General features: G+C 37.0%; 2 protein-coding genes and 1 non-coding gene across 3 annotated transcripts; 1 reads left to right on the forward strand and 2 right to left on the reverse strand.

Moving 5' to 3' along the window:
* Nucleotides 1-72,578: 72,578 nt before the first annotated feature.
* Nucleotides 72,579-74,323, forward strand: LOC149817693 (gibberellin 20 oxidase 1-D-like). The gene is made up of 3 exons (XM_089984601.1): nt 72,579-73,135; nt 73,338-73,659; nt 73,893-74,323. The coding sequence occupies exons 1-3, from the start codon at nt 72,579-72,581 to the stop codon at nt 74,175-74,177; spliced, it is 1,164 nt and encodes a 387-aa protein (XP_089840727.1). The 3' UTR covers nt 74,178-74,323.
* A 33,960-nt stretch (nt 74,324-108,283) lies between these two features.
* On the reverse strand, nt 108,284-108,353 carry LOC149817694 (small nucleolar RNA Z267). Its single transcript, XR_016427500.1, has one exon. It is a non-coding gene; the product is annotated as a small nucleolar RNA Z267 (small nucleolar RNA).
* Nucleotides 108,354-119,494: 11,141 nt separating this feature from the next.
* LOC149817695 (protein MICRORCHIDIA 2-like) lies at nt 119,495-242,155 on the reverse strand. Its single transcript, XM_089983948.1, has 20 exons — nt 242,011-242,155; nt 240,083-240,628; nt 239,062-239,136; nt 237,926-237,960; nt 237,525-237,603; nt 237,320-237,409; nt 231,067-231,142; nt 222,092-222,170; nt 221,884-222,012; nt 215,347-215,445; nt 212,216-212,317; nt 211,993-212,139; nt 194,705-194,797; nt 194,509-194,560; nt 193,608-193,719; nt 157,820-158,037; nt 157,516-157,592; nt 148,640-148,728; nt 120,096-120,138; nt 119,495-119,991 (listed from the first exon to the last, which is right to left on the reverse strand). Exons 2-20 carry the CDS (start codon nt 240,609-240,611, stop codon nt 119,914-119,916), a joined length of 2,202 nt encoding a protein of 733 aa, XP_089840074.1. The 5' UTR covers nt 240,612-240,628; nt 242,011-242,155; the 3' UTR covers nt 119,495-119,913.
* Between the last annotated feature and the right edge of the window lie 46,203 nt (nt 242,156-288,358).

Consider the following 288,358-nt stretch of genomic DNA (forward strand, 5'->3'; position numbering starts at 1 on the left):
TTTCGAACAGTCCAACGTATCTAGGACTTAGCTTCCCCTTCTTCCCGAACTGAAATACGCTCTTCGTCGGGGATACCTTAACAAAAACCATCTCGCCAATATCGAAGGTAAGCTCTCGTCGGCGTCTATCTGCATAGCTTTTCTGCCGACTCTGAGCGGTACAGAGTCGTTCCCGAATCATTTGCACTTGTTGAGTGTAGTGTTGCAAAATTATAGGTGCCTTCAATCTTCGTTCGCCAACCTCGTCCCAGTAAACAGGTGATCGACATGGCCTCTCATACAAAGCTTCGTATGGGGCCATCCCGATGCTCGCATGATAGCTGTTGTTATACGCGAATTCCGCCAAACTGATGTGGGAATCCCACTCTCCCTTCTAGTCCATCATACAGGCTCGAAGCATGTCTTCCAAGGTCTGAATCGTACGTTCCGACTGCCCGTCAGTCTGAGGGTGAAACGCAGTACTAAACTTCAGCTTTGTGCCCAAAGCCAGCTGAAGTTGCCCCCAAAACCTTGAAGTGAATCTAGGATCACGATCGGAGATAATCGAAACTGGAACACCGTGCAATCTCACAATCTCTCTAACATAGAGATCAACGAGACTATCCAACGATTGGTTGAGACGAATAGGTAGGAAGTGAGCAGACTTGGTGAGTCTATCGACGACCACCCAAATCGCGTCATGCTTCCTCCGCGTCCTCGATAGACCGACTATGAAGTCCATGGTGACATCTTCCCACTTCCATAGAGGGATCTTTATCTGCTGCATGACCCCCACCGGGTCTCTGGTGCTCGATCTTGATTTGCTGACACGTTAAACACTTCGAGACATACTCAGCCACGTCTCGCTTCATACCGTTCCACCAATAACTGCGTTGTAGGTCCTTGAACATCTTCGTGCCACCAGGGTGAATTGTGTATCTAGACTTGTGGGCTTCCGCAAGAATTTCATCTCGAAGGACCGGGTCATCAGGAAACCAAAGGCGCTCATTCAACCATATACTTCCATCTTCCTTTAGACGAAAAGGTGTATCAGCTAGTATCGCTTGAGCCTTCAACTTCTCGTAGCGCGCATCCGTTTTCTGCCCATTGATGATCCTCACAAGTAGATCAGGTTGAGCAACAAGGTGGGATAAACCGATTGAACCTTGAGTGATTGAGAAAGGTTCCCAAGAGGCTAGGTCTTCGACCAACCTCCAACCAGCAAATAAGGCATTAATCGAAACTTCCGGTGCTTTGCGGTTGAGGGCGTCAGCCACAACGTTCGCCTTTCCTGGGTGGTAGGAGAGGGTGAAGTCGTAATCCTTGAGGAATTCAAGCCAACGTCGTTGTCTCATGTTCAATTCTTTCTGCGAGAATAGATACTTAAGGCTCTTATGATCGGTGAATGCTTCAAACTGCTCTCCATACAAGTAATGTCGTCATATCTTCAGTGCGAACACCACCACAGCTAACTCTAAATCGTGAGTTAGGTAGTTCTTCTCGTGAATTTTAAGTTGCCGAGAAGCGTAAGCGATCACGTTCCCATTCTGCATCAGCACAGCCCCTAGGCCCGACCCAGAGGCATCAGTATAAATCACGAATCCGCCCTTACCAGAAGGTAAGGTCAAAATAGGAGCACTGATAAGTCGCTCTTTCAATAACTGAAAACTCGCCTCGCACTTCTTGTCCCATAAGAATTTAGCCTCTTTCTTCAGCAACTTCGTCAGGGGTAACGCAATTTTAGAAAAATCCTGAATGAATCTTCTGTAGTAACCCGCTAGTCCAAGAAAACTCCTGATATCACGTGCGTTCTTTGGTTGCTGCCAACTAAGTACAGCCTCAACCTTTGCAGGGTCCACCGACACTCCTTCCTTAGAAATAACGTGTCCCAGAAACATGACTTCATCGAGCCAGAATTCACATTTAGAGAACTTGGCATACAAACGTTCCTTTCGCAGGGTCTCCAACACGATGGTTAGGTGTTCCCGATGTTGCTCTCGACTTTCTGAGTACACCAAAATGTCGTCGATGAACACAATCACGAAGGTGTCCAAAAATGGCTTGAACACCCTATTCATTAAGTCCATGAAAGCTGTTGGGGCATTGGTCAGTCCGAACGGCATGACTGTGAACTCGTAATGACCATATCTCGTCCGAAAAGCCGTCTTAGGAATATCATCATTCCTAATTCTGAGCTGATGGTATCCAGATCTAAGATCGATTTTCGAGAAAACCTTAGCCTTCTGTAGTTGATCGAACAAGTCTTCGATACGCGACAATGGATACTTGTTTTTTTATTGTGGCTTGGTTGAGCATTCGATAGTCGATGCACAGACGCAAAGTCCCGTCCTTCTTCTTCACGAAGAGCACAGGAGCTCCCCAAGGAGAAACGCTGGGGCAAATGAATCCCTGCTCCAACAACTCCTGCAACTGCTTCTTCAGCTCCTCAAGCTCAGCTGGCGCCATTCTGTAGGGTGCTTTAGAGATCGGCGTCGTACCTGGTAGCAATTCAATATTGAATTCTACCTCACGAGACGGTGGAAGTCCCGACAGCTCTTTAGGAAAAACGTCGGGATAATCGCGAACATCCAGCTCACTGATGGGAATGGGCATTGGATCTGATTGGATAACACTAACCAAAAAGCCAGTGCATCCCTTCCGCAAGAAGTTCTGTGCCTTAAGCGCTGAGATCATCCGGCTTGCTCGAACAGGTCTGGGGATTCTGAATTCTACTCTCGAAGAGCCTGGAGGTGATAAAACGATCTTGCCATCACGGCAAAATATCTTGGCATGATACTTGTGCAACCAATCCATGCCTAGGATGACGTCAAATTCTGTCATCTCAAGCAAGATAGCACAAGCAGGCAAGTGCCGCTCTGCCACAACTACGTCCAATTCAGGTATGTAAGTGGTGCAAACTGTGTTCTTTCCAACGGGGTTATACACGTCTAAAGCGTTATCAAGTGGTTTTACAGTTATATGCAATTGTTTTACGATTTTTTCTGAAACAAACGAGTGTGTAGCACCACAATCAAAGAGTGCAAAAGTTGCTTGATCAGCAACAAGAATGGTACCTTGAACGAGATCCCCTTTTGTTAATTGATCGACCGTGGCTGCATAAACTCGACCCGGCTCCCTGCCACTGCTTGGAATCATTGACCTTCCATATGTCACGTCCGAGTATCAGTTGGCGGATTTCTTCACTAAAGCCTTGTGTGCTCCGCGTTTCAACTTCCTTCTTAGCAAACTCTCGGTCATCCTGCCCTAAGTTTGAGGGGGGGTGTTAAATTATGTACATAATCATATAATGTAATATATATATTATATATATATATATGGTAATACATATACATATATTAATATATATGTATATGTATCTAATTATATATATAAAATATATATTTCTATTTGTTTAGCCTTAGGGGTAGTTTAGTCTTTTTTCCTGTTTTACGCACATTCACTTTATGGATGTGATTATAAATTTGTTTTTATTTTCTTTCTTTTTGTTTTTTTATTTTATTTTATTTCTTTTATGTAAAGTACCTAAAGGTACCTTGGGGGGCCCACTAACATAGACGTTGGGCCCTCTCCAACGGTCACATTTGTGACTGTTGGAGGGGCTCTAACGTCTATGAGTGGAGCCCCTCCAAGGCCCCTCTTGTGTTCTTATAAATAGGGGTTCTCCCCTTTGTATTTCTTCATGGCTTTGAGTCAAAGCCCAAGTGCTCAATAAATTGATTCCATTATTTTTATGCCTTTGCGCATTTGCGAGTTATTTGTGAGTTATGCTTTTGTGCACAAGTGTTCTTGTTGTGCATTCGTGCCGGGTTTATTATCAAGAATATTAAGGTCTTGATCTTAGTATCTTATTGGAGATACTTTTACAATTCGTACATACAAACCTCCACAAATTGGGAGGACAAATGATGAAAGGCAAGAAAGCGACTTTGAAAGAAGAAAAATTATTTGCTATTATTGTCGCGAATCAGGACATGTCAAGACTCATTGTCCAAAGTTGAAAAAACTTTATGAAAAGAAGGCAACTTCTGTCGAATCTTCAAAAGAATCCAATGAGGCATCTATTGGAAACATGTCACTAACTCAGTTGGTGGAGGCGCTGCAACCACTTCTCAAAGGATCTTCTTCCTCTGTTGGAGCCGTCGTCTCTTCTGTTAGCATTTCTGATCCCGGTAAACCTCTATGGCTTCTTGACTCTGGTGCTTCTTTCCATATGACACCAAACATAAAATTACTTTCTCAATGTGATAACTTAAGTGGATCTAATGTTTTTACTGCGAATGAAACAACTCTTGAGATAAAAGGAATAAGAAATTTCGAAAACCGTTTTCAAAACTCAAAAGGATTTTATATTCTAAAAATTAGATATATTCTTAAACTTAATTTAAATCTCTTGTCTATATCTCAGTTAACTGACCATGGGTATAATGTTTCCTTCTTCTCTCATGATTGTCGAGTACAGGATCACCAGTTAGGGAAGCTGATTGGAGAAGGCCATAGAGAAGGAGGCTTGTATTATATGATTTTTTTGGAAATACCCAAGAATACATTATGCTGTAATATTCAAAAATTAGGCTTGGATCTTTTGCACCAAAGATTTGGTCATCCTTGTATGTCCAAGCTTCAGTTTTTTTCAAACATGGAAAATTTTTGTAATCTTGAGACTTTTAAATGTGAAAAATGTATTCTTGGAAAAATGAAAAGACTACCCTTTCATGAAAGAACCTTTGTTTCTACTCGACCACTTGAATTAATACATTCTGATGTTTGGGGTCCTGCACCGGTTATGTCAAAAGGTGGTTTTCTGTATTATGTTATTTTTGTAGATGACTTTACACGATATACTTGGATTTACTTTCTTAAACATAAGTCTGAAGTATTTTCATTCTTTCAAATGTTTCACAATATGGTTAAAAATCAATTTAAAAATGTTATTTCAATATTTCGTACTGATTCAGGGAGAGAATTCTTATCAACTGAGTTTAAAGAATATTTGAACTCATATGGGATTTCACATCAAAGATCTTGTCCCTATACTCCACAACAAAACAGGTTAGCAGAAAGAAAGCACAGGCACATTATAGAAACATCTAGATCACTACTCTTCACACATCAAGTTCCTAAAGTTTTTTGGGCCGAAGTTGTTTTAATTGCCATATATCTTATTAATAGAATGCCCTCGTCCTCAATAAATAATATCTCTCTCACTGAAAAACTTTTCAAGCAAATTCCAAATTATTCTAGATTAATAGTATTTGGGTGCAAATGTTTTGTTTTTACAGATAAGAATGATAAATTTTCTTCCCGTGCTATTCCTTGTGTCTTTTTAGGATATGCAAGTCATCAAAAGGGCTACAAGTGTTTTGATCCTAAAAGCAACAAATTATTTATTTCAAGAAATGTATCCTTTCTAGAAAAAGAAAGTTTCTTTGAAAACAAGAATTCCACTAAAATAGATGAGTATTCCTTCTTGTTAGATCTAGTTCCAAGGGATAGTGAAAGAGAAATTGATGTGGATGATCTGGATATGACTGATTCTGATCCTGTTATTGCATTCAATACTCTAGAAGAGGAAACTTGGAAAGACAGTGTGCCCTGGATAAATACACAAGAGAACAAGAACCTGCGTCCTCATTTAGAAAATCCACTAGGATCTCGAAAGTTCCTGAAAAATTTGTGTCATACGAGTCCTTTTCACCAAAACATCAAGCCTTAAAAAAGGCAAACACTTGGACTATTCAAGATCGTTCTCCTAACAACAAGAAACCTATTGGTTGTCGTTGAGTGTACAAGGTAAAAACTAAGAGTGATGACACTTTTGAAAGATTCAAGGCTCGGTTGGTGGCCAAAGGCTATTCCCAAGAATATGAAATAGACTATAGAGAAACCTTTGCCCCAGTAGCAAGAATGACCACTCTTAGAATCCTAATAGCTCTTGCATCGATAAAAGGATGACATATTTTTCAAATGGATGTTAAAAATGCTTTTCTAAATGGAAATTTAGTTGAAGAAGTATACATGGATCCACCACCGGGAACGAATGTCCTTAAAGGAAAAACTCTTAAGGCTCTATATAGTCTCAAACAAGCCCCAAAGGCTTGGTATAACAAATTTAGTAAGGTTATGCTTGATTTTGGTTTTCGATTTTGCCTTACTGACACAACTTTGTTTGTTAAGAATTCTAAGGCAGGTATTATCATCCTTCTGCTTTATGTTGACGACATGATCATCACCGGAATTGATAAACAAAGAGTATATGATATTAAAAAATTTCTCAAAACATATTTTGAAATGAGTGGTTTGGGCTTTTTGAAATACTTTCTTGGTATAGAAGTTGCATATTCATCGAGGGGATACTTGCTAACTCAATCTAAGTTCGCATTGGATATTGTTGCCAGATCAGGTATTTCAGATGAAAGGCATGTTGATACTCCTGAAATTGTGAATGTCAAAATGAAGATTGATGATGGAGAACCACTTGAGAATCCAACTCCATATAGACAACTTGTCGGGGCTCTATCATATCTATCCATCACAAGACCTGACATTGCACATGCTGTCCATACAACCAATCAATTTCAGCATGCCTCAACTTCTGTTCATATGGGCGCAGTTTTGCGTATTATTAGATACATTAAACATTCTATTTTTCGAGGTTTATTTTTATCTGCTTCCTCTAATTTAGAACTGCTTGCTTATACTGATGCAGATTGGGGTGGTGATTCACATGATCGCCACTCAACTACAGGTTTTTGTGTCTTCTTGGAAGAATCCTTGGTGTCCTGGCGATGCAAGAAGCAACAAAATGTCTCTCTCTCATCAACATAAGCTGAATATAGGGCGATGGCCACAACTACTATGGAATTAGTCTGACTTCAGCGTCTACTCTCCGATATGGGAATTGAAAGCTCAAAAACATCAAATCTGTATTGTGACAACATGAGCTCTATCTATATTGTAAGCAATTAGACATTCCATGAATGCACCAAGCATATAGAAATGAATTATCACTATGTACGAGAGGAATTTTTGCGCGGCACCAACAATCTTCCCTATGTTGCTTCAGAATATCAGTTAGCCGACTTCTTCACCAAGCCTTTCGCTGCTCCTAGATTTCACTTTCTCTTAGGCAAACTTTCGGTTGTCCAACTGTAAGTTTGAGGGGGAGTGTTAAAATATGTAATATCATATAAAATCTCATATGTAATCTCATGAAATAACTTTTTCTTTTTAGTTACTTTTTGGTTTAGTTATTTCTAGTTGAAACATAACTAGAAATAACTAAAACACTCATCTTAGGACCCTTTTAGACTTCACCTTTTTGACTAGTCAAAAAGTGCTTTTTGACCAAGTCAAAAAGGTGAAGCTCCAAGGGAGCCGTTGGGCTCCCAACAACTCTATTAGAGCCGTTGGGAGTCCAATGACTCCCTTGAGGCTCATCTCTTCCTCTCTATAAATATGGGGACTATTCCCCTTTGTATTTCATGCTTGTAGTGTGGGATTTATTCCCAAACTTATGAATCTATTTTGAGTATTTTGAATACCCCTTTTTGGGTATTGTGTTTGTTCTTGAGTTGAAGCCCTCTTTGTGAACCTTTATGGTTTTTGTGATTTCTTTATGAGAGCTTGTTGAGAGACACTCTTGTTGCGGATTACGCTTTTTTACAGTTTCCACCGCGGAAAAAATCCAAGAAAGGATTTTGTAATTCTTCATTTCCCACTCTTCTCTTATTATATTCTTCAAAGGCCTTCTCTCTTTCTTCCTCATCAAGAACCTTAATTTCACCTTTTTCAATAATGGTGATTTTTGGTTCGGGTTCGGGAATAGTGCTTTTGACACAGCCCCAAAGGCCTTTTCCCTTAATATGAGCTTCCATATTGCCTGCCCAAATATGATAGTTGGACTCATTGAGTTTAAATCCAAGGGAAAAAGGAGAATCCTTTTCCCTCATGGAAATACCTTTGTGAGAAAGAAAGAGTCTACTAAATTTGAAGTCTTATAATAACGGATCTTCTTTGAGCTTACTTGATGTATTGCGCTTCACTTGAAATGATTTGCAAGAGCTTTTCATGCCAAAAGAATGAGAAAGAGGAATAGGCATGTTCTTCGAGGCGACCACCGTGATGACGTAATACTCGAGCTTTTTTTCTAGAGACCAAGCTCTGATACCATGTGAAAATGTCTTCAAAGAGACTATATGCATAAAATCACTAAGTTCTCAACGTGTGATGTGTGCACAAAGGCACAAAAAAAACACTTAGGAACAAGTGTGTACAAAGCTATGTCACATGGGTGCGGGTGCAGACGCGGGTGCGGCGCAATTCCAAAAAATTTGGGCACGGGGACTCGGCTATATATATATTAAAAAATATATATTATAAATATATATATTTTAAATATATATAATTATATATATAACAATAAATTAACACATAAAGATTGTAAATTTTAAAGCAAAAATAAAAAAGCAATTCTTAACAACACAAACTTACCAAAATATAACACATAAAGAAGCTTGTGAGTGTGATAAACAACAAAACTTATCATAAATCTGCCTCATCGTCTGAATTAGAGGGAAGAACAGGATTGAGGTAGTCCATGTTGAGAGTATGTAAATTATGTTCTCCCTCCAAGTCAAAATCTTCTGGATTTACATCCCAATTCTTGGATGGTCCACAACTGCACCAAAAAATGACTATATTAGTATCTAACTTAAAACTTTGAATGAAAATATTTAAATACAAACTTTGAATACAAAAAAAAAAGTACCTATACTCTTCTTTGGTGCGGCGAGAAATTAATCGTACATTTGAGTGAACATAAACCAAATCCTCTGCTCTTTTACTAGTGAGTTTGTTTCTTTTAATGTTGTGAATTTGAGCATATGTACTCCAATTTCTTTCACAACAAGATGATGTAGCAGGTTGGGATAACAACTTCATTGCAAGACGTTGCAGATTTGGTGTCTCTGATCCATATCTTGCCCACCAATTAAGGGGATCTTCCTCGTCCCTTGCTACAAGTGCTGCTAAAGAATCAAATCTCCCAGTAGAAAACTTGCCAAACTCACTATTTATATCCTTAAACATGTGAGGATCATTAAAAAGTCTTCCCAAATATATCATTCTATTTCTTGATATCTCAGGATCTTCATTTGGAGAAACACGACCAACACCTGCTGTCAACCATTTTTTTGCGTAGTATTTTGGATTAAGAGAGTGTGCCATGCAATGCAAAGGTGTATTGCTTTTATCCCATCTTCTCACTAAAACTGAATGTACATGATTGTAAAATTCTGAATCAAGTGCAATATCTTTTTCTCATGTTTAAAAATGATACTTTGAACTTTTTCAATCATATTGTCCCACATTTCATAAATTCTATGAAGCATGGGTACATCTCTGTCAACTTCTCTCAACATTTCCCAAATAAGCTCTGTAAATTCAACAAAATATGTAATTTTATCCCACCAAAAATCATCACAGATGCATTTTTTGATAGCTTGAGCCTTGACATCATCTTCAGTACGATAAAAATCCCAATCTTGATCAGCCACCATCATCATCAATGTATTCTTGAGTTGCTTAATTCTTTTTATCATAACAATAAGAGAAGCAAAACGAGTTTCAGCAACTTTCAGTAACTTGAGATTAGAATGCCTATTAAATATAAAAAGGGCATGATGATGGTTTACAACAAAATTTCTAATATTTCGAATATCATGTTCTATTTCCTTAATCCATAAGCACATTTCATGTGCATGTGCATCATCTTTTGATGGATTGCATATACTCTTAAGTGCCAAATTTAAACTGTGTGCTGCACAAGGAGTCCAAAAAATATGTGAATATGTATCTTCACTTGCCAAATTCATTCCTGCACGACTGCAAACTGGAGCATTGTCAGTAATGATTTGCACCACACTTTCTTCACCCACTTCTTTTATCACTTCGACAAATAATCTCTTAAAATATTCATCATCTTTATACTCTCTAAATGCATCAACAGTCTTCAAAAAGATTGGCCCATTAAGTGAGTAAGCAATGAAGTTTATCAGTGGTTTGTATATCAGTCCACCCATCAGAAACAATCGACACTCCATGTCGTTTCCATGCAATTTTTTGAGTCTCTAACAAGTCTTCAATTCTATTTTTTTCCTCTGCTAGAATGACTGTTCTTAGTTTTTCTGAACTAGGAGGCACATAACCACTCAAATTACAATTAGCCAAAGATGTAATCATATCTTTCCAGTATGGACTTTTAGCTACATTAAAAGGAATTAAGCTTGAGTAAAAAAATCGACCAATCTTTTTATCAATTTCTGCTCTTGCCATGTTTTTGAATGATGCTTGTATTGTTTTATTGCTTTCCATCTTTCTTTTCTTTAAAAGCTCTTGTATATCACTAGCAGTAGGAAAAGACAAATTAATCGAATCGCTTCTCATCTCTGCAATTTTCTTCTTTTCAACTTCCTCTTATTCTTTTTTTAATTGCTTTAACATGTCTTTGTCAACCCCAGAACATGCCCTAGTTCCTTGACCACGAATATGCAAAAGATGTGCTTTCACACGCGTATAAGAACCTGTGAAAACAGTCTTACATAGATTACAATGAAACTGCACATTCCCACCACCACCACTACTAGCTTTTACCCCTTTTGTCACAAGCCTCCAAAGTGGTTGAGAAACTTCTAATTCAGGGTTAGAACTTGAACAAAATGTATTGACACTACCGCTAGAACTCGCCATTATATCTGAAAAGTGAAAACTGAAAAGAAAATAAGTAAATAAAATAAAGTTAATAAACACTTCAAAATAATAGTAATAGGAGCTACCCCTATCTAACGCAAAAAAGGAGGGGCAAGGCAAGCCCCTGCTGAACCTTATCCGTGCCAGGGGCTTCGCCCTTGCCAAAAAGCCAAAGGCAGCAGGGGAAACGAGGAGGGGCTCGGCCCCTCCTCGTTTCCCCTGTTGTTCGGAGTGGCAAGGCTCGGCCTGTCAGCCGAGCCCCCTCCTTCCCCCACTCCTACTTCTTACCCCTACAATAAAAGGAAAACGAGGAGGGGCTGAGCCCCTCCTCTATAAATCGGACGTACAGGGAGGGGCCGAGCCCCTCTTCTTCGAGCAGAGGGTGCAGGGAGGGGGGGGGGGGGGGGGGGCGAGCCCCTCTTTTGCGAGCAGAGGGTACGAGGGGAGGGGCCTGCCTGACATAAGCGAAACGAGGAGGGGCCAAGCCCCTCCTCTGTGAATAGGAGGCACAGAGAGGGGCCGAGCCCCTCTTCTGCGAGCAAAGGGTGCAAGGGAGGCTGCGAGCAGAGGGAGGGTTGATCGACATACCTGTTGAGTGTTGATGGAGGGGGAGACGGTGGCTGCCTGTGCGTACCGTCGCCGGAGTCTGGATCGCCGGCGTGGGTGTAGGAGAAAGCTGCAGGGGCTGAAGGGGAGAAGCAAAATCAAGAGGGTAAGCCCCTCCCCCTGTCGATAAACCCCTTTTAGGGTTCGGCTGCAAAAGAATATTGGATCTGGGTCAGGTCCGGACCTGACCTAGATCCAAAATATAATTTAAAAGTCGAAATGGACATTTTTGGACTCGGTCAAAGTTGAACGAGTCCAAAATGTGGACGAACTCGGCCTGGACTCGTTGACCGAGTCCGACTCGGCGTTGACCGAGTCCGAGTCCGCACCCATGTCGGGGCATGTCGACTCGGGTGCGGCACCTCCTTAGCCGAGTCCGTGTGACATAGGTACAAAGGCACAACACATACAAGAGATTACAAATGCACAAAGGCATAAAAATAAAATAGAATATTTATTGAAATGGAAAGAGCTTTTGCTAAAAGCTTAAAAAATACAAAGGGGGTGAACCCCTATTTATACTTATAGTGAAGCCTTGGAGGGGCTCCACATATAGACGTTGGAGCTCCTCCAACTGTCACAATTGTGACCGTTGGAGGGACCCAACGTCTATAGTGTGGCCCTCCCAATGGCTGAAAATAATAAAAATAAAAAAAATAAAAATAGAAAAAATAAAAAGATAGAAAAAAGAATACAATCATATTCAAAAGTAAATATGCGTAAAAAAGAAAATGATAGATTTACCTTTATCGGGTATTATAAAAATATATATATCTATATTTATATGTATATAGATACATAGACATATATATATATAATATATGTATATGTATGTGTATCTCTCTCTCTATATAATATATATATGTATCTCTATATATATATGTATAAATAAATAAATAAATAAACAAATAAATAAATAAATAAATAAATAAATAAATAAATAAATATATATATATATATATATATATATATATATATATATATATATATATATATATATATATATATATATATATATATATATATATGGTTTACATTTTAATAAATGACACTTACATAAGAGCCATAAAAATGAGAAAACACTCGAGGTAAGAAGGCTTGTAATGGAAACACACTAATGCCATCAACAAGAATATCAATTTTAACAAACTTTCGAAACACCATGGTTTCAAAAAAAGAAAGCCATCACAGATAAACAAAGTTATAAACATCCATAATAATAATGACCATACACTAAATGAGTGAAACACCACACTCAGATCCAAAGATCAAACAACTGTCAGTTAGAGCCAAACATAATTTGATAATTTAAACTGACATAAAACGAGGTGCATACAACTCACCCCAACAAACATCTCTGAATCAATAAAAGCATATACGGATACAGAGGCCAATCAACTATCAATCAGATCTAAGACTGGTGTCAACATGACACACATAAACTTTGATAATTGCAAATTAATAAGACAATTTGAGGTGCACACATAACTCAACTCAACGCTAACCTTGGCCCAATAACAAGGTCAAGAGAGATGATGCATCATATAAAATTTTGTGATGAACAAGTCAAAATGCCATAAAAGGCAATACATACTCACATAATTCAATTTCTAAATAGGTGATTTCATATTAAATATCCGATTTGAAAAGACAAGTTTCAAATCAAATTCGAAAAAAGCTAGGTAAAAGCCTTAGAATAAAAATTAGTGCAATCATATGCGCATCAATATGTCAATGGATGCAATTATATGCAATGCAAGATGTCTCATGATAATTTTTACAATCTTGAATAAGCAAATAACAAGTCATGCCCAATATAAGCACTCTTCATAGAGGTGGTGAAATTATGAAGTTTGAGAATCCTTCAAAATATTATAAATCCACCAATGAGAACCAAGTGCACTAAGCATATCACATACAAAAAATCAATAAATCTCATTAAATAAACAATAACACATATGACTAAGAAGTTAAAGCTAAATTATAAGTCTATTATGCAGCAATTGAAGACAATCAAATGGAGATTCCCAAAGAGCTATATAGATCCACATATATATAATCACACTAAACAAGAGAATTTTCTCATAATGTAATATTTTTCAATAAGTATGATGTAGAATATCAATACGCAATAGAGAAATCACAAAAGATAAACACATTTTTTATACGATAACAAGTCATGCTTATGCCTTTCAATACTTAAGGCATATACCAAAAAGAAAATCTTATTCCAACATGTGTCATTTGAAAGTAATCTTTACTTAATAGAGCAATATTACTCAAATGTATATGAAATAACATATTCAAAAGGCCTCAACACAATAAAAGATTATGCTTGATTATTTCATAATATATTAAAAAATTTCAAAAATAGCCCATACATATGTTAATAAATATAAATTTTAGTATTTTGTAAAACACATACTATTATAGGAAGTTACATATTCAACTTGAGTGGATAACTACAAAGGTATTCTCTAAGGAACACACTTACAGTACCCACAAAGGGAACCAGAAAGAGGTGTTCTAAAATAATACAATCACAAATCCCAAAGCGGATACAAAATAAGGCACAACATATAAAAAAATTATTTTTGATCAAATGAAATGAGTGTGTAAAAGTATATGCAAAATATAGTTTTTCACTACACATATCCATAATCTAAGACATATCAAAACACCACAATTTTCACATACTTCACAAAAATATTTATTTTTAACATAAATCCTTTTAAAACTTACCATACATATAAAAAACAAGAAGCCAAAGATACATACCGGAATGCGAAATCTTTGAATCCATTTCATTTATTAATACAAATCCTTTTCAAGATCGATGCTTTGCTCTGATATCATGTCACGAAATGGTGCAGATTCCAATGCACTCATGCTGATCTCTAAGACTCAAAACATTATATATTTAAACAACAAACTTAAGAATTAAAAAACACATATCGAATTTTAAATAAATAATTTTATTCATAATGGACATTAAAAGAAATACAAAATTACATTCAAGCCTCACTACAATGCACTCAAAGAAAACTAATACACAACCCTAATACTACCGATCACTCTCTCAACCTTACACATTCACACACTCTTTATTTATAGAGGAGAAAGGGAGGAAAAAGTAAAGGAGATAAGGAGAGGAAGCCTTTTCAAAAGCCAAAAAAGGAGAAGCCTTCCAACGGCTAGAATTCTAGCCGTTGGGAGCTAGTCAAACAAGTTTGACTAGGTCCCAACGACTAGAATTTCTAGTCGTTGGGACTTTGACTAGCTCCCAACGGCTAGAATTCTAGCCGTTGGGACTAAGTCAACTTAGTCCCCAAAAAAGGGAAAAAAATATATTGTATATATATATATTATAAATAATATATATATATATATATAATACATATTGTATGTATATAAAGATATATATACGTATACATGTGAACGTATATACTATACTATATGCATAAATATGTATATGTATAAATAACAATATACATATATACATATGTATATATGTATATATACAAAAAATATACATTTAATCTTAACAGTCCCTCCTACAACTAGCATTAGGATACAGGCAAGGGTTTACGGAGCTTTGATGGTTTTTGCATTTATCAGTGGAATGTCTTCCCCAACTGGAGCACCATATGCTCGGCCTGATGTTCCTGGTTATATCTTGGCTACTGGATTTGAAGCTTCATTGATATTCTTAACAAAGAAGAGTGTTGATCTTGGTGAGAATTTTAACATCATTTCTATCTTAGCATGTGAACATGTGGACCCAATATTGTTTTTTTGAGATGGTTTTTGGTTAGATTATCATTTTATTTCTTAGATTAAAAAAACAAAACGAAATGGATCTTTGCTAGGTTGGCTTGGTGTCGACTTTAAAACGTTTATTGCTTTTCTAGTTGATGACAAATTTTGTCATATGGATACGGATGCAGGAATAGGACACAATGTAGATCAGAGTTACCGGAAGCTTCTTAGATAGGTGAGAACCCCTCTTCCCGAAAACTCGCTTGAGAAGCGCAATATTCCTCGCTTTCGAAACTTGATGAGAATCTCGATTCTCCCACGCTTCTCCTATGCTTTGCACACGCTTCATCTATTCTTCTTATATGTCTCTCCCTCTACTTTTTATATTTTTTATGTGTTTTCTCTCATGCTTCTCACTCACTTCCATGTGCTTTCTCTAAATTGATAGTCATCATTTTTAGATTTTGTTAAAAATTTAATTCTTACACTAAAAAACCATGAAATTTAAGAAGTCACTTTTATTTTAGTTTTTATTTGTGTTCTATTTCGATTCCCATTCAATTGTTATATTGCATTTTTTTTTATTCCTCGCTTACCGCTTCCTATACATTTTAAAGTGCATCGCTTCTCGCTTCTGCTGCCCGTATTGGTTTCTGCTTCTGCTTCCTAGTCTAGCAACCTTGATGCAGATATGCTTGGTACAACACATCAATTCTCAAAGATTAGGACATGGGGACATATTGTGTGCATATTTCTCTCTCTCTCTCTCTCTCTATATATATATATATATATAATTCTTAACCTAAAGCAATAACACATGAATATCATTTCAAGTGAAAACTCTTGAACTCTAAATCACTATAATCAAGAACATAAAATAATAAAATTAAGTTGAAATTGAAATATAATATAATTGATGACAAATTCTAAAAGAAAAAGAATATGAAATAAGTAATCAAGATCATAACAGGAAATAGATAAAGTTAATGACACATGTTGACTGTGTTCACGAAGTGTCACGGTGTGTCTGAGGTTTGTATTGTGCCGACCTGGGATAGACATGCTAAGTGAGATGTGAGATAGATGGCAAAGTGTTGCCTTTTTTCAGAAGTTGATCCAGTAATTCCATATTGAGAATGAATATATGCTAGTCTCCTGTTTCTTTCCCTCTCACATTTCCGTCTTTTATTTCTTCTTTGGTAGAACATCACAATTCTATTAGCTTCGATTTTCCTAAGATAGAAATAATTCCTTCTGTACATGTTTGTAAGATAATTCCTTCCTGTAGTTAACTAGCCTTTTCTTTGGTTTGTACATCATAATATTTTGTACATACAAGCGTCTTCATTCAATTATTGATGTGAATGGATTGTTTTGCTTGTTGATCTTTATGGTTCATTGTCATCTATTTGCTTTCATGGATCATTGTTGGGCACTGTGCTAAATCCTTCCATCTTGCTTTTGTCTTTTTTATAAGCACCTTGTTATGTGCTATTTTCCTTAAGTGCTTAGATTATATGGTTAGATGCTTAGTATCTCTTTCATGAAAAGAATGTATAAGTGTCTAGAAAGCATGAAGAGACTCTAGTATCCCTGGAGACAGGACATGCCAGCACTCTAATTTTCACAATATCTTGATCGCACCTCATCTTCTTGTTCGACAAATGGGCCATTCCTATTTAATAATCACAATGTAGCGGGTGTAGTTTAGTGGTAAAAGTGTGATTCGTTCTATTACCAACTGAAATAGTTAAGGGTTCTTTCAGTTTGATACATTCATATTCCGATCAAAAACTTTATTTCTTACAAGGGTTTAATCCTTTACTATCAATTTCACAATTGGGGAAGAATATACATTTTCGTGATTTGCATCCAAAAACTGGGATTATGGTATCGCGAAGCATAATGTTTTTAGTTTTCCAATTAGATAAGTATGAGTAAAAGATCCATGGATGAAGATACAAAAGTGTATTTTTAATCGTAACTAGATCTTTGATTTTTGTAAAAGGGAGATTGAAGCCAAATAGCTATTAAACCTTTCAGTGCCATGTTCATTCAGGATTCAGAAACAAATGTACCTATGAAAAAATTCAGATAATCAGACGTAAATAGCTTTTGCTTTGATGCTATGTGAATTTTGGGAGAGAATCAATTGCGTGTGGAGAAGGAAGACAAGCCTTTGTCGTGAAAAGAAACCACGGGTTGTGCAGAATTAATGACCTGACCTCCTTTTAGAGTTCTTATAGTGTTACAAGTTATTTTACAATAATGCCCCTAAACTAATGTACATGTCCTGTACACAGAATGTAATTTTCCATCATTGCAATCAATGACAGTGAATACTGCTTGGGGGCAAAATCACCAATATCCCCTGATGTACCACAAAATTATGAATATGCCATTGATTTCCAGGTCACTCCAGAATAGCTAGAAATACCAACTCTAATTTATCTCAGAGATTTAGTATTTTGATTGTGAGTATATAATATAATAAGACCACATGCAAGTGTAAAATGCAGAAGGAAAAAGAAAGTTGAAAGCCTTAACCAGTGATCTATATGTATGAGTGGGATGCATATATATCCCACCTTATTGTCGTTCAAACTTTTGATTGGTCTCCTCTCCTGGACTCTTTAACCTTTATCATGTTATCAACTTATCATTTCGTACTGATACTGCATTACAGTTTCGCATGGCAAGCTCAAAACATCTTAGGTGGGACAGTTTTCTGTTTTTAGCTCTAAAGTCTAAAGCCCTTTTGTCCCTGATTTTACCCTACTTTGTTATGATCCTCAAGATTGCAATATATAATACAAGGATCAAGGCCTTACCATAATGTTATAGACACAATGATACATGCATCGTTAGCTTCTCTCCACATCATCTATATCCAAAACAGCCACTTTATCTATCAAAAAACATGTTCTTTAAACCTTCCATTATGTTATGTAATTGTACTGGTTTGGATCCCATTTCTGACAACCCTTGACTAAAAGAAAAAAAGGCTGACTGAGCGCTTGAATGCCATTATGAAGTAAGAAGATAATAATTCATGAAAAAGTTTGGATAAAAATCCTAAAAGTGAAATTTGTAAGTCGTAAAATCCTCACATACTAAGGAAAATCTTTAATTGGCATGGTGGAGTAAAAAACAGCATTTTTTGGAAACCAAAGGGGCATGTCCTGCATAAGGGTGGGTACTGAGCCAGGCTTCCTCTGACCTTTTGGAGCATGGCCAGGTTTTGGCAGGGCATATATCCATGGGCCTGCCCAGCCCAACCTGGCTGGACATCTTGACCGGGCTTTGCCCTGGAAATTGACTGGGCTGGCCCATCAACTGGTGTGTCGTCCATCCAAAGAACAAGACCGGGCTGGCCTGCTTCTAGTGCACCAGATGTATATATAGTAACTTCCTCACTAGAAAGTTGATGAACCAACTGCTAGCAAACTAGAAAGCTGAGAACTGATGCATAACAAAATCACAATGCACAAATTTGATGGTTTTTATTGCATGTGACAATAGGACAGAAGGAAATGTCAGAGAGATGAAAAAACTGAAAGGATTTGCATGGGAATTCTCTTTTTTCTTTACATCTGATTATGCATTTGATGCCTTCCATTTTCTAGATTCACTTTGGCCTTTTCTATGTTTGTTGCTCTATAATTGTTGGCAACATGACTATTGACCTTCAAAATTTTCCTTTATTAGTGGAAAAAAAAAATCTGAACTAGTATCCTTTTCTCGATGTATAATGATGTAAATGACTAGAACATATTATGTAACTCTATTGCAGGAAAGGCAGCCACCTTGACTGTCGGGGGCCTTCTAGTTGGTGCAGCAATGGGGTCGGCTGCTGAGAATTGGTTGCAAGGTTAAAATAGTGCCGTTCTTGAGCATACACTCACCTGCTGCGCTTGTCAGTGAATTCATTCTCCTCTCACAATTCTTGATTTCTCTACACTAGGTAGATTCCAAAACAAAACATTGTGGTCCATGCAGTCCTATGACATTTCATTGAGATTGATTCTTAATTTCTCAATCAAATGAATCTGTACTGCTACTACCATTGGATTGACTACACCTCTGGTTATCAAATTGTGTAAATTAAATGTCCGTGAACCTGTATCATCTTGGAAACTGCTGAGAGAAAAGATTGTACCGATTTAGATCACCCTTTTCAGATAGTTCTTTCAATTGTTTTGCAAGTACAATTTATCGTATGTGATGCAAATGGAGGATCAAGAGTCGTGTGACAAACGGTGGCGTTATTCATTTGTAAATGATTGTTATCAATAAAAGGAGCCGTAGGGTGACACTGATACATCTTAAAAGCGAGGCTTGCTTATATCAACCTGTGCTGAACCGAGCCTACTTGAGCTTGCTCGACCTTCACCTGATCCTAGCTTGGACAATGCTGTTCAAGCTAGAACATGTTTTTTTCTTAAATGCTGAGCTCGAACAGTCAGGCTTGGCTTACATTACAGTTCATGTGCAGAGGCCTACTCATAGAATCATTTTTCCTGTACAAAAAATTGACACAGATCCGGTAAGCCAGGTCAATGAAACATCGAGACATTGGTAATGTGCTGTGACATGCACGTAGGACTGAGCTGGGGATTTACGCTAATTATAGCACACCAGCGTTTTTCAAACAAAACAAGGTTTCATCAATTTTCCTAAAAACGTCAATATAGCAACCTACCAATTAAAGACCACTTAGACGGATAAATTTTGCCTTCCAAATTGCCTTTTCCTTGCCAAGAGAGAGAGAGAGAGAGAGAGAGAGAGAGAGAGAGAGAGAGAGAGAGAGAGAGAGAGGTCACATTTTCTTTATGCCTCATCAGTACGGTGGCTTGGTTTTGTGCACCTACATCCAGGATTGTTTGAAATGGATCTGGACCAAGAATTGAGATGGATAAAGGCTAAAACTAAGGATCTGCATCAGTATTCAATCATTTTCACTGTAGATAAATGTGCTAACCGGGTCAGATTTCGGCAGGATGCGGTTCAGATTTTGGGCCTTTATATAAGTGAAAACAAAAAATGGATCAGATCCAACTTACAATAGACCCATATTCAACTAAATAGCAACTTGGATCTCTATCTGCATGAGACATGCAGGACAAGACCATCTTTCTCTGTCTCTTATATATATATATATATATATATATATATATATATATATATAGGGAGGTGGAAACCTACTAAACATAGATTTTCAGTGTTATTTTGAAATTCTGACCCCATAGATGTGTTCAACGTGAATGAGTACTAGAAATTGTCACTTGGAATTTTGGATGAAAAAATAGTATTTGGAGCCTCAAAAAATATGAAAATTGTAGCCCATTGATTTTTGAAACCTTATAAAAACCTATCCATGCATCAAAATGAAATGCTCCAAGAAGTGATTTCTATAAAAGAAGCATATAAATCAAATCTGTATGGTCAAAATTTAAAAAAGAATACAGAAAATTCATGAAAATACACTAATAGCATGTATCATTTAGTAGGTTTTGTATTAAGTAGGTCCCCATTTCCCTATATATATAGGGTTAATATTTGGTACTATTGAAGGCATAAAATTATATAAAACTATTGAGATGAAATTCATGGGATCAAACATTATCGACTCAATCTGACCACATAGATGTGTTAAGGATGGTTCGGTTGCTAAGGATCAAACATTGGATCGTGTTATTTCCATCCAAAAAAATGATTTTTTGACTCATAAAATTTTAATGCATTTTGGACTGTTAATTTTTAAGCCCTTAAAAAACCTGTGTCACAATCATATGATTCAAAACTCAGTTTTCACTAAACAAAACTTGTAGATCACATCCTTAGGATTTAATCTACAAAAAAAAAATCTAAAACCTATGATTTCCAGCACAATAGTTCCATACAATTCCGTGCCTTCAATATCACTAAATATTATCTTATATATATATATATATATATATATATATATATATATATATAGAGAGAGAGAGAGAGAGAGAGAGAGAGAGAGAGTAATGGGTATCTGCAAAATGAAACTTGTTAATTGAGTTTTTCGGTGCTTCCGGTATTTTTCTCCAGTTCTGACCCAATAAATGTGTTGGGCATGGTCGATTTATGAGAAATCTACACCTGGATAATGCATTTTCGATGAAAAAAAAAGATATTTGGAGCCTAAAAAATTTACAAAGATTTTGGACTGTTGATTTTTCGAACATTATAAAACCCACCCATGTGTCGGAATCAAACACTTCAAGAGCTTATCCCTTAAAAATCAAGTACATATATCACATCTGTACCATCATAATTTAAAAATAAAATGAAAAACCTGAAAAACTCATTCAGCATGTTTTATTTAGCATATATATATATATATAAAATTGACCGTTCATTAAACATAATTTTCGCATGGCGTGGGCAGATTTGGACTCAGGTTTACATGCAGATACTTCTATTTGAGATTGATTTTGGCAAGAGTGAGGAAAATGAGTAAGAAATGGCAACCAGCATGGAGCTGGTGGTCATTTCTTGCTTGATGGATGGTTTGGAAGGAGAGGGGCTTGATTTTTTGAAGGGCAGGCAGTCGATCTCATTACAATACATCACAGTCTATGGGGTGCTATTCGTATGTATCAGCTGAACAAATACAGATTTGGCAATATCGAACGGACAAGGAGGTGCAAGCTGATCTCTTCGTAAACTAACAGGATACACTAATCCCTATCATGTCCCGTTATCATATCCCTTGCAAGTAGAGGTGTCAACGGGTCAGCTTTGGTTCAAACCCAGATAAAACCAGACTTAGACATGATTTTTCGGTATGGTATCAGGTTTGGACCTGGATCTACTGGGGTTCACGATAAGAAAAACTATTCTTGGACCCAATAAGAACTACATGAACCAAACATGGACCATACTCGGTAAAACCACATTTTTTTTATCATTTTTACATTGAAAAATTATGGGCCTTAATTGGAACTTGGGTCGGGTCTGGGTCTGATATAAAATTTCACAAACTATACCTGGGTCCTATATTACTCCGACCTATCCAGGCCCCTTGACACCCTAATATGTTTTATGTTTTTGTTGAAAGTTGTTTTCATAAAATCTGACACCATAAGTACATTTAGCATGGTTGATTTGGTAGAAATTGACGTTTGGATTGTGTTCATTTGAATAAAAAATTATGATTATTAATTATGAGATTCTGATGCTTTTAAGGCTGTTGATTTTTAATTGTTAAGAAAATCCCACACGCCAGATTCTGTCAATCAAAATGTTGGTATTCACTAGATGGAGCATAAGGATCACACCTATAAAGGTCAGATTTGATGAAGACAACCTGCAACAATGCATCTGTAAATTTGTTATTTTGACATAATGACTTGCGGTCACTAAATGGTTTGCAATAAGATTTTGAGTGAGTATTTGATACCATTCATCATGAATGGTCCCAAAAAACCATTGTTGTCAGTATCGGGATCGGACCTGTATCGTTTGGCCGACCATTCCCGTGAATCTGCCAATACCGTTTCTCAAGTGAATCGTTTTGAATGGGCAAAAAATTAATTAAAAAAATATTATGTGTCAATCAGAATGTGTGAGTGTTAAAGCTATTAAAATAATATTTAAAAAATAACTTTAACCTATTGTTTTACATTTATTAAAAAATAGCCATATCGTATCAATTTTCTTGTGATACGACGCGTATCGGCCACCGATACTGACAACACTGCCCACTTAGATGTTCACACAAGTTTTTTTCAGGACCAGGATGCTCTAAATGATGAGCATTTAGATCATACAAATTGAACGGCTGAAATTAATCCCCAAATCATGTGTTTTAAAATCATCATTGTTAGAGCTGTCTCTAACTTGATAAATCTTATGTGCTTTAAAATCATCACCATCAGTAACCTTCAATATCACCATCTATCTTCGTGTGTCATGAAGAAATCAATGCTTTTTGGCAGGCCTTACTGTTTGCACAATGAATGGTGGTAGTTTTGCGAAGGGTAAAAAGATCATAATAAAGTTTGCAATTTGCAAATTTGGACATTGGGCAGATTTTTAAAATTGAAGGATTTTTTTTCTAAAAATGTGTCATTTTTTCTATACAATATGATCATTTTTCATAAAAAAATTAAATATTGGTGAAAATAGTTATAGGTAGAGAGATGCACAGGTTAAAGCTGAGCTTGGGCTGGCTCGTCTCAGCTCAATAAGAAGAACTGGCTGTTCAAGCTCAACTCAAGAAGAAGAACAGCCTATGCCCGAGATGGGCTAGAGTTGAACACATTTATAAAAATTCAAAGTTTTTTTAAAATTTGTCTCAAAAGCACTTTTTGAAAGAAATATAAGTGGTGGGATTTTAACCCAAGCCACTTTGAAAAGAATTCAAAGACTTACCCAGTAAGGTAACACCTCTTTATATGTTTAGGTAAAGAAAAGCACATATATAAAATCTAATTTCTTTAACCGAGTTTATGGAACCTAACCAAGCTGGACTACCTGTTCAAGCTCGGTTCATTTATTTTTCAAATGAGCTCGAGCCGAGCTTAAATGGGTCAATCTCGAGCTAGCTCGACTATAGGTAGAACTAATGAGGCTTAATTTGGGAATTAAACCATGACAAAAAAAAGGAGTACGACTCTGTGTGTGTATATGTGCGTGCGCGCGTGCGTGATGCACCAATATTAATTTGGTTAGGTGTAACTTGCCATCCTATCCTAACTAACAGGACATCATCGGTGCAAGTTGTATCAACTCAAGCTGAGTCCACAGATGTGTTCATCACATTTTACATTGTGGTTGTTTGATATAAAAAACATTCAGTTTCTGTTAATTTGTGCCTAGAATTTGAGATGTGTTGTGTTGTCCCCAGCGCTCTCATGCTCTTTGCTGTTTTGGAGTGACTACATTTCAACACCATACACAATAAGATGTTTTTGACAATTCCATTCTCAACACCACGTTTTAGCTAAACCATATTTTGATAACACATGAAAATGGTGTTTCTGTTTCAATGCAGGGTCCCCCAAAGACAAATTTTTTTGGATTTATAACCTGAAGAAACCGCACCAAGCACGAATACCAGATCGCACTGGCTCAGCCTGCCATACCTAGGGTAATCATGCTAGCAGCGTAAAACTCTGAGGCTAGGACCCCTGCCCCCGGGGCCTATGCTAGGCGTTGGCTTGTGCAGAGGGATGACACTCATGGGAATCGAACCTTGACTGCCCATCTAGCAGCCAAGGCCCAGCCCAACTATGCCAACCCCCCCTTGGGTTAAACCCCAAAGAGAAAAAAATGCTAAATTTTGGTGCATTGTGAACTGCTGAATTTTAAAGCTTTTGACAAATCCACTTATGCATCACAACTAAACAAAATAATTTATAACTTGTTTCTATTAAACAAACCATTTAGATCATATTTGTAGGATTTGATCCACCCAATAAAAAGTCTAAAAAAAATTATGAAAAAATGGAGGTTTCTACTAGATGGGATGTCGGGTTAACCAGGAAGCAGGTTATATCCCCCCCTTTTCGCTACAGTGCATGTTCAGGGGTCCGAATACGCACCACATATATAAGCACATAGGGCTCGTATCCCCGTGTGTGTCTGCATCACTTATCATCAGAGTCCGGTGCGGTTGCAAAGACTTAACTACCCTTTCCCGCCATTCTCACCATGAAACAATGGTTTGAGAAAAGGATAAAAATGCCCTCTATCTAGAAAAGCGAAATGATGGTTTGAGAAAAGGACAAAAATGTCCTCTATCCCAGAAAGTCGAGGATGATGTTAACTCTTCAAAGTCTAAACGTTTTGTTTTTGCCCTAAGCAGTAAACTTTTGCACCATCTGCTGTAACAAGAGCTTCCTTTGACGACACACCCTTTACCATTATCTGCTGCCACCAGACCCTCCTTTACCGTCGTCTGCTTCCATCAGAGCACCATTTGCCATCGTCTGCTACCGTCGAAGCACCCTTTACCGTCGTTTGCTGGCATCAAAGCAACCTTTGCCATCGTCTGTTGCCGTCAGAGCACCCATTGCTGTTATTTACTGCCGTCGAAGCATCATTTGCCATTGTCTACGCAGTGGCAACATCGTTGCCACTTTCTCCTCCACTGTCGGATTACCAAAACTCGTATCATTTTGGTAAGTTTCATGTAATATTTCGTTATGCAAACAAATCAATTTGTAAATCTGAATGCTAAATCTTAGCACTGATTGTACTATTCATGCTAAATAACACCTATTTTCATACTGAAATAAATCGATTTGTACCTATCCACCTTCTGGGCATCAAAAAACAATTAGCATGATTTGTTCTTATGAAGCAACAACGATTTATACGTTTGAAGCAGTAACAATTTAATATAATTACCATGATTTGTACTTAAGTTTGATAAATCGTACAATAATATTTATGTATAAAGCCCAAACGTTACAACGATATGTACTTATAAAGGTTGCGATTTCTACAACGATTTGTAAGTTTGAAGCAGTAACGATGTGTATTTATGAAGGTACCTCGATTTGTACTTAAGTTTGTTAAATCTTACAACGATGTTTACTTATGAAGCCAAATATTGCGACGATTTGTAATGTTGGTGATTGTTTAACGAATGAGATAATTTGTAATATTATATACTTGAGAAAGCGATTGTAACATATAATGATGCGGTTAAATTTATGTTTTGTGCAAGTTATCAATGTCTAAAGCTCATCAATCAAGAAATCCCTCGCCGTTTGATTTCATGACTATTACTGAAATGATCCGCCAGTCTCATCTATATGAGCGTTATGAAAGGTACCAAAATATAATGAAGATTGAGAATGGTAAAGAAAGGGACAAAGCATTTGAATTATATTATGTGGAGCATTATCCATTAGATATTGAGGCTGAAGAGCAAAGAAAGCATGGGAAAGAACTAAAGATAAAAAAGAAGAAGGATGACGAAGAGAAGAAAATGCAAAGGAAGAAGGAGGAAGAGAATGAAAAGCAAAGAAAGAAAATGCAAATGAAGAAGGAGGAGGAGGAGGAGAGGAAAAGGCAAAAGAAGAAGGAGAATGAGAGGCAAAGGCAAAGGAAGGAGAATAAGAATGAAAGGCAAAAGAAGGAGGAGGAGGAGAGAGAAAGACAAAAGAAGAAGGAGGAGAATGAAAAGCAAAAGAAAATGAAGAAGGAGGAGGAGAGTGAAAGGCAAAGAAAGAATAAGGAGGAGGAGGAAGAAAAAAAAGGCAATTGAAGAAAAAGGAGGAGGAAGAGAAGAAAAGGCAAATGATGAAGATGAAAGATGAAAGGCAAAGAAATAAGCATCATGATGAAGAAGAGAAGGAAAGGTGAAGGAAGGAAAAGCAGGAGGAGAAGAAAAAGAAGGAAAGGCAAAGGAAGGAGAAGGAGGATAAGGAAGAGAAGAAAAGATAAAGGAAGGAGAAGGAGGACGATAAAGATAAGGAAAGAGAAAGGAAGAAGCAGAAGGAGGAAGAGAAAGAAAGGGAAAGGAAAGGAAGAACCATAAGGAGGAAGAGAAGGAAAGGGAAAGAAAAAAGCAAAAAAGCAGGAGGAGGAAGAAAAAAAAATAGAAAGGAAGGAAGAAATTTAAAAGCAGAGGAGGGAGCTGAAGGAGCGAATGAAGGAAGAAGAAATGCAAAGGATGAAGGGAGGGGATGAAGAGGAGAAAAGTGTGACCAAGGTATGTAAATCGATCCTGTCTGTCATGATTTATTACTATGCATAGTGATTAATGTGATAGCGATTACTATGTATAGCGATTACTGTGAAAGATTTACTGTGATAGCGATTACTATGTATAACGATTAATGTGATAACGATTACTATGAACGATTTACTGTTATGGGTATGATTATGTATAACGATTACTGTGATATCAATTACCATGTATAGCGAGTGTGCAATGATTATTATTTATATAAATTACTGTGTACAATGATGTGTAGAAGTACAAATGAGACTAATTTTAATTTGATACTAATAATATGCTATTTTGTGTTATAGGTCAGTTACAAGAGAAGTAGAGCACCAGGTGAAAAACTCAGAGGGTGGTGTCAGTGACCTATAGTTCTGTCGTGGTATGGACAACTGAGTGAATATCAGAAGGATCGATTATGAAATATGCACTTCGACAGCCTTCTGGACCAACATTCTTTTAAAACGTGCTGGAACACCATGACCCACCTGGTAAATAAGTGGAATAATAAGACGAACACATTTCAGTTTAATTCTTTTGAGATCACCATGACCCTAGAAGATGTGACACATATTACAGGCCTTAAGTACCATAAAAGTGTTGTTTTATTACAGGATTCAAACTATACCGCAAGTGACAAGTGAATGGCCCTTCTAGGAATATCGATGGAGGACGGGAGGCAATGTATTTTTGGTGGAAGCAATTTCACATCGATGAAATTTTATTCTTTCCATAATAAATGGGAAGGCAGGTCCGCTATATGTGCATCTGAAAGAGTTGACCAAGAGTTGCGTGACTTCCTTCTTTATTTTTTTGGACTTACTTTATTCTCTGATTTGTCTAGTTCGAGGATAAGTTACCTGTGGCTGCAATTTTTGGAAGACTTAGATAAAGTTGACAACTATGCATGGGGTGCTGCTATGCTCGCACACTTGTACAATCAACTTTATCGTGCGAGTAAGGGTATAAAAACCATCGTAGGGTTTTGGCCATTTATCTAGGTAATTATTTATTACATATTTTGTAGTTATAGACTAAGATAGTTGAAGGTTATAGTCTTACTAATATATTAATTTTGTAGGCCTGGTTGTGGGAGCATATTATCGCCTTGCGTCCTCAATGTGACCCTGCAATTTGTAGTTTTCCAAAGATCGATCGATGAGCTAGAATAAATGTAAAGTAAGATAATGCTAAGTTCATTTTAGACGGTCTGTAATTAAATTATGTAAATGGTTTAAAATCATTTACAATCATTTTAGAATTTATCATTATTAGTATAAATCATTGAAATGTTTAACATTCTTAAGTAATCATCGCTGCGGGATTTTGCCTTCATTAGTACAAATTGTTCTAATGTTTAACATTATTAAGTAATGATCGTTGCAGAATTTTGTATTTCTTAGTACAAATCTTTATTGCTTTAGCATTTAACTTTCATTAGTATAAATTGTTGTAATCGTTAGCATTCTTAAGTAATGATCGTTGCAGGATTTTGTATTCTTTAGTATAAATCGTACTAATGTGTAACATTCTTAAGTAATCATCGTTGCAGGATTTTATATTCCTTAGTACAAATCATTATCGCTTTAGCATTTAACTTTCATTAGTGTAAATTGTTAGCATTCTTAAGTAATGATTGTTGCAGGATTTTGTATTCTTTAGTACAAATCGTTATTACGTGTAAATCGTTGTAATCATTAGCTTTCTTAAGTAATGATCGTTGGAGGATTTTTTTTTCGTTAGTATAAAGTGTTATCGTTTTAACATTTAGCATTTGTTATTGTAAATCTTTGTAATATGCAACATTTATTAGTGTAAATCATTTCAATACAAAGCTCTCATTAGTAACAATCATTGTAATATATTTAGCACTCGTTATTATAAATTATTTTAATATTTAGCATTCATTAACATGAATAATTATGTCTATACCTAAACCATAATCTCCAATGTACAGGTTATGTGGAGACCGTATGGAGATGGGGAGGACGAGGACCAAGAGATTGTTGCTCAAGCTGCGAGACTGTCTCGCTACGATATTTGACTATTTAACAATTATGAAGCCGAGTTGCAGCATGGTAGTCGAGTTCTCCTACAAGCTGACTTGAGATAGTCTACCCCAAAGCAGCCTGTAGAAGTGAGAAAAAAAATGAAAAGTGGTGAGGCCTAGAACGTGAATTGACACAAACGCTTCAAAGAACAATTGGATAGCTGGAACAAAGGAGATGTTCGTGCCATAGCGTATGATTATAAAGAACGACAATATAACCCAAACTATTTCAACAAATATTGGGAACCCATGCATCAAAATCTGGAGATTGAGAATAAACAACGTGGAAATGTTGAAAACCCATGCATCCCTCCTGTCTCCCATCATGTCGTCTCCCAGCATAGTGTCCCTCCGGCTACAACATCGATTCTTTCAGTTGTAGTACACGATGAGGAGCAAACACAACTCATAAAAAGAAGCTTGTCTCTGCCACAAGGTTAGAGATGTTGGAGAGAGAGAATAAGGAATTATAGAAGCAGGTGAGGAATTTGGGAGACAATATGATACACTAGTAGAGATGATGACAAATGTTTATAATAAGATCGAAGGAACTAAGAGGCCATCGAGGAAAGAGAATCCGCCAAAAAAAAGAAAGAGACGATTTGTATGTCATAGTCCATCTCATTCGTCAAGTGCCACTGAATAAACATTATATGATTTTTTTATCCCGATATTTATTTGTTATAATTTTATAATTCTTTGTTGTAATTCTATAATTCTTTTTTGTAAAGTGACATTCTATAAATGTATAATTCTTTTTTTAATAAGCGTAATACACAAGTGCCACTGAACAAAACATTGTAATGTTTGGCCTTTATAAAAAAAAATTAAAGAAACATTTAGCGTTGTGTACTGCATAAATTATGAATTATTTTTACGAGTTATCTTCATATCATAATTTATACAAGCATTGATAAAAGGCTGAAACAATTTGTACGTATAAAGACTACGTACTATCACGATTTGCTTGATTCCGATTGCTTTGCAACCAGTTCTATAATTGATCACAATTTGTTTTTTAAAAAGGTATTCCATCACGATCTGTACAACCATCCTACCAAAACCCATCAAATAATCGAGCTTTGTCTAAGCAAACAATACGTTCTATCATGATTTACATAATGACTGATTCATAAATGGTGAAAAAGAAAAATAAATAAATCTACACGATATTTAGACTTAGTAAAAAACAAATCGAGTTAACTTCAAAGATGCAAACATCATTGTATAAATTGCTCTGAGACAATATCTGGTATAACGATTCAGATACAGTATATGTACAATGATTTGTCTTATCGTGAATTACACTGACTGATAAAAGGCGAAAAGTAGAAAGAAAAATTAAATCGACATGATGTTTATTGGTGAAGTTAAAATCTAGGTAACTTGATAAATACAAATCGACTTAGAACAATAATTTGTGACTTAGTTGCAAATCGACACAATGTTTAGACTTAGTAAACTGCAAATTGTGACTTAGTTGCAAATCGATTTCACTGTAATGATACGTGCTATCGCGATTTGCTTGATACCGATTGTCTTATCACGAATTAATTTTATGAGCTTTGTATATGTGAACAATATGTTCTATCGCGATTTACACAATGACTGATTCATAAAAGGTAAAAAGAAAAATCAATAAACAAATTGACATGATGTTTAGACTTAGTAAGCTATAAATCGAGTTAATTTCAACGATACATTACAACCACATCCATTTACATGAGTATTTAGTTATAATATATCATGACCAATGGTTTGGCTTAGATACAATACATGAACATCATCATCATCAAAGAAAAGGGACATCATCATCAACATTAACCCTACGTCCAAATAGTGATGTACTTTGAAACAGACATCATCATTATCATCAACATCAGCACCTTCAGTTTACTGAGTGGCCTTCGCTAGTCACTGGGAATGATGGAAGGCAAATCTATCTACCAATGGTGGTCCTTATCTCTTTGCAAATTTTTTTTGCAGCACATTTATAACTCTTGATTATGCATAGACTTGTTCCCATGTGTTCCTCCTAACGTATAAGAGCTGCTTGAAGGATCTCTGGGTGAATCATGGAGAACTTTTGCATCTTTTTCTGTCTCATGCACCCTACCATTTTTATCAAGATATGCAGCTGCCCTTTGACATCTACTTCTACCAAATATCTTAACATCAGAATCCAAATTACCATTTTACTTGAACGCCAAAAATTCTCAAAATTGCAAGGAATGCCATGCGATAAATGTTGGCCAACCATTCTTGAGAAACATGACACCATCTTTAGCGTGTACTTTCACACACCAAGGGCTGCCTGTATGGATGTTTAAGGTGCCATTAACACATTTATCTACCTTGATACGCCTTGTAAAGGCTGGAGGAATGTACTGCAAAAGCAAATGGTCTTTTAGGTTATGTATTTATCACTAGTCAGGGGGGAATTTAACACTCAATCAAATGATTCCAAAAGTTTTCAAATTGTCATCCCAGATAGAACCCCACATAGAACAATCAAAGCAAATCTGTTTGAATATCCTATTGCGATTTGCCTTTATGAGCTTTGTCTAAGTGAACGACACGTACTATCACAATTTACATAATGACCGATTCATTAAAGGCATAAAAGAAAAATAATACACAAATTGAGATGATGTTTAAAATTAGTAAAGTACAAATCAAGTTAACTTCAATGATATAGAGGTCATTGTGTAAATCACTATGTATAAAAACTACGTACTATCACAATTTCTTTGATTTTGATTGCCTTACAACCAGTTCTATAAGAGATAACGATTTGTTTTTTAAAAAGGTGTTTCATCACGATCTGTACAACCATCCCACCAAAACGCATCAAATAATCAAACCAAATCCATTTGAATATCCTATTGCGATTTGCCTTTACGAGCTTTGTTTACGTGAACGATACGTTCCATCGCGATTTACACAATGACTGAATCATAAATGGTGGAAAAGAAAGCTAAACAAATCGATACAATGTTTAGACTTAGTAAAGAACAAATCGAGTTAACTTCAAAGATACAGACGTCATTGTGTAAATCGCTCTAGGACAATATCTGGTATAACGATTCAAATACAATATATGTACAATGATTTGTCTTATCGCGATTTATATTGACTGATAAAAGGTGAAAAGTAGAAAGAAAAAACAAATCGACACGATATTTATTGGTGAAGTACAAATCTAGGTAACTTGATAAATACAAATCGACTTAAAACCACAATTCTTTAAGTTTCATAATATAATAATATTTTTTCTATCGCAATTTGCTTTTACGAGCTATGTCTATATGAATGATATGTCCTATCATGATTTACACAATGACTGATTCATAAAAGGCAGAAAAGAAAAATAATAAACAAATCGACACGATGTTTAGAATTAGTAAACTACAAATCATGACGTAGTTGCAAATCGATTTCACTGTAACGATATATGCTATCTCGATTTGCTTGACACCGATCTATCGCGAATTAATTTTACAAGCTTTGTATATGTGAATAATATGTTCTATCATGATTTGCCCCCTGCATAAGCTAGAGGCTGACAATGCATGCAAACCCAACTCTGCATGCATTGACCCAAGAAGATGTGGTTTTGAATGCCTCTTCTTACTTATGAAACCATTTTTTTTACTTTTTAAAACACTTCAATCTACAAAATAATTTCAAAATCCCTACCTTGGTTAAAGCCTAGTCAAAGTGCATGAGACCAATATGGGTCTCACGCAGTTGACCTGGCTGGTCAACTAAGGTTGGGATGACTATGTACCTCTGGGTCAAAAATTCCCCTAAAAGGCTTCGAAATTACTCAAATTGCCCTCAGAACTTGCTAAGGGTGTTTCAAAGTCAATTCAAGTCTGATTTTGACGAAATAAAAGTCAAAATTCATCAAAATTTCATTGCAAATCCATTTCCGACTTCAAAAATAGGGTTTTTCAAACCTAAACATCTTAATTTATTTTTGAAAGAAAATTTCTTGAAAATTAAGGTTTTTGCATTCTAGCCTCCTAAAAAAAAATTTTGTCCTCAAAATTTGACCTGAATAACGAAGGATATTAAATTTACATGTCTTCCTTGGGTTTCCAAGTGCACTCTTCCAAACCATGATATTGCCATCACACCTTAGCCAAAAGAATCACCTTATTCCGCAAGACTTTCTCTTGTCGATCGACAATCTCAACCAGATTTTCCTTTGTTGTCAAGTTCGTACCTCTAGATCTGAATAATCGATCATATGGGAGGGGCCACCAACACATTTTCACAACATTGACACATGAAATACATTATAAATTTGAGTCAACTGCGATGGCAAAGCTATCCGGTATGCAAAACTACAAATTCACTCCAAAATCTCAAACAATCCAATAAACCTTAGACTCAACTTGCCCTTCTTCCCGAAGAGAAAGATGCCGCGGGAGGGCAAGACCTTCACAAAAACATGGTCTCCTACCTCAAAATTCAGTGAGCGATGCCTTATGTCTACATAACTCTTTTGCTTGCTCTGCACCGTGAGCAACCTCTGACGAATCATCTGCACTTGGTCTGCATAATGTTGAATAATCTCTAGTAACTCTATCGCTCATTCACCAACCTCGTTGAATTAAATACCTCGATCTATGAGCTTCTGCCAATATCTTGACTATCAAAGTAGGATCTTCAGGAATCCACAATCTCTGTATAAAGAGTATCACCCTATCACTATTGCATGAATATTGAGACTCGACTTTACCAGCCTCGGCTATAAACTTCTCACAATCAGGACTCACTTTTTGTGCAAGAGCGATCCTATCCAAAATTTTTGGTCTAGCAACCAGATTTACACACACCAACTGACCAAAACTCTCTACAAATAGATGCTAATTTATAAGGCAATGCAGAAGATCCCAATCTCGACTGATCAAACATAAGATAGAAACATTTTTGCTCAATGCGTCTGCAACCACGTTGGCCTTTCCTGGATGGTACGATATAAAAAAATCGTAGTCTTTTAGGAACTTTAGCCATCTCCTCTGTCTCAAATTTAGATCCTTCTGTGAAAAGATATAGTTGAGACTCTTATGGTCAGAGAAGACCTCAAAAGTCTTACTGTACAAATAATGTCTCCACAACTTAACCGCAAAAACCATTGCAGCTAGCTCCAAGTCATGGGTTGGATAATTCTGTTTATGAGACCATAACTGTCTTGAAGCATATGAAATCACCCTACCATGCTGCATCAACTCACATCCCAAGCCAATACCTGAAGCATCGCTATACACCACAAAGCCTTCTGAGCCACTGGGTAAGGCTAGCATTGGGGTTGAAGTCAACTTCTCCTTCAAGGTTCTAACACTCTCATGGCATTGCAGTGTCCACACATACTTTGCTTCCTTACATAACAACTTTGTCATAGGGGAAACAATCCAGGCAAAGTCCTGAATAAACTGTCGGTAATAGCATGCTAAACCCTAAAAGCTACAAACTTTCGTGACACTCTTTAGTGATTCTCATTCCATTACTGCTTTCACTTTTGCTGGATCAACTTTGATGCCATGGCCAGAAATCACATGGCCCAAAAACATCACTCTATATAACCAAAAATCATATTTTGAGAACTTAGCATAAAGCCTATGTTCTCTCAACGTATCCAAAACAATGCAAAGATGAACTCGGTGTTGCTCTATATTATCTAAATATACCAAGATATCATCAATGAACATAATCACAAACTGATCTAGGTACTGATAAAAATCTCAGTTCATCAGATCGATAAAAATTCTAGGAGCATTCGTCAACCCAAATGGCATTACTAAGAACTCGTAATTCTCATATCGAGTATGAAATGCCGTCTTCGGCACATCCTCCTTCTTAATCCTCAACTGGTGATCTATCTTAGAAAATACCTTGGCCGTCTTCAGCTGATCGAACAAATATTCAATTCTCAATAATGGGTACTTATTTTTAATCGTTAATTGATTAATCATCCTATAGTTGATGCACAGTCACAAAGATCTATCTTTCTTCTTGACGAAAAGAATGAAAGCATTCAATAGTGAAACACTCGATCGCATGAAACCTTGCTTCAAAAGTTCTTCTAACTACTTCTTTAACTCTATAAGCTCGGCTGGAGCTATTTGGTATGGTGATTTAGATACAAGAGTTGTACCAGGCACCAAATCTATTGAGAACTCCACGTCTTTCGATGGCAGTAAACAAGGTAAATCTTCTAGAAAGATAAACACAAACTCTCGAACAACTTTCATGTCATAAATAGATGCTTCCTCATGGTTCTGTGCAATCACACTAGTGGGGAACATCTAACCTCAGAGACACATGAACTTAGAGGATCTCAACGAAGATATTACCCTCCCATCACCAGAGGGACAAACAACATAAAACTCAACTAGGGGCTGACTAGGCCTCTTCAACAAGACCTTGTGCCCACGACACTCCAAACTGGCGAAGTACTCATAAAGCCAATATGTTCTGAGAATGACATTGAAGCCCATCATCTCGAGAATGATAAGGTTCACATGGAACACACAATCATTAATCATCATTGCGACTCTGGGGAGATGAAATCCACAAAATGCCTTAACTCCCAAAGGAGTGATTATCTCTATACCACAATCCATCTCAACTGCTGGAACATCCAGCAACTGGGCAAAATCCTTTGACACAAAAGAGTGTGTTACACTTGAATCAAACAAAACTTGAGCCGAGAAGTCAGTGATGTCAAGGGTACCTTCTATAACTTGATGGCTTGGTCCTGCCTCGTTTGTGGTAGCCATGTAAATACGACCCACAATTTTTCTTTGTTGCTTCTAGGTTGGCTGAGGTTGCTGGTGTCGTGGAGCTGGCTGATGCTGAATCTATGGAGGCATTGGCTGCTGCTATAAAGGATGTAGGCAGCCACCCGCTGAGGACAAAATATGATAAAGTGACCTTTCTGGCCATAGTGCAAACATGCACCTATCTCTCTAGGATAAGACTATCCTGCATAATCTCTCTAGCATCTCTGACATCTACCAGCAAACTGTCTCTGTTGTTGCTATTGTTGTTGTTGTTGCTTTTCCTTGTACCTCTACTGCTTCTGGTATGGGGCTTGCCTGAAGTTCTTCTTTTGGTTCTTCGAGAATATCTTCTTGGAGGACTTTTGTAAATTCTTCTTTGTTTCTGATGATGATGGTGGAGGCTCTACCTTGCTTGTATTCTTCTTTGAAGATCTCCAGTCTTCATCAATGATGTTCGCTGCCTCTATCACCTCTAGCAGTGTCTGTGGGCACCCAACCAAAACCTTACTACGCAGTCCATCACAAAGGCCTCAAGCCTTATCCATCAAAAAAGTATTGGGGGCAATATCACTCTAAATATCTGAATTTGCTCTTATACTCCAACAGGGTCAAGCTACCCTGTTTCAACTCCAAAAATTCCTCGGACTTCTTATCCCTAGCAATGTCAAAGAAATAAGTCTCCAGGAAGATCACTCTGAATTGTTCCCATAGAATGACTGCAACTCTGCCAAATTTGATCTCTTTTGTGGTGTTCCATCACTTCGATGCATCATCCACCAACTGGTATGAACCAAAAAGTGTTTTCTTCTCATCTGGTACATTCAGGATCTCGAAGACTCATTCAATTTTTTGAATACAAAACTCCACACGCTCAGGATCCGACGTCCTAGTGAAGGAAGGAGGACTAAGGTCCATGAACTTCTTATATGTCACTGACTGTGATGATTGCAGCAACGCCTGAGCCTGGGCTAGAGTATGATTTTGCACCATCTCTATAAGTGTCATGAGGGCTTCTAGAACGATGTTCCTCTGACTCATATAATCTCTTAGATACCTCAACATCTAATTAAGGAAACAATCAATAATTAAATTATGATAAAGCCCTTGGCTTAAGCTCGTAATCACAAACAAACAAACAATCAATTATCATAAGAACAAACAATAATTCATTCACATCATTTACCAACTTTTACTCATTCTACAGGGTTAGGTAGTTGGCAAATACGAAACTTGAGCTTTTGGATTGGATCTTAGACCTTTCTAGAAACTCTACTCTGATACCAAACTGTGAGACCCTCACTAAGATTGCACGAAAAATTAAGTCAAATTTTTTTATAGAGCATATAGCAGAGAATCAAATATTTATTTCTTTTAAATACTTTCTCAATCCTTTTTTTTTTCAAATGTTTTCTAGCACTAAGGAAGAACAAATATTTTTATAAAAGTTTTATTCCATTTATGTATTCATCACTGATTACAAAATTCAGGGAGTGAACTAACACTGAGTTTAACAAAATTATATTCAATTACAATTATGATAAAATCCCAAAATACAGAGCACTCCTAGGAAGAGAAGGGTTTATGATCCATCACCAAAGATACTCCAGTTTTGTGCATCTGTCGTCGCCAAGCCTGCCTACTCATGGTTTCTTGAAAAAAAAAAGAAAATGAGCAGGGGTGAGACAAACCACAAGCCTCAGTAAGTAACATGATCACCCACTATGCAATAGCGAACATGGGTAGGTCACCAAAGCCAAACTGAACTACAACTAAGTCCATGGCTAACAATGAGTCAAATTCTGACTCAGCAGGATTTGACTCAACAAGACATTTAACTCGAGAGGTCAAACAAACAACTAAACATAACCTAAATGCATGTATGCAAAATTTTCTTTTCTTTTATTTAGGTTCATTTGTTGTTCTCTACCAATGCACATTATAATTTTCTTAGTTCTCACTTTCATTATTATTTTCACTAGGGCACCACTGCCTCGAGTTGCTATAGGCTTGTCGGTCGATGTAGGGGTGTGCATTCAGGAGTGATTTAATATTTTATTTTAAACCCGATAAGAACACGGGTTGTCAGTACCAAGGTATAGAAATCCTTTGTCAAGGAATTCCTTGCCTTGAAAAAGAATCGTAGTGCACTACCACTAGCGTACGTAGCTAAACCTCCACAACAAAAAGAAGTCCACATCTCTTAAGCCACTATGGTCCGGGACTGGTCCATCCTAGTGACTAAAGCAAGGCCCACAAAAGTGACACACCACTGCCAGCTGAGAAGGAGTCCATCAGCAACTCAACACAATGCCACGGGGTTGGGTGCAAGCTCACTCTCAAGGCGAGTGAAGAGTCACTCAAGGTGACAAGTTACCCCATCTTTCAGGGCATAACCAAAATATGTGTATCATGTTTATTTTAATTTCTAATTCATTATCAAATTCTTAATTTCTCAAAGTACCCTTTAGGTACTCATGGCCTTGCCAAACATGATACACTAAAATTTATTTTCATAATGTAATTTTCTAGAGATAGTGCAAACATCCCATTGCACTCTAAATTTGCTTTTACTATGCCTAGCCAGTAAGATCTCACTTGGAAAAATCATTTTCCAAGGTCCATACTTAAAAAAATAAAATTTTTTAAGAATATTCATAAATCCACAATTTATGAATCCCAAACCTGATACACTACCCCCAGGCCCTTGTATAGGTTAAATGTTCTTTCTTTTTTTTTTTTACACATTTTTTTAAATTTCTAGGTTTAATTCATTATTCAAGGCTTTAGAACAACTAAAAATATAGTTTTTAGATTTCTATCTTTTCTTTCTCTATTTTTTTCTATCTTTCTACTATTTATTTATATAATATTTTATTATTATATATATTGCTTTATTATTATTATTATTTTAATATCCCTAAGGGCTGAATGCAGAATTATCTCTAGACTTACTTATTTGTATCTAGATAGATTATTCGAAGCATACCCAATTCTCTTTTTTTTCCAAGCTAACTATTATTATTTTTGTGTTATTATTATTATTTATATATTTATTTTTTTATACACATGAACTATATGAGAATCAAGCATATAGAAATATTCATTCCAAGTGCAACATGACAGAATTATTTAAACATGGCAAACATTTATTTTTATTTGCATGTAGGGCACAAAAGCAAGATTTCTTTTTTTATATATAACTATGACTGGCCGTACAATCTTTTCTTATTTTAACTTAACAACATGCCTATTATGCAAATGGGCTCAACACGTAAAGTGTATACAGTTTTCTCACCTTCGTATTGAGCTAAAAGTTTAATTTTTTTGACCACTGGTTGTCCAGTTATGGCTCAGACCATAAAACTGGTTGTGGACCTAGGTTTTCCCTACTTGGGATAGACCAATTAAAGATAGTATCTAATAAGGCTAAAACTTATTGTTTCTATCGATAAACAAAACATAAAAGTTGTAGATATACTTATTAGCGGTTCAACAAGACAAAAATCATGATTTTTTGAGTTTGGATGATCTATAAACAGACTAAACAGTGGGCTGGACCGATACAGACCTTAACAATCACTCGAGTGGTTGTCCTCTCTATTTTCAGACATTTTTGACAGAGGTAAATATCAAATTTGGAAAATAGTAACACATACAAATTTTAAATAAACTTGTTATCCATCTAATGTAACAAAAATCAAAATTTTATGAGTCTGAAAGATCTGGATACAGACTAAATGGTGGGCTGGACTTACACAGCCCTGGAGAGTCACTTGAGTGACTATGTTGTCTGTTCCAGTATATTTTTGACAGTGATAACTTTCAAATTTCAAAAATATTAAAACATAATTTTTTTGATAAAATTATTAGCAATCTAACATAATAAAATCAATTTTTTTTGAGTTCAGAAGACCCAAATATAGATTAAATGGTGGGTTGGATTGACACAACCTTGGACAGTCACTTGAGTGGTTGTTCTCTCTGTTCCAGCGTGTTTTTAACAGTGATATCTTTCGAATTTGGAAACTAATAAGATACAAAAATTTTAGATAAAATTGTTAGCAATCTAACATACATAATAAAAATAAGAAGTTTTCAACTTTGGAAGACTCAGATACAGACTAAATGGTGGGTTAGACTGACAAAACTCTGGACAGTCACTTGAGTGGTTGTCCTCTCTATTTTCGCATATTTTTGATAGTGATAAATCCTGAATTTGGAAAAGAAAAAAACAAAAAGATTATCGAAGAGTTCAATAGCTTTTCAACGAGCTAAACAACAAAATTTTTCTACATAAAATGACAGAGTTATGACCAAAATACTAACAGTGAGTCTTTCTAGATAGAATTTTGTGTTTCACCAACATTTTCATAAAACATTATAAATAAAAATTATATTATTTCGATTTTAGTTTTAGAGTTTATAGTTCAACTGGTACAAAAACACTTCTATAAGTATTTTCTACAATATAAATCTCCCTTCCTCCTTAACCCAATTTCACTTAGTCCAAATCAAACAAGTATTGCAAAATTAAGCCAAAAATAAAAAATTGCATATACATAGTTATGTATGTTGCACATTTTTTTTCCAGATTATCTTGCATAACATTTCATCAAGACAAAATTTTACCCAGTTTACAAAGCTAGAGAAAACCATAGACCTTGCAAACATTAATTTTTTTTTGACAAAACCTAACTTGAAACGGGCCTAACACATGCCACTACCGCATAGAAGGGGTCGACACCTACCTTGATTTGTAAAGTCTGACAAGTACAATCCCTAGGCACTTCTAGACATACCTTTTAGTGTGACTCTCCCATGGTTCTCCTCCTTAAAATTATCCAGAATAAAAATACAATGAAAAAAGATAAAGATAATTTAAAAAATCATCTTCTACAAATGAGAAAATACAAGAGAAAATTGAGACAGAAGAACCGACCTATCCGGGTCGACTAGGCCTTCACCCTTAAAATGGGTGTCTCCGAAAATCTCCACCAACCGAACTCCCTAGCTGACTGACCTCCTCAACTGCACCAACTATGGCCGAAAATGTGAGTGGTACCGCCCAACGTTCCAAAAATTCTAACACCACTTAAAATGGGTTGATGCTAAGGGAAAGAAAGAGTGAGGGAGAGAGAGATGATAGATGAGAGAGTTGAGGAAATGAGAAAGAGAGTAAGAGAGGACTGGACGTCCCCCTCCTCTTCTCCTTCTCTCTATGGCAAAAACGCCCCCCCCCCCTTTCCTCTCTATCATTTTTTTAATCCAATAAATGGAATGACCAAAATGGATGGCACAACCCTTACTCCCAAATGGGAGTAGCAACTTGCTGCTGCCAATGTATGCAAACCAAGCTCTTCATGCATTGGCCCCAGAAAAAGTGGAATTGCTATTTTTTTAAATATTTTTTTTTTAATTTTTGAATGGTTATAGAGGGTAGCAAAGGGGGTTCATAGTACTCAAGTGGGCTCATGATGAGCTCACTGCATAAGGTAGGGGTTGACAATGCATGTAGACCCAGCTCTGCATGCATTGACCCAAGAAGAGGTGGGTTTGAATGCCTCTTCTTACTTTTAAAACCTAATTTTTTACTTTTCAAAACACCTCAATCTACATAATAATTTCAAAAACCCTACCTTGGTCAAAGCCTAGTTAAAGTGCATGAGACCAATATGGGTCTCACATAGTTGACCTGACTGGTCAACAAAGGTTGGAACGTCTATATCCTTTAGGGTCAAAAATACCCCTAAAAGGCTCCAAAATTACTTGAATTGCCTCCAAAACTTGTCGAGGGAGTTCTGAAATCAATTCAAGTCTAATTTTGACAAAATAAAAGTCAAAATTCATTGAAATTTCATTGCAAAACCATTATCGGCTTTAAAAATAGGGTTTTCCAGACCTAAACATTTGAATTTATTTTTGATTTTTTTTCTCAAAAATTAGAGTTTTTACACTAACAATGAATTTGATCCAAATCAACTTTTAAAGCTGATTTTTACTAGTCAGATTCAGTTATGTAATGGTTAGTTGGATTCAGATTCAGTTTCAATAATCTCTTGTTCGACTCCGAATTCGAATATGAGTTCGATTAAAGCATATCTGATTTGTTAGATTTGGTAATGCTCATATCGGACCCATTGACATCTCTTCACTTAGGCAAGGGTTCCGCGCCATTAAAAATAAAATGGCATATCACTGTGACATAGGATTTATCAAGTCATGCTTCTTGTATACTTAAACACATCACCAAAACACTAAAAAAAGGTATATCAATAGTAGAACTGGACTACTGTCATTAAAGTTCATCCCATATGAGTATCTTGGCATATGGAAGACAATATTTTTATGCAGGTATGATAAGCACACAAAGAGCTGAATCTATACATGCCACACTGAAGAAAACCTTGTATTCATGTTCAACAATGTTTCGCTTCATGGAATAATATAAATTATTTGTAGGCGGTCTTAGACAGAATGAGCTTGAACAAGCTATGAAATGCTTTAATACACGCCCTGTAACTTTGGGCATGAAAATATTGATGTGACCTGTAGATCTGTATACACTAATTATATTTGAATGGATTAAGAAGGAGATTATACAGGTCATGAATTGCAACATAGAAGGATGCGTTCAAACCAAGAATATGCACAAATACCATATTATATGGGAGGGCAAAGAGAACCGGAAAAGGCAAGAAGCACATGTCACGTATAATGTTGACAATGGAATAGTTGAATGTACGTGCAAAATATATGAATTCAAAGGTATTTTATGTCGTCATGCATTAAAGGCACTTAATCAAGAGAAGATACAAGAAATACCCGAGTCATATTTAATGCGAAGATGGACAAGACAAGCAAAGATTGAACTGCTAGATACATATAATGTCAATCAATCTGGTGTTGATGAAAAGTGTCATATAGCCTCTCGTTATCAACAACTATATAGGTCACTTATGCATGTTGCAGATTTGGCATCGAAAAGTGAAGAAGCCAGTGTATGTATGAGAAAAGTGTCAAGGGAGTTACTTGAAAACGTGCATTTAATTCACCATTAGTCTGTTGTAGCTCAAGAAGGTCAGTCCAAAAAATGGAAGTGAACAACGAAGGTGAAAATCATGCTTCCCTTGACCCGTATGAGAAGTTGCGCCGAAGTGTAAACATCATCTTCAACAAGTTAGGAGTCAACGTTGTAGATTATGATGAAAAAATTCACCTAAAGAAGAGTACCAAAAGGAAACCTGTCTCTGATCACAGGCGTCGGAGGACAAAGGGTGCACTAGAATTGGTTGACAAGAAAAGGTCTAAGAAACAACCAACCTCTAAGCAAAAGCAACCAAGCTCTTCGCATGAACAGGTATGTAATACATTATATTGCTTCCCATATAAATTACATTACGTGCAACTTATCAATATCTAAATTGTGTAATTTCCAACATACAGCAATACCCTACAGACGTACACTACAACGTTATAACCTTCAATCCTCCTGACTAGTTTTTTCGGAATGATAGCTTTAGTTTTATAAGTCTTTTGGTATGTAATCAATGTTAAGAGGATGTTTGCATTTCTTATGAAACTTAATGTAGTGTCTTACATTATTCTGTTTCATGACAGGCTCAGATCAATTCAAAAGCGAGCTATGAAACACAAGAATCACATGTAAATTCTGTTTAAGTCTTACTATAAAGTTAGTTGTTACGCTTCTTTGCACGACCCAATTTTCACATTGTCGGATTTGTTAAGAGTTTAACAAAATAGGAGGTGAATATGCTTATACACTCGATGGTCTTATTAAGAAAGAGTTTTTGGATGAAGCCATTTTCATGAATCGTGAGCCACAAAAATAAAATTATTAATATTTTTTTGGATCACCGTTCATGAAAATGGCTTCATCCAAAAAGCTATGGAACACAAGAATCACATGTGAATTCTGTTTAATAATATATCTTTCATATGTATAAATTATTGTAATATGTATCATTCATATGTATAAATTATTATCTCATCTAGCCTACAGTGCTACAATTTTGATACTGCAGGTAAATCATCGTTGCTCAGTGCTTATACAATTAGTGAAAATCATTGTCTCATCTAGCCTTCACGTATACAAATTGTTATACATATACTGTAGTTGAATCGTTGCGCAAAAAGTTGTCCCGTAAATAAACTGTCTTAAAAGCAAAAATTTGTTACATTTACTACCTGTGCATGATCGTTGTTAAATTGATGTAGCTTAATTTTTAAACCATTAGTAAATTGCCCCTATGGTGATTTATTTGGTATATAAATCATTATACCATGTAGTGTCCTATCACGATTTACACAATGACATCTATGTCGACCACAACTGGATGAAAATCGCACTGTGCATGAGTACAAATCGCGGTAAAAGTGCATGGTCAATATTTGTGCAAATCGTTTTAGCCGTTTATCAATCATTGTGTAAATCGTAATAAGAACACAACTCGTAAAAGCAAATCAGTGGCATTTTCATAGTACACAATACCAAATGCTTGTTCAATTTTTATCTACAAAGGCCGATCATTACAATGATTTGTTCAGTGGTATTTGTGTTCTACACTTATTAAAATAAATTTATACACTTATAGAATGTCATATTACAAAAAAGGATTATAGAATTACAACAAAGAATTATAGAATCCCAAAAATAATTATCAGGATGTTGATTTGTACTTATGAAGTTACCACGACAATGATATCGATATGTTTATAAAACCCTAATATCTGTTTAAACCCTAATACGAAGTTACCACGAACCTAACAATGATTTGTTCACATAGACAAAACAAATCACGATAGGACAAATACTGTTATTCTATGAAACTTAAAGAATATTGGTTGTAAGTCGATTTGTATTTATCAAGTTACCTAGATTTGTAGTTCACCAATAAACATTGTGTCGATTAGTTTTTCTTTAGCTTTTTTGCCTTTTATCAGTCATTATGTAAATCGCTATAAGATAAATCCTTGTACATATACTGTATTTGAATCATTATACAAGACAATGTCCTATAATGATTTATAAAATGACGTCTATGTCAGAGACAACAATTTGCCTTTGCTACAAATAACAATCCAACTTATTGGCGTGTTTAGTAGAATTAAAATTTTATTTATTTTAACCCAGAGAGATTTACATAATTTGTATACACAGTCTTACAAAATTTGTATATACAATCTACAAAATCTGTTAGAAGTCTCTATACATCATATTACTCCTGGGGGGTTGCGTCATTCATTGCCTTCTAGGTATTCTTGCCGGTTGAGTTTTTTTCTCTTTCGCAATTAAAAACTCCATCAATTTTTTACATAGCTCTGTGTGAAATCTAGGTATATCATCCTACAATAAAAAGGTAATGTGACACCAATATATAAATTGAGTCCCCAATAATAGAGGATAATAAAATATGTTTAAGTGTAGAGCATACAACATCGAAATCAGATTCAGATTCTCGTCCATTGTATATTGCTTCAATATACTTTATTATAAATATGCCACAATTGATGCCATTATTTTGTAAAGGAGCATTGTGTGCTGAGCGAAACCTCCACTCGCCAATATCGACACCAAAAATGTCTTTGACGAATCCCTCCTGCGGTTAATGCAAAAGCAAGTAAATTTTAGACCACCGTACATGATACAATACCCTTATAGATGGAAACTTACCAAATGCATAATGGCACGTTGTACACCATTGTGAAAGTCCAATGAGTTGTAGCACCATATTTATTTTTTCCATAAATCCATTACGTATAAGACCCAATGCTCAGCAGTTTGCCAGAGTGTAGGAATCAATATCTGCAAATCGATACAATATCTTACAAATTGATAATACAAATCATGTTAGGACTGTTATGCCTAAACCTTGGATAAGAGGTTTCTTCACTTATCTTTTCACTTAACCAAAAGTCTCTGCAGTGATCATCGTTATCCCAATATGGTAGTCCATCTTGAAATCTAATGGAGTATGACAATTGATGAATGAAACTCTGTTGAACAAAACAATGATAATAGTAAGGTTAAAACACAAAGCAATAAGAGTAAATAAAAAAAATAAACATATAAGAGAACCGATATACCATGAAATAAGGGGTGACGACACGTCTAATATTGGTTGTTGCATTGCTTTGAATATACATGACAAAATCAGATATAGTCTGTTTACAATAAATATGCACGTGTTAACATACATACCCATGACATACGTAAATATATAACTGATAGTGGTTTCATACGTACAAAATTACTGATAGTGTTTCCTTCTGCAAATTTGTATTGCAGCTGATTGATTTATCTTGGAGCTCTTTGCTGATTTTTTGGGCACCGCTTTTTGTGGATGTTCCACTGACATTAGCAGAATATTCAAAAAATGATATTATTATTTTTTCTATAGTACACAACACAAATCAAATATATGCCATAAAAGAGATAAATTTTGAAGAAACTCGTCACGAGGTTTAGACAATATACGCCTAATTCACCATCGCTAGTTATGTAGTTGTCGTCGTCTCCTTCCTCGACATCGATACCCCTTTGCGATGAAGCAAGTTATATGTTCGATTCATGAACACATTGTTTATGAAGGAAACGTCGGTTCGTCTGTTTCTTAATCATGAAGCAAAGCGAAGTGACACCGTCCTGAACTTGTGCGACGTGTCATTCATATATAAAGGAAACATCATTTTACATACTACCACTTTTCAAAAACTGCACACAAATAAATTTTATTGCACATTAATTAAATGAAAAAACATCATTTCATCTGCCTTTTACAAAATTAGTCAACGCGATAGGACGTATCAAGCAAATCACGATAGTACGTATCGTTACAATGAAATCTATTTGCAACTAAGTCTCAATTTGTAGTTTACTAAGTCTAAACATCATGTCAATTTATTTATTATTTTTCTTGACATATCGTTCACATTGACAAAGCTTGTAACAACAAATCACGATAGGATAAATATTGTTATATTATGAAACTTAAAGTCTTTTGGTTATAAGTCAATTTATATTTATCAATTTAACTAGATTTGTAGTTTACCAATAAATATCATGTCGATTTGTTTTTTCTTCCTCTTTTTCATCTTTTAACAGTCATTATGTAAATCATGATAGAAAAATCGTTAACATAGACAAATTTCATCAACACAAATAGCGATAGGATAAATCGTTGCAGTGAAATTGATTTACAACTGTGACTTAAATCAGTATCAAGTTGTAAATCAATTTGTATTTATGAAGTTACCTCAATTTTTACTTTATCTAGTCTAAACATCATCTCGATTTGTTTATTGTTTTACTTTTTTGCCTTTTATGAATCAGTCATTGTGTAAATCGCGATAGGATATATTGTTCACATAGACAAAGCTCGTGAACGTAAATCCCGATTGTGTGATGGGTTTAGGTGGTGGGGTGATGGGATTGGGTTGGTTGTGAGACCCATTTAGCTCTCATGAAATCCAAACCCAATCTATATCCTAAACCCTAAAACTCGAAATCTTAAACCCTAAACCCTAAAACCCTAAACCCCAATCTCTACAACATAAAACCCAAAAACCTAAACCCTAAACCATACAACATAAAACCCCAAAACCTAAACCCTAAACCATACAACATAAAACCCCAAAACCTAAAACCTAAAACCTAGATGCCTAAACCCTAAAACCCTAAAACCCTAAACCCTAAATCCTAAATCCTAAATCCTAAATCCTAAATCCTAAATCCTAAATCCTAAATCCTAAATCCTAAACTCTAAAACCTAAACCCTATAAACCCTAAACCCCTAAAACCTTAAACTTAAACCCTAAACCCTAAAACCCTAAACCTAAACCCCAATCACTACAACATAAAACCCAAAAACCTAAACCATAGACCCCTAAACCCTAAACCCTAAACCTCTAAAACCCTAAACCCTAAACCCTAAACCCTAAACCCTAAACCCTAAACCCTAAAACCTAAAACCTAAAACCTAAACGCTAAAACCTACACCCTAAACCCCTAAAACCGTAAACCCTGAAGCCTAAAGCCTAAAGCCTAAAGCCTAAAGCCTAAAGCCTAAAGCCTAAAGCCTAAAGCCTAAAGCCTAAACATCAAATCCTAAACCCTAAACCCTAAACCCTAAACCCTAAACCCTAAACCCTAAACCCTAAATCCTAAACCCTAAAATCTAAACCCTAAAACCCTAAACCCTAAAACCCTAAAACCCTAAAATCCTAAACCCTTAACCGCAAACCCCAAACCCTGAAACCTAAGGCCTAAACTATAAACCCTAAACCCTATACCCTTACCCAAAACCCAAAACCCTAAACGATATGTCTTTGTTTGTCTTTGTGAACGATATCGATATGTAATATGATGATTTACTCATATCGATTTGCAACTATTACTGCGACAATGATATGTCTTTGTTTGTATTTGTGAACAATATCGATATGTAATATTGCATATAAATTGTATAACTACACACAATCTTCAAGGTCGTACATCTGAATCATTTCCTCCCAATCAGACATAAAGGTGACCTTATCTACGCTCTCAAGTACACACCTTGTAAACTTTTTGTCAAACCCTATCTTCTGATTAAATATGTGTCTTATGTTCTTTGCTGCATTTTGAAAGATATGCCACAAACATAGGCGATGATGTGCATCTGGCAATATATGAGACACTACAACCACAATTACGTGATCACCATCTGTAAGTACAACTTCAGGCTGCTTCCTATTCATTGTTTGTGTAAATACTCTGAACAACCACTCAACGCTTTTCTTGGTCTGGTTATACAAAAAAGCGCTGCCTAATATACAACTCTGTGAGTGATGGTTCACTCTGACAAACTGCGCAAATGGCCACTGTTCAGTATTAATCTTCATTGTCGTATAAAAAATAAGTACATCATTGAAGCATTCATAATCTACTATTGACTTTGAATCTGCCTGAAACATATTCACAACATATCTATCTTCATGCAGTTGCATTGCACTAAAGAAACCAGGGCCAATGTTTGATTTCTTCTGTAAGTAATCAACCAAAGAACATATTTCAACATTCTTCATGTTATCTGTTTTCTTGCTTCTCAAGTGGTTTCTTAGATCGATAGACGTGAATGACACATTCTCGCGACCACCATCTATGTGCATGCACAAATTGTATATCTTCCTTGGTGCAATGCCTGTGCTATCAGCTATTTCAGCAATTGCAACACATGCTTTAGTTACTTTACGATGTAACCTTAACATAGGAGTTATAAATGAAGCTACTAAATCATGGTTATGATCACCGATTAAAGTATGAACTATATATTTCCTATTCGAAAGTCTTCTTAACACCATTCTATCTGGACATCTACATCTTGAATCTGGCTTGCTCATTGTTGAATTTTTACTTGACTTCTTCCAACCTTTTTTAGAACAAATATATGTCTTTCTCACCATGACATCCTATGCATTTTTTGACCAAGAATACCTTCTAACACTGAAGCCAAGTTTTAAAGCATAATCATTATAAAATTTATATGTAGCTTCCTCATTATTAAACTGCATTCCTTCTACAGGAACAGAGTCAAGTGTACTATCATGTACATTCCTAGTGCCTGCACCTTTATCAAGTGTACTATCATGATCATCTACCTCATTATCGAATTGCATTTCTTTTGCTGGAATATTCAAGTCAATAGTGAATCCAATGCCTGCACCCTTCTTATCATGTGCATCATTAGTGCACATGTTCACTTCTTCAAGTGCGTCATTAGTACAAATGTTCACTTCTCAATAACTTTCCAATGATTAAGATAGATCATCTTCACTGCAACCAGATGCTAAACTCACCACTGTCATAAGCAAGATATCAATTTGCGTTAGCCAATGCATACATTTACTATAATTTATTCAAGATGCATATAACAACGAATGCCGAAAGGTTAAGCAAGTCAAAGAAATGATTGAATAAATCACAGTATAAAAGCAACAACGATTTGTTATTTGCTTATACTATGCATCAAGTTGTTACTTACCATGCCAATAAAAGAAATGATTTATCGTATATGTGCGTTGATGATAGCGATTCACGTGACAACGATTTAATTATATCTATGATGTTGTGAAGCGTTTTCAATAAAAATCGCTAAATGAGCAGCGATTTGAATACGAAAATTGCCATCGCAAGCACGCAACAATGTATTTCCGTACACATGTTTTAAAATTCTTTCTATAAATATCTTATAAATTAATACTAGAAAATACATAATATCTTACAAATCGATATACATATCGCATAATATATTACAAATTGATACAACAATTCAGCATAATAGCTTACAAATCGACACTACAAAACACATAATATCTTACAAATCGATATACATATCATAAAATATATTACAAATTGATACAAAAATTCAACATAATAACTTACAAATTGACACTATAAAATACATAATATCTTACAAATCGACATACATATAACAAAACATATTTCAAATAGATACAAAAATTCAGCATAATAACGTACAAATCGATATTAACAAACAAAACAATATTTCACAAATCAGTAGTATGTTACTACAACTGCGATTTGTGATACATTACATATACTGAGTGAATGGACGATACCGAATGGGGTAGAGGCTCTTCCTTGCATCTGTAAACAAACATTCTTGTCAACAGGTCCCAGCGTCTTATAAATATCTTTAATGTTCAAACCATCGAAAATACAAGATCCACCTGCAATAACAAAACAACGCCTTAATGGCACTCATGACGACATACGTTCTTCAACAATAGCATGATGACATGGAAAGGTATTCACAACGCCTTAATGGCACTTGTTGGAATGTTTGTGCGTCATTGCTTTTTTCCATATTGCCTAATGAAAATGAAAAAGAATAGAAGACTGTAAATAGAGATGGCCGACAAATGCCCCTATGATGCCCACCAATGATCGAACCAGTCGATCAATTTATAGTTATCTCCATGAGGTAGGAATGAACTCGAGAATGTATTGCAACACAAGGCAGGAATGAAAAGGCGGCAATGTGTTGTAACACAAGCTAAAAACCAAGGCGGGAACCTGGACTCGAGATGACGACAAAGGTTGCTCTGGCGACAGTAGACGACGATAAATGATGCGTCGTCAAAGGGAGTTCTTGTTACAGCAGATGGTGCAAAAGTTTATTGCTTAGGGCGAAAACATAATATTTGGACTTTGAAGAGTTAACATCATCCTCAACTTTCTGGATGAAGGACATTTTTGTCCTTTTCTCGAACCGTCGTTTCCCTTTTTTGGATGAAGGACACTTTTATCATTTTCTTGAACCGTCGTTTCATGGCGAGAATAGCGGGAAAGGGTACTTAAGTCTTTGCAACCGCACCAGACTCTAATGCTAAGTGATGCTGACACACACGGGGAAACGAGCCCCACATGCTTATATACGTGGTGCTCATTCGGACCCCACTGTAGCAAACAGTGCGGGGGAGAACACACAACACCCTCCCGGTTAACCTAACTCAATATTTCACATGCACGTACGCAGACACAAGTTGATTCCAAATGAAATAATCATCAAGAGGATCTTATGCTTGATCTAAGGGCCCCATTACTTAAAAAAAAGGGATAGAAATTCACTGGGTCTTACAAAGTAGGCATGAATGATGATCAATTATTCCCACTCAAAATTTACAGTCATCTATAATGTAGAGCAACAAAAAAAAAGGTTCAATAAAAAAATAACGTACATTTCTTATGATTATTGCCTGGACATTCCAGCACCTTCATCTTGGAGTTGTATGATGCTGAATGCTGTCGACAATTACGTAGATATTTTTCCTTATCTCAGAGACGGATGTCATGATAATACAGTACGGATCCTCTGTAACATATGGCCAATCATGCATTTCCGTTCTGATAGGATGATCTGGAAGAGTATAGTTTGTATGTCTGAGATCTCTTTTTCCTGTATCTGGGCATGAAAAACTTTTAGATTCATGTGCTGTCAGTGTTTCTTAGCATAAGGTGCAAAATTCGAAACATTTCCAAATTTGTGAAATCTAAATTTTGAATGATTAAAGAGTTCATGGACTAAATACATATGAGGTGAACTGATTGTCTCCATCCCATGCTAGTAGATTCATAATCTTGGTCATGTTCAATGAGATACCAACTTGGCACGACTTCCTATTATGCCAAACATAAACCAAGAAAAAGAGAAATTAGTACAGTATAGTATACCTACTGGTTCTGTACCTTCAATTCCGTCGGATGAGGAAATAGGCCTATGTGTCTGTAGTATACTGAACTTGTCTGTGGATATGAAATCAGAATGTTAAGTGGAAACCAACTAAGAATTCAGAAGAAAAATGAAGCTGCAGTATGTCCCCAATGAAAATCACCAATGGGAAGCAACAAAATTTCCTTCATTCACTTGCTCATCGTCAGTGAGGCAAATACAAAGAATGTTATCCCCTCCATTAGGGTTTGCCCCTCAAGAGCCATAAAATTAAGATATTGTACGAGCAAGTAAGAAGTTGATCATTGGCTCAGTTAAAATGAACGTTACCCAGTACATGGTCCTAATTGCTGAGCTAGGGGTGTCAACGGGTCGGGTTTGGTTTGGACCCAGGTAGAACCAGACTTGAGCCTGATTTTCAGGTATGGTATGAATTCAGGTCCAGGTCTGATCGGGTCCACATAAGAGAAAACCATTGCCGGATCCGATAAGAACTACATGAACCAGACCTGGTAAAATAATATTTTTTATCATTTTTACATTAAAAATGATGGGTCTTAATCGAAACTCGGGTCGGGCCTGGGTATGGTATAAAATTTAGCAAACTATGCCAACCCCCCCCTTGGGCTAAACCCCAAAGAGAAAAAATGTTAAATTTTGGTGCATTGTGAACTGTTGATTTTTAAAGCTTTTGACAAACCCACTTATGCATCACAACATAATTTATTACTTGTTTCTATTGAACAAACCATGTAGATCATATTTGTAGGGTCTGATCCACCCAAGAAAAAGTCTCAAAAAAATTTGTGAAAAATGGCTGTTTCTACTAGATGGGATATCGGGTTAACCTAACTCAATATTTCACATTCACGCACACGTACACACACAGACACAAGTTGATTCCAAATGAAATAATCATCGAGGGGATCTTATGCTTGATCTAAGAGCCCCATTACTTAGAAAAAAGGGATAGAAATTTACTGGGTCTTCACAAAGTAGGCATGAATGATGATCAATTATTCCCACGCAAAATTTACAGTTATCCATAATGTAGAGCAACAAAAAAAAAAAAGGTTCAACGTACATTTCTTATGATTATTGCCTGGACCTTCCAGCACCTTCATCTTGGAGTTGTATGATGCTGAATGCTGTCGACAATTACGTAGATATTTTTCCTTTTCTCAGAGACGGATGTCATGATAATACAGTACGGATCCTCTGTAGCATATGGCCAATCATGCATTTCCGTTCTGATAGGATGATCTGGAAGAGTATAGTTTGTATGTCTGAGATCTCTTTTTCCTGTATCTGGGCATGAAAAACTTTTAGATTCATGTGCTGTCAGTGTTTCTTAGCATAAGGTGCAAAATTCGAAACATTTCCAAATTTGTGAACTCTAAATTTTGAATGATTAAAGAGTTCATGGACTAAATACATATGAGGTGAACTGATTGTCTCCATCCCATGCTAGTAGATTCATAATCTTGGTCATGTTCAATGAGATACCAACTTGGCACGACTTCCTATTATGCCAAACTAAACCAAGAAAAAGAGAAATTAGTACAGTATAGTATACCTACTGGTTCTGTACCTTCAATTCAGTTGGATGAGGAAATAGGCCTATGTGTCTGTAGTATACTGAACTTGTCTGTGGATATGAAATCAGAATGTTAAGTGGAAACCAACTAAGAATTCAGAAGAAAAATGAAGCTGCAGTATGTCCCCAATGAAATCCACCAATGGGAAGCAACAAAATTTCCTTCATTCACTTGCTCATCGTCAGTGAGGCAAATACAAAGAATGTTATCCCCTCCATTAGGGTTTGCCCCTCAAGAGCCATAAAATTAAGATATTGTACGAGCAAGTGAGAAGTTGATCATTGGCTCAGTTAAAATGAACATGACCCAGTACATGGTCCTAATTGCTGAGCTAGGGGTGTCAACGGGTCGGGTTTGGTTTGGACCCAGGTAGAACCAGACTTGGGCCTGATTTTCAGGTATGGTATGGATTCAGGTCCAGGTCTAATCGGGTCCACATAAGAGAAACCATACCCGGATCCGATAAGAATTACATGAACCAAACCTGGTATAATAATATTTTTTAACATTTTTACATTAAAAAATAACGGGTCTTAATCGAAACTCGGGTTGGGCCTGGGTCTGGTATAAGATTTCTCAAACTATACCCGGATCCATGTATTAATCGGACCTTCAGGTCCAGACCCGGGTCTTAATCAGGTCTTATTATTTATCACCATACCCAGACCCTATAGGGCTTGGTACAGGTCGGGTCCGGGTAAACCTGACCCGTTGACACCCCTATGCTAAGCAGAAAGGCTATATAATACAATGCAAATGTGTCGAAGCCGGCCTGACCTGCTGAAAAAGTGCACCAATTCAGTGGGACCCCATGGTTGATCTTGCTTAGATGAAAGCAGTACTAGGATGGATGAACTGATTGATTAAAAAGTACAAGGCATCCTTGTCGCAGGTGAGGCCAAAACCAACTCCTAAAGGACCTAATGCGACACAATTTCACTGAACCCACAATGGCTCAAACAGTTGATTATGCCTGTGTGACAAGGAGAGAATTAACAGGGTTAGTCCCATTGCATCATGTCCTTGGACCCCACCAAAGCTCTCCCCATGCATTCTAAAACTGAAATCAAAGCAAACTGGCTATCAGTAGGTACACTTGTGCCTTTTTTTCTCAGGCAGTTGAACCAGATCTTTTGGGCAATTGTGGGATTGACATGGCATGTGATTATGCTGAGTAGTGCCACAATGTGTCTAAAACAATGCATCTTGTGCAAGGGTCCAATACCAACAACAGTATGGTGCTTCAGAGGTGGGCCATATAAGGCAGGGTGGTCGTGGGTCCCCTCCCCGTGTTTTCCTTCACTTCGCAAAAGGGTTCCTCGTCATAAAAAAAAACAGTATGGTGCTGGCTCCCCCTCCCTCTAGGCACTAGGTTTGTGAAGAGAAGTACCTGGTTTTTTGAGTTAGAACAAAAAAGTTTGGATCTCATTCAGTAATTCACTGGGTCACGTGAAGTTTTTTTGCCTTTGTTTTGCTTCTTTGTGGACCTTGTGGGTCTTGCAGTTTTGATTCTTTTGCCATAATGGCGAACAAGAATGATCGTCCTTTGATTCTTCATGGACTCGAAGTGACCCATGTTGGCATATTGAAACTGTGAGCTCTCTAGTTCGTTTCATCAGCCAAAAGTCATTCATTCATCACCCTTGTTAGAAGAAAATATTGTCAGAGAGAGAGAGAGAGAGAGAGAGAGAGAGAGAGAGAGAGAGAGAGAGAGAGAGAGAGAGAGAGAGAGAGAGAGAGAGAGAGATGCCTCCTGTTCCCAGGAGGTAGAAACATCCAAGCAAGCAAGGTGTACAAGGAGTTGCAGATTACTCATTTAATGTACCTTATGATACATATTATCTTATGATACAGCTCACGTGACCCTTGTTATTTTGCCTTATAAGGAATAAGGATTATCGACCAATGCACTGCATTTGTCATCTTGAGGGGCGTATGCGACTTAATATTATTACAACTATGTCGAACTTTTTGTCTTTTTTTTTTAGCCGTATTCAGATAGATGGTTCTTACCCATTTTCCTCTCCATCATAATCATTATCACCATAATCATCATATATCATCATCATCATCATCATCATCTGCAAACAAGAAAATTATCATAGTGTGAATAAACACCATATTAGACTGGCACATTCCCATAATCATCATCATTAGCACAATTCTTATCTTGATTATCGACATTGCACCACCATCAATGTGATGATTAATTATCATCATTTTATCTTCTCATCATTGTCTTCTACATCATGCACCACATTTACCTTTTTGTTTTCGTAATGGTCAACGTCATGATAGTTACCATCAGCCTAGTCTCGGAGGGAAGTAGATATGCTAAAAGAAAGCTCTAACTCAATTGCTTAGTTACGTACTCTTGTAAACATGGAAATTGCATGGCCGCCTCAAGATATGTGTTTAAAACTATTCCTTTATGAGTGAGACTTTTGTATTATTATTATTATTGATAACGAGGAGAAAACATTATTATGGTTGAGACATCCCGTAAGTGGTAGTAGAGTCCCGCTCCCTGGAACCGGACTCAGTGGTAGTAAGCCTGGATCGAAAAAGTGCTGACTTCTTCGTCCCATGCAAGTTCGAATCTCACCGAGTGTGCAGAAGCCTTTAACTGATTGGCTCTATAAAAGTTCGGGTGTTGGTGACCCCACTTGCAGTTTACCTTGCAGGAGACAAGTCCACTAAGGGCATGTTTGGAAGCTAGGAAAAAAATTATTTGCCTATGAGAAATTTAGATATGAAGTGTTTTCTAAAATAAAAAAAATTCGCTTGTTTGAGTAGCATGAAAAAATAAAATGAAAATCTTAAAAAAATGAGAGAGAAGAGGAGAGGGTGGTGGAGCTTCTCTGGTGTGGTTTTTCGGGATGTGGGTGATAGTGGGTGGTGGTGGTGGTGAGATGGATGATGGTGACAATGAAAAATCATCGTGGGCTGGTGGTGGTGGAGCTTCTCCAACACCGTTTTTTAGGAGGTGGGTGGTGATGTATGGTGAGAAGGGCTGTTTTCCGTGAGGTGGTGATAGTGGGTGGTGGTGGTGCGGAAGGGGTGGTGGTAGTGGAACTTTTCCAGCACAGTTTTCTGAGAGGTGGGTGATAGTGGGTGGTAGTGAGATGGATGATGGTGATAGATGGTGGAAAATCATCATGAGGGTGGTTTTTCGGCAGGTGGGTGATGGATGGTGGTGGTGAGACTGATGGTGAAGTTGATATTGAGATGGTGGGTGGTGGTGGTGAGATGGGTGGTGAGGAGTGTAAATCAAGATTTTATGATGTTAGGAAACATTCTTCCACCCCCCTTGAGTAATGTTTCTTATAAAAAAGTGTACTTTTTCCAAAAGCTCTCATAGAAAAGTCTCTCTCAGTTGGAAGGGTTGAAAAAACCGTATGGTTTTGCCACCTTGTATCACTTACATCTTTCTCACTTCCAAACGTGCCCTATTAAGTAACCTGGTTTACGGTCAGGGTTTCTTGTTATATATAGAAAAAGGTGTCATTTTGTCGGTGACTCCATTATGTAAAACTTCACTTGTACATTCTTTTATCTACCAGTTTTTGATTGGCTTCAACCTTGTGGCAAGGGATATACACTCAGGCATCGAACTCATGACATCCTTCAACTTGAATGCCTCCACTTAGCCGGTGTTCTGAGACCGGATATCATGTTTCCTTATGTTAATGGAGTGATTTTTCACCCTTTGCAACCACCAAGTTTTTAATATCTTTTTAATTGAATCATTATTTACCATTGTTTCTTTTAAAAGAAATATCGAACATGATTTAGAACATAAGGACAACACTATTTTTTTTTTAAATTTTATAGCATGTACTCTTCTATCAGCCAAAAGGTATGAAATAGCTGGATGATTTGCTCTATGTGAAGGCTTAGTTGCCACTTATAACATGCTAACTCATGTACTGCTTTTAAAAAGAGATTACTAGCAAAAGATTCACGATGCCATGCTTTTGTGCATAGTGCTTTTTGATTAACGGCATTATCTGCCAGTTGGATTAGTTAGGCTATGAAAGAAGCTGCTATCTGGGGAGAGAAGATAACTGAAGATCTTTTTTTGTTCTTTTGAAAAAGATTAACGTTGTATAAGTTTACTTGTTTATTAGGATTCAGAAGTCGCTTTTTTGGAATAGAAAATTGTCTACATGCTATGAGACGTTGAAAATCTACAATTCGTTTTGCAAAGATTAAATAAATGTAGAATCACAAAAAAAGGAAGCACTAGATCAATTCGGGAAAAGTAAATATCTTAAAAAAGGTATTATTGTAGTCCTTTAGGTTAACATATCCTCCTCAAATAAGTGGTGCTACTGTGGCTGTGACTTGTGCGTTTGTAATTATGTGGTGCACTTAATCTTTAGAGAAAAATCCATTTAGTGGGAAACCTTTTTCCTATAATCCCAAGAAAAGGCCTCACAATTTTTAATTTCCTGATATAAGCCTCTGTTTTTTCTGGAAACTGGCAAACAGAGGCCTACTCTCACCACCTAGATTGAGTTAAATGACAATAATGGCCTAAATGGCTAACATACCTATCCTTCTCTTTTCTATGAAGGCAAATAAGTAGGGATGGCAGTGGACCGGGGCGGGGGCGGGGGACAAGGTCTCCACCCCGCCCCGTTTCAAAATCCGAACCTCCATCCCCGCACGGGGATGGATTTTAACCTCCACCCCCGGCTCCATCCCCGTTTCGTGTCCTCCATCACCGGTCCAAACGGGGGCAAGGCGGGGCGGGGCTCCGTTTCCCCTTAATCCATAGTCATCCCTTAAAGGATTGGGGGCGGGAAGGGGCTAGGCGGGGATTGGGAGGGGGGCGGGGTGAGGCAGGGAAAAGCGTAAGTCCATCCCCACACGGGGATAGATTATAACCTTCATCCTCGCCTCCATCCCCGTTTCATGCCCTTCATCCCCGGTCCAAACAGGGCGAGGCCGGGCGGAGCTCCATTGTCCCCCGCTCCACTGCCATCCCTACAAATAAGTATTTTTTAACTCCAAAGTCAACATATAGGCTCAAAAGGATCACGTTTCCCAAGATGTTGGGGGTTAACCTACAATCCCTATTTGGCAGTTTTTGGGAAACTTGTGGCCCATATCAAGAAATTCAGCAAAAGTAAGGCTCATTTTTTGAATTAAGGTTTAAAGGTTTTAACATCCCATACCTTACTATTGATAGACTTCTCAAACAACTAAAATTATTACCATAAGAAGACGTGGAATTAGCTAGATTGGTGTAAATGAATTCAACTAAAAAAATCATTTGGTGTTTGTGTCCAACTAATTTTTGTAAGGCCGTTTTTCTTTATGGTATACAATTATATATGTAATCAATCCAACTTCTATAAAGTGTATGCCGTTTCCATTAATCAGGCAAAGCTTCATAAACCCTTCTTTTTTTTCCAAAATTATGCATAAAATATGGTATATTTTTTTAATTTATAACTCGAAGAAACCACACCCAGCATGAAGACCTGGTTGCGCAGTCTCAGCTTGCCATACCTACGGTCGTCATGCCGGTCGCATAAAACTCTGAGGCTAGGTCCCCTGCACATGGGGCCTATGCTAAGCGTCAACTTGCACAGAGGGGCGACACCCATGAGAATTGACCTTAGGGCCTATAAAATGTGGTATAAAGTGAAAGTATCGAACTTGTTCAAAAAGGACAAACTTGGTGCTAGTTCTTTTTGGGAGTTGTCAAGCAAGGTGGCAAACAATTCTTTTCAGTGCATGGATGACATGATATGGTGGGAAGGACTGTTCTATTTCTTGACAGAGCTATGAGACAGCTATTTTTGAAGATGTTGCAAGACCTAAAAAAGCTTTGTCTTAAATTCTCTTGGGCAGACTTGAATTGTATATTGAGTGTGAATTAGATCCAGAAGGTTGGCATAAAAAAGTGTTGGTGCATAGACTTGACTTTGTGTCATGCCACTATCAAGGGTTCTGAAACTTGGTCTAGCCAAGGGACCTACTCACTTCACCGTATACACCCTTGTTATGCATATAAGAAACTAGTTAAGTACGTGAAGCTAGAATATGATGGAAATATAGTGAAAGGGTAATCCAAGAAAGCTGATAAAGTTGAAGTGGAGATAGCTTGGTGCAAATTTGATTTGCTTTTTTAAGTAGTATGTGACACTGTGTTTTGTTCAAGTGCCATTCCCCTCCCCCCCCCTCCTCATTGATTAGGATCTTCACAAGTTTTATCAACAATGAGACACAAATCTAATTTAGTGAGGCTGCCATTCTTAGTTTCTCTATTTTTTTTTATATTTACACGTATAAACCACCCTCAGGAACAGAGATCTAGCCGTGCTAGCTTTACCTGCTGTACTTATGGTGGCTGTCTTGACAGCGTAAAATTTAGTGGGCTTACCCTTGCCCCCGGGGAGTCTCTCCATTCTTTTGTTAATGCAAAAAATTAGTTTCCTAAATATGTTAATCCCCTCTTATTTGAAAATTTGTCAGACGGCATTAGTATTTACATGAAAGAATTAATTTGGAATTTTTTTGTTAGGTGATAATTTTATAAACCATTTTGACCAGAAAGATAATGGATATACGTAAAGGTACTTATATTTGACATCTTTTTCCAGATGCCTGGTTTGGACTGCCTTGCGCTAAAAGTAGAGACTAGAGGAGCATTTGCTTGTCACAGAATTTCCGTGGATTCCTCTTTTACTGAAGCTGAATCGGAAAATGGCACACCCGTTGAGGTGTTTTCACGATGCCATGTTTGTTTTGGCATTGTGGGATCTGCGAAAATGCATGCCCGTCAATGCATTTTTGCGAAAACCCAGATTTTCTATGACACTCAAATACACCCTACATGTCGGCCCTTAGTAAATCATTTCAAACTTTCCTTTTCCGTTATAAACAGAGAAAACCTATGTCAATTGTGTAAAAGGGTGAGTGGACATTTGTTTCTCAACCCAATTCTGTTGAGGTTGCGTAGCGGAAGGTCCTCGGTTGTGGCGGCAACAGAGACGTTGAGGAGCGGTAGCAGAGAAAGAGAGTGAAGAAAGAAACAAGAGAAGATGCAGATTATTGTTTTCTGCTTGGAGGTTTGCTTCGAAGGCTTCACAGTGTGCTGTATCACATATATTCATAGGGGCCGAGTCTTATGTTTATATAGCCTTCGGATTCCCTCTCTCGGCTCAATAGATGATTGAGAGAATATGGGTGAGTCCAATGTTTTTGATAAACTTAGAGTTTGAATTTTAAATGAAAATGGTTATTTGTAAAACAAACTTAGCTTATCCATGAGCCGACCTACTCATGGATAAGCACAACGTGCAGTGCATGACCACACAACAATAAATTTCATATGAAAGGGGTCTTTCACATGAAAGTGGTGCTTTTTCTTGCCTGGGTTAAGAGAGAGAGAGAGAGAGAGAGAGAGAGAGAGAGACCTGCACCTTTTCCTCCTAAATAAAGGGTTTACATGGAAACCTGCATGACACCTAGGGTTGTAAAATGTTTGAATTCAGGTCGGATCTAGGCATTACCAAGTCCGACTTAACGGGTTTGTCAAGCCACAAATCTAAATGAGTTGAAAGGGGAAGCAATGATATTTTTTGTGGATTGACACTCAGGTGTCGAACATCCTTTAGTTTAAACGTCTTAAGCCAACCTACCTAGCGTGTGAGGAACCCTTGTGAGCATTATTTCAGACAAATATGCATCATTAAGTATGGGTGTCTAATACTTAAATGGAGCTCTCTTGATGCAAATAGCATGATACATGTAATGGAATTGGGTGGGTCTGAACCTGAATATGGTTTTAAGGTGATGGTACCTGGTTCTATCGGATCCACTATGAGGAAAAACATACCCAGATCCTGTAAGGATTACCTGAATCATACCTGGTAAAATAATATTTTTTTATCCTTTTCATAATCAGGGGTCTTAATCAGAGCTCAGGTTGGACTGGGTCCCGTATGAAATTTCACAAACCATACCTGACTTCATATACTAATTGGACTGTTTGGGCCTGACTCGGTTTCTAATCAGAAATCTCTTTATCACCAAACCCTGACCCCTTAGGGTTTGGTACTATTCGGGTCGGGGTTAAACCCGGCCTGTTGACACCATTAAATATAACTTACTATTAACAACAAAATGAACAGTAATAATAGTTGCCTTTGCATATTTTTTTAGATATTATACCTTGACCACAATTCGGTATGCATTTTCTTAATTAAATAGTAAACGGGCACAACAAAACTTTTTCTATTTAATTGAGATGCAACTATTTTAAAAACATTATTTCTCTTTAATGATTGAGAATCTGAACGACCCCAAAAGATATATGCTGGGAATAGGCATACATATAGTAACCAAAGTTGCTTATTCCTTAGGGTTCATCTGATCTCCTTGTAATTCTTTGAATATGATTCTTTTTGTGGCAATGGCCAATAAAGTTCCCACCTATGTTGACCAGTTGGCCAAACTAAAAATACACATTTATGAGAGAGAGATATGATGATGATCGATGTATATGTTCGGTGGAATGTGGACTATTAGCAAGTTGATGACAATGAAAAAAAAGTGGTTCATAGTGCATATAAAGTAGCCAATTGAGTCCACTTTACCATCTTTTTTATTTATTTATTTATACTTGGAGATACCTCTCTAGACACAGAGACCTAGCCATGCTGGCACAGCCTGCCGTACTTACGGTCTCTATCCATGTCAGCATAAATAGGGATGGCAGTGGACCCGGGGAAAAGCGAGGCCCAGCCCCGTTTGGACCGGGGATGAAGGGTATGAAACGGGGATGTTGGCAGGGATGAAGGTTAAAATCCATCCCCGTTCAGGGATGGAGGCGGGGATGGACGTACCCTTTTCCCTGCCTCGTCCCCACCACTTTTCCCCGCCTCATCCCCGCCCCGCCTCATCCCCGTTTGAACTAGGGATGGAGGACATGAAACGGGGATGAAGGCTTGGGTGGAGGTTAAAATCCATCCCCGCCAGGGATGGAGGCGGGGATGGAGACCTTGTCCCCCGCCCTGCCCCCCTGCCATCCCTAAGCATAAAACTTCAAGGGCTCACCCCTCGACCCTAGGAAGTCACCAAGCTTCGGCTTAGGCACCCATGGGATTTGAACCTAGACTGCCCGAAAAAAAGTCTAGCCCCCATCCCACTAGGCCAAATCCCTTGGGTCTAATTCACTTCACTATCTTACTATTGCCTGATGTGCACAAATATGTGTATAATAACCTAATATGAGCCAAACTTAATGAAGTACGAGCTAGATTATTGAAAGAGAGTGCAATGTTGCAACTAGCCGTTTCCTTAATGAAACATGAAGTTTGCGTGCTATTTTTATTTCAAGGACAATTAATATGGTCTTAGCTTATGTTATATAATGAAGCACCCTTGACCAACTCATTTTGTATAAATGTATGCAGATACTGTCCACACTCACTATTTATTTCTTTGCATGACGTTGTGTTTCCTGATATATGTGCCTCTTTTGTCTTTTATTCCAATTTGTGCAACAGTAAGGGTCTGAGTTTCATTTAAAGTTGTTGATAAGACCCAAGGGGTTTGGCTTAGTGTGATGGGGCCTAGATCGTTTGATGGGCAATCTAGGTTCAAATCCCATGGGCGTCACCCCCTGTGTAAGCCTAAGCTTGGCGACTCCCTGGAGTCGAGGGATAAGCTAGCCCTCAGAGTTTTAGGCCGACACGGACAGACATAGTCGGTATGTCTGACTGAGCCAACACGGCTAGGTCTCTGCGCTTAGGACGATTAAAGAAACAGCTTTGCTTAAGATGGGCTTCTTGGTGCCAACTTGGCAATCTTAATCAAATTGAGGATCACATGGTGGGGGCCGCCATCTGAGAAAAGTTTGTTCCATGGTGGGTCTTCATATGTGCCAAACAAGGTTTGGACTCAAGCAAGTCTAGGTCTGTACATGATCAGATTCTATCAAATCTGAAGTGACACAAATGTCTATACTTTCAGATGGGAAAAACTAAACCATCTCATTGAGAAAAGAATAGGAGGAAATTAATGGATAAAACCATATCCATTGCTGCATGCCTTGTGCTGCCTAAATCAAATGGAATCGGGAGCCTATTTGGATCGGAAGCATGTGTGCTCAAACCAAGAACCACCCCTAGTCCAAAGGGTAGGTCTCTAGAGTCAATTTCTTTAGGGAAGCATTTGAATCCCTTTGGAGTTCAGATCCGAGCTCAAGTGGGGCTGGGTAATGTGGTGGGAGCCCCATGTTCAAGATCTGAAGGGAGTCAAATGGCTGTTCTAAGATCAGGGATCTTACATCCCTAAAATATATAAAGGGACTGAAGGAGAGATCCCAAGATCTCTCATCTGTTTTTGTTTTGGTTAGGATGTGTTTGATTGCCCCCACAGATCTAAGGATCTCGTGGTCAGATCTAACATGGGGCCCACATCAGATCCAGCCTTCAAGCAAACAAAGGATTTCAGATCTGAGGATCTTAAAATCCCTAAGGGCGTGTTTGATACGTGCTGGGCAGGGACAGAGCGGTCCCTGCCCAAGTGCAGTCCTGCGTTTGATGATACACGGGGACAAAGCTGTCCCAGCGAGGACTGTTTTGTTTCCCAACATTGTATTTGAAGGGATGCAGCAGTCGCACCCCCTATGCTGCAACTGGGCCGTTCTGGACAAACACCACCTGGCTTGTCCATGCGGCATTTGTCCATTTTGAATATTCTTGGATCAGAGATCCAATTGTATCCCTAGTCCGACCACTCATCAGACTTAAAATCTGTGGAGGTTGGATCAAGGCGTGGGCCCCATGCCTCGATCCAGATCCACAAGTCTGAGTTTCTCCTCAGACATCACAACTCTAAGGTTTTCTTGTCTGATTTAAGGAGGAAGAAGGGGATCAGATCAGAGATATAGGGATCTTAAACTCCTAGAATCAGTAGGCAACCAAACATGTCTTATCTGTCAATGAAGAAGAACTGGACATGATTGCTATGGTCCATGAGAGTATGTTTGATACACTGTCCCTACACGATTTCAGACCAAAATTGCACTGGGGATATTGTTTTCAACAAACATTGGACGCAGTGGCGAATAGGGATGGCAGTGGGGCGGGGCAGGGTGGGGGACAAGGTCTCCACCCCCGCCCCGCCTCAAGATTAGAACCTCCATCCCCGGGGATGGATTTTAACCTCCACCCCCGTCTTCATCTCCGTTTCATGTCCTCCATCCCCGGTTCAAACAGGGATGAGGCGGGGCGGGGCGGGGCTATTGCGGGGAAAAGTGGTGGGGACGGGGTGGGGCAGGGATGAGGCGGGGATCGTGGCGGAGACAGGGCAGAGCGGGGAAAAGTGTACATCCATCCCCGCCTCCATCCCAAAACGGAGATGGATTTTAACCTTAGTCCCCGCCTTCATCCCCGTTTCATACCCTTCATCCTCGGTCCAAACGGGGCGAGGCGGGGCGGGACCCCGATTTCCCCCGGTCCATTGCCATCCCTAGTGGCGAATGGGAAAAATGCATCCACCGCTTCCTTATTTCTATGTAATTTTCATTCCACCCCCTGTTACAATGAGAATGGGGACAAGCCGAATGAAAAAAAAAAAGGGGAGAGGGGTCCCCTCTCTCTCTCTCTCTCTCTCTTAGCCAGGCAAAGGTTGACGGGGGCGAGGTGGCACTGGTCATCACCGGCACCCGTGGTGAGGCCAGCGGTGACGGTCCCCGATGGCCAGGTTGCCCTTCTTCATTTTCCATTTTTTCTTCTTCTTCTCTCCCCTTCTTCATTCTTCTTCTTCTTCTTTTTAGGACATTGTTCGTTCTTCTTTTTCTTTTTTTGATTTTGATGGTTTTTCTCTTTGATTTACATAGATTAGAGATTTGAATCAAATTAAATTAGGGTTTTTTTGTAGTTAATTTGAGTATGATTTTTTTATTAGGGATTTGAATCAAAATTTTTAAATGAGGGTTGTTTATAATTAATTTGATTATGGTTTTCTTTGATTTGATTAGAGTTTTTTTGGTTCATTGATTAGGGCTTTGAATCGAATTTCTTAAATTAGGGCTTTTGTAGTTAATTTGATTAGTTTTTTTTCCTTCAATTAGGGTTTTGAATCAAATTTTTTAAATGATGGTTTTTTTATAGTTAATTTGATTATGGTTTTCTTTGATTTGATTAGAGTTTTTTTGTTTTCATTGATTAGGGCTTTGAATCAATTTCTTAAATTATAATTTATTTTCTTATATTTTAAGGCTTTATGATTTAATAGGGTTTAATAATTTGATTTTTATAGTTAATTTGATTTTAGGGTTTCATATTTTTATGATAAACTTTCATAATTAGATATAATATGACATTGGTTAAATCATTTATATATTAAAAAAATATCAATTCTTATTTTTTCTCAAATTACTCAAATTTTAAGAATTTTTTAGTTTTTAGATCCCATCCGAGATTTTAGTTTTTAAATATTTTTTTGTGTTATGGTATTTGTATCCAATTTGAAATACATATTCGGGGCAAAAATCCATAATTTTAGATATGCATTCAGAATTGGATCTATATCCGATACCAATTATAATGTTGTGATATTGAAAAATTATTGTGTATTTGTTTTACATACATTTTTTATGTTATGATATTTGGATCCAATTCGAGATTCGTATTCATGGCAAAAATCTATGATTTTATACATACTTTCGTAATTGAATTCATATCTAGGGCAAAAATCAATAATAAACATGTAAAATGGTCGGTGAATCGAGTCATATGATCCAAAACAAAAATAATCCAACCCATTATCCATGTCTGTCCAAGTTATTCATACATCGTCATCAAACAACAAACATTTGTCACACAACATCTGAGCACGATCCAAAAAAATATTGGACTTAGTATAATTATTGTAGAAGGAACAGGTGTTTTGTCTATTTTTTTGTTCATTTCATCTAATCCTTGGCAAACCATCAAACAAGCCTTGAATATTCTGAGAACTAGCTCCAAAAATGAAGACATGTCTAAAGTTCTGCCTTGTGAAGAAGTGATGTATTTTAAGAACAAGGAAGGTGGGAGACCAATTTGATGTTTGTTTGAAGAGTTTCAAATCATGTGCGTGGGTGCAATCCTTCATGTTCAACCCAAATTATTTAGGTGGGGTAGCTTTGGGGGAAAAGAATTGTGCATGGAGCTATATGTTTCATTCTAAAAGAACAAGAAAAGGTGGCCATATTAGTAGATATAATGCAAGGTCAAATCAACCCAATTTTCTTCATAGCGAAAGATCAGAGTTTTCTTCTCTTACCTTTACAAGGCACCTCATTCAATGTTATCAGCATCAGTGTGAATCGGCCGATTGGGCGGCATAAAATTGATATACTTAAAATAAAATTTTGAATAAAAATTTAATATTATTATAATATAATTTTAACATGTGTCACGTTTTGATTGACGTACAAAATATTTTTTAATTGTTTTTTAGCCGGTTCACCTGAATCTTTGGCCAAACGATTCTATAGCAGATATGATTTTGACAACATTGGTTCTCACTGCAGGCCTTCCATGAGAAGGGTGGCAAATGTCATACATCTCTCCCAACATGCAACATGATTGTGGTAGTTTCACCTAATATATATATATATATATATATATATATATATATATAAAATCAAAGACAAAAAAAAAACTCTCATCATTGATGGCACAATGGTTGTTGTGGTAAAACCAGGTCCTCCAAACTACAAGGGAGTATACTTGGCTTTAACCTAGAAAACAAGATACGCCACCTGTGGGTTTTGAACTTGTGATGTCCCGTCAACTTGACACATTCACAAAGTGGCCCCTAAAAGATGAGTGGAGTTGTTGTGGGCAATAACAGCATATATATCTTGAAAGCAAGAACTTTGCTTTTTTGTGGCATGGATCCTAAGGGTGCGTTCGATACGTGGTAAAAAAAAAAAAAGGGGGCAAGACACATTTTGGCCCTGAAATGGTGGCGACTCCTCTCGTATCAAACACAGTAAAAGAATAACTTTGCGCAAAATGCATTTAGAGGATTAAATATCCTAAAGAGAAAAAGAGTCCAACGACTTTTTTGTGGACTGACATTTTGTCCCGGATAAAAAAGGGTAAGAATTGAAGACTGGCTAACCGTCACAGGCTCAATACCATGCAAGCAACTTGGTGATTCTGAAACTTGTAGTGTGCATTAAGTTCACAATTCTAAAGAGAAAACCTAAAGTTTGGGGGGGGGGGGGGGGCAAAAGTGAAACCATTTCATTAAAGCATGTGGAATCAGGCAAGGGCTGTTTAGTCATTTGATAGTGAAAGGCCAAGTCACAACTTGTTTCATTCAAAATATGTGCTCTCTCTCTCTCTCTCTCTCTATATATATATATATATATATATATATGCTATTATCTATTGTTTGTATTATCTAGTTGGAAAATCATGTGTAAGTTGTATCCACTCAATCTGACGTGCTAAGTTTCACATCTTGGATTTGAATTATGAAGTTTCAATATATTGTAGAGTTGCTTTTTGAATCCTTGAAAAACCTGCCTATATGTTGCAATTACACATAATTCAAATATATTTTCTACTAAACCAACTATATAGATCACATTTGTAAGGTTATATCTACAAAAAAAAAAATTGAAAAGGAAAAGTACTTTTCATTAGATTGTATGCACAGTTGCAATTTTTTGAAGTTGTACTGCATGTTTTACAAATCGTTCCTTATAAAGGTGATTGCCATATACTTTATTTAGTGGACGACATAAACTGGATGAGAAATTTCTTATGTTAGTCTTTTGAAAGAACTTAAAATCAATAATTATATATTGCACAAAAACTTGAAATGAGAAAAAAATCACGCTTTTGGTCGAAAATATTCTATTTAAAGCATGACTTTTAGAGGATAAATTGTGATAATTAAGCACGTCTATGGAATCAGATAAAGAAGAAAACACGTGTAGCTGTGACTTACAAGAAGAAGAAGAAGAAGAAAAAAGTTTTAGTATAATATCAATCATTGTTTTTTCTCTCTTTAAAAAGCACATTTAAACAGGAAAATACCTAATCTAATACATGTTTTCTAGTAAATAAATTATGATAAATACATATCAACAAAAAAAAAAAACACATCCAACTCTGATTTTTGAAGGATCCAAACGATTGACTTAACTTTTGAGTGATTGGATGACCCTTGCTCTTTCTAGAGAGAGAAAGAGTGGCAGGGGAGGGAGGGAGGGAGGGAAGGGGGTGGAGGTGAGGATGGGGACAATGTTGAAAAGAATGAAGAAAACGATGGAGATTACGTGGTTGATGTGTATGAGACAGGAGGGACGTACATTACAAGATCTCTAGTTTATTAATGTCCCTTTTAATTTTACTGTCATCCCCTTCTCATTTTTGCGGATTCGATAAAACGTCAAATCCATGGGAGCAGGGTGGGGCCCCAGTACAAGTGTGGGGAATAAGGTCAAAAAGCTTAGTGCCAACATTTGGTGGGCCCATGCCTCTCTTCATTCTCTATTCACCAACTCGCACGCCCACATGCAAGAGGCACAAACAAGCACACCCCACCTGTTGTGTTTTTCTTTTCTTGCCCCTCATATATATATATATATATATATATATATATATATATATATATATAGAGAGAGAGAGAGAGAGAGAGAGAGAGAGAGAGAGAGAGAGAGGTGTGGGGTACGCACACATGGGGAGGGCATCGTGTCCATGTCGGGTGAATGAGGCCCCATTGATGTGGACCATCAAGTCTTGGAATTGGAGGACTGGGTTCACCACTACTGTTTTATTTTTGTTGCCATATATGTTCGAGACAGACATGGGATGTTTCTTCTCAGTATTCAGTAGCAGATGGTGGGCTCGTTTGAGATACGAGGCCCTAACTAATTGCCCTCATCTCATCTGTCTCCCTTATCACTTGACTAATATCTAATTTTTTTACCCATATATATATAGAGAGAGAAATAGGTGGGTACCTGATGCGGATAGATGTGTTATGCTCTATTCATTTGCTAGGAAATCACACTTGGATTATGTTTTTTTCTGAAAAAAAAAACATGATTTTTTTAAGCAATGAATATTTTTAAATTTGTAGGCCATTGATTTTTTAATATTATAAAAATCAAACTTGGTGTTGGAATCGGAAGATCCAAAAGTCGATTCCTATAAAATCAAGCATGTAGATCACATCTGTATGGTTAGACTTTAGAAAAAATAAAAACAATCTTTTCAAAGCTCGGTAGTCACGCAGTAGGCACAAAAGGCATTAGGCAAATATCTTTACCAACCAAATATGTTTGATAGTATAAACCAAGATTGTTTTTTTTTTTTTTTTTGAAAATTTTACCATAAGAATGTGATCTAGACCCCTGGTTTTAGGATGTATAAGAGGAATCTTTTAAGTCTTAAAAAAACAATGACTTAGAATTTTTATAAATATTTAAGCATAAAAAATTGCATTTCTTGATCTGATTAGGATGATTCACCAATCAATTCCTAACAAAAAAAGCTTATGAAAATCTTGATTCATGCCAGCAAACATGTTTGGTTGGTAAACATATTTCAGTTTATATATATATATATATATATATATATATATATATATATATATATATAGAGAGAGAGAGAGAGAGAGAGAGAGAGAGAGAGAGAGGTTGTCCTCCCACTAAATGGTTCGGCCTTATCTCTCCTTCATATATTGCTACATGTTTTTTTGGCAAATTTGACTATATCTATGTGATTTTCATGGTTGAAAACAAATAAAGACTTTTTTGATGTGTAGATAGGCTTTTAAAGTGATTTAAAAATTAACGGTTTTGAAATTCTTAAATTTTTATGTTATAAAATCTTACCTACACATAAAAAAAACTTTGATTCAAGAGTCTAATCACATGTTTTCAACGATGAAAATCACATCTATATGGTCAGATTTTAAAAAACATATATCTAAGATACAGATTTTGAAGGGGGAGAACGGGGGTGGATTTTATATATATATATATATATATATATATATATATATATATATATATATATATATATATATATATATATATATATATATATATATATATATATATATATATATATAATGTGTGTGTGTAAGCTGGTGTTAGGCAAATCCCCCACCAGTAATTTAACGTACAGTTGGGTTTTTTAACTTGCAACATCCCAACACAAAGCGACGTGCACTAAGAGTGCCTACCAAACAGGCTGAGCCTACACTCGCAGGGGGTACTCTTTGGTTGAATCTAATAGGTGCAAACTTGACCAACTTGTTCTTATGGACGTGTTCAACATGTCTTATTTATTAGAAGATGCACTTTGACGTAAAAATATGATTTTCTTAATAGTGAAATGTATATGCATTGAATTTTGTAGCCCTTTGAAAATCATTTTTTTTAAAGGCAAGCTGGGTTTAAGCAGACCCCTACCAGTTATAGGAACTATACCATTGGGTTTTGAACCTGCAACATCTCAACATAAGGTGACGTGCACTGGCTGCTCCTACCAGAGAAGCGGAGCCCCCTTTGGTAGGGCTTATATAACATCATCAGATGACAGAACATGTTTTTTTTTTTGCTTAACACATAGATCATATCTAGAGGTGGCAAAACCTGACACGACCCGCCAACCCACCTCTTAGGCGGGTTCGGGTTGGGCTTAAACTAACCCGTTTAATAAACGGGTCGACCCGCCTAACCTGTTTATTAAACGGGTCAGGTTCGTGTTAGGGGTATGCCAACCCGCCAACCAGGCTGACCCGTTTGATAAACGGATTAGGCGGGCTGGTCAACCCGCCAACCCGTTTACCCGACCCAACCTGTTTATTAAGCGGGTTGGTGGGTTGTGTCGGGTTACCCATTTAATAAATGCGTCGGGTTCGTGTTTGCCACAGCCAACCCGTTTAATAAATGGGTCGGGTTCGGGTTGAGGTATGCTGACCCGCCAACCCTCCGGGTCGACCCGCCAACCAGACCAGATTGCCACCCCTAATCATATCGGTAGGGCTTCATTCACAAAATAACCAAGAAGATGCAAAAGGAATTTGATAGTTTCTACTAGACAGTACGGCACACTCAATGGTAGCGATGATTAAGCTTAATTCCATTCAGAATGGGAATAAGCTGATTCTCCAAGTCATTTTGAAAATCAATTCAGGGTCCAATACAATTTCCACATCATTGGCCTTTTAGATTCCTTAGAATGTGGCTTGGCATCCCCCAATAGCTAAATCTTGTTTCTTTGGTGTGTTCTGCTTGTTGGCCTCTATATAAGTGCAACTTATTTGTTTACTTGGATATATATATATATATATATATATATATATATATATATATATATATATATATATATATATATATATATATATATATATATATATATATATATATATATATATATATATATATGCTAAATGAAATGTGTTAAATAAGTTTTTTGAGTTATTTTATTTTTAAATTCTGACCATACTGATCTATATGCTTGATTTTATAGGGATCAACTCTTGAAGTGTTAGATTCTGATATATGGGTGAGTTTTTATAAGGTTTGAAAAATGGACGGTGCAAAATCTTTCTTAATTTTTAAGGCTCCAATTATTAAAATTTTATGAAAAATACATGATCTAGTGTGGATTCCTAGTAAATCAACTATGCCCAACACAGTTATGGGCAAAAAAACACCAGAAAAGCTGAAAAAATCTTTTAGCATGTTTTATTATATATATAGAGAGAGAGAAAAAGAGAGAGGGGTGGTGGTGTCTTGTTGGTTGCTTGCGTGATCTTCTGATTTCTCTCGATGCAACAAAAAAAGAAAGGGAAAGCGGGAAACCGGTTAATTAAATTGGGGAGAAACGACGAGCAGCAGAAAACGATGGCAGTCGCCTTATAAAACTGATAAGTATGCGTGCACGCTTTTGTCCAAGGAAAATGACGCAATGGGGTGAATCAACTAGATTCCAAATCCAACCCCTCTCCCTCTCTTCGATTGCCTCTATATAAACTCAAAACTCACAAGGCTTCTCTGTACTCACCAAACAAATGGATTGTGGTGTTACCCTCTTGAACTTGAGCCTCCCCCATCACCACAATGATCAAGACATCACCAACAGCAAAAGAGAAGAGCTAGTCTTTGATGCCGCACTCATCCGGCACCATCAGAACATCCCCAAGGAGTTCGTGTGGCCGGAGGACGAGCGTAGCCACGAGTTGCAGGAGCTCCACGTCCCTTTCATCGACCTCTCTGTCTTCCTTTCCTCCTCCTCAGACCCTGCTGCTGCCGCTAAAGCCGCCAACTTGATCGGCGAAGCATGCAGGAGTCACGGCTTCTTCCAAGTTATCAACCATGGAGTTAGCCCTCACCTCATTGATGCTGCCCATAGTCACATGTGCTCGTTTTTTGACTTGCCTCTGTATAAGAAACAGAGAGCTCAGAGGAAGGCAGGAGAGAGCTGTGGCTACGCCAGCAGCTTTACTGGAAGGTTCACTTCTAGGCTTCCATGGAAGGAAACACTCTCTTTCGAGCACTCCACTTCGAGTCCTCATGCCGTGCTTCAGTATTTCAAAAGGGTCCTTGGTGATGAATTCCAAGAATCAGGGTGAGCATTAGCTCTTATTCTGCTTTCATTATTTCTTTCTGTTTTCCCACAAATGATGGTGGAGTCTCCTGATTAAGTACTTATCAGATTTGATGAGTGTGCAGAAGATCAGTTGGCATTGAATGAGAACAAATTAGTTGGTTTTTTCTTATGAAATGAACAGTTTCTGATGCACTAGCACCTCGTTGTGTGTGGGTTTCAGGCGGGTCTACCAAGACTACTGTGAAGCAATGAGCAACTTGTCTCTAGGAATCATGGAGCTCTTGGCAATGAGCCTGGGAGTGGACAGAATGCATTACAGAGAGTTTTTCCAAGCGAGCAATTCGATCATGAGGTTGAATTACTACCCGCCATGCCAGAGGCCGGATCTTACACTCGGAACGGGGCCGCACTGCGATCCAACATCTCTCACCATCCTTCACCAAGATGATGTTGGTGGCCTTGACGTGTTTGTTGATGGAAAATGGCACAGAATTAGACCAAATACCAACGCGTTTGTTGTCAACATAGGCGACACTTTCATGGTAACAATTGAATTTCTCTCTTAATTCTCACAAGTTCTTAGAAATAATATTTGCTTCTCCATTATCATCACTACCATCAAGTCCTTTTACCATCTATATATAAGAAACCTTTTTTCTCATTTGATATAAAATGCCAAAAAAAAAAAAGGGAATGGACTAGGCATGTAGCTGTATAACATGATTATCATAGCTTGGCAGGAGACATGAACTAATGAGCTTGTAAATTGTTGTAGGCATTGTCCAATGGGAGGTATAAAAGTTGCTTGCACAGGGCAGTTGTTAACAGTGAAATTCCTAGGAAGTCCTTGGCCTTCTTCCTGTGTCCTCAAATGGACAAGATTGTGAGACCCCCAAGAGCATTGGTAGATGAATATAACCCAAGAATGTACCCAGACTTCACATGGTCTGCACTGCTAGAGTTCACACAGAGGCATTACAGAGCAGACATGAAGACCCTTGACACCTTCGCCAAGTGGATTCAAGCGCCAAGAAATCGACCGCTAGCAGTTTCTGAATAGATTGTTTTGTAGTGGATTAGGAATGATTTTCTCTTCCTGTTTTTTCCTTATTGTTCTTTCTTTCTTAGTAATGTTGCTGGATAAATATGTATTCCTGCGGCCGGAAATTGATTGAGAATAATAAAGAGAAGTTGTACACAGCAAAAGGAAGGATATTCCCTCTATTGTGGTCATGGGTGGTGCGCACAGGAGTAATCGAATTGATGCCAGCAGAAAAGCCTGGTAGCGGTTTTCCCACCATGGGTTTTAGATACTGCAATAAATTTTGGGACTACCAACTTGAAAGTACCAAGTCCTTGAATGATGAGCTTAGCACAAAAGATTCATATATAAGGCAAGCTGGGGTTAGGTGGACCCCTATTGGAACAATTACAACCGCCTCATGTGACACAGGGATTCGATCCTGGGACTTCAGCTTGACACAGGACCCACTTACCACATGAGATACCACTTAGGTGATATATATATATATATATATATGAGTCACTATAATATGAGAACTAGAAATATGAGCATTTCCAATATTTTTTTTGTAAATCCAACCACGTGGATGTGCTTGGCATCGTGAATTTGCTAGGAATCAACCATTGGATCTTGTATTTTCGATGAAAGACATGATTTTTGAATGCTTGAATATTAATAAAGATTATGAGCCATTGATTTTAAAGCCTTAAAAAAATCTTGTTTATGCATCAAAATTGGATGATTTAAGAGAAGGTTCTTATAAAACCAAGCATGTAGATCACATTGGTTAGATTCAGGAGAAAAGAACAAAAAATCCATGAAAATCATGGTTCACATTAATTCTCATATTTTCAGTTGATAGATAGAGAGAGAGAGATCAATTGTCCATAAGAAAGATTAAGTGTAGATGGATAGAAGCATTCAGTGAAATCAGTGACCTTGATTCTAAATAGATGTGCAGGACATGATTACTTTGAAAAAATTTTTATCTTCTTTGTGATCCTTTATTCATCACTTGGATCCACGAGCAGTCCACAGAGCTCTGCTCATCTGGTAGGAGTGACTAGTGAATATCAAGTAAACGAGATTGTCACTAATGAACTCAGTGAGATTGGCAGTTTTTCCCGTCGTCCCAAAAAATAGAAGAAATACCATCGAGGATGACTGAATTGAACCATAAGACGAGAAACATCACTGGAACATGGTCAAGAAAAATTAAGTGATCAATTGCCATCTCATACCCAAGAATGACTAAACCGAACCAAAAGACAAGAAACATCACTTGCCCATAATCAAGAAAAAACAAGTGACCAGTTGCCATCTCATGCCCAAGAATGACTAGACCAAGTGGTCAATTATGTGGCATGGATGTATGGCGGCAAAGTGCAGCTTAAGATGTTCAGTGGGACCAAAATTATACATGTGGGTTGTGGGACCAAACTTCAGTAGAGGGCTCCCACAATTGAAGACCACAGTTGGCAAACACCATTTTGCTCCTTCTTGACTAATGACCAGTGATCATCCAGACTCAACAAGTTGGACCATCTACTCACACCTTGGCCTTGTTAAATTGTGAAAAGAAATATGAATATGCTTAGTTGTTTTCATGTAGATCAAGATCATACACTTATAATAGTTAATCGAGTTTTAAGCTTTATACTTATAGATTAAAACACAAAATAGTGCTGCCGTGTATCTATGATTCTTTCTTCAAACATGCCTTTTACTTCCCCAAACCTTCGAAGATTTTTATTTCAAAATCCAAACCTTGAGCAAACTAAATTGTATGGTCCACAAGAAATTGATCATTAGAGTGGCTATTTTATCATAACATTCGTTAACACTGTTAATCTAATTGCTTATTAGTTAGAAACAGTTACAAAGATCCATTGAAAATTTTCATGCGTAACTAGTTTCCATTTTATTTATATAAATATATTTACTTCATAAAATATCAACAATATAACACCCCCCCCCCCCAATAATGGTGAAGATCGGGTTTGCATCATTGGTCTATTCCAGAGTTACCGAAAGCTTCTTAAATAGGTGGGAAGCTCACTTCCCAGAAACTTGCTTCTGAAGCACGATAGTCCTCGCTTTCGAAACTTGATGAGAACCTCGATTCCCCCGCTTCTAATATGCTTTTCGCAAGCTTCATCTATCTTCTTATGTGTTCTCTTACTCAACTTTTCTTGTTTTTTTTATTTTCTCTTACTCTTCTTACTCACTTTCATGTGCTTTCTCTAACTTGGTAGATCATTTTTAGATTTTGTTAAAAATTTAATTTTCATACTAAAAAAACATAAAATTTAATATTTGTTACTTTTATTTTAGTTTTTATTTGTGTTTCATTTAGATTCTCATTCAATTCTTATATTTCTTTTTTTTTATTCCTCGCTTCTCGCTTCCTATACAGTTTAAAATGCATCGCTTCTCGCTTCCACTTCCCATATCGTTTTTCGCTTCCGCTTTCTAGTCGGGCAACCTTGGTCTATTCCATGAAGGGTGGAGAAACCATCCTCGGGGATCAAAGAGCTAGTTGCTCTGACAAAGTTTGATATACTTACAAACACTTTCCCAATGCTCGTGGCACACCCTTTTCCCCAAGAGAGTCATGCCATTTTGGCTGTGCAGGGGAGCAGCAATGGCTTGTCTCTTGACTTTATATTCAGTTGGTACACAGAACATGAGGCATTTACACCATGCACCCATAGTGAAAAGAATATGACAATGACACCAATAATAGTCTTGGTTAAAGGATGTAAAACAAGAGGGAAGGGTACAGAAGGACCGGACCCCATACCCAAAGCCCATGTGCCCAACTACAAAGATTTATTGGATTTTTTTGGTATGTAATCACATCCCCAAAATAACTATTTCCATTATGATGTTGAAGATTTTAATGCTGCGTATTGCCTACTTATTTAAATGCAGTTTTAATTCATAAAATGACTAAAAGCAGAGAAAGAAAAAAGGAAACTTGGATCTGATTCCTACCCAAAATATGAGGTTTCTGATTCCAATCTCCATGTTTGTCAACTATGGTGAAGATGCAAATCTCAACACTGTTACACCACTGAAATTATTCCATTGGTACATATTACGTGGAGCATTTATAATATGTACCATACAATGAATACAATAATGATGATACCGATAATAGTTTTGGTTAAACGAGGTAAAATGAAGGGAAGGGTACAATAGGGCAGGACCCCATAGCCCATGTGCTCAACTACAAGGATTCAATTGGATTCTTTTGTCTTATTAATTCATGTCAATAAGCTAACTCTTTCTTACATCCTAGCAAAATTCTATAGTGTGCATTGTTTATAATTTTAAATGCATCTCTTTTTTCATAAATTGAAAACATAAAAACTAGCCCATCCGATTTAGTGTGTTGGTTGATCCATCTGATCCCTGCATTTGCCAACCATGGTGAAGATGGTCAGTGAACCATTGATCTATTTGGTTGGTACTCATAAGGTGGAGCATTTTTTTTGGATAATCCAAGGAAAAAAAAAAACCCATCACCGACCGCTCATTACCTGGCCTTTGGCTGGTAAAACCCTTGAGGTCCTCCCTTTCCCACCTGGGAGTACCCCAACTTCGACCTTGCTGCAAAAGACGCCACTCGTGGGTTTCAAACTTGTGACACTCACAAGTCCACAGAGCCCTTATGGGTTATAAGGTGGAGCAATTACAAACATGTAGTATACAACATTCCATTTTTTGTTGGAAAAAATATAACAAACCCAATTCTTGCTTCAAAATATGACAAATCGAGCTGACTGATTTTTTTCTTGATGATTTTACCTTTTTGTCACCTAAAAAATTAGGTGCCTCGGTCAACCCACTTGTCTAAGTTGGATTTAGCATAGTGAGATGGGTCCTAGACTGTTAGACAGTGTAGGTTCAAATCCCATGGGCGACATCCACCTGCATAAGCTGAAGCTTGGCGACTCCCTATGATTGCGGAATAAGCCCTCGGAGTTTTACGCCGCCATGGACAGAGACTGTACTATAGCAGACTGAGCCATCACGGCTAAATATCTGCACCTGTGGCGGTTTCTCTGAATAAAAAAAAAGTTATCACCCGAAAAAATCAAGGGCCTGCATGAAAAAAAATAAGTGACACGTAAGTTGTATGAAAAGAATCGATGACCATGTAAGGTGGAGAGGGTGGCGTGTGTTCTCCCCTGAAGACGGTCGTTAGCTACATCGCGTGTTCGAGGTGTCTCAATGAGCGCCACGTATGTAAGCACATGGGGCTCGTATGCTCATGTTTGTCAGCATAAGTTAGCATCAGAGTCTGGTGCGGTTGCAAAGACTTAAGTACCCTTTCTTGCTATTCTCATCATAAAACGACGATTCGAGAAAATGACAAAATGTTCATTCAAAAAAAGGAAAATGACGGTTCTCCATCAAGAAAGTCGAGGATGATGTTGAATCTTCAAAGTCCAAACAGCGAAATAAACCTGAAATGTTCTTTCTTTGTTTTCCGTTTGAACTTTTCGTCATCATATTCTTCTTCTCCCTTCTCCGTAAAACACTGTATTAAGGAAGGCAATGAGTTCCCCCTAGAGAAGGTCATGAACATCAACCCTCTCACTCTCTCTTCCTTCTTTTTCTACTTCTGTGCACATCCAACAGACGATCCTACATTGCTCCATCAAACAACGACTGACCTGCATACTGACTGTAGCATCGTTCAACTTGATGAGTTGTGAAGCTTAATTCAGAGCTTTTGCCCTTACAGGAGGGGGTTTGGGGGCTCCTCCCAACGTGGGTAGGATCATTCAACTAGATGAGTTGTGGAGCATGATTTAGAGTTTTTGCCCTTACAGGAGGGGGTCCGGAGGCTCTCCCCCGGCGTGGGTCCCGCTGCGCGGTCAGCGGGCGGCCCCCGGACCAATTTTTTTAGGGGCCTTGTATATTTTTTTTATTTTCTTTTCCTATTTTAACTATCGAAAAAGAGCAATAAAGTGTTTTGTTTAATCGTGGAGCTCATGTTTCCTTCGATTATTTCTTGCTCGAGGTTTTCGTAACACCCCTTCCCACGATTTTTCTATTTTCTTTTTCTGTTTCTTTTCCATGATTTTTTCAATGACTCCCCTACAACGATTTTTAGTGTTGTCGGGTCTCCAACGAGCCCCACAATGATTTATAGTATTGTTTGATCTTCCAACAGTGATTTGTAGTATTGTCAAGCCTTCCTACAACAATTTGCAGTATTTTCGGGTCTCCAACGAGCCCCACAATGATTTATAGTGTTATCCGACATTCTAACAGTGATTTGTAGTATTGTCGGGCTTTTCTACAATGATTGGTAGTGTTTTTGGGTCTCCAACGAGCCCAACAACAATTTATAGTGTTATCAAGCCCAAAAAAAAATTGGTCTGGGGGACCCACGCGAGGGGAGAGCCCGCAGACCCCCCTTATGTAAGGGCAAAAACTCTAAATCAGGCTCCACAACTCATCAAGTTGAATGATGCTACCCACGCTGGGAGGAGCCCCCAAACCCTCCTCCTGCAAGGGTAAAAACTCTGAATCAAGTTCCATAACTCATCAAGTTGAATGATGCTACCCACACTGGGAGGAGCCCTCAGATCCCCCTTCTGTAAGGGTAAAAACTCTAAATCAGGCTCCATACCTCTTCAAGTTGAATGATGCTACCCACGCTAGAAGGAGTCCCCAGACCCCTCTCCTGTAAGAGTAAAAACTCTGAATCAGGATCCATAACTCATTTAGTTGAATGATGCTATCCACGTTGAGAAGAGCCCCCAAACCCTCCTCCTATAAAGGTAAAAACTCTGAATCAGGCTCCGCAACAGTCAATATACAGGTCAGTTGGTGCTTGATGGAGCAATGTAGGATCTTCTGCTGAATGTGTACAGAAGCAGAAAAAGAAGGGAGAGAGAGAGAGTGAGAGGGTTGATGTTCATGGCCTCCTCCAGGGAAGCCTTCTTTCTCAGATAATCCTGCAGTGCAGAGACTGTGTCTTAAATAATCATCTTCGGGGCACTTAAGTCTTTACAACCACTCCTTTTCTAGAATCGTCATTTTTTTTTGGCACCAATGGAGGAGAGGGTACTTAAGTCTTTGCAATCATATCAAACTCCAACACTAATTAATGCTAACAAACATGGGGATACGAGACCCACATGCTTAAATACGTGGTGCTCATTGAGACTCCCGAACACAAGATGTAGCTAACTGCCCTCTTCGGGAGAGAACATATAACTTGCTTGCTAAAGTCACCTAGAAAAACCAGGCACCATGATTTCAACCAATCAAAAGAGTAATACTATCAATAAAACAATAAATTGGCCAAGCTCACTATATTTTTTAGTTCACGATCAGTCATAATATCATGCTAAAAATTGGTGTCATTTGTATTATTGTTTTTATTAATAATAATAATAACAACAACAACAACAACAATAATAATAATAATAATAATAATAATAATAATAATAATAATAATAATAATAACAGTTTTTTTTTGTTCTACGAAGGCAGAATGGAGATAAAAAAAGGCGGGACCCCATAGGCCATGTGCCCAAGGCATAGGAACAGGAGCTTGGGGGCCTCCAGCGGGGGAAGTGCCACATATATTTTTGTGGCTGCACCCAAACAAGCCACCACTATGGACAAAACATGCTCTTCTTTTAATCCCAATATCATCCAGAACCTGCATCACATGAAAGTGTTGTCCTTTCTCCCCACCACTATTTTGTCCTTTTTCGAGACCAGAACAAGACACCCCCACACACCATGCACTCTACCATTTTTTAGTATATAGTAATCAGTAGGACCAAAACAGGCTTATGCTTTGGAAGTTTGCCTAATCTGAACTTATTGTCTTTGGCTTAGTAGAAAAAATGTTATAAAACATATATTTTTCCATGTTCAGATGCATTTTAAGAGTGATAAAAAAAATCGATGGTCATATCAATAGAAAATGACTAGATGAAACAAAAACCAAATCTTATCATTAAATGTATTCATTTTAAATCATGTTTTTTAGTAAAATATAACCAATGATAAATACATTTACAGGTTTGAAATAAATAAAAAGCACCTGCAACTATGTTTTTGAAAAGTATTTAGGATGTTTAGAAAATAAAACTCTTTAGAGCTACTAATATATATATATATATAGAGAGAGAGAGAGAGAGAGCAACCCTTAGGTGCACAGCTACCAATGAAATGATCGTGGTTGTTCATCACAGTGCGTGATGGATGGCCACTGTCCAAAAAATGAGAAAAAGATGCTAAAATGCTAATAGCCCGGGTAAACCAGGCCCGTTGACAACCCTACTCATGCTACCAAAGGTCTCAGTTTCACCCGGGCTTTCAACGGCGCTTTAAAGCATCGCTAAACATCTTTTTACCAAAGACAGACGTCTTTTGAGCCCGAATAGCGTTCTTAAAGGTCCCAGTATTAATAACACTATTAAAGCTTAAAACTTGCAAAGACAGCATTTTTTGCGAGTTTTTTTGGGCACTGACCATCCTGCACACCTACACATTTCTCTCTCTCTCTCTCTCTCTCTCTCTCTCTATATATATATATATATATAAGGCCTTTAGCGACGGTTGCAGCCGATAAAGGCTATTTTTGTCAGTTTTTTTTTTGTATCGTTGATCGCACGCACGATCTGTGACACTCCTTTGTCTGACCGGGGGCGTAGAGAGAGAGAGAGAGAGAGAGAGCGTAGAGAGAGAGAGAGAGAGAGAGAGAGAGAGAATGATGATGGTGATGATGCAAGAAGATGAGGTACTGTACAGTGTCAAGGATTGGGTTTTTATTAAATGAAAGGCGACTACACAAGCATGGCGTTCGTGCGACTTGCTATCAATCATAAAGTAAGAATGGACAGGGTGTGTGGTGGAGCGTGGAGCCCATCATCTACGCAGAAACATGGCCCACACGGGTGCAGATCAGGCCAATCTTGAAATCGGGTGGTCAACATCATCGGATCATCCAAGCAATTGAGTGTGTAGATTATGGGCTTTCCCTTGGTACCATCGAATGTACCATACATTCTAATAGAGACATTTATTTTGTCATCAGTTTTCATTTGTTTGTTTCGTGGATCTGACCGTACGGGATGTGATCTCCGTGCTTCTTTTTACCTGCGGACACCATGCATTAGTAGGGGTGTCAAGGGGCCTGGTTTACCCGGACCGACCTGAACCAAACCTTATAGGGTCCGGGTATGGTGATAAATAAGATGACCCGATTGAGATTCGGGTCTGTACCCGAAGGTCCGATTAATTCATGAACCTGGGTATAGTTTGTGAAATTTTATACTAGACCCAGATCTGACCTGAGTTTCGATTAACACCTGCACTTTTTCAATGTAAAAATGATAAAAAAATATGGTTTTATCGGGTATGGGTTTGATTCATGTAGTTCTTATTGGGTCTGGGTTTGATTTTTTTATAGTGGACCCGATTAGACCCAACTCTGGACCCGATACCATGCCCGAAAATATGGTCCAAGTCTGGTTTCACCTGAGTTCGAAACCAACCCAACCCAACCCAACCCATTGCCATAGGCTCCAGAAATTTTGGTATGCATGTAGGGCTATAAAAGAATTTTAAAAAACAACTGCCTACAATTAACCAACTTTACAAGAAGGAAACATCCATGTTATACCAAAGCAATAAGATTTGAAGCCTCTCCCTAAAACAGGGTTAATATTTGGTAATGCCACCATCACATACAAATGCATCTGGATCTTCACGGTGTGTGTTGTTTTGATCCAATCCAAACTTATGGATGGATACAACATGCTGCAAGAAAAACTCTAATTAGCATCAGAAATTTGTGATGGATTTTTTTCGTCATAAATTTGCGATGGATTAGCTAGAGAAAACTATCTATCACTAACATTTAAATTATTTACAAAATTAGCGACAGGAAAATTTCGTCTCAAACTCCATCGCAACTTCGTGACAGCTCAGCAGCAGAAATTTTCTGTCGCAACTCCGTTGCACATTTGCGATGGAGTTTGCAATGAATTTTTGTCGTCGTGAATCCGTCGCTAAATTTCCTTTAAATCCCTAATGCGAGTCCCTTTTCTCTTTCCGTTTCATCTGTCGCCCGCCCGCCACCCGTCGACCTCCTGTTGCCCACCTGCCACCCACCCGACCGGCACCCGTCGACCTCCTCTCTCTTTCCCTTTCTGTTCTCTCTCTTGTTGCTCCCCCTCTGTGTTTTTCGACGAGCCCCGTCCGACGACCTCCTTTTTCATTCCCCTCTCGTTCTCTCTCTCGTTGTTCCCCCTCTGGTTGCCAGAGGGCCGACGACCCCAGCCCGCGATGACCCCAACCCGCCCTCAGGTAACCCTCCCCCTTTCCCCTATGCTGGAGCCTCCCCCTTCCCCTTATGGTTGTCGGAGGCCCAGCAGAGGCCCGACAGCCTCTATCGGGCCCCTTGCAGTTGGCGGGGGCTGGCAGAGACCCTGATCGCCTTTGCCGACCCTCCCCTTGCCCCGATCTTCGACAGGACATGGGGCTTCTTCCCTGTCCTTTCGAATGCCGATAGGCCCCTCATTGTCCTCTTGACTTCTCCTGCAGTGGAGCTCTGCCCCGCTGCTTGAGAATGATCGGCAGGGGGAGAAGCCCTTTGCCTTTTTGTTTTCCCTGGCAAAGGGTGGCTTTGCCCCCCCTGTCCTCGATAATTTTGACAGAGGGCGAAACCCCCATGCCCCTTGTCTATTTTCCCGACAGGGGGCAGATCCTCCTGTCGAAATTTTTTGCCTTGGCAGGGGGCGAGACCCCCTGCCTCATGATTGATTCTCGGTAGGGGGCTCAGCCCCTGCCTCCCGATGCTTCCCTTCGGGGGGTCCCACCCCCTGCCTCATGTGAATGTTTCGACAGGGGGTTTGACTCCTTGACTTGACCTTACTGCTGGCAAGGGCAGTGCCCCTGCCTGTCTCGCTTTCAACAAAGGGCTCTGTCTTCCTGTCCAGGCTCGTTTTTGACAGAGGAGATCACCCTCTTTGTCATCGAGTAATAAACTTCATTTTAACATAGTGTCTCCTAGAGATTCCGCAATGAATCCCGCTTGTGCCCTGTGACCCGTGGTAAGTAAGTGACAAAAGCAATGCAAATCAGGTAAATATCCGTAGTGAGTAAGTGATGCATGTGTATCACATGTTATTTAATTTCTTGGATGCAATACTTTTCTGTTCACACTTAGTTGTGGATATCTAGAACTGCTTTGATGGAATTCGGAGATCATGTATAACATGATTTTAATGTATGAAAATAAAAGTGTTCTTATTTTTGGAGTTTGAATTTTCTGCTAGTCATGGTAATAGTTAGCGGGATATTGGAGTATGTTTGCTGCAGATACATATTGACATTATTTTGATATGAATGATTTGAATGTAATGCAATGTTTGATGTGATTGTATCCATGCTTACATGAAGTTAATTTCAATTTTATTATGACTTTCATGTAAAATTGTATCTTGAAAATATGCTTCAAATGAATGTATCGTGTTATGAATAAGTTTGCACATGAAAATGAATGATAAGTTATCAATGCTTCAAACATGCCTCAAATGAATGGTTTTGCACATGAAAATATTAGGTTATCAATGCATGCATCATAGTTCTTGTGATTGAATGACATTATATATATATATATATATATATATATATATATATATATATATATATATATGTGTGTGTGTGTGTGTGTGATATCAAGACATTACATCTACCACGAATGCATGATAATTTTGATATTTTCTTCATCATAGCATTCTGATGATTCTCATCAATATATATTGTCAAATTTATAAGTATTGTTGTATACCTGTTAAATAATTTTTTTATCATTTAACTTCGCAGAAAGCAGAAAAAAAGAAGCATTGTGCCATATAAGGATATGTTTATTGAAACACACACATAAGACCATGGGAGAGTTTATATCAGAGAAGGCGAGAACGACAACGGTATATATTTATTGTATTAATAAATATTATAATATACAAGTTGTCATAAACATTATAATTCTTAATTATTAATCCACATTGTAATCATTACTTTGTAGGAGTCATACGAGCAACAGATGGTAGAGCGATATGGCGATGACTCCACTCAACATCCGTCTTTTGATCCTGCAGCATGGGTGACTGCAATAGGTGAACCCAAAAAGGGTCGTGTGTTCAGGTTTGGGAGTAATACGAACACATCAGCAATCGTTGCCTCCTCCAGTCACGGCTCTCAGAGTTCTCTCGCCAACATCAGCTCCAAGCATCTGACTGACCCGCCTAATTCTTGGGATGGTGTCCGCCAGCTTGTTAAGGACACAATGTGTGACTATTTACATGAAGCAATTTCCGACGTTGTGCGTAATGAGTTGTGCAGCATTTTTCGGGATAGGAGAACTTCGTCTGTAGGTGCATGTCAGGTATGAAAGTTTCATATCGTTTGTTTCATGTCGTTAGATTTCAAGCTAGTATATGCATGATTTCATCACATATGAGCATGATTTCATCACTATGAAAGTTTTTGACTACCTTATAAAATATATGCTCGATTTCATCACTATTAAAGTTTTTTTACTACATTAGAATACATATAAGCATGATTCCATCACTATGAAAGTTTTTTCACTACTTTAGAACACATATATGCATGATTGAATCACTATGAGAGTTTTTTGACAACCTTAGAACAAATATTTGCATGATTGAATCATTATGAATTTTTTTCTGTCAGCCTTAGAACACATCTGAATTCTGTTAATATCCTTCACTTTATTGCTAGCTCGACTATGTGTAATTCACTCATGTTACTTTAATTGTCTTAGCTTAGGTGCATTGCATATAATTTATTTCATTATATTTTGTTTATCAATACTAACCTTTCTTTTTTCTTGTAGGATACTTGAGATAATCAACATAGAGGAGCTAAAGGGGCAGATCGAGACAATGAGGAAGATGACACATAGAATCTTAGCGATGATTAGATTCATGTGTTGAATTTGTTGTACCTTCTTGTTGTTTTAAAATAAACTCTTTGTAAATGTTCACTTGTAAATAATTAGAACTTGTCGAGGATTATAGTGGATTGATAAATTGTTTGTAGTTGCTTTGTATATGTACTTTTTATGTGTACTTTATTTTGTATTCACAGGATATATAAATTGTATCACGAGAATTTTTTTTCTCGATATTTATATTATAAACATTTTTTTAATTTTTATTTTATTTTTTGTGATGGATTAGCGATGGATTTTATCCTCGCTAATTAGTATTAGTCTTTAATTTAGCTACGGATCAGAGATGAATATTTAACCGTCGCAAAACTGAATCGACTAATGTTGTGCGATGAATTTTAATCCGTCGCAATTCCGCTACTACAATAGCGACATATTCATATATTTGTCACAAACCCAAATCTCTATAGATTAACGAAGGCCTTGCGACGAATCATAACATTCGCTAATTCGTTGCAATTTAGCAACGAAAGTAACAACAAATATATTCCGTTGCTAATTAACAACTAGAAATTTATGATGACAGTTAGCCGTCGCTAAACTCTACAGCGAGAGATTGGCGACAGAATAGCGATAGAATGCGACCGTCACTAATCCACATATTTCTTGTAGTGACATGTTCAAAAAGTGGCAACCAGCTTTTGAATTATATTTTTTCATCGAAAAGAAACAATTTCATGACCTAGGAAAGTATCACACATTGTTAGCCGTTGATTTTTGAAGCCTTATAAAAACCTGCCTACATGTCATAATAGGACAATTCAATAGCTGATTGCCACTAACCAAAACATGTAGATCACATCTGTAAGGTTAGTTTTATGAAAAACAACAAAATAAAAATAAAAAAGATGTTTGTACTTTGTATCTCATGTGGCCATTACCAAATATTATCCCTAAAAGATATAAGTTTTGATTAACTAAATAATCCCTTTTCAGTACCTAAGCAAATTAGTCTCTCTCTCTCTCTCTCTCTCTATATATATATATATATATATATATATATATATATATATATATATATATATATATATATAAAGAAAGAAAGAAAGAGAGAAGAAAGTGTATGTATGAACGAAGATAGGTTTGGGCAGGGAAACAAAAGGTCACATGGTATGGAAGACAAAATGAAAAAAATGACTCTTTAGCTGCAGTTGCCACTGTCACTAAAGGTCATTTTGGCAGAATTTCTGTATTTCATCTGTCGCCAAAACATTTTTTTTTGGGTTCATCATAGAAGAACCCCACGGATTTGCTGATGAAAGGAGGAGCTATCATACACTTTTTCACACACACACACACACACACACACACACACACACACACACACACATATATATATATATATATATATATATATATATATATATATATATATATATATATATATATATATATATATATATATATATATATATATATATATATATATATATATATATAGAGAGAGAGAGAGAGAGAGAGAGAGAGAGAGAGAGAGAGAGATTGTCTTTAGCAAACTTTAAATTCTATTGAGGGGTGACTTATAGTGGGTGGATACATCCAAAGGAGTATGATATCCCCCTCTTGTACCCAGATGGTCGACGTCACTATTTTATCCAAGCAAACGGCCAATGTGCCTGCACTGCCCCTATCAATTTTTTTGAGGTGCAAGGCAGTATCTTGTATTCATTATGCATCGAATGTGACATGTTCACACTTGAATACGGGTTGAAGACATCAGGGCCTGAAACCCTATTTTGTGTGATTTCATGCTCTCATGAATATCAACAGAAGATTGAAGACTTAAATCCTTGATAGTTAATGGTCATATAAATTCATTGTGACGTTTCTTTCCTTCCAAGATAATCATGTTCACTTGGGTGATGGCCTTATGATTAGTACTTTATGTCCAAACTGTACTCTCTTCACTTGGGTAATCAAAGAACACCCTTCTGTTTGTTTTTTGTTTGTTTTTGAAAGAGAGGAAACCGGTGGAATTTGAACCCAAGCCGCTTCCAAAGATAACCAATGACTTGTCTATTATTAGGGTAAGACCCTTCTTTGTCACTGCAGTTATATGGATTGGTTTTGCAGATCTATACATTGAAAGACATGAAAGAGATGAAGGGAACACTCTTGGAACTAGATGAGTGCAGATGAGACAAAGACTTTATGATTGGTAACTATTCTTCACAAGACAACTGAAGACCATGAGTACGGGAGATGAAACAACCACAAAGACAAATCTGCCGTGCACTTGGTGAAGTTGCAAGCAAGAATACAAGAAAGAGACAACCAAGTGGTGCTAGGCACACAACTCATTGATTCCACATAGGACATTTTTATAGCAAAGCATGTTGTATGGACTATGGAGGGCTAGTGGGATGGATGACACCTAAGCAAATATTCGTCATTGCCCAAAAAAAAAAAAACTTATTCAAGTTTTTTTTTTCTTTTCTTTTTTTGTGAATAAAAATAGGTGAAGAATAACCGCTGTGAAATTCGAACCTGAGACCCCTCGTTTATGATAGTGCAACCTAACCATCCAACTATCTTGTTACCTTTTAACTACTGTGTGTATAAATTTTCAGTGCGCGATCAATTTGGTGAAGATGTTGAACCTTCGTCAATATGTATGTGTGCCTATGGACATAAGGCGAATCTATTTAAGGTAAGCAACATTCGGCTTATGAGAATTCCCTCAAAGCCAGTGATATTTTTGGAAAATATACAATTACATATAAGGGTGAATTAGATAATTTATCTTGGAGAGAAACTAAAAAAGTCGAACATTGATTTTGTAAAAAGTAGTGAAGGCTATTTTAGTGATCACCGTTTGGAAAAATCAGTGTAACTTTTTTTCCTAAATTTGTATATTGGAAATATATGTTATCACTTTTAAGAGCATTTCGACACACACACACACACACACACACACACACATATATATATATATATATATATATATATATATATATATATATATATATATATATATATAGAGAGAGAGAGAGAGAGAGAGAGAGAGAGAGAGAGAGAGAGAGAGAGAGATGTTGGTTCCTTACCATGATACCTTGTGGTACATTCTCCTGTATGTATGGATCTAGCTACAAAATGGTATATATATATATATATATATATATATATATGAAAACCTACCAACCCTATCAACTAAGATTTTTTTGGTGTTTTTTCAAAATTCTGACCTTACATATGTATGTTTGATTTACTAGAAATTGATAGATCATGCATTTTCGATGGAAAAAATGGTATCTGAAGCCTCAAATATTTATGAAAATTATAGACCATTGATTTTTGAACCTTATCAAAACTTATCCATTCATCGAAATCAAAAGATCTAAGTGTCAATTTCTAGTAAATCAATCATGCTGAACACATTTGTAAGGTCAGAATTTTGAAAAAACACCAAAAATTGACAGCTCCAAGCAATTTTGTACCATATGGTAGGGATGCATAGCTTCCCAATATATATATATATATATATATATATATATATATATATATATATATATATATATATATATATATATATATATATATATATATGAACTAGGCATTTTCAATATTTTTTTTTGCAAATCCAACTATGCATATGCATTCGGCATGGTCCATTTGCTAGGAATCAACTCTTGTATCATGTATTTTTGTAAAAATGTAATTTTTAGATGCTTAAATATTTACGAAAATTATGAGCCGTTGATTTTCTAGCCTTAAAAGATTTTTTTTATGCATCATAATTGGATGATTCAAATGTCTATTTTTATAAAATCAAGCATCTATATCACATCAGTATAGTGAAATTTAAGAAAAAAACCCATAAAAATCTTGTCAATATATATATATATATATATATATATATATATATATATATATATATATATATATATAATATTGGTGCTATTGAAGGCACTAAATAATATTAAACTATTGAGCTGAAAATCATAGGTTTTAGATTTTTTGTCAATTAAATTTTATGAATGGGATGTATAATGTTTGTTTAGTGGGACATGAGTTTTGAATTATATGATTGTAACACATAAGCAGGTTTTGCTTCAAAAATTAACGGTTCATGGTGCACTAAAATTTCATGACTCAAAAAAATATATTTTTTGATCAAATAACGTCTTGATCCTTAGCAAACAAAACTTCCCGAACACATCTATGTGGTCAGTTTGAATTGATAAAGCTTGAACATGTGTCTTTCAGCTGGTGCCATCAGTAGTACCAAATATTAACCCATATATATAGCATCTCTCATGGCACTTAAACATCATAGCTCATAGTGGTACACACTTAATTTACATAGATTTGATCTCCAAAAGAAAAAATTAAACATTGAGGCATGTTTAGTTCTACTTGATATTTTTATGTGTTGAAATTGACTCCAACATGTTTTGGGGCATTTTTAGGTCAATCTCATTTGCATATATAAATTGTGAGCAGTACTTTTTTACTATCTAAAACATTGGACGTTATGGATATTGGAGATGATGAAGCCAATTGAAAATATAGTAAATAAACACATCTCTACTCTTTAGATCCAACATTAGGTGTCTAGAATCATGCAAACAAAGGTGTGCAACACCTTATGGTTATGGTTTAGAATCACAATACTCTCTCTCTCTCTCTCTCTCTATATATATATATATATAGTAATGAGTAAGTTCTAAATAAAGTTTTGAGTTTTTTTCATTTAATTTTTAAATGCTGACCATACAGATGTGATCTATGTACTTGATTTTATAGGGATCAGCTCTTGAAGTGTTCGATTCTGACACATGGGTGGGTTTTTATAATGTTCAAAAAATCAATGGTCTAAAATCTTTGTAAGTTTTCGATTTTCCAAATATCATTTTTTCATCAAAAACACATGATTCAGGTGTGGATTCCTCATAAATCGACCATGCCCAATATATTTAGGGGGTCGAAATTGCGAAAAAAATACCAAAAGAACAAAAAACTCCATTAACATGTTTCATTTAATATATTTCATTTAACACGTACCCATTACTATATGTATATAAAGAGAGAGAGTGTGAAGCGTAGGTGCTTAATGATATATGCTTAATGAGTTTTTCAGGTTTTTTCATTTTATTTTTAAATTCTGACAGTACAAATGTGATCTATGTACTTGATTTTATGGGGATCAGTCCTTGAAGTGTTTGATTCTAACACATGGGTGAGTTTTTATAAGGGTCCAAAATCTTTGTAAAATTTTGAGTCTCCAAATATCATTTTTTCATGGAAAACACATTATTCAGGTGTGGATTCCTCGTAAATCCACCATGCCCAACACATTTATGGGGTCAAAACTGCAAAAAAATTACCAAAAGAGCAGAAAAACCCATTAAACACATATCACTAAGCATGTTTCATTAAGCACCCACTCATCTCTCTCTCTCTCTCTCTATATATATATATATATATATAATTTGCTCAAGTGTGCCCTCAATTAGAGATTCTCCGAAAGGCTATAAACGACTCTCTCTGGCTCTAACGTGCTTTCTCAGATGCTATCATTCGGCCAGCCACCTACAACTCAAAAAGTGAGCCATGATGCGATTATTTAGAATTGGTTTCTTCCATCGGACTCTCTTTTCTCACCCTTGGGGCATAAAATCAGCACATGCTTTATGCTGCCTACCAGGAGAATATTTTTGAATTAATCAAAGAAACACTATTCCACATTAATTGATTGGGATAGTATGCCCTTATTTTGGCACTAATAGGGACTATAAACGTTAGTTAACCGAGAATCCCACGTTCAGCTCTCTTATGCCACAATGTAAACTTTTTGGCCTCATTCCTTGGAGAGAAAAAAAAAACACATTCAACACACAAATGGTTGCGAGGGTGCTGAGATGAAGATGCTGCATCAAACCCCGCTGGCGCACGGGTGTGTCTTTAGCTTTTAGAGGTGGATCACATAAGGTAGCATGGTCGTGGGGCTTAAACCCAGGATTTTTCTGGTTTCGGCGAGGGTTTATCATCATTAAAATGCGCGGGCTTACACACACAACTGTCATACTGTGCCTTAAATAACTAACGCAAGCTTAAGCACATACATTGTGATGCATGTTACTGGTATGTAGGGCTGGGAAACGAGACAAGCGGTTTGCCACTTGGGTTTGGTTCAGATTGTAAAGAACTTGTTGGAACTCGTAGAATAAGACCGGTAAGCTAAATACAAACAAGTGTTCAGCTCAGGTGTGCTCGTATAGGCTCGTTAACTAATATTAAATATATCTGATATGTATTTTATGTCATAGAACATAGATGGTTGAAGTTTTCGGCTTACAAGCAATAAGTTTAGATTTCAAATCCTATTGTTTACAGCCTTGAAACAATGTTTTTATTTTGTAAATGAGTCGGTTCAAGCTTGGCTCAATAGGCTTAGAGACCAAATTCTATAATTTTTTAGCCTTTAAAAAATGTACTGTAAATGAGCCAGCTCCAACTCAACTCATTTTGCTCAATCTTGCCATAAGTTCGAATTTGACTCGGTTTGTCATAAGAACAAATGGAGCTTGAACATCCTCTGTTTGGTTTGTTTGTCTAATTTAGCAGCCCTATTAATATGTAATGTTTAAAACAAAAGTCGACATGCCAGTATTATTCTCAAATTTGATATTATCTCTCCATCTCGGTTTCAAATTTTTAATGAAAATGTCTCACTTTTCTAGAAATTGTTCGGTTGGCTTGATATATGTTTGCCCCTTCAAGTTATTTATATGCTATATGCCCTTAATGTAGCATATATATAACTTCGAGCTTAGCCCTGAAATATATGAATATATATATATGTGATTAATTTAACATTAGACTAGTTGTATTTAACAATAGTGAATTCAGCTTTATTAAAATACCTTTAGAAGAATGTTATTTTTCAAAATATATGATTATCTTTTGAGGTAAAAAAGTAACTTAGATTCATAGAGTTACTTTTTTGAAAAAGATCTTTGCCTTTTCAATTTTCTTTAAATTCAAAAGACCTGTAATGCTGAAAAAGTAACTATACATTTTCAATAATATTATTTTTTAAATCATTTTAGTCATTTAAATAAGATTAAATTAATCTAATATTAAACACAACTATGTGGGTCGTCCATATTTTTTGCATTTTTCACTTTTAGCAATGGTAAAAAAACCTGTCACTAAAGGATCCAATTTTCACAGGGGCCTTTAGTGACAGACTTCTGACCGCTAAAAGTAAAAAAGCAAAAAAAAAATGCATTTTTTCCACTATTTTTTTCTGTCCATCACGCTTGTGATGGATGGCCAATAGAGTTGTGTTGGCAGCTGCGCATCTAAGGGTTGCACAGTTACCACTCTCTCTCTCTCTCTCTCTCTCTCTCTCTCTCTCTCTCTCTATATATATATATATATATATATATATATATATATATATATATAGAGAGAGAGAGAGAGAGAGAGAGAGAGAGAGTTCCAATAACATTGCCAAATCAGAAGACCCTTGGACCAGCGAGAGTTGGACCCAAGACCAGACGGAGAAACAAAGCATAAAAAAACAAAAAAAGAAAGAGTTAAGCTTAAACAATCGCAGCCAACAAACCATGCAGCCCCCACTCCCCCACCGAATGCGAATAGCAGCAAGGACATCATAGTTGATCTGGTGCACTAGCGTAGTCAAGACTACACGCCCACCCCTACAAATCACGTCGTTTCGTGTAGTCCAAATCACCCACCACAAGGTAAACAACCATGTTCTCCAGATGAATCTTCATTTTTTGCTACGCCTTATTTGTAGGGGAACCCGAATGAGATATCTGAAAATAGAGTCATTTCTGACTTGCATCTCAGGTATCGTCCACGTAGCCTCAAACATTTATTGTGTGATGGGGCAATACCAAAAGAAGTGCTCTGTGGATTCTTCTTGCGACCCACACAACATGCATTTACTAGCCAATTGAAAGCTCCATTATTTCAGGCTGAGTTTGGTTTGTACACGATCATGCAATATAAGCCATGCCAAGATCCTAGATCGTGGAGTGGGGCCATTTCCCCACAGTTAATCTCTGGGAAACCAATCGACTCCAGGAGGATGCAGCGATCCATAAACCTTAGCAATGGTAACTGCTCCAGATGTGTCCCTTGCTCATTCAAAGAAATCTGGTGAAGTCCCTTTGAAATGTCTGCATTGTGTGAGGGCCGACTTCCATGCTTTCCACACATGAGAACTCGGCATGCGCATCATATTCAGAAAATCGATAAAATCACCTTGATGAAGGTGATATTTGCATCTAAGAAAAATAGCCCAGGGATCCGAGGATGACTCCAAATCAGCCCACCAATTGAGAATATTGGTCATATTTCTGAGCTTAAGGTTCGGAACGCCCAAGCCTCCTCGCTGCACAGGTTGTGTTATCAATGGCCATGCAATTAGGTGTTTCTTTTTGCCACCAAGACATTTGTTCCATAGGAAGCTTTTTAAAATCTTATTGATCTCTTTGACAACCAAAGAAGGCATCTGCAACGCCGTTAAGAAATAAGATGGCAACAAGGAAAACACATACTTTATCATTATAACCCAACCTGCTATGGACAAATATTTGGCCCTCCAAGAGATTAATCGATGATGAATTGCTTCAATAACTTTTGTCCACGCCGGGGCACACGACTGAGCTACTAGTAACGGAAACCCCAGGTAGGTGGTGGGAAACTCCTCCACCGGACAACCAAACATCGTAGATGCTCCCACTCGAGTGTCTATCAACGTTGAATAGATAGATGAAACTTTTCCTTTCATTGATGTGCAACCCTAGATAGTAGCAAAAATCTTTAGAATGAGAAACATCATGGTCATCTGTGGTAAAGAAGCTTCTCCAAAAATGATAATATCATCTACAAACTGAAGCACATGCTGAAAAAAACCATCGAAGGGAAGGGGGTTCATAAGTCCTGCTTCGACTGCTCTGTGCATCAAAACGCCAAGCCCCTCGGCTGCAATATTAAAAAGCAATGGTGATAAGGGGCACCCATGTCGTAGTCTGCGCTCCACCAAAAATGACCCTCCCCTTTTTCCATTCACCACTACCACTGCTTCATCCTTAGAGATAATATCTTTGATCCATCATTGTCATCTTTGCCCAAATCGCATAGCTTCTAGAGTTAAAAAAAATAGGTCCATGACACTGAATCGAAGGCCTTGTAAATATTGAGCTTTAACATATAAAAGGCCTTCAGCTACACTGCATAGAATGTGCCACCTCAGATGCAATGATGTAGCCATGCATGATGCTTTTAGCTGGGATGAAGGTGAGCTGGGTGCGAGAAATAAGAGATGAGATGACGCCTTTTAGTCTTGTTGCCAATACCTTAACAATGATCCTTCTTAAAGCACCCATTATTGAGATCGGTCTAAAATGTGCTATGTCCGTCGATGCACCCTTCTTTGGGACTAGCACCATCATGAACCGATGGTAATCAAAAGGCAATCTTGTGTTCCAGTGAAACTCTGCAAAAAGAGCGTCCAATCAACTGGGAAACCATCCAATCTCGAAGATTTGAAATCAAATAGTTTCCTAACAACCTGCTTGATCTCCTCTAAAGAAAATGGTAGCTGCAATTGTTAAACTCTGTGAGACGAAAAAAAGCGAAAGTGGAGAGTGCCCATATCCCCACCCTCATTGGTAGAAAGTGAGAAAATCTGAGCATAATAATTGCTGATGGCCAACAACAGTTGATCCCCGATGAAAGTGCTCCTTTCGATTGATATAGACTGGATTCTGCTCCCACGATAGCGCTCAAATGTTGTTTGATGAAAGAAAGAGGTATTGGCATCACCTAATGCCAACCATCGGATCTTCAATCTCTGTCTCCATTTGATCTCCTTTCTAATTCTCTATTCAATGATCCGATTTGTAAGATCCCCCATGTTTTTTTTGATGGCCCATTGTTGTGTTTCAAGCACATTGGGATTAGAGGCCAGGTAATCCTCTAGATTTGAGAGCTCTTGTTCCCATTATCCCAAATGAGAAAGACGAGACGCCCCTCTCTCTTTAATCCACCAAACAATTTCAGTTGTCAATCGTTTCAATTTGACACATAATATGATCGCATCCCTAGATGACTGCACTGACTTCGTCCAGCTTCTTTGAACAGTAGAATTGAATTCAACATCTCTGACCCATCATTATTCAAATGAGAAGGGTCTCACCCTTGTGAAACCCATGCCCCAGGTGATGATCAATGCCGCATGATCCAAAATCGTACATGGCATTGCACTGACCACAATGTCATGAATTTGCCCCATTAAGCTGACATTTGCCAAAACCCGATCTAAAATCCTCAGACTGGATTGTAAGCGCTTGCTGGACCAAGTAAAATCTCCTGCGAATAGCTGTGGTTGGGAAAAAATCGTAATGATATGCTGAAGATCATTCCAAAAAGCAGGCCGGAAGGTCGAAGTGACAAGGCCATACACATAAGTGAGAACCACTTCTGAGATTGGATAGGGCAAGGGGAAGTGTATGGATATAGAGAAACGCCCCAAATCGACAAGCTGTGCTGAAAGGCCTAGCTTCCACAGCGCCAAAATGTCACCTTTGTGCCCTTCTGCTGGCTTGTATGCATGTCCCGCACCTCTCCAAATGGAGGCCACATATGCTAAGGAGACATACTCCATCTTAGTCTCGATAATGACTGCAACGTCTGGCCTAGTCTCCTTCAGCTACTGGGATAAGAAGAGCATTTTATGCGGGCAGTTTAGGCCCCGTAAATTCCAACATATGAGTTTCATAGCTATCAATCTTGAAAGATCTTTGGCATCTTGGGCCTAGAGGATTGTCTCAAAGGTGTGATACAATCGTAAACATCTGCATTCCACGCCATCTGCTTGGTTCTCTTGAAGCTATTCATGCGTCTCACTGCCGGTTCGATGCGTTCGTTCACCATCTCTTCTAAAGCAACAATCCGCTCATGCGACAGACAAACTTGTAGTTTCAACAACACCTCTCCAATGGGCATCCCCAAAATTCTTTGTGTTGCCATTCTAGATTGGCATTGAGCGGAGTCGTCCCTCCCCCTCGAATGACTGCAACTCGACTTCGAGTTTTATCAAACTCCATAGTAGGCAACCGATTATGGGGTATGGAATATTGATCGGCCCCTGAAGTATGCAGTGTGCTAAAAAAATATGGCGGGAAGCAAAAGTTTATTATTGTTCTTATAGGGCCAATAGATGTTCGCAGCGAGAGCGATCTAAAGGGCAAAAAGGACAATGTGGTGGCCCTCCCCTCCAAATGAACTTTCAACCCGATATCCACTGAGAAGATTCTAGATACCCCCTTTCAATCAGTGTCACATCATCCCCAAGGACGATGCCGTTGAAGGCAGCCCTTGAGTGTTCAAAAAATCCCCACTCCCTCGAAGCACGCAAGGCATTTGTGTGTGCACAAAGGAAGTCCATTTGCTCCTCCTCGAGACTCGGCGTAGAAATAATGATGCCTAACCCCGTAGTATGGCCAAGTGCACCGTTAGTTAAACACCCAGAAGATACGACGTGGCCCATTGTGGTGGTACGTGGACCTATGACAATACATTTCTGATCATGCATGTCAACGCAAGGCTCCCATGCCCATGTAGAGCGGGCAGAGTGTGAAGCGTCAAATGATATGAATGTAGCCGCTGACTTGCTGATTTGTTGTGGCTTGGGTGTTGTGCGTTTAATGATGACACAATTGGCTCAAGAAAATTGTTGTGCCACACGTGAGGAGGACGAGTCTAAAATTGTGAGGGACTGTGATTGTTGCGTTGTCAAATCATCCCGTCGGCCGACGATCGGAGAAGATGAACCCGGTAAAGATGGTGTCCTTTCGGTAGAAAGCTGGATACTTCACCGTATGGGCACCCAAATGGAGCCCACCCGGAAGGCCAAAACTGGAGCTGCCATTGTCTCGAAGAAACAAAGGTCCTGCAGGTTGCTGAAGGAGACTTTCCTGCAGGACTTGGCAAGTGGCTTACGATGAGCAGATGGTAAGGGACCAGGAAGGCGGAAGCGACATGAAGCATAGCCGACGGGAGGCCTGCATCCCTGATGCTGGAATCCACAACGAAAGCTACCTTCTCGAATACGAAAGTTTAAAGATAGACATTCAGAATGCCACCAATCCAATCACCGAGCCTTGTGAATCTCTGCCCTCTCGATGATGTTGGCGTAAGCTGATTCCCATGGAGAAGGGACAAGTTGCCTGCCTTCAATGAACTCATCGACAATAACCCTAAAGAAGGGTGAGTGAAGAATGGTCTCGATGGAGCATTCTCATTTTGCCTCCTTTCGCACATTTCGTAGGAACTGTCTAATGTCGAGGAGCGTTAAGGACCGAGACTCCAAGCAAGCTCCAAAAACCTCTGATAGATGATGAAAGAAGAAAGCAGATAACACGAACGACAACTGAACGGGAGCACCATGCCTTCTGAGGCATAATGATGCTCCCCAATCGTTAAGAGAATGCTCCAAAATTCACAAGGCATCTTGATTGGTGGTGCGAGGTTGACGAAAACTGATTCCCAGAAAGCCCCCAAGTTTGGTCGATGACGACGACAACGAGCCATCCAAAATCGCAGAGAGAGAGACTCAGAAATGAGCATCCCCCCATTGGGACGATCCTCCTCTAGCAGAACAAGAGACTCAAAGGTGGACATAGAGAGAGAGGGAGAGAGAGAGAGACTAAAAAATGAGCATCCCCCTGTCGAGACGATCCTCTTCTAGCGGAACGAGAGACTCAAAGGCGGCCATCAAGAACGAGAGAGAGAGAGAGAGTGTGTGTGTGTGTGTGTGTGTGTGAGAGAGAGAGAGAGAGAGAGAGAGAGAGAGAGAGAGAGAGATGTGTAGTGCACCATAAGAGAAAGCATACCCAGATCCTATAAGGATTACATGAACTAGACTTGGACCATATTCAGTAAATTTATATTTTTATCCTTTTTACATTGAAAAATTGTGGATCTTAGTTGGAACTCGAATCAGGAGCCTGATATAAAAGTTCACAAACCATACCCAGCTCCATATATAAATTTTCTTGAGAGAATCAGGCTCCATATATTAATTGGAACCTTCAAGTCTGACCTGAATTCTATTTGAAAGTTCTTATTTATCATCAAATCCTAACGGGTCAAACCTGACCCATTGACAACCCTAATTATGGCTATTCCATCCTCAACTAAACACTGTCCACAATGTGTAATTTTTTCATAAAGGCATTTATTTTAAATATTTAAAGAGAACTGAATACATTAGGCCCCATTTTTTCTTCAGCCCCATTTTGCTCCGCAGGTTTTACTGAACCGTTAGATGTGTTTATCATGCACGATTTAGTGGAAATAGACTCTTGGATCATGTTTTTTCAATGAAAAAACATGTTTCTCTGATCCGGAAAAAACTGGTACCTTCGTAGCCGTTGATTTTTTATCACTGAAAAAAACTGTATACAGGTCAGATTTCGGCAATCCAAAAGCCGGTTCCCACTAAACAAGGCCTATAGATCACATATAAGGTGTTAGATGTGAGAAAAATACTTAAAACCATGATTTTTGAATGAGCCTGACGAGACCTAACGAAAAAGGGGGCCTAAGGAACACATTACTCATATTTAAAAGAGAGCTAAATATTAATTTGCCATACACGCCTATCCGGTAAATGAGCCTAACAAACTGAAGGCATTGTGTTTGGGCTCAACTTGTTTACCATAGATCCCAGCTCAGGCTCGGGCTCGAGCTCAGGCTCATGTCCACCCAAGTGAGCTCAAGCTGGCTCATGTAAAAAAAAAATCTATATGTATTTTAGAGGTTGAAAACAATGGGATTCGAACTGCAAGCCTCTCTTTTGCCAGCCATACACTCTAATGAACTAGCCAAACATGGCTTTTTATGACACGTGTAATGCTTATATGCTATCTACCAAGAAGGGGCTCCGCTTGTCTGGTAGGAGCAGCTAGTACACGTCACCTTGTGTTGGGATGTTGCATGTTCAAAATCCAACGGTATAGTTGTATTACTGGTAGGGGTCTGCCTAACCCCAGCTTGCCTTTAAAAACAAAAATGCTTGTATGCTATATATCAAATTCTCACGAGCTTATATGAGCTGAACCAAGCCTAACATCATGTGTTGTCTTGGCGCTTGACTCACTTATATTTAATGAGTTGCTCATAGCTTAGTGATAGGATGCGCAACACCTCAACACTAGATCGATGCCTGATAGGCCACGCACGCAAGAACCATGGCTGGTGCGCATTGATTCCTCCATGCACTTTGAACCAATGTTGTCAGTATCGGAATCGGACCTGTATCGTTTGGCCAATGATTCAGGTGAATTGGTCGGCCGATATCGATTCTCAGGTGAATTGTTCTGAATCGATCAAAAAATAATTAAAAAATATTACATGTCAATAAGGACGTGACACATGTCAAGCCATTAAAATAATATGAAAATTTAATTTTAAGCTATTTTTATCTTTATTAAAAATTGCCAATTCATATCAATATCATATCTTTTTTCTAGCGATACGATACACATTGATACTGACAACACTGCTTGGAACAATCCACTGGCACTCATGTCGGATTCTGGTGTCGAAGATCGTTTGAGGATGATAAAAATCAAGTGTGCCGGTGTAACGCCCCAAAATCCCGAACTTGTAATCTTTTAAGAAAAAATTAAATGCTTGGTAATCAATCATTTTTCATAGTTTTAAAATGATAGTTCAATGAAAAATAGTGTTAAAAATAACAAGCCAACAGACCTTGGGCGCATTATAGGCGAACCTTCCTTTACACAATAGATTTGTATTTTCATATAAGCATTAAAGCCACATAGAATCAAAACGAGGTTCTTGATAATCAAAGTTTATACAAAAGACAAATTTCAAACGAAACCCTTATACAAAATTACAAAACATGCTCAAAAGCGAAACAGAGAAAGAGTGGGATCTTGATATTATCACATTATCGCGCTATCACCTTTTGTACTGACCTAATCATCACCTGTACCCCATAAAATGGGCCAGACTTATAAAAATTTGATAGGTGCATAAATTTCAAAATTCAGAATGCATTTTTTCTTTCGTGATGCGCAATTCATAATAAGCAAAATAAGCATGATAATCTTATTTTGATAATTAGCTTACCTGAGGGTACACATAGAATAAACATAAAAACAACTGTTGAGTCTGCTCCTAAGGGATCGGCCAATGACTAAGAGAGAATTTCTCAGAGTCATAGATGGCAAGAGATGCATCCGAACTTCTGCAGAAGTCAATGAGATCTACCACCAAGGATCATTTTTGGTAGTCTCGTCATCTAACTCCGCTGATCAGGGACACCGAGTCATTGTTACTTGAGGAGCGTAGTTGTTAACAACTTGTCCATCACAATTTTTGTACCATCACATCATCTCTTGACGGAACCAAAGAGATAAATGAGTATGTCAAGTTCTATTTTAACCGACGACTCATTCTATATGCTCTTGTATTTTAAACCAAATCAAGCATCCTATGAAGGTGATCATCACCATTTATGTGATTTCTTTTTTATCATCATGCATTTTCATACTACGAGGTTACCATAAACCTCTCATCCAATCATCGTAGTACTAACGTGCCATGCATGTCTGACAGTACCACTACGATGAGAGGGATATCAATTTCTCAGAAAGAAACCTCAATATTATTTAAAAATTTTAAAGTCTCGTGCTTTAGGTAAGGGAATATCCGAGTCATTTTGGATACCAAAAAGACGGACCAGACGTATGTGTCACCTAGGGCTACGTAGTTGAAGCCTTTTCGTTACACAGGTTTGAGAAAAAAAATCGATTGTGAATACGTATATGCCAAATACTTGTTTTGCTTTTCGAGATAGCAAATAATACGAGCTTGAAATCTCGCATGTGAAATTCTTTTTTAGATACTTGACGAGAATGCGTAAATCCACATCCTTAAATACATGCAAGTGTAATATAAAGTAGTCAAAAATATGCAAAACTACGTACTTTACAAAATTATATATATATATATATATATATATATATATATATATATATATATATATATATATAATACATACATATTAAAGCATAAGCCTATGCATGTTACAACGTGATGGCAAAGTAAATGAAATAAGACAATGCCCGATATGTGAAATCATACATCAAGCTAAATAAATTGCGTAAGCGATGCACGGTGTATGACACCATACATCGGCTAAATAAAATGTGTAAGCAGTAGCCTATGCACATTACAGTAGGACGACAAAGTAAATGACATAATTTAAATAGATAAGAATACACAAAATTGCGTCTTTGAGTTAAAAGCATATATATATATATATATATATATATATATATATATATATATATATATATATATATATATATATATATATATATATATATATATATATATATATGAGTTAGAAGTATTCTGTCATTTGTCCTCGTATGCAACTTTCTGCTACCATCGAAGATGGTTTGACTCGCTGACGATTTCGAGTGTAGATTTTTAAGTTAAGTCCTTAATTTTTTATAAAAGCGACGACGATTGCATCAGCGGTCGAACTTGAATCCAGTTCGAAGAGATTGAATCGAGCCAGACTTGGAGGAACTGAGTCAGACTCGACACATGCTAGGTGATTGCCGATTTGGGTTTGCCCCCCAAACAAGACAGGACTGAGCCTATGCTCGGTCTTTTAATTAAGGGAACTAAGCTGGGCTCGATTCAAACCGAGCTCCGCTCAATAGAAAGGTCCAGGCAAGAGGGTAGCTCCCACCTGCCTCTTGCTGAAAAAATGAGATGGGCAAGAGGGCAAAACGCTCCTGCCGCAAAATATAAGTAGGCAGGAGGGTCACACCCACCTGTCAGAAAAACAGGTAGGAGGGGCGATGCGCCTCTCCTACCGGTGGGAATGAGAGAGAGAAAGGAGAGGCAGACAGGGGAGGGGCTTGCCTGTCAAAGGGGGTGACAGGGGAGCAGCCACCATTTGTTGATCGTCCCTACTACAACAACAGTAGTAGCCTATGGTTGCTGTTGGAAACGAAAAGGAAGGGGAAAAGAAAGGAGAGGGTGGTAGGCACCCTCCCTTCCAGTGACGTCTAGTTTTTAGGTGACAGACACAGGAGAAGAAGAGGGAGGAGAGGGTGGTAGACACCCTCTCTTCTGGCGATAGATAGAGGAGAAACATCAGGGAGGAGAGGGTGGTAGACACCCTCCCTTTCGACGACATAAAGCCTGCTGGCAACATACAGAGGAGAAAGAAGAGGGAGGAGAGGAATCATACCTGAGGGGGGCAGCGTTGGTCTGAGTGTGTCGGCGATAGGAAGAAGAAGACAAAGGAGACAAGAGGTCTAGGGTCGGGGATCTTTGGCATGCAAGAGAGGTAGACGAGAGGGTCAGTGTGACTCAAGCGAGAGTGAGGACTCGAGGGGCAAGTTTCGAGTGTTTTAAAAAGAAACTCTCCCCCCCTGTGGGGGGTATAAACAGAACAAGGGGGGGGGGGGTTCTCTGCAACCCAGGTTGGATCCATTTTTATTTTATTTTTAAAAAAAGCCCGAGTCTTATATCCTACCCCTGTTAAATTAATTTCATCCTCAAAATTTTTAAAAAGTTAAAACTTAAAGAATAAGTGAGGGTATTTCTCCTTAATATTGACTTTGGATTCTCATGTGCATTCCTCAATTCCATGATGTTGCCAACGAACCTTGACTAATAAGATAATTTTTTATCTTTTAAGTAATCATTAAATTGATTTTTAATCATGTGATAAGTCTTGAACGACGCAAACACCTCATGTTTATGCTTAAGAAAATATATTCAACAATATCTAGAGTAGTTATCATAGCTAGGGCTGGTAAATAAGCCAAACGAACCGAACATGCCTTGCTCGGGCTTGGCTTTTGCTCATGTTTAGACAAGTTGAGCTCGAGCTCGAGCCAAACCAAGTCAAACGAGTTAGCTCGTGTAAAAAAAATGAAATGAATTTCAAAATTTGCACCACCCCTAACTTCTCATGTACATGTCAAGAACTCTAACTCGCTATACAGCACTATAATGTCTTGCATTCTATATATTATATTTTTATGAGTTTACACAAGCCTTGCCGAGAAGAAGACTCCTTGTTGGTGCTTGCCTAGTTTATGCTTAACGAGTTGCACATGGCTCTGCTCATCAACTACACAAACACGTTCATGGAGAGCCGAACCGAGCATTTGTTTACCAGCCCTACTAACACCTAGCTAAGCCCTGATGTGGTAGTAGCCGACCTAACCACTCTTGGCTCATTCACGAGCTCATTCGGTTCATTATTAAAGACACCAACTTGCAATATTGGAAACTATGAGCCTGAGTCGATTCATTTCTCCTTGTTTGGAAGAGCAAGCATGACTTTGTCTCAGCTTAGCCTTGTCAAAGCTTTTTTCTATTTTTAATTATAGATTTTATATAAAACAAACTAGTTGGTTGAGATAAGTCTTAAAGTTAGAACCTACAACCAATACAGCTTAGTTGAGAGAGAGAGAGAGAGAAACACCAAAAATAAATTTAAATTTAGTTTTGATATAAATCTAATTTTGAGAATAAAAAAACCTTGAGTTTCAAAATTTTCAATTCCTTTGATTTTAAGATAAGCGCCATCCACGGTTGAAACAAAAGGAGATATATTTTTTTTATACGAAAAGAGCAAAAATATTTGAAGTCATATGAAAAGAGGCACCTTAACTCAAAAGCCAAGAAGTCTAACCGAGAGGATAAATGGTTGACATGGCAATTCCAGAAACAAATCCTTTGAAGAGAGGTTGAAGAGCCTCCATAATTTGACTTAATGATAATGCTACATTGTTGAAAGTAGATGGACCTGTTCTTTATGTGGTTGAAATGTTGTAGACATGGCCACCTTCTTTCATTTTGGACCAACCAGTTTAATGTATTCCGATTTTTTACAAAACTGACATGATTTTACCATATTCTCTTTCTTACTATCTTCCACTTTGGCCACCTTCTTCTCTTGTCCCTTGATTTTGATTTTGAAACTTATTGAAGTGAGGAGGTTTGTAAGTTTTCAAATTATTTTTCGGTCTAGAAACAACATAAGCTCCTTCATTCTCATCCTTAGTTGAAGGCATGAGCAAGCCATTTTAATTGGATTTGTTCATTTTCAATCAAGTTTCTTCGCTACTTAGCTTAGTAAGAACATCTAATGGTGGAGGAAGTTTGTTTGCTCGAATTCGGATCTAAGGCCATTACAATCTCCACTCCATTTTGGTTCAAGGAGAGCGAGTTCATCCCAAATGGATGATAATTCAACAAAGTATTCTCTAATAGACATTTCTCGTTGTTGAAGAGTCAATGCTCTTTTTTAAAGATAATATTTATAGGATAAATCTCATCCTCTCAAGATATTCTCAAATGCCTTTTTAAATTTCAAAATATTGGCAATAATTTTAGTCTCAATCATAAAAAAAAAATCCATAAAAAGATTTTGTAGTTTTTTATTTCCCATTTTTCATGTTTTTTGTTATATTCTTCAAAAGCCTTCTCTCTTTCCTCTCCACCAAGGACTTTTATTTCTCCTTTTTCAACTATAGTAATTTTGGGTTCGAGTTCCAAAATCATACCTTTGATGTAGCCCCAAAGCCCTTTTCCCTTGATGTGAGCTTTCATATTACCGACCCAAACATGGTAGTTTGACTCATTGAGTTTGAATCCGAGAAAAAAATGAGAATCTTTTTTCCCCATTGAGAGGCTTTTATGAAAAAAAAAGTCTTCTCAATTAGAACACTTACCACAATGGTCACCTTTAAGCTATTTGTTGTAGTTCGTCGAACGAGAAGTAGATTGCAAGAGTTTTCCATGCCAAAATACAAGAATGAAAAGTGGACACAATTTTTGAAGCAACCACCGTGACAACGCAGCACACAAACTATTCTTCTAAAGACCTTATACCATGTGACAATATCTTAAAAAATAAAGCTATGTGCACAAAAGCACTAGATTCTTAATAGACAATATGTGCACAAAGACACAGAAATAAACACGCATCAAAGAATGCAAATGCACAAAGGCATAAAAAATAAAGAATAAACTTATTGAACGAGTGAGACAGCCTTTACAAAAAGGATGAATTTAAAGGGGGATAACCCCATATATACATATACAAGTGAGAGGACCCAAGGAGGGGCTCCCATATAGGTATTGGAGCCCCCCCAACGGTCATATTTATGACCGTTGGAGGGGCCCAATGTCCATATGGTGAAACCCTCAATGTCTAAAAGACAAAAAAAATACAAAAAGAATAAAAAGCATATTAAAAAATTAATATACATAAAATGGTGAAAAGACTATTTTACCCCAGTGGGTATTACAAGAAATATATATATATATATATATATATATATATATATATATATATATATATATATATATATATATATTACAATTTAACAATCTTGCAATGTGAAAATAAGTATTGAAGATGCAAACAATTGGTGTATAGTTCAAAATTTTGTCCAGGGGAAAAAATTTAAAATCTTGTTGCAAGCTTTGAAACACTGTTTTTTTTTTCAACAAACAATCAAACTTGAGCTTGTCTAAAGTTCAAATCCTATAAGATGGCATAACAAAGAAAGATTAAAAATGTCATTTTCTACCTTACGATAAAATAGGCAGTTAAATGCAATAACCCCAAATGCTGAGCAGCCTTGTATAAATAGCTGATGAGTTAGGAGACTCTTTGTAAATTACAATTATGTCACATTCCATCGGTTGTAAAAGAATTGCTGAAAGGGCATAATATAACTGATGCGATTTGACATATACAAGAAAAAATACCTCTAGAATGTATTGATGATTAACTTTCCCCTGAGCAAAAAATCCCACTTTAGCAGGCCTTCATCAATTTTATGGTGTTTACATTGGCACTCCTGGAGCCCCACCTAGGTTAGGCTTCAACAGGAAGAAACTTCAGATTTCCATTCTTAGCAGCAATCATTAGGACTTCGGAGAAAGTGGCATTTCTTGGTTTTTCTTGTCAAGAAAATTATACAGGTTCATCATTGTGCACACTTGTCTAGTAAAGAAACCAGATACACTGTTTCTTCAAGTGGCAAAAAAATATTATATATATATATATATAGAAGAAAAAAAACAGGACCCAAATGGTATGAAATCTAAGTTAAAAAACAAATTTGACATAAGACATTGAATTTTCTGGTGAAAAGGTATAACAGAAATATTTTAAGGGGGAAATAGTGTAAACAAATACAAGCACAAAGAAAAGAGATAACCAAGTGGATGTGAACGCATCAGAGAGATGCACAAGACAAGTCTTCAGCCTCCATGGGAGTGCAGATGTCCCTATCTGTTTTTCACATAAAACAATGAAAACTAAGCGCATTACAAAAAAAATCCAATAAAAAAGGGTTTTCTGCAAATTGGTCCCTCATAGCCGATTTGCAAAATAGTCCCTGCCTTATGCTATTTTGCAAATCAGTCCTTGTCATCTCATTAACCTTTGCAAATCAGTCCTTGAAGTTAACAGCTGTTAGCTTTCCTGATGGTAACTGTTAAAGGGCAGATAGATTGACACTTTTGCCCATACAGGAGGACTAATTTGCAATTTGTGAATAAGACAAGGACTAATTTGCAAAAGATTAATAAGCTAACAACTATTTGATAGGGGCATTTTGGTGACCAGTTAACCATGGTCAGTGCTTGACCATGGTTAAACTAACAGCTATTGACAGAAGGACCAATTTGCAATAAGGCGATGACCGATTTGCAAGATGGCAAAAGGCAAGGACTATTTTGCAAAATGACTATAAGGTAGGGACCAATTTGCAAAAAAAAACATGGGAAAGGCATCCCATGATGGGAAGGCCATCCCATGTGTGAAAAACTGCATATGTAAATCAATTCAGGCTCATGGGAAAATGGAGCTAGCATGTTTGTTTCATCTCCATATGAAAATGGAGAGTTTCATATGTAAACCCCCAGTTTCATGTGTAAATTGGGTGAAACAAACGACCCCTAAAAAATAGATGCTAAGAGTTCCTGAAGGGTTAGTTGACAGAAGTAGATAATGAGAAAGAAAATAAAGAATGATGAGCTTCAAGCCAATCAAACACCACAAATCAAATTCTTTTCATGGCAGTTACTCAAAGTATATTTAAAGCGATCACAGGCATTAATTAAGGCAAAAAAAATAGAATTCAGAGCAACAAGGAGTGAAAATCAAATGCTTGTCTCAAGTTGTAATCCAAACAAAGAAAAAAAAAGTTCTTAGAGAACAGATGATTACAATAAACTGAAAAAGATCAAAACTTAAAAGAAACTTGATCATGTTTATATGAAAAGAAATAGTCCTGAGAATTGCCTCAGAGATAGCAACAATCACATGTATCATCATTAGAAAATTCTGATAATGTGTGCCAATTTGTTACATCCTTGGTATAACGAAATCTCCAATTCTTAAAATTTGACCTATTAAAATAACTATTTTCAAAAGTTGATGAAATATAAAGAACACCAAGAAAGAAAAAAGGAAAGTTTCATGACACCAAATAAAAAGCATTCCAAATCAAATTAATAACCCACAATCAAAGGAGGTAATGCCAGGTCCTAAAATACTCTGCTAACAAGCATTTGATATAAGATGACCAAATCATTTAGGTAAAACTAAGACCATAAAGACAATGAAAGAATGAGCCATTAACTATACGACAATAACCAAGAAAAAACAAAAAAACAAGATAACAAAGGATCTAAAGAGAGATTAAGGCCAAATGCCTTCAAGAAGTTTAGACATTTTTCTACATCAGTATTTGTTGCAGAGATCATCTTGGATATCCTGTGCGAGCTTCATAGCATTTTGGTGAAGTTAATATCCATCAACGATTAGAACTTCCAAAAGTGAACACTAGTCAATAAAAGTAAATAGTAAGCAATACTGGTGTACAAATTCTTTCGAGGATAGATTGCATCTATTTGAATTCTCTTACTAGTTGAACATCTCAACAACCTTATGGAAAATGAACCACCAAGTTTGGAAATCACAGTTGAAGGGAAGCGTGCAGATGGGCTAGAACAGCTTGATGTACCAAGCAGGATGAGCCCATATAACTTCAGGCCTGAGCCTGAATGCTAACTCAACAGGAAATCCCTTGGACTACTATCTTAATGCTGGCATGGCCCAACTTAAGCAAAGAATCCAAACAACCTCTACCCCATTATTGAAGAAGGTTTCCAATTGGGTTTTCAACCTAAACTTTAGTCCCATAAGCCTGTAATACATACAGATCAACTATATCAGTCAAATGTAGATCATAGCTTATTTGGGGCATATTGCTCCACCATCATCAGGCCAAACTGACTAGCAAAAATTCAGAACTTCATGCTGAAAAATCTAACATAGGTATCAGAAGTATCACCCCTACTCTGAGCAAGCCAAATGGGACGCAACCAAAAGTTCAAATATCCAATACCAATACTACTACACCGAAATATGTTGAAAAATCTAACATAGGTATCAGAAGTATCACCCCTACTCTGAGCAAGCCAAATGGGACGCAACCAAAAGTTCAAATATCCAATACCAATACTACTACACCGAAATGTTTCTACTCTAAACAGCAGAAATTCAATCTTCACTCGTCATGACTCGACTGCCAAAGAACAGAAAATAACATGATGATCATAAAAAAAAACTGAAACAACTAAACCACAATAGAAAAAACACAAGATTTTATTAATGCATAGGGGAGATTCTCAAAAGATGGGTCTATCCACCAATTTTAGAATCTCTCTGAACAAAGCAGAACAGTAAAAATTTAAGAAGAACAAAAGTGGTAATAAGACCTGATTAAGACCCAGGTCCGGACCCAAAGGTCCAATTAATACCTGAACCCGAGTATAGTTTATGAAATTTTATACCAAACCTGAGTTCCGATTAAGACCCGCAACTTTCAATGTAAAAATGATAAAAATATTATTTTATTGCGTATGGTCTGGGTCTGGTTCATGTAGTTATTATCGGCTCTGGGTATGATTTATCTTATATTTGACCTGATTAGACCTGGATCCGGACCTGATACCATAGCCGAAAATCTAGTCCAAGTCTGATTCCACCCAAGTCCGAACCAAACCTCATGCGTTGACACCCCTACTTCTAAGGCACCCTATTACTTGCAGACTTTGGACAGTGAGGTCTCCTTGATTTAGATGTCTGAAATCAATGGGCTCAGTGATATCTAAAACTTGAATACAGAAGCCAACAGTTGGATAGCCGACCTGTTTGTAAGAAAATCCAGTCAAACAATGTTCAGGTCTTAATGGGTACGGGTATTGATATAATTGGTATTCTAGACCTAATTACACATTAATAAAAAAATATGTACATTAATGGAATCAACTATTTATTAAAATTATATGCCAACAATTCCAAAGCTTATTAAGTATTCTCATTTTTTTACTTAAAAAAGTAATGTCAAAATCCGAATATAAAAAAAAATGTTTTCATGCCAACAAATCATTTTAAGTTGAAACAAAAAAACCAATGATATATGATATTCAAAATGTATTGAATTCAATGAGTTATCGAGTATTATTCTGGGATTCACTTCAACTCGACAATTTTCATGAGGACAATGGAAAGCATTTACAAAACAAAAAAAAAGAATTAAAGTATTGATTACTAAAATATAATGCATATTAATTACAAGTATATCAACATCTTTAAATGTTTAATTAAATGTATAACATAATATTTACTAATTACTCTAGTTATTTCCTCGTACTCCTTCATATTCGGTTCAAGCATATAGTTGGGTCGGTTCGGGTACAAAACGAGTTCAGGTCAGGTTCAGTTTTAAAATATGAAGAACTACTTGGGTTGGGTATATAATCAGATATGATCAGTTCAGGTCATCATTTACAATACCAAGACCCAACCTGTTTCACTATGGATCCAAAATTTGGACCCAACCCAAACTCATGGGTCCACCAATATTGATTTGGTTGGGTACACCCAACCCAGTTATACCCTACCCGGATCCAATCCATTTACATCCTTACTTTGTAAACCGTGGTTCAATATGGAAGTATTCATGTCTGACCAGACACTATATACAAATTTTGAAGGATTAGTCTGCCTTTGTATCCCGATCACACTGTTAAACCCTGCCATCTGGGCACCTAAGGTTAGGGGTGGCAATTTCTGACACGACCCACAACCCGACCTGCCAACCCGCCTCTTAGGCGGGTTCGGGTTGGGCTTAAGCCAACCCGTTTAATAAACGGGTCGACCCGTGTAACCCGTTTATTAAACAGGTCGGGTTCGGGTTGGGGGTATGCCAACCCGATGACCCGGCTGACCCGTTTAATAAACGGGTTAGGCGGGTGGGTCAACCCGCCAACCCGTCTGCCCGACCCGTCAACCCGGCAACCCGACCGCCAACCCGTCAACCCGACCCACCAACCTGCCTACCTGCCAACCCGATCCGTCAACCCGCCAACCTGACCCACGAACCTGAAAACCCGTTTACCCGACCCAACCCATTTATTAAATGGGTTGGCGGGTCGTGTCGGGTTACCCGTTTATTAAACGGGTCGGGTTCGTGTTTGCCACAAGCGACCCGTTTAATAAATGGGTCGGGTTCGGGTTGAGGTATGCTGACACACCAACCCGACCCGATTGCCACCCCTACCTAAGGTAACAGATTTGCTGGAAAATGAGTAAAATTCATTGATCTCATGTGGGTTAGATTAAAGTAGGGTTGTCAACGGGTCAGATACCCAACCCATTAAGGTATATTTGGACCCGCCCAAATAACAAATCATTGGATTTGGGTTTGGTTTTGAGTTTTGTCAGGTCACGAAATAGAAAATACAGATAAAATACTCGGGTAGGGTACCCAGCAAAAATCATGACCCAAACACAACCTCTATTTTGCTCGGGTCAGGTCCGGGTTGACCCAAATATTATTCGGGTCAGCATTTTTCATGCCCATGCCCAAGAATCCGGGTTTAGGTCGGACGGGTACCCGATATGTTGACAGCCCTAGATTCAAGCTTGGTTACAAGCATAGTTGCTTACTTGATTCTGACTTTAATCCAATTAGATCTGGGCAGATCTATTTTGATAAGAACACCAGGTTTTGGGCAAAATTGGTTCCTCCTAATGTTCTCCGGTGTAGACAATGCTAATTTGCAATGTTTTAAATCATGCTTTGTAAATCACAACTTACATATGTGTTTGGCATATTTTATTTGCTAAGTGCTTATGATAAAAACAAGACTACGATTTTATGAACTCTGAAATGTATTTAAATTTTAGTTCTTTGATTTTTGAAACCTTTTAAAAACCTGTTTCTCATTTAAATGATCCAAAAGTTGATACCTGCTAAACAAACCATGTAGATCACACATTCAAGGTCAACTTAGAGAAAAAGAACCAAAATTTGAAAAAAAATTAATCACTTCCAGGCTATGTTCAAAATTTGAAAAAAACATATGCTCAAAATGTACATTCCCTCTTTACCGGGGTAAGAGGAATCAATCACTTCCAGGCTTTGAATATAGGGGAGGTTGTTTTGATCAAATCTGATCTCATAGATGTGTTTGGTCAAAATAGTAAGAGTCGAAACCTTGATTATACTTACTTGATGTAAAAATGTATTTTTTGAGGTTCAAAATTTGGTACATTAATCCTCATATAAAATCTGACAATAAAATCTGACATATATGTTTGAAAAACATGATCCAAAAGTCAGTTTCTACTAAATTTAATATGTAGATCACATCTGAAATCATTGTCAGATATAGTTGACTGATCCCTATGTAAAACCTATATTTGATTGCCTCATGTCTCGGATCAAAGGCAATAAACAATCCTATAGATCTAAGACCTCAAGATCTCATATCCGACCCAAAACACCCCTCCCCTTGTTATTATTGGACCAGAAAACCTTGGATTTGCCTGGTTTTAGAGATTTAAGATCCCACCAATGGGGCTCCGCTTGTCTGGCAGGAGCAGTTAGTGCATGTCACCTTGTGTTGAGATGTTGCAAGTTCGAACCCCAAATGGTTTGGTTGTACACAGTGGCGTATCTAGGATTCATGTGAGGGGGGGGGGGGCAAACATGGTTGTAGCAAAAAAAAAATTTGGTGTGATAGTCGGGGGTTCGGGGCAGCGCCCCCGGGAAAAAAAAATTGAGAATTTTTTTTAGATAAAATAAAAAAAATGGCTACAATTATTAATAAAAATCTATTTCATATGGACAAATCAAACTATCTATTGCAGTCTTTCTCAACCTCAACGGAAAGTTCTTAAACATTATCTAATGGCAATATATAACACTGGTGCGATAATTTGAAGTTCATAACAATGCATAAATTTTATGACATTTAAGGAATGAATATCATTTCACACAAGATGAAAAGACAAAGCATGACCATGGAGAAACAATGCTTCATTGTATACATGCAAAGTAGCTTGGCCTTTCCCTTGCAAGTAAACAGCAGGAAAAATAACTCCTAAAAGGCCTTTCTTATTTATTCAGACAAATCCTTGTGGAGGAAGCAGAAAAAAGTGTCAACAACAATCATTGAGGCATTCAAATTGTACAAGAGGATAAAAGAGAAGTTGATACAGACAAAGAATGACTCATGGTTACTATATATATTCATTAATACAGAATGAACTAAGCATAATTCTGTTCTCTGAAAAGGCAATGCATTCAAATCATTGCTATGTATTCAGCCCAAGTACCAAAAGACATTGATTGTACAACTTGTGTGCAGTAATAGTAGTAGTAGTAGCAACAGCAGCAGCAATAATTTTTCTTAATGCAATGAGTGGGGATTAGTAATCATTTAGGGCATGTTTATCTTGATCACGGGTTGCATTTTTGCATGTTTGCAATGCTCCTATGAAAGTTCTAAAATGTGATTCAGAAGCACAAGAAACCAGTGAAAGTTACAAAAGCACAGGTGTTGCAAACATGCCCTTAATCAACGTTTGGTAAAGCCTACAAGACAAAGATCTATGTTGTCTATCATATTCATATGCTCGTGGCCATTGCAAAAGAGCTAAAGTGCTTGTCTGAGCATACGTGTTTGCCAAATAATTGTGAATTAATTTAGAAGCACAGTTATCTGATACCGAGAAAACTCACCACTTTAGGGCATGTTGGCTTTGTCCACAGAAGGGATGAACAATCATAGCTGATAATCCAAAAGTTGTGATTGTTGGTCACAAGTTCAGACTTCTGACCAACTTTGATAGGATTCAAGGGAGAAGCAGTGTCAAGAATCACAATCATAATGTGCACTTTCTCATATTTCCCTAAACATAACAATGAGCTATGACTGATTTGGAATCACAAGAAGCTGAGAAAATCCAAAAAACAGAGTGTTGCAGCCATTTTTACTTGTGATTGCCATCATCAAAACTCTTGACCCCTGATATTCATCCGTCTAAGTAGTTTTCGGTTCACCATGTTTCTTTTACAAATTAAGCTATATGAGGACACGTTCAAATTGGCAAAAAAGAGAAGGGCAGAGAATGAAAAGTAAACAGGCAGTAAGATAGCTGAATCAGCTAGAACCCTTGGGTTAGACTACGTACCATCATGGACATTGGAATAACAGAGGACCACAAAGTAAAACAAATGGATCCTTACCAAATCTACACTGAGCTTATTATGGATGAAATTTTCAAACAAAAGGAAAAAGAGAAGTGATTTCAAACAAAAAGAAAAAGGGCAGTGATTATGAAGTTGAAGGCTAGATAGAATCATCACAAACTTCTAAAGAGAAATTTGCATGATTATGAATGGGATTTAACAAGAGATGAACGCACATGTAAAGAAGTCAACGACTAGCACAATCCAAAGATCAAAAAAAACAAGCACATAATTTGGTTAGGCCAACAAACAAGATATCCAATAAAATTTACATGTTTTCTTCTTAGTTGGCCAGAAAAATAATAAGTAGTAAAAATAACAAACATTTTACACAACTGATTACATGAACGCATCAGTCACTTACAAGCTTCTATAGAATAAAATTGGACAAACAATTGTTTGCTAAACATAATCTCCTACGTTACCGACGATCGTATTGAGTAAAACTAAATAAATAAATGTCTTACTAAAAGCAGTCTTTTTGTTTATCAAAGATCATACCGAGTATCACAAATTCAACCAAGAAAACACAGAAAATTTGTTCATAACAATTCCCAGTAAAAACTTCAAATAATTGCTCTTTGAACATTTTCAACACAAAAAAATGAAAATTAAATAATTTTCAGTAAACATAATTTCCTCGGCTAACGATAATCATACTGAGTAAAACTAAATAAATAATGTATTGCTAAAAGCAGTCTCTTTGTTTAGCAAAGATCATACCGAGTATCATAAATTCGACCAAGAAAACACAGAAAAATTGTTCACAACACAACAGCTCCCAGTAAAAACTTCAAATAATTGCTCTTTGGACATTTTCCACACAGAAAAAATGAAAATTTAGAAAAAAAGAAAAGAAAAAAGGCAAACAAAAATAGAAAATCACAACATAGAACAAGATCTACAAGCAAAATGCCGCAAAAAAAACAGAGAAAGGAAAAACGTGCAGAGACCAGAATCGTCGAAATGACCCTGACCGCTCGAATGCGTGCTTCTGGAACCCTCCAGAACCTCCTCTTTCCCTCGTCTGCTCATCCTCTTCTTATGATAAATATCCGTCATTATCAAGCCTGAAAGATGAAGCAAATAAATGAAGAAAGACGATGAGAATCAACCTAGAGAGAGAGTTCGAAGATCACTGACCGAGGCTTGCTGAGGAACTCTGCAACTCACCGGAAGCCGACACTGAAGCCAACACCGAAAGGGAACAAAAGAAGCACTACCGGCGGCAACCGTATCTGGATTCCGCCGGCGTCGTCGGCTGTTGCAAGCAGGGAGAGAGAGATGGGGGAGAAAGGGAATACAATAAGTAACGGGAGCCATGATTTAAAACCCTACCGGGTTTCGGATCCGGGTCGGGTTGGTTGTACAACTGGTAGGGTTCTGCCTAACCCCAGCTTTCTCTGTCGAACAAAAGAAAAAAAAGAGATTTAAGATTGCTTATTAGCTTGAGGGTCGGATCCAGAGTGGGCCCTACACCAGATTCGACATTTAGCCATGAGATCCTCATATCTGTAGGACAATCAATTGGGCTTTAATTTTGATTCTTCCAACCATTATTTCCAGCAAGTTCTGCTGAGGCAAGCACTAGTTTACAACACTGAGCAAAGGCAATATGCATGCTAGGGGTGGCAAAACCTGACACGACCCGCCAACCCGCCTCTTAGGCGGGTTCGGGTTGGGCTTAAGCCAACCCGTTTAATAAACGGGTTGACCTGCCTAACCCGTTTATTAAACGGGTCAGGTTTGGGTTGGGGGTATGCCAACCCGGCTGACCCGTTTAATAAACGGGTTAGGCGGGCACGTCAACCCGCCAACCCGACCCACCAACCCAACCCGTCAACCCGACCCACCAACCTGACCCGTGAACCTGAGAACCCGTTTACCCGACCCAACCCATTTATTAAATGGGTTGGTGGGTCATGTCGGGTTACCCGTTTATTAAACGGGCCGGGTTCATGTTTGCCACAGCCGACCCGTTTAATAAACGGGTCGGGTTCAGGTTGAGGTATGCTGACCCGCCAACCCGTCGGGTCGACCCGCCAACCCGTCGGGTCGACCCACCAACCCGACACGATTGCCAACCCTAATGCATGCTGTATGGTGAAATGATTTAGAAAGGCATCGTTGGGAGGGAAAATGTTGGGGTATATACCAAAGCTAACTTTTCTATTCGATCCAAACAATAGAAAATGTTTGAAAGGAAATATTTTCTTTTTGGACCTGATTTTGACATAGACGTGACTCAGATGGTAGAATCCGAATTATTTACATCCAAATACGGGTTAGATCCAAAGCAAACATACTTGAGACTATGGTCACAAAATATGCCAGGCATTTTAAATTTGATTATTGCGATATTTTCAAATTGACACTAAGCGCACAATATTTAAAAAAATCACTTGGAAAATATCACAATTTTTAACACCCATTAAAATCACTTCTTTTTCATTTCCATATTGTTTATATGTTTACTATCTAGTTTGATATATTCTAAATTTTCATGTATCGGTATCTCTAAAGATTTTTTCAAAAAAATCCATTTTAAAAAACATTACAAGATTTTCCCTAAAACGTGATTTGTCAGTATCGTCGAGTCTGTTCAGGCCCCATTTAAAACCAAACATGCGTTGAGAGTCAAATCCGTGTTGAAATAAAGTATAATAGCAATTTTCATATTTTTCACTGAAAAATCAACAGATTTTGCCCATTTTTAAACACGCCCAATTATTGAAGCAAACGTGACAAAAAACAGGATTTAAAAAGATTGAATTCCCAAACCTAGAGGCACTTTGTTAAGATCGCTATTTTTAAGACTTTAATCTCTCCACTTCAAGAATTTCGAAAATGCGATCAAGGTTTGTAAGTGATTGAGTTCTCAGGATACAACTAGGCTTTGACCTTGACCTCACGAGTGTCACTGCTTCCGCACATTAAACTTTGCAAGTCAAACAAGAGAATAATAATAAAAAGAGAAGAAAGTTGTGAATCAGAAAATCTGATTATTCAAAAGAAGAAAAAAAAGAGTTTTATAGACTTTTTAAAAGACAACCTACTTTTGATGATAAATGATATTAAAGGCCATAAATTCAACAGTTTAAAAATTGGATGAAAATGGCCATGAACTGTCACTTACCTTCAACCTAAGATTAAGAACCTTCTCAACAGTCCAACAATTACAACGCCCCATAAACACCATATAATTTTTTTTTAAATACTTTCAAATGGCCAAACCAATCAAGAAATGAAAAGTTAAATGCGGCTGGGTCAAAAGGTTAAGGTGCAGTCAAAACTGTCATCGACTCCTCACGCCACTGCAAGTGTGTGGAGTGCAAAGCACCATACTGCGCCTCAAGCACCCTTGCGCACACATGCAGGCATGTGTGCACGAAGAACAAGTCCGTTCATGCACAAAACACAACATACAAAGCCACCTTAACACAACAAAATATAGGATAAAGAACAAAGACTATTTAAACCACCAAAAATATCTCTCCGTCTTTGATACAAGAGTAAACACTTTTAAAAGCACTTTAAAAAGAAAGCAATAAAAGCACCAAAACTTTAAAAAATTATGTATACTCTACCATCATAAAATAAAGAATATTTTGAAATTTTTCCCAACACAAGTCCGTATCCCAATTGAAACTAGAACATCATTATTAAATTGAAATTGAATCCACGTCCAAAACCAGACCCACCCTTGAGAAACAGGCTTAATGTCATATCAAACCAGATATAATCCATATCAAACCTGTTCGCATCCATAAGCACAAAAATTCAGATCTGATTAGCTGAACATGTCAGATTCGTTTTGTGTTTTACATCCAAATCTGAAATAAAAAAAACAATACAAAAAGCATATCAATAGCGAAAGAAACCTTTTGTAACTGGATTCATAATAGCTCTTATCAGTTCTTATCCAAATCCTACTCCAACCTCATTAGGCCAGATCCTTAGATTCAGCCAGCCTACATCTAACTGCAATCTCACTAGTTTTACAGCCTTCTGAAGTGTTGTAAACACTTTGAAGTCAGTCACAAGTCCTGTTCTTGGGAAAATACGGGCAAGAAAAAATATTTGCAAAATTTTGAATATAGTTTTTCTTCAGAAAATATCAGCATATAAATATAAAGTAATAAAATATGGATGACACAAAAAATGGTACTATTGCATTAATTTCACAATGAAACAGTGACATTTTCAAAATAGATGGGATGCCGAAAATCGCATTTCGTATATTATCGACCTTTGAAAGTATCACAATATAATTGCAAATTTGCAATATTTCCCAAAATATTGTTAATGTTTATGATTATGGTTAAAAAACAACCACGAATTTCACAAACACTAAACTGTCATTGAAGGAAAGATGATAACTCGGCTGTACTTTTACCAAAAAACATCAAGAGCAATTAGAAACTTGGTAATTAGCTTTTCATTTATTTTCTGCACAGGCAAACCAGGGGATTACCTACCCGGGATTCGAACCCTAGAGCCATCCGCTATGACAGTGCAACCTAACTGTCCAGCTCCCTCATTCAATCCCAAAATTCGGCATTTAGTTTGCACAGACAAAGAAACACCATTGCCCCATTCACATTATTTCAAACCTTTCAATTTGCCATAAACAAATGAAAAGCATTCTCACTTTTAGTTATCTAGCAATAAACTATTCAGGCCTAACTACACAAAGCACTAGAAAGGTTACAAAAGTGCAACCAATTAGAGAGAGGAAGTGGATCCTTTAACCACATGCTGACAATCTGAACTATGTACAATTTCTAGATCAACATATCCTTCCTATTAAACCACATTCAAACAAAACTGTCCCAGCATACAAAACCCAACCTGACACTAATCCTGCACAGAAAAAACTTTGATCTCTAATGAACACTGCCTGCTCTCTTTAACATATATTCTTCATCCACATGTAAGCTCCATTTACTGTAAGCCATGACCAAATGGAACCTTGAAAGACTATGCAATTCCTGTTGTGCATGCATGAACCAAGAAACTATACCACAAGTTAAGGCCGACAAGCATAAACAGCCATGTTCTTCTAAGGTCACAGTGTGTCCGGATCTGATATTAGTAGATAATACTTCCTTTTAGCTTCTACCAGCTCGTTTTCCAACTTCTCGATCTATTTGGATGAAATAGCCCCAAGAAAAACTCAGATATGCAAATCTTAGTCAAGATGCATCACCAAAAAACTAGTGCAAGAAATAAACTGATTTTTATTCGTACCTTCTGCTTAAGGTCAGTTTCGTTTTGTCGATGTTGCTCACACCTGTTTGTAATAGCAAAAGCACTAAACTCAGCCCTTGAGGCAAGCCAATTCACATCCAACAATGTCATAGAAAAAGAGATCATAGTCATTTCCCGTAACTAAAAATAAAAAAATTAATCAAAAATGGCAAAAAATAAGCATTTAACCTGAAACATTAGAAACTACCAATGACCATAAATTTACTTAAGATGAAATGTTCATCTTGTGAATGAACACTCGGTCTTGGGACTCATTAGTCTCCTAAAGCAAAAGCTGCATCATTAGAAAGTGTTATATGTTGAGAAATATGAGAAAAGAGAGGGAAAGGAGCTATGGTTTACACAAGGTTCAAAATGGAGAGAAGAAAGCAAAGTTCATTCTAACTCAATGTCGTGGGAGAGGATACTCTCTAACATAAAAGGGTCGATCCCTCTAGAGTACAACAAAAAGGAAAAAGTAAAAAGTCTAATATACCCCCTTTTACTAGGGTATGTATATAAAGTCCTAATAAAGTTATATTACACATAACTGTACTACATTATATTACATAAACTTTCAATATTATAATCATGAATGATTACAACAAACTCCAGCGCTGAAGAAATTTTGGAGTCTAATCAAATTTGAGATTCAGTAAATATAATTCCAAAAGCTACCATCTTAATCTTTATTATTATTATTTTTTTGTCTTCATAAGGCAAGTAACAACCATATCAATATGTGAAGAAAGAGTACAATAAGGCCATGATGTGTGGTGACACATCAACAGGCAAGAAAGAAAATCGATAATAAGTACAAAGAAGTGCAACATAGTGAAGAAAAATGATCAATCCCTGTGACATGCTAATCCAAGAAAATTAGCCAATCCTCTTGAAATCAGATGATTGAATAAAATTCACACATCCCCAGCAATCATGCAACAACGTGGAGTAAAGTGGGTGTAATTCATTACTTATCTTGCTTTTTTGTTTAGACAGTTGCACCACCATATTTCTTTTATCCACCAAAATCGATTCTTCAACCACCTTCCTCCTCTTCTACAAACTGATGGAGCTAAAACTGACTGAGGATACTCATTTGGTTATTAGCACCTTTCAACCTCTTTATTGCATCATAACTTGCATTCTTTACAATGAGTATTTCTAACAATTCAAATAGAGCCATATATCTTTCAAGCCTTGAATAGACATCTTAAAGGAGTAATAAGCACCACATTGCAAGAAAATTTAAGAGGAATCAGAAAGAAGGATAATTCGAGGAAATCTTGAGTTACTTTTTTTTTCTCTCATGGTTGTCATTATCTTTTTGTTCTTTTTGTTCTTTTTTCTTTTCTGCTTCTTCCTCCTGTCCCAAACCCTTGTTAAGATATGTAAGATATGTAAGATATGCATATACATGTGTATGTATATGTATGTTAAGATACAGAATTACATATACATATATGTATATGTATATTTAAAGTGTTGTAAACCGAAATACCCATCAAGGGTATTTCGGTACTTTCACTGTAATAGGCATCAGCCCAATAGGGGCTGACAGTCCTTATTTCTTTTTTCTGTTTATTTCTTTTTATTTTCAGCTTTTACAGCTTTTTCAATTTCTGTAACATTGGGAGCAACTCCAAGTGACTGTTGGAGCTGCTCCCAACGGTCATAATTCTGACCGTTGGGAGCAGCCCAACAATCACCTTGGACTGCCCCCAATGGTGCCTTGCTCTATAAATTGGTCTAAAAGGCCTTGTAATCTCTAACACTCTTATGAGTGAATTTATTCAATATCAATTATTGTAAGACCCTTGTGTGGGTATTTCAGTGATTGAATCAAGCATTCAACTTGATTGAAAGTTTGTTATTACATGTTCTTGCATGTGTATCGGATTCCATCCATTTCATTACATGGTATCAAAGCTTTGGTGTTGTTCCAAAGAACGTTTGTTAGAAAGAAGATCGTGATCAAAAGGAGGATCGTGGACTTGGGGAAATTCCGGTTGTTGCATCGGAAAGCAGGCCATCTCCAAAAAAAATCTTGTATCACATTTTTTTCTGTTTTTCTCTTCTTTCCCACCTTCTCTTGCTTTTGCTTTCCGTTCATTGTAAATGGAGAATGAGAGGGAAATGATTGTCTCCATTCCTGTACACTTAAACGACACCATGTGATATGGGCATTCATAGTAAAACATAAAATATGGGAAAAGGGGCTTTGAGGGTTGGTTGACGGCTCCGACAAAGAGCCAAAACTCATCCTTACAAAGTTGGAGAATGGAAAAGAAACTGCACTTCAAGGAGAGAAAATGGCTAAAGTCATTTCCGAATATAAGAAAAGGTGGAAAGAATAGAGGATGGGTCACTCCAAAATTATTGGATGGCTCATCAATAGTGTGGACATCCATAAATGTTCTAGTTTGGTGAAGTTTGACTTTGCTAGTGATGCTTGAAAATACCTTAAAGACATGTATAATCTTAAGGATATTGCGCATATATGTAATGTCCAAAATAAAGTGAGGACTATGACTCAAGGAGAGATGAGCATAAGAGAGTACTACAACGCTCTCTCTCTCCTTTGGGATGAATTGGCTCTTCTTGAGCCAAAGTGGCATTGCCCACAATATGTTGAACTCCGCGAAAATCAAATCAAAGCGGAACATTTTTATCAATTCATAAATGGGCTAGGTCCGAATTTGAAAGATCTAAATCCGCTCTTCTTCATAAAGGAGTTCCTTCCATAGTTGAGACACTTGAAGAATTAACTATGGAAGAGAATATGTTGAAAAAGTCATCTACTTCTAAGGATGAAGAATCCGTGCTTACTATGTCAATGCCCGAAAATCATACGAAGAGTTATAAACCACCTCATTTTGTAAGAAATGAGAATGGTAGAAACCCTAACAACTATGAAAAGATGGGTGATCATGAGATAAAGAAAGGTGGAAAAATTATTTGCGACCATTGTTATGAACCGGGTGAAAAGAAGTTGTCATTATGTATATGTCTAACCCGATCCATTTATATAATGGATCGGGTCCAGATCCAATTAGTGTATAATGTAAATTAGCATGCTATTAAGGGGTATTTTTGTACCCTAGTTTTATACACTTAACACATTAATAGAATGAAAGGTGCAGCCATGATGGACTCTCTCTCTCTCTCTCTCTCTCTCTCTCTCTCTCTCTCTCTCTCGATGACAGGCCTGTACAGAAGAACAAGGGATTCTTTTTCACATGGTATCAGCGCAGCGTGACGTCTGGGAGTGAAGGGCTGCCTCGTTTTCAGTCTATCAACGTGAAAGTCAACAGGTTCCCCTCTCTTTCTGTGAGAAACTCGACCACTGTGGAAACGTAAAGTGCAAGTGCGTGGATTTAACCAAGTCTGGGTGTAAAAAGGTTGATCTCAGTTTCACGATGACAGGTTCACCTCTTTTTCTGTGAGAAACTCAACCTCCACGTGAATATGGAAACGTAAAGTGCAGGTTCCTCTTTCTTCGTGTGAAAAACTCGACCTCTGTGATTCTATTTGATTTTCTGTGATCCTCTTTCTTTCTGTGAGAAAACTCGACCTCTGTGGAAACGTAAATCTGTTTCTATTTCAAATCATTGTGATTCCCTTTGATTTTCTACAATCTGCACTTCTGAAATTTCGGTTAATATATGATTCTTCTGTTAATCTTTGATGTTTTCGCTGGTTCTAAAATTATTTTTGTTTTTTCTGACTGCCGAGTATCACCTGGTGCATCAGCCTGTTAGCAGAGCCCTCTGCATCACCTGGAAATCACGTGAACTTGTTTTCTCTCTCTGTCATCTGTCAGTCGAGTGTCCTGTTAGCCGAACCCTCTGTTTTGTTTTTCATACCTAAGTATCAGTTCAGATTTTCCCTCAAATGGATTTTACTCATGCGCAATCATGCCTGTCCTCAAGTTTTCTCGGTCAACTAGTCTCTGAAAAACTGAATAACTTCAATTTCTTAACCTAGAAAAGACAGATCATCCCATTTATAAAGAGTCAGGACCTCTCTGGTCATCTGGATGGATCGGTTCCACCGCCTCCAGAATTCTTTTCGCATGAAAAAGTGGACGATAAAGGAGAACAATTTGTTGTTCTTCACAAGAATCCAGAATATGTTGCTTGGATGAAGAGGGATCAATCGCTAGTGGCATACATCACTTCAACTCTCTCACAAGAGGTCCTTATTGCTCTTCCTGATGATTGTTCGGCCAAGGAACTGTGGGATACGTTAGTTCAAACATATTCACAAATTTCGGAGGCAAGAATTAAGTTTCTTAAGCGAGAGTTTCAAATGCTGAAGAAAGATTCCATGTCTATTATGGAATACCTCAATAAAATGAAAAGCATCACAGACCAGCTGGTTGTTGTTGGGTGTCTTGTCAATGAAAAAGATAAAGTGCAACAAACCTTGAGTGGATTAGGGCCAGACTATCATGTTATGACGACAACCTTACTATGTTTACCAGAACTTCCAAAGTTTGAAGATCTTCGTGCGAAATTATTGCAATATGAGATGACTCTGAAAGGATCTTCTGAAGATTCTCATGGGCATTCAGGAACACAAAATGTGCTGGCTATGGGAATGAGTTATGGTCGAGGACGAGGAAGTTCTTTTCCAGGAAAAGGAGGCCAAGGGAGAAATACCTATGGAGGTCGTGGCATACTTCCAACACCCAATATACAAGGACAAAGACCCATTCTCACTTGTTTCCTATGCAACAAGAAAGGGCACATTAAAGCAAATTGTTGGTTTAATCCTCAAAACAAAGGGAAAGCTCCACAAGCAGAGGCTAGGAAGGATGGAGAAGTAAAAGAGTTGTTGTTGGCAGCCTTGGCAGGATTGAATATGAAGCAAAATGACAAAGGAATTTGATATGTCGGCTCCGGAGCAGCTACTCATGTCACGTGTGATGTAGGTAAACTCTTGACTCTTACTCCTTATGTTGGTAAGAATAGCATAGTCACAGGAGATGGACAAAGACCCATTCCCACATGTTTCCTATGCAACAAGAAAGGGCACATTAAAGCAAATTGTTGGTTTAATCCTCAAAACAAAGGGAAAGCTCCACAAGCAGAAGCTAGGACGGATGGAGAAGTAAAAGAGTTGTTGTTGGCAGCCTTGGCAGGATTGAATATGAAGCAAAATGACAAAGGAATCTGGTATGTCGACTCCAGAGCAGCTACTCATGTCACGTGTGATGTAGGTAAACTCTTGACTCTTACTCCTTATGTTGGTAAGAATAGCATAGTCACAGGAGATGGATCTCATCACGCAATCTCACATACTGGAAATGCCATTATACACATGTCAAAGTCCTCTCTTAAACTTCCAAGTGTCATCCATGCACCTAATATTCAAAAGAACATCGTTTCTGCCTCAAAACTTGTTGATGATGCTAATGCTTCAGTTGAATTTACTCCCTCTTTTGTTTATGTTAAGGATCTTCGCACGAGGAAGACATTCGCTGAAGGAAAACGATGGGGCAATATGTACATCTTTCAAGAAGATCCTTCATTCATTCATTCTGACTATTCATCCTTGAAGCCTCACCAACGTCAATTTTTTTATCTTGATTTTATATTTACTATTTTTGAATGTAATAAGCCAAGACTTTGGCATAGTCGTCTTGGCCATTGTGGTCGCCATTTTATTGAAAAACTTGTCTCAAATAATCTCATTCCTAAGTCCAGTCTGAGTTCAGAAGTCACTGATACAAAGTGTTCTAGTTGTCATTTATGTAAGAGTCATGTTTTATCATTTACTTCTATTAATAAAAGAGCTTCAAGGCCATTTGAGGTCATTTGTTCAGATGTCTGGGGTCCTGCCCCACTTCTCTTTCTGGCAGTAAATACTATCTTATTTTCATTGAGAGTTACTCACGTTATACTTGGATATTTTTTATGAAGCACAAATCAAAAGTCTTTGGATTGTTCCATAGATTTCATTCTTTTGTTCAAAATCATTTCTCTACCAACATTCTCAATTTCCAGTGTGATGGAGGAGGTGAATTCTCCTCGAGTGACTTTGTTAGTTTCCTTCAACATAATGGGATAAAGAGAAGAGTGTCTTGCCCGCATAGAACTCAACAAAATGGGATTGTTGAGATGAAGCATCAACATATTGTTGAGACTGCAATGAGCATGATGCACGGGAGCAATCTCCCTGTATCATTATGGACTGAGGTTTTTCACTCCACAGTTCATGTGATAAATCGATTACCCATGAGTATCTTAGAAAATAAGTCACCATATTTCTCTCTTTTTGGCATACAACCTGATTATCATGAATTACGTGTGTTTGGGTATGTTTGCTATGTTTACATTGACAGCTCACTCAGGCACAAGTTCCAAGATAAAGCCTTAAAATGCAGGTTTATAGGATATGCAGAAGACTACAAAGGGTACAGGTGCTATGATCCCCTGAGTAAGCGTGTCAAAAATATCAAGGAATGTAATTTTAGATAAAATGAACTTTGATGATCAGGATGCTAATTCAACCCTTCATGCTGATAACACAAGCCCCAGCATTGAGATATACTACCCATGGTTAAATTCAGAACTCTTTTCCAATGGTAAAGTAGATTGTTCAGAAAATTGCAGTCAGAAGGAGACACATAAGGAATCAGCCAATGAAACTCAAACGGAGGAGACTGTTATACATGACTTGGAGCCAACAAGGTATAAGGGTATTGTGTACACCAGGCGAGAGAAAGAGCCCTCATTCATTTCTTGTACGAGTACGGATCCATCTAGATCATCCGCTTCGCAGACGATGGATATCAGAAGATCCTCACGGATTCGACATCCGCTTGACAGGTGGGTAAGTTAAAAAAATTTCACTGGATTTTCAGTTGTTCTTGACATCCATAAGTAAAGAGGATGAGCCCCTCATGTTCTATCAAGTTGTGAGCTCTAGAAGATGGGTAGAAGCAATGAATGAAGAAATGGAGGCCTTACATGAATGTGGGACATGGGAGATTGTACTTAGACCACTAAACAGAAATGTTGTTGGGTCAAAATGGGTGTACAAGATAAAGTATAAACCAGACGAGAGCATCGAAAGGTACAAGGCTAGACTTGTAGCCAAGGGATTCAGGGATTCACACAAGAGGAAGGCCAAGACTTTGATGAAACTTTCAGTCCTGTAGTTAAAATGGGGATCATTCGCATTGTGTTGAGTCTAGCCATTAAACATGGATGGACATTGAGCCAGCTGGATGTAAAAAATGCATTTCTGCACGGGGATTTAAAAGAGGAGGTCTACATGGAACAACCCACTGGATATGCAGAACGAGACGCCAAAAAATATGTATGCAAGTTAAAGAGAGCACTTTATGGTTTGAAACAAGCTTCTCGTTCCTGGTTCGACAGCTTTTCTCTATAAATACAACGACATGGTTTCTCTCGATCCCTTCTGGATCACTCATTATTTATTCACAATGAACAAGGAGTCACTACTCTTCTATTAATATATGTAGATGACATCATCATCACAGGGAACTGTAAAAGTCACATTGAGCAGGTGAAGAAGTTATTAAATCAGAGATTTAAGATGAAAGATTTGGGAGAGCTGCGATATTTTCTTGGGGTAGAAGTTGTTAAAAGAAATGATACACTCACCCTTACTCAACACAAATACACGTTGGACATTCTCAGCAGAGCAGGCATGACAGATTGTAAGCCGTTAACAACTCCAAGTGTCATTCATCAGAAACTGAGTTCAAAGGAAGGAGATATATATGGAGATCCCACTAAGTATCGTAGCTTAGTTGGCATGTTGCAATATCTGACTTTTATTAGACCTGACATAGTATATTCGGTTAATCAGGTATCCCAGTTTATGCATGAACCACGTATGTCACATATGGAGGCAGTCAAACGTATACTTCGTTACCTGAAGGATACAGTTGGTGATGGGCCGGTATACAAGAAAAGAGACTTAGATCCAGGCGGGGGCCATGAGATCATCACTTATGTTGATGCTGATTGGGCGGGTGATCCAGATGAACGACGATCATATCCGGTTATTGCAGCTTCATTGGGCCAAACTTGGTATCTTGGAGTAGTAGAAAACAAAAGGTGGTTGCTAGATCAAGCACTGAGGCTGAATACAGATCGATGGCCACTGCCACGGCCGAGGCTACATGGATAAGACATCTCCTGACAGAAATGGGAGAACCGATTGCTCGGTCACTGTTGTTGTGTGACAATCAAAGTGCCATCAACATGTCCTTCAATCCCATCCACCATAGTCGAGCAAAGCACATTGAAATAGATCAACATTTTATTAGAAAAAAGGTTGAAGACAAAGAGATTGAGCCCATGTATGTGCCAACTGAAGAACAAGTTGCTGACATCCTCACTAAAGGGTTGACAAAGGATAGATTTTGGTTTCTGAAAAACAAGTTGTTCATGGTTCAGCACCATGCACAACTTGAGGGAGGCTGAAAAGAAGTCGTCATTATGTATATGTCTGACCCGATCCATTTATATCATGGATCGGGTCCAGATCCAATTAGTGTATAATGTAAATTAGCATGCTATTAAGGGGTATTTTTGTGCCCTAGTTTTATACACTTAACACATTAATAGAATGAAAGGTGCAGCCACGATGGACTCTCTCTCTCTCTCTCTCTCTCTCTCTCTCTCTCTCTCTCTCTCTCTCGATGACAGGCCTGTACAGAAGAACAAGGGATTCTTTTTCACACCGGGACACATCAAACCTTTTTATCCCAAAAGAAAGAAGGATGACTATAAAGAAGAAAAAAGGGTGGCTTCGGTTGAAATGAGTGAAGTAGACGACTCCAAATGCATTGGTTCACTCTCAGCTCAATTCATGGAGGCATTGCAACCTATGTTTAAAGCTCAATCTCCTTATTCAGGAACGACTGTATCAACAAGTGACAATCATGGTAAGACCTCGTGGATCTTAGATTCTGGTGATTCATTTCACATGACCCCTAATGAGTCAATATTGTCTGAATGCAAATCTAACTAAAATGATTCTTGTGTTTCCATTGTCGATGACACCTCTTTAAAAATCAAAAGTTTTGGTATTTATCAAAAAACACCTATATTTCACGTACCAAATATTAGAGTAGTACCTATAAAATAAAGTATAAGCCGGATGGTACTATTGAGCGCTACAAGGCTAGACTACCAAGAAGGAAACTCTAAAGAATACGTGTGTAGATTAAAGAGAGCTATATATGGTTTGAAGCAAGCATCTCGATCTTGGTTTGACAGTTTTTCTCTTGAAATAGAGAAATATGGTTTTAGTCTTTCTGAGTGTCATAAGCCGAATCTTTGGCATAGTCGTCTAGGTCATTGTAGTAGTCGTTTTATTGAAAAGCTTGAAGCAAGCTTAAATTTAAATTTGCTATCGGTTTTTCAAATTGCAGACTATGATTGTAAAATAATTTTCTCATCTAATGATTGTCTAATACAGGATCTCCAGTCCGGGAAGCCGATTGGGCAAGGCGATAAAAGAGGAGACCTCTATGTTATGGACAATCTTAAATTGCCAAGACAACTTTTTTGTAATTTTGTGGAAAAGAAAGACGTAGAAATTTGGCACAAAAGACTAGGACACCCTAGTGTGACCAAACTACAATTATTTTCATTTCTCTCAAATTGTAAAAGGGAAAATTTTGTATGTGAAGATTGCATTTTTGGCAAAATGAAGTCTTTACCTTTTGGAACAAAACATCTTATTGTTAGATTTGCAGATCTCCAATCTTTTATCTGTACAAGAGGGAATAATGAAAGTGAGGATAAGGATAATAGAGAGGGAACCCTTCACACTGGGCGTCCATTCTCATTGAATATAAATAGAGCTTACAATACTTATTAGGGTATAAAGTTACCCTTGAACAATAATAAAAAATTACAACATGTCCACCTTATAGGTAAGGTATGGAAATTAGACATACAAGTGATTGGATCCAGATCTTAAGGATCCGGTCCAGATTCAAGACACTAAGACAGAACTGATGTTATCTTTTCACCCTCCCTCAAGTTGTACATGGCCTTGTACCATGGACAACTTGCCTTTTTTTATCCAAAATTTGTCCTTCGTTAACCCTTTGGTGAATAAGTCTGCTACTTGATCTTCAGTTCTCACAAATTGAGGTTCAATCTCCTTGTCTTCAACTTTTTGCCTCACAAAATGCTGGTCTATCTCAATATGTTTAGCCCGACTGTAATGAATGGGATTGAAGGACATATTAATCGCACTCTGATTGTCACACAATAAAAGTGTTCGAGAGATATGTTGTCCCACTTCAGTCAACATATGCCTTATCCAAGTGGCCTCAGTAGTGGTCATCGCCATTGATCTATATTCTGCTTCTGTACTTGATCTTGCAACAGCCTTTTGTTTTCTACTGCTCTAGGATATTAAGTTTAACCTGAAACTGACCTTCGTTCATCTGGATCTCCTCCCCAATCAACATCACTGTAGACAATAATCTCATGTTCTGTCGTCTGTGACAAGCTTGATTTATACAAAAAACCATCTCCAATTGTCCCTTTTAAATATCGAAGAATCCTTTTAATAGCTTCCACATGCCCTACCCTTGATTCGTGCATGAACTGTGAGACCTGATTGACAGAGTAAACTATGTCAGGTCGAGTAAAAGTTAGATACTGGAGCATGCCAACCAAACTTCGATATCGTGTAGGATCTTCATATAAATCTCCATCCTTTAAAATTAACTTCTGGTGAAGCACACATGGAATGCTCAGAGGTTTACATTCCTTCATACTTGCCTTAGTTAAGATATCTATGGTGTATTTGTGTTGAGTTAGCATTAGGGCATCTGATTTTCTGTCAACCTCAATTCCAAGAAAATACCGCAACTTCCCTAAGTCTTTCATCTTAAATCTTTGACTTCGAAGTTGTTTGACCTTTTCAATATGATTTTTAGAGTTCCCAGTAATAACAATATCATCAACATATATGAGCAACAAAGTGACCAGATCTCCCTGTTTAAAAATAAACAGAGAATGATCTAAGAGTGACCGTGAGAAACCGTGCCTCTGTATTTCCATAGAGAAACTGTCAAACCAGGAACACGATGCATGTTTCAATCCATAAATTGTCCTTCTTAACTTACATACATACCTTTGAGAGTCTCCTTCAGCATATCATGTGGGTTGCTCGATGTAAACTTCCTCCTTAAGATCACCGTGAAGAAAGGCATTTTTAACATCAAGTTGACTTAGTACCCATCCATGTTCAACGGCTAAGGAGAGAATAAGTCGAATTGTCCCCATCGTTATAACAGGACTAAAGGTTTCATCATAATCTAGCCCTTGTTCTTGGGTGAAGCCTTTGGCCACAAGCCTCGCCTTGTAGCGTTCAATAGTGCCATCTGGCTTGTATTTTATTTTATATACCCACTTTGATCCAACAACATTTCTATTTGATGGTCTTGGAACAATCTCCCAGGTTTCACATTCATGCAGTGCCTCCATCTCATCGTTCATGGCCTCAACCCACCTTTTAGAATGTGTTGCTTGGTGAAAGGTAATGGGTTCATCCACTTTGTTCAAAGAGGTTAAAAACAATTGAAAATCCATGGAGAAATTCTCATAACTAACCCACCTTTCAACAGGATGTCGAATTCGATTAGACCTTCTAAGATCGGAATTTTATGAGGGTGCATGACCAGGCATATTGGCCATTGGTCTGTGCTGCTCTCGTCGAGTATATACAATGTCCTTGTAGCTGCCTTGTTGTGATGAGGTTTTTGCATCTTCTTGGTGACTCAAATTGTCATGTTGTTCAAACCTCTCTGTTACCTGTCTAAATTCTGCAGGACAATTGATATCGGCTTCAGTAAATAATTCTGAGCTCAGCCATGGATAATAGAACTCAACAACATTCGACGAGGAATCTGTGAATTCTGGATAAGAGTCAAAGTTCATCTCATCAAAAAATGATGTGTCTGGAGACTTTGATGCGCTTTGTTCTTGGATCATAACACCTGTAACCCTTGTAGTCATCTGCATACCCGACAAATCTGCACTTTACAGCATTATCTTGAAATTTGTGCCTTAATGAGCTGTCAACATGGACATAACAAACACATCCAAACACATGCAGATCATGATAATTGGGGTGAACTCCATGTAAAGTAAAATATGGAGATTTTTTTTCCAAAATATTCATCGGCAATTTATTTATAATATGGACTGCAGTATGGAATGCTTCCGTCTATAAATTTATGGGTAGATTGCTATCGTGCATCATGCTCATTGCAGTTTCCACAATGTGTCAGTGCTTTCTCTCAACAATTCCATTTTGCTGAGGGGTGTGTGGGCAGAACACTTTCTTTCCTATTCCGTTATTCTGGAGAAAACTAATAAAGTCACTAGAAGAATATTCACCTCCCCCATCGGACTGTAAATATTGAATATTTTCGGAGAAGTGGTTCTTGACAAAAGAATAGAATCTTTGAAACAGAAGGAAAGTTTTTTATTTATGTTTCATGAAAAATATCCATGTATAACGAGAATGACTATCAACAAAAATAAGATTATATATAGTACCAGAACAAGAATTGATTGGAGCAGGTCCGCAGACATCTGAACAAATAATTTCAAAAGGCCTTGAAGCTCTTTTATTAACACTATGAAAGGGGAGCACATGGCTCTTACATAGTTGGAAACTAGAACATTTTTGTTTATTCTTTTCAAGACTCAGACTCTCCTTAGGAATAAGATTATTAGTGACAAGCTTTTACAATCTGAGACGCTGAAGACAAAATCAGAGGGGGCAAAGGAAGACACAGACGAAGGCTTCAAGGTATTACAGATTGGTTGACGACATGTAGAAGGATCCTCTTGAAAGACGTACATGTTGCCCTGTCGCTTCCCTTCAGCGAATGTTTTCTTCGAGTGGAGATCCTTCACACGAACAGAAGAAGGAGTGAATTCAACAGAAACATGATTATCATTGACTAGTTTGGAAACAGAAATAATATTCTTTTTGATATTTGGGGCATGGAGAACATTAGAAAGTTTGAGAATGAACTTGGACATAGGGATAACCGAATTTCCAACATGACAATTAGAGTGGCAGGATCCATCTCCAGTGACTATACAATTTCTGCCAAAATAAGAAATAGGATTTAGAAGCTTACCTGCATCTCCAGTAACATGGGTTGCTGCCCCATAATCAACATACCATGTCCCCTCCTCATTCTGTTTCAAATTCAATGCTACTAGGGCTGACATAAGCAATTCTTTAAATTCTCCATTTGATTCAGTTCCTTTCTTATGTTCTCCTTGCTGGTTTTTGTCTTTATTTTGTGGGTTAAACCAACAGTTAGCCTTAACATGACCCCTTTTGTTACATATGTAGCATGTGGGCACGTTTCTCTGTCCTTGAGAACTCGGAAGAACATTAGGAGTGGGTAAAAGCCCACGTCCCCCTGATGTATTTTTGCCCTGTCCTCCGCGTCCTCGAAAACTGAATCCACCTCTCCCTCGTCCATAGCCGATTCCTGTAGCAAGAACATCCTGAGTGTGTCCTTGCTTGTGAGGTTCCTCGGGGAAACCTTTTAATGACATCTCATACTGTAACAACTTAGCGTGCAAATCTTCAAACTTTGGTAATTCAGGTAAACGCAACAATGAAGTCGTGAGAATATGATAATCAGCCCTTCACACATATTCTCAGATTTCAGAAGCTCGAGTTGTATTCCTCAAGCGTGAGTTTCAGATGATGAGGAAGGAATCTTCGACCGTCATGGAATTTTTGAATAAAATGAAAAGCATTGTTGATCAGTTAGCTGTCATTGGATGCCCCATTAGCGATAAGGACATGGTTCAACAAATTTTGAGAAGAAATTTGCCCGTTGATATTATGAAGAAACATAGGGAAGATCAATGGTGCCACGTAGAAATTGTTCTCGCATGTAGTGACAATCTATTTCAATATGCTTGGTGTGTTCGTGGAATGTCCGGTTGCTAGCGATATAAATAGAACTTTTGTTGTCGCAGCATAGCCGGGATGCTCTTGTACTTTCAACACCCATGTCATAAAGCAAACGCCTTAGCCAGACTATTTTCATAGTGGTTGTAGTCATTGCCTTATACTCGGCTTCAGTTGACGAGAGAGACCTTTTGTTGCTTCTTGCACCTCCATGAAATCAATGATTCACCTAAAAATACATAAAAACCAGTAGTTGAATGTCGATCATTGGGATCACCTCCCCAATCTACATAAGAAAGAAGCAGACAAAAAAAATCCTATAAAAATGAAAGTTTTAATATATCTAATAATGCGCAAAATAGCTCTCATATGGACAGTGGTAGGAGCATACTGAAATTGACTTGTTGTGTGGACGACAAGCACAATGTCGGGTCTTGTAATAGAGAGATAAGATAGTTCCCTGACAAGTTGTCTGTAAGGTGTTGGATTTTCAAGTGACTCTCCATCATCAATCTTCATTTTGATATTCACAACTTCAGGAGTGTCAACCTGTTTTTCATCTGAGATACCAGACCTATCAACAATATCCAAAGCAAATTTAGACTGAGTTAACAAATAGCCTCTAGAAGAATAAGCAACTTCTATACCAAGAAATAATTTTAAGAAACCCAAATCACTCATTTCGAAATATGTTTTGAGAAATTTTTTAATGTTGTCAACTCCCTGCTTATCACTTCTAGTGATGATCATGTCGTCTACATAGAGAAGAAGAATGATAATACATGCATTAGAATTCTTAACAAACAAAGTTGTGCTAGTAAGGCAAGATTGAAAAACAAAATCAATCATAACTTGACTAAATTATCATACCAAGCTTTTGGGGCTTGTTTAAACCCATATAAAGTCTTATTTAATCGAAGAGCTTTTCCTTTTGAAATATTAATGTCAGGTGGTGGTTTCATATATACTTCTTCAGCTAGATTTTCATTAAGAAATGCATTTTTAATATCTATTTGATATATATGTCATTTCTTTGAAGACGCTAGAGCTATCAATATCCTAACTGTAGTCGTTCTAGCAACCGGAGAAAAAGTTTCTTCATAGTCTATTTCATATTTTTGAATAGCCTTTTGCAACTGTAGAAGATGAACCGAACCGGAAAGAGAGAGAGAGAGAGAGAGAGAGATACGGCTGAACAAAGAAAACAGAAAACTCGATTCCTCATTAGGGCTTCTCTCTATATTAAATAGAGAGAGGCAAAACAAAGAAATTACATCTAACACCTTATGAAAAAAGTATTTCAGAAAACCTCTAATAAAGAACAACTTAACCTAAAAACCACCTATTCTCAACACTCCCCCTCAAGCTGGAGCATAGATATCTATCATGCTCAGCTTGTCACAGCATCTGGAGAAATTAGGCCTAGCAAGAGGCTTTGTAAACATATCTGCAACTTGGTCTTCAGACTTTAGGTATTTTGTAGTGATATGACCAGCTTGAATCATATCTCTTACATAGTGACAATCAACCTCAATGTGCTTTGTTCTCTCATGAAAGACAGGATTGTTTGCTATATATGTTGCCGCTTTGTTATCACACATCATGGTCATTGGAGAAGAAACCTTCACCTGGAGATCATTAAGAACAGTGCGAACCCATATCAATTCAGCAGTTGTTTGGGCCATAGCCCGATATTCTGATTCTGCACTCGACCTGGAAACCACATTTTGTTTCTTACTTCTCCATGAAATCAAGTTGTCTCCCAGAAGCACACAGAATCCTGTGGTAGACTTTCTATCTACTACAGATCCAGCATAGTCAGCATCAGAATAAGCTACTATCTCCAGAGTTCCACCTTTCTTGAACAGTAACCCCTTTCCAGGAGAGGATTTTAGATATCTGAGAATCATTATAGCTGCATTCCAGTGTACCTCAGTTGATTTGTCCATGAACTGGCTAACTTTGCTTACTGCTAAAGCAATATCTGGTCTGGTCACAGTTACATATAGTAACTTCCCTACTAGGGAGCGATAGCGTTTGCTATCAACAGGTTTTGACCCTTCTTCAACCAACTGAACTTTATGGTCCATGGGAATATTTGCTGGTTTAGCTTCCAACATGCATGTTTCCTTTAATAAGTCAAGAACATACTTCCGTTGAGACAGAACCATCCCTTCACGGCTTCTAGCAACTTCTATACCCAGAAAATACCTGAGTGAACCAAGGTCTTTTGTAACAAAGTGTTTGTGAAGATGAGCTTTTGTGGCTTCAATAGCTTTCACATCATCTCCTGTAAGAATGATGTCATCCACATATACTACCATAACAACTATGCCAGAGTTAGTTTTCTTTATAAAAAGAGTATGATCTGCTGCTGATCTGTTAAAACCAAAGCTTGACATCACTTCAAACAACTTTTGAAACCATGCACGAGGACTTTGTTTCAAGCCATAAATCGCCTTTCTCAATTTGCACACCTTATGACACTCCCCCTCAACCTCAAAACCTGGAGGTTGTTGCATGTAAACGGTCTCGGAGAGATCCCCATAAAGAAAGGCATTTTTCACATCTAATTGACACAAGTTCCAGCCATGCTGAACAGCTACTGAGAGAACAAGACGGATGGTACCCATCCGTGCAACAGGAGAAAACGTTTCAAAGAAGTCAATTCCATATGTCTGGGTATATCCTTTCGCGACTAATCTGGCCTTGTACCTTTCAATAGAACCATCAGATTTGTACTTTATTGTATATACTCATTTACAACCAACAATGTCAGCATCTGCTGGGGAATCAACTAGATCCCAGGTATGCTGAGATACCAAAGCTGTCATTTCTTCTTGCATAGCCATCTTCCAGCGAGTATCAAGTGCTGCCTGCTGATAGTTCAGAGGAATGGTTTCAGCAGACAAGGCTGAAATAAAAGACTTCATCTTATGTCCAATTCTGGCATGGGAGACAAAATGAGCTATGGGATATAAGGTGCATTGTCTTGTCCCTTTTAGTAGAGCAATAGGCCTGTTATCATCATCCTGAAGAACACTATTGTCAGTAGAACTTACCTCAGGAGAAGAAGAAGATGAAGGCTCTTGAGGAAGTGGAGCTCTACGCACATATACCAATGGAGGATTATTAAATCTGGAAGAGGATGAAGTTTGGTTCGGTAAGGAGGGCACAGATTCCAAAGGAAAAGGAGGTATAGGTAATGGAAAAGACTCAGCTGGATCAACCTGCAATGGAGAACCGGAACTAGAGTAATATGGAGAGGATTCCAGGAAAGATACGTCCGCACTGACATACTCTCGGCGAGAAATAGGATCATAACATTGATAGCCCTTCTGATTTTTCGGATAACCAATAAATATGCATTTTGTAGCTTGAGCTGCTAATTTATCACGGTCAGGGCCAAGTTTATGAACAAAACAGACACATCCAAATATTTTTGGTGAGAAAGAAAAAAGTGGGGCATTAGGTTTTAGGATATGTAATGGAATTTGATCACCCACAGAAGACGAAAGCATGCGGTTGATCAGATAGCAAGCAGTGGTAATCGCATCACCCCAGTATGATGCAGGAACATTGGATTGAATCATAATGGTCCTTGCAACATCAAGGAGGTGCCGATGTTTTCGCTCAACCACCCCATTTTGTTGAGATGTATAGGCACAGGAAGTTTGGGGTTGGATGCCATGATCTTGGTAAAATTGTAACAGATCTTTTGATTTAAACTCAAGAGCATTATCAGTGCGAACAATCTTGACAATAGATTCAAACTGAGTTTTTATTTCAAGAATTAGGGATTTGATAAGACTTGGAACTTCAGATCATTCTTTTATTAAAAATACCCATGATAACTTAGAGAAATCATCAACAATAACAAGATAATACCGACACTGAGTCCTAGTAGGAATCTTACTAGGACCCCATACATCTGCATGAAGAAGTTCAAAAACTTTATTACTCGACTGACTCTGACTCAACGGGAACGAACTTCGATGATGCTTGCCCAACTGACATGCTTCACACTGAAATGATGTGGTGGAAGGAATCTGAGGAAAGACCGACCGAAGCTTTGACAATGAAGGATGACCAAGACGACGATGCTACTGAACAGGGCTGAATGAATGGTCCACTGCAGCATGAACAGAACCCATTGGATAATGTAGGTAGTAAATTCCATTTTCTTCATAGCCTCCACCAATCTTCTTCCCCGTCAGCAAATCCTGAAAATGACAACCCATTGGATCAAATATTACTCTACAATTTTGTTCTTTTATAAGGCAACTAACAGAAATTAAACTTTGAGGAAAGTTTGGAGCATGAAGAGCATTTTTCAACTGTAATGAGGAGGATATAGAAATATTTCTCTGACCAACAACCGGGGAGGAGCTCCCATCGGCTAATGAGACTCCAAGTTGAGCCTTAATGACCTTTAGATCTGAAAAAACACGAGAATTTCCACACAAATGTCTGGATGCACCAGAGTCAATAACCCACTTACTATCATTCGGATGGAGATAATTCCCGGTTGAATAGGCAATACCAGCTACAGGAGAACTGGAACTCAAAGGTCGGAGAGCAATCAACTCATCATATTCCGCACGACTAAGGGTGATACTACTTTCATTTGCAGTGATATTCTCTTGTGCATTAGTTGCCTCAATAGTAGTAACATGAGCTTTAGGATTATATGACTTTGATGCAGAAGAGATTGGCCGACCATGCTTATCCCAACAACGATCTTCTAAGTGTCCAGATTTTCCACAGAATGTACATTGAAGCTTTCATCTGCCTCCCATACCACGTCCACGTCCTCGTCCTCTGATATTCTGAATATTTCCACGGCCATAACTAGATGGGGCAACAAGAGCAGATGTCTGAGTCACAGGCTGAGATTGTGGCAGAGATATCGCAAGTCTACTCAGACGATTGTAAGCGTCAGCAAGAGTGGGAACATCTGAACCAGTCAACATTTGAACTTTTGCAACAGAAAAATCTGAAGAGAGACCTGTAAGAAAACGAGCAACCATGGTTTGTTCTTGATGATCCTTTTGCTTCGAGCAACACAAAGGCCGGTGAGCATTAAGTCTTTCAAACGCAGCTTTGACAGAGGCATAGTACTGGGCCAAGGTCTGATCTCCCTGTTGCAAGTTATATATTTCTTGTTCGACTTGTAGGACACGACTCACATTCGTTTCTTGTGAGTATGTATCACGAAGATTGTCCCACATTAGTTTGGTTGTATTATAGTAGATCAATCCATCTGCAATATGGGGTTCGACACTGTTCATGATCCATGACATAACTATGTCATTATCTTCATCCCAAGTAACATATTTTCCCAATTTCTCAATGGGTTCGCCTTCCAACAAAATATGTTTTCGACGATGTCTAGATACCGACATCATAAAAGTTCTGGACCACCTGGCATAGTTGGTTTCATTCAACCTAACAGAAGAGCCATACGAGAAGGGGTTGGCAAACGCCTTATACTCCCCAATATGTTCCATTTTGGAATCACCTTTCGACGTTTCAGCCATACCAAAAAAAAAAACTCACTTGAACAACAAGTGTTCAAGGAAAAAAAAAATTCTTCAACTCAGCAGGAAACCACTCCTGCTGTTCCACAAAATAAAGATGAATCCAGCAGGAAATCACATTTGCTATTTTCCATGACAGAAGAGTAACTTCAACACTCGACACAACAGGGAGTTAAAAAATTAATTCCAGTTGGTGTAGTTACCACAGAAATCCCGATCCTTGCTGCACCCAAACACATCACCACACATGATAGAATGCAGTCGCAAGACACAATGTTAACTAAACCTGCTGTTCTCCAATATATACGACATGACATCCAGTAAATATCACACAAAATCAGCTTCTGCAAGAACTCAACACTTACGGCCACACAAAAAAAAATTCTGTTGCTCCCAAACAGCAGGAACACACCTCGACGAGGATTCAGCACTCACGACAACAGAAAAAAAATTCTGTTATTTCCACCCATCAGGAATATCCTTCGACAACTTATGAACCAAAACACAACTCGTCATAGCAGCAGCAAGACTCGGCACCACCAGGTCGCAGCAAACTCCCAACAGCGTAGGTAGTCACGAGGAGAGAAAACAAAAAAAAATGAGATATGACACCCACAACAGGCATCCACGACGAGCACGAGGAGATACGACCCCCACAGCAGGCATCCACGACCAGCAGATGATACGACACCCACAGCAGATGATACGACACCTACAGCAGGCATCCACGACCAGCAGAATGCCAAAAAAAATATTTAAAGTGCTGACCTGATTAGAACATTACTCAGCGTGATCGAAGTTTGATCATGATCATGAAAGCCTCCATGAATCGACTGAGTTCTGGTAGAGCACGATCACGCTCCCACTTCACAGTCGATCACGTTCCCACGATCGGCTGTAGCTTTGATACCATGTAGAAGATGAACCGAACCTGAAAGAGAGAGAGAGATACGGCTGAACAAAGAAAACAGAAAACTCGATTCCTCATTAGGGCTTCTCTCTATATTAAATAGAGAGAGGCAAAACAAAGAAATTACATCTAACACCTTATGAAAAAAGTATTTCAGAAAACCTCTAATAAAGAACAACTTAACCTAAAAACCACCTATTCTCAACAGCAACAAATTGGGCTTTAAACCTTTCAAGAGTGTCATCACTCTTCGTTTTAACTTTATACATCCATCGACAACCTATAAGCTTTTTACCTAGTGGAATATCTTGAATAGTCCAAGAATTTGCTTTTTCTAAAGCCTCTAATTCTATTGTCATTGCTTCAACCCATTCGGATTGTTCTTTTGATGCATCATAATTAGAAGGTTCTATATAAGAGTGTATTAAAGCAATATAGGCTTGCTATTTTGGTGAAAAATACTTATATGACACAAATTTTCCAGGAGCTTTAGACACTCTAGATGACTTTCTAGTGGACACTTGATCATGTCCTTTAGTATATTTTTCAAGAGCACATGGTGTCTCTAAATTACCTCGTCTAGAGTATTGAATACAATCTGGATGATCACTAAATGATTCTGTATTTGTCGTGTCATGTTGCTCTTCTTGACTCTCATCTATATCACTTTCATCAATTTTTGGAACTAAGTCCAACAGAAATGAATATTCATCTATTTCATTAGAGTTCTCACTTTAAAAAAAAAACTTTCTTTTTCTAAGAAAGACACATTCCTTGATACGTACAATTTTTTGGTTTTGACATCAAAACATCTATAGCTTTTTTGATGACTTGCATATCCTAAAAAGGCGCATGGGATAGCACGAGGGGAAAGTTTGTCATTTTTGTTGGAAAAAACAAACATTTGCACCCAAAGACTCTTAACCTAACCTAGATTAATCTGAGATTTGTTTAAAAAGTTTTTCAACACGTGAAATATTGTTTAATGAAGAAGATGGCATTCTGTTGATAAGGTAAACTGTAGTTAAAGTAGCTTCAGTCAAAAAAATCTTTGGAACTTGATGTGTGATAAGGAAAGGTCATGTTGTTTCGATAATATGTTTATGTTTTCTTTCTGCTAAATCGTTTTGTTGAGAGGTATCAGGACATGATTTTTGATATGTAATACCATATAGATTCAAATAATCTTCAATTTTTTTGACAAATTCTCCTCCTAATCAGTACAAAAAAATGAAATATCATTCTTGAATTGATTTTTAACTAGACTGAAATATTTGAAAATGTGAGAAAACTTCAGATTTATGTTTGAGAAAATAGATCCAAGTATGTCTTGTGTAATCATCTACAAAAATTACATAGTACATAAAGTCATCCTTTGAAATAACTGGTGTGGGACCCATACATACAAATGCATTAACTCAAGTGGACGTGAAGAGACAAATGTTCTTTCTTGAAAAGGTATATCTTTTCATTTTTTCAAGAATACATTTTTCACAGGTAAAAGTTTCAAAATTACAAAAAATTTCCATCTTTGAAAAAAAATGAAGCTTGGATACACTAGGATGTCCAAGTCTTTTGTACCATAGATCTAAATCAACTTTTTGAACATTACAACATAATGTCTTCTTGGGTATTTCCAAAACATCCATGTAGTACAATCCTCCTTCTCTATGGCCTTCCCCACTCAGCTTCTCTGACTGGTGATCCTGCACTCGACATCCACGAGAGGAAAAGAAAACATTACATCCATGGTCAGACAATTGTGAGACAAATAAAAGATTTAGTTTGAGCTTAGGAATATATCTAACATGAGGAATGCAAAATCTTTTTGAGTTTTAATAACCTTTTTCAAAATTTTCTACTCCTTTGATTTCAAGGAATGTTCCATCAGCAGTAAAAATATTTGATCCATTTGAGTTATAACATTCGGATAACATATCAATGTTTTGTGTCATATGAAAGAAAGCACCAGAGTCAAGGAGTCAAAGAGATTTACCAAGGTCGGAGATGCCAACGGAAGATACGGCGGCTCCAGTGGATGAAGATGCTCCTTTGAGCAGAGGTTGAGGTGCTTCTACCAACTGCGTTAAGGATATGCTTCTGATGGATGGTTCACTTGATCATTGAGGAGGTCCGACAGAGGCAACCTTTTTTTCATATGATTTCTTCAACTTCGGACAATAAGTTTTTACATGTCCTGGTTCTCGACAATAGTAACAAATTATTTTCCTTTTTTCAAACTCATTTTCATTTCTCCCATCATTGGTCCTCCCATAATTTGGAGGTTTGTATGTACGAACATGATTTACCGGTCAAGATACGGCTAGAACTGAGTCATCATCACTCTTGATGATTCTATTCTTGAGCCTACTCTCCTCCATGCTCAATTCATCTATTGTCTTCTATTGAGGGAACATTCCCTCGATAAAGATGAATGGACTTGGTAGATTCAAATTCCGATCTTAGTCCATTAACAAATTGGAAAAAGTGCTCCGCATTTATTTGATTTTGGCGGAGTTAAGAGCCAACTCTTCCCATAATTGGGACAAGCTATTGTCGTATTCTCTAATATTTTTGTCCACTTCAACCATATTCCGAACCTGGTTTTGTAAATTGCACACATGTGCAATATCTTTAAGAGAATACATTCTCTTAAGATAGTCTCACACATCATTGGCATGTTCAAATTTTTCGCGACTTGAATATTTTTTTATATCTACGCTATTTATGAGCCAAGACATAATCTTGGCGTGTCCCATTCTCCATTCTTTCTACTTTTTCTCATAAGTGGTAATGGTTTTAGTTTGTCAAGCTCTGTAAGAGGTATTTCTTTCTCTCCTTCAATTTTTGTAAGAATTAACTTGGGTTCCAACTCGGTCCTCATTCACTAATCCCCACAATCCATTTCCCCATATAAGGTGTTTCATAATTGAAGCCCATGTAACATAGTTAGAATCGTTGAGTTTAATGGGTTTAATAGTGACATTATCATTGTCATCCATTTTACAAGGTTTGGATAAGGAAAGGGCAAAGAAAAGAAAGAAGAAGAGTAGAAGAAAATAAAGAGAAGAGAGAATATTTACTCCACCACGGATAGTGAGTACGAGCATTCCTCCAAGCTTTTGCACGATCACAACTTCACATATACTTGAAAAGAATGTCACTTTTCTTTTCAAACTTTGACTGGCATGCTTCTCGATGCACAAAAAAAAAAGCTTCATCACTACCGAGCTTTAATACCACCTAAGAAAATGAGACTCACAATTGAATCTTCAAATGATACTCACAAAAGATCTCTCACAAGAACCACGAAGGTTCATAAAGAATGCACACTGACAAGAACCACTAGGGTTCATACAATATACCCAAAAAAAGGTATACAAAGCAATGGGAAAATACAATCTTTATTCAAATGGGAAAACACCTACACAAAAAGTATCTTTACAAGGGGGCAATAGCCCCATATTTATAACACACAAAGAGGGCCACTAGAGGGAGTCGTTGGGCTCCCAACGGCTCTAAATAGAGTCGTTGGGAGTCCAACGACTCTCTAGTACTCTTTGCTTTTTTACTTTGGTCAAAAAGTAAAGAGTCCAAAATGGTCCAAAAATAAACTAAAAAAACTATCCTAACTAGTTTCTAGCTAAAATACATAACTAAAGTAAAAAGAAAGAAATGATATTATATTAAGATATTACATTTTTTAACATTGATGACGGTTACCCATAATCACGATATTCAAAGCTATTCTAAAAGAACTATTGAACACACTCCATGTGCACTAGATAAGTATTCTCTAAACTAAAATCTAGGAGAAACTAGTATTAGGAAATCTAGTAGAACATCGACATCTTGAAAGGCTTGTGTCATATGAAAATTTTTCATCTAAATATAGATCCTTTCTTATGGCTATCTACTTATTTTATGAACCCTCAAGCTACAAAGAGGCTAAAGACATTCTCAAATGGATTGAGGCCATGAACCTAGAATTAGGAGTACTTAAGAAAGGTAAGACTTGGGAAATCCAACCATTACATATAAGAAAAAAAACTATACGATGTAGGTGGATATATAAAGTCAAAACCGAAGGAGATGGATAAGTAGAAAGATATAAGGCTAGGTTAGTGGCCAAAGGTTATCTCCAAGAATACGGGATAGACTATGAAAAGACCTTTTCTCCCGTAGCTCGTATGACTAATGTTAGAACGCTCGTTACCTTAGCATCCATTAGAAAATAACCTATTTGCCAACTTGATGTTAAGAATGCCTTTTTGAACGGTGACTTAAATGTAGTGGACATGGATCCTTCTCCCGTTCTTGAGATTGAGAGAGAAAGTTTTTCAGTTAAAGAAAGCTTTGTATGGGCTTAAGCAAGCCCCCAAAGCTCGGTATGATAGGTTTAGCAATGTTATGTTAAACTTGGGATATAAGCCCATGTTATATTGACATTGCTCTTGTCGTTAAAGATACAGGTACTGATATTGTCATACTTTTATTATATGTTGATGATATGATCAGCACAGAGAGTGACAAAAAAGAAATAGTGAAATTAAAAATATTCTGATATGTCTGACCTTAGTTTTCTAAGATATTTTCTAGTTATTGAAGTGGCTTAGTCACCTAGAGGATATATATTGTCTTAAATGAAGTTGGCTGCAGATATTATTGTCAAATCTAGAATTTCTGATTATAAGAAGGTTGACATGTCGAAAGTTGTAAATGCAAAACTAAGATTAGAGAATAGAACTCCTCTTAAAGATCCAACTTCATAATGACAACTGGTTGGATCCTTGACCTACTTATTCATCACAAGACCAGACATTGCCCATGAGGTACACTCAGCCAGTGAGTTCCAACATGCATCATCTACGGTGCATATGAGTGCTATTATGTGAATTGTCAAATATGTCAAGAATTCTATAACCAAAGGGATATTTTTATCCTCCTCTTCGTCTCAAGATTTAATAGATTGTACTAATGTAGATTGAGGAGATAATCCTAATGATAGAGTCTCAAATACTGGTTTGTATGTGTTTTTAGGGAACTCTTTTATATCTTGGAGGTGTAAGATTTTAAAATATATCTAATCATAATATCATATATATATATATATATCATACCCGATAAAGGGTATTTTTGTAATTCTGTCCATTAGGAGCATTTTAGTCTTTTTACAGTAGTTTATTTTCCATTTTCATTTTTTTTATTATTTATTTTTCCTTTTGGGCCTCCCAAGGTCCTCTCTTTCTCACTCTCTCTCTCTCTCTCACTCGGTGTATAAATAGAGGTGTTATCCCTCATGTATTTCATGGCCTTTTAGGCCCTCATTCAATAAAGCATATGCAACTTATGCCTCGTCGTAGGCTTCTTGTGGTGTCCCTTAGTGGACCATTTTGTTAATCCCCATTGTGGGGTTGTGTTGGTCCAATGTTGGACCTTATGAATGCATTATGCATTCTTGTAAATCCTTTCTCACATAATTTCTAACATAAGAACCATCAGAAGATCTCACTGTCATCTACTGAAGCTAAATATTGAGCCATGAAAAGATTATTTGGTTGCGGAGTCCTCTTAAAGATATGGGCTTAGTCATCTCTAGTCCTTCGAAGATGTGCTGCTACAATAAGTGTGATATCTACATTATAAGCAACCACACCTTCCATGAATGAACCAAGTATATAGAGATGGATTGTCACTATGTCTGACAGGAACACTTGAGCTGCTATATGTGACTTCAGAATGTCAACTGGCAGATTTTTTCGTTAAGGCCTTACCTTCACCTCATTTTTTGTCTTTCTTGGCAAACTTTTAGTGATCACGTCGTAAGTTTGAAGAGCAGTGCTAGGATGCACATTATATATATAGATATATATATATATATATTTCATTATACGTAAACTGAATAATACCCATCAGGTCGACCCACTAGGGGTCTTTGTTATTTATTTTTCACTTTTTTATTTCCTTTTTCTTTTTGTAAAGGTTGTGTACTATATGAATGTTGGGGCAGCCCCAACTAGTCGATCATATTTATGGCCGTTGGGGGCTAGCCCAACCACTAGTTGGGCTGCCCCCTTTACCTCTTTGTTTGCTTAAAAATAGGGCTCTCCCCTATAGTGCAACTCAATGCTTTCTAAGCATTTTTCACAGTAAAGACATTTTTTTGTATTGTGTGTGCCCTTTGTGGCTTTTGTATGCACGTATTGTGCCTTTGTGATTGTTCTCACTTGAACTGTGTATTGTCCCATAGTGGACTATTGCTTGTGCAATTTCTATTGTTTGTTGTACCTCCTTTGTGGGTTTTCTCTTGTTTCATTACAAAAGGAACGAAGGAAAGAAAGAGGAAGGGAAAGGGGGCTATTGTTGGCTGCCTTGCAAGGGAAGAAAGAAAGAGAAAAGAAGGAAATAAAGAAGGGAAGGAAGAAAAGAAAGAAAGAAAGAAAGAGGAAAGAAAGGAAAAAAAGGAAAGAAAGAGGAAGGGAAAAGGGAGTTGTCGGTGGATCCCTGGCTTTACATCTATTTTTTCTTATGTTTTTCTTCTTTTTTTTGTTTTATTTGTTAATTCCAAAGTTTTCTTGAGATTTATTGAAAAACCTATAATATCCCAATATTATACCTCATTGAGATATAGCCGATATTGATATTTGTGATTATGATATATATATATATATATATATATGTGTGTGTGTGTGTGTGTGTGTGTGTGTGTGTGTGTGTGTGTGTGTGTGTTTTATGTTCAATACAATGCAATTTTATGATATTTTACACCAAATTACACATGCTTGCTTAATTCATAATTGCAATCATATCTTTGTTACTAAAATTAACTATTTATTGTAATGTTTATGCTTTTCTTGATATTTTGTTTTCTTGGTCTTGCCTAGGCCGCGCCTAGGCGCCGACTAGCACTTTTGACAAATAAGGGTAGCACCGTCCATGCTGGCTGGTGTGACCCTGGGAATTGCAGCCAATCTCATGGTGTAATATGGCCAGAAAATGCTAATGTATCACCGTTCTTAAACACTCAAGAATACAAAGCATATTTCCACATAAATAAATAAATATATATATATATAAGAATGAGAAGACACATGGTCAACTGGTGTGGTATTAGAAGAGTGTGATCGAGTGGTGAAGGATGATGATGGTGCCACTGATGATGTCAATATGCCCCTCGTCTTCAATGCCAACTATTCAATCTTCTTCAAACTACTAAAAGCATTGAGCTCAGCATCAAGCATTCACTTCCTTTATCATGAATGCTCCATAACTTCTACAGTGAAATACCAAATCACCTGTTTTTTGTGTCGTGAATCATCTAAAATCATGATTTATGGAGGCAAAACAACCAAACTTCATTAAGACACTCTATACACTAGTGACAATCACGAGGCCCATAACTCCAAACCAGATCTTGAGCTTTGATTTCATCTTAGGAGACTTGAAATTACATCTTGAAGGTGTTATAAGTGCTAGGCTGCAAAATAAATTAAGAGAAGAAATGAATGAGAAGAAAATTTTATTAGTAGAAGAGGAAGATAGTAGGAAGTGTCATGAATTACTGTTCATTTCTCTCAAAAGAGTATACATTTCTCTTCGAAAAAAGTCCCTAACCTATGTCACATGGGTGTGGGTGTGGGTGCAGGTACGGGTGCGAAACGGGTACGGACTACGGAGCAATTTCAAAAAATTTGGACACTGGGACACGGCTATATATATATATATATATATATATATATATATATATATATATATAATAAGATCCGACCCCGATACTGTCTTGGATCCGGACCCAACCCGAGTCCAAATTAATTTTAATAAATGGACAAAAATAGACTCGGTAAAAGTTGACCGAGCCCAAAATGTGGACAGACTCGGCCCCGGTGCATTGACCGAGTCCGACACTTAGTTGACTGTGTCCGAAGCCGCACCCGTGTCCGCACCTATGTCGGGGCGTGTCGACACGGGTGAGTCAACCTTTTAGCTGAGTCCGTGTGACTTAGTCCCTAACGATGAAGTAAAAAGGCAACTGTACACAGCTAAGAGCAATGATGCAGAAATACTGCAGCCTTTCTTCTTTCAGCACAAGCACCAATGTTAATTCCTGCATTTGTAAGCTTACAAAAGATTACCTCATGAAAAGCTGTATGTTCTCTTCACATATTTTGTCAACTGATATGGAATCTGTCGAATCAATAACTCCCTCAGCTTCAGCAAAATTCTGCAAAACATGACAGGAGCATTTTTCACATGGAATGCTGTATGAAGTGCACAACAATGAATTATGTATGATTAGACAGACAAAGAAGCTAGGCCTTTGAATTCTATATTGTTCAAAAATGGATTGAATAATGACAATTTTTTTATAAGCACAGAAGAATGCATTACAAAATATATTAAGATTTCAGCCCTTACTCAACAGATGAATACAAATTTTGCATGTATCCAAATCATAGCATGTAGACTCAGAGAAGCATATATGATACAGCACTGTAAACTTGGTAGCACGATCAGAACATTTCAAGATACTTTGGGTCTAGATCCAGATCCAGATCAGGACCCGGATTGATGTCATTACTGATCCCTAATGTAATGCCCTTTTAATGTATTCATATGTTTCCTGTTTTGCCCCTCTAATGTAAGTTATATTGTATATTAATCCTAGGGGCATTTCTGTACATGTAATATTGTCTATTAAAAGGTACCCACGACCCACATTGAGCAGTATTGCTGTAGCCATCTTCTTCTATCTCTCTTCTTCCTCCTCTCTCTCAATCTATGGTGATGCACCCCTGATTTTCATGGTATTAGAGTGCAGTTTGGGTTTGGATCTTCTCATCGTGGTAAGTTTGGAAGGGTCCTAGTTTTTATCTCTATTCTTTTCTTCCTATTTGCTGATATCTCTTGCATGAAAAGCCCTAGATCACGACTTTGGCTTTAGGTTTTTCTACACGGTCATACTTTTTTCATATTTACCTTCCTGTAACGTTTTCTTCCCTTTATCACCGGTCTTCCTTCTTGAAATATCGGAACCCAATATCTGTTTGGGTGTTTCTTTCTCATGTTAACCCTGAACACCAAAAAATACATATATCGATTTGTTTTTCTCTTTTTTATTACTATCTAAAATCGATTTGCATTTCTCTTACAGTATTCAGATCTGTACTTTTCCCAGTATTGTTTCAGATCTCTCTCTTTTCCAAACTTGTCAACTTGATCTCAAGTCTCAATCATTCTTTGCTATTTTCTGTTCTCTATAAAATTCATTCTTGTTAGAAAACAGAAAATATCGATTTTCTGCTGTTGATAAATATTGTTTTGTGACTGAGTCTGATCTGCCCCCAAAAAAAGGCAGACCTGCCTATTGTTTGCAACTGAACCTTTCAGTCCATCTTGTTTTATTTGACAGCAGCACTCGGGTAGTTCTTTCTGTTTATTATTTCATTTGCTATGGATTCCTCTTCCTCGGTCCTATCAGCTAGCTTTCTTGACTAGCCAGTTTCAGAAAAACTATTGAGAGATATAGAGAGAGGAACAAAGATTTGCATATGGTTTTTTTTTATTTGAAGAAGCATACGATAGAGTACCTAGGGATGTTCTCTGGTGGACAATGATGAAGAAAGGTGTTTCTCTCAAGTACATTAGTATAATTAAAGATATGTACGAAAGAGCAGTAACCAATGTCTGCACTTGTGGAGGGCTGACAACCAATTTTCCTATAACGGTTGGGTTACATCAAGGATCTACATTAAGCCCTTTCCTATTTACTATAGTGATGGATGAGCTTACGAGATCAATTCAAGAAAATGTGCCATGGTGTATGTTGTTTGCTGATGATATTGTTTTGATTGATGAGTCTAGAGCTGAGGTTAATGCTAAGTTAGAATTATGGAGACATACATTGAAAGCAAGAGGTTTTAAGTTGAGTAAAAGTAAGACAATATATGGAATGTCGGTTTAGTAAGCAACGAAGTAGTGATGGGAGTGTAGTGAAGCTTAGTAAGCAAGAAATACCGGTGGATGACTGTTTCAAATATTTGGGATCTATCATTCAAAAGTATGGAGAAAATGATGGAGATGTAAATCATAGGATAAAGGTTGGGTGGATGAAATGGAAAAGTGCAACTGGGGTGTTGTGCGATCGTAGAATGCCATTGCGGTTGAAGGGAAAGTTTTATAGGACGGCAATTAGGCTCACTTTACTATATGGTACGAAATGTTGGGCTGCCAAGAGACATCATATTCAAAAAATGAGTGTAGTTGAGATGCGTATGCTTAGATGGATGTGTGGAAATACAATAAAAGATAAGATTCGAAACGAGGAGACACGTAAGAAGGTAGGCGTTGCATCCATTGAAAATAAGATGAGAGAGAATCATTTACGATGGTTTTGACATATTCGGTGAAGGCCTAATGATGCTCCAGTTAGGAGGATGGAGAAATGGAAAAATATATTAGTTAAAAGAGGTCAGGGTAGGCCTAAGAAGACTCGAATGGAGATGATAGGAAAGGATATGAATGCTTTGAACCTCACCGAGGACATGGCATTGGATAGAAATGATTGGAGGAGATGGATTCATGTGGAAGACCTAGAATGATTTTCTTTTTTGGTTCATATCGCCGACCGCAATTGTTTTGGGATAAAGGCGTAGTTGGTGTTGTTTGTTGTATGGATTCCTCTTCCTCGGTCCTATCAACTAGCTTTCTTGACTAGCTAGTTTCAGAAAAACTGACTACTTCCAATTTCCTTACCTGAAAGAGATATAATTTCTTTTATTAGAAGCCAAGATCTTTCGGGACACCTGGATGGGTTTTTGGTTAAAATCCCACCACAATTTGTTTTGCGAGAAGAAAAGGATAAAAAAAAGGTTGTCATTGCTATTGTTCATGTTCGAAATCCGGAATATGTATCCTGGATGAAGCATGATCGCTTATATCACGCCCACAATATCACAGGAGGTCTTAGTGAGTATCCCTGATAATTGTACAACTTAGAGCTATGGAGTAGGCCTGTGTAGACATATTCACAGGTTTCAGAGGCCAGGAATCGGATAGGTACAACAAAGAGTTTCACAATTGCAGCAGATAGCCACAATGTACTCATATCGGGTATACAATATGGGAGAGGAAAATGAGGAATGCAAGGAGGACAGGGACGAGGACAACGACGAAATCAGGGAGGTTGTGGGTTGCTTCTCCTTCCGAACACTCCTCCTATCCCCTATCAAGGCAGGAAGATCCCCACGTTTCATCTGCAAGAAGTCAGGTCTTGTTAAAGACAATTGTTGGTTCAAAGATGGCCCAAAGTATAATAGAGAAGTCAATTGATAGGCAAAAAATACAGCAAGCAAATCAGGGGGATCAGGGACATAACTGCAGTTATCGATGAAAAAGCAACTTCCATTGGATGCTATTGCAGGGTTGAACCTAAAACAAAACGATCAGGGAGTTTGGTATATGGACTCAGGAGCGACGAATCATATTACCAGGGATGAAGGTAAATATAAAAACTTGACTCCTTATTTTGGTACAGATAGAGTTATTACTGGAGATGGCACACGTCAGCCCATCACACACACTAAAAAGTATTCATTCCCATGTCCAATTCTAGTCTTCAATTGTCCGATGCTTTTCTTGCTCTTAAAATTAAAAAAAAAAAATCTTGTTTTTGCTTCTAAACTTGTTGATGATACCAAATCTTGCATCGTTTTTACTCAATTTTATTTGAAGGGTTTTCACATGAAGAGGATGTTCGCTAAAGGAGAAAGGCGAGGGAATATGTATCTCTTCAAGGAGAATCTGTTAAGACGCGTTTAGAACAACCCTGCTGAAAAATCTAGAAGCTCTTCTTCACCTTATTTCATGAATTGGCATAGTCGCCTAGCACATTGTAATAAGGCCTTTGTCAAAAAACTTGTATCTAGTAGTCTAATTTCGCGGTCAAATCTGAGTTGAGAGTCAAATAATAAAGCCTGTCCAAGTTGTCAAGTGTCAAAAAGTCATGTAATACCTTTTGCTTCCATTAATAAAAGAGCTTCTAAATTGTTTGAAATTGTTCATTCAGATGTATGGAAACCGGCTCCCAATACTTCTTCCTCTGGAAGTCGATATTACATCATTTCATTGATAAATATTCTCGGTATACTTGGATATACTTTGTAAAACACAAACATGAAGTTTTTAAAATCTTTAAAAACTTTCATGCTTTGATTCAAAATCAGTTTTTCCTATCCATTCTTAATTTCCAGTGTGCAGGTGGGGCCGAGTACTCATCAAATGACTTTATTGAATATCTTAAAGAAAATGAAGTTAATCAAAGAGTGTCTTGTCCCCAAACACCCCAACAAAATGGATTTGCTGAGAGAAAATACAGGTACATAGTGGAGAGTGCTATTGCCATGATAAATGAAGGGAAAGTTCCTTTGTTTCTCTGGATAAAAACATTTCATATAACAGTCCAAAAAATTAATATGATGCCAATGAAAGTTCTCCAAGATAAATCACCATACTATGAGCTGTTTGGACAACAACTTGATTATGATTACCTAAAAACATATGGCTACACTTATGTTCATGTTAATGCATCTTTGAGGACTAACTTTGATAAGAAGGCATACATCTGTAAATTTGTTAGATATGCTGACGATTATAAATGGTAAGGAATGTTGTCTTTTACGAACTGAATTTTGATTCCAAAGACAGCAAGTTTCAGAGTGTGCAATCAGCCATGGATGAGTGATAGTCTATTTCCCGTGGAGTCGGTTACACAACATAATGAAGCTAATGGTGAGCTTGCTGATTCAAGAGACAGAATAGAGGAGCAGTCTGTTGCAGGGCAGTAAATCAGCATATTAGATTCAGTGGATGGTAAGTTCAAAGGTATACAGAAGTACCTCCGAAAATGATTTGGAGCAAATAACCATTGCACTGTAGGATGATCAGAATTGCCAAACAACAAGAAGATCAGAAAGAGTCTGACACCCTATTGATCGATAGGGATGGCAGTGAACTGGGGGAAAGCGGGGGCCCGCCTTGCCCCGTTTGGACCGGGGATGAAGGGTATGAAACGGAGGTGGAGGCGGGGACGAAGGTTAAAATCCATCCCTGTTCGGGGATGGAGGCGAGGATGGACGTACACTTTTCCCGTCCCCGCCCCGTCCCCGCCACGATCCCCGCCTCATCCCCCTGCCCCGACCCATCCCTGTCACTTTTCCCCACAATATCCCCGCCCCGCCTCATCCCCGTTTGAACCGGGGATGGAGGACATGAAACGGGGATGAAGGCGGGGGTGGAGGTTAAAATCCATCCCCGCCGGGGATGGAGGCGGGGATGAAGGTTCTAATCTTGAGGCGGGGCGGGGGTGGAGACCTTGTCCCCCGCCCCGCCCCACTGCCATCCCTATTGATCGGTGGGTGAGCTATGAAAGCTTCAATATTGCACATCAAGCATTTTTTACTGCTATTTCAAAACGAAGAATCCCGTTTTTATAACCAAACTTCAAAATCCAACAAATGGATTGAGGTCATGAACAAAGAGATGCAAGCATTATATGAATGCAAAACTTGGGATATAGTTAAAAGACCTGTAGATAAGAACGTTGTTGGATCAAAATTGGTGCTCAATATCAAATATAAACCAGATGGCAGCATAAAGAGGTACATAGCAAGGCTGGTTGCAAAGAAGTTCACTTAAAACAAAGACTGGACTACAAAGAAACCTTCAGTCCAGTGGTAAAAATGAGGACTATTCGAGTCATTCTCTCTCTAGCAGTTGATCACGGTTGGTTCTTGAGCGAGCTAAATGTCAAAAATGTTTTTTTTGCATTAAGATCTTAAAGAAGTGTATATGGAGCAGCCACAATGGTACAATGAAAAGGATCCCACTAGTTATGTGCGTAAGCTAAACAAAGCCATATATAACCTCAAACAAGCATCTAAATCGTGGTTTGAAAGTTTCACTCGAGATTCAGAAACAAGGATTTTGTAGATCCCATTTAGATCATTCTCTTTTTATTTATAAAGCTCAGGGTTGGATAATTGTGTTACTAATTTATGTGGATGATATCATAGTTGCAGGGAACTCTGAAGAACATGTTAATGAGATCAAAGAGGTGTTGAGTCAAAGGTTTAAAATGAACGATCTTGGGGATCTCAAATATTTCTTGGGCGTGGAGGTTGATAGGAGAAAAAATGCATTAATATTGACTCAACACAAGTATACGATTGATCCTCTCAACAAGGTTGGGATAAAGGATTGTAAGCCAATGTTGACTCTGAGTGTATTGCAGCAGAAGCTTGGACGTGATGAAGGAGAAATTTATGATGATCCTACAAGATATAGAAGCATTGTGGGTATACTCCAATATCTTACTTTTACTCGTCTTGATGTTGTATATTTGCAGTGAATCAAGTTTCGCAATTCATGCATTGTCCACGAACTAGTCACGGTGAAGCAGTTAAGAGGATCCTTAGATATCTGAAGGGCACTTTTAGAGATGGGCTCTGCTATTGAAAAAGGGATAGTGGTGAGGACATGATAACAATGATGGGCTTTTCATATGCGAATTGGGCAGGGGATCCAGATGAAAAAAGATCAGTTTCTAGATATTGTGTTTTTATTGGAAAAAATCTAGTTTCGTGGAGCAGCAAGAAACAGAAGACGGTGGCCCATTCCAATATTGAGGCCGAGTATCGGTTGATGGCGGTAGCTTCATCGAAGGTAACCTAGATTAAGTATTTATTGTCTAATCTAAATCAACATACACCAAGTTCCATATTGTTCTGTGGTAATCAAAGTGCGATTAAGATCTCACTTAATTATTTCAGCAAGGAAGAACCAAACATATTGAAATAGATCGACCTTTTATCAGAAGCAAAATAAAAAGTGGGGAGATTACAACCCATTTTGTTGGGACTCAAGATCAAGTGGCTGATTTGTTCATAAAGGGGCTAAGCAAGCAGAGGTTTTGGTATTTGAAGAGCAAGTTGTCAATGGTTCTCACCATACACAAGTTGAGAGAGGCTATTGAGACGTGACACTTTGGGTCCAGAAGAGCAAGTTGTCAATGGTTCTCACCATGCACAAGTTGAGAGAGGCTATTGAGACATGACACTTTGGGTCTAGATCCAGATCTAGATCTGGATCCGGATTGACGTCATTACTGATCCCTAATGTAACACCCCTTTAATGTATTCATTTGTTTCCTGTTTTTCCCCTTTAATGTAAGTTATATTGTATATTAATTCTAGGGGCATTCTTGTACATGTAATATTTTTTATTAAAAGGTACCCACGACCTACATTAGGTGAGTGGAGTATTGCTGCAGCCCTCTTCTTTTATCTCTCTTCTTCCTCCTCTCTCTCAATCTCTGGTGATGCGTCCCTGATTTCAATAATGACCTCACAGAACTATCATTTACATACTGGGTAGAAAATGAGAATGGGAACTGTCTTTTATGTCTGCATGTGTGAGTAGATGCATGACACTTGTTCACTGAAATAAGAAATAGAAAAGAACAGTGCATATTTTAACTGAAATAAGAAATAGAAAAGAACAGTGCATATTTTAACTGAAATAAGTTAAATTTTTTCATAGATGGTCGAAAAGGGATATAAACCAAATCTTAATTTTCAAAATTTTGATTCGGGGGTACTCATGAAGGCTCTTGACACTTATTTGTAATAACTTAAATTTCACTTGATGGCTTCATAGTCAAAATAGAATTAAGTATCACATGTCATCAAATTAACCGCATAACCTGAAGCACCAACATAGTCAAATAATTCATTAATGATTTCGTGCACCTAAAATTTCTGCTTTATCAATAGAAAATAGGCATAGACATCCCTGTGCCTGCATACCTTCAGACTGTTGAATTTTACATGATATTGAAGATATATAAAAGAGTAAAAATGTTTCTCTATAAGAAAAGTTTATTACCTTCCAGAGCATATAATCAGCTATACTCATTTAAAGCATGGTCACTAATATTGTTTTCAGCAATTTGGCAATGTGGGTTTCTCCTAGGAAGAATTTAAAAGTGGTTGTTCTCAGGAAGAAATCAGGTTTTCTAAAATGCATAAAAATGTAATTAATTTTTTCAAAAAACAGTTTCTTGGAAAGTAACTACAGCTAGCAGTTGCATCTGTGTAAGAAAAAATATGCAGTAGAGTATGAGAACAAGATCTGACAAGCATGTCCAAGCATATACTATACTGGAATATATGAAACAAGCCTTTGGATTGTTTGAAATCATAAAAGTGCCTCAAAAGATCATCCGGACTAGAAAGAACCCTGTGAAGAAATGTGTTTTCACATTGACTTGAATTTGAAATAAAGGCAACTAATAAACATTAGCAACTACAACCAAGATACGAATGAAATGGAAATTTTTAGTGGCAGGCAATATTTTCAAATGTTTTACTGCTAAGCATGAATCAAACAGAAATGTAATACACCATAACAGAATGGTGCAGCAGAAAGAAAATGTAGGCATGTTGTGGTAACCTTGATATCTATGACACATTCCAGTGGAATCACTACTAGTCAAGCAACAGAAGCCCTTAATACCGCATTCTATGGTACCTGGACACTCCATTATAACCTCCATACCTGTGTTGACACGTGTCAACACACGTCAACACCCGGACACACCATTTTACCCTCTGTACATACAAGTTTGTATTCAATTTATAATTTACAATTATATTTTCAGTTTATAACTTCATATTTTCAGTATATAGTATATATTTTAGATATAGCATATATATTTAGATTATATTCAGTTTATTTTGTATTTATGTGATATATATAGCTGTATCCCCGTACCCACATTTTTTGGAATTGCCATGTCATACCCTCCATACCCATACTTGTACCCGCAGATGCACCCGTACCCAGGTGACAGACCACATTGCATTTCAAATAGCAAAATAAGAAAAATAACACACAAAGATGCACATCTAAGATCTATCTGACCATGTAAAAAGAGGGAGAAAAATAAAACTACCTGTCCACCCTCTACTGTCCTGCCAGATGTAATAGCATTTTGGATGGCAGGTGAGGCACCAATCAAACTGCCTGAAACTGTAATAAAACAGAAGGAAAAAAGGAACAAAAGAAACATGCTTAGAACGCTAAAAGTTACCATTAAGGTTAATGAAAACCAAAAACATCAAGTAAAATACTGATCAGCTAGGCAAGCCAAAAAGAGAGATGAAAAAGAAACAGGATTAGGATCACGGGATCTAACAGTAGACAAGATTTTATCCCAGCTTGATTGAATGACAGTGATTGATAATGATGACCATAACCTGGAATGGCTGCACCATACGCTTGACTTTGACACAAATTAGTCTTCATTTTTGTTTGAAAAGCATCACGAGAGTGAGGATTTGGCTGTGAACTTTTGGTTCCACTAGAAGCAGCTAACCCTACAACAGATTGAACTGGAGGAGACTTCCCATGCCAACTGTCTACAGTTACATTATGCAGAGGGGTCTTATACCCTGTGAGATGACATCGACGCCTCCTGTGGACAAAGAGGACAAGAAACTAAACTTGAATGCAATATCATAATCATAAGAGTTGTGTTATCTTAACCAAATACATGATTGCTATATAGCATCAAATGGAGGGCATGCACTATTATGTCTCTAATATGCTATAGTGTCCCATTTGTCAGAAAGAACACAAACCATTTAAGATTTTAGTTACAAGATAAAATATATGGGATACCTCTTTTTACCATTGACAGATCCGACTGTCTAGTAAATCCTACCAATATTCTAACAGAAGCCATTGGATATATCACGTGGATTCGGAGTTTTTGATAACACAGGTGGGATCTCCACAGTCCATTTACCACAGAACAAGTTCTAGATTGGTAATTTTAAGTCTAGACTAGTTAAAATACAAAAGGCACATATATATATAATAGAGAGAGATGCTAAAAGTGAATATATATACATACATACCAATGTATGTACCTATGTCACATGGGTGCGGGTGCGGGTGCGACACGGGTGCAGCGCAATTTTAAAAATTTTGGACACAGGGACTCGGCTATATATATATATATATATATATATATATATATATATATATATATATATATATATATATATATATATATATATATATATGTGTGTGTGTGTGGATATTGTCCTCTAAAGTTTGGCACCAGCATGAGTGTTTTTATAAACTTTGCAAATTGTATTTTTGCCCTTGCAGAAAGGGGGGTCCGAGGGCTCCCCCCGGCGCGGGTCCCGCTGCGCGGTCAGCGGGCGGGGGTCCAGAGGTGGGCGCCCCTGGCGAGGGACCGTAGGGGGGCAGCGGCCCCCGGAATTTTTTTTTCTGGGGCTTATGTTTGAGGCTTCGTTGCAAAAAATGTACATACTACCAAGAAAAGGAAAAGATAGAAATGTCAAAATTTCTCAAAAAATTTGTCTGCACATAATTATGATGGTTATTTGTAGTGAACCATCCTTGACATGCATGGGCAGGGATCTCGGACCCAATTTGACAGGACAAGGAATCACATAACGAAGACTTTCAATTCCAAAAATGCCACCATAACAAAATCTTAACACAAAGTCCTTAATTTAACAGAACTACTAAAATGACCAACAGAGACTCCGGTTATTCTAGCAACATTTAACACAAAATGAGAGTAGCTTAAGAAAACCCAGTTCAACCAGAATAAGCGGTGACTCAGAAGCCCCAGAAATGATTTTTTTTTGTTTTTTACCTTAAAATAGACAATTTTTTGACTCGGTCAACATTGATTGAGTCCAAAAAAGGACGAACTCGGCCTCGACTCATTGACCGAGTCTGACTCGGCGTTGACCGAGTCCGGGCCGAGTCTGAAGCCGCACCCGTGTCGGGGCGTGTCGACTCGGGTGCGGCGCCTCCCTAGCCGAGTCTGTGTGACATAGGTATGTACATGTATTATATACATATATATATAATATATGTATTTTTATATTTTATATTTTTTATTTTTATTTTTATTTTATTTTTGTTTGGTTCCTTTTGAACTAGATTCAAACTAGTCAACACATTGTTGACTAGCTTGATAGTAGTTGGAGCTAGTCCAACGGCTACAAATAGTCATTGGACTAGCTCCAATGACTATTTGAGTCTCTCAGGGGTCTCTCTCTTGAGCTCCCTTTTGTATATAAATAGGGGTGATCCCCTTCACATTGTATTCAATGCTTCTTGCATTTTATAGATTGAATAAAATATTTATTTTATATTCTTGAGCCTTCTTGTGTATGCCCTTTTGTGAGCTTTGTTGGTGTGCCCTTAGTGGACTCTTGTTGTGCTTGCCCACTTGGATCTTTGGTGAACTTTTGTGTTTTTGATTGAAGGCTCTTGTTTCATTACATGGTATCAAAGCCTCATAGTTCTTGGACCTTTGGAGATTAGTGGTCGCATTTTCTGTGCTTGTGGGAGCAAGAAGAAGTCGCTTGGTCATTGGTGATTCAAGTAGTCGTTATTAGAGCATGAGTTTTGAGGTGGTCGGATCTGGATCTTGATCCAAATCCATATCACTCACGTTACTGTTCACAATGTTACTGTTCACGTCTCCTAGTTCTCTATTATATTTTATTATATATTGTATTCCTAAAATATCCTTTATTAGTCTTCTTGTATTTTATATTAATAAGGATATTTTAGTAAATATGTATTTTAGTGTAAAATGAATATAAATAGTCACAATGAGGCACGATTTTCCCATATTGAGAATCGTGAGAGTTCAGCCCAAACCTTTCTCTTGTCTTCTTTCTCTTTGTAGGAACCTCAAAAAACCTAAATCTAACATGGTATCAGAGCCATGATCCGGAGTGGGGCTAGAAATTCTTAGTGACCTTCGAGATTCGATCTTTCTTTCTCTAGGTAACAATTAAGTCTTTTATTTTTATTTCGGTCTCTCTTTTCTTTCCTTTTTTTCTCAAATTTGCATTTTTTCTCTTAGTTCTTGATTCTTAAATCATATTTGCGTATTTCTTGATTCCCTAATCTCTCTTTATCTTCATTTTCTCATTATTTTTTCTACTTTACATCATATGTGTATTTCTTGTCTCTTTCTTTTCTCCCTAAGATCTAGGGTTTGAAATCTTTTTTATAAATTTTAGCTCTTTTGTGTTTTGGGTTGCATCTTTCTGGCCAAACCAGATTTATCAGATTTGAAAAACAGATTGACGTCACCTAAGGCCAACGATTCTCGTTTTGCACCGTTCAACAAAAAAAGGGATTCCAAGTTGAACTTGACACGTGATTTCATTAAGATATTCTATTTGCAGCAGCATATATGATTTATTGTTCATGTTCCTTTCTGCAAAAAAAAAGGAGGACGTGATTGTTATTGCTACCAATTACTATCGTTAATTTTCTGCATCATGATCATTGATTATTGTCAGATTTGCTGCATAAATCAAAGACGTGTGAGAGAGAGAGAGAGAGAGATTTGTTGTTGTTGGGAATCGGCAGCTCTGTTTCCTCACTCAGGCTGCGCTAATACTCTATTAACATTAATAGGGTTACAATAATGTGTACATGGACAAAAGTGCCCCTGTATTAGTAACTTATATTACATTAAAATACAAAACCTGGAACGGATATGGGTCCTTTATTGAATGGATCCATATCCAGCCCACATTCTAATATATTTTAATACCCTCCCTCAAGTTGAGCATGGGAATGAACCATGTGCAACTTGTTCTTCAGATACCAGAAACGTTGACTTGTAAGACCTTTTGTAAATAGATCAGCAACTTGGTCTTCTGAAGGCACATAAACTGGTTCAATCTCTTTGTCTGCTATCTTTTGTCTAATGAAATGTTGATCAATCTCGATATGCTTAGTGCGACTGTGATGAATGGGATTGAATGCAATTTGTATAGCACTTTTATTATCACACATAAGTGTTGAATTTGAGATATCCCCCCCCATCTCTGTAAGTAGATGCCTAATCCAGGTTACTTCTGCAGTGGTGGCTGCCATAGATCTATATTTTGCCTCTGTGCTAGACCTTGCTACAGCCTTTTGTTTTCTGCTACTCCATGAGACAAGATTTCTTCCAATAAAAATATAGTACCCTGATACAGACCTCCTCTCATCTGGATCCCCTGCCCAGTCTGCATCTGTATAGGCCAGTATGTTATGTTTTGGTGACTTCCATGAATATTGAGTATATGTAAGTCCATCACCTATCGAGCCTTTTAGATAGCGGAGGATGCACTTGACAGCATCCATGTGACCAGTCTTTGGTTCATGCATGAACTGAGATACTTGATTAACAGAATATACAATGTTTGGTCTAGTAAAGGTAAGATATTGCAACATACCCACTAAACTGCGATACTTGACTGCATCAGGATATAACTCACCATCACAAATACTGAGCCTTTGGTTGACAACACTGGGTGTGGATAGAGGTTTACAATCTGTCATTCCTGCTTTAGCTAGAAGATCAAGAGTGTATTTGTGTTGAGTTAATGACATTTTGCTATCTCGTATGTCCACCTCTACACCAAGAAAGTATCTCAGTTCCCCAAGGTCTTTCATTTTGAACTGCATACTCAATAAAGCTTTAATTCGTTGAACGTGGTCAGGAGCATTACCAGTGATCACAATATCATCAACATATATAAGTAAGAAAACCCGGGTGGTATCATTCTTGTATATAAACAGAGAATGATCTAGTTGGGAACGAAAGAAACCATGCTTATGAATCTCTAAGGAGAAGCTTTCGAACCATGACCTGGAAGCTTGCTTCAAACCATACAAGGCTCTGGTTAATTTGCATACATAATTCTTTGGGTCTCCTTCTGTGTAACCTTGAGGTTGCTCTATGTAGACCTCTTCCTTTAAGTTTCCATGAAGGAATGCATTTTTAACATCAAGCTGATTAAGGATCCAACCATGTTCAATTGCCAAGCCAAGTATGATGCGAATAGTACCCATTTTCACCACTGGGCTGAATGTCTCATCGTAATCCTGACCGTATTCTTGAGTGAAACCCTTGGCTACAAGACGTGCCTTGTACCGTTCAATGCTACCATCCGGTTTATATTTAATTTTATATACCCATTTAGAACCAACAACATTCTTATCTGGAGGACGACCAACTATCTCCCATGTTTGACACTCATGAAGTGCCTCGATCTCCTCATTCATCGCTTCAATCCATTTGTTGGATTGAACTGCTTGATGATAACCGCGTGGTTCATCATGTTTCTCAATCTTGGATAGAAAAATTTGAATGTCCATAGAAAAGTTGTCATAACTAACCCATTTTTCAATAGGATGTCTTATCCTGCCTGATCTTCTTGGTACTTCTCTGTTATCAGGCAATGCAACGTGTTCTTCAGCTGGGGCATTCGTTTGCTCTCTGGGTCTCCTGGTGTACACATTACCTTTGTATCTCAGACACATTGTTTGTGATGCATCATCTAAAACCATCTCACCATGTATGCCCTCAGGAGTCAAAATAGTATCTTCGGCAGTATGTGAAATAAGTTCAGCACTAAGCCATGGATCATACCAATTACCAGCTGCGTCATCATGTTCTCGATTGTGATTTGCTTTACTTTCCAAAAAAACTATTTTCATTAAAAACAACATTTCTGGAAATTCTAATCTTCTTATTGGTAGGGTCACAGCACCTGTAACCCTTATGTTCATCTGCATAACCAACAAATCGGCATATAGAGGCTTTGTCCTGAAATTTAGTTCTCATGGATTTGTCAATGTGTACATAACATGTGCATCCAAAAACTCGTAACTCATCAGAATTAGGATATGGACCAAAGAGAACATAATAGGGAGACAAATCTTCAAGGATAAGCATAGGGAGACGATTTATCACATGAGTGGCACTATGAAAAGCTTCTGTCTAAAGACTAATGGGCAAATTACAACCATGCATCATACTCATTGCGCTTTCCACAATATGTCTATGTTTACGTTCAGCAATTCCATTTTGTTGCGGAGTGTACGGGCAAGAAACTCTACGATGTATCCCATTATCTTGAAGAAAATCTGAAAATTCATTGGAGGAATACTCACCACCTCCATCACATTGAAGAACTTGAATGCTTGGGGAGAATTGAGTTTTAACATAGGCATGAAAGTGACAGAAGATGGGAAAAACCTCTAATTTGTGTTTCATAAAGAATAACAAGGTAAAACGAGAAAAATTGTCAATAAAAGATACATAATATTTGTTTCCCGAAGAGGAAGGATTGGGAGCTGGACCCCAAACATCAGAACATATTATTTCAAATGGCATGGAGGCTCTTTTATTTATTTGATGAAAAGGAAGTACATGACTTTTGCAGACCTGACAACTGGGTCATATTTTATCCTTCAATGAAGGTGAAACAGACTCTGAAAGAAAACCATTGGACACTAACTTGTCAATAAAGACTTGACTACAATGACCAAGACGGGAATGCCAGAGATCTGGCTTATTACATTTGGATATACTTAAGACGCTTTTGGAGACATGATCAGACTTAGGCTTCAGGACACTGGAGGCTAAATCTTCATTGAAGACATACATGTTTTCACGTCGCTCTCCTTTAGCGAACATCTCCTTCGTTTGAAGATCCTTGACAAAGATAGTAGGAGTAAATTCCACAGATGAATTGGTAGAGTCAACAAGCTTAGAAACAGAGATAATATTTTTCTTTATATTTGGTGCATGAACAACATCAGATAAAGGAATAGATGACTCAGACAAGGGAATGAGAACATTGCCTATGTTTGAAATAGGGTGGTGAGTCCCATCTCCAGTTACAATATTAGATTTACCAAGATAAGGAGTCAAAGTAGAGAACTTACCTGCATTGCCAGTGACATGTGTTGCTACCCCAGAGTCAACATACCATATTCCATCATCATTCTGTTTTAGATTCAAGTTGGCCATCGCAGATAAGAGAAGATCCTTAGCATCATCACTGACTCGAAATGTACCTGCAGTTCCTGAAGCAGCATTTCTATTATTTTGTGTTCTATTCCGATTTTGTGGATTGAACCAGCAGTTGGCTTTGATATGACTACGTTTGTTACACTGGTAGCACGTGGGAACATTCCTTGAAAAAATGACATTGGAACTTGGTGTAGGTAGTAACCCACGTCCACCCTGGGTTAGAGTTCCCCTGCCTCTGCCACGTCCTCCTCGTGAACGATCAGTTATTATTTCTGTGGCAAGAACCTCATGCGTAGATGGTTGTCCTGCTGAAGCATCAGACATGCTTTTCAGAGTCATTTCGTATTGAAAGAGTTTGGCACGTAATTCTTCAAAACTGAGTAGTGTAGGTAGGCACAATAAAGACGTCACAAGAACATGATATTCTGGCCCCAGAGCATTCAGTGTCTGTTGCACCATTTCTTTGTCTGACACTGGATATTCAACCATAGCTAACTGATCTGTAATGCTTTTGACTTGATTCAAGAATTCAATGATGCTCATTGCCCCTTTCTTTAACATTTGAATTTCGCGTTTGAGAAACAACACTTTGGCCTCCGATATCTGAGAGTAGGTCTGAGCTAAATTCTCCCACAAAACTTTGGATGTGCAATCATCAGGAATGGAGATCAGTACTTCTTGTGATAACGTGGAAGTGATGTATACGACAAGGGCCTGATCGCGCTTCATCCAAGAAACAAATGCAGGATTGCAAACAATATTCGGCAATGCCTCATCCTCTTTGGCTTCAGTTGTGATGAATTCTGGAGGCATTGGAGTGGAGCCATCCAAGTGACCTGAAAGGTCTTGACTTCGAATGAAAGGAGCAATTTGCCTTTTCCAAGTCAGATAATTGTTTGTAGTTAGCTTTTCCGAAACTAGCTGCCCTAGGAAATTGGAAGAAAGACCCGAATTAGCTGAAGTATCCATTTGTAGGCTAATTGACAACTTCCTTTTTTTTTTTTTTTTGAAAAAACACTAGTGGCAGAAACTTGGTTGTTTTATTATAAACTGACACAGTTGACAGAAATCGGCACAAGGTCACGACAAGAGAAATGAGAGCTCTATATATATTTATATATATATACCTCCTTTTTAAGTGTATGGAAGATTGACAGAAGATGAATAAGGGATCAAAAGAATAGATTTTAAATGTATCAACAGGAAACCAAAGAATATCACAGGCTAATCAATATCACGACAGAAACTAGAGATAACAGTAAACAGCCCCAGATCTGACGTGATATGTTCTTTAGACAGAAGACAGCACGTCAGATCAGACATGTTCTTTGAACAGAAAGAGTCACCAGAGAAATAGCACCAGATCTGACGTGATCAGAGGTAGCACGTCAGATCTGTCCTTAAAGAAAAAGAATAAATGGTAATAAGAAGTAGATTAAAAGCAGGAATAAAAGAAACCAGATCTGTCGTGAAACAGAAAATAAAAGTGGGAATAAAAGAAAGAAAGAATAAGGAATAGAGAAAACCAAAGACGATCTGTTAAAGAAGATGATGTAAGGCTCGACTTGGCTGAAGAATTTGAAACTTGACTTGTTTCAGCAAACGAGATGAAGATGACTTGGCTGAAGGACTCGGCTGAAAAGGAAGAATCTGAAAGAGGACTCGGCTGGCTGAAGAAGATGGAGGCATGTTATGACTCAATTGGCTGAAGGAGGTGGAAGCGTGTTATGCCCAGACCTGCCGCTGCTTTGATACCATGTCAGATTTGCTGCATAAATCAAAGACGTGTGAGAGAGAGAGAGGGAGAGAGAGAGAGAGAGAGATTTGCTGTTGTTGGGAATCGGCAGCTCTGTTTCCTCACTCAGGTTGCGTTAATACTCTATTAACATTAATAGGGTTACAATAATGTGTACATGGACAAAAGTGCCCCTGTATTAGTAACTTATATTACATTAAAATACAAAACCTGGAACGGATATGGGTCCTTTATTGAATGGATCCATATCCAGCCCACATTCTAATATATTCTAATAATTATCTCATTTTCTTCTTTAATAATTTGCTACCCTGTTTTATTCCCTTTGCATTGATTCTTTATTCACTTGTCATGGATTCATATTCCTCATCAAGATCTATCTCTGCTAACTTTCTTAGCCAATTAATTTCAGAAAAATTGAATAACTCCAACTATCTTACTTGGAAAAGACAAATTATTCCTTTTATTAGGAGTCAGGATCTCGTTGGTCACCTCGATGGATCAGTTGTTGCTCCATCTGAATTTCTTATGCAGGAAGATAAAAATGACAAAGGGGTGTTAATTGTTGATGTGACTTCTCTTTTCATATGACCCCAAATAATCAAAGTCTATCCAAATGTGTTGAAAATAAAACAAGTGTGTTAAAGGTCTTTACTGCTGATGGGACTTCTCTTGAAATAGAAGGAATAGAAAATTTAAAAAAAAATTATAAAACAAAGAAATTTTCTATTCCAAAAATTAGATATGTTCCCAAATTAAATTTAAATCTTTTATCTGTATCTCAAATTTAACTCCGCCTGTGTATAACTGTTTAGTTATACATTGTCGGTCTCAAGCCCGGATAAAGGAGGAGGGTTGCGGCAGCCAGCATAAAAACTTAGTCATACCCTATGAATATGAACCAATATGAGAATTTCGTTGGGGCGTTCCCTACTGAGCGACGCGTTGTACTCTATAGGCCCGGAGGCAGTGATAAATAGGCAAGGGTTGCTAGGTCGTCGCCCGGAAGCGACGCGTCACACCGACGCCCGGGTGCGGTGTCAAATAGGCAAGGGTTCCCTCACTTTGTTGGACAGGTGGGGGTAAAGAAGTTAGTCCAAGACCATAAAATTAGGTTAGCTACTTGGAACATAGGATCTTTAACTGGTAAGTTGGTAGAGTTAGTAGATGTTATGTGTAAGAGAAAGATTGATATTTTATGTCTACAAGAGACCAAATGGGTAGGTGAGAAAGCAAAAGTGATAGAACCTTGGGGATATAAGATTTGGTATACAGGAATAAATAGGAATAGGAATGGAGTAGGGATTGTTATAAGTCGTGAGTTTATAGATAATGTAGTTGAGGTCCGTAGGAAGGGTGATAGGATTTTACTTATTAAATTAGTATTAGGTACGGATATTATTAATATTATTAATGTTTATGCACCTCAAGTAGGTTTAGATGATTCCACTAAGCGTCAATTTTGGGAAGATTTAGATGGAGTACTACAAGGGATATCTTATGGAGAAAGGCTTTTCATCGGCGGTGACCTTAATGGGCATGTAGGCGTTTGTAGGGATGGATTTGAGACTATCCATGGAGGCTATGGTATAGTTGAAAGAAACGATAGTGGAGAAAGGATTTTAGATTTTGGTTTGTCCTATGATATGATCTTACCAAACACTTGGTTTAGGAAGAGGGAGTCTCACCTAGTAACATTTAAAAGTGGGGTTAATACGAGTCAGATAGATTTTTTCCTACTTAGAAAGAGAGATAGGGGTTGTTGCATCGATTGTAAGGTTATACCGGGAGAAAGTGTAGCTACACAACATAGAGTCTTAATTTTAGATCTTAGAATTAGACAATGCCGCAAAAGGGATAAACATAGGATAGATCCTAGAATTAAGTGGTGGGCACTCAAAGGAGCTAAACAAGGAATGTTTATAGAGCGGGTAGTTAAGGAAGTTGATTGGTGTCTCGAGGATGATTCAGAATCTATGTGGAATAAGATAGCGGGTGGCATGAGAAAGGTGGCTGAGGAGGTATTGGGTGAGTCTAAAGGCGGTGCACCGCTAGGTAAGGATACATCGTGGTGGAACAAGGATGTCAAATTAGCTATTAAGGTTAAAAGAGAGTGTTATAGAAATCTAAGTAAAAGTTGTGATAATGAGAATTTGGAGATGTATATGATAGCAAAGAAGGAAGCTAAAAAAGTAGTTCGGAACGCGAGGGATAAGGTACATAAGGAGGTTTATAACAAGTTGGATACCAAAGAGGGTGAGAAGGATATTTATAGGATTGCAAAAATGAGAGATAGGAAATCGAGGGATCTGGGTATGGTTAGATGTATCAAAGATGAAACACAAAGGGTTTTAGTCAAAGATGAGGAGATTAAGGAGAGATGGAAATATTATTTTGATAAGCTATTTAATGAAAGTCATGCTCAGGATCTTGGAGACTTTTTCATTCCTTTTCATGAGATGAATCGTGACTTCATGAGCAAGATTCAAAAGAAAGAAATTGCTGAGGCTTTGAAGAAAATGAAATCTAGAAGGGCAGTTGGCCCAGATGGTATACCTATCGAGGCTTGGAAACGGTTGGGAGAGAAAGGTTTAGAATGGTTGACAAATCCTTTTAACAAGATTTGGCGGACAAATAAGATGCCTAATGAGTGGAAGAAGAGTACTTTGGTGCCTCTATATAAGAATAAGGGTGATATACAAGATTGCACAAACTATCGTGGTATAAAACTCATGAGTCATACTATGAAACTTTGGGAGAGGGTGATTGAGTCTGTGTTGAGGAAGGTTGTCAGAATATCGGAGAATCAATTTGGTTTTATGCCTGGAAGATCAACTATGGAAGCTATACATCTTCTTAGACAACTTATTGAGAGAAATACAGAGAGGAACAAAGACTTGCATATGGTTTTTATTGATTTGGAGAAGGCTTACGATAGAGTACCTAGGGACGTTCTCTGGTGGACAATGATGAAGAAAGGTGTTTCTCTCAAGTACATTAGTATAATTAAAGATATGTATGAAGGAGTAGTAACCAATGTCCACACTTGTGGAGGGGTGACAACCAACTTTCCTATAAAGGTTGGGTTACATCAAGGATCTGCTTTAAGCCCTTTCTTATTTGCTATAGTGATGGATGAGCTTACGAGATCAATTCAAGAAAATGTGTCATGGTGTATGTTGTTTGCTGATGATATTGTTTTGATTGATGAGTCTAGAGTTAGGGTTAATGCTAAGTTAGAATTATGGAGACAGACATTGGAAGCAAGAGATTTTAAGTTGAGTAAGAGTAAGACAGAATACATGGAATGTCGATTTAGTAAGCAACGAAGTAGTGATGGGAGTGTAGTGAAGCTTGGTGAGCAAGAAATATTGGTGGATGATTGTTTCAAATATTTGGGATCTATCATTCAAAAGTATGGAGAAATTGATGAAGATGTAAATCATAGGATAAAGGTTGGGTGGATGAAATGGAAGAGTGCAACTGGAGTGTTGTGCGATCGTAGAATGCCATTGCGGTTGAAGGAAAAGTTTTATAGGACGACTATTAGGCTCGCTTTACTATATAGTACGGAATGTTGGGCTGCCAAGAGACATCATATTCAAAAAATGAGTGTAGCTGAGATGCGTATTCTGAGATGGATGTGTGGAAATACAACAAAAGATAAGATTTGGAACGAGGAGATACGTAAGAAGGTAGGCATTGCACCCATTGAAAATAAGATGAGAGAGAATTGTTTACAGTGGTTTGGACATATTCGACGAAGGCCTAATGATGCTCCAGTTAGAAGGATGGAGAAATGGGAAAATATATTAGTTAAAAGAGGTCGGGGTAGGCCTAGGAAGACATGGATGGAGGTGATAGGAAAGGATATGAATGCTTTGAACCTCACCGAGGACATGACATTGGATAGAAATGATTGGAGGAAAAGGATTCATTTGGAAGACCCAGAATGATTTTCTTTGTTGGTTCATATCGCCGACCCCAATCGTTTTGGGATGAAGGCGTAATTGTTGTTGTTGTTGTTATATCTGTATCTCAAATTTCTGATTATGGGTGTAATATTTCTTTTTCTTCTCAAGGTTGTTGGGTACAGGATCGTCAGGCAGGCAAGCTGATTGGGGAAGGCCATAGAAAAGGAGGACTCTATCACATGGATTTTTTGGAAATGCCGAAGAAAGCTTTTTTTTATAATATTCAGAAAATAGAGTTGGAACTTTGGCATAAGAGACTTGGTCACCCACATATAGCCAAAATCCAACATTTTCCAAATCTAGAAAAATTTGATAACTCTGAATCATTTGATTGTAAAGATTGTATTCTTGGCAAAAAGAAAAGATTATAATTTCTAAACATAACCTTTTTCTCTTCAAGACCACTTGAATTAATACACTCGGATGTTTGGGGTCCTGCACCAGTAATTTCTAAAGGAGGATTTATTTACTATGTTATTTTTGTCGATGATTTCTCCTGACATATGTGGATTTACTTTCTCAAACATAAGTCTGAAGTATTTTCATACTTTCAAACTTTTCATAATATGGTTAAAAACAAGTTTCAAAATGATATTGTTATTTTTCACACAGATTCAGGGGGAGAGTTTTTATCTACAGATTTTCAAATTTATCTTAAGTTGCATGGTATCACACATCAAAGATCTTGTCCTTATACACCTCAACAAAATGGACTAGCGGAACAAAAACATCGCCATATCATAGAAACCACTAGGACTTTATTAATAGCAAATCAAGTCCTGAAAGACTTTTGGGCAAAAGCTGCCTTAACTACCACCTATCTTATTAATAGGATGTCATCTTCTTTGTTACAAAATATCACTCTCATTGAAAAACTTATGAACATTTCTGTAGACTACTCTAGACTAAGAATATTTGGGAGCAAATGTTTCATATTTATTGACAAAAATGATAAACTTTCTCATCGTGTGATTCCCTGTGCCTTTTTAGGATATACTGAAAATCAGAAAGATTATAGATGTTTTGACTTCAAAAATAATAGACTATATGTGTCTAGAAATGTTTCCTTTCTTGAAAAGGAGAGCTTCTTTGATTTTAGAAAATTAAAATTCACTGAGTACTCCTTTTTGCTAGATCTAACATCAACATCTAATGAATATGACCTTGACTGTAACTTTGATGATGATCAAAGAATTATTGATCTTAATCATAATGTTGAAAATGAAGAAGTTCATAGGAATACTAGTATTCAATATTCCAGGCGACAAGAGTCTAATCCTTCATGTGCACTTGAAAAATATTCTAACATTCCAACTACACAATCATCCCGAGTCTCGAGGCCTCCAAAAAAGTTTATATCATATGAGTCCTTCTCACCTATATATAGGGCAGTTATTGCATTAATTCACTCATATGAAGAACCATCCACATAATTTCAAGCAAAAAATGATATTAAAAGGATAAAAGCTATGAAAGCTGAATTAGATCCACTTGAAAAGGCTTCTACATGGACTATTCAAGATCTTCTTCCACGAAAGAAAACTATAGGATGTCGATGGGTTTATAAAATTAAAACCAAGAGTGATGGTACTCTTGAAAGATATAAAGCCCGATTAGTAGCCAAAGGTTATGCCCAAGAATATGGGATTGATTACGAAGAAAACTTTGCTCTGGTGGCTCGTATGACAATTGTCCAAACCTTAATTGCCTTAGCTTCTATAAAAAAATGGTCTATTTTTCAAATGGATGTCAAAAATGTCTTTTTAAATGGAAAGTTAGTTGAAGAAGTATACATGGAACCCCCTCCTGGTCTAAGTATTCCTAAGGGTAAAGTCCTTCGCTTAGAAAAAGCTCTTTATGGACTTAAACAAGCACTGAAAGCTTGGTATGATAGGTTTAGTCGTGTTATTATTGATATTGGTTTTCAATTCTGTTTAACTGACACTGCTTTGTTTATTAAGAATTCGGATGCAGGGATTATTGTGCTTCTTCTCTATGTGGATGATATGATCATCACCGGAAGCGATAAACACGGAGTTGAAACGATCAAAACACTTCTTAAATCTCATTTTGAAAGAACTGATTTAGGCCTGTTGAGATATTTTTTAGGCATTGAAGTTGCGTATTCTCCTAGAAGATATTTATTATCTCAGACTAAATTTGCTTTTGATATTGTTTCCAGGTCTGGTATTACTGATGATAAGAAAGTCGACACTCCAGAAGTTGTTAATGTTAAAATGAAGATTGATGATAGAGAACTTCTTGCAGACCCTACTCCTTACAGACAGCTTGTCGGGGCACTTTCCTATCTATCCATTACCAGACCAGATATAGCACATGTTGTTCACACAGCAAGTCAATTTCAACATGCTCCTACTTCTGTTCATATGGGAGCAGTCATGCGTATTATCAGATATATTCAGTCCTCTCTTTCACGAGGACTTTTCTTATCTTCCTCCTCTTCTCTTTATTTAATTGCATATACTGATGCTGATTGGGGAGGTGATCCCAATAACAGACACTCAACCACTGGTTTTTGTGTTTTTTTAGGGGAATCATTGATCTCATAGAGGTGTAAAAAGCAGCAGAAGGTATCTCTATCATCCACCGAAGCTGAAGACAGAGTCATGAAAACCACGACCATGGAAGTAGTTTGGCTTTGACGACTGCTTGCTGACATGGGAGCTTAAGCAACAAAGGCATCACAAATATGTTGTGACAACAAAAGTGCGATCTACATTGTCAGTAACAGAACATTACATAAACGCACCAAACACATCGAAATGGATTGTCACTACGTCAGAGAGGAATATCTATACGAGATAATTGATCTACCATATGTCACTTCAGAATATCAGTTAGCAGACTTCTTTACAAAGCCTCTCGATGCTCCCCCATTTCACTTTCTCTTAGACAAACTTTCGCTCATTGTACTGTAAGTTTGAGGGGGAGTGTTAAAATATAAAACTGTACATATATATATATAATAATATAAAATATTATATTATTATATATATAAATATTTTTTATTTTTTTATTTTCTGTAACTTTTTTTCTTTATTTTTATTTTGTCTTTATGTCATCTACTTCAGTTTGAACTAGAATGACAGTTGCTAGTCAAGTCCTATTCAGACTTGACTAGCAATAGAGTTGTTGAACACAATCCAACGGCTCTATTTAGAGTTGTTGGACTGTGTCCAAGATCTCTATTAAGTCCTCTTTCAGCTGTGCATATAAAGGGGTGCAGCCCCTCTTGTATTTTAATAACAATGCTTCCTAAGCAATTGGTTTTTCATATCAATAAAGAATACCTTTTTATTTTTATTTTATTTCCAGTTATACCTTTTTTAAGGGTATGCTTTAGTGTCATTCTTAACACTTTCCCTTGAGAATCTAAGCTCGTGTTTCGAAGATCACTATTTCATTTCAACTGCAACAAGGACCGTTAGGAATCCAAACTTTGTCAACTGGATGAAGAAAGATTAAGCCTTAGTGGCCTACATCACTTCACCCTATCTCAAGAGGTATTGGTGGGAATTCTAGATGATTGCACTTCGATGACATTATGGAATACATTACAACAAACCTACTCACAGATTTCAGAGGCCAAGATCATTTATTTGAAAAGATAATTTCAGATGTTAAAGGAGGCATCCATGTCTATTATGGAATATTTCAATAAGATAAAGTCCATTACAAATCAGCTAGCGTTAATTGGATGTCAAGTGTCAGAGAAGGACAAAATTCTGCAAGCTCTAGTTGGCTTGGGACCCGAATTCCATGTATTGTCCACTACTTTACAGTATACTGGGACTGTTTGTACTTTTGAGGACTTGAAAGCCAAACTCCTCAGTTATGAGATGTCGTTGAAGGGGATGTCAGAAACAGAAAAGACTGAAGTGGATTCTCATGATGTGTTGTTTACGAGATCCTTTTCAGGTCATGGACGTGGAGGAGGACGTGGTAAAGGTAGAGGTTACAATCAGGGAAGCCATGAAATTCTTCCTACTTGTGGATATGATCGAACACGCCAATGATGCGTGGGATCACATTAAGTGTTCTAATCTTTTCTTTTTCCTTAGCTTTGGACAGTATGTTTTGACATGTCCCGATTCACGACAATAATAACAAATGATCTTTCTCCTTTCAAACTCACTTCCATGCTTTTCATCATTAGTCCTCCCAACATGCGAAAGTTTATATGGACAAACATGATTTCTTGGTCTAGATACTGCTAAGATCGAGTCATCATCACTTTTAGAAATTCTTTTCTTGAGTCTGTTTTCCTCCATGCTCAACTCTTCGATTGTATCTTCAATGGAAGGAACTTTTCCCCGATAAAGAAGAGCGGATTTGGTTGTCTCAAATTCCGATCTCAACCCATTGATAAATTGAAAGAAATGTTCCGCATTTACTTGATTTTGGTGAAGCTCTATGTCATGTGGGCAATGCCACTTTGGTTCAAGGAGAGTCAATTCCTCCCATAACTCAAACAAATTATTGTAATATTTTCTAATCTTTTTGTCCCCTTGAATCATATTACGAACCTTTTCTTGAAGGCTTCATATGTGGGCAATATATTTGAGAGAGTACATTCTCTTAAGGTAATCTCACGCATCATTGGCGTGTTCAAATTTGAAAAGGCTAGAACACTGTTTTATATCAACACTTGATATAAGCCAAGACATGATTTTGGCATGTCTCATTCTCCATTCTTTCCACTTTTTTCATATGTGAAATTAAAAAATGTTTTAAAACAAAGTTTTGAAATGATTGACTTAGGTTTTCTTAGATACTTTTTAAGGATTGAGGTTGCATATTCTATATGTGGCTATTTACTAACTCAATCCAAGTTAGCTTCTTACATCATCAAGAGGTCTGGAATTATAGATGAGAAAGTGGACACTCTAGAAGTGATAAATGAAAAAACAAAGATAGATAATGGCACAGCTCTAGATTATCCTACTCCTTACCGACAAATGATTGAAGCTCTTAATCATCACCAGACCTGACATTTCACATGCAGTACACAATCAGTTAATTCCAACACTCTCCTACCACCGTCCACATTAGTGCCATGCATATCATTAGATATTTACTGAATTTTATGTCCAAAGGACTTTTTCTCTCTTCTTCCTCCCCACTTGAATTAACTGCTTATACTGACTCTAATAGAGAAGATTCTGATGATATACACTCAACCACTGGTTTTTGTGTCTTTATAGGTGACTCGTTGGTGTCCTCAAAGTGCAAGAAGCAGCAAAACGTTCATTTGTCATCAACTGAAGTTGAATATTGTGTCATGGCTACCACGAAGTCCGAGATTATATGATTGAGACAATTATTAGAAGACATGGGAGTGCTGATAAAGTCAACCTAGCGGTTATGCTGTGATAACAAGAACACTATTTATATAGCTCGCAACCACACATTTCATGAAAGGACTAAATATATCTCGATGGACTGTTACTATGTTCGTGAAAAATACATTAAAAAGACTATCATCAAGCCATATGTAGCATCGAAATTTAAGTTAGCCGACTTCTCCATAAAAGTGCTTCCTTCTCCCTTGTTTCACTTCTTGCTTGACAAACTTTCGGTGATTGCACCGTAAGTTTGAGGGGGTGTTAATATATATATATATATATATATATATATATATATATATATATTAGTGCAATAGCTAATACCCATTACGGTTATTTTTGTCTTTTTATTAATTGTAATTAGTTGTGTTCACTAGTGACAATAGGGATTTTTCTCATTTTTATTTTTTACTTTTTATCAAGGGCATTATTATCTTTATAATGCCCTTGATCCAAAGAGCCGTTGGGAGGAACAAGTATATTTCTAGCCGTTGGGAGCGCTCACTATGGCCCTTTGGGTCCTTTTTTTGTGTCTAAATAGGGGATGAATCCCCTCTTGTATGAATGCTTATCTCAAGCACTTATTGAAATAAAGATCTTATATCTTTTATGTTTTCTCTTGCCCACTAGTGGGTTTTGTGTGTGTTTGTATCTTGGCCCATAAGAGGCCTTTTGTTGTGTACACTTTTGTGTGTTTGTAAAGCTCATAAGTGTCATCCTATAGTTATTTCTTGTATTTTATAATAGTATATACATATATATGTATGTATACTCAAATATATAAGTGCATGTATATGACTATGTATGTATTATATAATATATATTACATATACATATTTTTTTGTAAAATATTAAATCATTTTTTCTGTATTTTATTTTTATTTATGTATTTGTTAATCCGTTTTGACCAGTTTTGACTCACTGTTAGGACTAGCGTAACGGCTAGTCAATCTAGCCATTAGACTAGTCTAATGACTAACTAGTCCTCGCTCTTGTATATTTAAAGGGGATCTCCCCTTCTTGTATGTATGCTTTCTTTGAGCATATTCAGCCTTAATAAAATTATTATTTTTTAAGTGATTGTTGTAAGAAAATGGTGGTCTTCCACAAATGCACTTGAATCCACCAAAAGAATGTCTAAAAAGACACTTCAACTAAACCCATAAAAGGAAGAACACAACAATCAATAAATAAATCTTTATTAATAATGAAAATGCTTAAGAAGCATTTCTTTACAATGGAGAGGTCCACCCCTATTTATACAAAGAGAATGGGGTTGGGAGAGCTCACTTTGAGCTCTCCCAAAAGAGTTGTTGGACTAGAGTCCAACGGCTAGACCCTTGGTCAAGTTCTAACTAGAACTTGACTAAGTTTCATAGCTAGTTCAATGTGAACTAGATATGAAAATAAATAAACTAAAGGAAATAAACATATATATAATAATAATATAATATTATATTATTGTATATATATATATATGTTACATTACACTTTACATTTTAACACTCCCCCTCAAACTTAAGGTACAATGGGCGAAAGTTTGTCTAAGAGAAAGTTAAATTTAAGAGCAGTGAGAGGCTTGGTGAAGAAGTCTGTTAATTGATACTCTGATGTGACATATGGGAGATCAATGGTTCCATGTAGATATTCCTCTTTGACGTAGTGATAGTCCATTTTAATATGTTTGGTGCGTTCGTGAAATGTTCGATTGCTTGCAATGTAGATCGCACTCTAGTTGTCACAGCACATACGTGAAGCTTGTGTTGCTTCAACTCCCATGTCGGCAAGCAGACGTCTGAGCCAAACTACTTTCATGGCCGTGGTTGCTATGGCTCGGTATTCGACTTCTGCTGCTTTTTGCATCTCCACGAGATTAACTATTCACCTAGAAAAACACAAAAGTCAGTAGTTGAGTGTCTTTTATTAGGATCACCTCCCCAATCACCATAAGTATATGCAATTAGATACAGAGAGGAGGTAGAAGACAAGAAAAGTCCTCGTGAAAGAGATGACTTAATATATCTAACAATATGCAGAACATCCCTCATGTGAACTGTGGTAGGAGCATGTTGGAACTGGTTAGCTGTGTATACAGTGTGTGTTATGCCTGGTCTTGTAATGGAAAGATAGGAAAGTGCTCCAATAAGTTGTCTGTAACGAGTAGGATCCTCAAGAGGTTCTCCATTATCAATTTTCATCTTAACATTAACAACTACTAGAGTATCAACTTTCTTATCATCTCTAATTCCAGACCTGGAAACAATATCAAAAGCAAACTTAGATTGAGACATTAAATACCCATGAGGAGAATAAGCAACTTGAATTCCTAAAAAATATCTTAATAAACCTAAATCAGTCATTTCAAAATGAGTTTTAAGAAGTTTTTTGATATTTTCAACTCCTTGTTTATCGCCTCTGATGATGATCATGTCATCCACGTACAGAAGCAGCACTATAATCCTGCATCAGAATTCTTAATAAACAAAGCAGTGTCAGTCAAACAAGATTGAAAACCAATATTAAACATAATCTAACTAAACTTGTCATACGAAGCTTTTGGTACTTGTTTAAGACCATAAAGAGCCTTTTCTAAACGAAGAACTTTACCCTTAGGAATACTAATACCGGGTGTGGCTTTCATGTACACTTCTTCAACTAACATACCATTTAGAAATGCATTTTTGGCATCTATCTGAAATATGGGTCATTTTTTAATGGAAGCCAAGGCAATTAAGGTTCTAACAGTGGTCAAACGAGCAACTGGGGCAAAGGTTTCTTCATAATCGATTTTATATTCTTAGGTATAGCCTTTGGCCACTAATCTTACTTTATATCTTTTAAGAATTTCATCACTCTTGGTTTTAACTTTGTAGACCCATCGGCAGCCTATAGGTTTTTTACCTAAAGGAAGAACTTGAACAGTCCAAGTAGAAGCCTTTTCGAGTGCATCTAACTCAGTTTCCATGGCTTCCACCCATTCCACACGATTTTTGGCTTGAAAATATGATGATGGTTGATCATATGAGTGTATTAATGCAATAATTGCCCTATATGTTGGTGAAAAGGATTTGTATGACACAAATTTCCCAGAGGCCTCGAAACTCGGGATGATCTTCTGGTGTATGCTTCGAAATATTTTTCTAGTACACATGGAAGATTTGACTCTCTTCGTCTAGAATATTGTAGACTAACATCTATATAGTCTTCATTATTGTCATTATGCTCGAGATCAACAGTACTTTGATCATTGTCAAAGTTACATTCAATATCACGTTCAGCAGGTTTTGAGGTCAAATCTATTAGAAAGGAATATTCAGTGACTAGGTTTTTCAAAATCAAAGAAGCTTTCCTTTTCAAGAAACGATACATTTCTTGATATGTATAGTTTTTCATTTTGAAAATCACAGCACCTATAGCCTTTTTTATTATCGGCATATCCTAAAAAGGCACAGAGAATCGCACGAAGAAAGAGTTTATCATTTTTGTTAATGAAAACAAAGCATCTGCATCCAAAAACTCTCAATCTAAAGTAATCTAGAGAAAGTTTCACTAGTTTTTCAATTGGAGTTATATTTTTCAAGGAAGAAGATAGCATTTGATTAATAAGATAGGTAGCAGTTAGGACCGCTTCTGCCCAAATCTCTTTTAGGACATGATTAGCTATTAATAAAGTCCTACTCGTTTTCATGATATGACAATGTTTTCATTCGGCCAGTCCATTTTTTTGTGGAGTGTATAGACAAGACCTTTGATGCGTAATGCAATGTAAACTTAGATAGTTTTTTTAATTCTTGGAACATAAATTCTCCCCCTGAATCTGTGCGAAAAATGGATATATCATTTTGAAATTTCTTTTTAACCATGTTATGAAATGTTTGAAAGTACGAAAAGACTTCTGATTTATGTTTGAGGAAGTAAATCCAAGTATGTCTAGAAAAATCATCAATGAAAATAACATAATATGCAAATCCACCTTTCGAAATAACTGGTGCAAGACCCCAAACATCCGAATGTACTAATTCAAGTGGTTTGGAAGAAACAAAGGTTCTATCACAAAATGGTAATCTTTTCATTTTGCCAAAAATACAACCTTTACAAGTAAAGTTTTCAGAACTACAAAATTTTCCAAGATCAGGAAAATGTTGTATTTTGACCATATGATGATGACCAAGTCTTTTATGCCACAAATCCAACTATATTTTCTGAATGCTATAACAAAAAGCATTCTTAAGCAATTCCAAAAAATTCATGTAATAGAGTCCCCATTCTCTATGGCCTTCCCCAATCAGCTTCCTAACAGGCGATCTTGTACCCAACAACCATGAGAAGAAAAGGATATATTACATCTAGAATCAGATATTTGGGAAACAGATAGAAGATTTAAATTTAGTTTAGGAATATATCTTACTTCTGAAATAAATAAAAAATCTTAGTTTTATGAACTTTTTCAAAATTTTCTATTCCTTCTATTTCAAGAGAGGTTCCATCAGGTGTAAAAACTTTTGACACACTTGACTTGTTTTTAAAACATTCGGATAAACTATTATCATTTGGGGTCATATGAAAAGATCCACCATAATCAAGAAGCCAAGGAAAGTTACCAGAATTGGAAAAGAATGAAATAGTTGCACCAGTTGAGGCTTCAGATGAGGAGGAAGCCCCTTTGATAAGAGGTTGAAAATCTCCATTAATTGAGCCATAGAAACCGGTGCATCTTGATCTTTGGGTTCTTATCCAACCGCCGCAACACTTTTTCCCTTAGTTCTCTAAAATTAGGACACTGAGGCCTATAATGCCCTGGTTCATGACAATGGTGGCAAATGACTTTTCTCTTGTCAAAGTCACCATTTTGTCTATTGAAATGAGGTGACCTATAAGAACGTACAATGGTTACCCGGTCTAGACACAACTAGAACAGAGTCATCCTCTGGTTTTGGAGTATTCTTTTTAATTCTATTTTCCTCCATAGCAAGTTCCTCTATAGTATCAATGATGAAAGAACTCCTAAAAGAATCAAGGAATCGATGTGAGAGAGAAAGAGAGGAGAGAGAGAGAGAACTCGATACTTGGGAATCGGCAGCCACTCTTGACCTAGCAGCTGCAGTAATGCTACATTAGTCTTAATAGGGTTACAATAACCTTTTACAAGGACAAAAATGCCCCTCATTAGTAACACATGTTACATTAGAATACAAAGGAAACAAAACACGTGATTGGATATGGATCATTTATCGGATCCATATCCAATCCATACTCCATATTCTAATACCCTCCCTCAAGTTGTGCATGGGGTTGAACCATGTGCAACTTGTTCTTCAGATACCAAAAGCAGTGACTTGTGAGACCTTTTGTAAACATATCGGCAACTTGGTCTTCTGAAGGCACATAAACTGGTTCAATCTTTTTGTCGGCTATCTTTTGTCTGATGAAGTGTTGATCAATCTCAATATGCTTAGTCCGACTGTGATGAATAGGATTGAATGCAATTTCTATAGCACTTCTATTATCACACATAAGTGTTGAGTTTGAGATATCATCTCCCGTCTCTGTAAGTAGATGCCTAATCCAAGTCACTTCTGTTGTGGCAGCTGCCATAGATCTATACTCTGCCTCTGTGCTAGATCTTGCCACAGCCTTCTGTTTTCTGCTATAGTCACTGGAGATGGGTCTCACCATCGTATTTCTCACATTGGAAGCTTTGTCATTCCTATGTCTACCTCTTCTCTTGCTCTTTCAAATGTCATTTATGCTCCAAATATCAAGAAAAATATTGTTTTTGTCTCTAAGCTTGTAGATGACATCAATGTTTTAGTTGAGTTTACTCCTTTTTATGTTCGTGTGAAGGACTTTCATACGAGGGAAATGTTCGCTGAAGAAAAACGACAAGAAAATATGTACGTATTCCAAGAGAATCCTTTCACCTTGAAGCTCACATCATCTTCTTCTTCAGTTCCTCCTAAGAATGTTTTTAGTCTTTCTGAGTGTAATAAGTCGGATCTTTGGCATGGTCGTCTAGGTCATTGTAGTAGTGGTTTCATTGAAAAGCTTGCTTCAAGCGGCCTTATTCCCAAGTCAAGTTTAAGTTTCAATGTCAATGATAAAAAGTGTTTTAGTTGTCTTCAATGTAAGAGTCATGTGCTACCATTTCATTCTATTAATAAAAGAGCTTTAAGACCATTTCAAATTATTTGTTCTGATGTTTGAGGTTCAGCCCCAGTTTCTTCCATGTCTGGCATTAGATATTATCTCATTTTTGTTGATAGTTATTCTCGATATACATGGATTTTCTTTATGAAATGCAAATCTGAAACATTCAAGCTATTTCAAAAATTTCATTCTTTTGTTCAAAATCAATTCTCTGATAATATCCTTTGTTTCTAATGTGATGGAGGGGGTGAATTCTCCTCAAATGACTATTAATTTTCTCCAAACAAATGGAATAATTAGACAGGTGTCTTGCCCTCGTACACCTCAACAGAATGGGATTGTTGAACAAAAGCATCGCCATATTGTCGAGAGTGCAATGAGCATGATGCATGACAGTAACCTTCCAATTACCTTCTGAGCAGAGGCTTTTCACTCAGCCGTTTATATCATCAACCGGTTGCCCATGAATATTCTGGAAAACAAATCACCCTACTTTTCGTTACATGGTGTTCATCCAAATTATCATGATTTGCGAGTATTCGGATGTGTATGTTATGTTCATGTTGACAGTTCAATGCGACATAAGTTTCAGGATAAGGCCTTGAAGTTCAGATTTGTTTGGTATGTTGATGATCATAAAGGGTGCAGATGTTATGATCTTGTGAGCAAGCGTAGCAAAATATCCAGGAATGTTTACCACAGCTTTATCATGCCTTCCTCACTTGCCCACTTTTGACGACCTCCAAGCGAAACTTCTCCAGCATGAGATGATTATGAAGCAAAGGGCAGCAGAAAATGAATCAGCTCGTCCTCATTCAGTTTTGGCCATGGACACTTCTGTAGGTTTTGGACGAGGGAATGGAGGGCATCAAGGAGGCAGAGGCCGCGGACGTTTCGGGCAGGGAGGACGTGGTATTTTGCCTACACCTAATATTTTCGGGGTTTTTAATACAGGGAATCAGAGGAGAGTGCACCACTTGTTTCTTATGTAACAAAAGAGGACATGTGAAAGTTGATTGTTGGTTCAATCTACAGAATAGAGGAAAACTAAACAAAATTGAGAATAAATCAACTACTGCTATGGACACAAAAGTGTCATCCACAGATGTGCAACAACTATTGTTATCAGCATTGTCACAGATGACGATCAAGCAAAATAAACAAGGCGAATGGTATGTTGATTCAGGTGCCGCCACACATGTTACGGGTAATGCGGGTAAGTTATCTCACTTATTGCCTTATTTTGAAAAAGGTAGTATAGTTACGGGAGATGGAACTTATCACTCCATTAGTCATACTGGCAATGCACATATCCCTATGTCAAAGTCCTCACTTCATTTGTCAATTGTCCTTCTTGCTCCTAATATTAAAAAGAACATTGTTTTTGTAGCTAAACTTGTTGACGATATGAATTCTTCTGTCGAATTTACTCCCTCTTCTATTTATGTTAAGGATCTACGAACGAAGGAGACGTTCGCTAAGGGGGAGCGACAAGGAAACATGTACGTCTTCAAGGAGATTCCTCCAGTGTCTTCGCCCTCAGTCCCAACCCTCAAGTTGAAGTCGTCCAAGCATTCTTCAGTGTCTTCGCCTTCAGAGTCTTTGTTTTTTCCTTCATTGGAAGTTTTTAATCCATCTCATTGTAATAAGCCAGATATTTGGCATAGTCGTTTGGGACATTATAGTCGAGGTTTCGTTGAAAATCTTGTATCTAATGGTCTCCTTCCACAGTCTAGTTTAAGTTCATTTTTTGATAATAATAATAAATGTTCTTTGTGCGAACTCTGCAAAAGCCATGTTCTTCCTTCTCATATTATAAATAAAAGAGTTTCAAAGCCATTTGAGATTATTTGTTCCGATGTTTGGGGACCCGCACCTATTCCTTCTCTTTCTGGCAGTCGTTACTATGTTGTCTTTATTGATTCCTATTCCCGTTATACTTGGATATATTTCTTAAAACACAAGCATGAAGTTTTTCAAATATTTCGGGAATTCCATTCGATGGTCAAAACAAAGTTTGCTTGTGATATTGTGCATTTACAATGTGATGGTGGAGGAGAGTATTCGTCGAACGAGTTTATTGCCTTTCTTCGGGATAAAGGAATAAGCCGACAGGTTTCTTGCCCTCATACTCCTCAACAAAATGGAGTTGCGGAGAGGAAACACAGGCACATTGTCGAGAGCACGATGAGTATGTTACATGATAGCAATGTGCCCGTTAGTCTCTGGACAGAAGTTTTTCACACATCTGTTCATATCATAAATCGTCTTCATATGGCACTCTTGGATCGGAAATCTCCCTATTATACTTTATTTGGGCAACAACCCTCTTACGATGAACTGCGTGTTTTTGGTTGTGTATGTTATGTACATATTGATTCATCTCTGCGAAATAAGTTTTAGGACAAGGCTGTCAAGTGCAGATTTGTTGGGTATGCAGATGAATACAAAGGTTATCGATGCTATGACTCTACTACAAAACGTATTAGGACCTCCAAAAATGTTGTTTTTGATGAACAAAATTTTCAGGTCAATGACTCTGCCGTGTTGCCACCTCGAGAATTAGAAGTATATGATCCATGGATGAACGCAGATCTTTTTGCAAATACAGGAGAAACATGTCAAACAAATTGTCCTTCCTTCGGCTCGAGTAGGGAGTTGAATGACTCACAAATGCATGGTGAATTATCTCCAGTTGAGTCACCCCCCGTAGAACGTTTCTTTGGACAGATATACACTAGACGGGACAAAAATACAGAGTCGAGGAATGTGGAGGAAAGCATCGCCAATGATTCGGCTCAAAGGCCGTCACGCATTAAGCATCCTATTCAACGATGGGTGAGTTATGAGACCTTCTCCCTTGATTTCCAGTTGTTTATGTCTCAGCTCACAAAACAGGATGAACCCACTTATTTTAATCAAGCTCTTCAATCCCGTCATTAGACTGAAGCTATGAATGAAGAAATGGAAGCTCTTCATGAATAACAGACTTGGGAAATAGTCTCTCGGCCAGAAGGAAAGAATGTAGTTGGCTCAAAATGGGTTTATAAAATAAAATATAAGCCTGAAGGAAGTATTGACAGATATAAGGCGCGACTTGTTGCTCGAGGATTCACACAACAATATGGTGAAGACTACGACGAAACTTTTAGTCCCGTAGTCAAAATGGGTACTATTCGTATCATCATATCCCTAGCAGTCGATCAAGGTTGGAGCCTTAGACAGATGGATGTTAAAAATGTATTTTTGCATGGAACTTTAAAGGAAGAAGTGTATATGGAGCAACCACCTGGTTATGCCGAGAAGGATTCTATTGCCTGGGTGTGCAAACTAAGGAAATCTCTGTATGGGTTGAAACAGGCATCATGTTCCTGGTTTGAAAGTTTCTTTATGCAGATTCAGAGTTATGGTTTTAGAAGATGCTCTCTGGATCACTCACTCTTTATTTACCAAAAGGCGGACATTGTTATACTTCTTCTTATATATGTTGATGACATTGTGATCACTGGGAGCTCAGATAGTCATGTGCAAGACGTGAAACAGTTTTTAATGAAAACTTTCAAGATGAAAGATTTAGGAGAGTTGTGGTACTTTCTTGGTGTGGAAGTTGACAGACAACAAGACACATTGACACTCATGCAACAAAAATACACTCTTGACCTTCTGGAAAGAGCCGGGATGACGAATTGCAAATCAGTCAGCACTCCTAGTGTATTACATTAAAGGTTGAGCTCTGAAGATGGTCATCTTTGTGTCAACCCTACAACGTATAGAAGTCTCGTGGGGATGTTACAGTACTTGGCCTTTACCATACCTGATATAGTTTATGTTGTCAATCAGGTATCCCAGTTTATGCATGCTCCAACGGAGGGTCATATGGAAGTTGTGAAGCGCATTCTACGCTATTTAAAAGGAACTATAAGAGACGGACTTGTTTATCGCAAGAACGATAATCTGCATAGAGGACATGCACTCATCACTTATACAGACGCAGATTGGGTAGGGGATCCAGATGAGAGACGATCTGTCTCTGGATATTGTGTTTATATTGGGCACAATTTAGTGTCCTGGAGCAGCAGAAAACAAAAAGGCAGTGATACGATCGAGTACAGAGGCTGAATACAGATCGATGGCTGCAGGCACGACAGAAGCCACATGGATTAGACACTTATTGAGTGATCTTGGGGAGACAATTATTCGATCATTTCTTTTATATGACAATCAAAGCGCAATAAACATTGCATGTAATCCTATCCAGCATAGCAGAACGAAGCACATTGAGATTGATCAACATTTCATACGGCAGAAAGTCGAGATGAAGGAGATAGAACTACGTCATGTTCGAACAGAAGATCAAGTGGCAGACCTGTTTACCAAGGGATTAACAGGATGTCAATTTTGGCTATTGAAGAGCAAGTTGTACATGCTCCAAAATCACGTACAACTTGAGGGAGGGTGTTAGAATACAGTTTGCATATGCGTATGGATCTGGATCCAGATCCATACGCATATTATATGAAACACATGTTAAATAGGATCTCATTAATGGCATTCTTGTAATATGTATATGTTTTTACTTTATAATGTTTAGGGTTTTGGAGGTCGAGCATTGTAGTGCCGCCCCAGCCATTGTGAATCTCTCTCTCTCTCTCTCTCTCTCTCTCTCTCTCTCTCTCTCTCTCTCTCTCTCTCTCTCTCTCTCTCCTTATTTCTTGTATACAAATCTGATAGTATTTGATGAATTGAATTTTGACCACAATGTTAACAATCTCCCTGAAATTGAAGTTTATCACCCCTGGTTGAACTCTGATCTCTTTTCTAGTGTTGGTGATGTTTGCCCTTCAGAATGTAATCAAAAAGTTGAGGGCCACATGTCTGATGTGGTACAAAGGACTCAGGAAAGTGTCATTTCAGATCCACTCTTGCCTCCCGAAAGGTATAAAGGCATTGTTTACTCTCGACGTAAAAAGGGAACTCTCCCCAATTCTAATCAGGAGATGCATTCTTCTTCCGATTTTACTCTATCATCTATCCCCAGAAGATACACTCGACCCCGACATCCTATTGATCGATGGGTAAGTTATGAGAATTTCACTATGGATTTCCATCTCTTCTTAACTTCTTTAGGTAAAGAAGATCAGCCCACTATATTTTATCATGCAACAAATTCTAAGTGATGGATTGAAGCTATGAATGAAGAAACGGAGGCTCTTCATGAATGTGGCACTTGGGAGATTGTTCCCAGACCACATGATCGAAATGTGATTGGGTCCAAATGGGTGTATAAAGTAAAGTATAAGCCAGACAGTACTATTGAGAGCTATAAGGCTAGACTAGTCGCCAAGGGATTCACTCAGGAGCAAGGACAAGATTATGATGAAACCTTCAATCCGGTTGTGAAAATGGGCACTATTCGAATCATGCTATCATTGGCTATTGAGCATCATTGGATTATCAGTCAACTAGATGTAAAAAATGCATTCCTACATGGAACTCTAAAGAAGAAAGTGTACATGGAGCAACCCACTGGGTATGCAAAAGGAAACTCCTATGTGTGTAGATTAAAGAAAGCTATATATGGTCTAAAGCAAGCCTCGCGATCTTGGTTTGACAGTTTTTCTCTTGAAATAGAGAAATATGGTTTTAGTCGATCTCTTCTTGATCATTCTCTTTTCATATTCAAATGTAAAGACACAGTTACCTTGTTACTGATATATGTAGATGACATTATCATTACAGGTAACTCTAATGAACATATTGAACAGGTCAAAGAACTCCTTAATCACAAGTTCAAGATGAAGGACCTTGGTAAGCTGTGATATTTTCTTAGAGTAGAAGTTGACAGAACTATTGAAGGCATGACACTTACCCAACATAAATATACTATTGATGTTTTAAGCAAGGCAGGTATGAAAGATTGCAAGCCTCTAAGCACGCCCAGTGTACTTCATCAGAAACTCAGTTCCCAAGATGGAGATTTGTATGAAGATCCTACAGGATAGTAGGGATGCTTCAATATCTCACATTTACTCGTCCTGATATTGTCTATTCAGTAAATCAGGTAGCACAGTTCATGCATGAACCACGTATTGGACATATAGAAGTTGTTAAACGTATTCTCCGATATTGGGGATGGTCTTTTATGCAGAAAGAGTATGAATGAACGTCACAGGCATAAACTTCTTGTTTACACAGATGCAGACTGGGCAGGAGATCCAGATGAGTGTAGGTCAGTCTCAGGATATTATGTTTTCGTTAACCTAAATCTTGTCTCGTGGAGCAGTAGGAAACAAAGGGTTATTGCCAGGTCAAGCACAGAAGCTGAATATAGATCAATGGCAACTGCTACAGCTGAAGTAACATGGATCAAACATCTATTGACAGAAGTAGGAGAATCAATATCTAAATGTATTCTCTTATGTGACAATCAAAGTGCCATCAACATGTCGTTCAATCCTATCTGCCACAGTCGTGCCAAACATATTGAAATTGATCAACATTTTTTAAGACAGAAAGTCGAAGAGAAGGAAATTGAACCAAAATTTATTCGGACTACTGATCAAGTTGTTGACTTGTTTACCAAAGAGCTTATCAAAGGCAGATTCTGGATGTTAAAAGGCAAGTTGTTCATGGTTCAAAACCATGTACAACTTGAGGGAGGATGAAAAGAAGTCATCATTCACGAACTGTGTTTGGATCTTATCCAAACCCAATTCGTATTTATCTAATTACATATTTCAGCACATGTTCATTAATAGCATTAATGGCATATTGTAATTTACCTTTGTTGTATGATGGGTATTTTCGTACCCTAGTAATTGTAACAGTGTGTATTTAATGGGAAGCCTAATACCACAGCCACTGATTGAGGATTCTGCAGCCCTTACGTGTTTTCCCTTCAACCTGTGTTGAGTCTTGTCTATGGCAGGGAGGAATCCATGATTTCTAACAATTTTTTGTTTATTAGTGTCCTCATTATAATTTGCAAATTTTCGATAATTAGTTGCAATGAAAATAACTATCATTTTTGCTTATTATTTTTAATACATTTGATCCTCCTAGAAAAGGTAATTATTTCTAAGTGAGAGAGAGAGAAAAACTCAACCATGTGCACCAGAAATATGTCAATTTTCATGATCACCGATACCTTGAAGGGTTCTTTTGTTTGTTTGTTTTTTACAATTTAACCAGATGGATTTGATCTACATGCTTGGTTTTATAAGAACCAGCTCGTGCATTACTCAATTACGACAGGTACACAGATTTTTTAGGGCTTGAAAATCAATAGCCTAGAATTTTCATAAACTTTCAAGCCTCAAGAAAATTGTATTGTTTTTAGAAAAATACAAGCTAAGTGTTGATTCTTAAATAATGGACCATGTTGAACACATCTGCAAGGCTGCATTTGTAGAACACTAGAAATGCTTCGTCCACATGAAAGTCCACATGTATATATGTATATATATATGGGAATATGAAAAATGGATTTAGATGGGTTCTCCAGCACTTTTTTGCAATTTTGACGTTCAGCATGGTAAACACTTGGATCATGTTTTTGCAATTAAAAATGGTTTTTTGGAGAATTTCAAATTTACGACATTGATTTCAAACCCTATAAAAACCTACCCATCATGTATAATGAAAGGAAAATAATTTTTATATGAAATTTATCTTACATGGTTGATTTTGATTACTCACACCTAGGTCAATTGGGGTCGAATGAGGTAGCTGTAATGAAATGAGCACAAGAGCACAAATGCACACACAAAGCCACTAAGGCCACAACACAAGCCACTAAGGGCAAGAAGAGAGCACAATCCAGTAAGGGCAAGAAGCACACATACACACCATATTAAAATATTTATTTTATTAATATGCACAAAAAATGCATTGATTTCTATGTCACAGGGACTCGGCAAAACATATACCGCAACCGCGTCGACGCGACGCGACGCGGGTGCGCGTGTGGGTGCGGCACCGGGTGCGGTCAACACGACCCTGGGTGCGGTCAACACACCCAGGGTCATTTTTGTCCACGATTTGGGCATAAAAAAAATCCCCAATGAAAATGAGGATTAGGGCAAAAAAAATTTTTTGCCCTAATCTCTCCTCTCTCTCCCCCTGAGCTCGAGCTCTCTCCCAGCTCCGCCTCCCAGGCTCCTCCTCTCGGCTCTTCCTCTCCTTTCGCAGGTATGCACCCTCTCTCACTCTCTTCTTGGGTCGGCAGGGGAGGGGCCGAGCACCCCCCCCCCTCTGTCGGTCTCTTGTTGGGTCGGCAGGGGAGGGGCTGAGCCCCCCTGGTCCCTCGTTTTTCGGCACAGGAGGGGTTTTTTTGGGTCGACAGGGGAGGGGAGGGGCCGAGCCCCTCCCCCATCTGTTGTTTTTTTTGGGTCGACAGGGGAGGGGCCGAGCCCCTCCCCCATCTGTTTTATTTTTTGGGTCGACAGGGGAGGGGCCGAGCCCCTCCCCCATCTGTTGTTTTTTTTGGGTCGACAGTGGAGGGGCCGAGCCCCTCACCCATCTGTTTGTTTTTTTTTTTGGTCGACAGGGGAGGGGCCGAGCCCCTCCCCCGTCTATTTTTTTCTTGGGGGTCGGCAGGGTAGGGGCTTAGCCTCCCCCCCCCCCTCTGTTTTCAGCAGGGGAGGGGCCGAGCCCCCCTCGCTCTCGCTCTCTTGTTGGGTTGGAAGGGGAGATGCTGAGCCCCCCCTTCTCCCTGTGTTTTCTAATTGATTTGAAAATTGTAATGTATTTTTTTTTGTGTTTTCAGGATAAAAATGACGGATAAAGGGAAAGGACTTGCGTCATCCTCATCCCAACATGTGAGTTCTGTTGTTAGTTTTGCTGATAGTTGCAGTGGGATTGATGATGTGGGGCCACTATGGGTACATGTAGATAAACTTGCAAAAACGGGAGAAGGAGGTGGTGGAAACAAGAGATTTCGATGTAAGCTCTGCGAAAGAGATTTTGTTGGGTCTTACACAAGAGTGAAGGCTCATTTGTTGAAGATACCAGGACATGGCATTTCAGCTTGCAGAAAAGTTGATGAGGCAATGCGAAGACAATACAAGAAAATACAAGAAGAATATGAGAAGAGAAAGGCAATGGCCGATTCTTCTGCAGTCAGTGTGCCATTTGCAAGCCACCAAGAAGATGCTGAAAAAAAAAGTCAATGTAGGAGGTAGAGGAACGATACAAGCAACATTCAATACACATGGAAGAGAAGAATTGGATAAAAAAGTTGGGAGGTATTTTTATTCTGGTTCACTCCCATTTAATGCGGCTAGAAATCCTTATTGGAAGGATTTAGTAACATCCTTGGCAAATTGTAATTTGAGTGATTATGTGCCTCCAAGTTCAGAAAAAATACAAACCACACTTCTTGCAGAAGAGAGGGCAAATGTGGAGAGGTTGTTAGAGATTAAAAAATATTCATGGGAGCAAAATGGAGTTTCTATTGTGTCTGATGGATGAACAGATACTCAAAGGCGTCCATTAATCAATTTCATTGCTTGTTCACTTAGTGGCCCAATATTCTTGAAAGCAGTTGATGCATCTGGGGAACATAAAAATGCAGAGTATTTGAAGGGATTGTTTATAGAAGTGATAAAAGAAGTGAGTGATCAGAAAGTTGTACAAATCATTACAGACAATGCTCCAGTTTGTAAAAGTGCAGCGTTGATTTTGGAGAGTGAGTACCCTCATATTTTTTGGACTCTCTGTGTAGCACACAGCTTAAATCTAGCCCTAAAGAGCATATGCAATCCCAAAGAAGAAGAAAATTCACAAGCATATGCTTTATGTTCATGGATTGAAGATTTAGAAAGAAATGTCAAAAGCATTAGGAATTTTGTTGTTAACCACCATCGTGCTAATGCTATATTTAATAGGCATTCTGATTTGAAATTGTTGAAGGTCGTTGAAACACGTTTTGCGTCCATCATTGTGATGATGAAGAGGATTAAAAGAGTGAAAAATGCTTTGATTAACATAGTGACTGATGAAAATTGGACATTCTATCGTGCTGATGATGATATGAAGGCTCAAGAAATTAAGAAATCCATTCTTGATGATGAGTTTTGGGACAGAGTGGTATACTTCCTTCAATTTACGCAACCTATTTAGGAAATGTTAAGAGAAGTTGATAAGGATGAGCCCATGCTTCACAGAGTTTATGAAATGTGGGATAATATAATTGAAAAAATACAAGCTATAGTTTTCATGCATGAAGAAAAAATCCTGCATTAGATGATTCAAATTTTTTTAATCATATTCATTCAATTTTACTCAGAAGATGAGATAAGAGCAACACTCATTTGCATTGCATGGCACATTCTCTTAATCCAAAATATTATGCAAATAAGTGGCGGGCTGGTGGTATTGGTTGTGTCCCTCCAAATTTAGACCCAGAGCTATCAAGACATAGAAATATGTGTATGACAAGACTTTTTCCAGAAGCATATCTTCTACATCAAGTCACACAAGAGTTTGGAAAATTTTCATCTTCGAGATTATATGCACCGGCATTATTCGCGAGAGAAGAGGATAATATAGATCCTATCACATGGTGGTCAACATTTGGATCAAAAACACCTCTTCTGCAACGTCTTGCATTAAGATTGCTATTGCAGCCTGCTAGTTCATCTTGTTGTGAAAGAAATTGGAGCACATATTCTCAAATCCATAACATAAAGAGAAACAAACTCACCAGCAAGCGTGCAGAGGATTTAGTATATGTTCATTCAAATCTTCGATTACTTTCGCGAAGCAATGATGAATACAGGTACTAATTTGCTCTCTTAGTTATTTGATTATTTCTTAGTTTTCATTTAAATATACTTGTATTGTATTTATCATTTTCAAATTGGGTTTATAATGCAGACAAGGAACATCCAAATTTTGGGATGTAAACCCAGAAGAGTGTGACTTCGAGGGAGAACATGAATTCAACGTAATAAACATGGATTTAGCTGAGCCCAGTATTCCTTCTAATGATGCATTTGATGATGAAGAAGAAAATTATTAGCATCCATTACTTCATCAGGATATACTTTGGTATGTAATTTAGTTCTTTTATGCAATACTTATTTGATTGATATTTAGGTCGATTTATGTAATTGCTTTACTTATTTGATTGATAATTTGATATTTAGGTTGATATACTGCATGAATGATGAATCATATTATGAGTTTATGACAATGTTTACTGTTAAACTGTTAAAACTTCAAAATTATATATATATAAAAATTACATTTTTGCCCTTGCCGCACCCCCGCACCCGGGTTTTTTGGAAGTGCCGAATCCCCGCACCCGCACCCGCACCCCCACCCCCACCCATGTGACATAGATTGATTTATAAAAGGGCCAATGGCCCTTGTTTATACATGAAAGAGGATATTAGCTGTTAGGAATAGTTCAACGGCTGTTAGGAATAGTTCAACGGCTAGTTCGCTTAGGCTTGTACACTTTGTAGTGCACAAAGCCTATGACCATTAGAAGCTATGAGGTATATGCACTGCAAAGTGTACATAGACTATGACACAGTATGACACAGGGACATAAGCTATGTACAACGTGTACATAGCCCTTATGACCAAAACAAATGGGAAAAAGAAAAATAAAATAAAAAAATATATAAAGGAGCCCAACATACAACCTAGGATAAAAGATATACAAAAAATACATATTTTAACAGTAGCAGGATAGTGAGGTCAGACGAGGGGTCTCGGGTTCGAATTCCATGGGGCTCGACCCCCAGATTCCCTATCGTAAAACAAAAAGTCGATGACGATATATTATACGGGAGGTGAGCCACGAAAAAGAAATTTCATTCTTCTTCAGTTAACTTGTTTGAAACTCATATGACCGATAAATAATGAACCCCTCCAAGCTGCAAAATAGAAAAAGAGAAAAAAAAATACCAATAACCAGATGCTATTTGTTTCAGCCTGGCCTCTAACCGAATAAAAACAGCCGTTCTTTCAAAATCCTGTTTGTCATGAGCCGGTTCCATGAAATTGGCTTCAAAAAATCCTGCAAAGTGTATACAAATTTGAGAAAACAAACAATTCTTGAGACTGAATTACAAGTGAATGCATACCTATGATGCTGGTGATGACCTTTTCTGTGATGCAAAATGATGCCGTTATTATGAAGTTGAAAAAAACATCTTTCTGGATTTGGATCAAGAGCAGGGATGAAAAGGTTAGCATGGCTAACATGTAGAGGGAATTTTCTTAAGATGACCCGGACAGGAGAGGTGAGATGCAGGATTAATATTTGATAGGAAATGGGTATCATTCCAGATATCTGGATTCTTCCAGCTAGAGACAAGTTACAAATTGTTTTCAACGGTGTGGAATTGAAAAGAAGGGGAAAGTGCAGCTTTTCCATGAGATATGGATAGGAACTTTGTCATAGCTGGGGTCAGTTCGCGGATGGATCTTATTATACCAGAAACCTTGGTGCTCAATGCTATCAATGTGAAACTTGGGACCATAGCTGACTCACGCAAATATGTTATAAATACTAACAGCAAGACATTGACAGTAACTAAAGAAGGAAGAGGAAGGCTGATAGAAGAAGTTTGCATATCCTCAACATTGTGCACATTGACTGCCCAATATCATCACTGAACCATGTCATCAAATGTATCATTTTTTGCATACTAATCCCAATTTAGGGGACGTGTTATTCAGAAGGGTAAACCCCTAGATCGGAAGCCACAATGTAACAAAAAATTCTTGTATGATGCGCAAGTTGTGATATCAATGAACAGGGGGAATACCCCAGCATCTTTCATCGACAAAAAACAATTCATACCTACAACACCCCTTCCGCAGCTGCTATTTTGCTGAGTAACCTTCCAGAATGGCTAAACCAAACAGCAATACAGTCAATATGATTAACAATTTTACACAAAAAAATGGATTACCATGCAAACTGAAATGCATCTAGTGCAGGCAACTGATGCAATAAACTGTTCTATAAAAATGATAGAATAAAGCTGAAAATATACCATGATAAGGCGATTTTTATGGTATACATTGAATCCATGGATAGCCACTGCAGGAGCCTCTTTGACAAACCCAATGGTTATTGCCACTGAAACCTAAATCCATAGTGATTTTATCAGTTGTGAAGAATGCATTGAAACATTATTAGTTTGTTACAAACATTTAGAAAACTAGAAAACCTAACAAAAACAAATTATCAAATATGTAAGCAATAAACAATTTTAAAATAACTTATTACAGACGATATAGGTAAAAACAACATCAATCAACAAAAATCAACCAACCATCTTGGTTATAGTGTCATCACCTTGGTTGTAGGATAATTATATCTTTTTTGCTTTAGCTTATTTAGTCATATTCCAAATGTTGTTCTGTGTCCATTTTTATGTTAGTGTATGAAGATGCTTTTCTATTTCATATTTTTCCTTTGGTTCATAAGGTTGTGCTATGTCTCCGATAGGAGCTGGTAAATAAGCCGAACAAACCGAACAGAGGCTGTTCAGGCTCAGCTCGTTTACAGCCACTACATGTTCGGGCTTGGCTTGTATGGCTCGTGCGAGCTGACCCGAGCTTAGCTCGTATGTGCCCGAGCCAAACGAGCCGATCTCGAGCTGGCTTGCCTAGTTAAAAAAAAACATTTTTGATCAAAGGATACAAGGTGAGAATGAAACCTTGACCTGTTAGAAGCAAGCATACCCATCCACCTTGAACTAACATGACTTTCTTGACACATGAGGTGTATAAATTCCATATAAAATATATAGAGGAGCCAAAACAAATACCCCATGTTCATGCTCAACTCAGCTATCTATATCGAATGAGCTCATGCTCTGCTCACCATCCAGACGAACCAAACACAAACGAATTTGGAATGAACCGAGGAATGAGTTGCCCGGTTTGTTTCCCAGCCCTAGTCTCCAATGTAAACCAGCTATTTAACTAAATGCAAAATTTCATTTTTTCTGGATAGTCCAAGGGAACCCCAACCCCCAAAATCACTGGTCACACATTGACCGGCCTCCGTTTGGTAAAACCCTTGAGGTCTCCCCTGCCCACCAGGGAGTACACCCAGCTTCGACCTTGCGGCAAGGGACACCACCCGTGGGTTTCGAACTTGTGACATCCCATCAACTTGATGACATCACAAGTCGCCCCAACCATATGAGCAGAGCCCTTGTGGTTATCAAGCCCTTGTAGAGTAAATTTCATTGCTAGGCCCTGACCTAGAAAAAATGTGATTCTATTGTATCTCAAGATTGATGGAACTTTAGTTGGTTAATGTACACATCTACATCGAGGATGGGTACCAAGTTGAGTAGGCAAACAAGCTTTGGGTGCCTAGTTTGGTTATTGGGTACAAGGCCAATTGTAACATGACCTGGCCTGAGAGATATCACGCTGCACTTTGGCTTGGTTGAAAATCTCCAACATAAACTTGCTACCTTACTAAATGCAAAAATGTCATGGCTGAGTTTCCAGGATGTCTTTCCACCATCTCAAGATCAATTGAAACCTTACTTGGTTAATCACATACAAGGCAGGAACCAAGTTGACAAGCCCAATGGGCTGAATGTGCCTAGTTTGGCTATGAGATTCAAACTCAATTGATGCATGGGCTGACCTGAAAAATTATCAAGCTAGGTGTTGCCTTTTTATCATTTTCTCTAACAAGGTTGGCCTAAGCAAAACCTAGTCCTGTTTCCTACATATGGGTCCAACTTGAGGTTGTCCTAACACAATTACCTAGCAGACCAAGTCCACTCTGCATGGTTTTTCCTGTTAAGTTATATATATATATATATATATATATATATATATATATATATATATATATATATATATATATATATATATATAAAATAGGTGAATATGCATTAGGGATATTTTGATCATTTCAGTCCTTGTGATAGGTTATGCCCATTAGTACTCTAAATTTATTTTGTTCTTTTTGTCCTTTTTTGTTTTTATAGGAACTATTTGGTCAAAGACCAAATAGAGCTGTTGGGTTCTTTTCTATGTCACACGGACTCTTCTAACAGGGCACCGCACCCATGTCGCACCCGCACCCAGGCGGGTGCGACACTTGGACACAGCTTCCTTTGTGTTAAGTGAAGTCAACCCCACTGAGGTCCATTTCTATCCAAAAGTAGATTCAGTTAACCCTAATCAAGTCCATTTTTATCTATATTATATATATAAATGCATACAAATACACATAGTGTTAACTTAAAAGTAAAACTGTAAAAAATTATATATATATATATATATATATATGTATATATATATGTATATATATGTATATATATATATGTATATATATGTATATATATATATATATATGTATATATATGTATATCCTCCCCGCACACCCGCACTCAAGTTTTTTTAAAGTGCTGTACCCGTACCTGCACCTATGTGACATAGGTTCTTTTTAGACTAGTCAATAGAGTTATTGGAACAGTCCAACAGCTTAATTTGAGCTACCTCTTGTGTATAAATAGGGGTGAACACCCTCTCTTGTTCTTTAATGTTTCTCTTAAGCATTCATGCTCAATAATATCAATATTTTTTATGTTTTGAGTTCTCTTTAATTCGTTAATGTCTTGAATGCACTTAGTGCTTGTGTTGTGCCTTTGTGCTCTTGTATTGTCCCTTAGTTGGACTTATGTATGTGCATGTGCACTTAGTGTTTATGATCTTGTAAGCCCTTAGAGGCCATCATTTTGTATTTTCGCATATTTCATTACATGGTATCAGAGCCAAGAAATCCTTACTAGTATTTTGCCTCTTTTGGGTCTTGGGATTCTTTGGTTTGAGTTTGTGCTTCGTGAAGGATTCATTATCGTTTTGTGGCTTGGATTCAAGGAAAATTTTGACCAGGTATGTATCTTATATCGTTAAGTGTTTCTTGTGTTATCTATCTCATGCATTATGCATGAGAAAACACTTTCTTTTATCGTTGAAAAATTATTTGTTATTTTTTATTAAAAACTAAAATTTTTAAATGTTTTTTTTTAATTATTGTTAGATTTATTTTTATAAGGTTTATAATATTTGCTTGATCTTGTAAAATTATATATGTTTATGCGTTTATGTGATCTAGTTTAAATTTTTTTTTAAACTTGTTTTATTTGATATGTACATATATGATCTAATATTCTTGAGCATGTATCATTGGCATTTAGATGGTTTATTTGAACAATTCATGATTATAAATATCAAATCGTGTTCATATTTATTATTGAACTTTGTTTTGTTTCTTTTTTTTTTAAATGTTCATATATTTTAAAATAATTTGAAATGGTGTTGTGCGTCTTTCACAAGTATGATCTTATGAAATTGTGCTTGACTTGAGTCTAGTTTCTCTCTTTACTCTTGGTGTAGTCTTATGTAAAACATAAAGTAGCTTTTGAGGTATTAAAAATTATGATCTAGCTTATGAATAAATAATTTTTATATTGATATTTGATGCTTGTGCACTTGTAATTGCCTTACGTGATGAATGAGATTGTCTATTTGTGCACAAGGAATTGAGCATGATTTCTTATGGGAGTCATTCACTTTAATAAATGTTGCGTGTGGGTCCGTTTGTGGTACTTATGATTGTGTTTTTTTCTGAGTCTCATGGCTCTTTAATGAATATTATCTTACATGTTTTGCATGGAATTTAAATATTATGTTTTTTATTGCATACTTAGTTTTTAATAAAATATTAAGTTGAGCATTATGATAAACTTCTTTGTGTTTGCCCTTTGTGGGTGTCATAAGTGTTTTCATGGTTCACTTTAGTACTTGTCCACTTAGATCATTGGTAGACATGTGTGTTTTTTATTAAAGACTCTTGATTTATTGCATACACATGAGTTTTTGATCTTTTTGTGAGTATCCATGATTGGCTATACTTGTGCATGCATTTGGTTTTCTATATGGTTCTTTGAGAATCTTTATATATGTTTTGGCCCTCTTTAATGTTATATGTCATTGTTGTCTCATAGTAGACTTGTAATCTAGTTTGAGCTATCTCTCTATATAGCTTGCTTATATTGACTATGCATATGATCGCATCAATTGACATCTTGTTATGCATATGATTGTACTATATTCATTATATAGTTTTCATCTACCATTATTGGATTTGATTTGAAACTGTCTTTTCAAACCGGTTCTTATACATGAATTCACTTATTTTGAAATTGATTTTCGTGAGTATTTGTTGTCTTATGGCATTTGTTTTGTCCATCACAGATTTTTTGTATGATGCATCTTTTGCTTTTGGCCTTGTTGTTGATTGGGTCAGAGTTAGCCGTTGAGGTGAGTTATGTGTGCACCTCAAGTCATCTTATCAATTTAAGTATCAAAATTTATGAGTGTCATGTTGACACATGTTTTGAATCTAATTGATAAATGATTGGCCTCTAGATCCGTGTTGCTTTTGTTGAACCAGAGTTATTTTTTGGGGTGAGTTGTGTGCATCTCGGTTTTGTTAATTTAGATTGTCGACTTATAGTTGGGCTCTAACTAACGTTTGTTTGATCTCTGGTTATGTGAGTGTATTGTATCACTTATTCGGATATTTGGCCATTTGTATATGAATGCTTATAATTATGTTTATCTATGATGGCTATATATTCTTTGAAACTATGGCATTTCGAAGGGTTGTGAAATTTAATATTTTTGCCTTGATTTGTAAATCTCCCCCTTATCTTCTTGATGACATTAGTTTATTTTAGTTACAAGTTATCTTACCCATTGTATTTTCTCCTATTATCTCTTATTTAAGTGGCATTTTATGTAGACAAGAGATCTTATTTTGTAGTGAGTTATGTGCACCCATTGGTTATTGACATTTTTTGTGTGTTATTATTATGCTCTTGTTCTAGTAGCTGATATGCTTGAATATTGAGTTTTGTCTCTTATTTAAGTGTTATTTTATGTACACAAGATGTTTTGTGTTAATGTGGTAAGTTATGTGCACCCATTGGTTATTCACATTTTTTGTGTATTTGTTAAGCCCATAAGTAGCATTGTGATTGTGATCTTGTTCTAATAGCTGATACACTTGAATTTTGTGGTTTGAAGGTCTACTGAGGTAATTATTTGTGGTGGTCGAATTATTATTGAAATTTGCAAATATCATTTATTGTATTATGTGGGATTTTTAAATTTCTCTATAAAATTTCTAAACTTTTACTAGTTTTTTCCTTGTATGGAAAATTGTTTATTGATAAAATTCCATGCATTTCATTGATAACATATATATATATATATATAATATAAATGTGTGTGTAAAAACCTACAAAAAAAATATTCATTTCGGACTCAAGTCGAATCCGAATATGACCCGTGTGCGAAAACCGATTAGGGTTATATCGCCCAACGCAAGGGGGGCCGAGTTCTTTTTAACGAAGAAGGGCCGCAAGGGCTTGCCCCCCCCCTCGACCGGATAAGGGAAATCCTTGAGGGTTTCCCTGATTATCGCCCCCAAGCTCTTTAAGAGCATCGCAGGAGGGGAGGGTGGGCTCTCAGCGTCGCGCCTCTCTCCTCCTCTTCCTCGCTCTCCTCGCGCTGGTGCCCCCTGCTCGCAACCCCCGACGTTGTGGCCGGCCACCTTACAGGTACGCCTGCATCTCGCTTTCGCTCTTTGCCTCCTTCATCTATCTCCCTCTGTGTCTGTCGAAGGGCCGGTAGGAGGCCAACGCCCCCCCTGTCGCGCTCTCCCTCTCTCTTTTGTGGTTTGCCGGAGGGCTGGCAGGGGGTTGTTGGCCCCTACCGCATCCTCCCTCTCTTTTTGGTTATCGGAGCGCCAACGGGAGGTCGGCAGTCCCCCTATCGCGCCTTCTTCCCTCTCTCTGTGTGCGGGAGGGGGTCCGACAGGTGGCCCCTACCGCCCCTCCCCCTCTCCTTTGGGGCCTGCCTGAGGGTCGGCGGCCCCTGCCGCACTTGCCCCCTCCTCTGTGACCTGCTAGGCGGTCGGCAGGTGGCTGGTGGCCCCTACCGCCCTTTTCTCCCTCCTATGTTGCCTACCAATAGGTCGACAGGTGGTCGGTGGCTCCTGCCGCCCGTGGTCTCTCTCTCCCTATTGGTCGCCACTCGCCAGAGGTCCGATAGGGGGGCTAGCGGCCTCTGCCGCTCTCTCCCCTCTCCCTCTCTCTTCGATGTTTTCGACCGGCAGGGGATCGCCCCTGCCACCCTTTTGTTTCCGGCAGGCAGGGGCAAGACCCCTGCTGCCTCTCTATTCTGACAGTCAGGGGCGATGCCCCTACTGCCCTTCTATTTCCACCAGGCAGGGGCAAGGCCCTTGCTGCCTCTCTGTTTTTGGCTGGCAGGGGGATCGCCCCTGCCGCCCTCCGGTTCCAGCAAGCAAGACCAACACTCCTTGTCTGACTCCTCTTTTAGTGGAACTAAATAGGTTTCCGCTTGTGTTGTTCGGTAAAAGTTGTTAGAGCACGTAATCATGTCCAAAACCCTATGGTGTTGAATGTCGGATTGGGATAGACCCCAATTCAGCCAATGCTTGCGATGTATCGATAATCACGTTTTGTTTGTTTGTAGTTCATACGATAAATCGCGCTCTGGCTTCACGGCCCAAGCCCCGTATCACCAACACTCGTAGGCGCACACAGTGACACAACATCCCAAGGTAGGGGAAAGTCGCACGAGGATTTTGGATAAATTAAATAAAGTATAAGGATTCTGAGATGGAATAATTGATATTTCATAGATGCGTACATGTAGAGCAATATAACTTGTGATTGCCTGTTTGGTATTTCCTCGTGCTTACTCTTCTAAATTACATGCTTGATGTATTCTATATGGGTAGGCTCATTTCTATAGTGATTCCTATTACTGTGTTTAGATATTTTGTTTGTTATTACATGTTGGATCTTGTTGTCACCCTCAGGCAAGCCTCGTAGGGTGTGCAGGTGCGCGTACCATATTTCACGTCTTTTAGAAAGGTGTGAAATTGTGTACAAGCACTAAAAGCTTAAGAGAAGGTGCTTCCTTGTGCAAGGCTGACTTCTCGAGAACAAAATTCTGCTTATAAAGCTTGTGATCTATTTATGTGTTGCTAGATGCAACTAATTGTACCCCGAGTCGGTTACTCGGAAGAAATGATTGGATCCACGGCGATCTCAAGACCTGTTAAAGATTTCTTGTTTCGTAGTATTTGAGCATGCCAAGTATATTATTGCTTTTAAGTTATATGAAACACTGTGTGGGGTTATCCTTCAGGAAACCCATAACCTGCTATCGTAGTCGTACCTTTAGTCAGGTACGGTATATACATTACGATAAGTAGTATATGAGGTCGTTGAGCACCTCGAAGTGTGTAATGAGCACGTTGTTGAAATAAGTGAAAATAATGATGTTCGCCTCCATAGGCCAAATGCTTAAAGAGCAATGCATGTCATGTATGAACTAAAGGAATTGCAAGATATTAAATGATTGTCCTCTCATCGTAGTCGTACCTTTAGGTAGGTACAACCATACTTTTGGACAAGTGCATCACATGGGTGTTACGATGTTTGGATGATGAGGTTGTGGCAACGTCAAAGCGTGCATATAGCATAATGTTGAGATCACATAAATGGTGACAATTCGCTTTCACAGGCAAGATGCTTGAGTGGGTCTAACAGACCAGAGCATGTAGAATGGGGCGGTAGTTAAAAAACCTCCATCGTACCCATTCGACCTTCACGGTTCATCAAGGGAGATGATGGATGATACAAAAACTCCAATAGAAAGGTTGTTAACAACCACCCCACAGGCAAAAGACTGGGCTTTCACAGTCATCAGAGTTAGGAGAATTAGGATTACCATAAATTATCTTAGATGGTAACTCTCAGGTACTCTGCAGAAGTTAGATGCATCCATGAGCCACGAATGTCTTTGAGAATTTACTCTCTTGGTCATTGACCGTCCCTTTAGGAGTGAACTCAGTTAGCCATCCGGGTTAATGAAAAACATTTGATATAATAAGCCCCCAGATCGGTCTCGGTTGTTTCTACATTCCACGGTTGTGCGTACCCACAGGTCAGTTAATATCAGAACTTAAAGAATATTCATTTCATAATAGTTATAGATAATTGAGATTTATACTACTTGCAATGTTGTTGGTATATCTGTTTCAAGGCAATAGATCTTTGCATGCGTTGCACCTGCTAGAATAGATTACATACTGTAATTGTTGCTTTTGATGAAATCAATTGCTTATCTGATTAATGTCTTGCTTTATTTTATTCTACATTGTTTATTCGTGCACCTACTGGTTTGTTATGAAACTGACCCATTTCATGGGCAAGTGACGAGTAAAACTTTACATGCGGCCAATGGCACGATGCAACATGGCTCGAGATTTTGCCTTCTTTCTGCTGACGTCTTGGCTCTGAGCTTTGAGCTCTCTTTAGATTTTTGGATTGTGGGAAAGAATGTTTAGCATTTTGTAATAAACTGAAAATTTTATTAATAAGTTATGGTTTTGTTTTGCACTGTGTGTGTGTTTTAAAGAGTGTTATTTGGTTCAATGTACTTAAACTCATTCCAGGTTGTGTGAGTGAATTTTAATGGGTTATGACCTATAAGATTGCTCACTTATTATTATGTGCATTAAAATTATTGCATATATATATATATATATATATATATATATATGTTTCGTATTGAATCTATTGATTCACATTGTTGTATGCATAAATTTAATTAACACATTTTTTCTTGAGAGTTCTTTTTTTGAAGTGTTATACTTTATATGCATGTTTTTAGTACAAATTGATGATTTGTTTTATTTGATTTGTTTTTTCTAAAAATTTGGGATACATGATTGTTTATCTCTTTTTGATAATTTATATGTTCTTTAGTGATTAAATTCTCTTATGATCAATATTTATGTTTTCTTGAAAAATACGTTGATTTTGAGTTTATGATTGTCTAAAATTAATTTCATAAAAAATTCTCTTTGAGGTATGCTCATCTTATCTTTCTTAAGGATTGTCTAAAAATTATTGCTACTTTGTTTGAAAAAATCTAATTAAGTGTTATTCTTATTCAAAATATATATTTGTTTTAAAATTTTATAACTATTTGGCTAGAATACATTCTTTTGTGTAGTTGGGGCCTTTGTTTTGTTCTTTCTCCATGTTCTTAAAAATGAAATGGATTGAGAAAGGAATATTTTTTATACATCATGAAAATGAAGATGGAGATAGCTGATGAAGGCGTTTGGGGATGATCACCAATGAAGATATTTGAAGACTTGTATTTGCAAAATTCTCTGATATGTCATAAAGATGGAGATTTTCATTAAAGACACTTGAAGACTTAGATCCTTTCCATTGATTCTGTTTTGTATTTCCAAACTTTCAGTATATTACACTGTAAGTTTGAGGGGAGTGTTAAGTCATATATATATATATATATATATATATATATATATGTGTGTGTGTGTGTATTTATAATGATATAATAGGTAAATACCCATTAGGAGTATTTTGGTCATTTTATCTATGTAATAGGTTGTGCCCATTAGGGGCACATTAGTACTCTTACTTTATTTTGTTCTTTTTATCCTTTTTTGTTTTTATAGGGACTATCACAGACCAAATAGAGCTGCTGGGTTTTTTTTTTGGATTCTCAATAGAGTTGTTGGAACAGTCAGAGTTATATTTATAGTTGTTAGAACAGTCCAACAACTCTATTTGTGCTACCTCTTGTATATAAATAGGGGTGAACCACCTCTTGTTCTTTAATGCTTCTCTTGAGCATTAATGCTCAATAATATCAATATTCTTTATATTTTGTGTTCTTTTGTTTTGTTTTTTAAAGTCTTGAATGCGCTTAGTGCTTGTGTTGTGCCTTTGTGCTCTTGTATTGTCCCTTAGTTGGACTTATGTACTTGCGTGTGCACTTTGGGTTTATGATCTTTTAAACCCTTAGAGGCCATTATTTTGTATTTCTGCATATTTCACTACATTTCCTAGGGCTGATGGGCTTTGCGAGTGCAAACGAAGCTAGGCTTCGCACAGCTCACTAGCAAGATAACAAGTGATGAACCAAAATCAATGATAATGTTGTTAAAATGTACATATATAATGTATATATATAATGTATATATATAATATATATATGTATACATACCTATGTATATGTACTTGTATACATATATACATATGTATATATATATAAATTGTTTATATAATAAACCATTTTGTAATTTTTATTTTTATTTATTTTTCTTTGTTTTTGTATTTTTTAGTTTCGTCTTGTATATATAGGGGTGAAACTCCTCTTTGAGAAGTATGGTTTCTTGAATATTTGAGCATTAATACAATATTATTTTTTATACTATGAGAGCCTTCTTCGTGTGTGATATTTGTGGCTCTCTTTTGTGTTTGTTCATTTCGTATTTATTGGTGAACATTCTAGTTTGTGTTTTGAAGGTCCTCATTTCCTTACATGATATCAGAGCCAAAGTGCTCTTAATCAGTGTTGTAAGTATCGTATGATACGGTATAATACATATCGTTATTATTAAGGTTCTCAATAGGATACACACTCGTACCGTAATACGAGTGTATCGTACCTGTATCGAGTATATCGTATGATAGACTCATGCATCGACCCGTATTGTACGATATAAGGTATATCGTATGACACAATATAAGTGCACTTTAAAATGGGTCAAAACTTATTTTTTAACTTTTGGGTTTTAAATGCCTTTTGAGGGCGGACTCCCTCATTTGTGTAGAGGCCATCATAGGGGAACCCACGCACCCTAGGAGCGGTGAAAGAGATTTGGGGGCTGATCCATGCCTTAGGGAGAGAGCTTTTGCAATTTACTCAAGTACATTTCTACCATTTTTTCACTCAGAAGTAGGTTAAGATAAAAAATCCATATTTTTTGCTTCTTATTGAGTTTTTTTTTTGGAAGATGGCATCAAAGGATCCGGCATGGCAATGGGGCACTCAAGTAATGAGTGAAACCCGATTAAAACTCAAATGCAACTATTGCCAAAATACTTTTTCAGGTGGTATCTCTCGGTTGAATTATCATTTAGTCGGAACACATGTTAATGTTGTCACATAAACGTCAAGGAAATTGTCGGATGTCGTAAAATGGCAATGTCAGCAATTACTTGATGGTATGAGAAAAAAAGACAAGAAAGAGAGATGAATGAGACAGAAATGGGGTATTTGGAGCCCTGGGAAGATGTGTATGAGAAAGATGAGATCCCTACTTCAGATCCTATAGCCCCTAGCATAGAATCAGAAGTAGGAAGTTCTACAACGAAGGGGAAGTACGTGGCTGGTGCCAGTAGTAGTATCGTTGCAGGCACAAAAAGAAGAAGAAGAGGAAGAGGAAGGAGTTCCTCGAGAGGAGGTAGAGCTATAGGCTCTATTAGGAGCTTTTTCCTTCTTAGTCCGCCCTTGAGTAGAGTTGATACTGATATGACTCAACATTTAGTCGAGCAAGCGAATGTCATGGCTGAAAGATGGTTTATGATGCCTATATTCCTTTCAATGCGGCAAATTCTTTTCATTTTCAGGTCATGGTAGATATCATAACCAGTATCGGGTCTGGATATAAAATGTCTTTATATCATGCTTGGAGAGTAAAAATTTAGATAGTAATATGAAAGAAGTGAAGGCATATTGTGATGAGATGAAGCAGTCATGGAGATAAACTGAGTGTAGCATCATGGCAAATGGATGGACAGACAAATAGTGAAGGACCTTCACAAATTTTCTTGTCTATTGCCCAAAAGGAACTATATTTTTTAAGGCAATTGATTTGTTTGATACACCCAAGATAGCAAATGCATTTCTCAGAGTTTTTTATCAAGCTGTGGAAGAGGTTCAACCTCAAAATATTATGCAATTTATTACTGATAATACAGCAAATTATAGGGCAGCATATAAAGAATTGGCAAAAAAATTTAGGTTATTCTTTTAGACCTCGTGTGTTGCCCTTTGCATAGACCTCATGCTTAAGGACATCGACAGCATGGATGAGATAAAGCAGACAATTTAATGCTACCCAAAATTACTAAATTTATTTAAAATCATGCATGGGTTTTAATCCTAATGAGAAAGTACACTCGTGGTGCTGAGTTGATTTGTAGTACAGTTACTATATTTGCTACAATTGCAAAGTCTAATAAAGAATAGAGTTGCACTAAAAAAATGTTTTGATTAGATGAATGGAATACATATCCCCATGCACAAAAAAGAAAGCTTAGAGAATTTTATATATTATATTCAAAAGTGAATTTTGAGATTCATGCGTCAAGTTATTGAAAATAACTATACCTTTGGTGAAGGTGCTTTGATTGGTTGACAATAAAGACCGATCAACTATAGGTTATTTCTATGAGGTCATGGCAAAAGAAGTCATTAGAGATAATTTGAAGAGAAAGAAAAATTGTACATGGAACATCATTGACCATAGGTGGATTGGGCAACTTTATCAGCCTCTTCATGTTGAAGCATATTATTTAAATCATGCATTTAGATACCCCCTTACATTTAAAATGGACAGAGAAGTCAATAAGAGACTTTTGAACTGCAGCGAAAGGTTGAACCCTGATTATAGGGTTCAAGATCAAATTCATAAGAAAATGAAAACTTATAATAATGCATTGTATGAAATGGGGAGCCCTACAGCAATGCGAAACCATGCCATGATGTGTCCAAGTAATTTATTTTGTCTATTTTAATTTTTAATTTCAAATTATTATTTAGTTATGATATTTTGTATGATTATATATATTATTGTCTCACTGATTTTTCATTTTCCATTTCTTTTAAGACATGTGGTGGGTCAAGTTTGAAAGCGATGTTCCAAATTTGAAAGCTTTTGTCATTCTCATTCTTAGTCAAACATGTAGTGCAAGTGAATGTGAAAGAAAATAGAGTGTCTTTGAGCAAATTCATACCAAAAGAAGAAATAGATTGAAGCACAAAAGGCACAATGACCTCGTCTACGTTCGCTACAACTTACGACTACAGCAGAGGTATATAAAATTATAAAGTTTAATTGTCATTTTTATGTGTTTATTTAATATTTTTTATAGCATTCAAAATCCAACTAATTTTAATTTTTCCATGTTATCTTTTTAGGCAAATCGAAAAGTTATCATCAAGGGGGCACAAAGAGCAATTTGATCTCATTAGTTTGGAACATTTTGATGAATTTGATGCATTGGTTGAAGAAGCAGGAACTTTTTTTAATGAAGAGGACATTCAGTAGATCAACGTGGAAAGAGCACAGGAGGTAGATGATGCAAACCCCACATATCTTGGAGACGATGTGGATGTCGAAGGAGGAGAAGAAGAAGAATAAAATGATTATGATTATTGAGGTTTTATATAATATTTTTAGAAAACCAGTTATTTAACATTTAATTGTTTATAAACTTGGTTATTTTGTTTTTGTTTATGTAATATGAAAGTATGAGTCTTGTGGCATGTTCTGAATTGCAATATATTTAATATTTTGCATTGTTCTTGTGAGATATGCATGCAATATTATTTATTATTTTATATTAATTGATGTTTGATGATGTCTTATACAGCTCATAGAGACATAAATGCTTCATATGTGATTTTATGGTTGTATTTTGTGCAATTCATCACTGTTTCATGTGATATGGTTTTTTTAGAATTTTATATAATTTTTTCTGATTTTTCTTGATTTTTTTAGATATTTTGAAAAACAAATTATTAAAAAATTATGATATTTTACGATATGATATGATACGATCTTAATTTGGGCGGACCAACACGGGTAACGATACGATACTTACAACCTTGCTCTTGATCATTGATTGACAATTGCATATTTGTGTGCTCGTGCTCGTGTATCTCTTTGTAGAAAAGAAAAAAAAATGACATTGAAAAATCTAAGGAAGTAATTGAGTATTCCTTTTTGTTAGATTTTGTTTCAAAGAATGATATTGATGCTTGTGATTGCGAGTTTGATCTTGATAATGACAATGAATCTAGAAATGATGTGACTAGTGAAAAGCAATCCCATGGTGACACAAATTAATTACACTATTCTAGATATAGTGTCCCTAAACCTTCATATGCACTTGAAAAATATTTTGATATTGAAAATCAATATGAAGTGCAATCAAGATCATCTAGAGCCTCTAAGCCACCAGAAAAATTTGTCTTATGACTTTTTCATAAGTACAAAGCATATATCATGTTAATTCGTTTCTATATAGAACCCTCAACTTATGCTCAAGCCAAGGGACTTTTTGAGTGAAAAGAAACCATGAGGTATAGCTAAACGCCATAATTGGCAAACTCATGACTCAGGCTCGGATCGGACCCCTACTGGGTCAGACGAGTCAGGACTCTATATTTTATAGTGTAAGCACATGAATAAAACATGGAAATAACTAAACTTCAAGCTAATATGCCAATAGATAAGTTACAAAAACATATAATTATACATGATTATTAACTGTTTTAATTGAACAATATTAGATTCTTTATAACACGTGACTTTATAAAAGAATTATGCATTAAAATAATAAAATACATAATAAAAAATTTTATTTAATGGGTTGGATCGGTAGTCCTGAATCGTGACCCAGTTGAGGTTTGATCCGGGTCAACTTGGGCGATTCTCGAGTCAACTCGCCGGGTTTGTCAACTATGCTAGACGCCTTAAAGGTAAAAACTAAGAGTGATGGGACCCTAGAGAGGGATAAGTGAGTATTCCCAAAAATATGGTATAGATTATGAGAAAACCTTTGCTCCCATCACTAGGATGACTATTGTTAAGACACTAGTAGCAATAGCCTCCACTAGAAGTTGGCATATATGTTTTCCTTATTGGAAATTTAGTTGAAGTATACATGTAGGCACTACCTGGTGTGAACATTCTTAAGAAAAAAACTTTTCGTTCAAATAAGGCACTTTATGGTCTAAAACAAGCATGGTATGACAAATTTAGTAAAGTTATGCTTGATATTGGCTTTACATCTTGCTTAACTGACACAACTTTATTTGTTAAGAAAACTAATGCAGGTATTGTTATCCTCCTCTTATATGTGAACGATATGATCATCACTAGAAGAGACTAATCGGGAGTTGAAAATATTTAAAAACTGCTTAAAAATAAATTTGGAATGACTAATTTGGGTTTCTTAAGATACTTTATAATATTTGAAGTTGATTATTCTCCTAGAGGGTATTTGTTGTCTCAATCTAAATTTGCTTCTAATATTATTTTCATGTCTGAAATTACAAGAGTAGACACTCTCAAGATTATAAATGTCAAGATGGAAAATGATGATAGATAACCTCTTGAAAATCCAACTCCCTATAAATAGCATATCGGAATACTCTTTTGCCTTTTCATTACTAGACCTAATATAGCATATGTTGTCCACACAGCTAGTCAATTTCAACACGCTTTCACTTTTGTTCACATGGGAGCCGCTTTATGAATTATTAGATATATTAAAACTTTCATTTATAGAAGCCTCTTCTTGTCATCTTCATCAGATTTAATTGTTTATACTAATGTTGATTGAGGAGGTGATCCCAATCACAGACAAAACCACAGGTTTTTGTGTATTTTTAGGTCAATCCCTGATTTTGTAGAGGTGAAACAGAAAGTCTCTTTGTCGTCAATGGAAGTTGAATAATGGATCATGACTACTACTACAATGGAAGCAGGGGTGGAAAAATCTGACACGACCCGCCAACCCGCTTCTCAGCCGGGTTCGGGTTTGGCTTAAACGAGTTTGTGTCGTAAACGGGTTGACCCGCCTAACCCGTTTATTAAACAGATCGGGTTCGTGTTAGGGGTATGCCAACCCGCCAACCCGGCTAACCCGTTTAATAAATGGGTTAGGCGGGCGGGTCAACCAGTTTACCCGAACCCGACCCGCCAACTCGTTTACCCGACCCGCCCGCCAACCTGTTTACTCGAACCCGACCCGCCAACTCGTTTACCCGACCCGCCCGCCAACCTGTTTACTCGAACCCGGCCCGTTTATTAAACGGGTTAACTGTGTCGGGTCGGGTTACCCATTTAATAAATGGGTCGAGTTCGTGTTTGCCACAGCCGACCCGTTTAATAAACGGGTCGGGTTCATGTTGAGGTATGCTGACCCGCCAACCCACCAACCCAACCCGCCAACCTGACCCGATTGCCACCCCTAAATGGTAGTGATCCGGCTAAAGAGATTGTTGGCAGATGTGGGAATTCAAGTAACAGGACCTTTGAACTTCGAAAATGTATTGTAACAACAAAAGTACGATTGACATTGCCAGTAATCGTACGTTTCACCAGCGCACCAAACATATCGACATGGATTGTCACTATGTATGAGAAGACTATCTACATGGCAATATTGATCTGCCTAGAATACCAATTGGCAGACTTCTTAACTAAACCTCTCTCAGCTCGTAGGTTTCACTTCCTTTATGGCAAACTTTCGGTCATTATACCGTAAGTTTGAGAAGTGTTAAAATATACATATATAATGTGTGTGTATAGATATGTTATATATATATATAATAAAGCATTTTGTAATTTTTTTTCTTTTTTCTTCTTTATTTTTTTATTTTTTAGCTTGGTCAACCCTCAGTTGACTAGCCGTTGGACTAGATCCAATGGCTATTTGAGCTTCCTGTTGCTTGTATATATAGGGGTGAAGAAACCCCTCTTTGAGATGTATGCTTTCTTGCATATTTGAGCATTAATAAAATATTGTTTTTACATTGTGTGTGCCCTTTGTGGGCTTTGTGAGTGTGCCATTTGTGGCTCTCTTTTGTGCTTGTCCATTTCGTATCTTTTGGTGGACATTCTCGTTTGTGTTTTGAAGGCTCTCATTTCCTTACAAATGACACCATCTCAAGTTTCTTTCCTTAGGGGGGGGGGGGGGGGCATAGGCATATTTCTATCTTCTGTCCCTAATTCTATCATTCCTTGTAATCTTTATTTATTCAGCATGTCACGTTATGCTGTACATACAGGTTTTTGAACATGTCGTTAATGAGAGAGCAAGCTGCATTTTTTTGTGCTTAGTGCCCTGTTAAGTGTAGCTCTAAATATCAAACAGAAGCCAACATTCAACTATAACATTTAGGAAGAATTTTGAAAGTCGTGTTTCAGTATATACAGAGCACCCTTATAAATATCAAAGAGTTGTTACCTAAGCAAGAGAAATTATAAATAGAACAAAAAAACAAGCAATTGTCATGTAATGAAAGAGGATGTCGAACTCATTTGATACAATTGGGACTGAAAAGAAATTTTTTACACTACCTCTTTCTGAAACCCAAGTTGTGGCTTGTATGTTACTACTTCAGAAAACTTCAAATCATCTTCAATGCTATGTTGCTCAATGGGTTTTCCTCTTAGAATGATTTGAAAATTGTCAAATCTTCTAAGATAAAGAATGGAAGCATATGCCTGCAAATTTCTATTTGATTAAAACATTATGCACCTTCTAACCATGCTGTAACTAATCAAAGAGATAAAAAATTACACGCAGAGAATGCCGAATCCGGTACGAAATGTGAGATTGTACTTGTTCTGCTCGTGATCTCAGAGGCCCTTCAGACATATTGGCATCCCGAAGTCTTATATCCTTCAAACAAAATTCATAAAGGACTAACATCAAAAACTCCAGAAGCCATCAGACTGCAAAAGTGGGGATTAAATGCAATATCATGATTGTCAAGGATGGGTGCAATATGAACAAACATTTAATCGGGTTCTATATCAGACTCTCAGTAACAGCATGTGTCGACTCGCTTCTAGTTGTCATGAGTTAACCAATTGTAAGGAAAGCACTACAACCCAAGGTTGTAAGTATCGTATCGTTACCCATATCGGTCAGGCCCAAAGTAACACCGTATCCTATCGTATTGTATCATAAATGTATAGTACATTTTTAATAAAAAAATCCAAAATTTTCAAAAAATCAAAAAAAAATAGAGAAATTTAGCATAAATTATAAAAAAATCATCACGTAAAACAATGATGAACTGCACAAAATACAACCATAAATTCACATATGAAGGCAACTACATAATTTAAATTAACAACAAACCATGCAGCAGATAAGTGATAACCGACAATGTAAATAAAAGAGTAAAAGACAACTACATAATTTAAATTTTAAACACAATTAAAGCCTTACAATTAACCAATAAGAGTTCATGATAACTATAAACATTATATTAAAACGTCTTACATGCCAATCTTCATCTCTAAAGTTCTAAAGTTCTAAACTATAAAGATCATAAAACTAAATTATCTTCTAGAGCCTATTTGTTAAACATCAGGATAGTATTTCCTCATTTCTGCACTCATGTGTTGCTCAATGATCTTTTTATGTTGGGCCATTTGTTTGGCAAGTGGGTCATCATTTCCAGAATATGGAACAATGGTTGGATGTCCTTCATCTTTGCATTTTTGCAAAATTCTTATTTAAATTTCGTTTATTTCAGCAATACCATCAGCACGAAAAGTTACAGGAATAGATGAAAAATGACATGGGCGTACATTTTGATCTTGAGCTGCAATATGTCACTTAAATCTATGCAGCCCACCTCTAATAATAGCACCACAAAACAAACATCTTAAATCCAATAATAACCCTAATCGTGGTACATCATCAGTATTTCCATGCCTGATCATCTCTAATATGACATGAACGTGAAAACGACATCGAAGGATCTAAAACAAAATAAAACCAATTAAAAAACTCAATAAGAAGCAAAAAATAAGAAGCACCAAACACACATTTCCTCAAAAACATTCAATAAGAAGCAAAGAATAGAGATTTTGTACCTTAACCCATTTCCTTGAGTGAAAAAATTGTAGAAATGCACTCTTGATAAAATCGTAAGATCCCTCTCTCTTGCGCACAAATAGGCTCCCAAATCGATCTCACGGAACTTAGGGTGTGTGGGTTGCCTTCTAACGAATTCTAGACATATGGAGAACTCAGCCTTCAAAAGGCCTTTTAAACCCAAAATGAAAAAAAATATAATGTTCGGCTTTTTTTAAGTGCACTGACACTGTATCGTACAAAACAGTATGATACATGGTATGATACACCCAATACGGATACAATACACACTCGTATCGCAAAATATAAAAGTAACGATATGTATCATACTATATCGTACGATACATACAACCATGCTACAACAAACTAAAATAACAAAAGCACCTTTTGTGAATAATGAATAATCGTTAATTGCAATAGTAACAAAAGATGTAGAATTTATTAGTCACAGGAGTAATTAATTGCTATGATACAATTTCCCACTCTCAGTGTTAATAATCCTTTGAGTTTGGTAAATGAGAAACTTTAGTTAATGCAAAACAGAAAAAATGCAAATGAAAGACTTTGGCCACTAAATTTTCAAACATATGATTTCAAATTTTGATGCCCTTATATCTGCTAATGGAACCAAGCATTTCATAATAACACAGCTCATTTTGGATCTGTGTTAAGCTTGTTTGGGATCTTATACTAAGCATAAATAGATAGCGCTAGGCATGATATAGATACAACTTGGGACACCATTTCTTCATTTCATCATTCCCTTAACAAGTTTATTATCACTATTTACAGCACTCATACAAGGCATGTTTCAGAACTGTTATATATTTATTTATTTATATTTATATTTATATTTATATGTATATTTATATTTATATTTATATTTATATTTATATTTATATTTATATTTATATTTATATTTATATTTATATTTATATTTATATTTATATAATCACTAGAATATGTTTACCAGAATGTGAACTAGGTATTTCCAACACTTTTTTCGTGAATCCAACCCTGCAGATGTGTTCGGCACAGTCCGTTTGCTAGGAATCAACTGTTGGAACATGTATTTTCGATGAAAAATATGAGTTTTTGATGCTTGAATATTTACGAGAATTCTAAGCCGTCGATTTTCAAGCCTTAAAAGATCCTGCTTATGCAATGCAATCGGCCGATCCGAGAGCCGGTCCCCATAAAACCGAACATGTAGATCGCATACGTATGGTGAGATTTAAGGGGAAAAAAATCACAAAAATCTCAGTTCATACTCCCGCAAACATATTCTATTGACTATATAAATAGATATAGATATATAGACACACATGAATTTGAAGTTTTTTCTGGTCTGCAACAAGCTTGTTTTATTTGTTCTATTTTGTTTTTGCAGCATTTTTTTAGCAGTTAAAGTCCTTTTTCTTTAACAAGCTTTTCTTGAGACAGTTCTAGCTCTTGCTTTTTTCCTTTTCTGTTGTTATCCAAGTTTTTTATTCCATACATATAATTGATTGTGTAAAGCTCATTTTATAGGCTGGTTATTCTAGAATCCAATGTTATCCTGTTGACCAGGTTCCAGTAATCTTTAGCTCAGAAATTGATAACCTTTCTTATGGAAATGATGACTCAACATCTATGATTGAAATAAAAAAATTGCACTCTCAAGCCACATCACATACAAATCCAAATTTTATTGCAATTATCAAACAAACAATTTGAGAAAATAAATATGAAGCATATGTACCTTCAATTGTTTTCTATGCACCAAACAAGAATTTATTGTCACAAATACATACTCTGATACCAAAGCTTTAAAATACTACCTCCCTATCGTCATCAAAATCAAGCTCCAAGAGTCCATCATCATTCAACCACAGGTTAAATATTATTATTTTGGTTCCTTGAACCCCAATATCTTCAAACTGCAAAACATACAGATAAATGAATGAAAGCAGCATGCCTTGAAAAACAGTAAATATGGAAAAACAATCAGAAGCTTAAAGAAACAAGCGCAGAATAAAGCCTTCAACAATCATTCATAGAGATAAAGATGCAACTCAATATATTCTAGGCAGTGCATTCATCCAATTCTTTTACCAATTGGGACATATTGCTGACATCTAATCCCTTGCCTTGCATTTGATAAACCACAAACTTGTTAAGACAAATCATAAATGCATATTATGCAGCAAGAAATTGCAGGGCTACATTTTATGATTCTTCCATTTCACTGTTTACTTCCATTAAGGACAAAGCTATTGTTTAAAATAAACTTGAAAAACACTAGCAGAAGTGAACAAGGTAAACCTACAGTTTCCATGAGCTTGATGTAAGCTCATAACAGAGTGTAAAGAGTAATGGTGTTAAATTGGGATGCTAAATATGTCATTCATATAATAGCCTCAAATAACAGGTCATTAGTTGATATGGATTTTAAGATTAAGGACACTGATCTATTCTTCTAGACTTCATACCATCTTTTCTTATAAATCATTTCCCAAACACCACACATATTGCCCTCACTTTGACTAGTGTCAGAACAATTGTTAAGCTATCTGTATCTAAAAGAGCATCTACCAAGAACTTCATTGTTAAACTATGTAGAGCACCTACCTAGAACTTCATTGTTAAACTATGTAATTACAAAGGATAGTAAAAGAATAACAACTAGTGCTTAAAAATGTGATTACTAACATGTGAAATATGCTCTATTATGTTAAATTCAATTACAAAAGTTACAACAATGTCAATGTCTAATGTTGCATGCATCAGTTCTTCTAAAGCCCCACTACTCAGGTCAACTCATTAACTTGGACAAATCATGATAACTTTTAAATGTATAGATATTATAGGTAATCACATATATATGAATATATTACACAATTATATAAGTGTATATACATATGTAAAATATACATAATGTGTATTTATATAAAGACGGCTAAATCATAGTGTGTGAATATATATTTGTGTACAAGATTTACAATATACATGTATATATAAATCTTTTATATGAATGTTTTATTATATCTACATATAATCATTATATAACATATAATTATATACTTATGAAAAAATTTATAATTGTACATACAAACAAAGAGAACTTGGAGTACCTTTAAGTAAATACACACAAAGAGAAGGAATTGTCTGGAGCACAAAAGGCTCAATGACCTCGCATTTGTTCACTACAACTTGCAACTGAAAGAAAGGTATTCTAAAATTTATTACACTTTTGCATGAAGTTATGCTTTGAAAAATGATACCAAAAAAGACTAATATTGGATATCATTTTCAAGCAACTGCAATAGTTGTCAACACGGAAGCATAAGAAGCAATTTGATCTCACTAGTTTGCAAAACTTTGGTGTACTAGATGAATGGGTTTAAGAAGAGCCTAGTTGTTGACTGAAGAAGATGTGAAGTGAATTAATTTGGAAGTGACAACAATGGTCGATGAGAAGAATACATATGTTTAGATGATAAAAATGAAAAGGGCAATAAAGATGAAGGACATGATGATGATTGATATTGTCTATTTTATTTTACTTGGATTTTGAGAAACTTGGATGTAAAACATTAAATCTTAAAAAAATTTATTTTTGTATATGTTTATGTAATTTATATTGTTCTTCTGAGCCTTGTGACTGATTACCTTGTTTTCTTTGTTTCATACTCACAAACATTGAATACGTTGCATTTTTCTTATTAGATGTCATTAATAGCTTATTGTCTTGATTTTTGAGCCTTCGATGTTTTGTGTGGTTGATTGTTATTTGCTTTGTGATATTTTGGCTTTTTTTGTATTTAGTACACCACTTATTGCATCATGAATCTTCGAAATTTTTATTTTAAGAAAATCTTAAAATTTTCACCATATGATACCTATTTTTAGCATTTCCACTGAGTTACGATACGCATTACAACCTTCATTTATTAAGCATTTCATCCATTTTAGGTTCCATTAGTTTTATAACTATTTCTAGAATGCATTGCTTCACATGGCAGTATTTCTTTTGTTTTGTGATGTTTACATGTACTCTATGGTACCGAGACACTTCATTTTGCCCTCTGTACCCTTGTCGACACACGTATCCCTGTGTTGACACGCGTCGGCACCCAAACACGCTATTTTACCCTCTGTACATACAAGTTTGTATTCAATTTATAATTACATTTTCAGTTTTTATCTTCATATTTTCAGTATATAATATATATTTTAGATATAGCATATATATTTATATTATATTCAGTTCAATTTGTATTAATGTGATATATATAACTGTGTCCCCGTACCCACATTTTTTGGAATTTCAGTGTCGTACCCGTACCCGTACCCGTACCCAGGTGACATAGCATGTACTGTTTTATGAGTTCTCTTGCTTTTGTCCTCTCCCTCTCTTAAGGCATGTTTGCATGCCGGGAAAGAGGTCTCTACGCATCCCATGGCATAAATCCTCCTACCAAATCAAAATTGGAAGCTTTAGATAGACATCCAAAAGTGTTTAAAAGCCATCGACCGACATCTACTCATCCCAATCCTTAAGGAAGGACTTCTATTCATGAAAGCTCACCCTCTACTTCATTTAACTGGAATTTTTTTATCATAAAGAAAGAAATTGATAACCAACTTTTCAAGTGTCTGCAACAAACCCATGGGAAATCCTATCAAGCTTTCATGTTATGAATACTTTGACTCATAGTTACAGGAACTGCCTCCCTAAAGGGAGAAGTGCGCTTCTGAAGTGGGAAACATGGGGGAGACTCATTTCCCATTTGTGCGAAGTGTGTTTCCCACTCGCTTCTCAAATTGTTTCTTTTTCTCATCCCTTTTGTTTCCCATTCGTTCCCCCAAGTTTCCCACTCGCATCCCCTTGCTTCCTTCCTGTTTTTTTTTTGTTTTTCAATTTTTTTTTGCCTCCCCTCATTTCCTTCATGTTTCCTTTTTCGTCTTTCATACACATCTATGATCACTTCCAAAACGAATCCCGCTTTACGTTTCATACTACTTTTTAATACTCACTTCCCCGCTTACCCTTCACGCTGCTTCCCGTATCCATTTCGCTTCCCAATAACTATGATTTGACTACATGTAATATAGGTGGGGCAGATTCACAAATAAAAGTTATTCCAAAGGCACCTAGCTCGTGCTGCAAACTTGCTCACCAATGCCTAGGTTTCAATCAATCATTTGCGAGAGCCGCTTGAGCAACGCCTAATCAAGGCACGCTCTCTTGTACACGCCGCAAGATTATAGGTTTTCATAGACAAGACAAAGGAAAATGTATTTAAAGGTATGGAAGCTTTGCTATAGTATTGGAATCTTGGTACATGAGAGCCTTCATAACTTGACCCCAACTAGCTTTGGCGTCTTCAATTAGAAATCGGTTTAATAGAATCATCATCATTATTTAATATTATTCTATAGTAATATACTAATACACCTTATCAGTGTTATCAAAAACGCGCCTTGAGGTGCAAAAGGCATGCCTCGCCTTGAGGCGCGGCCCTCTGTGCCTCAAGGCGCAAGCCTGAGGCGCAAAAAAAAAATCACAACAAGACTTCTGAGACATAATCAAAAAGATTTTTGTAGGTTAGTCTCATATATTTTCCAGTTATTCCAGTTATGTAATAAGTTTCTTAGTATATTACTATATTTTAACTTTTGTTGGTTAATCTCGTATATTTTTCAGTTATTTCAGTCATGTAATTAGTTTCTTAATATATTTTAACTTTTGTTGGTTAATTTCATATATTTTCAGTTATGTAATCAGTTTTTTAGTTACTTTTATATGTTAATCTCATATTTTTTAGAATAATCACATATATTTTAACTTTTGTAGGTTAATCTCATATAGTTTTCAGTTATTTCAGTTATGTAATCAGTTTTTTAGTATATTTTAACTTTTTTTGGTTAATCTCATATATTTTTCAGTTATGTAATCAGTTTTTACTTTTTAGTTACTTTTATATGTTAATCTCATATTTTTTAGTACTTATTAGATTTTTTATTTCTTATTGGTTGTTATTTCATCAATAAAGCATTTCTTTATTTATTTGTATTTTTAGATATTTTTTTATAATTTTTTAAAAGTTTTCAAAAAAAATTGAGGCTTACGCTTTACGCCTCGCCTCAATTTTTGGTGGAGCGCCTCGCTACGCCTCAACACTTTTCACAACATTGCACCTTATACACATTTGTGTGCTATATACATTGCAAGCAACATTACCCAAGGAGCTCTCAAGCACATTGATATGGCCTATGACAAGGATAAACAACAATATTCAGATGGCACAATCAGTCTTCGCCATGTTTTTGTGGTGGAACCTTTACTCGCTGACTGCCAAATCCCCTCTATCATTTTGTTTCACTTATTAGCAACTGCTCATTGACCACATTATAAGCTTGATAAGACAATGAATTGTAATGAAATATGCGGAAAAACAAAACAAGAGCCTCAAAGGGCTTATAATAACATAAACACAAAGTGCACATGCACAAGTCCACCAAGGGACAATACAAGGTGCCAAACATAGGCAATACAAACAGCCACTAAGGGCAATACCATGCATTAAGGCACAAAAGCAAGATTAAAAATAAATAATATTTTACTCATAATATACTCATAAAATGAGTTAGAATGCTTTAGAAGAGCATTAGAGAACAAGAGGGGATTCACCCCATTTTATACACAAGAGAGTCTCAAATAGAGTTGTTTGACTCTTCCAACAACTCTATTGACTAGTCAACTCTATGTTGACTAATCCAAAAAGAACCCAACAACTCTATTTGGTCTTTGACCAAAAAGTCCCTATAAAAACAGAAAATGACAAAAAGAACAAAATAAAGTAAAAGTATTAATGTGCCCCTAATGGGTAAAACCTATTACAAAGATTGAAATGACCAAAATACCCCTAATGGGAAATTACCTATTATATATATACATGTGTGTGTGTGAATACATACAAAGCATATATATATATATATAGAAGCATATATATATATATATACACACATACAACTTTAATACGAACTTCATAGTACACATTATGTGTCATGCTTTTGCTTTTATTTTTTTTGTATCTTACATAAATACACCTTTCAATATTGGAGGTATTGAAATCCTTTCAACAAATTTATTGTGCTCTTTTATGTTTCAGCTCCTTACTGCCTCGTATAACACTTAATAATATCAGTCTAAAAGGTATGAATTCTCTTGCAGACCCCTAACTAGGTGCAACTTCATTGTTTGTTTAGTATAACTTCTCGTGAAAGTTCAGAGCATATACTCAAGGTTGCTCAACTTGCTTTCCCTTTAAGCTTCTTTCATTGAATAGCTTCAAATATATCTTTTGTTTCTACTGTCAGTGCAATTTCATAAATATGTCGATCTGTCAATAGCAGCTTGTTTGATTCCTATTGCCTCTCCAAGGTTCTCTGCCTTTCAGTAGTCACATCCCTATTATGAACCATTAACATAAAAGGCATTATTGCTTAAAAAAGAATAATAGTTTCTTAAGGCCTAAGTCACACGGACTCGGCTAAAAGGTCGACGCACCCACGTCGACACGCCCCGACACGGGTGCAGACATGGGTGTGCCTTAGGACATGGGGCGGACACGGTCAACTAAGTGTCGGACTGGGTCAACGCACTAGGGCCGAGTCCATCCACATTTTGGACTCGGTCAACTTTGACTGAGTCTATTTTTGTCCATTTATTAAAATTAATTTGGACTCGGGTCGGGTCCGGACCGACCCGACCCGACCCAGATCCAAGATGGTATCGAGGTCGGATCTTATTATTGTTATATATATTTTTTTAAAATATATATATATAGTCGAGTCCCCGTATCCAAAATTTTTGAAATTGCTCCGCACCCGTGTCGCACCCTTACCCGCACTAGTACCCGTACCGTACATGTACTCGTACTCGTACCCGTAATGGAAATATCAAACTTTCATTAAAAGTAAACACCAGCTTTTTTGTTTCGGTGGACAATTAATGATTAAGATTTCAGACACCAGATTAAATCCAGAGTAAACACTTAGCAGCACTTTAAAATTTGATTTGCCATTGATGAATGATCTAGTTTGAGTGCCATTTCTCTTGATAAATCTATTGTCATATCCAATATGTAATTGTGCATTCAAGCACATATAGAGACAGAGATGAAGCAGTGGCGCTTCTCTTTTCAAAGGAAAAAAATCTCATAAGCCATCAAATTGTGTTTCAGTATACAAGCAATAGGTACCAGAAGGAAGCAGATTCTTATAGATATACCCATCTTAGATGCATAAAAATACCAACAGATAACTGCTGCAAGCAAGGATAAATTTGATGTATACAAGGTAGGACGTACCTCCTGCATAAGCTCCTCCTCTGAGGAAAAAGGAGACCACTCAAGGAGAATTTTCATGTTATTTGTCCAATCATCAAGTGAACTATGGATCATCGGTCTCGCATGGCCATCAAAAATTTCAAAATCAACCTATGGTACAAATCAAGTACATAAATTTGGGGCGATGTTAACATTACAGCAAGGAAGTACTTGATGAAGAACAAAATACCAATGGAACAACAACATCATCCTGTCCAGTTTTCCTCAGGAAAGTATATGAAAGAAACCCGATACTTTCTGTCAGGATGCTGGCCAAAAAAGCAATAATTAGAAAATTGATAGAAGTGGTCAGAAAAGTAAAAAGAAACCCAGTGGCAAGAAAAGAAAATCAAATTTTAGATAAACCATAATCAACTTTTCATGGAAGCAAAACTTTGATGTAAGAATCCAAAAAAGATTTTAAAAAATGCTTAAACATGGCAATAAAAAAAAGTCAAAAGTAAACAATAACCTGCCTTGACACATACATTTTAACGTGGACCTTTTTGCTTTGTTTCCTGATTCTTTCAAAGTCAAATGAATGAACAGTTTCCATGTTTATTTTTATGTCTTTTTATTGTTTATGTGGGTTCTACAGGTAGATCTTTCACACCGACTACAGCTTTCTGTCTTTAGGGATGTCAATGGATCGGATTTTATCCAACATCCTACCGAATCTGACTTTGTTCAGTCAGATTTGGTAAGCAAAAACCATATCCAAATATAATACGATGTGGATATTTGATGGATATCCAAATTCGATTACATGTGAAAAAGAGGATTTGGTATGAGCTTTTCACCATCCAAGCCCGAATCCAAATTTGAATCCATTCAGGCAACATCCAGTTAGTTGAATCTGGCTTGGCCACATTCGATCCGAATCCAAACCGTTTACATCTCTCTCTCTCTCTCTCTCTCTCTCTCTCTCTCTCTCTCTCTCTCTCTCTCTCTCTCTCTCTCTCTCTCAATGGCAGGTCCACCTTGGCCACATTGCCCCTGATATTTTTCTCTTTAGCTACCTGACTCAATCTATGTTGGTGTGTGAGACCAAGTTGTTAAAATGTATTGTATGTGGCATATATACATACGCTCAAGGGTATTTAGTATGTATGTAAACTGAAATACCCTTTGGGGGTATTTCAGTAAATTCATCTTGTAACAGGTATCAGTCCACAGGGACTGACGACCTAATGTGTTTAGTTGTTTTTTATTTCTCTTTTTTATTTTGTAAAGCTGACAGCTTTTGTACAGCTGACAGCTTTTGGAAAGCTGAACAGCATTGGGTGCTGCTCCAACTAGCTCTTGGACCAGCCCCAACAGCTAGAATTCTAGCCATTGGGGCTGGCCCAACAGCTAGTTGGGCCAGACCAGAGTTACCGGAAGCGTCTAGGTAAAAGGGGAAGCACGCTTCGGAAGCGTGAAACGTCGCGCTTCCGAAGCGTGAGGGGAAGCGCCACTTTTAATTGGGAAGCGTGCTTCCCATATCACGCTTTTCCAATTTTTTTATATTTTTTATTTTTTTTTATTTTTTTCGCTTCCTAGGTCGCTTCCGAGACGATTCCCGACTTGCTCCTAAGTGGTCCCACGCTTCCCGCTTCCTAAAATTTTGAAAGTGCCTCGCTTCCCACTCCCGCTTCCCATATCGCTTCCCGCTCCCGCTTCCTCAACTGGCAACCATGGGCCAAACCTTTGATACATGGAGTGCCTATTTAAAAGCACTCCTTCCCTTGTTGAATAAAACTCTCTTGTTTTTTGTGTTCTTGGTCCATTTTGAGAGTTTGTGTGATTAGCCCTTAGTGGCTCTATATATTTGGCCCATTAGTGGTTCTTGTACTTGTGAGTACTTCGTAGCCACTCTGTGGTATTGTATTTTTGCACTTGTTGCTTCATTATATGGTATTAAAGTTTTTGGTTCTCTAGGACAAAAGCGTGAAGAGATTCGTGGGATTGGTGGAGCATTGGTTCGTCGGTTCGTTGCCTCAGAAAGCATGCTGTCAAACTTCTTCAACACGTTTTCCTTGTCTCATTCTCTTCTTCTTTCTTATTCTTATCTTCAGTCTTTCTTCCACTAAGGTCGATAAAAAATTTGTAACGATGGTTCCCATCAAATTTGATGAGAAAAACTACAACATGTGGGTTGCGGCGGTGAAAAGAATACTCATGGGAAAAGACTTATGGCATTTTGTTGATGGATCCGTATTGAAACCACAATTAATTCTCACAAAATTGGTTATTGGAACCGATGGTGGATCAAAGGAAAAAAACCTTAAGGGAGTTGAAAAGGAAAAGGCTATGATTGATTACAAAAAAGCCTATAAAGAGTGGGAAGTAGGTCATGTCAAGGTTCTTTCACTCTATGGGTAGTATGCATGAGGAGCCTCGCTCTGATATTTCTTGAATTTGAAAGAACCGATGAGGCTTGGGAATATGTTAAACAAACATATACCCAAAGAGATGTGGCACACAAATGGGTTCTCAAAGACAAAGTACATAATTGCAAACAAGGTGATAAGACTGCGAGAAAATACTATAGTACCCTGAAGAGGTTTTGGGATCAATTGGCTAAACTTGAGCCTAGATGGGAGACCTCAAATGATGCTCAAGAATGGAAGAAATACAAACATGAAGAACAATTGATCCAATTTTTTAGAGGACTTAGACCCGAATTTGAACAAGTTCGGGTCAATATTATTCATAGGGAAAATCCCCTTCCCTTACATGAACTTTTGGCTCAAATATGCATGGAAGAGACAAGACTAAAGTCTATGTCCGAATCTAAGGAGACAAAGGATAATGTGTTGGCCGTCTCAAGACCGGGGGCCAATATAAATATTTACAATCCACTCCATTTTTCAAAACCTTAAAATAGGAAGCTTAGATATGATGACTTAAAAAAAAAAACTATGTTGACTTGTCATAATTGTAGAGAATCGGGCCATATTAGGCCATTTTATCCTAAATTCAAAGGAAAAAAAGAAAAAAATATAGCATCTATGAGAGCATCTTACGAATAAAGAAGTCTAACCAATGAAGATTCTAAATCTATTGGAACCATGTTCTCTCAAATCACAGAGGCCCTTCATCCACTAATCAAAAATTCTTCTCTCTCCAGTGGCACGGTCTCTACATCATTACCTCTCGGTAAGATTTCATGGCTTTTGAATTCTGGAGCCTTATTTCATATGACTCTACATTCTTCTTTACTTTCCAAATGATGTATTAATTCAACAACAAAAAATGTTTTTACAACCTGCGGGTCCTCTCTTAGTATTCAAAGCATTGAAAATTTTGAAAACACTTCAAAATTCTTTATTCCAAAAGTTAGTCTTGTCAAAAAACTAAATTTAAATCTTTTGTTTGTTTCATAAATCACCGACCATGAGTGTAGTGTCTCCTCGTCCAAAAAAAAGTTTTGTGCAGGATCTTAAGTCCGAAAAGCATATTGGGGAAGGCTATAGAGAGGGAGACCTTTACTACATGGATTGTTTCCTTTTTTGAAAAGCAATTTTTTTTATAATGTTCAAAATGTAAATTCAGCTTTATGGCACCAAAGATTGAGGCATCCTAATTTGTCAAAATTATCTCATGTACCCTATTTAAAAAAAATTTTGTAACAAAAATATTTATTGTGAAGAACGTATTGTTGGCAAAACGAAGGCTCTTTCCTTTTCAAAAAGAACCTTTTTTTCTTATAAACCATTTGAATTGGTGCACTCGAACGTACGAGGACCCTCTCTCATTTTATCTAAAGATGGGTTTTCTTATTATGTAATATTTGTTGATGACTATACAAGATATTCGTGGATATACTTCCTTATACACAAAAATGAGGTTTTTGAGAACTTTAAAAAATGCATAACCTTATCAAAAATCAATTTGAGACAAAAATTTCTATCTTCCGCTCTAACTCTGGGAGAGAATTTATGTCAAATGATTTCAAAACTAATTTTGAAAATAATAGAATTATTCATTAAAGATCATGTGCCTACACTCCTCAACAAAACGGATTAACCGAGAAAAAACATAGGCACATAATTGAAACCACTATAACTCTTTTAATTGCAAAAGATGGTCCAAAATATTTTTGGGTTGAAGCATGTTTGACGGTCGTATACCTCATCAATTGACTCCCATCGTCTAAGCTTCAAAACATCGCAAACAAGTGTTGTGAATAAAAATAACATATGCATCAAATTCATTCATGATACACAATTCAACAAGTTAACGTGAACAAATCTAGATTTAACAAGTAATATGAACTAATTTAGATTTATCAGTAATGTGAGTAGGATAACTTTTGTTTCGATATTAGCTGACCTGCAGGTACGCACAAGGCACGAAACGTAAAAACAACTAAGGCTAATCCAGGAGTTTATTATGTCATGTATTTTAGATATCCCGGTTAGCTAGCAGAGTCCGCTCCTAAGGGAACGACCAATGATCGAGAGAGAATTTTCCAAAGACCACTCGTTCAAAGGGTGCATCCAACTTCTGCAAAAGTCTATAGGATCTACCACCTAGGATAATTTTCGATAGCCCCATCTCCTAACTCCGATGACTGGGGACACCGAGTCATTTGCCCGAGGGGTGGTTGTTAACAACCTGTCCATCAGAGTTTTGTATCAATTCATCCTCTCTTGATGAAAACAAAGGAGTCGAATGGGTATGTCAAGTGTTACTTAACTGAAGACCTCATTCTATATGCTCTGGTCTTCCAACCCATTTGAGCATCTTGCCTGTGAAGGAGAAACATCACCATTATGTGATTTCAACAGCGTGTCATTGCATATTCGAGGTAACTACAGACCTCTCATCCTACTCATTGTAGTATGCAATGTACATGTCAAAAAGTACAACCACGATGAGAGGGGTATGGATTTCTCAAAAGAAACCCCCATATTAATGTGTTGTGAAAGAAACAATATAATCATTTGAAATGCTCTGATCCTTTAAACCAACACGAGAATCTTGCCTATGAAAGCGAAACATCACTCTGTAAATGATATCCACAATGTGTCATTCACACGCTTCGAGGTTACCACAGACCTCTCATCCTACTTAGCGTAGTACAAGCATATCGTACATGTCTAAAGGTACGGCTACGATGATAGGGGCATGGGTTTCTCAAAGGATAACCCAACACAGAGTTTCACAAGTACATGATGTAAGTAATTCAAAATTAGACATGCTTAGTCTTGTGAATCAGGAAACAACATGCATGATTTAGAATTTCTATGAATCTGAAATGCTTCTCCCAAGTGGACCAACTTGAGGGAAAGCTAGTTGCTCATTTGCAACCCACAACATCTTCTAGCTTTGCTTTGCAAGACTTCGAACTCGAGAAATTGGGATCTCCACAAAGAATCCTCTTCTCGAGACAGTAGCGCATATACGCAAATTCGCATCTTTTTTTAAAAGAGCGAAAATGGTATGCACTCTCGCGTGGCCTGCAAGACTTGCATTTAAGGAGTAACAAATAGCCAAAAATGTAAGTTTGCGCTCTAAGTGCGGTGACAAGGAAACAAGAGCAGAAATGCGAAAGCAACAACCTGTGCACATAAAGCGCGATGGTAATGCAAGTACGAAATAGTAAAAGCAAATACAAGCCTGTGCACATAAAGCGCGGTTACAAGTAAAGACAGAAACAGTAAAGACAGAAAGTAGTAAAGACAGAAAAGTAAATGCGAAAGTAAAAGCATGTGCATATCAAGCGTGGCGGCAACATAAAGCAGTAAATACAGGAAAGTAAAAAGGACAAGGATCGTGAAACTGCGTCCTTAAGTTAAAGGTGTATGTATACAGATATACGTATATATATATAGTCCATTGTCCTCTCTTTTTTATTTTAACTTAAATTGATTTATTTTAGTTCATCCATTGTCCTTTCTTTTTCATTTTAACTTTTAATTGCTTTATTTTAGTTAGTCTATTGTCCTTTGCGCAACTTTCCCCTACCTTGGGGAATCGCAGCATTGCATACGTCTTCAAGTGTAAGTAATGTATGTCTTGGGTCGTGGGGTGCGAGCAAGATCCGTTGTGCGAGCTGTGAAAGAAAATGCGTGAGTACCCAACCAAAAGCTTGAAAAGAAACCAAATGGGGGTGAGGCAAAGGTGGGGCTCGACTGTCAGGCCGAGCCAGACTCTTGCTTGAAAACAACAAGGACAGAGGGGTGGGCTCGGTAGTGAGCCCGACCCCCGCCTGCCAAGGGAAAAACGAGGAGGGAGGCAAGGGGATTCACGCCTGCCTACCGGAAAAGCAAAGAGGCAAGGGCCTGACGAAAGGAAAGGGAAGCAGGGAAGAAGTCCCCTGACTGCCAAAAAAGCAAAGAGGCAGGGGCGAAAAGGAAAGGGAGGCAAGGGCTTCACCCCTGCCTGCTGGAAATGCAAAGAGGCAGCTGACGAGAGAAAAAGGGAGGCAGAGACTTCACCCCTGCCTGCTGAAAATGCAAAGAAGCAAAAAAATGGGAGGGAGAGGCAGGGGTGCAGCCCCTGCCCCGCCTGACAGATAGAGACAAAGGGGCAGGGGGCACAACCCCTGCCCGTCGTCAGGGCGACAGCCCTGCCCCAACATCCTAACAGAAGAGGGGAAAAGGGCAGGGGTGTGGCCCTGACCCGCCTGTCAGAAGGGGACGAAGGAAGGGGGTGAGGCAGGAGGGTCAGCGCCCTCCTGACGGCGCTACCCCAGAAGACAGAGAGACGGGCAGGGGCATCGCCCTTGCCCACCGACCGGAAAAGCGAGACAGGCAGGGGCATCGCCTCTGTCCGAAAAAAAAATGAGACAGGCAGGGGCGATGCTCCTAACTGTTAACCGAAAAAAGAGAGACAGGCAGGGGTCGTAGCCCTTGCCTGTCAGCAAAAAAAAGAAAGATCAAGAGAGGGGGGGATCTTACATGAGAGGAGACCGGAGAGGGGGGTCGCCTGCGTGAGCTCTGGCAATCAGAAGAGGACGAGGTGCGAGGGAGGTAGGGAGAAAGAGCGAGGAAGAAGGGGGGTGCTCGAGAAAGCGGGACGGCAGCTGGGTTGCCGGCAGCAGGTGGCCGAACGCGGGGCGAGGGTCGTCGGCGAGCAGGGTGCCCACAGGAGGGGGTCGATTGCCAAAAAAACGACGTGAGAGAGAGAAAGAGTTGTCGAAGGGAGGAAGCCCGTCGGCCGAAGCTGGAAGGTCGAACGAGGGTGAGAGGGGAGGAGCAGTCAAGGAGAGAGAAGAGGGAGGGTTGTCCCTCCATGCCCTTTTAAAGGCAAAGGGGTGGTTGTTTAACAGGGTTTGGATCTGGGTCGGATCCGGATCCGACATGGGTTTTTTTTTTTAATGGATTTTACACATTTCATGGAAGAACCAAGCATATCGAAATTGATTATCACTATGTACGTGAAGAATTTCTGAAGTACACCATCACTCTACCTTATGTTACCTTCTAATATCAAATAGCAGACTTCTTCACCAAGGCGCTTTTGTCACCTCGATTTTACTTTCTTCTTGACAAACTTTCGGTAATTACACAATAAGTTTGAGGGGGATATTAAAATGTATTGTATATGTGGCATATTTGTATTTGTATTTGGCCCATTAGTGGCTCTTTGTATTTGGCCCACTAGTGGCTCTTGTACTTGTGAGTGTGCACCTTTGTAGCCACTTTGTGGCATTATATTTGTGCACTTGTTGCTTCATTACACAGGTCAACTTCCAATTGGGTCTTGCCAGGCCCATTTTAAAACGGGCTTAAAATGAGATCCAATATGAACTGCTCGCTATCTCTCTCCAGATCCACCTTGGCGGTTGGCCACATTGCCCCTGATCTTTTTCTCTTTCACCACCTGACCCAATCTGTCTAGGTGTGTGAAACCAGGTCAGCTTTCATTTGGGTCTTGCGAGGCCCATTTTAAAATGGGCTTAAAATGAGATCCAATCTGAACTGGAACCAATTTGATTTGGGTACAAGTCCAAGTATGGCATGAATAATACACATTAGCAGGTTGGATACAAGTCAAGTATGAACAGAACAGGAATCAGATAAATCCGTTTTAAATTGGACCAACAGCCAATTAAGTTGATGTGGGTTTAGGTTCAAGTTTGGATATGATTAAGATTGTAGATCTGTATGAGTTAACAGGTTCAGGTAGAAACCAAGTTGGGTACAGATCCCAATTGAATTTGGTTTGACTTTGATTTGGATATGACATTATAAACCTGTATAAGTCAATGGGATCAGGTTTCAATTGAACCCATTTTTTAATTGAGTTATTATCTTCTACCAAGATTACATATTGATAAACTTTAAAAAAAACACTATAAATTGAATAGCCTATAAGAATCACAATGCTAAAGCATGTCGAAATTTATAGATGAAAATATTTGAGGTTTATTTGGATTTTTAATCTTTTAGGTTAAAAAATATTTATCATATAAGAAATGGTTTTGATTAATAATAATGATGTGAAAATCAAGTATAAATTGTGTTTGGGTATATATCAGGTTAAGGACTATCTGGTTCGAGCTATGAGTCAAGTCCAAAATGGGTTCAGATACAGATTGTATAAAACAATTTGGGTCAGTATAAACAGTCAATCATAGGTACATCTCAAGTTCAAGTTCCATCTTGTTTGGGTAAAGTTGCAATGGAACGATATGGGTCAGGCTTACAAAAGGTTGTCCAAACTTGGATCTAAATTATATCTGATGAGGTAAGATTAAATCTGGATCTTAGATGTATGTGAATGTATATCTTGTTCTTGGTATTTTAAAAATAATATTGGATCAAATTGTAGCCCTAACTTAAATTAGTTCCAACCTAGAACAACAGTTTAAATCCAAGAAATTGAAGTACCATCAAGTAAATTGAAAGAAGCCTTCAAGGTCACAGGAGGCCAAGTAAGATAAACCAAGGGAATTGACTGAGGCAACAAAGCAAGCTACTTTCCACTGGCATTCTATTATCAACAGCTTTAAGTTACAAAGAGTTTGCCTAATGAATAGAAGATTGGAATGTCCAAAGGTTCCAGACCTATATCATGTGAAGAAATAGCTGCTGATGAAAATTGTAAATGAAACTTCTCTGAACTAAAAGAGTTTAACATACACAACTTCTTGCTTGAGTCAATGGCAAAGGTAAAGACTACCACTGGTTTGGAAGTAAATGTTAATTATCAAATACAAAGGCAACATACCCTCTGTAACTGGTACGACTGAAGACTATGGTATCTGCACCAAGTCGCATGGTACTTGTCTTGAAGCCATTACCATCTGCACATTGCATTCACTACTGACCTCAGGAGGGAATAAGAGACAAATGTATCACGTAAATAAATTACCACATGAAGGCAACAAAGAATAAAAAAATTAGATGTCAACCATACTCGACCAAATATTCCAAAACAGTTCATTATTTCCAAAAGCTTACATAATAACTCCTATTACTAAATGCAGGCAGCACAAGCAATTCTTTGTTTACAGACAGCAGGCTAGGATAGTTACACCAATGCATTATCTGCCAGATATAATGCATAGAATCTGACCAATGATAACAACAGCTACCACTTTTCATATAAAAATATAAAAATGATTCTTTGAATCATTTTCTAGGAAAGTAAATGATACACCACTCATGCAATCAAAGAAAAGAACAGTTCAAGCTTCCATATCATCAAGGGTGTCACATATTACATGGATTACATGTATATAAAAATGGTTCACTGAACCATTTTGTAGCCATGTTAGCGTTATTACCAGTGATGCAATCAAACAAAAGAATGATCTGAAGCCCCATATCATCGTCGAAGAAGTATTAAATGGCTTAGCATCAAAATAACAATATACTTAGACAAAGATAAGCTATAAACAATAGTAATTGCTTTTTATATTAACCATCTAAATTCTCTTCATTTCAGTAACACTGACAACTTTGTCCCCATGACACATCCATCACAGTTTTGGTTGCTATTCATAGTGATGACATGAGCACTCTGGGGCATCCCCAAGAGTTGATTTCAAATGCCGCTATGCAATTACAACTTATCTTTTCTCGACAGCTACAAAATACCAATACCTTTAGCACCTGGACCGACAACACCTGGTGCAACAACAGGACCAGCTTCACTTGAGGGGTGGTGATTTGGTAACAGTAGGTGGAAAAGTAACTGTCACCTAATCCTCTAAGAACCACATATTTTTTGGTACATCATATTTATGCATTTAAAATCCATGTGCCGCATTGAGACAATGAGAAGGCACACTTTTGTGCACATACACACACAATTGCATACAACATTGATACATATACCAAAACATAGATGACGACATATATAGAGTAAATATTATGTGCAGTCAATTTCTACATGCTATCTAGTAGAAAACACTCTTTTCACATTTTTTCCAATTTTTTTGTGGGATCTGACTATATAGATATGATTTACAAGGTTCGTTCAGTAGAAAACAGGTAAGTTCATCAAGATCTTAAAAATCACCTACATTGTGCATGCTTTTATTGTCACGAAATATGCAAAAAAACAAAAGCAAGAACCACAAATGGCTTACGACAACGCATGCACAAGTCCACCATGGGATAAAACAAGGTGCCAACATAGGCAATACAAACAGCCACTAAAGGCAATACCATGCATTAAAATAGCCACAAGTCCACCATGGGATAAAGCACAAAAGCAAGAATAAAATAAATAACATTTTATTCATAATATACTCAACTCTATGTTCACTAGTCCAAAAAGAACCCAACAACTCTATTTGGTCAACCAAATAGTCCCTATAAAAACAGAAAAGGACAAAAAGAATAAAATAAAGTAAAAGAACTAAAGTACCCCTAATGGGCACAACCTATTACAATGCTGCGAAATGATGAAAATACCCCTAGAGGGTATTACTTATTACATCATTATAAATAAAATATATATATACATATATATATATATATTTTAATATATATTATATATGTACAATATGAAACAAATATATGTGTATGGTAATACATACATACATATATATATATACACATGTACAACTTAACATTTATGTCCAGAAAACACGATCCAACATCTGCTCCCCAGTAAACAGGCCATGTTGAACACATGTATGTGGTCAGACTGAGTCAATAAAGCTTGCACCTATGATTTCGAACTTGACATTAAGGGACAATCAGTCATAGATAATGGATACCCATGTGTGTGTGTGTAAATGTAAAAGAAAGACTCAGAGCAGAGGTGAAAAGGTGGCAGCAAAACAGATTATACAAGAAGCATAGGACAAGGAAGGCAAGAGGATGAGCTTGAGAAGATGATGCAGCCAATCTTGATGAGGACTTACCTAGGGAAATTAGCTTGCTCTAATACCATGTGAGACCATGCCAGAAGGGCATGACTATTTAGTATGACATCTAACACAGTTTTGGCAAAGACAGGATACTTTTTAAGGCACATGACAGATAGAATCAGAGTTTTGTTGAACATTATGAACATTGTGTCCAACCACATCCATCCTAACTTAGGATGGATATTTCTTTCTTCAATCTGATTGTTTCTGCTATATTATTCTTCAAATGCAAGTCATCAATTTGCGCTTTTATTATGCAACTCATGCTTTAGTCTTCAAGTTTTGGAGAAATACAAGCCTTTAAACTAATCCTTTCTTCTATATTACACATTTTAAGTCAGTCACTAATCATAATTTCTTGAAATCACTAGTCATGAACTCAGGCTTTCAAATGCGACTTTTTTTAATTTTGCAGATGCACACATGCATGAATGCATGTGATTCTCTGTATTTATTTTTACAGCAAGTGTGTGTAACTACAATGAGTGAAAAAAAAATAGCTGAAAATGCAATGTGAATTACATGGATGCCTACTTTGAGTGTTTTCCATATTCCAACCACATTGGACCTCAAGAAATCCTGTAAAATACAAAAATCATGCAATACAATTTAATAAGGATAATGTCAAACCGATCAAGTGTACAACAACAACTACGCCTTCATCCCAAAACAATTGGGGTCGGCGATATGAAACAACAAAGAAAATCATTATGGGTCTTCCACATGAATCCTTCTCCTCCATTCATTTCTATCCAATGCCATGTCCTCGGTGAGGTACAAAGCATTCATATCCTTTCCTATCACCTCCATCCATGTCTTCCTAGGCCTACCCCGACCTCTTTTAACTAATATATTTTCCCATTTCTCCATCCTTCTAACTGGAGCATCATTAGGCCTTCGTCGAATATGTCCAAACCACCGTAAACGATTCTCTCTCGTCTTATTTTCAATGGGTGCAACGCCTACCTTCTTACGTATCTCCTCGTTCTGAATCTTATCTTTTATTGTATTTCCACACATCCATCTCAGCATACGCATCTCAGCTACACTCATTTTTTGAATATGATGTCTCTTGGCAGCCCAACATTCCGTACTATATAGTAAAGCGGGCTTAATAGTCGTCCTATAAAACTTTCCCTTCAACCGCGATGGCATTCTACGATCGCACATTCTACGATCGCACAATACTCCCGTTGCACTCTTCCATTTCATCCACCAAACCTTTAACCTATGATTTACATCTCCATCAATTTCTCCATACTTTTGAATGATAGATCCCAAATATTTGAAAGAATCATCCACCGGTGTTTCGTGCTCACCAAGCTTCACTACACTCCCATCACTACTTCGTTGCTTACTAAATTGACATTCCATGTATTCTGTCTTACTCTTACTCAACTTAAAACCTCTTGCTTCCAATGTCTGTCTCCATAATTCTAACTTAGCATTAACCCCAGCTCTAGACTCATCAATCAAAACAATATCATCAGCAAACAACATACACTACGGCACATTTTCTTGAATTGATCTCGTAAGCTCATCCATCACTATAGCAAATAGGAAAGGGCTTAAAACAGATCCTTGATGTAACCCAACCGTTATAGGAAAATTGGTTGTTACCCCTCCACAAGTGCGGGCATTGGTTACTACTCCTTCATACATATCTTTAATTATACAAATGTACTTAAGAGAAACACATTTCTTCATCATTGTCCACCAGAGAACGTCTTTAGGTACTCTATCGTATGCTTTCTCCAAATCAATAAAAACCATATGCAAATCTTTGTTCCTCGCTCTATTTCTCTCAATAAGTTGTCTAAGAAGATGTATAGCTTTCATAGTAGATCTTCCAAGCATAAAACCAAATTGATTCTCCGATATCATGACAATCTTCCTCAACCTAGACTCAATCACCATCTCCCAAAGTTTCATAGTATGACTCATGAGTTTTATACCACGATAGTTTGTGCAATCTTGTATATCACCCTTATTCTTATATAGAGGCAACAAAGTACTCTTCCTCCACTCATTAGGCATCTTATTTGTCCGCCAAATCTTGTTAAAAAGATTTGTCAACCATACTAAACCTTTTTCTCCCAAGCATTTCCAAGCCTCGATAGGTATACCATCTTGGCCAACTGCCCTTCTTGATTTCATTTTCTTCAAAGCCTCTACAATTTCTTTCTTTTGAATCTTGCGCATGAAGTCACGATTCATCTCATGAAAAGGAATGGAATAGTCTCCAAGATCCTGAGCATGACTTTCATTAAATAGCTTATCAAAATAATCTTTTCATCTCTCCTTAATCTCCTCATCTTTGACTAAAACTCTTTGTGTTTCATCTTTGATACATCTAACCATACCCAGATCCCTCGATTTCCTATCTCTCATTTTTGCAATCCTATAAATATCCTTCTCACCCTCTTTGGTATCCAACTTGTTATAAACCTCCTTATGTACCTTATCCCTCGCGTTCCGAACTACTTTTTTAGCTTCCTTCTTTGCTATCATATACTTCTCCAAATTCTCATTATCACAACTTTTACTTAGATTTCTATAACACTCTCTTTTAACCTTAATAGCTAATTTGACATCCTTGTTCCACCACGATGTATCCTTACCTAGCGGTGCACCGCCTTTAGACTCACCCAATACCTCCTCAGCCACCTTTCTCATGCCACCCGCTATCTTATTCCACATAGATTCTGAATCATCCTCGAGACACCAATCAACTTCCTTAACTACCCGCTCTACAAACATTCCTTGTTTAGCTCCTTTGAGTGCCCACCACTTAATTCTAGGATCTATCCTATGTTTATCCCTTTTGCGGCATTGTCTAATTCTAAGATCTAAAATTAAGACTCTATGTTGTGTAGCTACACTTTCTCCCGGTATAACCTTACAATCGATGCAACAACCCCTATCTCTCTTTCTAAGTAGGAAAAAATCTATCTGACTCGTATTAACCCCACTTTTAAATGTTACTAGGTGAGACTCCCTCTTCCTAAACCAAGTGTTTGGTAAGATCATATCATAGGACAAACCAAAATCTAAAATCCTTTCTCCACTATCGTTTCTTTCAACTATACCATAGCCTCCATGGATAGTCTCAAATCCATCCCTACAAACGCCTACATGCCCATTAAGGTCACCGCCGATGAAAAGCCTTTCTCCATAAGATATCCCTTGTAGTACTCCATCTAAATCTTCCCAAAATTGACGCTTAGTGGAATCATCTAAACCTACTTGAGGTGCATAAACATTAATAATATTAATAATATCCGTACCTAATACTAATTTAATAAGTAAAATCCTATCACCTTTCCTACGGACCTCAACTACATTATCTATAAACTCACGACTCATAACAATCCCTACTCCATTCCTATTCCTATTCCTATTTATTCCTGTATACCAAATCTTATATCCCCAAGGTTCTATCACTTTTGCTTTCTCACCTACCCATTTGGTCTCTTGTAGACATAAAATATCAATCTTTCTCCTACACATAACATCTACTAACTCTACCAACTTACCAGTTAAAGACCCTATGTTCCAAGTGGCTAAACTAATTTTATGGTCTTGGACTAACTTCTTTACCCCCACCCGTTCAACAAAGTGAGGGAACCCTTGCCTATTTGACACCACACCCGGGCGCCGGTGTGACGCGTCGCTTCCGGGCGACGACCTAGCAACCCTTGCCCATTTATCACTGCCTCCGGGCCTATAGAGTACAGCGCGTCGCTCAGTAGGGAACACCCCAACGAAATTCTCATATTGGTTCATATTCATAGGGTATGACTAAGTTTTTATGTTGGCTGTCACAGGCCTACCGCAACCCTCCTCCTTTATCCAGGCTTGGGACCGGCAGTGTATAACTAATTATACACAGGCGGAGTCAAACCGATCAAGTGTGACACACTAAAAAAACCATCACAAGATTGTGCCAAACACAAAGCTATTATGTTCACGCTTCATAGAACAGATCCATTTACTAAAAAAAACTATGTTTAACAAGTTTAGAAAACATTCATTAGTTACAGGTAAAGAAACAGAAGAGAAAAGGGAGAAGAAATGAGCATAAAATTATCAACATACATTGACCAATTGTTGCACTTGTCTTCTTCGAGGAATAACCCAAGCTCATGCATTGTCTCATGCATTCTGGATCCATTCCACCTCCATTGTCTGCAAGGATCTTTATATCATAATCAGTAGTGACAAGAAGAAACACAATACAAAGAGAAGAATATTATAAACCACTGTAAAGATATGAAAAGATAAAATCAAATCAATTAATTACCTTGGAAAATCATAGCAGGAGAGTTATCTCGCTTGTTACAAATTTTATCAACCTTCACAAAAGTTGCACCATTTTGGATCTGGAAATACATGAGCAAGATAATTCAGGATAAGATCTAGAAAAAGTCCAGCATAAAGAAACCGGCTTCATAAAACGTCATCAAGAAATTACATTGTTCAAAGTATGCATTGGTTTGGAAAATAATTTCAACAAAATGGTAGATATACAACCTTCTTCAGTAAGCTTAAAAAAAAGGATTTGAATTTTGTGTCAAGGAAAAAAGATAGCAAAATACTTGTGTAACTATCACAATAAATGAAAAAGAGAAATAAACATAAAACATTGATTAACTTTGGCATTATTTTCTACAAAGGAAAGTAAAGAGAATCTTCATGCAATACCTCATCAACTGCATTGTCCAAAAGCTCCGCAATAGCTGTATGAAAATCAAGTTGGATTGAGTTTGAGAAAAAAATAAAATAATATAAATAATAATGTGAAGTAGCACAACATCAGGAACATATTAAACAGGTTAGTGACACTGTCCAGAAAATTTGATAATGAATTAAGAAATAAAAAAATTATTTCCAGCCATCTAAAAAGTGCATTCTCCATGACATGGTCTGAAATGGCTTCTCTTTTTGTACATTATGTGTGCGTCCCAAGACTAAGTGTGATTAACTTCACAGACACACATATCTGAGATTGCAAAACATATTAAATGCATTGATGCACTTGCATTATTTTCTCTAAAAGGGCATGATACATACATTTCCTTCAAACAGGCCACTATATTACAGTATTACTACTACTGTAAGCATAATGTATTAATTTACAGAAAACGTTAAAGCTCAGACTATCACAAAGAAGCAACTTGCATGGCTTTAGAAAAAGAATAGTCTCGAGATAAAACATGGAGATAAAGATGTGAATGTGTGGAGAATGCACCACAATATGATGAGAACTAGGAAGAAATTAGTTTCTATTTTATTAGCTCCAAAGGACACTAGCAATTGAACTGTCTTGAGATAACAATTAAAATATGCCTATTTCAAGTTATATACAACACTACATGCAAATGTCACTATATGTTCCAAAACATTATTTTGGGCATAAAATCACAAACATACCTTTCTGTTTCAAGTGGACTAAACCTACTTATATAGAGAAGACCTCAATATCCAGCACACACCAAATACATGCATCGCCTACATCCCTGTGGCTTTGAAGTTGTATGTTTCTAAACAACTAGCTTTTTTTATTATTAAGAGTGTCAAGTGTAGTTAGTTAGTGTCTAACCAAGATGGGCTCATCCACGATAAGAGCTGGGCTACTTTTTCTTCAATATACAAGACAAGGAATAGTCATCATTGATAACCCAAGACCTTCAATTGAGAAGATAGTGAGACTCCTGGTGGTAATTTGTCCAATATGAAAGTGGATATGCTAATTTAACAGAAGATATACCAATATGGGCATACACCTAGAAAAGCATAATAATATACAGTAGTTCAATTAAAATTCAAATAGCACCAACCTCCAAATGCCCATTTGTGGGACGTTGCATTTGAATGAAGAAATTTTGGGTGCACACGAACATGTTCCATTTGACCTGAAAACAAATATATTCAGATAAGTTCAAGCTCTACACTGCACATTACCATGATCAAATCTTCAAATGCATGATGTGCTAAAGGTGACAACCTATGTTGTATCATAATGTTGGTATGATACACTAGAACACATATCATATCTATCAGGTATAGCGATATAATACACACCTGACTCCCGAACCCTGTGTATCGCATGCATATCGAGTATATCGCCCAATACACTACAATACATGGAGTACAATACAACCCTGTATTTTGTGAGATATGCATGACATTCATAACATATCATCTTGATTATTGGATTTGAGATATCATCTTGATTATTGGATGTTCGAAGTTTTATATAGTTCATAATTTTTTAGATATGTGCTATTATGGTTTTATTTTTAATGACACTGTTTCTTGCATTATGAATCTTCTAGAAAGTTTCGTAATTTTTTTGAATTTTTTTGAATTTTTATTCTTATCAGAAGATGCACAATATGATACAATATGTATCTTATTTTCGGCACAGCCAATACAGGCATCGTTGTTTTCCAACCTTGGTGACAGCTATTCCCTCAAAAGCTAAAGGTGACAACTCCCTCAAATGCTACTACAGCTGTAAATGAGCCTAGCTGACTACAAGCTCAGATCAGCATAGCACATACCGAACTCGAGCTCGCATGAAATTAAACATCTACAATCAAGTCAGCAGTTATATCAATTTTTAAATGGACTTTACAGGAGTTCAGTAAGATCTTAGCTAGCCAAACTCAAACTCAAGCACAGCTCATTCAACTAAATGAGACCCACATTAACCTTGAGATCAGCTTGTTCACTAAATAAGTGAGCTTGAGACATCTCTCAGTGAGACAAGCCAAGCCCGACACTCTCATAAGGTGATCAGCTTGTTTGTCACCCTTAAAAGCTAGTAGTGAGAGAATGTTGGGATGTACTCGGTACCACCTTTCACGGATGATATTTCTGGGCTAGAGAAGGCATTGTAGTCCCCTGCTTTCCAGAAATTGTGGAAATGGTTCTGTTGAGCAAGTGCATTAAAGGATTCATGATGGGAAGAGGAAATCCCAGATGGACTTTCTATCTGATTGTTACAATTCTGCAAGACCCTTGAATCACTGTCCGCCAAACATAGTCCAGACTCACTGAGAAGCAGCTTAGGAAAAGAAGTACCAGAAGCGATCGATACCCTCATTGGACTCATAGTAACTTCTTCAGATGCTGGTAACTGTTGCAAAAGGTATTCAGAATTTTCTCTTACATCAGGTGCAGTAATTGGAGGTGACTGACATGATATTATGCATTCCTTTGGTTCTACTTTGCAATCTATTAAACTCTTGGGATTTTCCTTTTTCACAAGTGGTTTTTCCTCACGCAAAACCTGGTAGGATAGCCTTTTCCCCTGGCTTGAATCTTCATCATCACTGCTAAGTTCAACTAGATCAACAGAAATGTTCTGATGGCTTGATGGCATTCTCCTAGCAAGATCTCCTGTAAAAAAAAACAATACCGTTTGCAGATTACAAAATTGCCAATCTTTTTACATATCAATGTATTAGATAAAGATACCGCACACCATGACAGTATAGATAGCTTCTGGTTGAGTTTTGCACAAAATAGTTGCAAAAAAAAACTAACAGCTTTAAATATGTAGATGAAGTCATACGATACAAATTATCCACTGAACCCTTGTTGGAGAAAAATTAGTAGTTTCAAATTCTATATACGAAATGCAGAGTGGGAGTCTTCCTATCAGCAATTTAAACAGGTTTAAGTGAGTGTATAAAGTTAAGCTACTGTCTTTTGATCGCTACCCGCCTATCTCAAACCAGGGAGTATGAACAAACCAGCACACACTCATTCAGGTTCCCAACAGAAGTGCATAGGCAGAAAGCATGGCAACCAATTAAACATCTAAAATCGTAGAATCTAGGACTAGAACCAGACAATGTGTTCCTTAAACATTAGGCATGATCAAAGGCCAGAAAAGAAAAGAATCAGAGTGACCGATCGAAGGGGAAACACTGAACAAGGTGCCATGTTCAGACAGATGGTGAAAGAGTAGAAAATGAAATTTTCGTTTACTCCGGCTTCCAACATTCCTGGCTAGTCGAGTAGACGGCATCGTAGTTGCCGGAGTAAGAGCCACGCAAAGAAGCAATTGGCAGAGCAAAAAGCAGGAATCGAGTGCTTAAGCACTGCATGAAGCGTGAACTGTTTATGAAGCATTAGGAGAAGTGACTAGAAAGCGCCCAAACCAAAATGAAACATGTATTTTGCTTAAATGCATCGTTCAGCATTTCTACAAAGAAAATATCCATCGCATATGTAGGTCAGATAGAAAAAGAGGAGTACAACTCCCCTAGCAAGGAAAGTGCAATTTCAATAAGAACGAGGTTCCGTACTCACATTGTGAATGCCTTGAATCCGCATACAGCCTAACATACAAAAGGGCCGAAAATATGCGCATTGAAGCAAACAAGATGAATGGATGTCGCGGGAAAGAATCTGAAGTAACTTAGGCTCTAGCATCATATAGTATAATAGTAACGAATAAAGAAATAACACCCAAGATGATCATACGTATAGATGATGGACAGTTTCCGCTTTCTTATACATGTTTCTCGAAAAAAGAGAAGATACCCTCTTACACTCTCACGGAAGCCTGAGGAGGTTTTTCCGTTTAGGGCGTCTCTGGTTACACCCATTGATCCGATCTATCAAGAACCAGATCTGTTGGGGAAAAAACAACATCCTAAGTTATCCCACATAATCTGGATAGGTGAGCGCCCCGGAACGCCCCTGTATCTGGGACGATTGGGAAGGGTTCGGCCCTTCTGAAATTGACAATATCAGAAGAGAGAAAGAGAGACCGTAGGGAACGCCACTGAGGCCGGAGTCAAGCTCGCCGGGAAAACCGTGCAACCGGAAAAGGGTGAATCGACGACGGTCTGAATATTCGCTGAGATTCAAAGCGTCGAAGATCCCGCGAACCCTTGGTATTGGAGGGGAATTCCAGCCGAGTCGGCGGCATCGTCGTCCACTGAGTAAAGTGGACCGTTATTTATGGAGGGGTGTCAATAGGTCGGGTTTGACCCGGACCCGATCCGCATGAAACCCTATAAGAAGGTCCGATTAGAGTGTGGGTCAGACCCGAAGGATCCGATTAATATATGAAGCCGAGTATTGGTTGTGAAATTTCACACCAAACCTGGGTTTGACCCATTAAGATCTGTAATTTTTCAATGTAAAAACCGCAACAAAATATTATTTTATCCAGTATGGTTCAGGTTTGATTCATGTAATTCTTATAAGATTCGATTATTGTTTTTCTACCATTATCTTTGGGTCTAGTTCAACTTGGATATGAACCAAAACTGATTCCTTAACACCCTTATTTATGGGGATGAGAATGTGAAGCAGGTTATATGTTACCCCCCGAAACACGCAGGTGTGTGTCTCGGGTCTGAATGAGCGCCACGTATGTAAGCATGTGGGGCTTGTTTCCCCGTGTGTATCTGTATGACTTAGCATCGAAGTCTGGTGTGTTTGCAAAGACTTAAGTATCCTTTCCTGCCATTAACACCATGAAACGACATTTCGAGTAATGTACCAAAATGTCCTTCATCCAGAAAATGGAGGATAACCTTTTGTTTTCGCCCTAAGCAGTAAACACCTCTGCTTGAAGAGTCTCAACCTCAAAATATGGTGCCCTCTCCATTCCGGATCACCCTTACACCTTCAAAGGAACACCATTTGCCGTCGTTTGCTGCCGCGGGAGCACCCTTTATCGTCGTCTGTTGTCGGAACACCTTTTACTGTTGTTTACTGCCAAACTACCTTCTACCGTCGTCTGCTGTTGGACCACCCTTTGTCATGCAGCTAAAGATCTATCAGATATTAAATCAACAAGAGAAGATTCAAAAGCATACTCTGCAACTGGTAGCTCCATGTTCTTCTACAGAAGTTCTGACAGCTCTGTATCAAGGGTCGGATCTCACATATCCTTTGCAATCAAACGAGCTCATTCGTAATGGTTGTACATACTCATCGAAGAGAAATAATTGAAGATCTCTACAAACAATGGGTTGACCCTGCCAAAGAAAAGGTGGTTGGAAGCATGACAAAGCATGATAAGGTGGTTGGAAGCATGATAAGGTATCATTTGTGAGGAGTGTAATAAATTGTAGTTTATTAACTTAGTATACAAACCCTGTAAACTTTGTTCAACATTCAATGTCATTCAGTTATTTGTAATGATCTTCGAGTTAGTATTTACCATGCCAATAAAGCTAACGATTTATAGTATTAGTATGTTTTGACATGATTCATACGATAAATATCATAATAATTGACACTCGCAAACGCATAATATATATTTACAATGATTCATACTTCAAACAATATGCATTGATTTTAATATAAATCACTAAATGAACAACGATTTGAACACACAAATCGATGTACATATCGCATAATATACTACAAATCAATACGACAATTCAACATAATCGCTCATTCATATTACAAATTGATATGATAAATGTAAGCATAATAGCTTACAAATCGATATTAACAAACAAAACAATATCTCTTAAATCGATAGTATATTACTACAACCGCGATTTACGTTATACTATTCTAATATTTTTTATACAAAGGAAAATTATTGTGGCCGACATAGACGTCATTGCGTAGATCTCATGAATCGTCAACCGGAATACAAGTCTCACAAGGCATATCAATTTTTCACAATGAGCGGGACATGAAACGATGTTTTTTTTATAAGTGAATGACATATATTTTGGTAACAAAGGCAAATCGACACGATTTATGATTTATACATTTAAAGCAGTAACGATTTATACATTTAACGCAGTAGAGATTTGTGATATATAAAGTTACAAAGGTTTGTAAGTTTGCTAAATTGTACAATGAGGTTTACTGTTGAAGCCCAAACGTTATAACGATACATACTTATGAAGGGCGCGATTTCTATATCGATTTATAAGTTTGAAGGAGTGATTTGTACATTTAAAGTAGGAACAATTTATACATTTGATGCAATAGTGATTTATACTAACCCTAAATGAGAAACGATTTGAACATGCAAATGGCCACCTCTTGTCACTACAATTGTTATTCCTCACGCACAGGTTTCCATTACATACTACAAATATCTAACCCTATACCCTCACTGTAAACCCTAAACCCTAACCCTAAACCCTAAATATCTTACTAAACCCTAACGGCAAATACTAAACCCTTAATATATTACTAAACCCTAAACACTAACCCTAACCCTTAACCCCTAAACCTAAAACCCTGAACCCTAAACCCTAAGCCCTAAGCCCTACAACATAAACCCCAAACCCTAAACCAGAAACCCTAAACCCTAGATCCTAAACCCCAAACCCTAAACGTTGTGTTGATTTATTATTTAGTAAGTCTAAACATCGTTGTTGATTTGTTTTTTGTTTTTCCTTTTCACCTTTTATGAATCGGTATCAAGTAAATCATTATACGACATATCATTCACGTAGAAAATGCTCGTAAAAGCAAATCATGATAGTTATAAAGTTGTAAATCGATTTGTACTTTACTAAGTCTAAATGTTGTGTCAATTTGTTATTATACCTTAACCTAAACCCTAAAACCTAAACCTAAATCCTAAACCCTAAACACTAAACCTAAATCCTAAACCCTAAACCCTTAATATCTTACTAAACCCTAACGCTAGACCCTAAACCCTTAATAAATTACTAAACCCTTAACCTTAAACCCTAAAACCTAGACCATAACTCCGAACCCCGAAACCCTAAAGCCTAAACATCATGTTGATTTGTTCTTTAGTAAGGCCAAACATTATGTCGATTTGTTTATAGCTATTTCCTTTTCACCTTTTATGAATCAGTCATTAGGTACATCGTGATACGATATATCGTTCACATAGAAAACGCTAGTAAAATCAAATCGCTATAGGATATCGTTCACATAAACAAAGCTCATAAATGCAATTCATGATAGGACAAATCGTTTCTGATTTAGGTCCATTATTGTACAGATCTTGCTAAAACACTGCTTCTATAAATCAGTGATAACGATTTGCAACTTTAACTTAATATCTGTTATTGTACAAATTGTGATAGAACACTTCTTCTATATAACAGTGATAGCGATTTGCAACTTTTTAATAGTTATCAAGTTGTAAATCGATTTGTACTTTACTAAGTCTTAACGTCATGTCATTTTGTATACACGTGCGTAAAATCCTATTTTATGTAAAACCCTAATCTATGTAAAACCCGACTCAACCCGACTCAACCCGACCCGTTGTCCATGTCTAAAACCCTAATTTATTTATCCTCTTTTATGCGACAACGCTTCTTCTTCTTCTTTCTCCTCCACCTTCTTCTTCTTCTTCTCTATTGTATTTTTCTTTCTTATTTGTTCTTCTATGTTTCTTCTACCTATGCTGGATATATGGGTTTTGATGCTGATAACGTAGTTGTTTCATGTTGTGAGGAAAAATCTGTATAATCTTTAATAATGATTATGATTGTTATCTTCTGTGTATACATCAATATATTCATGACACATACGACTATGGAGTATTTGTCATGAAGTATATCAAAGTTTACGCAGAATATAACGACCATAATCATCTTCAATCATTGCCGTCATACCATAGCAAACATAGATATTCTGCATGATAGACAGGGGGTGATGTTGATGTTCATCTATTTGATTTATTCCTACTGTCGAACCCTCCATTGTTCACAAACCATAATTCGTAGTTGAAAAAATACCTGCCTACCTTTGATATACTTCATGACAAATATGCACATAGAATTGGTTCCTTCTAACGGTGAGTGCCTAAGCTGAAGTTTATGAAGCATATTCTTAAGAGTGCGCTCATTTCCTACTCCAAAGTGATTTTATGTGTCAATTGAATATATATCTCTCTAGAGCTCTTGCTAACTAGAATATGAACTCTGTGCCAGGAGTGATAACATTGGAGGATCTCTGAAAACAAAGAATGTGCAACACACTGAAAGCAAAGAATGTTCAGCTGAGGATATTTGCATCAGAAGCAAAGAATGTGCAGCACTCATATATGTTGTAATGAATGTGGTTGTAATGTATCGTTGAAGTTAACTCGATTTGTAGTTTATTATGCCTAAACATCGTGTCGATTTATTTATTGTATTTTCCCTTCCGCCTTTTATGAATAAGTCATTGTATAAATCGCAGTAGGACATGTTGTTCACATATACAAAGCTCATAAAATTAATTCATGAAAGGACAATCGGTATCAAGCAAAATCCTATATCAATTATCGTACATTGATATTGATTTGCTACTAAGTGAGGATTTGTAGTTTACTAAGTATAAACATCATATTGATTTGTTTATTGTTTTTCTTTTCCTTCTTTTATGAGCTAGTTAGTGTGTAAATCGCGGTAGGATATATTGTTCACATAGACATTGCTCGTAAAAGCAAATCACGATTTGTTTAGTTTTCTTTTCGCCATTTATGAATCAGTCATTTTGTAAATCATGATAGAACGTATTGTTCGCTTAGACAAAACTCTTAAAGGCAAATCACAATAGTTCATAGTCTTTATACGTACAAATCGTTTATACATTTAAATCAACAACGATTTATATATTTAATTATTTATGATTTATACATTTAAAGCAACAATGATTTATGATTTATATAATAAGGATTGAGAATGATAAAGAAAGGGATTTACAAATTGTGTCATATCTTACTAAACCCTAACACTAAGCCCTAAACCTAAATCCTAATCATTATACCTAAACCCTAAACGAGGTGTAAATTTGAAGGCCAGATGAGACAATGATTTGTTTGTGTAATTGTATCGCGATTTATACTCATGCCAATAGCGATTTTCATCCAGTTGTAGCAGACATAGACGTCATTGTGTAGGTCGCGATATGACAATACATGGTATAACATCTTAAAAATTGATACTAGAAAATACCTAATATCTTACACATCGATATACATATCGCATAATATATTAATCATCGATACGACAATTCAGCATAATATTCTTAATATTGATTTTAGATATTATTTTAATTCTAAATATCGATGTTTAAGATATCAATATGAATTTTCAAATCGATTTAAGATATTGTTCTGAATCTTAATATCGATTTTATATTGATTCTTAATATGGATTTAAGACATTGTTTTATTCTTAATATCGATTTATAAGCTATCAACAGTAATTTCCATATCGATTTGTATGATATTTGAATATCTGATTGTGTTATACTATGACAATATTTTTGCAACAAAGTCAGATCTTTGTGGCCGACAATGATGTCATTGTAAAATCTTTTATTATAAGACGTGAACAGCAAAAAAAAACTTTGGTGGGTCCCATAAGCATTAAAAAGCTTTCAATAGTAGTTTCTATATTGATTTGTATGATATTTCAATATCCGATTGCGTTATACTATGACAATGTTTTTGCAACAAAGGCAGATCTTTGTGGCCGACAACAACGTCATTATAAAATCTTTTATTATAAGACGTGAACCGCCAAAAAATCTTTGGCGGGTTCCATATTTCTTCCTAAATGTTCCACAAAAAATCTAAGGCTTCATCTTCTTTCGCCAGAGCACCCTTTGCCATCTCGGTAAGTTTTTGTGTTGTGCAGGTTTTCAATGGCCTACATTCCTAAGAGAAGAAACACTTCATCGTCAGTGGGGAAAACACTTGACATAATCGTCCAAGAGTATATTTTGTATGAGCAAGTAGAAGTGTACTACAGAACAATAAAGATTGAGAATGATAAAAAATGGAGCAATTGTTGGTAAAGTATAGATCGAAGCCTAATTCGTCAAATATTGAATATGATAATCCAACGATAAAAAAGAAAAAGAAGGATGACAAAGATATGAAAAATGAAAGGAAGGAGGAGGATAATGAAAAAAAAGCAAAGAAGACCAAGGTAAAGGAAGGCGGAGGTGGAAGATAGAAGAAAGCAAAGCAATAATAAGGAGAAAGACGAAGAGAAGCGAAGGCAAAAGGAGGAAGCGGAAGAGAGGGAAAAGCAAAGGAAGAATAAGGAGAAGGATGAGAAGCGAAGGCAAAAGGAGGAGGAGAAGGAGAAGGAGAGGGAAAAGCAGATAAAGAATAAGGAGAAGGAGGAAAAGCGAAGGCAAAAGAAGGAGGAGGAGGAGGAGGAGGAGAGGAAAAGACAGTTGAAGAAGAAGGAGGAGGAAATGAAACTGATGAAGTAGAATTTGTTTGAAAAACAAAAGAGGATAAGGCAAATGAAGGAGGCGGAGGAGTGGGCAAGGCAAAAAAAAATTAAGGAGGAGAGAGAAAAGCAAAAAAAGAATGAGGAGAGGGAATGACAATTGAAGAAGGAGGAGGAAGAGAAGGAAAGTCAAATGGTGAAGATGGAAGAGGAAAGACAAAGGAATAAGCATCAGGATGAGGAAGAGAAGAAAAGGCAAAGGAAGGAGAAGGTGAAGGCGGATGAGAAAGAAAAGAAAATGCAAAAGAAGGAGAAGGAGAAGGCAGACGAGAAAGAAAAGGAAAGATAAAGGAAAGGGAAGGAGGATGAGGAAGAGAGGCAAAGGCAAAGGAAGAAAAAGGAGGACAAGGAAGAGAAGCAAAAACAAAGGAAGGAGAAGGAGGACGATAAAGATAAAGAATGACAAAGGAAGGAGAAGGAGGATGGGGAAGATAAGAAAAAAGAAAGAAAAAAGCATATGATGGTCGCGAAGGACGGAAGGATGGAAGAAGTACAAAAGCAGAGGAAAGAAGAAGGTGAAGAGGAGAAAAGTATGACCAAAGTGTGTTAATCGCTACTGTATGTTGTGGTGTACTGTCGTAGGTATTATTATGTATAGCGATTACTATATATAGTGATTACTCTGTATAGTGATTATTATGTGTAGCGATTACTCTATATAGTGATTACTTTGTATAGCGATTACTGCGATAGCAATTACTATGTATAGCGATTAACCGTGATTTGATATTTTGTATTATAGGCAGGTCAGAAGAGAAGCAAAGCAGCAGGTGAAAAGCTGAGAGGGTGGCGTCAGTGTCTTGTAGTTTTGTCATGGTTCAGAAAGCTGAGTGAATATTAGAAGGACTGATTATGAAAGATGCACTTCTGTGGCCTTCTGGACCAACATTATTTTGAAAATTGCTGGAACACCATGACCCACATGGTCAATAAGTAGAACCATAAGACGAACATGTTCCAGTTTGGGAGTTTTGAGATGACCATGACCCTAGAAGATGTGACGCAGATTATGGGTCTTAAATACCATGGAAGTATTGTCCTAATACGGGATTTAAACTATAACCCAAGAGACAATTGCACAACCCTTATAGGAATGGCGATGGAGGAATGACATGAGTGTATTTCTGGTGGAGGCAATTCCTCATCGATGAAAGTTCATTTTTTTCGTAATAAATGGGAAGGTCAGTCCGCTGCATGTGCATCTGAAGCAGCTGACCAAGAGTTGTGCGACTTCCTTCTTTATTTTTTTGGACTTACTTTATTTTATGATTGTTCTGGTTCAAGAATAAGTTACTTATGGCTGCAGTTCCTGGAAGATTTAGATGAAGTCAACAACTGGACATGGGGTGTTGCAATGCTTGCACACTTGTATAGTCAACTTTACCGTACAAGTAGGGTAAAAAAATTATAGGGGGGTTTTGACCATTTGTTCAGGTATTTGTTTATTACATATTTAGTGCTTGTGGACTATGCTCGTTGAAGGTTATAGTCTTACTAATATATTGTTTTTGTAAGCCTGAACTTGAATGCATATTGTCGTCTTGCGTCCTCAATATGGCCCTGTGGTTTGTGGTTTTCCTATGATCGGCAAGTGGGCTTCAATAAATGTCAAGTGCGAAAATGCTTAATTCATTTTAGATGGGCTGAAATTAAATGAGGTAAATGGTTTAAAATCGTTGTAATGTTTAGCATTCTTAAGTAATCATCGCTTTATGATTTTGTCTTGCTTAATACAAATCGTTATCTCCTATGCATCTAACTTTCATTAGCGTAAAATGTTATATGGTTTAGCATTATTAAGTAATCACCACTTTAGGATTTTGTCTTCCTTATTAAAAATTGTTATCACATTTGCATCTAACTTTCACTAGCGTAAATCATTGTAATGTTTAGCATTCTTAAGTAATCATCGCTTTAAGATTTTGTCTTCCTTAGTACAGATCATCATTGCCTTTACATCTAATTTTCATTACCGTAAATCATTGTAATGTTTAGCATTCTCAAGTAATCATCGCATTCAACGTTTTGTTTTCCTTAGTACAAATCGTTATCGTATTTGCATCTAACTTTTATTACCGTAAATTGTTCTAATGTTTAGCATTCTCAAGTAATCATCACATTCGATATTTCACTTTCTTTAGTATAAATTGTTATCACATTTGGATCTAACTTTCAATACCGTAAATCGTTGTAATGTTTAGCATTCTCAAGTAATCACCGCATTCAACATTTTGTTTTCTTTAATATAAATCATTATCGTATTTGCATCTAACTTTCATTACCGTAAATTATTGTAATGTTTAGCATTCTCAAGTAATCATCGCATTCGGCATTTCATTTTCTTTAGTACAAATCATTATTGCATCTGCATCTAACTTTCATTAATGTAAATCATTGTAATGTTTAGCATTCTCAAGTAATTATTACATTCAACATTTCATTTTCCTTAGTACAAATCGTTATCTCATTTACATATAACTTTCATTACCGTAAATCGTTGTAATGTTTAGTATTCTCAAGTAATCATCGCATTCAACATTTCATTTTTTTAGTACAAATCGTTATCGCATTTGCATCTAACTTTCATTACGATAGATCGATGTAATGTTTAGCATTCTCAAGTAATCATCGCATTCGGCATTTCATTTTCTTTAGTACAAATCGTTATAGCATTTGCATCTAACTTTCATTAGCGTAAATCATTATAATGTTTAGCATTCTCAAGTAATCATCAAATTCAGCATTTCGTTTTCTTTAGTATAAATTGTTATCGCATTTGCATCTAACTTTCATTACCGTAAATCGTTATAATGTTTAGCATTCTCAAGGAATCATCGTATTTGACATTTCATTTTCTTTAGTACAAATCATCATTGCATTTCCATCTAACTTTCATTATCGTAAATCATTGTAATGTTTAGCATTCTCAAATAATCATCGCATTCGATATTTCATTTTCTTTAGTATAAATCGTTATCGTATTTGCATCTAACTTTCATTACTGTAAATTATTGTAATGTTTAGTATTCTCAAGTAATCATCACATTCAGTATTTCATTTTCTTTAGTGTAAATTGTTATCGCATTTACATCTAACTTTCATTACCGTAAATCATTGTAATGTTTAGCATTCTCAAGTAATCATCGCATTCGACATTTTATTTTCTTTAGTACAAATCATTATCGCATTTGTATCTAACTTTTATTACTGTAAATCATTGTAATGTTTAGTATTCTCAAGTAATTATTGCATTCGACATTTTGTTTTCTTTAGTATAAATCGTTATCGTATCTACATCTAACTTTCATTACCATAAATCATTGTAATGTTTAGCATTCTTAAGTAATCACCACATTCAGCATTTTGTCTTCTTTTGTACAAATCATTATCGCATTCAACATTTGACATGAATAATTATGTCTATATCTAAACCACAATCTTGATTGTACAGGTTACGTGGAGACCTTATGGGGATGAGGAGGACGAGGATGACAAGGTTGTTGTCGAGGCTGCAAGACTGCCTGTATGTGATATTTGTCTCTTTAGCAAATATGAAGCCGAAATGTAGTATGGTAGTCGAGTACTCCTACAAGCTGGCTTGAGACAGTCGATACCAAAATTGCATGTGGCATTGAAAAGGAAGATGAATAGTGGTGGGGGCCACAAACATGAATTTGCACGAATGCTTTAGGAAACAATTGGATAGTTGGAACAAAGAAAGTGTTCGTGCCATACCATATGATTATAAAAAACAACAATATGACCCCAACTATTTCATACAATATTGGCAACCCATGCATGGAAATCGACAGATTGAGGAGAAGCAACCTGAAAGTGAGGTCACTCTTGTCCCCAAGCGTGCCATCCTCCAACATAGATGTAACATCCATCATGTCCATTTGACGAATACTACGATTCCATTTGTTGCAGTACACGATAAGAAGCAAACACAACTCCCAAAGGAGAAGGTATTGTCCGACTAAATGTTAGCAATACTGGAGAGTGAAAAAAAGAAGTTACGAAAGAACATGCAAAAATTAGTAAACAAATTGGGTCGCTGGTTGAGATGATTACCAGTGGGTTTTATAAAATTAAGAGAACGAAGAGACCTTCAAATAAATAGACTCCACCAAGCTCAAGAAAGAGACGAGTTCTATGTATATCTGAGTCATCAAGCGCAAGTGAATAAACATATGTGGTTTATGTATCCCAGTAATTCTATGTTGTAATTCTGGCATTCCTTGTTGTAATTATATAATTCTTTCTTTAATAAATGTAACACATAAGCGCCACTGAAAAATCAACAAAACTACTTAAACTTAGGTTTGTAATTATATAGCTCTTTCATGATTTGTAGTTACGTATAGCGATTACTATCTTAGGGTTTATTATGTATCGTGATTCCTGTGATAGTGACTACTCTGTATAATGCTTAATATGTATAGTGTTTAGGAAGTTAACATGATTTGTACTTACGTTTGCTAAATCATATAGCGATTACTAGCTTATGGTTTATTACTTTTAGCATTTCTTGTGATAGTGATTACTTAATATGTCGATTACTTAGTACAACGATTATGAAGATACCATTATTTGTATTTACGTTTGCTAAATCGTATAACGATTATTGGTTTAGGGTTTATTAATTATAGCATTTCCTGTGATAGCGATTATGCAGTTACCACGAATTGTACTTACGTTTGCTAAATCGTATAGTGATTACTAGTTTTGAGTGTATTATATCTAGCGATTTTTTTAGTTACAAGAAATGTCGTATAACATTAGTATAGGCTTTAGGATCTAACACGCTACTGATGTTATGCTATGTGTCATTCATTTACACGTACTAACATCGTGTCGATGATACTAGCAAATGAAACGTCTTTTAATTAATATGCAATGTAATTTATTTATTTGTTAATATTCTTTTTTCTTGATTTTTGAAAACTAACGGGATGTGAAACGACGTGAACAATAAATGAATGAATCATCGTGTTCCGCAAGGCACACAAGACGTTTCTTTTAATAGCATGGAACATGCGACATTTCATTTAAAGAAGAAAATGAGCATTTCCTATAACCTGCTACGTGAGCAATGAATAGAAAAACGGATGCTTCCTCTAACATCCTTCTAAGCGCAAGTTGTATCAATGTCCAAGAAAGATGCTACGATTCAGTCTAACATCCGCAAAAAAGGGTACCTTCGATTTCTATAACCTGCTTTATCTTTTTTACGTCGTTTACAGTCCGTTTACTGAATATAATGCTACAGTTATTTTACTGAATATTCAGCTAATTTCATTGCAGTATCTACAAAATAAGGTGCCAAAAAAACTCAGCAAAGTGCTTGAAGAGAACATCGACCAGATGCGAGATGAATTTGCAGGACACACTATCAGTAATTTTGTACATATGAAACCACTATCAGTTATACATTAACGTATGCTATGGGTATGTATATTAACAAATGCACATTTGTTCTAAATAGGCTATACACGATTTCGTCATGTATATTCAAAGCAAGGGAAAAACCATGTTTGTCCGTGTTGTCACCCCTTATTTTATGGTATATCGGTTATCTTATATATTTATTTTGTCATTTTATTTACTAATGTACCTTCGTGTTTTAAACTTACTATTATTACTGTTCCGTTTAATAGAGTATTGTCTATTGAATGCCATATGCGGCTAGATTTCTAAACGAAATACAATACTGGGGTGATGATGATCAAATGGCAAACTTTTTTACAAGTAAAAAGGTTTATGACCATATCGATTTGTAAGATGTTAAATCTATTTAAGATCTTGTATTGATTCTTAATATCAATTTTTAAGTTATTAATAGGAATTTGCATATCGATTTAAGATATTGTTTTGATTCTTAATATCAATTTCTATGATGATTATTCCTCATCGATTTTTAAGATATTGTTTAGATTATTAATATTAATTTAAAATATTGTTTTCATTTTTAATATCGATTTCTATGTTGATTCTAAATACGATTTAAGATATTGTTGTTATTCTTAATATCGATTTCAATGTTGATTCTTAATATCAATTTAGGATATTGTTTTGATTCTCAATATCGATTTTTAAGATATCAATACAAATTTATAAATTGATTTAAAGATATTGCTCTGATTCTTAATATCGATTTAAGACATTATTTTGATTCTTAATATCGATTTCTATATTATTTCTTAATATTTATTTTTAAGATACCAATAGGAATTTCCATAGCAATTTAAGATGTTTTGATTCTATGTTGATCCCTAATATCGATTTAAGATATTGGTTTGATTCTTAATATCAATTTATATGTTGATTCTTAACATCACTTTTTATGGTATCAGTACACATTTCCATATCTAATTTTTAAGATATTTTATAATCGATTTGCAGATATTGATTTCTATATTGTGGCAATCAGAAAAACATTGAGTCTTATACGTATTGAATATATGAGAACAAAAAATATGGCTATACAAGTTCTTAGACTATGACATTGGTGTAGACCGTGACATTGTGCATTTGGTAAGTTTTTATCTTTAAGATTACTGTATCTTGTATCGTGGCCCGAAATTTACTTACTTTTGCATAAACCCTATGTTGGATTTTTCAAAGACATGTTGGGTGTCAACATTGACCCATGGAGGTTTCACGTCGTAGAGGATGCTCCTTTACAAAATAATGGCGTCGATTGTGTCATTTTTGTAATGAAGTATATTGAAGCAATATACTATGGACGAGCACCAGAATTCACCGTTGTATGTTGTACACTTAAACATGTTTTATTAACCTATATTATTAATGACTACATTTTTATATTGTTCTCATTTTCGTTTTTTTTTCCAGGATGACATATTTGTATTCCGCAAAGAACTATGCGAAAAATTGAAGGATTTTTTAGTTAAGAAAGATACAAAAACCCATACTGCAAGATTACCTAGAAAGCTACAAAGGATGCGAGACCCACAGAAATAAGAGGAAGTCATTTTAAACGTCTACATGTTCTCAAGGATAACGTGAAGAGGGTTACGTTCTAATGCTGAAAGAGAGAGAGCAATTTTTTGTTCAACTTTCAATTTTCATTTTTTGTGTGTAGACATTTGTAACAAATTTTGTAAGACTTTGTACAAAATTCACATTGATCTATAAACAAAAATTACAAACCTAGCAAATGTGTATTGAATACGCAAATCGCCACCTCAAGCGCCCAAATCGCTACAATGTAAATTTTACAACAATTTAAGATATTATATCATTTTTTGTGAGATATTGTTTTTTTAATGTCGATTATAATATATTATATTGAATTGTCGTATAATGATTTATAAGATATTATGTGTTTTCTAGTGTCGATTATTGAGATATTGTTTTGGTTGTTAATATCAATTTGTAATATATTATGTTAAATTGTCATATATCGATCTATAAGACATTGTGTTGAAATGTCGTATACCGATTTGTAATATATTATGATGAATTGTCCTATGTCGATTTATAAGATTATATGTGTTTTCTATTATCGATTTGTGAGATATGATATTTTTGTTAACATCGATTTATGTATAAGTGTAGCACACAAATGCCACTAAACAAATCGTTGTAATGATACGTCTTCAAAAATAAAAATCAAACAAGCATTTAGCGTTTTGTAGCATGAAAATGCCACTAATTTGCTTTGATGAGTTGTGTTCCTATCGCGATTTACATAATGATTGATAAAAGTCTAAAACAATTTGCACAAACATTGACCGTACAATTTTACCGCGATTTGTACTTATGCACAATGCAATTTTTATTCAGATGTGGCCAACATAGACGTCATTATGTAAATCGTTATACTATTGCGATTTACACAATGACGCCGGTCTTTTAGACAATGAGCTTTGTCAAATTGAATGACACGTACCATCACGATTTACACAATGAGTATAAAGGCTATCTGCTATCGCGATTTGCTTTTACGGGCTATGTCTATGTCAACGATATTTTCTAAGCACTTTTACGGGTTATGTTTATGTCAATGAAGGGCGAATATTACAAGCCTTTGTTCACCGCATACATCACTAATCTCTTTTGTGATTTTTATTCACGTAGGGTGAGCATCACAACGATTTATGAACAATACATGTCTCTAATTGCTTATTAGATTTTCATTGATGAAGGGCAAACAATACAAGCCTTTATACACCGCATACATCGCTAATCCCTTTTGCGATTTGTAAGATATTATGTGTATTTGAGTATCGATTTGTGAGATATGGTTTTGTTTGTTAATATCGATTTGTAGGCTATTATGTAGAATTTTCGTATATCGATTTGTAATATATTATGCTCAATTGTTGTATATCGATGTGTAAGATATTATGTATTTTCTAGTATTAATTTTTATGATATTTGTAGTATGATTTCTACTGTAGAATTACAACAAAGAATTATAACATTACAATATAGAATTATCTATTTACAACAAAGAATTATTGATTTACAACAAAGAATTATAGAACTACAACAAATAATTATAGAATGCTAAACATTACAATGATTTGTAAGATATTAAAGTTAAATGCTACAACTATTTTGAAGCTGAAGAATCCACACATGATTCCTGTGTTGGGTTGCTCGCTTTTAAATTGAACAGAGCCTGTCATGAAACAGAATAATATCAGACACTACATTAAGTTCAACAAGAAATGCTAACATCCTCCTAAAATTATTACATACCAAAAGACTTGTCATACTCATGCCATTGTTCCACTCAAATAGGTTGGGTGGATTGCAGGTTCCAACATTGTAGTGCACATATGTATGATATTGCTGCATGTTGAAAATCACACAAGATATTGATAGGTTGCACGTAATATAATTTACATGAGAAACAATATACTATATTATATACCTGTTCATGCGAAGGGGTTGGTTGTTTCTTAGACATTTTCTTGTCAACCAATTTCAGTGCACCATTTTTCCTTTGACGGTTGTGATCAAAGGCAGTTTTTTTTTTTTATATTGATACCCTTCGCTAGGTGAATATTTCTATCATAATCTACAACATTTACTTCTAACTTTTCGAAGATGATGTTTACGCTTTGGCGCAACTTCTCATAAAAGTCAGGAGAAGCGTGATTTTCACCTATGTTGTTCGATCTCGTTTTCTTAGATTGGTCTTCACGAGCTGCAACGGACTCATGATAAACTAACTGCACTTTTTCAAGTGATTCCATTGACACGTTTCTCACATATACATAGGGTTCTTCGCTTTTCGATGACAAATCTGCAACATGCATAAGTGACCTACATAATTGTTGGTAACAGAAGGCTATCTGACACTTCTCATCAACACTAGATAGACTGACTTCATTTGTCTCTAGCAGTTCAATATTTGTTTGTCTCGTCCATCTTTACATTATATATGACTCATGTATTTCTTGTATCTTCTCTTGATTAAGTGCCTTTAATGCATGATGACATAAAATACCTTTGAAATCAAATATTTTGCACGTATATTCAACTGTTCTGTTGTCAACATTGTACGTAACATGTGCTTCTTATCTTTTTGGATACTCTTCGCCATCCCATACAAAATGGTATTTGTGCATATTCCCATATTGCATACGTACTTCTATGTTGCAATTCATGACCTCTATAACTTCCTTCTTAGTCCATTCAAATACAGTTAGTGTATACAAATCTGCAGGTCGCATCAATATTTTTATGCCTAAAGTTACAGAGTGGTGTTGAAACATTTCACATCTTGTTCAAGCTCATTCTGTCTAAGACCGTTTATAAATAATTCATACTATTCCATGAAATGAAACATTGTTAAATATGAATATAATGGTTTTTTCAATATGACATCATAGATTCAGCTCTTTGTGTACTTATCATACACGTACAAAAGTATTGTCTTCCATATGCCAATGCCCACTTCTCTTTGTCTGCATATAAATGTTGTAACCACACACAGTCTTCAAGGTCGTACATCTGAATCATTTTCTCCCAATCATACATAAATGTGACCTCGTCTATACTCTCAAGTACACACTGTCTAAACTTTTTATCAAAGTCTGTCTTCTGATTAAAAATGTGTTCAGTGTTTTTTGTTGCATTTTGAAAGATATGCCACAAACATAGGCGATGATGTGCATATGGTCATACATGAGACACTGCAACTGCAATTGCATGATCACCATCTGTAAGTACAGCTCCAGGGTGTTTCCCATTCATTGCTTGTATAAATACTCTGAACAACCACTCAAAGGTTTCCTTGGTCTGGTCATACAAAAAAGCATCGCCTAATATGCAACTCTGTGAGTGATGCTTCACTCCGACAAACTGCACAAATGGCTAATGTTCCGTATTAATCTTCACTGTCGCATAAAAAACAAACACATCATTGAAGCATTCATAATCCACTCTTGACTTTGAATCTGCCCAAAACTTATTCACAATATACCCATCTTCATCCAGTTGTATTGCACTAAAGAAACCAGGGTCAATGTTTGAGTTTTTCTGTAGGTAATCAACCAAAGAACATATTCCTCCAATCTTCATGTTTTTTGACCTCTTCCTTCTTCAGTGGTTTCTTAGATCCATAGGTGTGAATGGTACATTCTCGCGACCATCATCTACGTGCGCGCAAAAATTATATATCTTTCATGGTATAATGCCAGTGGTATCAGCTATTTCAGCAATTGTAGTATGCGCTTCAGTCATAAATGAAGCGGTTAATTCATGATTATGATCATTGATTAAAGTACAAACTACATATTTCTTATTCGGAAGTCTTCTTAACACCATTCTCGTTGGACAACCGCATCTTGAATCTGGCTTACTCCTTGTTGGATTTTCACTTGACTTCTTCCAACTTTGATTAGAATAAACATATGCCTTTCTCACCATGCCACCGCGTGCATTTTTTGTCCAAGAATACCTTCTAACACTGAAGCCAAGTTTTAAGGATAATCATTATAAAATTTGTATTCAGCTTCCTCATTATTAAACTGCATTCCCTCTACGGGAACAGAGTCAAGTGTACTATCATATAGACTTAAGGTGCCGCCACCTTTGTCAAGTGCACTGTCATGATCATCTACCTCATTATCGACTTGCATTTTGTCTACTAGAATATTCAAGTCAAGAGTGAATCCAATGCCTGCACCCTTCTTATCATGTACATCATTAGTGCACACATTCAACTCTTCAAGTGCGTTGATAGTATGAATGTTCGTTGCTCCATGACTTCTCAATAATTGACATACATCATCTTCACTGCAACTAGCTGATATGCTCAACACTGTCATGTGCAAAATACCAATTTGCGTTAGCCAACACATATGTTTACTACGATTTATTCAAGATGCAAATAACAACAACTACTGATTAGTTAAGCATAACTGCTTACAAATTGATATTAACAAACAACACCATATCTAACAAATCGATACTCGAAAACAAATAATATCTAACAAATTGATATACGACAATTCAGCATAATATATTGCAAATCGATAGTAACAAACAAAACAATATCTCACAAATCGATAGTAGAAAACACATAATATCTTACAAATCAATATATGACAATTCAACATAATATATTACAAATTGATATTAACAAACAAAACAATATCTCACAAATCGACAATAGAAAACACAAAATATCTTATAAATCGTTATACGACAATTCAACATAATATATTACAAATCGATATTAACAAACAAAATAATATCTCACAAATCGACAATAGAAAACACATAATATCTTATAAATCGATATACGGCAATTCAACATAACATATTACAGATCAATATTAACAAATAAAACAATATCTCACAAATTGTCACTCTAAAACACCCAATAGCTTACAAATTGATACACGACAATTCAACATAATATTACAAATCGATATCAACAAACAAAACAATATTTCATAAATCGACACTAGAAAACACAGAATATATTACAAATCGATATACGACAATTCAACATAATATATTACAAACGAAACAATATCTCATAAATCAATATACATGTTAGTACAACTACAATTTGTGTTACATTGTATATACTGAGTAAATGGATGATACCGGATGGGGTAGAGGCCCTTGCACGCATCTGTAACCAAGAATTCTTGTCAATAGGTCCCAGTGTCTTACAAATGTCTTCAAGTTTCTAACCATTGAAACGATATAATCTACCTGCAATAACAAAACAACAACTTAATGACACTCAAGATGACATACGTTCTTCAACAATAACGTGATGACATGGAAAGGTACTCACGATGCTTTAATGACACATGTTGGAATGTTTGTGAGTCATTGCTTTTTTCCATACTGCCTTATGAAAATGAAGAAGAAGAGAAGACTGTAAAAAGAGATGGCCGGCAAATCCCCTTTTGACCCCACCAATGATCAAACCAGTTGTTCGATTTATAGTTATCTCCACGAGGTAAGAACGAACCAGAAAATGTTTTCTATCTAACACAAGGCAGAAACGAGAAGGCGTCCATGTGTTGTAGCACAAGCTAAAAACAAAGGTGGAACGTGCAAAACTATATATGGGGAGCGACAGAACATTTTTGTCCAACACATATCTATCTTACGGGAGAACATTTTCGTTAAAAGCATATCTACCTTTTTTATATATTATTTTATTATAGTCATCGTGGGCAACATTGGCATATAAATTATTGCGGGTCCCAAGATATTTCTTCGTACACACAAAAACATGCAAATTTGTGTTTTGGGGAGAACACACATCACCCTCTCATGAGAATGGGTTAGAAATTTGAGGGGTCAGACTCTGACATTTGGCACTCTAAAAAAAATGATTCTTAACTTAGGATGAGAATGGGTTGGAAATATTGCAAGACTTACAAAAATCTTGCAATAATATCATGAAAGATTACTTGACAGTTTTAAACGGTAATTTTTTGGTGATATATTGAAAATATCATGATTTTTTTGTCAAAACATAAATATCGTGATTCAGACATAATATTTAAGATTTAAACGATTATTTATCATGAAAAACTATGTTTTTTATGTTTAAAAATTTGGTATTTATATTTTTCCTATACAATGACGTGTTGTATTGTATAGGCCCGGAGGCAGTGATAAATTGGCAAGGGTTGCTAGGTCGTCACCCAGAAGCGACGCGTCACACCGACGCCCGGTTGTGGTGTCAAATAGGCAAGGGTTCCCTCACTTTGTTAGACGGGTGGGGGTAAAGAAGTTAGTCCAAGACCATAAAATTAGGTTAGCCACTTGGAACATAGGGTCTTTAACTGGTAAGTTGGTAGAGTTAGTAGATGTTATGTGTAGGAGAAAGATTGATATTTTATGTCTACAATAGACCAAATGGATATGTGAGAAAGCAAAAGTGATAGAACCTTGGGGATATAAGATTTGGTATACAGGAATAATAAGGAATAAGAATGGAGTAAGGATTGTTATGAGTCATGAGTTTATAGATAATGTAGTTGAGGTCTGTAGGAAGGGTGATAGGATTTTACTTATTAAATTAGTATTAGGTATGGATATTATTAATATTATTAGTGTTTATGCACCTCGAGTAGGTTTAGATGATTCCATTAAGCGTCAATTTTGGGAAGATTTAGATAGAGTAGTACAAGGAATATCTTAAGGAGAAAAACTTTTCATCGGCGGTGACCTTAATGGACATGTAGGCATTAGTAGGGATGGATTTAAGAGTATCCATGGACGCTATGGTATAGGAGAAAGAAACGAAAGTGGAAAAAGGATTTTAGATTTTGGTTTGTCCTATGATATGATCTTAGCAAACACTTTTTTTTGGAAGAGGGAGTCTCACCTAGTAACATTTAAAAGTTAGGTAAATACGAGTGAGATAGATTTTTTCCTACTTAGAAAGAGAGATAAGGGTTGTTGCATCAATTGTAAGGTTATACCGGGAGAAAGTGTAGCTACACAACATAGTCTTAATTTTAGATCTTAGAATTAGACAATGCTGCAAAAGGGATAGACATAAGATAGATCATAGAATTAAGTGGTGGGCACTGAAAGGAGCTAAACAAAGAATATTTGTAAACCAGGTAGTTAAGGAAGTTGATTGGTGTTTCGAGGATGATTAAGAATCAATGTGGAGTAAGATAGCGGGTGGCATGAGAAAGGTGGCTAAGGAGGTATTGGGTGAGTCTAAAGGCGGTGCACCACTAGGTAAGGATACATCATGGTGGAATCAGGATGTCAAATTAGCTATTAAGGTTAAAAAAGAGTGTTGTAGAAATTTAAGTAAGAGTCGTGATAATGAGAATTTGAAGAAATATATGATAGCAAAGAAGGAAGCTAAAAAAGTAGTTTGAAACATGAGAGATAAGTTATATAAGGAGGTTTATGACAAGTTGAATACCAAAGAGGGCGAGAAGGATATTTATAGGCTTGCAAAGATGAGAGAGAGGAAATCGAGGGATCTAGGTATGGTTAGATGTATCAAAGATGAAACACAAAGGGTTTTAGTCAAAGATGAGGAGATTAAGGAGAGATAAAAAGATTATTTTGAAAAGCTATTTAATGAAAGTCATGCTCAGGATATTGGAGACTTCACCATTCCTTTTCATGAGATGAATCGTGACTTCATGCGCAAGATTCAAAAGAAATAAATTGCAGAGGCTTTAAAGAAAATGAAATCTAGAAGTGCAGTTGTCCCAGATGGTATACCTATCGAGGCTTCAAAAAGCTTGGGAGAGAAAGGTTTAGAATGATTGACAAATCTTTTGAACAATATTTGGCGGACAAATAAGATGCCTAATGAGTTAAGGAAGAGTACTTTGGTGCCTCTATATAAGAATAAGGGTGATATACAAGATTGCACAAACTATCGTGGTATAAAACTCATGAGTCATACTATGAAACTTTGCGAGAGGGTGATTGAGTCTAGGTTGAGGAAGGTTGTCATGATATCGGATAATCAATTTGGTTTTATGCCTGGAAGATCAACTATGGAAGCTATACATCTTCTTAGACAACTTATTGAGAGAAATACAGTGAGGAACAAAGATTTGCATATGGTTTTTATTGATTTGGGGAAGACTTACGATAAAGTACCTAGGGACGTTCTCTGGTGGACAATGATGAAGAAAGGTGTTTCTCTCAAGTACATCAGTATAATTAAAGATATGTATGAAGGAGTAGTAACCAATGTCCACACTTGTGGAGGGGTGACAACCAATTTTCCTATAACGGTTGGGTTACATCAAGGACCTGCTTTAAGCCCTTTTCCATTTGCTATAGTGATGGATGAGCTTACGAGATCAATTCAAGAAAATGTGCCATGGTGTATGTTTTTTGCTGATGATGTTGTTTTGATTGATGAGTCTAGAGTAGGGGTTAATGCTAAGTTAGAATTATGAAGACAAATATTGGAAGCAAGAGGTTTTAAGTTGAGTAACAGTAAGACAGAATATATGGAATATCAGTTTAGTAAGCAACGAAGTAGTGATGGGAGTGTAGTAAATCTTGGTGAGCAAGAAATACCGGTGGATGATTGTTTCAAATATTTGGGATTTATCATTCAAAAGTATGGACAAATTGATGGAGATGTAAATCATAGGATAAAGGTTGGGTGAATGAAATGAAAAAGTGCAACTAGAGTGTTGTGCGATCGTAGAATGCCATTGCGGTTGAAGGGAAAGTTTTATAGGACGACTATTAGGCCCGCTTTACTATATGGTACAAAATGTTGGGCTGCCAAGAGAGACATCATATTCAAAAAATGAGTGTAGCTGAGATGCGTATGCTTAGATGGATGTGTGAAAATACAATAAAAGATAAGATTCAGAACGAGAAGATATGTAAGAAGGTAGGCGTTGCATGAGAGAGAATTGTTTATGGTGGTTTGGACATATTGGGCGAAAGCCTAATGATGCTCCAATTAGAAGGATGGAGAAATGGAAAAATATATTAGGTAAAAGAGGTCGGGGTAGGCCTAGGAAGACTTGGATGGAGATGATAGGAAAGGATATGAATGCTTTGAACCTCACTGAGGACATGACATTGGATAGAAATGATTGGAACAGAAGGATTCTTGTGGAAGACCCAGAATGATTTTCTTTTTTGGTTCATATCGCCGACCCCAATTGTTTTGGGATGAAGGCATAGTTGTTGTTGTATATTTTTCTTATACAAAAATATTTTTTATAGTTTGTGTCTATTTTCTATTGCCAATATTTTGCCAAAAATTATGAGATTTTAAAAAAAAAAATCAAATTGGTTAACATGCCTAAAAAATATGAGTTTTTTGACCGACGATATTTGCAGTTTTAAACTTTTGTCATATGAAACTTGGCAGTGTGGTAACCTCCCTGCTCATGAAGAAAACCAAAGATCTGACCACAATGCATGTGGAAATAATTTAAAAAAATGAGCATAGTGAAATTGGTTTACATGCCTAAGAGTTAAGGCTTTATACCTTGGTCGGAACATGTGGCAATGAATGTGAGAATGGTGGCAATTAATGGACAAATGTGAAATTAAAAAATCACAAACCCCTTGATTGTTACAGGTGGCAAGACATAGCGTGGCTGTTCCAACCAGCTTGCAGCATTTGCTCTCTGCACTTGTATCATTTTTTTCGACAGATAAAGCAGGGGTTCGGCCGACCTCTACCAGTTATACAACCATATCATTGGGATTCGAACTTGCAATATCCCAATACAAGGAGACATGCACTAACTGTTTCTGCCAGACGAGCGGAGCCCTGCTGGTCACTTGTATCATTCTTTTTTTTTGACAAAGAAAGCTGGAATTAGGCAGGCCTCTACCAGTTGCACAACCGTACCATTTGGTTCAATTTTGCAACGTCCCAATACAAAGTGATGTGCACTAACTATTAACTGCTCCTGCCAGTTGGTCACTGGTATAATTCATCTTTTCAATGTAATGCAAAATTCATTGTATTCTGAATGGCTTCTGCAAACATGTGCAGGTGACACGAAGAGGGATTACTTTATGTGAATCTTTATGGTTTTCTATTAGCTCTTTCTTTTATTAATTTATCTTTGGTTGGTTCTCATCTCTCTTTTATTAATTTTCTTTGCATTATGAACTAATCATGCACGGGTAGGGGACTGTTATTATGTATTCAAGATGAGGGGATTTGGTGCTAGGGTTTCCATTTTTCTGTGAGTTTTTATAGTTTCAATTTTTTCTTTTACCACTTGGTTCCTAATTTGGCAAGTAGATGAGTTCTCAAAACTGCTCAGAGGCCAGCCTTTAAGCATTATGATATATGGTTGGCTGACCTAATTTATCTGATATATTTCATTTCGTGATCACATTTTAAATATGTCCATGATCTCTTGTGAATGCTAGAAAAGGACCAATGGAGTTCCAATAGGCAAGTTTAGTAGAAAATTGTGTGGGCCTACATACGTTGAGCCACACATCGTAAGTTTGTCTTAGGTTCAGGCCTAGTGCATGTGGTCTAATCCGGATGAGCCCTCTGGTATCTCAAATGGTATGAAACACTATGTGGAGAGACATGTCCTGTCTAAAACTCTATAATGGGTTGAGTCGAGACAAAGTCCTAAATACATTAGGTTGTGATCCCCAAACCTTATATTAAGGCCCTCCCTCTTCAGACTCTCCATTGTCAGAAAGAGATTCAGTCCCTCTCCCCAGGTTCAGAGAAAGGAAAGGGGGCAAATATACAGGTTCTAGAAGATCATACCCGTCAACGATCAACCGAAGTGCTATGGATTCAGGTATAACTTTCGATTTTGGTTTTGTTCTGTTTATGATTTCAATGATTTAGCGAGAGCATGTTATCGTCCTGTTTTAGTTTTCGGTGGATTTATGATCCAACAATTGGTATCAGAGCTCATGTTCTCGTTCAATCGTTGAAACACATTTCTTTATACTTCATTTCCCTTCGACATCGATCTTTTGATCGGATTCGGGGCACGGGCAAGAGGCGATCGATTGACCCTGTCGTTACGCGATTAGATTTTGCCCGGTCATTGAGAGGACTGATCAGACCTCTCTATCCACATCCAGCGTTTGGTGTTGGTGCACTACTTCGATTGTTTTTTTTTTTAGGGTAACTTCAGACCGCGTCTGACCATTAGACCAACACTGTGTTCAGCCACATCCGGATAGTGTCAGGCCTATTTCGGCCATCAGGGAGCGCCAGGACTTTTGGGTGGTGGTGGACTCAGCAGCTCCTCCCAGAAGGCATCAGTCTGAGTCCGGCAACCACGGGAGGCACTGGGACGTTTCGGCCTTGCGGGTGGTGATGAATTCAGGTGAGCGGGTTTTGAGGCATGGCAGGTGGGTTATTTGGTTCACCCCACTCACCAATCGGTAATTTGGAACCGACCATACTCGACGACGATGGTGGCACATTCAGTTTGCCATCAAGCCACCGTCGCCAGGTAGGTCGGGGCAGAGGACCATCCCGTGCTATGCCCATGTTCATCGACATCGTTTAACCATCAGGGTGGTGCCTGACTGTGTTCTGCTTTCAGGCAGGCATGTCAGCCTATTTTCGATTTTCAACCTCATGGCAATGGCGTCATGTCGACTTCGGCCATCAGGTAGTGCTCAACTTGTTCTACCACTAGGAGAAGTCAGACAGAAAGGGGTCATCAACGTTCTATTTTTTATGATGACCGGAGAAGGCCATGACGAACTGATCAGAAACTGATGGTGGACCAGGCATGTGGCTTCGTCCAGCCACTGTCGATGGCTATTCAGAACCGATCGTGATCGGCGACGGTGCAAGGGGCATCTAGTTCGCCTTAGTCGCCATCGTTGGGTGCCTCAAGATTGGCGATAGCTAAAACCTTTTTTGGTTTAACCCTTATCTATCGGGGCTAGTTCGGCCGATGGCCAAACCGGTGACGCAAGACGCCCTGCTTCAGTCATTATGATCCACAATGCTGACTCATATCGAGCTATGCAAAACGCCTTCGAGCCAAGTCAGCGTCTATTAGTCGACAAGTCAGGCAGACCGATTCAGTTAAGCATGGCGGTTTGCTCTTTTGGAAACCGGGTTGGGCTCTTGCACAAGGCCAGTTTAGTTGTCCTCCCACCGAGATCGGGATCAGTTCAACGCCCATCCGCCGACTCACTCGGGCCAGGCCGAACTCTTTTTTTAGACCATTTCAGTTATATGTCATATATGGATTGGTTGTCGTGCACTGCACCAATTTAGTCCAGTGTGTGTCGGCCGGCTAAGGTTGCATTCAAAGGTGTATGGCTCGCATGACCCAGTTTGCCCCATTCAATTGAAGGGGTGAACCGAGTCACATGGATCTCTTTGTGGGGGCGGGCCTGGTAAGACCCAACCCACTACTCTTGTCAGTGTCTGGTTTTGAATTATGGGGTCTGGCCCCATCTGGATTAGATTGATTTTGGACCGACACACTAATCCTTATAAAAAAAGAAAAAAATGTTTGAGGTTTTATATGGCTATTTGGCATGCATTTTGGGTCACTTTGGTGGGTCAATATTCGGTTACTATTCATCCCACATATGCTATTATTTTTGCTTATTTTATTCATATGCATGTGCTCTTATTTACATATTTGAACATTGGTACTATTTCTGATTCTAGGTCCAATATTTTAAATTGAATTAATTGAATCAATATGTTGTCAAAGTAACCTCGGTCGTGTAGGTTAGTTCATTTTAAAATATTGTGATGGCTATATGTTTGTGGTTCATGTGAATAGTGATCGGCCTAAAGAAAAAATACTATTTGACCGAACCCAAATGTATATGTTTTTCATGTGAACAACAAGTCCGTCCAAAGAAAGGCTCATTGTTTGACATGACTGATTGTCCATATTTTGATTACTGTATTAAGAGTACCACTTACAGGTTGACACTTCTGTCCAAAGACTAAGTGTCAATGTTGTGATAGGTATCTTGTGATGGGGTTCACCATTGTTTGAATGTGTATATTTTATGTTATTGCATGTGAACATGAATGTTAATAATGAGTTTGTCTATTCTTTATTTAGTTAATACCTCTACTTCTACGATATTTGTCAATATTAATTCCATTCCTATTTTGAGCGGTTCAAATTTCAAGAACTGAAAAGAAAATATAATGATTGTGCTTGGTTGTATGGATATAGATCTTGCACTGCGAGAAGATCAACCACATGCTCTTACAGATAAGAGTTATGTTGAGGATAAAAAGAACTCTGAGTGGTGAGATCGATCTAATCACATGAGTCTTATGATCATGAAACATGCGATTCATGAATCCTTCAGAGGCACTATGTCCGAAGAGGCCAATGTCAAACGTTTCCTTGAAGAAATTAAAAAATATTTTGCGACAACTGAAAAGGGTGAGACTAGTACTCTTTTTTTGAGTCTTCACTCAATAAGGTATAAGGGCAAAGAAAACATTCGGGAGTGCATCATGGAGATGTCTTATCTGGCTTCAAAACTCAAGGCAAAAACAAAAAGGCTGAGACTAGTGCTCTTCTTTCGAGTCGTGTCTCAGTGTGGCATAAGGGCAAAGAAAACATTCAGGAGTACATCATGGAGATGTCTCATCTTGCTTCAAAACTCAAGGCACTAAAGTTAGAGTTGTCTGAGGCCTTACTCGTGCACTTGGTTTTGATATCTCTTTCTGCACAGTATAGTCAGTTTAAGGTCAGTTATAACTGGTAGAAGAAAAAATTAACTCTTAATGAGCTCATTTCACACCATGTGCAAGAAGAGGATAGGATAAAGCAAGAAAAGACTGCAAGGGCTCATCTGAGTGTAACCTCAAAAGACAGATTTAAGAAAAAGAAAAGGACTAAGGAAGCTGCAGTTGACCCTCAATCGTATAAGAAACAGAAAAGACATCAGGACCCAAAGTCTAGTTGTTTATTTTGCAAATGGGAGAATCATATGAAAAATGATTGTACCAAGTATCATGCTTGGCCTCAGAAGAAAGATATGCTCTTCACTTTGGTTTGTTCTAAAGTTAACTTGACTTCTGTGCCCGAACACACTTGGTGGATGAATTTTGGTGGTACTACTCACATAAGTGTGTCTTTGCAGGGTTGTCTAAGTTGTCGACTGCCAATTGATACTTAAAGATTCATCTATATGGGCGATAACAAAACAGTTGAAGTCGATGCAATAGGGACATTTAGGTTGTTATTAAAGACTAAAATTTTTTTAGATTTGAAATAAACATTTATTGTGTCGTCTTTTAAGCAAAATTTGGTTTCTATTTCCATTTTAGACAAATACAGTTGTTCTTGTTTATTTAGAAATAGTGAAGTTAAATTATTTTTTGATTCAAATCTTATTGGGACTGATTCTTTATCTACAGTTGATAACCTTTATATGCATGATATTATTGCCTCATCAATGAAACCTTACAAATAAGTTCTCATGGTACAAAACAAAAATTAACAAATGAGAATTCTGCTTTGTTATGGCATAAGCATTTAGGTCATATTTCCAAACAAATAATTGAAAGGCTTGTGTCACACGAGATTCTTGGTTTCCTTGATTTCACTGAATTTCACGTTTGTGTTGATTGTATAAAAGAAAAACAGACAAACATAAGAAAATTAGGTGTCGAAAGGAGAACAAACGTCTTAGAACTAATTTATATCGATATCTGTGAACCTTTTTCTATAATTTTTTAGAATGGTCAATAATATTTTATTACGTTCATAGACGACTATTCTCGTTATGGGTACCTATATTTAATTTATGAAAAGTCTCAGTCCCTGAATGTGTTCAAATCGTATAAGGTCGAAGTTGAAAACCAACTTGGCAAAAGAATTAATGTCATCAGATTTGACCGTGGTAGTGAGTACTATGTCAGATATGATGGATCAGGTGAACAATGTCTAGAGCCTTTTGCTAAATTCTTAGAGGAATGTGGGATCGTCCCTCAATATACCATGTCAGGCACCCCTAGCATGAATAGCGTTGTTGAGAGATGAAACACAACTCTTAAGGATATGGTAAGGAGTATGATTTCTCATTCTATCTTATGAGCGTCTCTATAGGGAGAATCATTAAAGACTGCAACCTATATTTTGAACAGGGTACCCTCTAAAGCAGTAACCAAGACCCCATATAAATTATGGATAGGCCGAAAGCCTATTTTAAAACATTTTCATATTTAGGGATGTCCAGTTGAGGCTAGACCGAAGAGGCCATATGAAAAGAAACTAGATTTCATAACAGTTAGCTGCTATTTTATTGGGTATTCTGAAAGGTCCAAGGGCTATAAGTTTTATGACCCTACGAATAAGTCCTTTTTTGAAACGGGAAACACTTGTTTCTTTGAGGGTGCTGGGTTTGGAGGGAGTGATAAAGTAAAAGACATTGCCTTTGAAGAAGAGTCTCTTTCTCTTCCTACAGTTGTGAATGACAATGATTAGATTCTCATTTCTGACATTGATCCTACAAATTCGGATCAAGGTAATGTTTCAGATTTTCTTACCCAAAATCAAGCTTTTACTTCTAAAGTTCAAACTCAACAACCTCAAGAAACACTTCAAGAATCAGTGCCATTAAAGAAATCCACTAGAGAGAGAAGAAGAACAATTTTGGATGATTATATTGTCTTTCTATAAGAACATGAGGGTGATACTCACTTAATGCAAGATGATTCAATCAACCTCCATCAAGCCACACAAAGTTCTAGCACTCAAAAGTTGATTGAAGCAATGCATGATGAGATTAAATCCATTAATGACAATGATGTATGAGATCTTGTCTCATTACCTGAAGGTGTGAAACCCATTGATTGCAAATGGATATTTAAAACCAAAAGGGATTCAAAGGGTAATGTGAAAAGATATAAGGTCCGTCTTGTTGTAAAGGGAATGCATAGACTATACAAAGGCTTTCTCTCTGGTTTCTACAAAAGACTTTTTTAGGATTATGATGACACTTGTGACTCATTATGACTTAGAGCTACATTAGATGGATGTTAAAGCTACATTCGTTAATGGGGACATCGATGAGACAATATACATGGTTCAACTAGAATATTTTATCTCAGGTGATGCCAAGAAGCTGGTTTGTAAACTAAAGAAATCCATTTATGGACTTAAGCAAGCCTCCCGTTAGTCGTGTCATAAATTTCATCAAGTTGTCCTCTTGTTTCATTTTGAGATGAATGCGATTGATGAATGCATATATCATAAGTTTAGTGGGAGTAAATTTATTTTCCTAGTTTTGTACGTGGATGACATATTGCTTGCCAATAATGATATAGGCATACTGCACGAAACCAAGAGATTTCTGACAAAGAATTTTGAAATGAAAGATCTTGAGAATGCCTTTTTTGTATTAGAGATCCAGATACATCAAGACTGTTCTCAGGGCATTCTTGGATTATCACAAAAGAGTTATATTAAAAGGATTCTGCAAAGGTATGGCATGAAGGATTGCAAACCAGAGGATACTCCCATTGCTAAAGGAGACAAGTTTAGTCTATCTCAATGCCCCAAACACTAGTCTAAAATTAAGGCTATGAAACAGATTTCCTATGCATCCGCTATGGGGAGTCTCATGTATGCTCAGGTGTGTACACGTTCGGATTTAACGTACATTATTGGGATGTTAGACAGATATCTTAGTAACCTAGGTATGGATTATTGAAAAGCAGTCAAACGGGTTATGCGGTATTTGCAAAGAACAAACGATTACATGCTCACATACAGGAAGTCAGATCAGCTGGAGATCATTGGGTACTCTGATTCTGATTTTGCGGGATGCCAAGACTGTCACAGATCCATGGTAGGTTATATTTTTTTGTTGACCGAGGGAGTTATTTCTTGAAGGAGTGCCAAGCAGACACTCATTGCTTCTTCCACCATGGCAGCACAATTCGTGGCTTGTTAGCCAATGTAATTTTGTCACAAGGTTGCAGATTTTGGACAATGTTGAAAAAACGCTCAAGTTATTTTATGACAATAATTCAGCAGTGGTATATTTCAATAACAACAGGAGTTCATCGAAGTCAAAGCATATGGACATTAAGTTCCTTGTTGTTAAAGAAAGAGTGCAAAATTGTCAGATATCAATATAACATATTGGCACAAACTCCATGATTGCAGATTCACTTACTAAGGGTTTGCCACCTAAGGTCTTTTACGAGCATACTGCTCGCATGGGTGTTTTATCATTTTATGATATGCTGGTTTAGTGGGAGTTTGTATTTGGTTATTCTATGATATAACAAAGTTCTCTTTTGCCACTTTGGTATAAAGTTAAAGTTAAGTTGCATTGTGTAGTCATTATGTTGTGATCCCACTTAAGTTTTCAGGAAGGAGCAATTGGAAATAGGCTTATTTGATCACATTGCATGTAATTTTCATGCTTCATATACATACTTGATCCATGTCATTTGGTTATGTCAATATACATGATCATTGATCGGTCCAATTACGTTATTTGCAATAAAGACCGCTTTGGTTCTATGTTGACATGATCAATGAACCAAATTGGCAGAGATACCAATTGATAAGACAATATTTTTGAGCTCATAAGATTACAATGTGTGATTATAAGGTTACGTATATGGCCCAAGTGGGAGATTGTTATAAAATCCTGTGGGCCTACATACGTTGAGCCAGACATCGTCTGTCTTAGGTTCAGACCCAGTTCATGTGGTCTAATTCGGATGGGCTCTGTGGTATTTCAAATGGTATGAAACACTATGTGGAGAGACTTGCTCTGTCTAAAACTATATAATAGGTTGAGTTAAGACAGAGTCCTAAATACATTAGGTTGTGGTCCCCAAACCTTATATTAAGGCCCTCCCTCTTCAGACTCTTCATTGTCAGAAAGAGATTTAGCCTCTCTCATCAGGTTTAGAGAAAGGAAAGGGGCAAATATACAGGTTCTAGAAGATCATACCCGTCAACGATAAACCAGAGCGCTATGGATTCAGGTATAACTTTTCGTTTTGGTTTTTTTCTGTTTATGATTTCAATGATTCAGCGAGAGCATGTTATCGATCCTGTTTTAGTTTTTGGTAGATTTATGATCCAACAAGGTTGACTAACCATACTTGCATATAGTTTAAAGAAAACTGTTAACATAAGTTTTCTATTTTCTTATTGGGCACAAACACATGATTGCAACAATTGGGAAACATCTTAAAATAGATGTTGAAACTTAAACCATGATATGGACATGTATGTTTTTTTTTGTGGTGAGATGAACAAAATTAATATGCATATGCAAGAGTTATTGGAATATACATATAATATATTTAAATGGATTTTAGGGTTGGGGTATCTGAGTTTTGTGATTTTCTAGCTTATGATACCTCTTTCTTTTAATATATAGCAATCGATAGAATTTTGATTCATAACAGTCTAAACAAGAATGCACGCACACTGACTGGCCATTGCACGCATGATGGGCGGTCAAAGCGTAAAAACACAAAAAAATGCAAAAATTATAAAAATCGAAAAAAACCCTTTTAGTGGTGCTTCAAAATGCCGCTAAAAAGGTTTTACCTAATATTGTGTGCATTCTCACTGATGTATTAGTGATGCTTTAAAGTGTCGCTAAAGGTCTATGTAGAACTAGGACTTTTAGTGGTACTTCAAAAGCACCGCTAAAATCTTGCTTTTCTATTTTTTATAGCATGTTTGCTAGTTTTTTTTAGCATTTTTGTACGCTGACCATCCATCACACACGCGATGGACCGTCAGCATATGTGTTTTGTTTAGGCTGTTGTGAAGCAAGCAACTCTCTCTCTCTCTCTATATATATATATATATACACACAAAAAAAAAAAGGGGGTATCATTGGACCTCCTTTCGTCACACAAAAGTTGGATGCACAGCTTCGCGCTGCGCATAAAAAAAATGAGTTTTTGGGCTTTAGTGGTTCTTGACTGCAGCTAAAGACCAAAGTTTCGCCCAGGACTTTAGTGGTCCAGAACGCCGCTAAATACCAAAAAAAATTTACAGGCAATTAGTGTCACATGTTAATTAGATTAGTGTCAATTTTTAAGGTGTATAACAATATTTGTTATTGTTTATTTTGTGCTATAATGAGTAATGCCTTATATTGTAATAACTGTATTGTATGAGTAATTTGACTTGATTTCCTAAAAACCTTACAATTTTTTATATTCTTTTGATGTTCAAAATCATAAATATCTAATATCGTTAGGACCCTTTTACCCTTTCATAGTTGCGAATTTAGGCCTTTTATGATAAAATTGTATCGTCCATTGGCTGACTCCAACATCCACTTAAATCCATACTCGCAAGTTTTTTTATGTGAATTTAGACCTCACAGACTCGCATAAATTTATTTGCAAAATTTTGGTAAAACTTATACCACCAAAATTGTAAATATCCTACGCTTTTGCATATATATATATATATATTAATATTTCACATAAATATGTTTATGAAATACCTCTCACAAATATCCTATTATTTTTCATATACTTTTTGAAATTGCATAAATTTGTGTACAATACACTTACCACTAATTTCACAAATAGCTTACTTTTTTGCATATATTAAACGCTATCGCATGAAGTTATTTGCAAATCTCTGGATATCACACATATCATACTTAAATATTTATAAAATTATGACAAATATGCTATATTTCTTATTTTTTATGAATTGCTTGAATCATATATAAGTTTGTTGTGGTCTCTAACCTTATTATTTTGCATAATCTAGGGTTTTTTTGTCTTTTATACCCAACCAATAGTCCCTACCCTGCTTTCCTTTTGGGAACTATTTTCGTGAAATATTTTCGGCAACTATTCATCGAAGGTATTTCATTATTGTTGAACTATCGATAGCGTGTTTTTTTGGTAAGCACAATGTTCCTTTTTGTTTAACGGCTAAATAAAAAATTAATTCATTTTATTTTCTGACTGAATCGAACATTGTTTCATTTTGTTTAACGGTTGAATGAAACAATATTCACTTTGCTTTTTTTTGGTTAAGATGAAATGTTTTTTTTTTTTATAAACATAATTTTTTTTAATGCTTTTGAAATGCAAATATGTTTTTTTTATTGTTTGATCAATAATCCCTGTATTGTTATTATAGGAAAATTTAAATATATTTATTAATACAATATGATCAATAAGAAGAAGGGGACCACACCCGCATTATCTGAAATTTCTTAACCACAACAACAAAAGCCAACAAAGAACTATGAATTGGGTCATTCTGGTAATTTGGAAGAACGACTTAGTGTGCATAAATGAGTAGAGAGGGAGCCATCTCTATTGCCAAAAACATGAGTGTTCGACATTTTTCACAAAAAAATGCACCATTAATAATAACATACAGTTGCATTTGAGCAGTGAGCGAGATGCACAACATGAATTATTATACAATAAATAGCTACAAATTTTAAAGTGACCCATATCTAAGGGAGAATGTGCATAAAAAGTTGAGCAATTTGTTGGCATAATCTTGTCTCCCATCCTGAAAGCATCAAAGGAGGAGGAGGGTGACCCATTGGATGTCTTTGATGTTGTTGTTAACCTCAATGTCTGAATAAATGAAGCTGGAGATGCAACCACCTATAGTAGCAGTGCTGAGAGGGCAAATGAGGTACCTGACCAAGAGGTTGAGGTTAATATGGACCCTCCTCCGGAAGTAGATGTAAGTGAAGTTCATGTGGTTGTGGGTCACATGCGAACACCACTCAAGAGTCTGATGTTACTCACTATGCACAAAACAAAGTGCATGCTCTGATGAAAACATCATAAGTAAAAATTCATTGCATTTGACTTATTTTATTGATTAAATTGATATATATATATATATATATATATATATATATATATTATTACTATACATGAATGCAATTTATTAGTTTGTCATGTATGTGCGAAACATGTAGAAATTCACTGTAATTGATTGATTATATATATATATATATTGCTACTATACATGAATTCATTGACACCAACTTATTTGAATTAAATTAATTTGGGTGGCAGGATTCTCAGTCAATTGATTAAGAAGAGCCAACATCTTGCATGTACCAGTTCTACTTGAACCAAGCACACCAATGAATTTTAACACTAATGAAGAAAGCAAAGAAGTTATTGGATCAAATGTATTTTCTTAAATTCTTAAAGATCACACCATGTAACATCATTCACCCTATCTTAGAGGTTGTTGTGCAATTTTGGAATCTAACAACTAATACATTTTAGTTCAAAAATCTTTAGATGACCATCACATTGGAGGACATGACACGGATAACTAGACTAAAATGTCATGGGAAGTTAGTTAGTGGACAACAATAGAAAATTTTTAAGCGTTTGTGTAATATTTATTTGCAAGCAAATGATGATGTGTTTGAAATCGATAAGATCAAGTTTTCATGGCTTAGGTGCAATTATAACCCCTGTAAAGCGAGAATTATGAAGGCAAAACTATTGTGTTAGAGGGAAGTGTAGTAGTAAGGTGGACAAGACAGTGAGAGCATTCTTGCTATACTTCTTTAGCTTATGCATATTTATCAACATTGGTGAAAAGTTGGTTTATGCATCGTACATCAAACTTTTAGAAGACCTGAATCACATTGATCAATACACATGAGATGCAATCACACTTACACATATATATGCAAGTTTAAGTAGCACAAGGAGCGAAAGAAAAAAACATTATCAGGATGTTGGTGTTGTTGGAGGTATTTATTCTTTCATTGTACCTAAACTTTTGATTTATAGTTATTCCTACACTTACGTACTGTGTTTTGATATATACTATATATTAATCGTTAATAATTATTATACAAGTTTGGATATTGAAGCATATATCTATTTAAAGACCCCATATACGTGATGTTGCCCATGAATTTTTAAGTCCAGTAATGTGGAGTCGATCATGCAGTGAAGATGGCCGTGATCGAAGATTGGTGGGTACTTGCATGTCATGTGCCAACTATGCTACATTGCTTTGCAGGTTGACTGGGGCAAACATAAGTATTATTGTTAAAATTTCATATATATTTTTAATAAATGCATGTCTATAGGTCTAATCATAAAGGAAATGTAGGTAAACTGATCTCTCTATGAAGGCGCGTTGAAGTGGGAGGAGAATGCCGATATAGTTGTGGGGGCAAAGGACTTCGCTAGAAAGGACATTTGGATGCACAACATGAATGAAGTTGAACATCAAATGGTCTGACAAGTCATTCGACAATTTGAGTTTATTCAAAAACCAACCAGTCACCCTTGCGCAGTTAGCAAATTTCTATCGCATGCCACGAAGGATCGTACGAAGGATTACCCCACGATATTTATCTCTAAACTTCAAGATTGGTGCAAGGGCGGCGAAGACATCAGTCCATGGAGTATGCCACCAATAATGATTTTGTAGCTATCCAACAAGTTGCATGTTCTTCAACGACAAAGCGGACTTTCAAGAAGAAAAAAAAGTTGAAGTGAAGCACAAAATGATTGTAAGTAGATCAGAAGGAGAGTTGGCTCTTGCACTTGATGATATATGCATGCTGAACAATATGGTACATATTTAAGAGGATATGATACGTACAAAAGTTGTCCTTTTAGAAAAGGCAAATATAGTCATTGATGATTTACGATCACGATAATCACAATATCCTCAATCATAGAAATTCATTTGATTATTTTTTGTTTTTTTGTACATATTAAAAGGTCAAAATTATAACTCTTTGCTTTGTATATAATGTCATTTGAATGTTTTTATGAATGATTTTTTATATAAAGTTGTTTGTTTGTCATTCATTTGTATATAGTGTCAATGATTGAATGTTTAAATGTAAAACTAAAATCATTGTTGAATGTTTAAATGATTTGAATGGTCAACCTTGAAGCCAAAGTTGAATGTTTAAATAATTTAAATGTTCAAACTGAAAGCACTATTGAATGATACATTCACTGTTATTTGGGTTGTTATATGCAAAAATTTATAGCTGGTTTATATATAATTCGAGAAATTCGTAACAATAAGGAATATCGCTTATTATCATAGTTTTATAAATATTTAAGTACGATATTTACGATATCTGGAGATTCACAAATAACTTTATGCAGGAGCATTTAATATATACAATTTTTTTTTGCTTTTTGTGAACTTAGTAGTAAGTGTTATTATATGATTTTGAAAAGTATACGTGAAACAACACGATATTTGCGAGATGTGTTTCACAAATATATTTATGTAAAGTATTAATGTATATACAAAATCGTAGGATATTTATGAGTGGTTTCAGTTTCACCAAAATTTTACAAATAAATTTATGCAATTTCGTGCGGTCTAAATTTGCATAAAAAACCTACAATTTTGGATTTAATTGGGTGTTAGAGATAGCAGACATGTGATACAATTTTATAGCAAAAAAGCCTAAATTCGCAGTTGCGAAAGGTAAAAAGGTCCTAATGATGTCAGATATTCTTTATTTTGGACATAAGAAGAATATAAAAAGTATAGGGTTTTTAAGGAATCGGGTCAAATTACCCATACAATACAATCATTTTTCGTTATTTTGTTCTCTATCCAAGGTCATTTTGTCTTTAAGCAAAAGTCTTTGCATTCCAAATTCCTTCTACGCAGGTAGGTGATCTTAAATTAAACATTGAAATTTAACCATGATGTGCATTTCAATACACCTAACTATAAACAATGCAAACAATCTATTTGGATTTAATTTTGGGAGAAATTTCCTTACGAGTGTGTACAAGGGGTGATTAGCCCAACTTCTCAATGTCACAATATCTGTTTTTTTCTTCCTTTTTTGTTCTATAACTATATATCTTCCTTGATGTATGCCATATAATCCCAATTACACTTATAAAGATCCCATTCATATTATTTTTTTCCATTTAATTGGTGTAGCAATTGGCTTGATATGTTCTCATTTCTTACTAGCTTAAGAGTTTGACTCCTTGTCTCTGAATACATTTTGAATATTATTTTTATGTATCATTTCTTGCAAATGTAAGATAATTCTTTGGACACAAGACCTCGTTTTTACAAGAAAGGTCATAAAATTCAAACCAATTAAATTAGCATTTGCATTCCTTAAATTCTTGTCTTCGTTGATTTATAAAATTCCCAATATTTAACAGTCTAGCAGTTAAAACTCCACTGTTATGCAACAAGCTCTCTTACCAATTCAACGTTATCTTGACCACCTGTTTTACGTGGTTATTTGATTCACATGTACATTCGGTTCTTGTGTGACTCTTAAAAATTTCACTTAATGTGCTTCAAAATTAACTTGACTTATTAAAGATGAGCCAAATAAAGTTGTCTCTTGGAATTTTGTCTTCAATCCTTGAATTGGATGACATAGGCCAGGTGACTTGGTTACGTAACCAAGCGTAAATATAAAAAAAAAGAATTAAAAATTGGAGACTTGGGCAGGTAGCCAACCGTACAATTAAGAAAATAATTTAAAATTAATTAAATATGATAAAGTTCTGTGTGTGTTTTCTTAATTCGGTGTAGAGTACCAAACACCTTACTAAGTTACTAGTATTAATTGAGACGCTTATTCAAAATATTATAAGAGTAAGGTCCCGAGGTTGCGTTCAATGGTCAATAATAAACTATTACTTTATTGTGGGTATAATCAATTGTGCAACTATATATATATATATATAGAGAGAGAGAGAGAGAACTAGAAATACAAGCATTTTCAACACTTTTTTTTTAGAAAATCCAACCATGTGGATGTGCTTGGCATGGTGAATTTGCTAGGAATCAACAATTGGATAGTGTATTTTCGATGAAAATGTGATTTTTGAATGCTTGAATATTTATGAAGATTCAGAGCCATTGATTTTAAAGCGTTAAAAAAGTCTCATTTATGCATCAAAATCCGATGATTAGGGTTCTTATGAAACCAAGCATATAGATCACATTCGTATGGTTAAATTCAAGAGAAAAGAACCTAAAAATCATTAAAATCGAGGTTCGCACATTAGTTCTCATATTCTAGTCTCTCTCTCTCTCTCTATATATATATAATCACTAGAGTATGAGAACTAATATGTGAATCATGATTCCCATGGATTTTTTGTTCTTTTCTTTAGAATATAACCATACACATCTGCATGCTTGGTTTTATGGACGATTTTGATGCATAAACAAGATTTTTTTAATGCTTTAAAATGAATGGCTCATAATCTTCATAAATCTTAAAGCATTAAAAAATCATATTTCTCATAAAAAATACATGATCCAATGGTTGATTCCTTGCAAATTCATCATGCCAATGACATCCACATAGTTGGATTTGCCAAAAAAAAGTGTTGGAAATGCTCATATTTCTAGTTCTCATATTCTAGTGACTATATATATATATTTCAATGGGATGGTATTATGTACAAGACTGGGATAAACATCCTTGGGTCCATTGAATCAGATCATTGCACTTGTGTGTTCGAACATCTGGCTTCTTTCTTTCATGGTGCAGGTAGCCTATATCTTCACAAACATGTCTTTCACCGAGCCTCTCTTCGAGACAGTGCACATATCATTACGCCTTTCGTGTGGGTTGAAACTTACCCAACAAGAAATTTTGCTACCTCGGGACAAAGGTGCTTTAGATGCACGTGGTTCTTTTTTCATGCGAGATAAAAAAAGATTTTGAGTATAGTCAAACTTGCGATGGTCCAAGATGAGGTAATACTTATGAGATTTCATATTGGGACTCTCTCTCTCTCTCTATATATATATATATGAGTCACTAGAATATGAAAACTAGAAATATGGGCATTTTCAACACTTTTTTTGCAAATCTAACCATTTGTATGTGCTTGGCATGGTGAATTTGCTAAGAATCAACATTTGGATCGTGTATTTTTGATGAAAAAATGTGAATTTTGAATGCTTGAATATTTATGAAGATTATGAGCCATTGATTTTAAAGCCTTAAAAAGTTTCATTTATGCATCAAAATCGGATTATTCAAGAGCGAGTTCTTATAAAACCAAGCATGTAGATCACATCCATACGGTTAGATTCAAGAGAAAAGAACAAAAAAATCATGAAATCACGGTTCACACATTAGTTCTCATATTCTAGTGATTTATACATAGCCTGGAGGGGTCAAGGTCAAAAGGCAAACTTTCATCTTTGGGTTTGGCGATTTGAGCTTGAAGGTGTTGCGTCTGTGAGGGTAGCAGGGATTTGGAAAAGTGGCTTGAATGCGGAGATGGGGTTGAAGCATAGAGCATGAGGGAGTGACATTACGAAAAAACTTTGGAGGTGGACGATAAAGGAAGGGGCAATGGGGCAGAGGCAAAGCGTATTTAGGCACACAGACCAAACCGTGCAAGCAACAAACCTAACTTACCAGGCAGAGAAGTAGATGAAGCCCGCTGCTTGAACTTCCCTCATCTATTTAGATGGAACAGGAAAGAACTAGGTTGAACACTAAAGTGTTTCAAATGCCTTGTCACGAACAAAGACAACTTAGAAAGATCTAGTACTTACCTTCGAGCTAGCATAAAAGTATGAAAACAAACTTGCTTGTCATTGGTTGGTTTATTCCTTTCAGAATCATTTCTTCATTGCATTTACTTACTGCTACTTCCTCCCTTTTTACCTTAAACGTCTTTAATGATAGATTGTTTACTGTGGGGATGAAAATAGCATCTTGTCTGTCTATTATTACCCTTAAATCAAAATCATTGATAAACTTAACACAGCTTTGCGAAGGATAAAACCTCATGGGTAACGATCTTTCTTCAGCCCCCGAAGATGGACACCCTATGTCCATCCAACCCTAGCCCAACAAAATGGATTAATCAGAAAGAGTTGGTTACCAATGAATGTTAACCTGCATGTAGAAACTCCCTCAACTATTAAGAAAAGGTTTGAATGCCTGTATGCGCCTAATATATGCAAAGTAGGTACTCTATTTAGCAATACAGGATGCCTCTTATAACTTTATTAAGTCTTTCCCACTCATCCCCTACCTAATAGTTGTTGTTGGTAGTTTTTTTTTTCCCTTATTTTGGAGGGGGGAGCCTATTCTTTGGAGTTCGTAACTTGACCTAATTGGATCTAATACTCTCATTCTAGGTGTAAGCCTAGTGAGTTTTACAGGCCATTGGGACAAAAGCTTCTCAAGCTCAAGCATTTGCTTTTCTAGTTAGAGACCAACGTCTTTAACGGGAAGCAGATCAGGTCATGCTGAACATGAGTGTTTTTGCTCATGCTGACATTGTGGCCATCCGATTTGCAATTTAAAAAGCTCAAAAGTCAACAAAACCATGTGGCATTCATACAAAATGCAAACAGACGGCCATGATGTCGGCATGAGCAAAAATGCTCATGTTCAGCATGACCTGATCTACTTCCTCTTTAACGTGGGATCCTTTCAAGGATCTTCTGTTTTAGGTAAATATCTAATGTGTTCCCCTATCAAAGAGATTTTGTTTTGGGGAGAAACTATGCATTGTTTGGAACCCTTAAGGGGACCTAATAGTTTGGACTTGAGTAGGTAGAAAAAGGACATACAATCGTGATAAGAGTGAACGTTCAGCAAAATATATGCTTCAAGCTCCTTTAGGTTCTTTAAATTTTGTGGGTGGTGAAGCTATATAGATCAATGCAGTCAATTATGTCTCTCCTAGAAGTTGGTTAGTACCTTTATACTTTTTTGTGGCCATTTGTGGCATGCAGAAAAGGTTTGTGCGGCTGCCATAGGTTTTGAAAGAGAAAATCCCATGTTGCATGTCTTGATAGATAACAATTGACACCAATTCGATTTAGAAGTGGGTGAATGTATAGAACAAATCAGACTACTCGTTCTTACTGCAAGCGTAAACAGAGAATGTTTGTAGAGCAGGTAGTTAAGGAAGTTGATTGGTGTCTCGAGGAGGATTCAGAATCAATGTGGAATAAGATAGTGGGTGACATGAGAAAGGTGGCTAAGGAGGTATTAGGTGAGTCTAAAGGCAGTGCACCGCTAGGTAAGGATACATCGTGGTGGAACGAGGATGTCAAATTAGCTATTAAGGTTAAAAGAGAGTGTTATAGAAATCTAAGTAAGAGTTGTGATAATGAGAATTTGGAGAAGTATATGATAACAAAGAAAGAAGCTAAAAAAGTAGTTCGGAACGCGAGGGCTAAGGTATATAAGGAGGTTTATGATAAGTTGGATACCAAAGAGGGCGATAAAGATATTTATAGGCTTGCAAAGATGAGAGATAGGAAATCGAGAGATCTGGGTATGGTTAGATGTATCAAAGATGAAACACAAATGGTTTTAGTCAAAGATGAGGAGATTAAGGAGAGATGGAAAGATTATTTTGATAAGCTATTTAATGAAAGGCATGCTCAGGATCTTGGAGACTTGTCCATTCCTTTTCATGAGATGAATCGTGACTTCATGCGCAAGATTCAAAAGAAAGAAATTGCAGAGGCTTTGAAGAAAATGAAATCAAGAAGGGCAGTTGGCCCAGATGGTATACCTATCGAGGCTTGAAAATGCTTGGGAGAGAAAGGTTTAGAATTATTGACAAATCTTTTTAACAAGACTTGGCAGACAAATAAGATGCCTAATGAGTGGAGGAAGAGTACTTTGGTGCCTCTATATAAGAATAAAGGTGATATACAAGATTGCACAAACTATCGTGGTATAAAACTCATGAGTCGTACTATGAAACTTTGGGAGAGAGTGATTGAGTCTAGGTTGAGGAAGGTTGTCATGATATCAGAGAATCAATTTGGTTTTATGCCTGAAAGATCAACTATGGAAGCTATACATCTTCTTAGACAACTTATTGAGAGAAATAGAGCGAGGAACAAAGATTTGCATATGGTTTTTATTGATTTGGAGAAAGCATACGATAGAGTACCTAAAGACGTTCTCTGGTGGACAATGATGAAGAAATGTGTTTCTCTTAAGTACATTTGTATAATTAAAGATATGTATGAAGGAGTAGTAACCAATGCCCGCACTTGTGGAGGGGTAACAACCAATTTTCCTATAACGGTTGGGTTACATCAAGGATCTGTTTTAAGCCCTTTCCTATTTGCTATAGTGGTGGATGAGCTTACAAGATCAATTCAAGAAAATGTGCCGTGGTGTATGTTGTTTGCTGATGATATTGTTTTGATTGATGAGTCTAGAGCTGGGGTTAATGCTAAGTTAGAATTATGGAGACAGACATTGGAAGCAAGAGGTTTTAAGTTGAGTAAGAGCAAGACAGAATACATGAAATGTCGGTTTAGTAAGCAACAAAGTAGTGATGGGAGTGTAGTGAAGCTTGGTGAGCAAGAAATACCGGTGGATGATTGTTTCAAATATTTGGGATCTATCATTCAAAAGTATGGAGAAATTGATGGAAATGTAAATCATAGGATAAAGGTTGGGTGGATGAAATGAAAAAGTGCAACTGGAGTGTTGTGCGATCGTAGAATGCCATTGCGGTTGAAGGGAAAGTTTTATAGGACGACTATTAGGCCCGCTCTACTATATGGTACAGAATGTTGAGCTGTCAAGAGACATCATATTTGAAAAATGAATGTAGCTGTGATGCGTATGCAGAGATGGATGTGTGGAAATACAATAAAAGATAAGATTCGGAACGAGGAGATACGTAAGAAGGTAGGTGTTGCACCCATTGAAAATAAGATGAGAGAGAATCATTTATGGTGGTTTGGATATATTCGGCGAAGGCCTAATGATGCTCCAGTTAGAAGGATGGAGAAATGGGAAAATATATTAGTTAAAAGAGGTCAGGGAAGGCCTTGGAAGACATGGATGGAGGTGATAGAAAAGGATATGAATGCTTTGAACCTCATCGAGGACATGGCATTGGTTAGAAATGATTGGAGGAGAAGGATTCATGTGGAAGACCCAAAATGATTTTCTTTTTTGGTTCATATCGCCGACCCCAATTGTTTTGGGATGAAGGCGTAGTTGTTGTTGTTGTTGTTCTTACTGCAAGCGTAGAGTGTTCTATATTCCACCTTTGTTCATTAGAATAAATAGACAAATGACTTTTTGATTGCTCTCCTGCCTACACATGAAAAAAGTTGGGTGAAGTGTTTTGTGCACTCTGAGAGGGAAGCAGATCAGGTCATGCTGAAAATGAGCATTTTTGCTCATGCGGAGATCGTGGCCGTCTGTTTGCATTTTGGATGAATGCCACGTGGTTTTGTTGATTTTTGAGCTTTTTAAAATGCAAATCGGATGGCCACGATGTCAGCATGAGCAAAAACGCTCATTTTCAGCATGACCTGATCTGCTTCCCTCTGAGAGTAATGGTTCCACCGATGTGTAAGGGAATCCTTATTTCAAGGCAATGAAGCAAAAGGCCAACAAAAAAACAAAAAAAGAAAGAAATGACTTTTTGTCATTTTTGGTTATCAATTGGACGCATGGGCCCAGGATAGCATTAGGGAAGGAGCAATTGCACATGGTTTGAGCCGAGTTATGCTATCCTTTCCACAATCTAGAAAAGAAGGTTACTCTTCTTCTTTCGCCTTCTTACCTTATGTCCTCTCTATTATGACTACGACCCCTCAAAAGAAGTCCGTAAAAACAAAACAATATCTCAAAAAGAAATTATACTCCCACCAAAAGAAGCAAAGCAGTCTTTATTTTATAATCAAAACTAGTTGAGTAAAGTGAGAATCAGACCCGCTTTTATTTAATTACACAACAAAAAAGACATTCAATTTATATATTCTTTGATGGAGATTTGTAGCATCATTCAATTAAATACTGTTTGAGATTGTAGAAACATGAGCTTAATTATGATATAGCTACACCTAATTCAGACAGGTTAATGCAAGAACTATAAGGACAAAGATCTCCCGTGACATAGAATATATTATTCATACGTAGCATAGTCCAAGTAGGCTCACTTAAAATCTTTATTGAACTATGAGCCACTATTTAATTTCATAGTAATGCAAATCTGCTACATGGCATATCTTTTTCAAGTGCGAGAGATTGTCCTTTTGAAATGGATGGTGTGAGTTTGTCAAATGCTGGTTCTCTAAGATGTAGAATCCATGTTGAACCTTACTAGGACTTGGGTCTCTTTCTTGTGCAAGGCATATATATATATATATATATATATATATATATATATATATATATATATATATATATATATATATATATATATATATATATAGAGAGAGAGAGAGAGAGAGAGAGAGAGAGAGAGAGAGAGGATCTATCCAAGCCAAGGAATATACAAACCATCCAAACTATCCTCATACATCAATTGTAGAAGTATTTTTTTATAAATCTGATCATACATATGTGATCATCATGGTTAAGTTATAAGTGGCCATCAGAGTAAACATGTTAATGAGCAATTCTTCAACTAATATTTTTTAGAGAGAGAGAGAGAGAGAGCAAACCCAAGGTCCTTATATATATATAACTCAGTCGGGTATTCAACAAAAAAAGCTGGGTCTGGTGAGTTACCTGGCAAAAATTATAATGCAAACTTGGGCCTTATAATGTTCAGGTCGACCTGAATATTATTCTGGTCAGCATTTTTTTATGCCCATACTTGGAAATTCTGGTTTGGATGGCCTGGGTCAGGTTCTCGGTACAAACCCAACCCATTGACAGCTCTACAATTGATGAGACAATTTACTTTTTTAATTCTATAATCACCAGATATCAACGTTACACAGTGTTAAGTCTCATATAATGCCATAATAGTTCTACATTGCCAAGTCTTTTATAATGCCATAATAATTACACATTATGAGAAAGCAAATTATGACTTTGCAAGTTGCAACTACCAAACAAGGGGCTGGTTGTTGTCAACTCTTCACTTTTTTGCAGTGCTTTTTGAATCACCATGGCCAACCACCTCTACCAAGACCAACATGTCAGAGCATTTGCATCTGAACTCTTGCCGCCTGACCAGCCAGAACACGATAAGTTGTTTCTTAGATGGGTCCCACAAATTTTTTGAGTGCCATTCAAGTCCCAAACATCCTTAAGACTTCTAAAATGCATAATTGCAAGCGACTTTTGCTTAATCCCAAATCTATATAAGTGTCTGTCATTGCTTATTTACTAAAAACCATGCTTTAGATCTAATTAATTGAATGTGATAATTTGATTTTTGTTTCATCAAATTTTGGTACAATATAAGTTCTAGATTTTTTATCGCACTAAAAATAGGCTAAACATGGAAAACGCCTAATTTAGTACAGGTTTCTGCTAAGTAAACTATATACATTCTTAAGTATCCATTAAACAAACACTCTTAAGTCCAAAACTATAGAAAATTTAGGGTTTGTTTGGAATCTAGCTGGCATGGGAGTTTATGCATTCGAAGAAGTGGCAGCTGCTAAACCCTGGATTTGGCAGTTACCACCTCTAGGAGGTGGTGGCTGCCAAATCCATGATTTAGTGTAAATATAAAGGAGAAAGTAGGGATGGCAGTGGACCGGGGCGGGGGCGGGTGACAAGGTCTCCACTCCCGCCCCATTTCAAAATCCGAACCTTGCATGGGGATGAATTTAAACCTCCACCCTCGCCTCCATCCCTGTTTCATGTCCTCCATCCCCGGTCCAAACGGGGTGAGGCGGGCCCCGTTTCCCCTTAGTCTATAGTCATCCCTTACAGGATTGAGGAAGGGGCGAGGCTAGGCGGGGATTGGGATGGGGGAGGGTGGGGAAAAGCATAAGTCCATCCCCGTTTCATGCCCTTCATCCCCGGTCTAAACGGGGCGAGGTGGGGCGGAGCTCCATTGTTCCCTGCCATCCCTAGGAGAAAGGGCCTCACTTCCCATCCCAAATGCATAAAGGCCCATCCTAGCTCCATGATTCCAAACAGGACCACCGAAGTAGTTTGACCAAAATTTTATATCCGGACCACCAAATGCATAAACGCCCATCCCAGAGCCGAAATTCCAAACAGACCCTTAGGAGACTATTATTTAGGCCCTATG

This window comes from Nuphar pumila, chromosome 13, assembly GCF_984573655.1.
Source record: "Nuphar pumila chromosome 13, dmNupPumi1.hap1.1, whole genome shotgun sequence".
Lineage (NCBI taxonomy): Eukaryota > Viridiplantae > Streptophyta > Magnoliopsida > Nymphaeales > Nymphaeaceae > Nuphar > Nuphar pumila.

Coding starts and splice junctions, on each gene's coding strand:
- LOC149817695 (XM_089983948.1), bottom strand. CDS start 240,611: ATGCCATCAAGCCATCAGAACATTTCTGTTGATCTAGTTGAACTTAGC. Junction 222,013..222,091: donor ATGATGTTGTTGTTCCATTG/GTATTTTGTTCT, acceptor TTTGTACCATAG/GTTGATTTTGAAATTTTTGA. Junction 119,992..120,095: donor AAACTGACCTTAAGCAGAAG/GTACGAATAAAA, acceptor TCATCCAAATAG/ATCGAGAAGTTGGAAAACGA.
- LOC149817693 (XM_089984601.1), top strand. CDS start 72,579: ATGGATTGTGGTGTTACCCTCTTGAACTTGAGCCTCCCCCATCACCAC. Junction 73,136..73,337: donor GATGAATTCCAAGAATCAGG/GTGAGCATTAGC, acceptor TGTGGGTTTCAG/GCGGGTCTACCAAGACTACT. Junction 73,660..73,892: donor ACATAGGCGACACTTTCATG/GTAACAATTGAA, acceptor AAATTGTTGTAG/GCATTGTCCAATGGGAGGTA.